Here is a 281,964-nt window from a genome sequence, read left to right as displayed (position 1 = left end):
ATCAAAGTCCAAAAAAACCCTAATTCTGTTCATAAACACTCTCCAAAATAATTATACTATTTCTGACCAATCAAATGTGTCCTGAATGTAAAACTTAGTGTAACTTTTTTTTTTTTTTTTTCATTCCAATGTATATACTGTTTATATTTTTGTAATTATATATATATTTTTTTAACTTTTTTCTCATTCCAATGTATATACTGTTTATATTTTTTGTAATTATATATATATTTCTTTAAACTTTTTTTACCCTTCCCTGCATGTGTGTGTTGAGTGTACTGCTGCTGCACAAAGTGAATTTCCCCATTGAGGGAGAAATAAAGGATAATCTTATCTTATCTTATCTTAAAACCCCCAAGGATGAAATGGAAATCCGAAGATTTTCCAGCCCTGTATTTTCTCTTTTCTTTTTTCTTTCTCTATTTTAGCTTTTACCTGGTTTGTCCCTGATGGTCCCCCAAACTGACTTAAAGTTCCTGCCTGTTGTTCGTTTACTAGTCTTTTCAAGATTTTTAAATAAAGAAATGTACTTGAAATGATCTGAAGTTTTCATGAAGAAGAGCAAAGCCCTCATTTCCAGATTCAAATCTTTTAACGTTCTTGTTTCTGAAGTTTCCTCACTTTATGACACAGGGTTAAAGGGTCATGGTGGCAGTTGCTAAAAACAAAAAATGCTGCAGAGCGTGTACCGGTGCGTCCTCAGTCCTAGCTCCTCCATCAAGCCTCCTCTCTCCTTGAAAGGAGACTTTAGGAAACACGGAGGCATAAATTGGGATACTGAGAAGCGCTAACACTGATGAAGGTGTGTGTGTGTGTGTGTGTGTGTGTGTGTGTGTGTGTGTGTGTGTGTCTGTGCGTGGGCTTGCTGGGTTGTGCACAGCCGCGGTAGAGGCCGGAGAGGGGCAGGACAGCACACAGTTACTCAGTAACCCGGAGCAGCAGTCCCATACTCACCTTTCCCCTAATAGCCCTTCACCTTTGAAACCACGTGAAGTGAGCCTGTGTGCTGACTCCCCACAGTGTGCGCTCAAACACACTCACTAAGAGAGCTTAGCCAGCCAGAGAATCACAGCAGCGCATGTAAACACAAGAGCATTATGGAGAAATTTCCCCTGAGAACAGGTGAAGCAAAACAGGTCTAAAGTTACTTTTTCCTCCCCGTTTCTAACAAGTTAGTGACACTTTGATGTTGTTAACTTGGCTATCTATCAGTAGTAGTTACTCATCACTTATGTGAGGCTTACTAGCAGTACTCGAGTTGAGGGGGGATGAGGGGGGATGGCATCTCCCCTGAAATAAAAACGGTCCAAATCATCCCCCCTGTAAAACTGCCATCCCCCCTTTCCATCCCTTATGTCATTTCATCAATGAATGTGGTTTTACTGCTATTTCAACATTTAGAGTCATCACCAGAAAAATAACACCAGAAAAATAACTTATTTGACAATTTTCACCTGTTTCAAGTACATTTTCAAATAAGTAGGAAAATCTGCCAGTGGGACAAGATTTATCTTCTCATTACAAGCAAAAAAATCTTGTTCCACTGGCAGATTTTTCTACTAATTTTAAGTGAAAATCTACTTGAAACAGGTTAAAATTGTTGTTTTTTCCAGTGAGGAGTCTTGTTTTAAGTGTAATGAGATTTTTTTTTACTAAAATGAGACATTTTAACTAGAAATAAGACAAATATTCTTGTTAAGATTTTGAGTTTTTGCAGTGATCCATTGTACTTATCCTGTGAAGGACAGAGTCATATTGATAAGTTCAGAAAACAGTTTTTTATTGTTGTGTTTTGATGTATTTGATGTAAGCCCAGTGGATATTTAAAGCTTACAGAAGGCTGCATTTAACTGCTGCTATGTCATTCCTGCAGTATTTCTGCAGGTGTTTTGGTCATTGCTATTATTTGTAATATATTATATTATTTGTAATCAGTACAAATTATCTGTCCCCATATGATCAAATCCACCATCCCCCCTGATTTCTTTTTACAACTCGAGTACTGCTTACTAGTGAGTATCACTTACTAGTGATGCATCACTGTTCGCACGCGTGTCATGTAGTCAACTATTTCTTCAATCAGAGCTGCATGCAGGTCACATACGCTGGCCGTCGGGGATTTTGCTTCTTGCTGTGTTCTCACGTTCAACTTTCTGGGAGAAAACAGGAGATTTTCATCCCAAGGTCTTTTCCACCGCTTTAAGCTATCAACAGAGAGTCCCATACAACCCAGCAAAAAAGGCTCACGCTGATACAAAGTGAGGCACAACTGAGATTTGAGAAGCGTGAACTGCAGTTGGATGAGCCTGCGTGTGGAAATGTGTGGGAACGTGTGTCAGGAGAAAAGCCACTCCCTCCATTGTAGCATCTGAATGAGTAAGATGTTGATGGAAAACGTGAGTCACTGGACCTACAACTCGCAACAATAATATTTAGCATGAGTAGGGAACTCAAGAGTAGTCTGCCGAGGGTAGGTTGGTGCTTTTGCGGCTTTTATACGCAGACTGGGAGTGGCAGCGTGACAAAACTGCTGCCCTGACATCATTAATCCATGCCGGCCCACACATTCTTCACGCGAGACCGGTATAAGGGAGTTACCAACTGAAAGACCGGCTGCTAATTCAGTCCTGGGGTGAGGAGTGGAAGCCAGATCGATCCTCGCTGAAACTTTTGCCCTTTTCCCCTCGTCATACGGGTGTGACTGGGAGCTTTCCTGGTGAGACCCTATTTCCCAATAAGAAATCTTGTCTCGCAGCAGAGTGCATTCTGCAAAGTCATTTTCTGCGTCATTGAATCAGCAATGCATAAAAAAAATTACACAGGAAACCTCTCATGAAAGTGAACACTCACCCTATCTTATTATCACTATTGCTTTTGTAGAACATTGCATAAAGTAGCCTCTTTTTTTTTTTTTTTAATCAGTGCGATGAAAATGAGGAATCTGAACATGACAGTCCCTACATCGGTGCACTCAGTGGAAATTGGCTCAGAATTGCTTCATTTAAATGTGAAAGTACCGTGTGGAAAATATTTTTGTCCAATAAAGGGATAATGTGCAGCCCTTTAAACTTAAATATAAAAAGTTGATGACAGTAACTTAAACCCTTGAGTAAAAAGACAGATTTTTCTTCTTTTTTTTTTTTTTTTTTTTTTTTTTTTTACACGGACGATGTGAAGCAGGAAAAACAGCATAGCAACATTTTCCCTCTGTCAGAAAGAAAGTGACAAACAAAATGAGAAACAGACCAGTGGCCAAATTCTGTTTAATAGCAGTCACATGTATGACAGTCAGCTGTAGCAGGGATTCAGCTGCTCTGTCTCATGCAGAAATCAGTATTATTTCACAATAATTCCTTAAGCTCCAGACTTAATGATAAAACGCATCCTGATAATGGGCTGTGTTCTTTCTCCTGATAATTCATTTTTTCTTGACGACATTTCTGTGAAATGAAACACGCACGCGGTTGAGTAATCCACTTAAACGTACAAATCTGCCTGTGAATCACGGCTGCGCTGAGGTGGAAGCTCAAGTTGGCCGTGTTGACTCAGAAGATGAATCATGGAACCTGCCGAGGGCCCGCATCATCTGAGCAGCTGTCCCAACAGGCCGGGTGCCGGGGGCCGCGGCCAGATCTGGCCCTGTTTTCACTACGAGAGGGGGGGCGCAGGGGGGGCTGCAAAGGCGGAGGGGTCACTTTCAACTCGGGGAAGCAAATCAGATCCACGCAGAGAAAACAAGCTTTGACATTTAACCCGAGCATACGGAGGCAAAAGTAAGGGTGTTATTATTGAATGAGTGGCTCGGTGGGTGAACCCACCAGCCATTTCCTCCCATTCATACACCGAAAGGTCTTGACTTTCTCCTAAGTGGTATCTTGGCTCTGACAGACGAAATTGTCTAGATTCATCGAGAAGTGGGAAGTCGCGTTTGACCTGAAATAGGAAAGCACGGTAGGAAGTCAGATAAAAATTCAAGAATGGAGGATCAAGCTTTCACAAAGTACTTTTCCACTGGCAGTGTGATTTATGAATATTTTGGTCTTGTTTTTGACTTTGTGAAAATCTGGCAGAAACTCAAGACTCAAGTTTTCAGAGGCCTTGACTCTCTTTGCAAAACATCCAAGTCCAAACGCTGACTTTTAATACATTTTTTTCTGCTTTAATGCACATTTTTCTGCGAGATGAAAGTTATTCTGAAGGTATGAATTATGGTTGTCATGGAGACAGTGTGTGATTTTTTGGCTTGGCGTTCTCAGACGTGGGTGGCCCAAAGCATGACTCAGCAAAAACGACCACTCACTTTGCATCTGCTGTCACAATATGAACGATTGTGAATTCAAAGTATTTTTTTTTTTTCCGTCCCTGGGGAGAGGACATATGGTGGATGCCTCTCGCTGCTGGTGCAACCCTCAAACTCTCTTGTCTGGTTTTGTTTCTTCAGGTTTGTCTCAAAGATGAAGAAACAGAGTCGAGATGATGTTACTGAAAGAATTAACGTGGCATGTAAACACTGTTGTATATAGTGCAACTATTGTAGTATTCACCCCCTCCCATTCACATTCACACACAACCAATTGCAAAGAGCAGTATTTAAATACTGACTCTTATGGCACTTTTCCACTAGTACCTACTCAGCCCAGCTCGGTTCGCCTTGGCACTTTTTCATTAGGGGTCTACCCGTGCCGAGTAGATACTTTTTCTGTAACTATTCTGCCGAGGTTCTAAGCGGCTGAGTCGGGCTGTGATGTCATCACACTACAGGCCACTGATTGGTCGGGGGGTTGGAGTCAGACGTCTCAGTCAGGATGTGGCATCAGCGAAAGAGCGACTCTGACGGCTTCTTTTCATTTTATTTGACAGGCAATGGCAGCGCAAAAGTCTGTTTGGTGATCCAACTCTGAGGAGCGGATGTTCATAAACCTGGTGCTGAGGACAGAATTCAAAGGCGATAAGGAACGACAAGATCCACCAGGAGCTCTGTCACTTTATAGCTGCTCGCGGCTCCAGCTGACTTCTCAGCTGCACCGAGACAAACTTTTAAAGCCTTACTGCTTGAAGCTTTATCTTACTCTCATTTTTTAACTTGATATCGAACACAAGCCACAGATCCAGCAGCACATCTATCATCTCCTCCAGGTTCTACAATGAATGAATGAATGAATGATTTTTTATTTATGTGTCATACACCTTTAAGGTGCCCAGCCCATAAGGGCTTACAAGACACAGATACTCTACGCCAGCAAACAAACATCAACTACGTACAAACAAAAACACAAACACAAAATTATAATATCCACTTATACATTACAGATCAGATCTTTTCTCAATTTTCATATAATTTGTCCTTTCTCTGTTTCCAGGCTCTCTTTACAAAAGTAGCCACAGAGAAAACCTCCTCTTTAAAAAACCACTCCAATTTAACATCATCTTCACTCCAAAACAACTCAGGTTTGCAATCTTGCATTCTCTGAAATAAAAACTTCCTGGCTTCATCATAAAATGGACAATAAAACAAAAAATGAAGTTCATCTCATCATTCTACATCTTTAGTGTTGTTGTCTTCTCTGTTTAGATCACACAATCAAATACGTCACAGCAGCTTCACTCCAACCTCCTACTTCTGCTCCAGGTGCTGGATTGTTAGAGAAAAGAAACCAGGCCAGTTTGAGTCGAGACGAGTTGAGATGAGATGAGTAGAGTAGAGCCGAGACAGGTGGAAAAGTGCCATTACAGGAGCATCCAATAGCTGCTACTCAAAACACATTCGATCAACAAGTTCTTCCTGCAAAACCTAAAAAAGTCATTCACTAATATTCCTACTCCGCCTGTGTCACATGTTTCATTTCTCTGATTGGCTGTATATGTCCAGAGCGGAGGTGTCAAAATTATTCACATTCATTATTCAGGTAGAAGTATAGATACTAGAGTTTAAAAAATACTCCTGTAGAAGTTGAAGTATCAACTCAAGTTTTTTACTCAAGTAAAAGTATAAAAGTACTTTCAAAACTACTCAAAACTACTTAAAGTATAAAAGTAAAAGTAATGTAAGGGGGGAAAAAGCCATTAAGGACAAAAGCCATTGAAAATGAATGCATCTTAGTATAATGCAAATATATTAAAGAACCATATATGTGTACTATTGAGCATTAACATGTGTTTCAGAGAGCAGGAGATATGATGACTAGTTGCCTATAAGTATTGTAATGGTGCAAAAAGTCAAACTTCAGAGGCATGTTATCATTTATCCTAACCTTTATTGGAATGTACATCCAAGTTTAGTTGCAGGAATCTGAGGGAACGGATGTAAGAACAAAACTGGACAATAACATCTGAAACAACCACAACCAAATTCACTCTATCCGGATGGAGCAATTTAACTGGATAGTTTTTTTTTTTAAAGGCCGAAATGAAATAGAGTAACAAGGCTGTTTTTAAAATGTAAGGAGTAAAAAGTACAGATAATTGCGTGAAAATGTAAGGACTAAAAGTAAAAAGTCGTCGAAAAATAATTACTCCAGTGAAGTATAGATAACCAAAATTTCTACTTAAGTAAGGTAACAAAGTACTTGTACTTCGTTACTTGACACCTCTGGTCCAGAGGCAGTTCCTTCTGTGTCCGTTGGAACTGACCCCCCCCATGGGGATCGAAGTCGAATCACGAGAAACCAGACAAATGATTTGTCTGATAGAGGGAAAGAATCAGGATGGCTGGCCAGGCTGATGTCTAGCAGCATCTGCTTTTACTTTTTCCATGTGTAGTTTCATGTATACTCTATATACTTTTATTGACTGGGACATCTATTTTTTTAGCACCATTTCCATCATCGAACCTTATATTTACCTGCAACAGGAAGTGAACACTTAAGTAGCTGTAGCGGATGCTTTCCTGACCCGAGTAAAACAGCAAGATGACATGGTTCAGATTTGTGTTATTATATCGGGTTAGGAGGCCAGCATTTTCCCAGTGAAGTGTATCAGGTTTGTATAAACTAAAAACATTAGGGGCATCAATCAGTTTTTTGACATTGTGACACATCTTTCCTCCTCTGCAACCACTGAAGCTGAAGGCTAACGTTTTACAGGGGACGGCAGGATTGGGAGATCTGCTGGCTGCCAAATCTGTGAAATTCACAAAAGCTGGGTTAACGATAGGAAATCCCCTCCATACAAACATGTCTTGAGCTCAACTCATTCATTGAATTTTGACCGGTCAAAGCACATATCTGATGATGTTTGAAGTTTTCTTTCTTCTGTTATGCTTTTATGGTCTGATTTATAAAACCCAGGTGTATCCTTGCTTTCAGAGGTGCTATAATGAGAATCCAGAAAGAAGAAAAACATGCTCGTGTGCACGTAGTGGACCAGAACTACGTCCGAGCTGCCGTCACTCTCTGTTACCACCACAATAAGCCAAACGTAGATGCTTCTGTCTCACTTTGTCAGGGTTTAAGGTTTTGTTATGGTCAGGGGTTATGATATGATTCAATATGCAATACATATCTGAAAATATCACGATTCTGCAATAATCAGTATGTTGCTGGACGGTTTTATGATATATTTCTGATATACTGCACTGTGTAAGTACATTTATTAATGGATAGCCCCTTGAGATGAATCATCTCGTTTTCGAGGGGGTCCAACAAAAAACATACAACACAATACAAGACAGTTACATACAACATACATAATACATGAGGCTCTCACACACAAACCCGTCCACACACCAGTCAAGACCTACCACACCTGAAGAACACAGGTAAATACTGCATATAATGCAGTAATAGCAACAAGAACAACAATATTAATAATAGTCATTGTCATCATCATTATGATACAATATATGAAGATATAGATACATTATATATAAAATAAATAGATAAAAATAAAATTAGAAGGCAATACCATTAGAGGCAACTACATGTTTATTGAGGTTGGAATATAGTGAGTTTTTAAAGAGGTGTAATGAATTAAGTTTTCTTATATTAATGGGTAAGTTGTTCCAGTCTGATGGGGCTTTGAACTTAAAAGCACGTCTGCCAATTTCTTTAAAGGTTAAAGGAATGAAAAAGAAGGGCTGCTGAGTGTTTCTGAGAGAATATGAGGATGTATATGGAATCAGATATTGTTTTAAGTAAGAAGGATAACTAAAGTGGATACATTTGAATATGAGTTGGAGCCAGTGGTATTGTCTTCTTGAGCTGATTAAACCAGTTTAATGAATGATACATGGAGCAGTGGTGAGTTCGATATGGGCACCTTAACACAAATCTACAGAGACTGTTGTAAATGACATTGAGAGGTTGAAGATGTGATTCATAGGTGTTCTAGTAAACAACATCAGCATAATCTAAAATGGGTAATAATAGTTGCGTGACAATTCCTTTCCTTGTTGGTAGAGTAAAACAGTTTATTGAACGGTAAAGGATGCCTAGGTTGCGATGTAACTTGGTTGTGATGGACTCAATAAGATGTTTAAAAGAAAATAAAGGGTCGATCCAGAGTCCGAGGTGTTTGAATGTGGTCACCTGCTCAAGGGGTGAGCCATCATTGAAAAAAATATTAAGATCTGGGTTATTTCCAAGGCCTAATCTGGTACCGAACAACATTGAACATGATTTATTTTTGTTTAACAAAAGTTTATTCGATGCTAGCCAATACTGAACAATAGAAAATTCATTTTGTAAGGATCTCTCAATTATTGATGTGTTATTACCGGATGTATTACTGTGTCGTCTGCATATAAGTGTATTTGTGTTACCACACTTCTGTCTTATTTACAAAACATTTTTTCTCTCTTTTTATAATTAATATAAAAATACACATCCCTTTCTCTTATCTCGTTATCTTCCCATCAAGTTTCTGTGATTCACCAGTTAAACACCACCTTAAAGGACCCATGAAGTTGTTGGGAAATATGTCCCGAGAGATTCATTTTGTGTATTAATATGTCAGTATTTGGTATCAGCACACTGGTTCTCGTATTATAAGAAGAAGGATGATAAAATTGGGTGATGTAGTGAGTTTCCATCACCGCTAGAATTGCACAAAACCTGTAATGGAAACACTGTCAAATGTCACACAAACATTTTTATGCTTTCATAAAGGAGGCTTTTCAGATTTCTCGATGTTCTAGCTAGCGTAGCACAAAACTATCATGGAAAAACTTTTTTTTCACATTTACACCTCTCCGGCATAGCTGGATGTGAAATAGTTGCCATGTGACCCTCTGAACGATAATCCGCTGCCTTCGTCTTCTGTTGACTATTTTTACAACAGCGGTAGCTGCGGTCGCAATAATCGACTTAGTTGAAAACTCTCAATGTTTTCATCCTTCTTCTTCAAAGTAAAGGTGTTCTCCTTGTTCGTTCTGAAGAGAAGTGTCCTATAGGAGATTATAGGACAGTCATAAAAGAAGCCTCGCAAGAGAATTACACTGATTCGCTAAACACCGTTCAACGGAAACAGCGACTTGACTCAGAACAAATGATTTTAAGAATGCCTGGCAGGTAAATACGTCGCAAAAATATTATAATATCAACAAAATTACACTTCCAGCTTAAAAATAGGCACCCAATAGATTTCAATTTGAAATTAACTGAAAATGGTGTTCACTGAAAGTTATGTTCAGTTTCAGACATCAATAACAAAAAAAGAAAAGATCCTTTGATTGAACGAATTTGCAGGAAATAAGAGTTTGGTGGTTGGCCTATTATCTTAATACGTTTCTACGGCTCTAATAAGCTCGGGGAGTCCAAAAGGCAGCTGTATCCCTCCGCCGGTTCACTGGGGCAGATGCCGCTGGGAGCAGGTTTGGATTACACCTCGCTGGAAGCTCTGCCGCCCCAGGAGATGTCGGGCCACAGAAGTCCTTGTCCGGACTTGCCCATCATACAGTTAAATTGAATCCCACCCTACAGGTCGGGCCTGTTTTCTCCCGTCTAGCCTGCAGCCTTGTGTGGGATAATCAGCAAACTTTCAAGGATGAGTGTAACATCGGATTAAGTCTAACACCTGAGCCACCACCAGGCAGTGGGACATCTTGTGTTTGTCGCCTGTATTTGAAAACTGGTTAAACATGCGTTTTCCACACCTGTGTTCCACCACTTTAACCCTTGCGGTCGTATTTAATTTTTATTGAGTAAATATGGATGGACTGATGATGATAGAAATGTTACAAAGTGGATGGGTGTTAATGGCTCATGAGTCATTCATGAGTCAAAGCCATCTTTCAGAAAAAAAAACATTAATGAATAATATGATATAATAGTTTGATCACCATAATTGATGGCTGAATAAATCACTTCATTAGAATAAATGGCTGTAGTTAACTTCTTTATACTGAAGCAGGTATTTCACTGCCGAAAAATACTGTCTTTTACTGTTGAGGCTTTCTTTACCCTCAAGAGGCTAATATAACCCCACCAACTGTTGGTAAAACATTAAAAAAAAAAAGCTTCACCAGTATTAGTGATTCATTTTCTCATGTCCTCAAAATCCACCTGATGCTCCACACTGCAGCTACCTGTTATGCACAAGTCTTTGGAGAGTAATGATGTCTCTCTACACTCTCTAAAAGCCCCACGAATCCAGAGGTGAGAGGCACGAGTGAACATTCCTGACAGATCCTTGCACAGCTCCTGCCTGCAAGGCTGCATTACACCAATCCTTTGGGCATCAGCTGGAAAAACAAGTGAGGCTGATAACAGATCAAACCCACATTCCCTCCTGGGTTGCACTGAGGGACAAAGCGGACCACCATCACACACACACACAGCTGTAAGCACTGGAGTAAGAGCGAGGCCTGCAGAGATGGAGGGCTGGCGGCGTCTCACAGAACTCCTCTGCTTTGATACATATCTCATGTCGGGACTGGGTTGCATGCGGCCGTGCGCCTCCATGAGAGAGGAAAACATAAACATACATCTCACTGACTTTATTCAGTGTCAGTTTTTAGGCAAGTCTGTTTTTAATAATGCGAGGAATGGCTTGGAACTGTAAGGCCCAGGTGCTGCCGGACCTCCCTCCACGCCGAGCAGCCTCTCTGGGCTCACGCTGGGCCGGCCTGGCCGGGCCCTGCTGGACAGCTCGGTGCAGGTTGCCCAGCAGGCTGTGTTGTCTCAGCCTTAAGCCAGGGATGATAGATGGAGCTGGAAATGCTCCCAGAGAGGGGGTGAACATGTGTGGCAAGCCGTGGCAGGTGGTGAGCGCTGACTTGACGGCAATTAAATGTACAAATCGTTGATTAAGCTCACGGGAAGGCGGTCATTAGCAACACTGAATCGCTTCTCACACACACACGCACAGCCACTCATTGTTTCAAAGCATCCACATGCACACATTTTTCATCTGAGCACTAGCACTAATGTATGTAGCACTAATGTAAGACTAGATATCTAATACTAGGCAAGGCAAGGCAAGGCAAGTTTATTTATGTAGCACAATTCAACACAAGGTAATTCAAAGTGCTTTACATCGTACCCGCCATTGCGGAAAATTAAAGAAACGCTGCAAATAAAAAGGAACGCCGCTGCAAATAAAATAAACGCTGCAAATAAAAACAAACGCCGCTGCAAATAAAATAAACGCCGCTGCAAATAAAAGAAACGCTGCAAATATAAAGAAACGCCGCTGCAAATTTAAAAAAAAAAACGACGCAAATAAAAAAGCCACAACGGAAGTGAATTACCGGGGACTATTTTTGCTGATGCACCGCTGTTTTTTACGTGAGAGGAGAAGAAGAAGAAGACGAAGAGGACGTAAGTGAAAAGGAAGAAATAAGAAGAGCGAGGAATAAGAAGAACAACGAACAAGAAAATAAGTGAAAAGGTTAGTATTCAACGTCGCTACGTGTAATTTTTAATGTGCAACACCGGTGTATCAGCAAAAATAGTCCCCGGTGATTCACTTCCGTTGTGGCTTTTTTATTTGCGTCGTTTTTTTATTTTATTTGCAGCGTTTTATTTGCAGCAGCGTTTCTTTTTGTTTGCAGCGTTTATTTTATTTGCTAAGCGTTTATTTTATTTGCAGCGGCGTTTGTTTCTGTTTGCAGCGTTACTTTTATTTTCAGCAATGGCGGGTCTCGGCCACCGTAACATCGACATTAAAAGCGGCAAGACATAATTAGATAGTAAATAACAAATAAAATGAAATAAAATTATGAGAAAAGAAGGTAAAATAATAAAAAGCACAAGTTGCTGATTTAAGAGTACGCTTAAATGACAAATACATGAAATAAAATGATAATGATAAGAAAAGAGGTAAAATAATAGAAAGCACAAGTTGTTAAAAGTAAGGGCAGTAGAGTACAGCAGTTAAGTATTTAATTTAGGAGTACGCTTGAGTAGACAGTAATGTTTTTAGGCCTGATTTAAAGGAGCTGACAGTTGGAGCAGACCTCAGGTCTACAGGAAGTTTGTTCCACCGGTGAGGAGCAGAATAACTGAACGCTGCCTAATACTAGGACTCATGTCAGCCATATATTTCCGTTTATATTTACAATAAGCTTAAAGCTAAATAATTCTGTTACTTCTTGTCAAAAATAGCATCTAAAAACAGACTTAAAGACTTTAACATCAACAGACGTTACTGGGTAGTGGACATAATTTCTTCAGGTATCATTTTTCTGTTATACGATGTGGATGAACAAATCCCAGCTCTATAAATATAGAAAACCAGCATCACCTACTGTAACTGCGTCCTTGTTGCATTTCGATGTTTACTGTCATTGACATTCTGATGTGATGACATTTAAATGCAATGTCTAACTACTTGTATAACTATGTATGCTCTTCGGACGTCATTTGAATACTTTTAAAAAAGAAGAAGCTTCCGCTTTACAGAAATCACCATCTACATCCATCCAACACGTTTTACATCATTCTTTCACTTCTTTAACTTCTTTAAAAGGGGTTTTGGGGTTGAAAATACACGGTTAAAGCCAGGAAAATGTACATATTCATCTTAATATTCATGATTTGCAGTTAATCATAGTTTCATCTGGTTGCCAGTCTATACAAATCGCTACACTTGACATTTCTACTAATAAATCATAAAACTGCCCAGTTTTCGACACCAACAGACGTATTATTGTGGTGTCATGAGACTGAGCTGCTTCCCTTTCAGTGTTTTATATAATGTTTCATTTTGCCAGGCAGTAATATCAGTTAAATATCTACATAGTTTTTTGTCACATATGTGCAAATAGACGCATTGTCGATGGGTTACCATGGCAACATGCCTTTAGCAGGTAACCAGTACACACAAAGTGGAAATCAGTCAAATCAGGCTAATGATAAAGTCACAGACACACACGAGTGGAACAAAAATAGGTAAGTATAGTTTAAAACAGGGTCCTTCAATCCAGGTCCTGCAAGTTCAAGATGTTTCTCACCGGATTGACATGAATGGATCACCATCAGCTCGTCATTACGGCCTGCAGAGGTTTGCCAATGACCCAGTAATTTGATCCAGGTGCATTGGAGCAGGGAAGCATCTAAAATGTGCTGGGGAGTAAGCCCTGAGGACCTGGATTGAAGAGCACCAGTTTAAAGTTTATTTTTGGGACACCTAAAACCAAGTTAAAAGATTATTGAACGGAGAAGGAGTTGGGGATGGTCTTTGAAGAAAATACTTGGTTAAATATATGTGAACATATACATTTTCCTTTTACTAGTAATAAAATTAAAGAGGCTAATTTTAAATTTATTCACAAACTTTATTTAACTCCAATTAAAATGCACAAAATTTCAAACGATATCTCTTCAAAATGTCCAAGATGTAAAAAAATCGATGGAACATTTGTACATATGTTTTGGGAATGTGATCTTTTAATAAGTTTCTTGAAATCAATTCATTCCTTCACACAATCAGTATTAGAAATTAATTTTGATTTAAGCTCCAATTTGTATTTATTAAATGACACACTGGATCTTCAGTTAGACCGGAAAAAAAGCAGGATATTAATTATGGTCACATACTTCGCTAAGAAATGCATACTTTTACTTTGGAAAGATGATTCCCCTCCAACTTTCAAGATTTTTTTGGATCAAATTTCAGTTTTTTTACCATTGGAAAAATTAACTTTAGAAAAATACAACCGTGCTCATATTTTTCAGGAATTGTGGTTCCCATTACTCTCAAAACTGGATAATTTTTCCAAAGGGGACCAATGAGTATCTTTATTTTTTTCGAACTTGTGCCTTATAGGTATGTATGTTTGTATGTATGTTTGTATGTATATATGTATATATATATATATATATATATATATATATATATATATATATATATATATATATATATATATATATATATATATATATATAGTTTGATATCGCTGTTGCTGCCATTATATATTTTTTTATTTATTTATTTATTTATTTTTTTAAATATTTATTTTATTTTGTTCTCCCTTAATGTATGTTTTTTTTTCTTTTTTTTTTCCCTAGGGTAATTATGGGGAGGGTAGGAATGTGGGTATAATAGAAATCATGCATGTGAAAATGTGAATTGTGAAAATTATTGTGAAATAAAAAGATATTAAAAAAAAAAAAAAGATTATTGAACATAAATGAATCCACGCTGGTTGATGAACGCCGTGGCTGTGTTGGATTGGTTTCCAGGAAGGTAAAATAACGATGTCACAATTATTAGATAATAATTATTAGATAATACAGTCGTCTCACCTCATCATTATATGTTACAACTTAATCCTGGGTCTCTGTAACAAGAAGGAGAAACTGCACAGCAGTCTGTCTCACTGAGGACTTCACCTACAGCGTGTCACACACCTAACAAGGCCCTTTAGGGCTGCCACTGTCTTCCTGCGGGACGCAGAGTGGTAATTGCTACCCTCTTCCCACCTTGCTAATGAGCTCACAGTCATTCCTTATATACCCCGTCTGCCCTGAAATGTCTCACTGTCTATATCCTATAATCCCCACCTCTAGGAAAAAGAGGAATTTTTTTAGGGCTTTAAAGCTGAAAATCCTGGTGTGAATTCAGTCAGAGCTCAGCTGCCGTACAGGATTACAGAATGTAAATCACAGCTCAGCGCTGCAGCCAAGTTCAGAATACCTAATACTTATCACTACTTTTGAAGGAAATGTTGAAAATGCAGTTTATAAGAGATCATTCTTGCCTGGAATGATAAGTTTAATAAGTTGGTCGTCTTTTAGAAATTGTTGAGACCAGCAGCTCTTGAGTGTGCTGCTCTGCTGCTTTGATGGGAGTCTGTAACCGTGGAGATGTGAGGCCGTTCCCTCGCTGTAAGAGCCAGGAGACACTGCAGCACATCCCACTGGACCAAATCCATCTTCAAAATTATATCCATTTATTCTTCATGATTAGGTCATCATCACACAGACTCCATAGTGACGCTGTTACATGGCCATTATATCACTTTTTAATTTAGGAAATGACATAAGGATATAGTGTCCAAAATGATGGCCAGTAGTATTTCCACAGATTATATTGATATTAAAGCAGGTTTTACAAGTCTTAAAAGTGCCTGTATGAAACCTCACATACAAATAACCATTATTTAAAACATATATTCATGTAAAACATATATTCAGTCAATTTTCATTTTGCAAAAAAGAGCCATAAGAATAATCAGTAGAAAACGATATAGAGATCCAACAAATCCATTATTCCTTCAGTTACAATTGTTTAAATTTCATGAATTAGCAGAATATAGTATTCTGCAAATTATGTTTAAAGCTCATAAGAAAACTTTACCAATCAACATTCAGAAAAGATTAGAAAAAAGAGAAAGCAAGTATAACTTAAAAGGTACAGAGATCTCTAAAAAAAACAAGATTCAGGACTAAATTGATGGAACGTTGTGTTTCTGTGAAAGGAATCAGTTTGTGGAACAATCTGATCAAAGAAAAGAAAGAATCCAAATCAAACATTACATTCAAAAGAACAATTAAAGCCAGTATGTTAAGGAAATATAATGAAATATGTTAGTTACGTTTGATTGACATACCCATTGTCATGAAAGGTATGTTTGTTGTTGTTGAATGGTATTAACTGAATTGTAACTTGGGAACTAAAAAGGAATGTGACTGTCTGTGTTGGCCGGCGGCTATTTTATTTTAGTTTTTTATTTACTTTGTTGATGTTTTTTTTTTTTTACTTTTTTTTTTACGTTCTTTGTAAATTGATTTCTTGGGAAAAAGGGGCAGATTAAATAAGATTCTTCTTCTTTCTGCTCCCTTTCATTCACAATTTGGGAACGTTTGTGTTTATATTGAATTGTTTGTTGTTTTGTTTTGTCAATGAATGAAATAAAGAATAAATAAATAAATAAATAAATAAATAAATAAATAAATAAATTTACAGAGGAAAAGCCTAATAATCATGCGTAGAAACATTATAGCAACATATTTGACAGGACCCTTTGTCCCCAAAAAATGAATATTTTCCTACAGGATGGAGCGTGTGTGTTTTTCGAAGGAGCAGCACACGGCTGAAGAAATATTGTTTCCGTCTGCACTGAATTATTTTACTGCTTTATGGTGGACTCGGCCTATAATAGGTACAGAGGAAGACAGCTGGAATACTCAAAAGAGTGGCACCAATTTCTATAAAAGACAGAAAAATAAAGAATTTATGTTCAATGCGATTCAAAGTGCCCTAAAAAGACATTAAAACATAAATAAAAAGCATGAGTTGAGTTTAAACCAAAAAGAAAAGAGCTTTACTCAAAGGCAGCTGAAAATAGGTGTGCCTTCAACCTGGATGTGTTTGGGATGATCTGAGGCTTTCTGGGAGTTTGTTTCCAGACATGTGGAGCATATAGAAGATGAATGCAGCTTCTCCATGTCTGGTTCTGAGTCTGGGAACTGATAAAAAACCAGATCCAGATGACCTGAGGGGTTCAGAAGGTTCATACTGGGTCAGAAGGTCCCTGGTGTGTTCTGGTCCTGGACCATTCAGAGCTTTATAGACCAGCACCAGAACTTTAAAGTCTGTCCTCTGACAGACAGGCAGCCAGTGTAAAGACCTCAGATCTGGACCGATGTGGTCCACCTTTTTGATGGAACAGCAGAGTTCTGAATGGGCTGCAGTTGTCTTATTTATTTTTTAAGGTAAACCTGTAAAGATGATGTTACAATAATCAAGCTACTAAAGATAACATGCAGAGGTGTCAAGTTACGAAATACAAATACTTCGTTACCTTACTTAAGTAGAAATTTTGGTTATTCACTGGAGTAATTATTTTTCAGACGACTTTTTACTTCTACTCCTTACATTTTCACGCAATTATCTGTACTTTTTACTCCTTACATTTTAAAAACAGCCTCGTTACTCTATTTCATTTCGACCTTTAAAAAAAAACTATCCAGTTAAATTGCTCCATCCGGATAGAGTGAATTTGGTTGTGGTTGTTTCAGATGTTCTTGTCCAGTTTTGTTCTTACATCCGTTCCCCCAGATTCCTGCAACTAAACTTGGATGTACATTCCAATAAAGGTTAGGATAAATGATAACATGCCTCTGAATTTGACTTTTTGCACCATTACAATACTTATAGGCAACTAGTCATCATATCTCCTGCTCTCTGAAACACATATTAATGCTCAATAGTACACATATATGGTTCTTTAATATATTTGCATTATACTAAGATGCATTCATTTTCAATGGCTTTTGTCCTTAATGGCTTTTTTCCCCCTTACATTACTTTTACTTTTATACTTTAAGTAGTTTTGAAACCAGTACTTTTATACTTTTACTTGAGTAAAAAACTTGACTTGATACTTCAACTTCTACAGGAGTATTTTTAAACTCTAGTAATGAATGTGAATACTTTTGACACCTCAGCCTACCGCCTGGTTCAGTTCAGAGTTAAAACTGTGCATCACAACTGGGAAGAGTAAGTAACTTTGCAAATAAAGTGGTTGTCAGTGATAGACAGTTTGGTCTGGGTATTCAAGAAACTGCTATCTGCTTGTATTTTTCACACACAACCATCCCTAGAGCTTACAGAGACTGGTCTGAAAAAAGAAATATCCAGCAGTAATCTGGACAAAAATGCCAGAGGTCGGTAAAAAATGATAGAGGTGCATTTTGTACATAAAAAGAACAAAATAACAATTTACTACAGACATAGGCAGAGAACTACTTCTGAGTGCACAGTATGTTTGCAATCTCAAAGTCTATAGGCTACAGCTGTAGAGGAACTGTCCCTCCTCTTAGCTAAGAAAATGAAAGCTGTAGTTGCAATTTTCACTAGGTCACATAAAAAATGGAAACTGGAAGACGGGAAAAATGTTTTCTGGTCTGAGTGAGTTTCAGTGTTTGCTGCAGCATTTGGTTAGAATGATCAATTTCACCTTGTATCATTGGTTAATGCTGGTGGTGCTGGTATAATGATGTGGGAGATATTCTCTTACCCCACTTGAGGCACTTTGGTACCAGTTGAGCAACTTATAAATACCACAGCCTACCAGAGTATTGTTGCTGGCCATCAGCATGTATTTATAATTACCCTCTTTTTCTATGGCCACTTCCAGCAGGATAATGCACCGTGGCACAAAGTTCACATCTTCTCAAACAGGTTATTAAACATGACACTGAGGATTCTGTGCTTAAATGGCCTCTGCAGTCACCAGAGCACATTCAGCAACTGTAATGCTATCACGTCAATATGGACCAAGATCTCAGAGGAATGTTTTGAGCACCTTGTTGACCCCTCACCCCTTCTGCTCTCCTCTTCTCTTTCCTTTATTCAGATCAACCCTCAGTTATTAATTCATTCTCTCTTTCTGATTCCCTTTTCCTGCTATGCCCGGCTGGCCTTCGGCAGGAGCCCCCTCCCTTATGAGCCTGGTCCTACTCAAGGTTTCTTCCCTCCTAAAGGGGAGTTTTTCCTTGCCACTGTTTGGCTTAAAGCTTTTCTCTCACTAAGGGAGTTTTAACCTCCCATTGTTTGCGCAATAATTGCTCGGGCGTCATGTTCTGGGTCTCTGGAAAGCGCCTAGAGACAACTTGTATTGTAGCAGATGCTATATGAATAAAACTGAATTGAATTGAATTGAATCGAATCGAATCAAAATCAAACAGAAATAAAACATTTCCTCATCACAAATAAAACAGTCCAATACCACAGAGGTTACCAGATGAAGCCTGTGCAGTATTTATCACTTAAACATTTCCTTCATTAACCTGGTAATGACTAAAAGCAAAGCTAAATGAGACTGGTTTGATACTCAGAAGGTGTCAAAGACATAACTCTAAATGAGAAACATTTACTCTGTGGTTATGTTTTTGCTAAAAACATGTACCTGCAATTGGCGACAGTGTTAATCTAGTGTTGTATCATTACAAATAAGCCAGAAGGGTTAGAAAAAGGGATAAAAATTGGATTAAAAAAAAACAAACACTTACAGTTTATAGCGGATCTTTCCCCTCGCACATGTGGACACATTTAAGATATGATAAACTTTATTAATCCCAAAGGAAATTATGGTGCCAGAGAGTGTGGGGAAATGGAAGTGCAATACCAAAATAAACGGGATACATATAAATAAAAAATGAAAAAATACTAGAGGTAAAAAAAAATTTTTTTAAAAGTGGAGCATAAGAAATTAATATGACATAGGATAAGACATAGAAACATACATACTAAAAAGAAAAAAAGTGTAAACATATGTTTTCATATCTGCAACAAATAATGAAGCTATTTTCAGGATGATTATTATTGAACATTGATGTAAATAATCCATGTTCACAGTTATACAGTCTGATATGCCGGGGTGGGAAGGACGTCCTGTGGCCTTCCGTGTTGCTCCTTGGTAGTCAAAACATTAGGAAAAAGAAACTGCAATATAGCATTAAATTAAAACCAAGGAAAAACACACAATAGCTTAATAACCTTAGGAAAAGAAAAGAAAAGAAAAGAAAAAAACAAAAGCTCAAGCTTCTCTGGGGTAGCTGCTAGCCTCAGGCTGTGCCGGAAAATATAGTGATTTATTTGTTGGTAACTTTCCATTAAAGAACCCCACAATGGTCACTGAAACAACTTGAAACTCACAAATCATAATTAATAATAATTTACTGAATATTAACTAATGTACACCAGGCACAGAGGGGAAAGTAATGACAAATTGAAGAGATGGATAACATGATTGGTAACCAAAGAGTTCAGACCATCTTACAAGGGGATTAAAGGTGAAGTCCAAGGTCAAGGTTCATCATTGTCAGATCACACCATCCATCAGTGTATGAATTAAAGTGGACAACCCAGGAGGACACAACTGTTTAGAGTAAATGTTTTTTTTTTTAAATGCTAGACTGGAACTTAATAAAATGCTTCTTGACAAATCAAAAAAAGGAAATTGTCTCTGAATGTCCTTTAGACAGTTGAGAAAAAGCTGGAGCTTTTAGGCAGGACTGTAGCTACTCTGAAACATGGAAGAGGCTCGGTTATGTCCTGAGACTACTTCAGTTTAATGCAGTGTGTTAAATCTGTGCAGGATACAATGAAATCTGAAAAGAATCAAGGCCTTCTGGAGTGCAATGTGCTGCCCAGTGTCAGAGAGCTTAGTCTCAGTCGCAGGTCATTAATCCTCCGACAGGATAATAACTAAAAACGAAATATTAGACTTTTCTGAAGAAGCCTTCTGTGTGCGCTGATCTAAATCCTATCTGTGGAAAGAGCTAGAAAAACCACATCTGGAGGGATTCTGTTGGACCACAACTGAAAAGCAATGTCTGATTTTCAATAGTCAATTTTCAATTTTCAGCATGCAGCACACCAGGCTATTTAATTATAAATAATGCAGAAAGGTTTTAATCTGTCATATTAGATAAAAGACAAAAATGTTTTCACTAACTTCAGTCTGAATCTGAGGACCAAAGTGCTGAACAGATAATGTAAACCTACATCCTTGAGATGGTAGCTTGGTCACATAATAGTTTTATTTTGGTGAAGTTAAGATGTTGCCCAAAGACCGCGTCACATCACAATATGAAGACAGTTCGTGTCAAGTAGTCAGTTGCATTTCCTGGGTTTGCCTGTGTTTTGCCCCCTCCCCACTCCCCCCTCCTTTCCTGGAATATGTTGGCCGTCCCTAATCACAGGAACCGGCCAAAGCTAGAGGTGCATGCCTTTGCACATGGCAGCACAAATTAAAATGTCTCCTGCCACTTGCCTCTCTAATTCTCTGGCACTATGCCCCGGCCAGTCCCCCAAATTACAAGCAGGCCTCCATATGGTTTAGCCAGCATGGGGCAGGCCAGTTTATTGACACAGAGCCCCTCCCTGACCTCCCTAGGTCAATATCTATCTCAGAGCCCACCCATTTGGCCAGCAGCAGAGGGTTAACCTCACAGTTAAAGGACTTGGAGAGTATTGGTATAAAATAAAATAAAAAATCATTTTTAGAATAGCAGTACAATGAATATGGGCCAAATCATGATAACCTGTTCTTTTTTAGACACTTGTTTATGATGAAATCATCATAGATCGGGACTGAAACTGTCCTCGTAAGACTGAAATACACAGATCTACTCGGACGGTTACATCTCATAATCAGACAAGAAAGGAGTTGCCATGGGATTTTAATGAATTTAACATTACTAACATTTGGAGAGGGACACATCCAGACCAGTGAACCTTCTCTGACTAGATAGAAAAATATCTCCCTCCCACAGTGTTACATCACAATTTGTCAACAGGTCAATAATGCCCACAAAGACTGAATCATTCAGAAGTAAAATTGTGGGAGGGTTTTCCACCTCAGGGATGGTCTTGCTTATTGCAGCAACTCTGTGCATGCAGTACAGCAGTCATGGTTCCATAGCAGAAGACTGCTGTAGTGTCATGCCTACAGACCAGACAATGGAAACATTTCGTGTGAAATGGATCAAAAATACAACACAAATGGCTCGGACTGACTCATTAAATTTCTATATCTTAAACTGAAGTGCTATGATTTTCTCATAATTAACACAACATCCAAAGCCCTTTTTTAATTTAAAACAGTTGTGAATGGAACAAATTTATTTTAGAAGATTTTCAATTAAACCTAGAACATTTCTAATCAGTTTTTATGTATGTGGAAATAACATTATATGACTGAACATGATGTGTTTGTTATCGTTGTGCGTAGAAATGTATATATATATATATATATATATATATATATATATATATATATATATATATATATATATATATATATATATATATATATATATATAGTATATATATATATATATATATATATAGTATATATATATACTAACACCTTACTGTACATAGATATAGCTAATGATATATTTTGGGATGAAAGATGATGAAAAACTCGGAGAATTTTAACTGATGGCTTGAAATACAAGACAAGAACAGCTATTACAGCAAAGCTGGGAGGAAGAAAGTTATTATTATCATTATTGTCATTATCTTTTATTTTTAAACCATCATTTTGGTTTTCAGTTCTCTGTTGGGTCTGGGTTTATCACCATTTTTCAATTTTACCTTTTACTTATACATGTAAGTCAATATAAAAACCAAAGAATACATATATATTACAGAAGTTGATATTTCTACAATATAAATCCATGATACAAATAAGTAAGAGTGTATTGTAAAAGAAGAGCGAATTAAATGTTCAGAAAGAGGGAGTCTTGACTGATGCAACATCCTCAATCCCAACGGTCATGTGGTCTTTTCCTATAACAGGACAAATCTTTAACCACAACAGCGACGGGATGAATACAGAACACAGAGATGGGCTGCCTCCACCTGCAACTCAGTGCCAGGCTTTTCCGAACACACATGCTGCTCTGTTAGGTTCAGCGATCAGTGTTTGTCAGCTGCACTCAGAGCTGTTGATGGTGTTGTTTTCAAATGTCCTGCTGATACTTAGTTCTCGCCTACACGTACCCTGAATGCATATCATTAGGCTGGCGATCAGGTAAACGATATGTTCCTAGATAAAACGTAAACAAGCCTGCTACACCTTATGACACGCATGAATGGCGGGGACACAGAATTGAATGCCCTCATGAATAAAACCACGACTCGTTGAATTTGCCACAGCACCAGAGAGCTCATCCCGACATTGAAGCACATGACTTGGAAAAATAAGGTAAGCCAAACCAGTGATGAAAATCCTCCCCAAATAAAACGGGCAGCTGCTATTTACAGACTAAACTGACCAGTTTTGGTGTAAAGGCCAGTTCTCACAAGACTTGCAGCTCCATCCAAAAGGGAAGGCTTCCTCTTTGTGCGCTTGTGAGGGTTAAGCTCACAAGCGCACAAAGAGCATGTGCGCATGTAACATTAGGGATGCCCCTGTTTCCACTACAGCAAAAAGCGCACAAATTGTACTTTTTAACACCTAGTCCTTATCAAATAAGGCTACTCTGATACACGACTTCATCACTGATGATGCAACTGACATGATTTTTCTAAATGAAACCTGGCTTAAAGAAGGTGATTTTTTCCATCTAAATGAAGCTTCTCCACCAGGATATACTTACATTGAAAAGGCTCGTGCATACGGCATTTGGGGTGGCATCGCTGTCCTACACAAGGACACACTACTCCTTCAACCACTGACTGTTCCTGAGACCCAGTCCTTTGAGTGTCTTGCCTTTAAATGTTTCTCACCCAAACCTCTTACATTCATTCTCATTTATCGTCCCCCAAAACCCACCGTTACCTCGTCTTTTTATGCCAGAATTCTTTAACCTCCTTACCTCAGTCTGCCCCACTCTCTCTAACATTGTAATACTGGGTGATTTCAACATACATGTAGATAACCCCAACTGCTCCTCAGTCACTGCGTTTCTGTCCCACCTGGCCTCACTAAACCTTACACAACATGTCAAGGGCTCCACCCACAAACGTGGCCACACCCTAGACCTCATCATCACTGGAGATGTACCAGCTTCCAAACTTAATATTTTTGAATTTGGAGCCTCCGACCACAAGGCTGTCTCACTGTCTCTGGAAGTTCCATCCACCAATCCCACCCCCACAGAGAGGATCTTTAAACTTCGCAACCTGCGCAATCTGGACACCTCTCTTTTCCTGGACTCCATAATGCCCATCCACTCAACTGACTTCAGCTCCTCATCCTCTACTGAGATGATGGAACTGTACAACGCCACTCTGTCTTCCTCTCTCAACTTCCATGCTCCTGAACAGGTTAAGAAAACCACCGTCCAGCGTCACTCTCCCTGGTTTAATGATGAGCTGCGCCTTATGAAAACCAAGGGCCGCCAGCTGGAGAGGCTATGGAATAAAAATGGCCTCACTGTCCATCTACTGGCCTACAAAGATCACAAAACTGCCTACGCCGCTGCCCTTAAAGTCGCTCGCTCAAAATACTATTCAACTTTAATCAGCAATGGTGAAGATAATCCCAGAACTTTATTCATCACTGTCAACTGCCTTCTCAACCCCACCAACTCAGTCCCTTCAGCTGCCTCTCCAGAGCTGTGCAACCGTTTTGCTGTCATCTTTAAGACCAAGGTGGATGAAATCAAAGCCAACATAACACCTTGTGGGATCCCAGCCATCTGCCCTCCGCCCACCAGTGGCTCCACCCTGTCCAGCTTCACGGAGGTTACACCAGCTGCACTCCTGGACATCATCACCAAATCCAAGCCCACCAGCTGCTCCCTTGACCCTATACCCACTCCCTTGCTTAAAGTCTGCTCACCAACCCTGGCCCAATTTCTCACTACTCTTATCAATAAATCCCTACAGAGTGGAGAAGTGCCTGCCCTTTTGAAAACAGCAGCGGTCACCCCACTCTTAAAGAAACCAAAACTCGACGAGAAGTTCTGTCAAATTACAGACCCATCTCAAATTTCCCATTTATCTCAAAAGTTCTCGAGAAAGTTGTAGCCTGTCAATTCCAGTCACACCTAGCACATAATAACCTCTACGAAGCCCTCCAGTCTGGTTTCAGGCCAGCTCACAGCACAGAAACTGCCTTGGTGAAGGTCACCAACGACCTACTCATGGCAGCGGACTCTGGATCTCCCAGCATCCTAGTGCTTCTAGACCTGAGCGCTGCTTTTGATACTGTGGACCATAAAATCCTCCTCCAGCGCCTTAAAACCTACCACCATGGTCACAGACACAGCACTGAAGTGGTTCACCTCCTACCTGACCAACTGCTACTACCATGTCTCCCTGGGAGGTGCCAGGTCTGACGACACTGAGGTGACATGTGGTGTGCCACAGGGGTCAGTGTTGGGCCCCATCCTGCTCCCACTTGGCTACATCATCAGACAACACAAAATCAACTTCCACTGTTACGCTGATGACACTCAGGTCTATATCAAAACCCATCCAAATCCCTCTAAAACAGTCTCCTCCCTCAACACCTGCCGGGAGGACATCCGCTCCTGGATGAATAAAAACTTCCTCCAACTCAACAGCTGCAAGACGGAGGCCATCATGATCGGTACCTCCCACCAACTCGCCAATGCTAGCACTGCTGCACTCTCCCTCGACGGTCAGCCCATCTCCTTCTCCCCTGTTGTTACCAACCTTGGAGTTAAGCTTGACTCTTCCCTATCATTCCAACCTCACATAAAACACATCTGCAAGATCTCCTACTTCCACCTTAAAAATATAGCCCGACTGAAACCATCCCTCTCCAAAGACGGACTTAAAAAAACTGGTAAACGCCTTCATCTTTTCACGCATTGACTATGGCAATGCACTTCTCTCCGGTCTACCTGCAAAATCCATCCACTGCCTCCAACTGGTTCAGAACAGCGCTGCAAGATTGCTCACCGGTACCAAAAAGTCAGCACACATAACCCCTGTTCTGGCCGAACTCCACTGGCTCCCGGTCCACTACAGGATCCAGTTCAAGGTCCTCCTCCTGACCTTCAAGGCCATCCATCTAAAAAGCCCCAGCTAACTAATGGCACTTTTCCACTAGTATCGGCCCGGCCCGGCACGGCTCGGCGCGGCTTTACACGGCCCCACACATGTGTTTTCGCACTGCCAGGGGAGAAGCGGGCAGGTTTGGGTGAAGCTGCTGTGACGTACTCGATTGCGCAACCGCTTTGTCCGTGTCGGCGCTGATCAGAAATCAGCTGGAGCCGGGAGCGGCTGAGAGTAAAACAGCCCGTCTACATCGCTTTTTTATTTTTTTCTCGACAGCCACCAGGTTTATGAACATCTGCACCTCAGAGTTGGATCACCAAACAGACGTTTTGCGCTTTATAATAAAATCGCCGTGAGCCGCGAGCCGCGAGCCGCGAGCCGCGAGCCGCGAGTCGCCTCGCGCTGACTCCATGGATGTATTATGACTCCCGCTTCCTGATTCAAACGTCTGACGGCCCCGCCCCCCGACCAATCAGAGGCGCGGAGGGTGGTGACGTCCCCGCCCCCCGACCAATCGGTGGCAAGGAGTTGGTGACGTCAGAAATAGTCCCTTCTCAGCCCGCTTTCAGAACCTCACTGAAATGGTTACAGAAAAAAGTATCGACTTGGAGCGGCTCTACTCGTCTCAGCCCTAGTGCGAAAGCGCAAAACGGGTAGAACCGAGCTGAACTGATACTAATGCAAAAGCGCCATAAGTGATCTAATCACTATCCATAAACCGGCACGCACCCTTCGCTCCAGCCACGCCACTCTCCTTCATGTCCCCTCTCCACGGCTCGTGACAATGGGACACCGTTCCTTCTCTGCCTCCGCCCCACGCCTATGGAACCTGACTACCTCAGGAATGTACCTTCTGTGGAGTCCTTTAAAACGGGCCTTAAAACACTCTTCTATAAGCAGGCTTTCCCCTGAACTCTTCCCTTGACTCTTTTATTCAAATATTTTTTTATTTATTTTTTATCTTCTTGCTGCCCACAACTTTTTATCTTACTTAGTAGCTAGGTTTTGTCTTAGTTTCTTAGTCTTGTTTTTAGTCTTCTTAGTAAAGCGCTCTGAGATCTGTCGTTTCAGGTGAAAAGCGCTATATAAATTGAAATTATTAATATTATTATTATAAGCTGTCACTTAAACATTCAGAGTAAAATGAAAAATGAATGTCCAAAAACTGACAAAAATTACCATTTTAAAACAAGCACAAAAGATCAGTAACTTAATGTTGAGAAGTCAGAGGATGTTTAATTTAAACCAAAAGAGGGTTAACAAGAGAAAGAAGAGGATAAAGAAAAAAACACTCACTTTTAAAATAAAACAAAGCCAAAGGGCAACACAGAAAAACTAAGATCAACAAAATCAATAACCTGTGACAGTACTGTGATGAGACAAATCACTATTCCAGATCTTCTTTTTTTTTCAAATATGATGCCATGTGCGCTGAACTAAAAACAAAAAGGGTCCATTTAGATTAGACGTAAAACAACAAGACCCGCAGGCCAATGCTGGCCTTTCACTTCATTTTTTTCTGCCCTGTGAGAACATGCAAATTTATATATTTACAATTTGATTAAATTTTATCGATGTAGCATCTATAACAATAAAAATTGTCTCCAGGGGCTTTCCAGAGACCCAGAGCATGACCCCCAAGCAATTATTAAATAAATAATGGCAGAAAAAAACTCCCCAGTGGGAGAAAAACCTTAATCTATTAATGGGACTAAATCATAAGAAGTTGAACTGTATTGTTGGAGTGCCTTGAGATGACATTTGCCATGATTTTGCGTTAAATAGATAAAGTTGAAATGAATTGAATTATACTTTCTCTTCTCCATTTTTGTCTTTTGTTCTCTTTTCCATTTATTTTTCAATGCTCTTCTGTGTTTTTTGTAAATTATACTTCTCTCCTAAGAAGGTTTTCTTTAAAAGCCTGGCCAGGGACAAGCATATGGGTGTCCTATATACATAGCAACTGCTGCATTTTTTTACATCTTATTCAGACAGTAGTTAATGCTTTGTAGATGGTAAATTACTGTGTTGGAAAATGGTGCCATAAATAGAGCTGCCATACCGCTCTCTTTATTTATCCTCTCTGTTGATGTTAAACTTTGTCTTTTACTCTCCCTTTACCTCTTTGTCATCTTGTTCATTCTCCATAGAAACTTAAGTGTTTACATCCTGTGTGCTTTTCAAGTCCTTGTTTGTTCTTGAAAGCGCCAGTGTGTGACTCTCTTACTATCACTCTGGAGGAAATACCAGAAGTCGCGTGCCAGTCACTTCTAACCACAAACCAGGCTGGGTGGAGAGGGGCATTTTTCATATAAATCATGGAATATGACTGTGGGCGAGCCATCAGAAGGCTGAGTGAACAGCCACAAATAGACTATGGTTGCATGTAGTAACAGCTTTGAGCAACACAAAGACAGACTGTAGTAACCATTGCCTGTGGTATACATGGTGAAAAGGGCTCTTATTGTTTTTCTCGCAATGCCAAGTTAGTCATAAGATATTCCCAGACTGTCAAATTCAATCCATGGTCCATTAAAATTGAGTGATTTAAATTCACCTCCGCGTTGTCCTCAGAGCACCAGCTGAAGAACTCTATGTCAGATGCCAGTGGGCCAGTTTTAACACACTTTGGTCTTTAACGAAAAAACAAAAACAACCTCAGAGCCTGTTCTGTTTAAGTCCTTGACCCACCGCAGGCAGCATTACATGAAACAAATAAAGCTCTCTGGGATACATATCTAATAGATACTGAAATTCTGTCAGGGGTGGTTACATAAAAAGCTTGTCATAGTACAAAGACAGTTGCAGAAAAAGACTGATGTGGAATGTAATTAACCTGGAAGCTAGAGTCATATGGGGCTAATCGGTTCCAGAAATGCATAAATTACAAAGGGAAGAACAGTAGTGGCGAGCACCGTGGTCAGAAACTGTAAAGATAAGAGGAGAGTGAGATGGAGAAAGAATCAGATCAGTATGTATGAGTCATACCTGCTGGGTGTCTTATCAGGGATGCAGGAGAGGTCAAGTTGGGACACAAATCACACCCTAAGCTGGGCTGACTCCTCTCAATTTACCCCAAAGTTGAGCTACATCTGTTTCTCTTTTACTCTTTCTGACTCTTTTTTTCTCTCTCTCTCTCTGGCTTTCTCCACTTTCATGAAATGTGTGGTCTTAAACTTAAGGTTGTTTCCCTCAAAATACGGTTGTTTTGGTGCAGGTTGATGTCATGCAGTACATTGTGAATCCTCTACAGTTGACACACACACACACACACACACACACACACACACACACACACACACACACACACACACACACACACACACACACACACACACACACACACACACACACAATAAATGTTGCACCTCTTTGGTGTTCAAGTTAATGTTTTAAGCAAAACGTACACGATATTAGCATCTTATAAAAGCCACAAAAACATGTGGGCTTACCAGGATGGCTCTGTTGCTGACTAACATATTAAGGAAACAGAATCACTTGAGTCACACTTTTGAGAGGGACACTGAGGTCAATCTGACGAAGATCTGGGAAAATCAAAAGCATATCTAAAGCCAAAATCAGAGGTACTCCAGTAAAAAAGAGAGGCACCTTGGAATAAATGCAGTTCAAAGCTGCTAGAGTCAAAAATAAGAATCAAACTACTGAAGTAGAAAAAGCTGCACCATCTAGTAAAATTACAATAAGCAACGATTTAGTGGAACTGGACCTGGCATGAGCCACCCAGAGGTGTACGCAACATGTGGACACTTGGGCAAAATTATATAAAACCATTAAAACTCATCACACTGGTATTAGCACCAGTTAGTAAAGAGGTAGATACCTTGTGTTTTTAATTCATCATGTAACTTGTTCCACCATTGTGGAACAACAAATTAGAAAAGTGCATTGGGGTAGTAGTCCCAGAGAAACTTCCAGAGGAATGTAATGGTGTACAGTAGATGGAGCTTTGCTCAGACCTTGCAGTTACTGCTTGGGCAAGCAGTAATAACTCTAATTTGATTCTGGCAGCGAAGGGTAACCACCGGAGGTCAGTGCTGTGTGGTGAAATTACATTTGTCTATTTTTGGTTGATCAAACTCCAGAAGCCCAAAAGCATTTTGAACCATCTGTGGGGACCTCACTGTGCGTGCAAACTGGAAAGACCTGCATATGCCAGAGAAACATATTGAGATCTGTGCTTCGTCTTTCAGGTCAGCTAGTGAGAATGATGGGAACAGTTGAGTATCATCTGCGTAGAAGTGATACAAGAAGCCAAGAAAATTGATGATTAGGTCCATAGAGATGAAATATATTACAAAGAGAACTGAGCGTCGGGGGAACTCCTGTGTAGAGGCAGTTCTTGCCATGATACCTTGAAAGAATGTGTTGTCAAGTACAATTCAAATCAAGAGTGTATCATGCCTGCAAATGCCCATCTTAGCGAATTCACATGTCATGGCGTACCACTTCAAAAACTGTGGAGACTAATAAATTGACTGTCGAGCTGCCCATCACAGACAGCAGAGCTTAGGTTGTGGAGTGGCCACTATTAAAGCCAGGCTGGTTTGGACCGAGAATGTTTTTATGTGAGAGGAATGCTGGAAATCCACCCTTCCAATAACCGCAAATATGAATGGAAGACATAAAAGTGGTCGGTAATTTTTCAACTTGATCAGGGTCTAGAACAGGATTTTAAGTGAATGTGTTACCCGAGCCTCTTTGCGTGCAATTGGAAATGTCAAAGCATTTATTACATGTCTGAATGCTGGTTCAGTGGTTTAATGGCCTAAAGGACTTTGGTTAGGACTCAGTCCAACAAACAGGTTGTGGGAATTTCTGGATGTTTTAAGATGTGACATAGCACCCCCGGTGACAGGGCTGAACGACGGCATGTTAAACTGAAAACCTTTGATTGGGAAGACCGGCAGCAGGTTGTAGCACTGCGTCATGTTTGGATTGTGGTCAGAGAGACATCAGTGGACAATGTATGCGAACCACGTGGGGCATGTGGGCACACTATGGGTAATCTAGCCAAGTGTGAGATACTCGGGGAGGTACTGGCCATCTGGAAGGACATAAAGGCAAACGACAAGGATGCTGTCAGCAGAGAATCCTCACCAGAGGAACATATGTCCATGTACATGTGGGGCATGTGGGATGCTTTAAGCAAAATGCAATGACTCAATTAATAGATGGCGTATAAATAAATAAATAAACCAGAAAATAAAATCTTAAAAAGATGCTTCAGAACACCAATTCAATTCCATACAATGTTGGATATCTACAGTACATATGAAGCCATTATCATGGTTTCACCATTAATTGATGGTGATTTTTTATAGTACAGTACATGCTTTCTCCTCTTTTTTAATCACTGTAGTCCGGGGTTGGGTAAGTATTCAGTTGGTTGCAGTTTGCTATTCACTCCACTACACACTAGATGTTACATATGCCTGAATCAATATCTAACTGTTAAAATGACACACGGTTACCTAGTTATTGTGCAATAATGATCATCCTGCAATGTTTTTTAGCCTTTTGCACCTAACTTTTCTGCTTCAAAGAAGCATTATTTTTGAGCATAGCAACATGCCATGTAAACATGGCCTACCAAGCGAACATTCAGGTTATGAGGTACTGTATACTGTAAGAAAATGATAACTTAACAAAAATACAAATAGATTGATTTAAAAAAAACATGAAAATACCCCAAAATAAAACGTAACAATCAATTGACCAAAATGTCTTATTTTGACATGAGGCTCAGAGGACCTCTGGAGGACCATGTCCTCTATCACTCACATTGGCAGGTTTCTACTTACATGTCCTTATCCTACATGTCTGTTGGACATGAAGTCTCTTTGATACTAATTTGTGTCACCTACAGAGCCCTAAGGACACGCCTCAAACACACACACACACACACACACACACACACACACACACACACACACACACACACACACACACACACACACACACACACACACACACACACACACACACACACACACACACACACACACACTTGCATGTTCAGACTTGAATGATACGTGGGAAAGATAAGTGGGATCAAGTACAGTAGAAACGCTAAGTTGAAAAACGTTTTCTGTTTTTCTCTTCCCACTCGAACTCTTTAACATCAGATGAAACATCAATTATGTGTCACAGTTAGCAGTTTTGAACTTTTGTTGAACTGAGTTTTGTATGTTTTTATTTTGTGTTAGTGTTTAAGATTTATTAAAAACCCAATTTAATTCTGAAAGCCATTCTTTTTAAGTCTGTTTCTTTCTTTCCTTTTTTCCCTATTTCAGAGACTGAGATATAAAGGTATTTTCGTAGAGAGACCCCATGATTTAGAAGGATTGGAAAAGTTTTTTAAAAGTTGCCTTAAGCTTTTAATGGCTTTTTTATTCAATATATAATTAATTTAGATTTGATTTAATTTAATAGGCTTCGGTTAAAAGACTTTAAGGTGCTTTGAAGTGCTTTTATCACATTCAGGAATACCACAGTGTGAACACAAAAATAATCACATTGTCATAAGTTAAATACCAGAGGATGACAAATTGCGTGCGGTTGCAGTAACGAGCCTTCTGTTCACCTAAACCTACTCTACAGTACAGCTGTACATACGCTGTGCCATTTTATTCTCTTTTAATTCTGAGCAGGGGCACGAGGAAATGTTACCCAATGGGAAAAGAGGGGGAAAAAAACACACACACACACACACAGGCAGCCGGAGCATGAACTCAATGGCATTACTACGTCCTCACACTACATCTGTGTCCTGACATGGCCCTTCTTAGCCACATTTTGTCTTCTGGCACCCGGGGGAATATAAGGATCACATATGCCTTTGGCAGGAGTCCACACCCACATTCCTCAGCTATGTGCTCACAAGCATTCCCTCTGCTCCCGCCTCCCTCCCACTTTGTTCTGACACCAAAAATTTGGCCCCTATTGCCTTGCTCTAAAGAGAAATTCAAACACTATATTATTTTGTGGACAAAAGGGGAAGTGAAGCGTATCGTGGACTGAGCTGGGCTCTTCTCAGGATGCAACTTGCTTAACTGACTATTATACACGGTGGATTATGAAGGTTTATCAAACGTCTGTATCTCGATGTGGAAAATAAATGCTGATACTTACTGTCTCATCAGAAAAAAAAAGGACAAAAGGTGTGAAAATAGTTAGTGGAATGTGCTTTCTTTTCTTCTTAGTTAGAGCCTTTTTACGAGACTAGTCTCCAATGGTTTGCCTAGTTAAAGGTTATCTTTTACTCACAAGTCAAAGACAGTGGGGCCAGAGAGGCTGTGCAGTTTGCAGTCTGGGGTGAATGGGTTCAGTGGTAGGGGGTGCATAGTGCGGAATGTGTCTGTAAGAAAAAGCCAGGAGGAATCATTATAGGGAAGAAATGAGACGCCAGAACTGGGAGTGCAGCACGATTAGAGAGTTTTCAGCCTTTTGTGCAAAAAGCTGTTGCACATGGCTTAAATCTTCCCTCTTAGGATCTTTTATCCTTAGGTGATAATGCAAAAATATTCTCTTAAATGCCTTAAATGACGTTTCATGGAGTACAGCAAGAACATGCTTATTTTACTTCATGTATACTTGAATTTTCAGGTTATTGCATAATAAATTACAATGTGTAATGCAGCTAATAGAGGTTTTATACCACTATGACTAACATTCCCAAAACTACATGATGTCCCATGACACTTTAGTAATGACCACGTAAAAAGCCAGTGTGAACCACTCTGGAAGCGCTATCGTCTAAAAATATGAGTTACAATCAACAACAGACCAGAAAACCAGAGTGAATGACATACTCACACAGGAAAGTTGATGACAAATCTGACACATGTTTTACACAGAAGTACATTTATTTAAGTTTTAAAACATTAATATAGAACAATTTACATATTCTTATTGATTGCAAATCACATGCCACAATTACAATTTATCTCCTGTATAAGGTAAATGTAACAGATTTTTCTTCTAAAATAAGTCATGGGAATTCTTCCTCTTTCTATGAGGAGCCCTTTGTTATAAAATGTGAATAAAAGTGCAATATCTAAATTGGTCCAAAATATGCATCTTGAGCAGGACTTCTCGCATTAATAAATATTGTGGGTTTCATTTTAAAAATGCAATAAATCTTAACTTCTCTTTTTTTTTTTTCTTTCAGTAATTTGTTTTTTTGATGCCGTTTTCTAAAAACCGTAGCTGAATACGACAACATTGTCAGTTAACAAAAGCTTAGCGGATCAATCACTGCATCATCTAGTTTGCTAAATAAACTTCTTTTTATTCCTCCCATATAACAATCTGAAACATAGAGTTTTGACGACAACAACACCGTAACATCTCACAGCGCTATGATACAATAAAATATCTCTGTTAAAACTTCAAGGGAAAAGAAAATATAATAACAGCAACATAGAATTAAGGAGTACAATGCATAGATTCAATCATTTGAAAATGTAGAGATATAATTTATTTAGTACAGCTCTTTACATTTTAGAGTAAACCTACATGTATTCATTACAGTTAATGACTTGAGTGACCGGCACGAATATGTATGTATGTATATATGTATGTATATATATATATATATATATATATATATATATATATATATATATATATATATATATATATATATATATATATATATATATATATATATATATATATATATATATTTATATGTACATGCACATGATAAAAACGCTAAATATATCATTTTGACTTCAAAGGCATGTGTGGCTATAGTACACTGTGGCATGATTGGTTAAGAAAAGGCAACATCTGGCGACAAAGCCAAACAGCAGCTTCTTTTTTGGGCTCCTCTGCCTTTTAAATGGTAAACAAAAATAAAAAAACTACCTTCTTTAGGTGTACTTGCTCCAGATCACTTGGTCTAAACGATGCAAATTTTCAAAAATAAAACAAACTACTCTCATCACAGAGCTGTCGTCTGTAGTTTAGGAGCATATAACTTGGTGATATGGCTTAAATAAAAAAATACAATCACCCCAGCCAGCCCATGTGAGCCCCATACTTGGGTAGAGAGTGGGCTTGGGCTTGAAACTGGTGAGAGGCCAATGGCGCTGAGGCCAAATATTCGGGAAATGTGCATGAGCTAAGAAAAAGGGTGTGAGGGTTCCATATAGTTTCAGTAACATATGGCCCACATTAGAAAAAAGAAAAACAAAACAGATCCCACTCTGTGTCCATGCGGGCAAATGCATGTACGGTCACCATGGCCATGACCCATCTTTAAGCCCACTTTTAAGTCATATGGGGCCCACTTATGAATGCAGGCTGGGGCAGGATTGACTGCTGATAAATGTGGCTTCCCGATAAATCATGCAATAAACATTCATGTTAAATAGATTTGTTTTATCTCTGAGCGGCTTGGTCTTCCAACCATCAGATAAGTTGATTTCATCAGAGGCAGTCATCTTTTTAGACTTCTCTCTACATTTTTTTCTAGAGTTTCTGGCGAGCTGAAATGTCTGTTAGTACAGAAATAAGTGGGAAAAGAAAGATTTAAAATGCAAATATACAAGCCAAGATCAGATGCTTAAGTGTTTCTTTTTTAGGGGAAACAAAAATAACAACGACAGACTCGTCATTAGAGGAAAGATGACTATTGTATGTTCGTAAAGACAATGAGACGCAGAGGTAGCAGGGGCAGAGGGAAAGCAGTGAGGCTGTAGGACAGCATTAGAAGGCTCCTTTGGATTAAAAACAATTCTACTTTTCTGAATAAATCTCAAAAAGCACTAAAAAGTGAGCAGGGCACAGGCTGATTACTTGCATTAAAACAGCAGTAGCACTGACAAAACTATCTTGACTTTGTAACGTCCGGAGCTCCAAAAATGTATTCAGGAAACCAAAACTATAACAATTTACACTTTCTTCTTAAATTCTGCAAAAAAAAAACAAAAAAAAAAGGCAAAAGCAAGAAATCGAAAAAAAATAACAACTTTTCTTCTTCAAGACTGCTGGATTTGTGTATCTTCTGGACCGTGGTCGTTTCAAATACTGAACCTTTCCAGCCAGCGGTTCAAACGTGTTAGGCACAACGAGTAGGCCCCTGTGGTATTAAGGTTCAGAGTGACACGTAACAGAACAATTCGGATGTCTGCGTGCAGGGTTTTGCACCACAATAAATCTATATTAACCACAAATAACTTAGCTCTCAAATATATTCTAAAATCTAGTAAACATCTACTACATCATTTCAATATACATTCTTAATGTATGTACACGAAAGCAGAAGGTGTAATATCAATTTTTCCCGCCTGGCTGACCTGTCCCCCCCCCCCCGACTCGGATCCAGTTTCTGTGTGAGCTCATATCTGCTGGCTTGGTTTTTGCTTCCATTTTTGTAAACAGTATTTACAAACTTAAAAAAATACACAACAAGAGACCTGATTTTACAAACTCTATGATTACATTATGTACATTCAGGCAAATATGTATGTTATGATGATGCAACGTAGCGAAAGGGTCGTCTGAGCTCAATTTTTAGCATTTAACTCCACAAACTCATGAGCCGCCTGTAGCAGTAATGGGTTATAACTTGTACGTACAAAAAGCTTTATTGATGAAATGATAAATAAGGTGAGTTTGTGCTGCTGCTGCTGCTACTGCCGATGATGATGATGATGATGATGATGATGATGATGATGATGATGATGATGATGATGATGATGATGATGATGATAATGATGAGATGTATTCGGCAGTGTCTCTGGCAAAAACCAATAAATTCATCTGCTTTACAGTATCTGTAAAACTCCAAACTCCAAATGTGTGTTTCAGTTTTGGCTCTTTCGTTTAGGCAAAAATGTTTGGCACTTGTGCAGACTTTGATATTCGAAAAATAAACCTGGTTTCAATTTCAGGGGACCTCGTGAGGATTTTTCCGCAGCTGGTCGCGACCAGCGGCGGTCTGCTGCTGAAGTGAATCGTACTTGAGAGGTACTTTCAGGAAACGGGAATGTTGCTGGATCGCACCTGAAAGGTGTTGTAGGGGGAGTGGGGGGGCGACTTTCCGTCTAAAATCAGTTTGTGTCTTTTGCTAAACGCCAACAACAAAATGAGCTGAACGGGACTTGTTTCCTGTTGCAGTTCCTACCCAGACACCCAGCTGTGTGTGGTGGTCTTCACCCCGTGAGGGAAACTTGGCTGGGTCACCACCGGCTCAAAGTTGAAGTCTAGGGAGTCCCCGTCCATGAGGGTGTCGTGGAGCACCGTCTCCATGTCGAACTCAAACTTCTCGATGGACATGTCGTCCAAGTCACTGGGCAGTTTCTCCGTGTGCGAAGGCGCTGACATGCCCGGTCGGCCGTATCCGTTGGTGTTGAGGGGACAGAAGCCCCCGGGCATGCCCCCCCCGCCGAGGTGGCTGGAGAGTCCGTAAGGCATCTGCATGGGGGTTTTGACCGGCGGCAGGCGACCGGTGCCCCCGCTGTAGCTCAGAGACATGAGCAGGCGGCCGTTCATGGCTGGGGATGGGGCCGGGGCGTGGCTGTGCACGTTGTGGGGGAGAGCGTGAGGGAGGCCGTGCGGGTGACCGTTCCCTCCCGCCATGAGTTTGGCCGCGTGCTGACTGCTGCTGTACGGTGGCAGCATGCAGCCGCTGGACTGAGAAACCACCGTGTCCACGGACGGCATGAGCTCTCCGTGCTGGTCGGTGTCCGACGTCAGCAGTTCCTTCAGGAGCCCTGCGGGGCAGCCGTACTGGCTCATGCTGGGCCCGAAGCTGGGCTTGGTCTCCGAGAGGGTCTGCAGCGGCATGGACGGCAAGCCCGCCTGACCGTACACGCACTTGTGGTACTCCTGCTGCGTCTGCGGGGCCATGCTGGGGGAGCTGTACGCCGGGTAGCCCGGACTTGACTGCATCATGGATGAGGGGGAGGACTGGGAGGAGCCGGGGGTGGTGGCCCCTCCTCCCACCTGGGAGTTGTTGGGCGAGAGCAGGTTGAGGTTGTCCAGGAGGTTCTCCATGACGTTCTCGGAGCTGTGTCCCAGAGAGCCCGTCATCTCCGTGAGGCTGGGCAGCGTGGCCGTCATCTTGGTCCCCGGAGCCCCCGGGTAGCCCATGTGCACGTCCGCTTCCCCCAGCTCGTCCTCGGGCATGAAGGGGGAGAGTCGGCCGCTCAGAGTGCTGGCGTTGGAGCTGGTCCGGGGCCTGAAGCTGTTCCACGCGTCGTAGTCGTCGTTGCTGTGGGAGTTGGGGCTGCCGGGCCACTTGGAGTAGGAGCCCGGGCTGTCGGCACCTCCGTCAGGGCCACCCTGCAGGGACAGCTGGAGGGAGACATGGAGACCGTCAGTGCACCGGCAACACTACACTTTTACAATTTAAAGCTCAACAGAGAATGAAATAACTTGCAAATAAACTGTTTCTAACTATATGTGTTAATTAGTAAAAAGTCAGGCATGACATGATTGATGTAAGAAGAGCATCATTGAGAGGCAAAGATTGGTAATCCACCAATCTGTAAAAAACTCTTTCCACAAATTTGGAAGCAAAATGTTCTTCAGAAAAAACTAAAAAGACTGAATATTTTACCATCTTCAACATATCATTTCATCAAAAGATCTCTGGAAATCTCTCAACACTATTACTGGATACACGTGATCTTGGGGCCATTAGGGGGCACTGCATTAAAAACATACCCAATTTTCTGATGGGAATCGCTGCTTAGGCTCAAAAACACCTCTGGAAATGACTCAAAAGTTCACTGTGTCATTCACAAATGCAGGTTAAAGAGCTATTGAGAAAAGAAAGGAAGCCATATGTGAACATGATGCCATCTTTTCTAGGCCAAAGCTCTTAAAATGGACTGAGGAAAAGTGGAAAATCGTCTTGTGGTCAGACAAGTTGTGATTTGAAATTCTTTTCAGAAACCGTGGACGCCGAGTCCTCTGGACTAAAGCGGAGGGGGACAATCCAGCTTGTTGTCAGTGCTCTGTTCAGCCCTCTGACTGTATGGGGGGTAGGGATGGGCGGTATGGACTAAAAAATCTATCACGATAATTTCTGGCATTTATCCCGATAACGATAAAAATGACGATAAAAAAAATACCAATTCAACTCCACCTTTGTAACTATAAATCTATCTCACTCTCAGATCCGCCATGTTTGTTACACAAAAACGTCATCAACGGGAATTTATCCTTCCTTCTTTCTTTCTTTCTTTCTTTCTTTCTTTCTTTCTTTCTTTCTTTCTTTCTTTCTTTCTTTCTTTCTTTCTTTCTTTCTTTCAGGCTCATTTCCTTCCTTCCTTCCTCTTTTCTCCCTTCCTTCCTCCTTTCCTTGTTTTCTCCCTTCCTTTTGCCCTTTCCTTCCTTCCTTCCTTCCTTCCTTCCTTCCTTCCTTCCTTCCTTCCTTCCTTCCTTCCTTCCTTCCTTCCTTCCTTCCTTCCTTCCTTCCTTCCTTCCTTCCTTCCTTCCTTCCTTCCTTCCTACCTTCCTTCCTTCCTTCCTTCCTTCCTTCCTTCCTTCCTTCCTTCCTTCCTTCCTTCCTTCCTTCTTTCCTCCTGCTCTCTCCTTCCTTCCTTCCTTCCTTCCTTCCTTCCTTCCTTCCTTCCTTCCTTCCTTCCTTCCTTCCTTCCTTCCTTCCTTCCTTCCTACCTTCCTTCCTTCCTTCCTTCCTTCCTTCCTTCCTTCCTTCCTTCCTTCCTTCCTTCCTTCCTTCCTTCTTTCCTCCTGCTCTCTCCTTCCTTCCTTCCTTCCTTCCTTCCTTCCTTCCTTCCTTCCTTCCTTCCTTCCTTCCTTCCTTCCTTCCTTCCTTCCTTCCTTCCTTCCTTCCTTCCTTCCTTCCTTCCTTCCTTCCTTCCTTCCCTCCTTCCTTCCTTCACGTACGTGTGTGGATTTAACACAGAACCATAAATCATCTTTACACAAAAACGTCATCAATGGGAATTTATCGTTTTTACCGTGAGATACAAATTCTTATCGTGAGGAATTTTTTTGACGGTTTATCGTGAACGGTAAAATATCGCCCATTCCTAATGGGGGGGGCATTAGTGCCTATAGCAAGGGCGGCTTGCATATATGGAAAGGAATCAGTGGTGCTGATAGGTCCATACAGGTTTTAGAGCAAATATGCTCCGACAACAAGTCATCTTCAGGGAAAGTTTTGCATCTTTCAGCAAGACAATGCTAAACTTCATACTACATTCATTACAAAATCATGGCTCTGCTGCTAAACTCAATCACTCACTTAATCAAATAGGCACAAAATGTTGTTTCTTTAGTATGAAACAGAACGGGATTATCTCTCCTCATCACAGCATTGACAGTCTGAGGTACCTTTTTCTTTGCTGCCCGTCCCCTGCTCTTTGCGAACTTGCTGTTGTTGTCCATGGAGGCTGCCCTGCGTCGTGGGGACTTTCCACTCTTCCCACCCTCCGGGTTCAGCATCCACCACGAGCTCTTCCCCGTCCCCTCATTCTGGACGCGAACAAAGCGGCTGTGCAGGGACAGGTTGTGTCTAATGGAGTTCTGGAGGAGAGGAGGGGGGGAGAAACAGAGAGAGGGAGGGGGGTGGATGAAGAACAGAAAAATGGAGAGATTTGCCCTTTTCCCAAAACAAGTCAGATGTGCTTTATCATACATGTGCAAATCCATCCATACAGGTGGCTGTCTCAGAAAACACGCTCGCCTTGACAACTGCCTTTGCGAGAGGAGAAGCGGAGGGTTTTAAGGTCACTCGACAATCTCATGCTGTTTACTATCCAAGTAAAAATGCACGTGTACACACACACACACACACACACACACACACACACACACACACACACACAATAGATGTCAGCGAGTTTACTCCATGAGCAACACTTTTCTGAGCAAATACACTGTACGTGCGGGCCGTCCCTCACAAAAACAGAGGGGCGTACTGTCAAACACCATTATACCAACAGCCACATTCCACCTGACTGTGTGTCTTGTCTAAACCGGCACAGAATCAAAGGGAGGAAACAGACTAATCTTTCCTTCTTACAGAGACATTAATGCCGTGCTCTGACGTTGCTTAGTGACACCACCAGTGGAAAAACTAATTTTTGAGCAGGAAGCTAGTGAAGCGTTATAAAAACAGGGCAAACAAAAGAGCGAGAATATTCGGGCAAATGTCTGCTGAGCAAACCACAGACGGTAAGACCCCGTTTTTCTCTCTCTCCCTACTGACGCTCAACTTACTCCTGATTTTCAATCTCTACGGCAACTCAGACTGCTGGCCAAAGTGACTGTTGACGCTCTGAGGAATTATATACACTTTGCCCCGGCATCATTTCGTGTCCAGGTCTCAACATGAAGTAATGAGCCTTGTCCAGACTGTTAGTGTGCCTGCGTAAAGCTGGTTGTTTTGGAGGAAAGGCTGGAACTCCCGGTGCGCACGCACGCTTGTGCACAAACACACACACACACACGGCGTAGCGTGCATAGCGGCAGACGTCATCAAGCCCACTGTGAGTCACCGCTTCACATCTGGTTCACAGTCTGCGCACTCTGCGCTGCCTTCACCTCTGCTTCTCCACATCTCCACCATCTCTTCTCCTCTTTGAAATCTGGTCCCACTCTAACCCAGGCCGCAGCTTTTGTCACTGCTGATGAGTTCAAAATGTTCAAAAAACCTCCAGAATGCTGTTCTGCCGCTTCAAACGGTTCCTTTTGTCAGTCTCTCCGAAGCCAAGAGTTATGAAATTCCCAAGGAGAGACGAGAGGGCGCAGCTTCGGATAATCCATGGTGACTTCATGTTTCATTTCAAAAAGTTCCTACAACCGTATCTTAAAACTGTTTACTAAAGTTTTAAGGAAAAAGAACATAAACAGAATATTAAAATGTACTTCTGTTTTAATAGCCAATTACTAACTTTGCAGTATTTAGTAAAAGATATGATAGTTTGTGTTTGTTGAATGTTGTGATCTGTCATTGTGATGTGTATGTTGCACACTTGAAAGCACACTATCCTAAAGCTGGTGTAACTTGCAAAAAATATACATAAAAAAAAGCTAAAGGGCAATGCAAGATTTGCTGAATTTGAAACACTCATCGAGGTGAAAATATGTATTAAAGGAAACATAAATTCCCACGATACCATCTTGTAGGACAGCTATTATTGCAACTTGATCAGATCTCATAAACTAACTGATTTCCATGTGTGAAATTAGTGTGAAATTGGAAAAAAAGTTTATATTTTAATCATGCAGAAGCTTTCCCCGTTTCAGCAAGAACACCTCCTGCCTAATTTCTCCCTCTTCTCCTTTTATTCCTACCCCCCCACAACCTCCCCTTTCTGCACCCTTGTCCCTTCCTCTCTGGAGGACCTCGGCCTCCGAGGCACATGAGAGCCCGTGCGAACACTAGTCCTTTACAAATGAGCGCAATAACCGCTGAATCAAATGACACGACTGCCTCGGCCAATGGTCTCGGGCTGGTTTGCATGATCGGAGGTACGTGACAGCCCGTCCCTGATTAGCCTAGCAAATGCTTTTCTCTTGCTATGACAAAAGGCGAGGAGTAGCGTCTGGTCATGAGCTTCTCTTTCCCATGACTGAGAAGAGCGCTGCTGATTTCAGCTGTGCTGTAATAAGGAATGACTGCAATGCGTGCTCAGACGCCGGGATGTCCTGTTACAGCCCCACATCGGCCTGATGACAGGAAGGAAGAAAAAAAAAAAAAAAACCCTCACAGTTTAAGTCTACGCTTTAAGAAACGTCTATTTCGGCCCATGTTACGTATTCAAACGCAGGGTGTGATGATATACAACATTTCGAATGTCGTTTTGATGCAAGAGAGGGAGTAGACGTTTAAAAAAAAAAAAAAAAGAGGGGGTCATAAAAGAGCTCTGATGGGAAATACCAGAACTCTGCAGAACTCGGTGTGCTGTGTGGGGAGTGTGGCTGAGGGTGTCTGGCGTGTCCAATGGAAAAGCCTCGTCTCCCGCGGGGTGTGTGTGTCTGTGTGTGTGTGTGTGTGTGTGAGAGGGAGAGAGACAGTGTGTGAGAGAGTGCCAGCTCATGTTTTTAGTGGAATGGCGGGACGACAAACAGCAGTATGGTTTTGATTTTGCAGCTCGGTCCTTCGGAGGCATGTGTTGTAGTGGTTTGAAAACACACGCAAATGGAAATAAAGACACCCACCAAGGCACAAATACACATGTATGAATGAATGTCACTCAGGGCCGATAGTTATGAATTACTGCCTTTGAAAGCATTTTTAGGGAATTTTTCTTTAAATTATATATCTTATTGTGAAACGTTGGGCCTGTTTCTTTTGGAAACTGAGACACTGTGTGACACGGATTTATCTCTGGCTGCAGTACACAGGAATTTAAACATTCCAGCTAATCACTGTGTGCAAAGTTCAATTGTAATCACAGCCAAGCTGTTAGTATCTTTTAGGAAACAGTAAATGCAGGATTGCCAGCCAGGCAGTCATCACAATCAACATTCCTCAGCAAGGTTACAAAACCCACAACTTCACACAATTGAACTTTGATTACTGTCGCTGGAAGACGTTCATGCGCCTCCGTTGCATATAAATAAATCTTGGGTGCACAAAATCTGCAGCCATAATAACTCAGTATAATAACTAAGATTTTTTTTTTTTAAAAAAAGGTCAATTTTTTGACATAACCGCATCTGTAAAAGGCTGGCTCGTGCGGAAATGAGGAGCTTTCTCTGCTGTTCCTGAGCTCACCGTGAGGAGCACCACCTCCGTCCTCTGAGTCAACAGAACAGAGTCGTGCTGGCAAAACACAAGGAAGTGACCACATGAAAGAGGACTGTGACAGGAAACAGAGCTGACTTCCTGTCTCACAGGAAAGATGGCGGTCAGTAAGCGGAGAAAAAGCCATGGAATGCAAAGCCGCAGAGCTGTGAGCCAAGTGGACACCGCAAAGCCCCCCCCCCCCCCCCCCCCCCGCCGCAAGCAGGGGAAAAAAAAAAATTATGTTTAGCAACGGGCACTAAAGCCTGTTGTCAAAGTATATCCCCCTAAATGAAAGCAATGTTCACTTTGTTGTGTGACTGCGGAAGAAACATGACATGAATGGGTGCGTCATGACTCGACTCGCGGCTGTACTATGGGCGTCTGGGCGGTGTGAGAGAGGGAGAATGTGTTTGAAGAGTGGGCTGTTTAATAGATGGGGACAGAGGGGTTGAGTGTGACAGACTGGGCTTAGATCAGTAAAGAACACACTGGGCTGATTTTAAACAGCCTCACTGGCAGCGCTTGGAAAAAGCCACACCGTCCGGCGAGTCGCCCTCTCTCCCTGCCGCTCTCCTGTTTACTTCTTCTTTTTCTCGCTTTCTTTATCTCCTCTCCTTGCCTTGCGTCCTTGTCCTCTCTCACCCCCTCCATCCATGATTTTTTTTGTTTCCTTCACCTCATTTCCACGTCTACAACCCCAAATCAGAAAAAAGCTGGCACGATATGGAAAATGAAAAACTTAAAAACAATCTTTTGCATTGAGGATGCCAGCCAATGAAATGTTCCCGTCACCATTGTATCCCATTATCCCTGCATGCATATTAAAAGATCACTATAGTTGCATTTTTTTCCATTAAAAACTTGTGCCACATGTTCTCTACTGGGGGCCGGTACACTCCTCTTCCACAGCCAAGCCTTTGTAACTTGCACAGAATGTAGTTTAGCATCATATTGTTTAAAAATAAACGGAGAAAATGATGTCTCGAAGGGAACGTGTGTGTTTAAAATCTTGATATACTTTGGTGCATTGACAATGGCTTCCCAAACTATAATCCCTTCCCAGAGCGGCATATTCCCCAGTTCTTGATGAAGGGCCGTCTGAGGGATCAGGAATCACGGGTGTCCAGCTTAGACTTAGTCCACTTGCCCTTTATGCACGGAAATTCCAGAAAATGCCTTGAATGGTTTAATGATATTATTAACTGTCGAGGATAAATGTGCAAATCTCTTCTAATCTTTGGTGGACATTGTTTTTTAACATTTCGATATTTTTTTCATGCATCTTTCGCTAAAGTTGTGCATCTTTACTGTTGCTGCTGTAACCCAGTCATCATTGCACTCACCTGCCAACATCACCTGTCCTCAATATCATAATTTCATCTCTTTCACCTCTAAACACACACTAAAGAACCACTGTAAAAAAACTTTTTTTTTTCCAGAATCCAAAATGAAATGAAGTTGATGAAAAAAAACATGTCAGTCTGCAAAGAAATTAAAGTACATGTAACATTTTCTTTACTATTTTTTTAAATTGCATTTTCCATATAGTTCCAGCTTTTTCTGATACGTGGTTGCAGGATTTATCAACTCTCTCTGTGTAGCCTTTTATTTCACCTACCACTTCTCCTTTTCTGTCATTTTCATTCCTTCACCCACTTCTCTGCTACCTTTTCTCACAGATTGCAGCTGTCTACCTGTGGAAAACTGGAGGTAGTGTGCCACAGACGCTCGCTGGCACGCTGGCCGAGGCGCTGACGTTCTTAGAGCTTCTGAAATGTCAACTTGTCAAGTGAAAAAGTCCCCGGAGGAGTGCAGCACCACCTACATGTGCTGCTTTGAATCAAGTGAAGCCACAAATGAAACCTCAACTGCAAAGCCCGTACAGATACAGGTATAACGTTGCACTGACGGTCCCTTCTTTCTGACTAAAACTGTGCAGCAGGTTATCTCACATGCCAGCAGATACAGATTCACATACATTTAGCAGAGATATGGAACAGATGAAAGTGAAAACTGTGGTTTCCCTGCACTATTTCCACTGAACTCATTACATACACGGTGCTGTCCTGAACAGACATTTTCCTCTTTTGCTACAAATGTCTAAACCTAAATAGTGGGTGTGAGTATGCAGTTTAACTAGCTATTTTCTGTGTAATGTCTGCAGCTGTGACAGCAGCAACCTATAGGACACGTGAACCATTACTAACCGCCTCGGTAAGTAGCCCTAAAGCTGCAGCTTTGGTCATGTCTGGAGGTTTGTGCTGAGTCTGGCTGAGTTACAGCAGTGTGGTTAAGACAGAAAACGTGCAAACTGGTTATTAGCCTAAAACCAGCTCAGCATGTCTGCTCATTTAACAACAGCATGTGCCTAAGCATACGGCTCCAGGTGAGTGCAACAAGTGACAGTCAACCATCACAAAGTCGTCGAAAGATGTGCTTTAAAATACCACGTAGAGAGGCCAATGCAAGTTCAAATGGTTTTTTCGTTTGTGGTGCAGAAAGAGGTGTGTCTTCGGCAGAAATAAAAAAAAAAAAAAAGGAGTTCGAGCCGACATCTGGTGAGATTTGTACTGGATCACTTGCTCTTTGGTGTATACTTTTGCACTTATTTCATATGAGAGTGGGCTACAAACAGGGGTTTTGGTGAGTTGAGGAGCAGCCACTTCTGCGGGATAAAAAAAATAATTCTTTTTTCTTTTTTTTTGGCAACACTGCAGCATTTTTAGTCACAGAAAAGTAATATAACATCTCAAAGGTAGAGGAAAAAACCCACAGAGCATAATATGACCTATTTAACGCCGCTGTCACAATTGCTTTGTTGAGCTCCAGTCAAGCCGCTGATGAAAAAAACTAATTTAGAACCATAATCAATCTTTATTAGACTTTTTTAGTTTCAGAGTTAAAATGAACTACATGTAGCCCCTCGAGCAAGTGTGTTTTCAGATTTCACACATGTGTTTGTTTTCTGGAGTAACAGCCGTTCAAGATTTAAGAGGTAGACAGTCGGCTGCAGTGATAGTCGGGTGTCCAAAGTCCAAAAGTCTAAAAGCTTTTCCTCACTATTGTTATTTGGCTGCATGTTAGGTTTTAAAAACACTCCCAGACTCTCCCGAACCACAAAAGAGCACATCTTATATGTTGTACTTGAACAGGTAGTCAGATTCCCACTCATATGGCGCAGACTCGGACTGTGATGCTGCTCATTTACGCCCAACGGACGATTACTAGACTGCTAATTTACGCTGATCCCGACAGACTTCTCTGGTTGGTTTTGAAATGAGTTGGCAGCGCTAATGTGGGATCTCACCTGCAGAAATGAACACTCTCATTGGCACTATTTATGGTTTGTGACCACAAACTAATTTCTAGGTAAATCTTAACCAATGTGTGCAACGATAATGAGAAAAATAAACGGCCGCGATAGTTTTCACGTCACCAAATTTACAATGCAATCTCTGCAGACTGCGATGACTTCATGTGTTTGCAGTCTGATAGGTTATCATCAGCACCAATATTGAACTGACCGGTGATAGTCAGTGACCTATTTACTAGATTTAATACAGCAATAATCATAAAAGCTGTGGAAATAAAAGGAAGGGTACAGGAAATGTAGCGCCTCGGGCCTTTTTCATTATTTACACCACAGATTAAAAACAGAAAAAGCAGGGACTAGAGCAAAGGAAATTATTGTTGTCATTAATGTTGCGTGGCATCGAGCTGCAGAAAGAACAGCACACACAGCGCCTCAGGTTTGTCTGGTGAGCACAACATAAATGTGCCACTGTTAGCGAAGTTATAAAAAGACATCTGTTTTGCCACAATTTCTGTTTTTAAAAAGTCTTGAAGTAAAAATGGAAACTGTCCCTGAGAAAGGTTTAGGCTGAAAATAGGTTATTTTTGCCCTCACCCCTCCTCATCCTGGCCTCTTTCTAGAGTTCTATCTCTTCCTTGTCATTTTCACTCGTTCCTTTAGGCCCCTGGTTCATGTGCATTACTTGCAAACAGCTGACCGCACACTCGAGTTGAGAAAGGAGGCCCCTTTCTCAGCTGTTAATGTTAACTTCTAAAAACCACGTTTTCAGAGAAAGAAGCGGGAGAAATGCCGGCACACAGAGCTCTCAGTGTGCAAGTCCTCAAATTCACTTTAGAAACCCTGTTAGCCCGAATAGTGGCTGATGACTTCCAGGAAAGTACCTCCTCAAAATGCTCATTGTCAGATGCTCAGTTATATGGCCGCCATAAAGCGCAGATGTAGAGGCAGAAAACGCGAGTCATGCAAGAGCAAATCTGTCTGCAAATGTATTTACTGACGACCTCTTGGCAGGATTGCCTTTTCACAATCCTCTGCAAAGCAATCTCAGAGCAACCAGCTTCCTTTCCTCCGTGGCGGCCTGAATGGATGCTGACTGGTTAAGCCGAGGATTGATTGGTCTCACAGGAGTTCCAGACAAGTGATGAATGGTTTTTCAGCGATTTTGTGCAAAAGATGAGAATCGGCAAAGCCACTGACACCCCTGGAGCTTTCATCGTTGCGATAGGGTGCAACGAGTTCTGAGTTAGACGAGTGGCAGTGTGCCTATTAGTGAACTTCCTGGTGCATTGTATCCGCACAGGAAGAGCTGGCCAGTCCTGATACTGATCCCACCAATGCCTCTGGTTTGCATGCAAAACACTGCCGGAGGGAGAACCTCGTAGGTGAAGAGCAAGGGACCAGCTGGAGAAAACAGTGGGTTCAAAAGACACAACTTCCTAATCAAAACTCTCCAGTTTGACACGGCAGAATAAGAGGAAAAAGGAAAGCGTGGGCCTCGTCCAGGTAGGCTTTTCCAGAAGAATTACAATAATGGATAAAGGCATTACTCCTACATCCTGGTAACAATAAGATTTGCCCTCATTAGGGACCTAAAGTAACTGAACTTGGTGAGAGAACAATAATAAATCATCTACTGCTGCTGCTTTCACCCAAAGGCAAAGGTTAGAATCTTTAGTAATATAGTAGTGAATGCAATCACAGTTCATTTCAACAAGCCACGACAAGACTCAGTCATCCGTATTTAGCTCCGAAGCAGCTCTCAAAATATGTTTTTATTTTTACTCCACAACTCTGCTCAAGTTGCCTATTTACATGGGTCTACATAAATCCGATCCGCCTCACCTGTTCAGTCGCATCTCTCCGTCGTTTACTGTAATCAAATTGTAACGAGAGGATCATATTGTGTTTCTGGTACAAAGATCCCTGTAATTTAATACGCTTTTATCTGGACTGATTTTAATACTCAACCCATTTCAAGAAAACAAGCACCAAAGCAAATCCTGCACACAGGTGGGACTTGCACTCATGGGGAAACGAACTGAACGATTCCCACTAGGGCTGTGCGATTAATCGATTTTTAATCTAGATCGGATTTATTAATCAAGACGATGTTAAAAAAAGGAAAAAAGGAAAATCGGTAAATGGATTTTCCTTTTTTGCAGCGGGCTGCATTACAGACAGAGCTCGTCTAGTCATCTTTGTTTGGTCAAGAAAATTGTAAATGTTGTCACTTTACTAAACTCAAGGAGGATTTACAGTATCTTTCAATTGCACTTCATTCCCAATAGGGAAATTTGTTTGCTATTTTTCTTTAAAAATGAAGATAAAATATTTGAAACAATTTATTCCATTGTCTTTTGTAGTTTTACCAAAAAAAATCGAAATCGAAAATCGGGTTTTCAGAGAAAAAAGTCGGGATTTTATTTTTGTCCAAAATCGCCCAGCCCTAATTCCCACTGCAATTTTTTTTTAAGCTTTCGTCAACGAGGGCTTCCTCGAGAATAATGTCTCAGCAGCGAGCTAACAGCAATGGGAGCTCTGTGGTTGCATGCTGCTGCTCTCTCTTGTGCTGCTTGATTTCCTGACTCAGACTCAGACAGCACGCAGCTCATGTGTATAGACAGGGCCCGGGTTGTGCTGTCTAAGCTTACCATGCTTAAATATGTGCATGTGTTGCTATGCGCGACACAATGTGAGTCTGTAAATGCACAGAGCTGTGTCTGTGGAGTGGGGATATTTTTTGCCTCTGATCAGCACACCCGCTGGGCTGGGCCGCGGCCCGCTCTCCCAGGATAAAGCTGCAGTGTGTAGACCACTGTTGGGTGCCTGTGTGGCGGCCCGCGTCCGTAGGGCCGACCCTCCGCTGCATCCTCGGGGGGCTGCGAGTGTTGTGGTGGATATATTTATCTGCTTGTAACCCCTGTTTAAACTGGCATACGTGGGGATATCCCAGAGCTGTTTTAAGGCCAGGCCTCAACTCCAACTAAGTTTTTCTCATTCCACACTTGCTATTTGTTCTGTACAAAGTATTCGCATGAGTAACTGTGTCTCTTAAACTTCCTCAGAAGACAATTACTGGGTTACTTGCAATATGAGTCATTTACCGACGTGTGGAAGGAGAGAGAAAAAAAAAAAAAGATATCTGCAAACTCAGAAACCACCACCCACGCCGTCAGAACAGTTAAAGCAAGTTAAAACCTGAGCCTGGATTTTACTTTTGTTAGACTGTCAAAGACTGAGGGAGCAGCTGGATGCAGTAATCACCTCTGCGTCCTTATTAGGGTCACTGCAGAGGGAAGTCAAGTTGTGCTTTGTTACAATTTCCAATCTCAAGTGTCCTCAGTCTTTGGAAGGATGTGCAGATATCCACGAACATCTGCATCTGTCCATGTCCAAGTCCTCAAATCAAGTGTGCAAATCTTTCAACTGTAAACGATAACTGGATTCCTCATTCTTATCTGCAGGAGTTGAGAAGTGAAAAGGAATGTTGTTGAATAAATATATTGGCTTTATCACTTAAATACTTTTTTTTCGTCGTTATTATCAGTAGTTTTCTTATTATTCACTCTTCTTGAATGTGACGTTGGTGCCGTTACAAGACAAATAATCAGTAAAATGTGTCATTATGCTAAACAATAACGTCTGAACTAGGAATGGGCGATATTTTACTGTTCACGATAAACCGTCAAAAAAATTCCCCACGATAAGAATTTGTATCTCACGGTAAAAATGATAAATTCCTGTTGATGATGTTTTTGTGTAAAACTGATTTATGGAAGGAAGGAAGGAAGGAAGGAAGGAAGGAAGGAAGGAAGGAAGGAAGGAAGGAAGGAAGGAAGGAAGGAAGGAAGGAAGGAAGGAAGGAAGGAAGGAAGGAAGGAAGGAAGGAAGGAAGGAAGAAAGAAATGAACCAAAAGAAAGAAAGAAATGAGCCTAAAAGTAAAGAAAGAAAGAAAGTAAGAAAGAAAGAAAGAAAGAAAGAAAGAAAGAAAGAAAGAAAGAAAAGAAAGAATTTAGCCTAAAAGGAAAGAAAGAAAGAAAGAAATAATTTAGCTTAAAAGGAAAGAAAGAAAGAAAGAAAGAAAGAAAGAAAGAAAGAAAGAAAGAAAGAAAGAAAGAAAGAAAGAAAGAATTTAGCCTAAAAGGAAAGAAAGAAAGACAGAAAGAAAGACAGAAAGAAAGAAAGAAAGAAAGAAAGAAAGAAAGAAAGAAAGAAAGAAAGAAAGAAAGAAAGAAAGAAAGAAAGAAAGAAAGAAAGAAAGAAAGAAAGAAAGAAAGAAAGAAAGAAAGAAAGAAAGAAAGAAAGAAAGAAAGATTCCCGTTGATGACATTTTTGTATTGGTATTTTTTTTATCGTTATCAGGATAAATGCCAGAAATTGAGAAAATTACATTAGTTTGACACTTAAAAGAAAAGTGGTCTACCTGAATTAGTCCAACTTTAGTGTTTACTTTGGCTTCATGAACTCGAGCCATACGAGCAAATGATATCAAGTGAGAACAAAAATCTCTCAATGTGCCCTTTAGAGTGAGAATTTATACAGACGGGGGGGGATAAGCAATAACAGGGGTGAACTTCCTGCTGTGAGTGGAGTTCAGAGGAAGGATGTCGATAAGTGAAGGAAACACTGGAAGAGGAAGAAGCCACTGAATCAGGCGTCACGCTCGGGGTTGCTTCCTCTGCTCGTGACATCACTGCCCTGGTACTGCATACCTTGTGTTGCTTTCAAAGCACCCACTTCCTGTCAGTCAGCGGCTAAAATCTGCATCTCTTCAAGAGGGAGGTGAGCAGGTGGAAAAAAAAAAAAGTAAAGATAACACATTGTAGAAGAAAAAAATGCTTGTGCAGTCACTGTGGCTGACTGCATGTGTTGGCAAAGAAAATATACGGGTTGAAAAGACAAGTTTGTGAAGATTTATAAGCTGTCACTTTTCCTGATATCACAGTTCTTCTAGAAAATATACATATTATGTGACAGATGAGCTCAATAACAGAACTGAAGCTATAATGTATGTATAAAACATAAAACTTGAAAATGGCATAGTGATAAACCTATCAATTGTGTTATTAAAATGAATCATCTTCAAGTTGACTATAAGCTAAAAAAATTGATAAATATGTGCTCTAAAATGCTTCCTTCTGCATAGTTTTTTCTAACATCAGCTATCTATAACATCACACAGTGTCGGCATTCCTAATTCTCCAGACAGCTTTACATTTGGATCAAGTGTGCCTTTTATCCCGTGTCTTCTCGTAATTCTTAGCATGTTCTGTTTGTTTCCACAATGTCTCCAACAAAATGTATCTTTCCTTGTAAAGGAAGTTGACTTGTTAAGTTCACGACACATCACCGAGGCCTGTTGCATGATCAAGACCCAGCAGGCCTCCAGATTTCCAGAGAAACTGAAGCTGAAAGTCGGTGCTGTTCCAACGGTCTGAATGCGTCTGAACCACAAGTGGCAGGTAATCTGATTGCGTTGTGTTGGCAACGTGAGTAGGCGTATATTGTATTTCAAACATCGTGGATACACTGACCACAGTAGTCTCACACTTTTAAAAAAAAGAGAAAAAAATCTATTTACTTTAAAACATCTCGTGCAAAAAAGCAATCAAATTTCACTTTTAATAACAGCAAGACAGTTTCAACCCTTGGCAACATTGGAGTCAAAAGTAGTTTGGTAACATTATCTTCATCATTGGCGCTGGTTCATCATCTAGCTACACCAGTTTCTTGCATTTACACCTATCAATGTGTTAAATACTATTAAAACATGATTCAAAAGGTTTTGAGTTTTAAGTCAAATCAGAATATCACGAAACAGCCCTTTTTTTGCGGGTCCTGAAAGTGCTAACATTTTTATGGAAACAGAAGAATAAAAACAAGAAATGCTAATAAGGGAGTGCTTGATGTTTTACATTGACACCTCCTGACTATGCTGGACAAAAAAAAAAAAAAAAAAATCAGTTCTGAGCCATGTCAAGTGAAACAACTTCAGGTCACCTTCGTTTTACAAGGTTTCTCTTCTATAAACACCACACAGCACAAAGCCAACACAGAAACTCCCGTCCAGAGTCTCACTTCCAAGGGTGGCTCACTTATGCACTTGAATGGCTTCAAACTGAACTATTAGTCGTTACAGCAGATGTGGTGAACCTGCTGTCAGATGCACAGTCATAGCCGCACTTTTGATTTAAGTACATTTTCTCACTCAAGCCAACCGGCTATCTAGGCCCGATGGATATTCACGTATGTGATGGGGGGGGGTGTTGATTGAAAGTGCGATAGTGTGATAATGCCGGACCAGTCAAACAGGCACCATGCATAAATGCTTAAGGGCAAGAATTGCACAACAGTGTGGGTCTGGGTAATGCCTGTGGTTTGGGGCCCGGAGCAGTGAGCGGTCCCATAAAAGTCTCTACACACACGCCCACACACACACACGCACATGCATGCATAAGCCATCACATATTTTGAAGGGACACATTTTTCACTGATGAAGAAGCGTGATGATAAATTCAAATCCATCTCAAGTTCCTCCTCTCATGCTGTAAAACGATGCTCTGTTGGCCACGCAGGAGATTTAACCAAAAAATGTTTTTCAGACTGATGAGAGGTTGTGATAGCCCACAGAGCAACAGCATACTCTGTAAAAATCAACTGCCAAGCCCGGGCATATCCAAAACAAACGATCACGTGCTCCCGTCCTTGCTACTACCAACCCCGCACCCAAAAAAAAAAACATTCTGACTCATCCTGAATGACGGTTTACAACTGCGGTGGATCTCAACAAAATCTTCTCGTCTGGGGCGTAACATGTCCTGCGTGAGCACCCCTCCCCTGTCCAACTGAACGAGGGTCTACTCTCTGTCCGTATTACTTCTTTATTTTGCATTTCACTGACATTCGCTGTGCTTCTGCTCAACGCTACGCTCACTAAATGCTCCGTCCTCTGGTCTGAAGCCAGGACCGACAGGAGTCCTGCAGGGCTGTGGAATGCCAGCGTCAGAGGTGGGTTGAATCACCCGTGTGCACATTAGATATAATCTGTTTGAATTCTCAAAATGAAAGGGGCACTTCATGGGATTTTCCAGGGTCCACTCCTGCGGAATAAAGGCTCAGAAAGTGTTAAGTAACCGGATCCAGTGCCTTCTATTTCACTGACTGCGGTTGAAAATAGCCCCCTTAGTCAGCTCCCATTCCCCATCTGAAGAAAAAATACTTTTTTAAAAGATCATTTTTACGTAAAAGGCCAAGTAAAATCATCAAACTTGAAAGAAAACCAGTGGAATGGAATGCAAAAGATTTCATTCATAAAAACAACCACAAACTCGAATGTAAACACAGGAAATCGCATTCAGACATGACTTCACTGGAAACAAACATAGCAGATGAATAATAAGGAAATAACAAGAATAACCCCACATTTTTGAATCTGTATGACTCTTTTACCCCTCTCCAGCCAGATTTAAAGAAAGAAAGATGGAAAAGAAAAGAAAAGAAAAGGGTTTGGTTGAAGTCTTTGAGATGCCGTGGCAGGGACTTTACATGTTACAGCACAATTCAAAACAGTCTTATCTGTTTTTGAAAATAGATAACTTATCCATCTGCTCAATTTCTGATCGGGTTCCGTTACATTCCAACCCACAGATCACAGGAGCTTAAATCGTCCGGCTTCTCCACCCACACCAGGATTTCTACTGTAAATACTCAACACGCTGGATATTTATGATCGGAGATTAGCACGGGCCAAACATTCTTCACGGGCCGATTTCATCACTCTTACGACACCTCACACAACAGGAAAATCTGACGAGATCATCTGCAGGATGATAGTCATGACCTGAGCTACGATTTTCACAGCGGGAAAACTGGGACCAAAATTGGCCCAGCTTCAGTTTTGAGATAATGTGACTCTATCCATCCGTTAGCTATACCTGCTTTTTCCTGGAGCGCTAGAGCCACAGGTTCTACAAAGAACGGGAAAACCGTGAGATGAGCACAAAATCCCTCAGAATAACAACTAGGGCTGTTCGATTAATCGATTTTAAATCGTAATCGCGATTTTGTAATTAGAACGATGTTAAAACGTGAAAATCGTAAAATCGATTTTTCACTTTTTTTTTTTTTTAACTTATTTTACAGAGTTTTGCACTTTATTCATTCATTTTTGGTTTAATAAGAGCAAAGTTTGCACTTAAAGCCCAATGGGGCAAATGTTCAATAAAAAAAAAACAGCATATTTGAAATCATTTCTTTGCCTTTTGTCAATTCACAAAATAATCGTAATCGAAAATCGGATTTTGAGAGAAAAAAATCAAGATTTTATTTTTGGGCAAAATCGAACAGCCCTAATTACAACAATAGAAATCAAATTTCAGTATGTGCAGACAACGATCGTGGCCCTAAAAATCTTGTTTGGAGTCCAGAATTGACTTGGTGCAATTTATCCGCCATCGACACCATCTGCATTTACATTTCAGGATTAAAGTAAGTCCTTTTAGCATCACATAAGACATATTTTTGGTTAAATTAGTAAGAATGTATCCCGAATGGTATATATAACCCCACAGAGGTTATTTATGTATGCTGGTTGCATTATTATGGTTAGTTACTATAATCGTCCTCCGTTACGTAGCGGTTTTTGCATCTGGCCAAGCGAGGTTTTGCGGGCGGCGTAGCACCAGTTTTCTTGGCACTGAGTTGGTGCTTTCCGTGCAGCCGGAGGTCGAAAAAAGCGACGAAATGGTGCTAAGTCTGGCACCAGCACCGAACCAGCACTGGAAACACTTTAATCAAAAATCCCCAAGGGGTGTGTTGGAGACTATCCCAGCTCTCTTTGGGCGAAACGCAGGGGTACACCCTGGACACGTCACCAGCCCATCACAGGGCCACTTATAGGCCAATAACCACACACCCACATGCCTATGGGACAATTCAGAATCAACAGTTAACTTGTAGGACGGCGCTGGGGTAACTGAAGAAAAAACCCATGCAAGCACGGGGGACGACATAGAAACTCCTTTTTAACTCAAATTACATCTCATTCCTTGTCCCAGACAATGACAGGAAGACCAAAAAACCTGCCAACGTCCTACAGAATCCATGTGATTGATCTGCTCTGACAAACAATATCTACGTCAAGTACTGGAGAACTTTCACGTTAAACATCTGACCGACGAAAACCAGTGCAAAAAGATAGAATCTGTAAAGCTACTTCAACACATAAAGATAAAGAAGACAGGAGGCAGTGCCATGTGCGATCAGTCTTCAACAGTCATTTGAGGTTCACGTGATTGTGATGTCACAGCATCTGAGTAGCCGGACCCATAAATAAACACACGTGTACCACACACGGGCGTAAATATGCAAACACCATTTGATAGCCACACTGCAGCACACTGACCTGCTTCCCCGCTTGTTTATTGTTTCCTTCTGTTGGGGTTTGATTAATAGCCCAAAATGGTTCTCGGTAAAAGGGAATGAACGAAAGCAGAGGGTAGCGGTTGTGCCAAGGGGATGAGAAACAGACAAATCCGGAGCCGGACAGAAGGAAAACATGACATTGTGAAATCACCAGTGGGGTTACGAGTTTCATGCTGTTGCTCAATCAAATCAGTGTGGATGAGCACGGTTACATCACATTTCTACACCGTGCTCTGCCAAAAACACAACAGCAAGTGAACCACTTGTCCTCAATGGAGCAACTGAAACAAATTCATTGATCAACCCAATTAGACAACAGTCTGGACTGTTGGCTTTTTAAATTTGAAACATGTACCTTCACTTTCAAAGGAGCCCCCCCCCAAACCCCAAAGGAGCTCAATACTTTCCCTGATAATCGGGATAATCGTTAGGGTACAGAGGGCCATCGGGTCGCAGTCGTCACAGCTCAGAGCTGCTTCTCCACTTAACACCCCTGGAGGGCCGGCAGCGGTGATACGGCACTTCAAAGCGCAGCGTGACCCAAAAAGCGAAAGGAGAAGAGGCAGTTGTGAGAAGATACTGGATCAAAATCAGCTGAGGAGAAAAAGGAAGGCTGAGGAATCACTCTGCGATAAAAAAAGATATAAAAGCCTGCACTGGAATGTTCTCTGTGTCTGCCTGTCTGTCTGCCATCATGATTGTGCATCTGCCAGCAGCAGGGCTTTAATTATGAGGCCCAGGTTATGTGCACACACACGCACACACACACACACACACACACACACACACACACACACACACGCACACACGAGACTAGCGTCCCACATATCTCTAACACAGTGCCTCACAGTTCCGCTGACTAACCAGTGGCACCAGACTTTGGCCTGCGGCTCCCTGATTCCAGTAAATGTCTTGTTATGCAACTCCTAACAAGTGTCACCCAGGCTGAACTTAAGAGCGTTCTGGGTCTCTCCTTCTCTCTCTTACTTATCTTACTCTTTTCATTTTTCTCTGAGCACAATAAGCACTAACACACGCCCCCCCCCCCCCCCCCCCCCAAAAAAAAAGTGAAGTGTGGCCCGCTTTATACAGGGGCTGAAAAGCGGGACTGGTGAGACAGGCGGCGCAAGCAGGAAATGGGGAGGAGGGCGAGGAGAGCTCCTTCGCTTGAGAAACACAGCTGCCCCTCATGTCTTGGTGCAATGCCAAGCGTGGACTCCTCCGCTGCCCCCGCTGGTTCCAGTGTGTGTCTCTGTGTTTGTGTGTGTGTGTGTGTGTGTGTGTGTCGGTGTGTGTGTGTGTGTGCGTTTTGAACCAGCAGAAACAGGAGAACTGCTGTTCTGTCCAGCTATCTGTCCTACTAATACACATTCAGACCAGGAGGAACTTAGAGTCTGTAAGTGGTGATAAAGTACCAGCAGCTTTGTGCTTTTCTCAGGATTATAACGCCTTGAGTCTTAGCTCCCGTTTTCCTCCAAGCTACGTATGTCCCACAGGATAATCTGAAGAAAATGTATTGCAGTGCACACGCAAAAATGTAGGTAACCTTCATTTTCAAGGGGAACCGATTCTGATCAGATTTAAAAACAAAAATTAATTTCCCTTTGAGTGTGACTACGAGGTGATTTTGACCCGAGGAGACGATTTCATAGTTGGAGAAAAAAGACGTCAGACTCCGCTAAAGCAACTGGGGAGTGCAGCGATCAAACAAACCCACTTTTTAACTGCTACGTCAAAGCGGAGCGCTCCGTCAGCAGAACCGGGCTCGTCTGTGATGAAGCAAAGCAGTGATCGTCAAGACTGCATAGGTGAATGTTGACTTTATGAACACGAACGCAGCACCAGAAACCACCAGGTCTAAAAACGGGGTCAAATTCTTGCGACCCATCAAGACATTTCAGAACAAATTTGGTCCGGTGACCCTATAGTGAGAAAAAGAGGATTCACAAGATAACATTCGAGAGAGCTGTCAGTCTTCCCACGAGTGGACGCAGCGAGTTCAGTCCCAGGTCAGCCTGTGGAATGCTTGAAGAATTAACAAAATAAAAAAAAAATACCCGAGACTCTCAGTTTGCTTGTTAAATGTTGACGCTCATGACAGTAATGTAAGAAAAGTCTGAACAAGTGTGGTTTATTCACGGAAGGGCTGCCAAGAGAAACTTGTCCAAGTCTGAGCGAACCCCCGCCCTCTCTGGAATAACGTCCTTTGGACAGATGAGACCAGTAGACACATCCAGCTAAACTGCACGGCGCTGCTTACAAACACCTTGCACTGAGTGTCAAGTACGGGGGTGGAGGTGTAATGATTTGGGTTTGCAGTGACACAAAGTCTGCGATAGTTTACGCTTGGCCAAAACTAGGATTATGATCCCAATGCATGCCAACAAATCTACTTCTGCACAGCTGAAAAACACAAGAATCAAGAAGTGACTTCTAACTGGACTAAAAAGTGCTGGCTGGACGTTCAGAGGGCTGTGCCACAGTTGTGCCACAGTTCCTCCACAATGATGTCAGACCCATAACATCATACAGCAAATGATTGCTTCAAGTTATTGCTGCTAAAGTTGGCCCTGCTGAATTATGGGGTGTACTTTTGCATTTTGACTTCGGCTCTGTCAAAACATATGACATAATATGTTGTATGTTGCTGTTAATTATAGGTCGTTAGAGCCAGATGACCGTTTATTATATCCAGATAAATTCTAAGATAAACCCTTTCCATTTAAAGAGGGGTGTAATTTTTTTCGCATGACTGTCGATGAATTTCTGGAATTAAGAGATGGTTTTTCATTTAAACCTGAGTAATTTCAGCCGGAGACCGTTGCGTAATGCGTTGCCTCTTCACTCTGTATGTCTTATTGTCTTCTACGTTATTGTTTAATTTCATTTAGTAATCAACGTTGAAATTAAAATGCGCTGTCTGGAGAAGAGCTTTGTCAATATCAGCAATGGCCTCTTGCATTGTTGTGGTGCACTTTTGAGGGGTTCCAGTTGTTTGACGTTTATGTTACTAACACATGGCAATTTCATCTTATGGTCCAATCTGAAGCGGAGGTTAAAGGCTGGATTAAAAGAAACACATGTTACTTCCTAAATATCTGCCCCACCAGCTGGATCCTGGGATACATAACTATCGGAGCCCCTCCTTTACGTAGCAGTGTTTACAGTACGACGGAGAGGGATGAGAGTCAATAGGTGCATTTACGTGGTAATGACCCTTGCGCCGCTTGTTGTACAATCTGCTCGAACCTACGTGTTTGTCTACTCCGACATAGTTTGTTTGGAGATTCGTGGGAGTGTTTACCAGCGTAGGTTGAGGAATTTCAGGTCAAGAGAGTGTCGTGTACAGAGAAAACCTACAACTGAATTGATCCTGATACTGACATCAAAGCGTACCTGAGCCATCCAGCTCCACCAGCTGAAAGCAAATATTTATCCTGCAGTGACGTAAGAACAGGAGAAATAGGAGAAAGAACAGATTTTTTTGGCAAGTGTGTGCATGAAACACTATATTACACATATTAAATTGTCTAAGACATGAACTTTACACTTTGATAACATTATAAGGAGTATTTTTTTTGAGGAATATGTACACATTAGACATAAATAACCGGCTCTGCGGAAAGCGTTGGTGATACATCATTTCTGGCCATCTGCTCCCCTTCCTGTTGTGTGGCATCCTGTGCCAGGGCCAGTGTCCAGTCCAAAATAAGAGCTTCTCCAAGCTAGTCCCACCTGGCACAACTGTCCTCAAGATTCACACTGTCACAGACGGCCCGAGAAGTGTGGAGGCTGTCATGACTCAGTTCAGGCTTGGCCAACTGTGGGAGATCAGCAGTGCTGCGAAACAAGCTCCAGCCTTTATCACTGATTAATGAAGGATTTGCATGCTTCACTTTGCTGCATGAGAGCCACGTTTGATGAAAGAAGCCAGCTACGCCGAGAAATGAAGTGCAGCCGATACTCCAAGGTATTCCGTGGTTACGTTTCATAGAAACAAACTATACATGATGTGCTATCTCTGAAATCTACAGAAAGTCACACCGAAACCACCTTATCAACAGTATTTCCACAAATCACAGAATGTCAGCTTTTTTTTCGGAGAGCTTTGTGTTTTGTTGAAAACCCCCCAGTTTCCACGTTCCTGCATAAAAAACCCACATCTTCAGGACGAGGTCTGCTGTAACTGAAAACTGCACGGTTTTATGTCTCCAACCATCGCGCCCCAGTCAAGACAGAATGGAGCCAGATACAGGTGATCAATCAAATTTCCTGGAAATACATCAGAAACGAGAAAATAAATTCCACAAAAATGTACGTCTTCATCTCGGCCACAATGCATCCCGCCTTTCGAGCGAGCCTGATCTGCAGAGACGACGTGCAATGGCCCCCCTGCGTGAAGCCGAATGGAGCGCTATGAATAACTGCCCTTGCAGCGCTGAATGGCACTTTGGTTTCCCACATTATTACTCAGTTTACACCCCCAACATGGCAGGATAAGCAGCAGGCCCAGGCGGTGGCTGAGCACCCCTCGCCAAGATGCCAGTCTTGCAAAGACTGCGAAGTGGGCAAAACAACAGCGAGAAACTTCACTGTTTATTTAACTGTGTTTAAATAAGACACAAATGCACGTTAAGGCTGTGTCAATGTGACTCTGCTGCATGCTTGACAAAATGTCAATGATTGACTATTGTAGATAATGATGCTGGAGACACTTAGAACTAACTGATGTGTTGGAGTCTTGTTCTGCTACGTAATAACTTCACAAAATTACACTATAACAAGAGAATATCACTCAGGAGGAGATAACCAAAGAGTAACTTCTTTAACAATGACCTTTTTCTAGGTAAACACCATAAGCATATTGTAAATCCAGCAGCTTTGGGATAAGAGCTGCAGTGATGGAGCTTAAACCAACAGGATTTTAGTGAATTTTGTGTTGGTCTTTAGGCTAGTCTCTGCACACCGGAGACTAAACTGTTGAAATAATGCAAACAGCTTCACATGTGTTTATTTAATAATATGTGGGAAGGGGAATAACATGATTGTTGCTTTAAAAAAAAAAAGAAAAGAATTGTTCCGACAGGGAATTGTATCTGCGAGTATTTACAACTTCGCACAAGCCAACACCATTTCATTTTTATAAACACAATCCATGAAAAGTTACGCAATACTTCCTTGCAGCTTCCTATTTTGATTCGTCAAGTGAAGAAGAGGCTGTGCATGAGTTTCTGGATGGAGCCAGTTATGCAGCGTTGTCATTAGGTTGGCCACATCGAGGTATTTTATGCCAGGAAATCCAACCGGGAACACCGTGACATGCTCTTTATGCAAAGCTGAAGTTTCCAGATTTGACTTGAATGTTTCTGTATGTAGCACAAACAGCCTTATCAAAGTTTAAAGTAACCATCACGTTAAAGAGTGTGAGGAGCTTATCAAGGCAAATGGGAACACAGACGAACCATGTTAGAGAAGGAATAATAACAGTCGTACAAGGTTAGTGCTAGATATTCATTAAAAAGCCAAGGAACGTCTTTAAATAAGACAGGTTTCGGATAGGTGCGCACTATCAGATGATCTTTAAAGCCCAGGTACTGGAAAGGAAAGAAATGGTATGGAAACATCCCTAATTACAAACTGTCGCAGTCCATCAGCGCTAGTGAACAACAGACTTTTATCTTTGACTGAAAAACATTCAAACTGAAATAATCTCCTTCTTTCATGTTTAACTGCTGTTTCTAAGAACATGCAGAAATTATTCAAATGCATTTGTGATCTGTGACTAAAAAATTTGGATTTGTGGCAACTTTTCCTCAGATGTTTTTTACCACTAGACAGTATGTTTCGTAGTATGTCTCATAGTAACTGGTGTCATAGTGCTCCTACTGGAAAAAACAGAAACAAACAAAACAAAAACACTTTTCTGTGTGGGGCTCTTCTTTTATAATCCTGCTCCCGCCACCTCCAGCTGGATTTCTGACCATTACCGCACGCTCCCATGGGACCTGCAGGATCGAAATGCAGTCCTCAACCTCACACTAAAAGTGACTCAGGGCTCTGGCAGTGCTGCTAAACGCAGCTCTGCAAACACAGATCTACCTGTTGTAGCTTTCAGCTGCCACTTGTGGGCATTCTCAAAAATATGTGCGGCACTCTCCGGCATAAATCACGCTGGCTTGTGTTTATGCTGCCGTTGAGCTTCGCCTCCCCACAGAAAGCACAGACGTCACAGTGGATGCAGAGTAGGGATGGGCGATATGGACTAAAAAATGTATCACGATCATTTCTGGCATTTATCCCGATAACGATTAAAATGACGATAGAAAAAATACCAATTCAACCCCCCTTTTTTAACTATAAATCCATCACCACATTCAATTTGGAGCCCCCATACACTGCTCTAAAAGAATACTAAATGCTACTAAACTACACCAATTAAATTGAATTAACACCTCAACGGGAATTTTTCTTTCTTTCTTTCTTTCTTTCTTTCTTTCTTTCTTTCTTTCTTTCTTTCTTTCTTTCTTTCTTTCTTTCTTTCTTTCTTTCTTTCTTTCTTTCTTTCTTTCTTTCTTTCTTTCTTTCTTTCTTTCTTTCTTTCTTTCTTTCAGGCTCATATCTTTCTTTCTGGCTCATATCTTTCTTTCTTTCTTTCTGGCTCACTTCCTTCCTTCCTTCCTTCCTTCCTTCCTTCCTTCCTTCCTTCCTTCCTTCCTTCCTTCCTTCCTTCCTTCCTTCACGTACGTTGTGCGTCGATTTAACGCAGAACCATAAATCAGCTTTACACAAAAACGTCATCAACGGGAATTTATCGTTTTTACCGCGAGATGACAAATTCTTACCGTGGGGAATTATTTTGACGGTATATCTGGAACGGTAAAATATCGCCCATCCCTAATGCAGAGCTGATTTACTTCGGAAAGAAAACACTCAAATAATTCAAAGTTCTCCATTGTTGGTAACTATTTTACTTTTGCTTTTTAAGGAAGACGTGATGACCATTTTTTAAAAGGTGAATACACTCCTCTGAGGCATTACAGAAATGTCTGCAACATGACTTTGTCAAAAAGTTTGAACAACAGAGTGCAACAGCTCCCTTTTCTGGCATGTTTACAGCACCGTTCATAGCAGCTGGTTTTAGGGGGTGGAGCCAGTCACTCAGTCCCTCCTCTCAAGGGATGTCCACCTTATTGCCGTTGCAATACTGACTCTAAAGGAACAGCAGCAAGGTGTGGGGTAGAGTGGAGGAGAAGATGGGGAAGCTGGGTAATTCTAGGATGTCATAGGACCCTGCAAATCTGAAAAGTTGACTGAATGACGGATTTTCAGACTCAGGTGGCCCAAAACTTTGTAACAAAAATGTACTTGACCTATTTTCTTAATATGGTAGATACTTCAGACACCAAAATACATCTCCTCAAATATAGAACAAGTTGTTGTTTTTTTACATCATTATATTTCCCCTTAAATTCTTTATTATTCTTCAAACATGCATTATGTATTCCTCTTCAATTCAATTCAATTCAATTTTATTTGTATAGCGTCTAATACAACAAAATTTGTCTCTAGGAGCTTTCCAGAGACCCAGAACATGAGCCCCGAGCAATTATTACATAAACAGTGGCAAGGAAAAACTCCCCTTTAGGAGGGAAGAAACCTTGACAAAGAAACCTCTTCTACAAGTAAGCTTTCAACTATGCTTTTGGAAGGATGATGCACAAGTTGGTCTGTGTTGATTAAATACCCATAATCCTCCACCCTGCATGAGGTGACAGCCCCACAGACCGCTGTGTCTCTGCTACCATGAATCCTGCTCAACACTACGTGGGTGTTTGTGGTTTAAGACACCACCGTGCAACTCTGTGGCTTATAGATGCGTTACATTAATCTTAACTTGAATGTATCTCATGAAAACTTGATTGTTAACTTTATTCTGGTAAGTATCTCAAGGGATTTGGTGTGAATGTCATTCACTATTTACTGGAAAACATCTCAGCTTGTCGCTGACAAACACACATGCACATGTGCCTGAATAGTAGAAAAAAAAAATGAAATAAAACTGGTGTTGAAAGCCCCATCCCTACCATGCAAATTCTAACAAAGCTGCAGAGCGGCATATGCAGACCTTTCTTTCCAAAGTGCAAATACACAAAGTGGATAAATGGAGGGGAATTACTTTTAGGCACAAAACTACTGGGACAATATCGCTACCATGGCAACACATCTGTCCACTACCTGCTTTGTTTACAGCCTGTATTCCACTACGCAGAAGGGGTTTTTCCAGTCATATTTAGTCTGACTGCACTAAACTACACATGGCAGCTCTACATAAGTTTTGGGCTTTTTGTAAACACTGAGGCCAAGTGGGTGTTTCTGAGGCACAATGCTTCTGAAAACGGCTCAGTGCTCAGTCAAGAAAGTCATATCCAACACAAAAAGTGCAATTAAAGTCATATATATGATTTTTTTTAATATATAAAATGACTGCTAAGAATATGTATGCCATGGGGCAAGATCTAAAAAAAGAAATTCATGTCAGTACTCTCCAGCATTTGTCACTTACAAATGTGTCATCCCTCAGCACATGACTCAAACATACAAGCCTTCCTCTAATGGTGCGTGACAAAATAAAAAAACTCCACAACTGCTTTCAATTTTATCGGAAAGTCAGACAGACAGTCTATAACGGAGGGCAGCCATAGTAAATCTCTCACTGTGTGGCTACAGGCTCGCTACGATTTCCTGGTGGGAGAGTCGACCGTCATTAATTTATTGTTAGACACCACTGAAACTATGCGTCTCCAAAGACAAGTTTACGCCCTTCAATAGTGTTCAGAGGGAGGGCCTGTCACACCACATCAGAAATTTTAAGTCTCATGTTTTGGACAGTTTGTAGGACACATGAATGCCTCTGGTATCTGCTTACGACATAGCTGTTTAAACGCAGCTGAAATCAAGTTTCACAGTCTAGTGGGACACTGATTCATCCTCAAAACTAGTTTCTACGGCGCAGCAGAGAGAATACAACTATCTCAATCATACAATTCAAACTCAAATGTATTATAAATGATATAATGAAAGAAAAATTAAACAATAAGACAGAGAAAAAAAACCTGTGAGTCAGGAGACTCACACAAACCACATACTGCAAGGAGAAGTCAGATGACTGTCTAAGGTGATGGATGCAATTGGTCAGTGAGCTAAACCACCGTGACATGACTCAATATCAATGACTGCAGATATGGGTTATCTTACAGTAAGTGTGCATGAAAGCATATTATTAGACTCTTATTATCCCACAGTATTAAACTCATGTGCATGCTTTTCATAACTGCATGGATCCCTGCAGAACAATAACACACTGATGCCACAGGTGATTCTCAAGAGAAGATGGAGATAGAAGCTAAACTGACAGCCACCACTGACAAAGTGAAACTGGCTGGATGTCATAGTGATACCACCTGAGATCAAAACAGCATGAAGTACAATAAAATTCCTCTGAAAACACCTACAAACCCACCAAATTGCATCCTATGACTTTTTTGTTTTATCTGTGAACAGAGCCAATAACCTACACATGTATGCACACTGACTGGACCTTTAAAATAGGAGAAAATCAAAACTCACCTTCCAGCCCGCAGAGCTGTTGCTGTCTCCTTTGTCCTTAAAGTAAGGCACACTCTTCACCATCCAGTCATAAATCTGGGACAGAGTCAACCTGTTCTCCGGGGAACTTTCGATCGCTTTGGTTATGAGGTCTGCATATGACATATTCCCCCACGCGTTGCGCCGGGAGGAGCTGCTCTTCCTCTGCGCGGCGGCTGCAGCCGCGGCCGCGGCCGCCGAGGGCGACGAGCCCACCGGCGTGGAGAGGAGAGGCACCTGCTGCTGCTGCTGTTGAGGATGCTGATGCTGCTGATGCGGGAGTTGCGGGTTCGGGTGCTGCTGCTGCTGCTGATGCTGATGATGCTGATGCTGCGGAGCAGGACCAGCAGCAGCAGGAGGAGGAGGCTGCTGCTGCTGCTGCTGGTGGTGGACGCAGTTCTCCTGACACGGGAACTCACCGCACTTCTGCTCCGCGAAGTCCTCGCTCTCCTCCAGCAGGCTCAGGTTGGGGATGTAGTCGGCGGGCTCCTGCTTCACGGAGGGCACCGGCGAGGACGTGTCGGAGTCTCCCGGGGTGATGAACTCCGGCCGCGGCAGCGGCCAAGTGCAGGAGCGCGGCCGCGACAGCGGCTCGAAGTCCGGGTCGATCTCCACCAGGTGTGGCTGCTGCTGCGCCGCTTCCGCCATGCTCGAGGGAGAGGTGAATTGATACAAGTGCTACTCTGTCATTTAAATGTAACCATAAAAAAAAAAAAAAAAAAAAGCTTCGAAAGTGAGCAAGTTCGCCGTGAACTAACGCAAGTCTGACCGGGGGACGCGGAGCTCCGCCTGCGCGCAAAGTCTCCACTTGGATGTCACATCCCAAAAAACGCTGGAAACCCGTGTTAAACTGTCACGAAAAAGTTTTGCGTCTAGAGAGCTTTTCAGGTGGAAATAAAGTTCGGGTAAGTGGCAGGAGTCTGTGGAGCACAGGTTTGTTTTTGTTATCCAGTCGTAGTGATGTCCCGTCCGAACCCGGTTCAGCCTGTTGACTCTGTGTTGAACAGCATGTGAGGACTTTTACTGGAAGTCTCATTTGCCAGCTGACACCGCCCACTTTTTTTGATTGACGTACGAAAAGAGCCAATGAAAGCGGTCGAAAGACTTAATACTAAAAAAAAAAAAAAAAAAAAAAAGTCCGTTCATTATTAAATGGTAAATACAGCTGTATTGACGGGCTACAAACTCGGTTAATAGATAAAGTATGGGGGGAAACAGATCATAGTATTTACAGCTTTTATTTCCACCATATAAAATGTCATTTAAAGACAGATTATGAAAAACAACAACTTTATTTTCTGAGCTTCAGAGCATAGATGTGGCTGTCTGGGGTGACTTCCAAATCAGGCCCTTGGTGTGGAAGTTTCTCAGCCAGTGAGCCATTCACATTTACAACATGGTGCGACATCATAAACTTTGTCATAAAGCATAAATCACTGTAGATGTATCCAGCTTCCCCATGTTTATTTTCTACCCAACATCAAATCAAGATGCATCTGCTATAATTCAGAAGTGGGAAAGTAAAGTTGTAGCATGGATTTTGGACAGAAGCACATCTTGAAGCTCTGAGATGGGGAGCTAAAAAGCTCTCTCCAGCCCCCCCTTAAACAGGCTGCTTTGAACACATCTATTAACTGCTTTTGGTAGATATTCTTGTGGCTATTTTTTGAGATAACTGTGTTGCAGTTATTTCACTAATACATCAGGAAATTGTGTCAATTTTTGGTAAAAGGAAATAATGCTTCTTATTTGAGAACAAATTGAAAATCAAGACAAAATATGGAAGGTGAACACTCCCTGCCCCGATATTAAAGCTGTAGGAACTTTAGAAGAGTCGCCAGAAGAAAATCTACTTACAAAATCTTTATGAACTAAACTTATCAGATTTGATCATAAGAACACCTCTGTTGAGGTGGTCTGATGTGGGCTTGTGTAGAAGTCAGCTGCACAATAACTGCTTGAAAGGGAAGCATGGATCCCACTACACTTTGCTCGATTTTAGAGCTTGCAGAAGGTCAAGATTCAGACAATTAAAAAGCTAAAAAAGATGGTAGCTCCTACAGAAAGACAGTCTACTATGATCTGCTTCAAAAATCACCAAATGACGTTTCACTCAACCTCACCTTAACATTACAGAGAATGTGTGGGTAGTTCCTAAATGTGCTGTGTTTGCAAGACAAGGCCTACACACATCTGCAAACTTGACGTAATTTCAGGTGGAAGATGAAGTGTCAGCGAGTTGTGATATCAAGAGGGGAAATTAATAATTACCCTACTAACTCACTCAAGTTCTCAACCTTTGCACATAATACAGTGACCGATTTTGTTTGACTCGTGTAAATATTTGAACATATCCATATAATAATGTAAAAAAGGAAGAAAAATGGCAGGTGCAGAGTTATGAAGAAAGAGTGATTTTCTTTTAAATTTTTGGTTGTTGGAAGGATGATTTTTATTCTGGTCTCTGCTGGGGGAATAAATCATCCTGCATGCTACCATCAAAACATAACAGTTATATAAGAATATATATTTAAAACTAGCAGTAATAATAATGAAAGAGAGTAAACAAACCAGTTCCAGCATTGATGAGTGCCTCTTACAACTGTGGAGTACAGGGACATCTTGTGGCTGATCTCAGGTATTACACATAGACGCAAAACTCAAGCCATGACGTCATGGCACGCTTTCCTTACAGTTGCGTTTCTCACATAAACGTATTGCTATCTTTTTTTCCCAACCACATTTAATTTGGATTTTTTTATTTGTAACTTTCCAATTGTACTTTGTATTATTTTGATAAAGACAAAATATAACCAGAGTAGGCCATGAAAGTCACTTTATTATAGGCACTATGTAAGACTCAGTAAGATATTTTGATATCGTCTTAGCATATTTTTGTATAGCTACAGTACCCCACTCCCCCATACTTTGTCTAAAAGTCAGAATTAATAGGAAATGTCAAAACTAATAAAGGCAAAATAAGTACTTTGAATCACATCAAATATACTTTATCTTTAGCATCGGTTAACACGTGAAACGTCATTTTTAGACGTCCTATTTTTAACAGTGTATCAAGAGTTTCCTGCTCGTGTCTCGTCTTGTTTTGCGCCTGCGCACACGAACATGTGCTACCTGTGCAGTCGAGCCAAGACGGAAGAGCTACGAGGCTTTTGATCTGCCTGTCAATAATAAAAAGGTATGGTAGTGTTAAAAGAGACATAAAAACACTGGGGAACGTGGGGTGTCTTAAAAGTACTCTTGAGCTCTGCACTCTGTTTGCGGAAATGTCACTTTCACACACGTGAAGCTGAACTCGAGATTTTAATCCACGTCAGGGAAGCACAGCACAGGTGAGTAGGGGCGTGTTTGGAGAGCATTTAGTCTCCTGCCGATTCCCATTGTGGGACGACACATCTTCACTGAATATGACCTTTTTTTTTTTTTACACCTTCCTTTGAGGTTTGTTATTGTGCTTGTATAAAGTCACGTGACTTAAGTAGCACCAAGCTGATTATCTCTGTATGCAATTATTTACAGGCTTAATCATGGCTCCACATCCTCTCATCCAGGCTGTCATCGACTTCTCTGCTGGGGCAATAGGTACGTTAAGTGTGATCAAATGCAAAAATAAAACATAACCTGTATGGGATAATTGGGGTCAGTGGCATCAATTCAGTGGAAGCTAAGGTATGGCAAGGTTACGAGTCACAGAACTTAACTAGAGTATCAATCAACACGTCCAGCAAATACTTATCACAGAAGTCTGCTATGTAGCTTATCTGTGTGGTCAAGAAAGTTGGAACTTTTTCAAATGCGGTCTCACTCACTGCAAAAACTCAAAAAAAAGGAATATTTGTCTTATTTCTAGTTAAAATGTCTAATTTTTAGTCAAAAAATCTCATTACACTTAAAACAAGAGTCATCACCAGAAAAATAACTTGTTATTTTACCATGTTCACCTGTTTCAAGTAAATTTTCACTTGAAATAAGTAGAAAAATCTGCCAGTGGGACAAGATTTATCTTCTCATTACAAGCAAAACAATCTTGTTCCACTGGCAGATTTTTCCACCTATTTTAAGTGAAAATCTACTTGAAACAGGTGAAAATGGTTGTTTTTGAGTCTTGTCTTAGATGTAATGAGTTTTTTTTTTTACTAAAAATTAGACATTTTAACTAGAAATAAGATAAATATTCTTGTTAAGATTTTCAGTTTTTGCAGTGTAATAACTAGTGAAATCGATCATGTTGTTCTGATTTGCATTTGTAGTTATTCTATATGTATTAAGTAATAGAATAATCAATACAAAGACACAGAGTAATTCCATAAATGTATTAAAAAAACTAACATTTACATTTTCCCTTGAAGCCAAGGTGTGGCGGCTGCCGTACCTTGCCATACTGAATTGACGCCCCTGATTGGGGTCTAGTCTGTGAGCATGCACCTCTAATAAAAGAAGGATGTCCATCACTCCTCCTGATCCTATGGTCTTAACTTTCAGGGGGTACAGCCTGTGTCCTGAGCGGACAGCCATTTGACACCGCCAAAGTGAAGATGCAGACATTTCCCACAATGTACCGAGGCTTCATCCACTGCTTTATTTCCACCTTCAAACAGGTGGGACTCAGCGGGCTGTACAAGGGCACAACCCCGGCTCTCATAGCCAACATCAGCGAGAACGCTGTACTTTTCCTGAGTTATGGTCTCTGCCAGGATGCGGTACGATATTTGACCAGGATGGAGAAAGGAGCGGATCTCAGGTTAGATGGTGAAATTTGTGTATTTTGTAATTTACACATTAGTTGTTTAACAAATATTCATGGACGAGAGTGCTCACTCAGAATTCAGAACATCACTACATCTTAGAAAAGATCCCCTTCATCCCCATGTTTTTTTTCCTGTAAATGCTGAATTTGTATTTAAAGGGGACCTATTATGAAAAACATGTTTTCTCTTGCTTTAACATATATAAAGTGGTCTCCCCTCAACCTGCCAACTCAGAGAAAGAGGAAAGCAACCAAATTCTACAGTGTCTGTACAGCCGCCTGGATGATCCATCCAGTGTGATGTGACTTCTACGAGCCGTTCAGATTCTGCTCCTGTCGTTACGTAACAAAAATGTGATTTACATAGGCTGGCCTCCGATGCGTGAAACCACGCCCACAACTAATTCCGCCGGCCGGAGCTTCCACCATTTTTCCGTAGCGGTGTATCTCGTCATTCAGGCAGCGAATCAGCACAGTGCCTCATTATCATAGCCTCCCTGCCCACTCAGAATCCCACATATGGCGCTTTTGCACTAGTCCCGCCTCCGCCCGGCTCGGCTCGGTGCGGCTCGTCGCGGCTCCACCCGTTTTGTCCCCATTTGTTTTTCCACCCCCAGGGGAGAAGTGGGGGGGTTGGGGTGAAGCTGCTGTGACGTATTTGATTGCGCAACCCCTTTGTTTGTGTCGGCGCTGATGAGAAATCAGCTGGAGCCGCGAGCGGCTAAGAAAAAAACAGCCCGTCTACATCCCTTTTTTAATTCTCTCGTCAGCCACCAGGTTTATGAACATCTGCACCTCAGAGTTGGATCACCAAACAGACGTTTGTGCTGTATAATAAAATCGCTGCGAGCCGCGAGTCGCGCTCGCGCTGACTCCCGCTTCCTGATTCAAACGTCTGACGGCCCCGCCCCCCGACCAATCAGAGGCGTGGAGGGTGGTGACGGCCCCGCCCCCCGACCAATCAGAGGCGTGGAGGGTGATGATGGCCCTGCGCTCCGACCAATCAATGGCGCGGAGGGTGGTGACCTCAGAAATAGTCCCGGCTCAGCCCGATTAGAACCTCGCCAGAATGGTTACAGAAATAGTATCGGCTTGGAGCGGCTCTACCCGTCTCAGCCCCTAGTGCAAAAGCGCAAGACGGGGCCGTGCCGAGCCGAGCCGGGCGGAGGCGGGACTAGTGCAAAAGCGCCAATAGAGAATGAGGTTAGAGAATGGGATGCTAATGGCTCAGAGGCTGAATTTCTAATTTATTTAGCAAAAAAAATCAAAAGCTTGTTTTTAAGACATTCAAGGCCCGTTTAAAATAGGTATTAGATGCCATAATAGGTCCCCTTTAAGCTAATTGTCCTCCATATTTCTCCCCATCTTGTGTGTGACATGCTTTTTTCCACCATCCATCCCCAGTGCAGACAGTGATGACCTGTGATGCAATAGTACACCATGAGTGGCAACAGCCTCAACATTTTATCAGTTATTGAATATCTTTTGTTCTTTGCTTACAGTTTAATACTAGATAATTAACTAAACAGTAAGTAACTGATGCTTTGATATCCAAAATTAATAAACCATCTCACAGATAAACACTTGAAGAAAAAGATAATTTCTCAGACTGCAGTAAATATGCTTTTTAAATTTGAATTGGCTGCAAGTTTGAAACTCGGCAGAGTTTGTTGGTGGCTATGCTTTCTGCCCAGACTCGCTATTTTTAGCATTGTAAACTGATAATAAAACATTGTGCGGTATATTTCATGTACAAACAAAGCAATGATAACCACAGATAGAGGCTGAGATTACTGTGCATGTGTTTGTGTTTTAATAATACATAAACTGACACAAGTGCTATTCAACAGATTATTACTGCAGCTGTCACATACTGACATACTGACAGGTTGTTCTTCAAGGTCGGTGCTGATGAGGTGCTGGGTTTTCTTAGTTTATTTTGTTTAATTTAAATAGTACAAATAAGATTAACTTGAATGTTATGAATGTTCATTATTCACAGATTGACTAAAGTCGTTTTTGTGGACAAAATCTTCAGCTTAAAACTTTTGAGGCAGCCCACTGGATCATTTTTAAGTATTACGTCTGTGCTCTTAAAGATTGAGCCAGTTCTGGCCCAAGAAGTCAATAGATAGTTTTCCATAAAAAAAAACACTCAACTGACATGTGGTTGTTACTCGTGTGTTAGTGTACAACAGAGTAAAAGGCTTTTAGTTTACAATTACAAGTGGCAGGAATGTTGACATCTAAATTTCCTGGGTAATAATAGACTGGAGTAGATGGTTTCTGTGTTTCCACACTGCAACCCTCCATCGTTTCCTCTGATTCTCTGCCATCATTCATCAGTGACATCCAGAAGGCTTCTGCAGGCTCCTTGGCATCCATCTTCTCCGCCATGGCATTGTGCCCCACGGAGCTGGTGAAATGCCGCCTGCAGGCCATGCATGAAATGGAGGCAACCGGCAAGGTAGCGAGAGGACAGAGAAGGTGAGCGGGCCCAGGATCTGAAAATATTCAGCTGGAGCTGACTTCCAGCCCCCTCTGACCGTGTTTTTCGGTGTAACTTCAGCACAGTGTGGTCCGTGGTTCAGACAGTGTTGAAGACAAATGGTCCCCTGGGGTTCTACCAAGGACTGACGTCCACCATCGCGAGGGAATTCCCGGGCTACTTCTGCTTCTTTGGGGCCTATGAATTTTGTCGATCTACATTTGCACAGCACATGGGCACAGACAAGGACAGCATAGGTACTGTAGGATCATATTATTGCAGTTTGGATTAGGGCTGGGCGATATATCGAGATTTTAATATATATCGATATATTTTCAAACGCGATATGGTACGAGACAATATCGTTTATATCGATTTTTTTTTAAAAAAACAATTTTTTTTTTTTTTAAATTTTTTTTTTTTTATGATTTTGATATAGCTTATTTTACGACGGAGTATTAGGGCCAAACTAAGACAAAAAAAAATTGGAAATTACGAGAATAAAGTCATAATATAATGAGAATAAAGTCGTAAGATTACGAGAATAAAGTCGTAATGTTGTGAGAATGAAGTCGTAATAGAATAAAGTCGTAATATTATGAGAATAAAGTCGTAAAATTACGAGAATAAAGTCGTAACATTACGAGAATAAAGTCGTAAAATTACGAGAATAAAGTCGTAATGTTGCGAGAATAAAGTCGTAATATTATGAGAATAAAGTCGTAATAGAATAAAGTCGTAATATTATGAGAATAAAGTCGTAATATTACGAGAATAAAGTCGTAAAATTCCGAGAATAAAGTCGTAAAATTCCGAGAATAAAGTCGTAAAATTACGAGAATAAAGTCGTAAAATTACGAGAATAAAGTCGTAATATTACGAGAATAAAGTCGTAAAATTCCGAGAATAAAGTCGTAAAATTCCGAGAATAAAGTCGTAAAATTCAGAGAATAAAGTCGTAAAATTACGAGAATAAAGTCGTAAAATTACGAGAATAAAGTCGTAATATTACGAGAATAAAGTCGTAAAATTCCGAGAATAAAGTCGTAAAATTCCGAGAATAAAGTCGTAAAATTCCGAGAATAAAGTCGTAAAATTACGAGAATAAAGTCGTAAAATTACGAGAATAAAGTCGTAATGAATAAAGGGGTAATTTATGAGAATAAAGTCATAATATTATGAAAATAAAGTGGTCATTTATGAGAACTCTAACAGGAAGAGCAGTCTTCTCCCTGTGTTAAAATGAAGAATATTGAGCATCTTGTGAAGTTATATTTATATATTAATTTATAATATATTACAACTTTATTCTCGTAATATTATGACTTTATTCTCATTACATTATGACTTTATTCTCGTAATTTCCTTTTTTTGTTTTTTTGTTTGGCCCTAATACTCCGTCGTACTTATTTTGTGACGTATTGACTTGAATGTTTTATTTGAGATTTGCACAAATGTTTTGTTATTTGCACAACTGTCAACCTCAGTTGAAAAGTCTGCCTGTTTCTGTCTACATTGTATTAATTGCACAGTGTACTTTAATTTAATTGTTATGCAGGAAAGGGATATTTGTTTTATTTTATTCAAGAAGCATTTTTATTCTACATATGCAGGCAGTTTATTTTTATTTCATTTGTTTTATACATTTTGATATTGTGCAGACCTCTGTTAATAAAGGAACCTGTGTGACATTTGGCACGAGGCTTTGTATTAAAACTGACTGTTTTTTTAAGGGTTTGCCTCAGAAAAAAATGAAGCTAACAGAGATGCTATGCTATAATGTTTTGGGGGAAACCCCAATTATGGCACAGAAAAAATATTTATATATATCGAGTATCGCCATTCAGCTAGAAAATATCGAGATATGACTTTTGGTCCATATCGCCCAGCCCTAGTTTGGATGTGTCCGCTCTGTTTTCCGTCTTCACAGAGTGAGTCGTGTGTTTGTAGGGATTCTTCCACTCATGTTCAGCGGCGGGTTCGGTGGAGCTTGTCTGTGGCTGGTGGTGTATCCAATAGACTGTGTGAAGTCCAGGATCCAGGTCTACTCCTTAGCGGGGAGGCAGGAGGGCTTCATGAAGACCTTCACGGGTATCATGCGTACTGAGGGTAAGATTTACATGAATAGGTTTTGAAACTGAAAATTTACCCAAATGTGTTTGGATTTCTGTGAGCAGTTCTCACATATTACTGGCTATAAATAACTGATTTTACGCTTGATGTTCCACGTCAGTGTTTCAACACTCAGACCACATTTGTGACAACAAGGGAGGACAACTGACTGCTTCGCATCACATGTCCATATAATCATATTTTGAGGGATAGCAACTGTATAATCAGTGTACGGTTCAGTGGTGCACAGTGCTGACTTAAACACACACACACACACACACACACACACACACACACACACACACACACACACACACACACACACACACACACACACACACACACACACACACAATCTCAACCTGGTTGTCTCATTTAGCTTATAAAGAGTTTAAATGTTGATAAATAACATCTGCAGACACACTGTTGACCCAGACAGGAGTTAAGAATGATGAGATTGTATGAGAGTATTCCTGTAGTGCTATTTATTTTCACCATTCTACCGCAGAGCAACAGCTCATCCCTTTTAAAGATAAAGTGGTGCAGAAAAAAAAGAAAAACAGAAAACAATTCACATTTATTCAGACTCTGTCGATGTTACAGTCACGATAGTTTGGTGATGCTCAGAGAACAGGAAGCCACGGAAACAGTATCTGCCATTGGCCTTTATGAAAAAGGATTTCCATTAGTCTTATTTACAGCTGTGATGGGTCAGCTGACCTTTTTGCTTCAGGTCTAGATGCATATCTGACAAATGACAGAGCTTGATCACTTCCATGACATTCTCTGGTCCGTCTCCGTTCATTTAGTTCATTCAGCTCATTTTAACAAGGTGGAAAACGACCTATAGCAGATTTCAACCATAAGTTCACTTTTAAATATTAACATTCATGCGGTCAGCAGGAGCCTTGCAGCATTGAGTATAATATGACCTTTGAGGAAAAAAGACAAGTGAAATTGTTGATTGGTCTGAAAGCTCATTGTAACTCCAGTCAGTGAGTTCAGTCTCATAATGTTAAGTCTCAGAGTTTCTCAGAGTTGGGTGAAGGACTCAGAGGCTTCAGAGAGCCAAAGCAGCGCTGTAAAAATCCACAAATACAAGTAAAAGCATTGCATTAAATAAATGTGTAATAATATAATAATATATTCACTAAACTAACATTTCTGTCACTGCTGTTAAATAGATTAGGAGGAATGATTTATTTTACCATTGTAACTGTTGTGGGTCAAGGTAATTTATGACATAACAGCTCATCGTCATATAATTTTTATTAATTAGAAAACAATCATAACATGTGGTTAATTTAAATAAAGCCAAAGGTACTACAGATTTGACAGATTTGCAATCCTATCTCGACTATAAGTTATAGATTAGAGATATTGTTGCCTGAGACTGAAACATGTTTGGTGCAAATTCAAGAAACTGACTTCTACAAATGATTGTGATCACTTCTTGGCATACAGCTGAAGTGGTTCAAGTCTTGGGTTTCTTTATTATCCTCTAAGGACTATTTGTTGTACAGACAGCAGAAAACAAACAATTAAAAAAAATCACAAAAACAAGTCAAAACTACACATTAGAAAGCTAATGGCTGCAGGAAAACATTTTTAAAAATCTTTTTTGAAGTCTGTCTCCTCTGAATTTTGGCAAACTGTATCTGCAAGATGATGGCAGCATCGCAAAATCATTAAAAAGAAGGTTTCTCGCGTAGGCCAAGATAGACAGAGCCATTTTTCTAAAGTCCAGAACTTGCAGTTTGTTGAGATCATTTAGGTGCACGCCTGCAGGCTTTCCACACACCTTCATAATGATCATTAGTCGATTCCCATGACTGAGGGTTAGTGACCCAAACCAGCAAATGAAAGAGACAGTAAGAGCAGATTCAATTAAACTACATTTAAAACATGCACCTTACTACGTACGTACAGTAAGTGCATACCCAAGAGCAATAAATGCAAACAAAGTTTTGGCCTGTGCATTCATTTGAATGACATGTTTTCAATTTTTTGTTCATTTATTTATCTTTTTGTGCCATCTTCTCACTGTGAAGGGGTTGTACTTTAATTTTGGGGCACAACGTTCAATAAAATCTGGCAATAATTATTTATTCTATTGCATCTACAGTATTTTATTTTGAAAGTCAATGTATTTTCTATAATAGTGCCAAGATATTGTACCCATGTGGCCATAACCAGGCTAACTAACCATAACCAGTGTGAAGTTTTGTAACTAAATTCAAGATGTTGTTTATAACTATTATGTTTATAAATATTATTATTTGATTATTTGCTACCATTAAACAGCTGCAGTTTTTGCGGTAAGAAACAACATGGAAGTATGTCATTTACCGGTAACTGTTTTTATCCAATTTTTTTGTCTGTGTTTGTGAGGGTGAATGAGCAGAATTATGAATGCGGTCAACTCAGATATTTGTGATCAGACGATCATATGATAACTGATCATCTGTTCTAAATAAAGTTGGAAAGAGAAGCCGTTTAATCTTGACATTAAAAAACTTATGATCTTTGTTTGCAAAGTATACAGAAATAGTGGAGATGAGGTTAATGCAGTGAAACTGTATTTGTACCGTTGATAACTCTGCAACACAGGGAGGATTCATCTCATTGTTTGCTGGCCTCGTGTGTAGACCCGCCCATCTGTGGTGTAGGATTCCCCCGTCATGTGACTTTCTTCTGCCCCACAGGGTTTGCTGCTCTGTACTCCGGCCTGACTCCAACCATGATACGCACCTTCCCTGCCAACGGAGCCCTCTTCCTGGCTTACGAGTACAGCCGCAAGTTTCTGATGGACGCAGCTGGTGCCTGACGTCCATGGCGTTCACACTCAAAGCGGCTGTTCTGAAGCCTGTAGTATTTTTTTTAAATAATATTACATTTGTATACCAAACCTAAAATTTGAGATGCATACATCAGTATATGTGGAAGTGTGTTGTTTTTTTGTTTTTTTTTGTCTTTTTAAAGAAAATGTTGTGAAGCAAATGAGTCGTGCATGTATTGGCATGTGTGTTACTGTGCTGGGCACAGTCATTTAAAATAAAGGTTCAGTCTTAACGTTGAAATTCTAGCTTGATATTTTAATATATCTTTCTATCTTGCTGCAGTCTGACCCAGCTATCACCCGGCGAAAAGCAGAGTTACAAATCTCGACACACAAAAACAAACCTGATAAAACAAGCTGCATCAGCAGGTGGTCAGCAGGAGCCTTGCAGCATCGAGTATATATGACCATTGAGGAAAAAAGAAAAGTGAAATTGTTGATTGGTCTGAAAGCTCATTGTAACTCCAGTCAGTGAGTTCAGTCTCATATTGTTAAGTTTCACAGTTTGTAAAAGTTGGATGGAGGACTCGGAGGCTTCAGAGAGCCAAAGCAGAGCTGTAAAAATCCACAGATAAAAGTAATAAAAGCATTGCAATAAATGAACGTGTTATAATATATTCATTAAACTAACATTTCTGTCGCTGCTTTTGAATAGATTAGAAGGAATTATATATTTTACCATTGTAACTTGTGGGCCAAGGTAATTTATGACATAACAGCTCGTCATCATATATTTTTTATTAATTAGAAAACAGTCATAACATGTGGTTAATTTAAATAAAGCCAAAAGTACTACAGATTTGACAGATTTGCAATCCCATCTACACTATAAATTATAGATTAGAGATATTGTTGCCTGAGAGTGAAACATGTTTGGTGCAAATTCAAGAAACTGACTTTCTACAAATGATCATGATCACCCTCTTGGCATACAGCTGAAGGGGTTTAAGGTTTAAGGTTTCCTTATTATCCTTTAAGGACTATTTGTTGCACAGACAGCAGAAAACAAACAATGAAAAATAAAAATTACAAAAAGTTAAAACCATGCGTTAGAAAGACTTAAAAAGCCAATGGCAACAAGAAAACGTTTTTTTTTTCTTTTTTGAAGTCTGTCAAACTATATCTGCGAGATGATGGCAGCATCACAAAATTATTAAAGGTTTCTTGTGTAGCTGCATTGTCCATATAAATATACATTTTTAACCCTAAAGGAACATGGGCCATTTTGGAACGCTAAAGATTCAACATTGCTTGTTTCATCTGTGGCAGTTTTTTTATGTTTTGTTTTACATCTGTCCTTTTTAACTTGCAAATGATGAAACACTCAACTCCAGGGAAGAGCTCACTCCTGCACCAGGAAGTAGAAAACACACAGTGCTTGTTCTGATTATAAACACGTATTTCTATTTTAAGCAAATTTATTTATTTTTCATAACCACAAATTCTGTTTTTGACACATGAAGTACTAAATTATGTTTTGAAACATCTTTTAAATGGATTTTTTTCCCCCATTCAATTATTTAAATTCCACTTGAATATGAAGGACTTAAACCTTGGGATTGGGTTCAGATCTTATGTTTTCAATAACATGAACATGGGTTCATGTACAACTTTTGTAGTTAACTGGATGATGTGGTTGTGTAATGTTTCAGATATTTAAAAAAATGAAGTCAGTATGGAAACTTTCCTTTTCCTTGTAGAGGAGAGACATGAGGAGGGTCACATGTTCTCCCAACACCATCTCTCATGTTTCAAGACTTGGATACCCCTGATTATTTATTGATAACCTGCAGCCAGCAAGTGATAGATTCCTCCAACACCAGCATCTAGACCATAGGAAACCACAAGGGCTGAAGTTTTCAGTCTCCAACTACAAGAGCCACACTAGAATCTGGATAGACGTGGTTCCTGTTATCCGTCTACACCCAGCATCCGAGTCCAGGAATTGCACTCCACATTGGGAGTTTGTGTGTTCCTCTCTCTGTTTCATGGAAAGCAGCACGAGGGGAGTGGAGAGAACACACCCGCAGAGAGAAGACGGAGGTAAACAAGCACACAGACGAGTCACTAATGATCTCAACAACATCCAGCACAGCAGAGATGGTTACTCAGGGCAAACTTCAGATCAGCGCAGATAACGTTGAAGGTAAGTCATTTCTCTTTTATGACATAAGACAGTCTTAAACTGTGACTGATATTACAGTAGATATTAACAAATATACACAAATATATATATATATATATATATATAATAAACAACTTGTTCATGAGGGATACTAAATAGATATTTGTTCAAACCCCAAAGCAGAGCTGTAAGATTTCTGTAGAAATACAGAAAATACAGATTTCTGTATTTCTGTTCAGAAAAGTGTTCTTGCCCAAAAGCATTGTCTATTAGTTTGTTTATAATGTTGCTATTAAAACTTGTACACAACAACCATTAAACTTTGCAGGAAAGAAAAATAAAGTATGCAATATGTAATTTTGTTTGCAGTAATATTCTTATGTTTTGCTTTGCAGCCATCTAATTGAATATATTTTATAGCAGCTTGTTGCCAAACCCATTCTACTAATACTACTACCATTTAGCAGAACCTGGGACCATTTATTCTGTGATAAAATTCTAGTTCTATCATGGGGCAGATCCATGGAGGTGATTTAAATAGTTATGTTAAAAAGACAAAAAAAGACAACACTAAAAAAAGCACTCAGTTCAACAGATGAACCTGCTTGAAACGACTATTCAAGTTGAGTCTTTTCTTCTTACATCACCACACATAGTCATACATAGTCATCTAAGGTCCATCTTGTGGTTAGGTTCCTCAAACTGAATGAGCAGTTTCACCATTGTTTTGTCAACTCAATCAACTGATCAATGAAAGGGGAGGAGACCTTTCAAGAAGTGCTTCAGGCACGAGATGCCACAGTAATGAACTAAGCGTGATCTGGACTCCATATCATTCTCTGTTATTCAGATAGACAGATAGTCATGGATGCTTTATTAATCCCCAAGAAGATTTAGGGCATCCAATAGCTGAGAAAAACACTTAACAGTAAAGAGCTGACTTGGAACTCACAGACATTCAGACACGCATACACACATTATATACATTTAGTAAGACATGTTCAGGGAGAGTAGAAACAGTGTAGCTTGAGTGAATAGTGCAAAAAACCCAAAGTGATCATGTGCTATGTGGATAGTGCAATGATTAAAAAAAAGAGTACAAGAGATAAATAAATACATTACGAATTAAATTACAAAAATTAGTCCGTGGGTGGGTGGTGGGGCAGGCTGAGGTAAACTTATGCGTAGACGTCCAGCTCCCTCCTCCCCTTCAGTGAGGCGGTGCAGAGCTGAATGGCCCTGGGAACCAGAGTTCCTCAGCCTGTTTGATGAGCACCACAGGGTTAGGGTATATATTATATTAGGAGTCTGAATATGCTATTTAGATTTATATTTTGTCAGTATTTACTTCTTTCCCGCTGCTTTATAGCATTGCAAATCAAGAAGGTTTGGGACTTTACTGTTTAGGAAAAACAAGCTGCAAGATGTCAAAAACTGAGCTGGGCCTTCATCATTGCTGGTGGAAATAAGTTAATTTGTAACCGGCTGATAAATCACCAAATAGAAAAAAATCCAGCATATAAATATGGCCCTGTGCATTTACTGACAAAATTAAGCTAATTTTCTTTCCTCCAAGACTTTCTGTGTGACTAAAGGTGGAAGACATGGCTGTTTTTAAGGAAGGTGCTGTTTATCAGTACTTCTTTAAGTGAACACAACACTGCATGACTCAGCTGAATGTGAAGTCACATGACTTCCCTGAGAGATTCATTGCATCATTAGTGACACGTAAGGTGCGACTCTCCATAGCTCTTGCCTGACAGCAGAAGTGTCAAGTAACAAAGTACAAATACTTCGTTACCTTACTTAAGTAGAAATTTTGGTTATCTATACTTCACTGGAGTAATTATTTTTCAGACGACTTTTTACTTTTACTCCTTACATTTTCACGCAATTATCTGTACTTTTTACTCCTTACATTTTAAAAACAGCCTCGTTACTCTATTTCATTTCGGCCTTTAAAAAAAAACTATCCAGTTAAATTTCTCCATCCGGATAGAGTGAATTTGGTTGTGGTTGTTTCAGATGTTCTTGTCCAGTTTTGTTCTTACATCCGTTCCCTCAGATTCCTGCAACTAAACTTGGATGTTCATTCCAATAAACATTAGGATAAATGATAACATGCCTCTGAAGTTTGACTTTTTGCACCATTACAATACTTATAGGCAACTAGTCATCACATCTTCTGCTCTCTGAAACACATGGTAATGCTCAATAGTACACATATATGGTTCTTTAATATATTTGCATTATACTAAGATGCATTCATTTTCAATGGCTTTTGTCCTAAATTGCTTTTTTCCCCCTTACATTACTTTTACTTTTATACTTTAAGTCGTTTTGAAACCAGTACTTTTATACTTTTACTTGAGTAAAAAACTTGAGTTGATAATTCAACTTCTACAGGAGTATTTTTAAACTGTAGTATCTATACTACTACCTGAGTAATGAATGTGAATACTTTTGACACCTCTGCCTGACAGCATAGATGTTTTGTGTCACCTGAACTAAAAGGTTCAGTTCCAGCGGGTCATATTACTGTTTAATTAGCATTCAACACACCAATGACAGAAGATACCTGTCTGGTTGGAATTGAACTCCTCATAAGTGTGGAGGAAAATGTGTGAGCACAGCCACTGCTACAAGTTTAACATGTTCTCTTTCTCCACAGACAAAAACACAAGCAGACAGGGATGTTTTGGCTGGCTGTTGGTCATCATATCCATGGTCTTTATCGCGGCAACCTTCCCCATCACACTGTTCATGTGCATCAAGGTAGCGTATTCTCACAGCTGTGCGCTTTTTAAAGGAGCTTGAGGCAGGATTGAGGCAGGATTTATGAAAAAAATTCGTATACGTTTTAAGTTTTCTAGTAATAATGTCAGATGAAGCGTTCCAAACCAAAAAGAATGAGCCCTCTAGTGTATCTCTCCTTTGCCTTGAACAGGCTGTGTGCTGCAAAATGTGCTGCAATTCGGGCCCAAATTTCCCGCGCTGTCCTGCGGATGTGACGTCACATGACGCTGCATGCTCGTTCTCCCCGTTCTCCCGTGCCGGCTTCACTGTTGGCTGCAGTACCCCCAATGGCCGTCGTGGTGAAGGGTGGCGCTAGAGAGTCTCATTTCTTAAAAGGAGCCTCATGTTCCTTTAATAGTGTCTCTGACAAATAATGTGTTGAGTTCATTGATGTAGCTGTATAACATTTGTTTTTCTTTCTTTCTTGCATGTTTTTTTTTTGTTTTGCCACCTTTACTGTCCAGATAGTGAAGGAGTATGAACGAGCAGTCATTTTCAGACTGGGCCGGCTCGCCGACAGGAGGCCCAAAGGCCCAGGTTTGTGCATCGACACACAAGGACATACATGGCAGGTTATTCTAGAAATTGGTTTCCTGGCTAAAAAAAAAAGTCTGTGTAAGTTTAAATTTATGATCTAACCTAGCCGTATTCTCTTCCTAGGACTTTTCTTTGTGTTGCCCTGCACTGATAACTTTGTAAAAGTTGATCTGAGGACGGTGTCCTTTGACATCCCTCCACAAGAGGTGATTTATCTGTTTGTTTTGTCTCTTATAAAACCATGATCTCTCTGGGTGATGAAAGAAGTGCTAAGAGACTTCTTTATGACTCACTTCTGCAGATCCTAACCAAAGACTCTGTGACAGTGTCTGTGGATGGCGTGGTGTACTTCCGCATCCACTGCCCCATCTCATCCGTGGCCAATGTGTCCAATGCTCACTCAAGTACACGACTGCTGGCTCAAACCACTCTGAGGAACGTCCTTGGTACCAAAAATCTTGCAGAGCTTCTATCTGACAGAGAAGGCATTTCTCTCAGTATGCAGGTAGGGTAAAGCTGCACCATAAGATGTCTGATTTTAAAAGAAGATAGATAGATAGATAGATAGATAGATAGATAGATAGATAGAGAGAGAGAGAGAGAGAGAGAGAGAGAGATAGAGAGAGAGAGAGAGAGAGAGAGAGAGAGAGAGAGAGAGAGAGAGAGAGAGAGAGAGAGAGTAAATTTGACTCGTGTGCTTTCACAGCATGGAAAAAACATCCTTAATTTTCAAAGTATCTAGTTACAGGAGTAATCCTAATCCAAAATGTCCCAAACAGAAAAAACACTACGGTGAGAAAACTTTGTGGCTTTATCCTAACAAGCCTCTGCTCTGCTCTTAAAGCGACAGTAACATGAAAGTAAGTCTCAGCATCGTTACAAAAACAAGCTTTCTTAACCTCTCTTAAATTAAATTAACTTACTTTTAATAACATTTTACCTCTTTTAATTATCTATTTATTCAATGAAATTAACTATTTATTTCTTTATTTAATTATCTTAACATTAACTAATAAACCAACAAAAAATCATGTAGAAGCACCTAAATCACACCTTGGCTCCCACAGATACTTTATTAACCGCGAGGGAAATTCAAGCTGTTGCTTATAAAAGTGAAACAGCTCCCATTTCACCCTTTATTAAAATCACACACGGCCCCCTACTGCCACAAAAGGGCAGAGAAAAACTCCAACACAAGTAAAAAACGTATAACTTTGCTTGGCAGTGAGGAGTGAATCTGAACCAGAAGAAGTTACTGTATTTTCCGCACTATAAGGCGCACATAAAAGCCTTTAATTTTCTCAAAAACCAGCAGTGCGCCTTATAATGCTGTGCGCCTTATATATGATCATTACGGTAATTTCTGTTACTGTAGTCAGGGGGATTGTGGGTACTGTAGTTGGTGTCGCCAAAGTAATGGCGCTAAAACGTTTGACATACGGTACTTTTCTTCTTGGTTTTTTTTTTGCATTTGCTGTAGGATTTTGTATCATTTCCTGTAGCGCAGCTCCATCAGGTAGATACGTAACTCAACCCCAGCCACTATAGTACGGCATTTTACCATATATTTAGTGCGCCTTATAATGCGGTGCGCCTTATATATGGAAAAAGTTTTAAAATACGTCATTCATTGAAGGTGCGGTAAAAATACGGTACATTAAAATTAAACTATGTTATAATTGGATCGTAAATTGGAGTATTTGTTCTGACACATTTCTGCAGGAATCCCTGGATGAGGCCACTGATCCATGGGGCATCAAGGTAGAACGTGTAGAGATCAAGGACGTGAAACTGCCTCAACAGCTGCAGAGAGCCATGGCAGCAGAGGCCGAGGCCACCCGGGAGTCCAGGGCTAAGGTGAGGGCAGCAACGGAAGACTTTAATTCCTTTCCATTAATAACAACCAGGGAAAAATGAGAGCGACAAGGGGGACAGTTATGGACATAATGAATCCATGTTTCAGATCATAGCTGCAGAAGGAGAAATGAAAGCCTCCCGGGCTCTGAAAGAAGCCGCTCTGGTGATCGCTGAAGCCCCGTCTGCCCTCCAGCTGCGATACCTGCAGACTCTGAACAGCATTGCAGCAGAGAAGAACTCCACCATCATCTTCCCTCTGCCCATAGATATGTTGCAAGGTTTCATGCAGAAGAAGTGATGCTTAGCAGTAGCACAGTTCCATTTAAGCTCAACTTAGACCGCTTTGCATTGAAATTAGCGTTACGTCCTTATTAGAACTGTTGATGCTTCAGCATTGCTCTGATATTGAGCCTGCCATGGGGCCACATGCACAAAACCCATTGTTTTTGCTAGATTTTTACAGATAAATATGGTTCTTTTTTTTGTAACTCTCAATCACCAAGGTATCGGTTAAGCCTGACGTCTCTGGCATACCGATGAAAGCAGCACCGCAGCTGCATCATTTTACCAAATAATGAAATGAGACACTGAGAAGTGGAGAGCAGTAAATGTTATATTTGGTGCCTCTATTTTGGAATCACAGACAAAATAAAAACTATTTATTGGGGCTGAAATGGTTTAGCAGACTTTTATGTATTGTCGCTTCCTATTCAGGCCAAGGGGGTCTTCAGACAGGCCGCCAGTCCAACGCAGGCCACTTACAGACAGATAAACATACACCCACAAAGTATGGACAAGTTAGAATCTTGAAGTTAGCCTTAAATACATGCTTTTGGTCTGTGAGAGGAAACTGGAGTACCCGGTGAAAAGCCACACAAGCCAAAGGAGAACATGGAAACTTTGCACAGAAAGTCCCCAGCCAGGATTCAAACCACCTTCAAGCTGCGTGGCAGAAATGTTAACCACCGAACCACCAGGCCGCCGCTGGCATGCATATAATTGTTATTTTGGCACTTGCCACCCACTTGAAAATCTTTGCAGACTGAACACAGCCCTACGGTAGCCACCTCCCCCTGCGTGTCAGCACTGGACCAAAATGTAATTTTTTTTTTTTTAGAAAGCGCTCCACTTAAACCACAGTCTGAGGTGTTCCTTTGGTCTCATCTGATAGGACCTGGTGGCATCTGTAGAAACCCCAACACACACCAGAAACTCCTGCAACCACCAAATATAAAACCTTTTTTTTCCCCAAAAAAGTCTTCAAACAGTGGCAGTGCATGTGTCTTTACATCTATACATGTGATTGTCACATGAATACTACAGCTATTGATACCATCCATATTTTAAAATAAATAAATATAAAAAAAAGCATTATAATAAAATGTAATCATAACAAAAATCTGAAATAATCACTGTCATACTGTTCCAATGAAATAATCAATTTTATATTTCATATTAAATTTGGTTGCTTTTATTATTTTAATTATCACTTCACCATACATTAAATTTCTCCCAAACTGTGAGGCGTTCACGTTCTCACTGCAGATTCTTCCTTTGCATGTGGGAAAAAGCAAAGTTTTGTGCCTGTATCTGAGCCCAGGTGTGTTAACCACTGCATTGAAATATTACTGGTGAAAAAAGGATAATTTGCAGTTGTTTTTAAACAGAGAAAAAATAAGCTTTATATCACAATTAAATACAACATATAGAAACACAAACGCTTACATGGATGCAATTCTTATGCTTAATGTGGTTTAATACTCAAATTCAAAGTGCAACATATACAGAATAGCCATTTACTTTGACCACAAGAATTTAACCAGCTATGCTATGAAAGAGTGCGAATAAATAACTGTATGGAATTTACAAGAAAATGGGAGTAGGGGGGTACAACCAGCTAAAAGACATGCTGTCATATAAATTCATCCAGAGCTAAAATTTCTGAAATACTGAATACAATCTTCACAACGTAAGTCCTGTAAACAATCACCAGAAGTGCTGCCGTCAGTGACCAACCCACTCCTAACGTCACGGGTGTGAACTGTAAACAAAAAGCTCTTAATCTAGTGTCGAACAAACATTCAGTACACGGGTAGAAGACGGTGTCCACAGGACACAGGGGGAATCAGTGCAATCGGAGTACCTGATGGAGAGAAAGGCAATTTCACTTCTTCTCAGAACTCAGCAGAACCAACCCAGATTAACATAATCATCTTAGTGTCCAAAAAACTAAATGCAGCTACAACTAAATTCTTCTTTGAGCACATTACCTCATGTCACATCTGTATAAAAGAAATACCATAATGCATATGTAAGAGCGCATTAAAACACTATCTCAATTTATTTTTTTTATACATCGCACTCAACTATTTTAAGATATTTATATTTGACGCTAGCATCCAATTTATTGTATACAAAGAATATCTTGCAAAACAGACCTTTAGAGATGACTGATTACTGTATGTAAACATGAAGAAAGTAAAATAAATAACTAAAAATCAAAGTTATGGCAGTTGCTTCCCTTTGATGACTTTGTTTCTCAAGTCCTGAGAGTAAATCTTTACAATGAGAAGAATGAGGTAACATTGCAGTAGGATTTGCATGCAAGCATTTCAGCAGATGTCGGCAAAAGTCACCCGGAGTTACAGAGATGGGACTTCAGGGGCCGTATATACAGAAATATTAAGCGACACGGAAAACTGCAACAATCCCAGCTGGCTGCAGGAGCTGAGTGCAAGAGTGCTCTTTAAAGAGGCGAGGAAATGATGCTGTGATGAATTCAAATGCGATGAGACGCGGGAATATTTTGAATTGTCTGCAGCATTTATGGCTTATTCTGCAGCAATCAAATCAAGGCATGTGACGGGTACTGTATAGTACATAATAAAGACTTTTATCTAAGGATTTCCTCTTTGGTGGGATTTGTGTTGCAGGGGTTCGATTACAATTTTGCAGGGGAGCAAACTCAACCATACTTTGACTATTTCTCGACATGATTCTTCATAACTCATGATAAGTTTTAATAGGAGTTTGATTTGATGTGTGTTGCTTCTTTGGCCCTCTTCTCCTAAGCATCACAAGGTAAGTAAAGTTAAATGTGAGGTTGCCGTAACTGGAAGACAATTTGAGGAGAGCAATATGTGCAGAGGTTACTAACAAACGTTGATAATGGGGTTACACTGTGTTGGCAGTTCACTGGGTTTATGAGTCCTTATTTTGTCGTAGCCGCACGATTTAGTTCAACACTGATGGACGGCTGTTTGAGAATGAAGTCGGATGACCCGCTGAGGATGGATTCACACACGTACTGTAGTCCTGATGCATGAGTTTCAGTTTGAAAAGTCTAACATGCCCCCGAAGAGAATCTACACGTTGAGAGTGACTGACCGTAGGTAGCTTTTTGGATTTGAACCCCAAAGAATTGCTGGTGGGAGAGAATGGATGGCAGAAGGCGCTTCTTGTGTTTAGTTGTTGCAATGTTCATGTTTTCTTTGTCCTGTTCGTCCATCATCCTGAGCACAGAGAGGGAACATCGAGGTGAAGATGGAGGTGAAAACATGGAAATGGGGGCAACATGACGTCTAGTCTGCTCTCTAAAATCCACAATGGCCGCCTATCGCATCTGCTGGGTTTCTTTCGGGGAGTTTCCTGCCGAGTAGAAAAAGACTGAGGACTCCCTCTTGAATAATCAGAGGCGTGATCGTCGATACAATTCATTAGGTCAGAGATTTAAAATTTCAGTGGTTTGACTTTGGAAAATTCTTCACACGGGTGAAATTCCATTTTCCCAACAAAGAAAACTTAGTTGTACTGCTAAGTCTGTCAATTTTAAAATCCTCTTTAAACTGAGAGGAGCATCGAGCCGACACTGAGAAGATGACACGTTGGATACGGGGGCTTCCACCGAGGGCGTCATTGGTGGTAGGAGTGCGGGCGGGCAGGGGAGCCTGGGCCGGAGAGCGGCCGGTGGATGGGGGAGGCGCTGGGGGACATGCGCGGGCTCAGCTCGCCCGTCTGCAGACGCCACATCAGCTCCTCGTTGGTGCGACTCAGGCGCTTCTTCTCGTTGCTCTCCTTCTCCACGTTCACCTGCAGGTTGGCGTTTTCTTCAGAGAGGTGCCTGAGTGTGAAAAGGGAAGAGGCGGGGTTAAGTGTCTACCCGTTACCGTACGAGCAGAAAACATGTGACATAAGTAGGGTTGCCACCCGTCCCGTAAAATACGGAATTGTCCTTTATTTGAGAAAAAAATGTTGCGTCCCGTATTGAACTAATACGGGACGCGATTTGTACCGTATTTTCATTAACTTTTACACCATATTCTAGTTGAATTATTGAAATAAATTAACTTTTACACCAAATTCTAGTTGAATTATTGAAATAAGTGACTTTTACACCATATTCTAGTTGAATTATTGAAATAAATGTACTTTTACACCATATTCTGGTTGAATTATTGAAATAAATTAACCTTTTACACCAAATTCTAGTTGAATTAGTGAAATAAATTAACCTTTACACCATATTCTAGTTGAATTATTGAAATAAATTAACTTTTACACCATATTCTAGTTGAATTATTGAAATAAATTAACCTTTACACCATATTCTAGTTGAATTATTGAAATAAATTAACTTTTACACCATATTCTAGTTGAATTATTGAAATAAATGTACTTTTACACCATATTCTGGTTGAATTATTGAAATAAATTAACCTTTTACACCATATTTTAGTTGAATTATTGAAATAAATTAACATTTACACCATATTCTAGTTGAATTATTGAAATAAATTAACTTTTACACCATATTCTAGTTGAATTATTGAAATAAATGAACTTTTACACCATATTCTTCACCTGTAGCTATATTATACATCTGGGCTGATGTGGACATACGTAGCATAGGAGGCTATTTCAGTTGCTAGTATGGTTGTCTGTCTGTACAGTCATGCAAGTTCAATGCTATTAAAGCACTTTAAACTTTAAATAAAAGCATTTTGTTTTTTCATATAAAATAAACACATTTTTATTCAGTTTAGAAGTTTAGGGGCTTTTTTTTGGCTCCTGCGCTGCTGAAATCAGGGTGTCCCTTATTTCTATTTCTGAAAGGTGGCAACCCTAGACATAAGTAAAGTAAGCAGTAAAAAAAGGTGCCTTCCTTCAGGGCTGAACACAGTTTTTAAAAGCCCGTGAACAACATGCACCTAAACGGACCTGGACACTGCAAGATTCTTGTCTATCCGCTCCTTCAGGTCTTCGTTCTGCTGCTGCAACACTTGTACTCTTTCCTCCAGGTACACATTCTTTTCAGCCTGCTCAAAAACACAGATGAAAAGGCGAGCAACATTAAATTCTTCAAATGAGGAGAGCTGAAGCGAGAAATGACACCATCAGTCATGGCAGGTACGAACACTTCACCTGAAATAATCACCATGAGAAAAACAAATGTTTATGAGACGAGTAAAAGTAAAAAACTTAATTAATTAATTTTCAATAATTTAATACCATTTCAAGATCACTTGTTTACAGTTTTCGATAAAGTTTATTTTACCATAAACTCAATGGAATTCCATAAATTAGTGTTAGAATAGACAATTTCATGAATATATATATATATATATATATATATATATATATATATATATATATATATATATATATATATATATATATATATATATATATATATATATATATATATATATGTATATATGTTTAAAAAATATTTTGAAACAATGTAAAAAAAAAAAAAGCCACAAAAATAAAATTTCACTGGTGTTTACAGTTTTAAAGTGCACCGCCCCCATGATGCATTCACTGTCGTAGTTTTTTATATAACACTATTTTGATTACAAGGTCATCAGTAATTGTTGGTTTGGTGGAAAAATGGTTGAAATCAATTTAAACTCATACAATCCTGTTTTAAGCTTTTTCAGTTCTATTAGATAATATAAATAAATATTTCTTTCTTGGTCCAATCATGTTTAGATCATTTAGACTGTGAACAAACAAAAAATACACTTTTTTTCCAAAAGACTACACAGATATAAAGAGATAACTAAAACCGCAAAAAAAAAAAACATTTGAAATTAAGTGGAATAGAAAATTTAAAGAAAACTTGCTGGTTTTAGAGATATTTGTATATACTTTAAGGACTTTCTATGACCCAGATGAGACATTTACAGGACTGTCTCAGAAAATTAGAATATTGTGATAAAGTTCTTTATTTTCTGTAATGGAATTAAAAAAACTAAAATGTCATACATTCTGGATTCATTACAAATCAACTGAAATATTGCAAGCCTTTTATTATTTTAATATTGCTGATTATGGCTTACAGTTTAAGATTAAGATTCCCAGAATATTCTAATTTTTTGAGATAGGATATTTGAGTTTTCTTAAGCTGTAAGCCATGATCAGCAATATTAAAATAATAAAAGGCTTGCAATATTTCAGTTGATTTCGTAATGAATCCAGAATGTATGACATTTTTGCATTACAGAAAATAAAGGACTTTATCACAATATTCTAATTTTCTGAGACAGTCCTGTATACTAATGAATGCAGGAGTCGGTTTCAGATCCACAGACTGCACCGGAGCAGATGAAGTGGTATAAATCAGGTACTGCATGGCGGTCGGGAGGCTGTCGTCAGTACGTGGTGTGCAATGACCTGGAAGCACGGCAGTGGCACTTTCTGGGATCCAGTACAAAAAGTAAAATGCTCAGCTGCCCAGGAGCAGTAAACCATCCCAGTAAAAGTGCAGATTGTGGATCTGTTGGCCTCCTGGAAACTGTGTTCTACATTTTATTAAAATCAGCACGCAGTAGTCTAGGATGCAGTTTCAAAAACTGGGTTTTTGATGAGGGCTGCAGTGCTCTTCGCCTCTTAAGACTGAAATTGTTCATAAATCTGTCTCAGAAGCAACCACCAGACTTTCTTTGATGTGAAACTAAAGAAGAAACTTGAAACCTACTATTTTCTCCAGTTCTGAAATCTTCAGGTCCTGCTGATGGATTTGTTGATTCTTCATCTCCAGAACGTCTTTAAGGCTCTTCAAGTCCTCCTCGATGTGTTTATATGGAGCCAAAGCATCCTTAAAGAGAAAGAAAACAGGAAAGTTTCCCCCTGTTGCTGAGCTGAGCGGTCCGTGTACCGCGGCGCTCTGCATGGAGATGCACTCACCACTATCTGCTCATCTGTGCTCTTACGAAGAGCTTCCTCAAAGCGCTTTGCTCGGTCTCTGAGGCTTCGGTTCTGAAACGTCAGTGTGTCCACCTGATCCTGTTGACCAAACGGACATTAAAGCATCACCTTCTGCAAAATGTGTCAAATCGTGTTTCTTAAAAACAAAAATAAAAGAGTCCAGAAACTAAAGAGAACTGTTGACCTGTAGTGACAGTCTGATCTTATGGAACTCTTCTTCCAGAGACTTCTTCTGCTGTTCGTGGGCCATCTTCAGATCTAACAACAGAAAATAATGCGTCATCTTCTCTCTTCACCGACAGAACAGGGGGAACGTGCAGGAGCTCAGACAGTCGTGAATGTCTTGCTTACTCTTTATGGTCCTGGCGTGCTCCTCCTGCAGGGTGGCCAAGGTGTCATTGTGGGTCGTCTCCATTTCCATCAAGGACGCCTCATGGTTCTCTCCCATCTCTTCAAGCTGCACGAGACACGTGCGGAGAAAGATATCAGCATACATACCAAGCAAACCAAACAAACAATGTGGAGTTTTCATTGATTAGTTTCTCCTATTCACATCCTTAATATCTAATGACAGAAAATCAATACTGGCTGCTTATTTGTGGGCCCTTAATGGAATCACAGTATTGTTTACTCTGTTTGCTCTGTTACTATCTGGAAGGTATCCGCAGGTTTCTGAGCGAGGCGTGCTCCCCATCCAGACCATATCTTTCTGAAATGAGACCACGTACTTCATCCACTACACAAGCATGGGGTCCTGACAGAGTCTGGGTGCTGACCTGGTCTGCCTGCAGGCAGTCCAGCCATCATTTAATGGAAAAAAAACAACACACGGGGAGTGTTTAACAGCTTGAATCCTTTAAGAATGAGACAATGTTCCTTTCGCAAAGCTTCTCCTTAGTTTCCATATTTATTTCCTTTTTTTGGGGGTCAAGAATTACCGTATTTTCCACACTATAAGGCGCACCTAAAAGCCTTTAATTTTCTCAAAAACCGGCAGTGCGCCTTATATATGATCATTACGGTAATTTCTGTTACTGTAGTCAGGGGGATTGTAGCTACTGTAGTTGGTGTCGCCAAAGTAATGGCGCCAAAAAACGTCAGGAATCGTCAGAGACGTTCAAGACAACAGCAGCGACGCTGACTCGCATAATGGCGACTTTGACGAGACGGAGCAAAGCTGGTTTTTATTTTGTTAATAAAGTTTGACATACGGTACTTTTCTTCTTGTTTTTTTTTTTTGCATTTGCTGTAGGATTTTGTAGCATTTCCTGCAGCGCAACTCCATCAGGTAGATACGTAACTCAACCCCAGCCACTATAGTACGGTATTTTACCATATATTTAGTGCGCCTTATAATGCGGTGCGCCTTATATATGGAAAACGTTTTTAAATACGTCATTCATTGGAGGTGCCTTATAATGCGTTGTGCCTTATAGTGCGGAAAATACGGTAGTGTTTAAAAGCTTTACATGTATGATAGGTTTTATGTTCTTTTATGGGATTTTTGTTTGAGGCTCACTTCCCATGCAGCACACGCTCAGACCCGGCTCAGAGCCGGGTCAGACCCGGCACCATACGCACTTGTTCTCGCTGCGTGAGCCGCAGCTCCTCCAGCTCGGCCCGCTGCCGGGCCTGCAGGTTCTCGGTCTCGTCGGCGTGACGGGCCCTCAGCCGCTCCTCCAAAGCTCCCAGCTCTCTCTGCTGCTGAGCCTGCAACCCCTGCAGCTCAGCCTCAAAGCGTCGCTCCAGGCCCTCCTTCTCCTGCTGCAGCTGCTCCCAGTGCGCAACGCTGAACGCTGGAACACAGCACAGAGGTGAAACTGGCTTTTTACCGGATTGAAATCTGGGTCATGGTCTGATAAAGGTCTTTTTTTTTCTAGGGTTGTACTGTAAGGTCACAAGTGTTGTATTTTTTTTAATGAAATCATACCAGCAGGGCAGGATTTTTACAGCCTCTGATTTAAGGTGTTCATTACATCCACAACCAAACAGGCAGTAGCCGTGCAGCCTCCCAGGGGTCACATTTCCTCTCGTCTCTGCAGCCGTGCGGCGTATAAAACATCGCAGGCTGTGAGCTACGAGTGACTCACCGCCTTCCCTCCTCCCCACGGTGTCATTATGTGTCACGCCGTCCCTCCACTTACCCACTTCATCCCTGATTCTGGCGAGCTCCAGGGATAGCTCCCTCTCCTTCACAATGGCACTCTCGCTCTGAAACGAGAACGCACACGGGGGCTTAGCTCGCCTGAATTGCACAGACGGATGTCCGCGTTTTGTCACAGCAACAGCGACAGAAAAAAAAGAAAAAGATTGTGGAAAGGATGGATTTGTCATCAAGCACTCCTCTGAGGTACTTGTGCAAAAACATTTCCAAGACTTCACTGCCAGCGGGTCATTTTCTGCTCTGTGGTGTCACCCACTGTCATCAGAATGTCTTGTTTTTCATCTGTGAATGCCATCAACTAAATACCAGCTATTTCAGTGTCAACACGCGGAGCTTTTTCCAGGGACGACCCGAGGCCGTCGTTTTATTTTCTTAGGTGTATTTTCATGAATTGCCACATGACATCTGAATTTGGAACCTACAAGAATAAACTGGATTACAAATTGATTGCTATCATCCTGTTTATTGTGGTGGCCTCAGGAGGTGTGTGTTTCACTCTCAGCTGGGGTCTTTCTGTGTGGAGTTTGCATGTCCTCCTCATGCTGGAGTGGGTTTTCTCCAGGTTCTCTGCTTTCCTCCTACCCTGCAAAAGCCTGAATGTGAGGGTAGTTGGTGATCCAACATGGCCTATAGAAGTGTCTACATGTTGCAATCGACTGGCAGACTGTCCAGGTTGTGCACCTGTTTTAAGAGAGCTAAAATAGGCTCCAAACGCCACCCCCACCCCCCAAACAGAACTGAAAACAACCAATTTACTTCCATATTTGGAAAAAAAAAAATCTTACACAGCAGCTGGAAGGATATTAAACCCAATGCAAAAACTTACGTCAAGATCACAATCTTTCAAAACCCCAAATAACACCAACAAAAATGAGAAGACAGAGCCAAAGATTGCTTAAAATCCATGATAATATTCCTGAGATGAACCTGCGGGGTGTAGTCCACCTCAGACCCAAGGGGAGATGGGATGGTCTCCACATCCCATGGCATTAAAGAGGATGAACTTTGCATAGACAAATGAATGAATGAAAGACTGTTGCAACATTTGCTAACTTCCCATTTCTATTTCTATTCCCTTTTCACCAGATGTCAAGCTCTATGTTATCAAATTAAAAACAGAGAACATAACAAACACCAGAGCATCTGCCGTGTCTGCATCTCAGAGTAAATAAAAAGGCATAAGAGGTAAATGAAAGGCTAAAGTGGGGCCTCATTTATCAACCGTTCGTACGAACAGATATGTGCGTAAAGTGTGCGTATGAACATTCCCACGCAAAGTATGGAATTTATCAACATGTACCTGTGTGCAGGAACGCGTGTAAATGTAAGTACAACTCTGACCATGCGTACACACAAAATCTAGTGGTAGAACAGTGAAACTACAAATAGAACCCAGTAAAAGAGTCACAGTGTTCAGCGATCTCAGACTTCACACATGTTCCCCGTTTCCTCTAATTAATTAAAATTCTCCATTAGTAATTTAGCAGACATTTTGAATAATTGGTGTGACAGCTATAAAAGACAGCTGTGGCAGGACGACAACCACTTTTTACCCCCCCACATGTTGAATATCTGTATATAATTGATTGTTTCGTTCCATTTGCCTTTTGTTGTAAACCCTACAGAATTTTGTTCAATAAAGTTTGAAAAGAAAAAAAAACTCCTGTTGTTGCTGCCATATATGGTCATTTGGAGGCGTTTCTGAATGCAAATGACGCTAACCATGCACGAGCACGGCAGTTAAGAACAGGTGGGATTTATCATCACTGATGTGCATACGACCGGTGTCCGCACGTTTGATAAATTCGGATTTTTTTGTACTTACACGCATTCTAAATTTCATTCCTACGATAGAATTTAGAACTTTTTCTACGAACGGTTGATAAATGAGGCCCCAGTAATGTCACTGCTGTCTGTAACCTCCATGCACCTTGTATTTCGCTGCCACCCGTCACACGTGACCCTGCATACATCACAGCAGTTTGTGAAGGTCAGTTTCAGCACTTGCACAATTCATATGCCGGGTATCCCCTGAATACTCAAGATGTGGCTCTTTCACAAAAGAACACACACTAGCTGAAATCTGATAGCAATTACGGCAAACAATATATCTGCATGATGTCACCCTCTGAGAGCTCGTATTTGGAGTGTATGAAGATGAGGTAGGACATGCCGTGACCCCTGGAGGGATGAAATACAGCCAGCATCATTTCATGTGCAGCAGCCCCACCTCTGCTCCTCCTCATCAATCCTCATCCATCCCCCATCCAGCCCAGACCCTGCCTACTGTTCAAACCATTATGTGATAGGAATTCAACATTTAACTGGGTCTCCACTAAAGAAACTGATTCATTCCACTTTTTTTTTTCATCTTAAATGTTAATTAACTTTATTTCCTTTAAAACTATCAGCCCAATCAATGTGCATCAAACACTGATAAGTTGAAGGTCCTTCATTTGATTAAAAAAACTACATCAAACCATTGCTTGGCAGTTTTCTTAGACAGATCCCAAATAATTAACAGATCATGAAATGTCCACTTAAATAGAACAATAAATTGTGCCTAGACAGTATTGTACACAGCTTTTTATAGAAACCAAGCTATTTCCACAGGAAATGCTGAAGCAAGTTAATGAACCTCTCTGAAATGGGAAATTCTGGAGTCGGTCCAGCTTCTACGAGACAATAAAAGGGCTGTTTATGGTGTGACTTTTGGCCCTGAAGAGATTTAGAGTAGTTTGAGGACAAAGAAGGCCCCAACAATGCTGGAAACTGGAGACACCGAACAACTCTTCATTTGTCTTAGTTAAGAGGTTAATGCATCATGATACAATAAAGTTCTCCTATACAGTCTATACAATGTAATTACTTGATGAAGAACGAATAGATTATGAGTAAAATGTACAAACCGAAACTGTAAGACGATCATAAGAACAAGCACAGCAGCCTTTCACTTAATTTCCCAAGCAAGATGGACAGAAAAGGCAGCTTTGACTCAGCACAATCATGCACAGCTCTGAGCCCTCTGCCAGTGCCGTCGCTAGGAAACAAGTGAACATTAGGAGCCATATAGCCAGACATCCTCAGCAGACCTCCTCCAGCAAGCACACACATGCGCACATTCACAAATACATGAAGGAATCCTCTGAGCTGAAACCAGCTCCCTGCCTGCAGAAGGACGCTGCCTTTACCGTTGGGTCCAGACGGCACAAAGGGAGGAAGGGAAGCCTACAGCAGCAGTGGCCCATACTAGGCTAACGGACAGCAGCATCCCTCAGCCCGCCGGGGAGGCAGCAGTCACAGAGGCAAGTGCAAACCAAAGATACAGAAAAGGGAGACAAGCGGGGGAGGGAAACAGGCAGAGGGGAAGGAGAGGGGAGGAGAGACGGGAATACCAAAGCCTCACCTTGTTTCCTGGTTTGCGAGCATCATTTATCCCTGCTGGAACAAAGACGAGCAGCCGTAGCCCGGCTCTCTCTGCCCTCCCCTCAAACCCCCCATCAACACGCCCCATATCACATTTATGCGCATGGCAGGGACTATAACACACACACACACACACACACATACACACACACAAAATGACACATGCAAAAAAAAAAAGAAGTACCAGAAGAAATAGGGAGTAAGAGACTAATACTTAATGGCATATAGTTCATTTTTAGTAACTATGACACCAAATGCATGTCAGGATACAAGTTTCTCCCAAAAGCCTCCAAATGCCAAAATATCTAAATTCTTTGACATTAGAAAGCACTCTTTATATATAGATTGTTCCTTCTAAATACACTCTTGGAAATTTCCCATGCTGGGTTATAAGCAGAGTGAGTGGGGGATGACAGAGGAGTCGCAGCCCTTTTTTTTTTCAGTGCTTGCAGATGTGACTCACATGCATTTTAATTTTAAAATCTTATAACCTCAAGACAATTGAGGGTATTCTTCCAATGTCTGAAATCCCAGGCCGGTCTCGAAATAGGCGGCTCTAATCGCATTGAACATACAGGGCCCATGGGTGGGGCCGGGGAAATGAAATGCAAGCAGATGACCAGGAAAACACAAGAAGCTAGAATTTAAAAGCAGAAGACATTCAGTCATGAACGACTGTTTCTGGTTCTTATAGATGACATCAGAACATTTGGACGTAAACACTATTACACATGTAGTTAAATTAAATAGAACAAACACCCTTTTTTATTTCTAAAGTTTGAGCAAAACAGAAGTGTATCTGGTCCTAACCAGGTCTTAGAATTACATACAACCTGAAATAAACATATGACTAATTAAACTGTCATCTTTTTTTATGGAACAAATAATTACTAAAAGTAAACAAACAAAAACTAAAAATTGATCACCAGCATGTGTGAGTATAGAAATATCTGGGCACTGTTGGTCAGGAGAACTAGGTGTCTGCACTAACACAATCGCAAGGACATCACCAATAATTTTAGAGAAACAATACAAAGACTGATTATGCACAAAGGACATTTTTTCAAGATGTTAATTAATCTTCTCAGAAGGGGGCATCCCATGTTCAGACCATGCAGCCACATTAAAAGAAATTCCAAAAATGCCAAGAACTGAAGGACATCTTTGTCTCTACATGTTAGCATATTCAATAATAATGTTCATAAAACAAATTTTTAAGATATTTTTTTACAGTATTACTGAATAAATGTTGCTATGTTTGTGAAAAATTAGTGACTGCATTTTCCTCATTTCTAGGGTTGAATTAAAAAAACATTTGAAATGAATAAACTTCCTCAAGAACTGCATATTTTTGTGTCTCACTTCATTACTATTCAGTCCAATTAAATTTATCAATCCAATTAGTTTCTCAGTCTAGTACACGACAGCTCCTGCTGCCAGTCCCCCAGAATACATTAAAAAGGTTAAAAGCCAGCGAATGACCTTTTAAAAGCAGTGATGCTGACAACAAAAGCGAGACACTACAGGTGCTGTTTCAGTAAGGGAATAAAAAAAAATGCTTTGTAGTTGCATTCTGAGGCTCACTCCACCCCGCTTTGAGGTTTCTCAGAGCGGACTTGATCGTCTGAAAAGAGCAACAAAATCTTTAACAAAGGATGCGCGCTCCATCCCAGAACTCTGCATGGCACATCTAAAATACCTTAGAAAAGGTTTTCTTCATTACTGTGAGGAATGAAAATGAAAAGTGACAGAAAGGAAAAAAAAACTCCTTTAATGAGGAAAAAGCTGAATTTCGGTGTGTTCGTTTAGCCCGGGTTTCTGGGTGCTGATCTGAGCTCTGTCACAACCTTAACTCACTACAAAAGCAAATCTAAAACATTCCTATCTTCACACACCTATAATCCATAACCGTCTGTTTATGCATGTATGCATATGTGTGTGCACGTGTGAGCTTTGCCGCATTAGTCTGCGGCGTTTGTTAAGTTTGCTGTGAGATTGATCTCTGCATGGTCAGTTAACGAATCAAAGCTCTTAAATCTTAGCTGTCAGAGCTCATTTCTACAGACCATCACATACAGGGGAAGAAAAGGACCAGTGAAACCCAGAACAACAACACTGAAGGAGGACGAGGAAACGTGAAGGGCCGGAGCTGCTGCTGCTTTGCGTCTAGTTCAAACTCTGATTTGACAAAAACTGTGCAGACAAAAAACTACCAATCTGGATCAAGACTTTATACAGTTTTATACAGCTTCTGGTACAACACTCTGATGATTACAACGCTCCCATCTGTGTGACATACGATTAGCAACCAAACGTTTTTTGTCTTTCCCTGGCTGAGTAAATCCGGGCTTAAAGGTATAGTCCGTGATGTTGGAGAGCTAGCAAGATTTGAAAGTGGCCCCTCCTCTAAGCCCCGCCCCCTCCTCTCCCTCCCATCAGCGCTCCGCCCAAAGCCACTCCCCCACAAACTTTGGGGAACGCGCATTTGCAGGAGTCCAGTTTTCCAGGACATTTTGGACAGCACATTTTCAACAAAACTACCCCGTGTCTCATTCACCTGTAAGCGAGGCCGGTTTTAGGGGGGGGGCAGGGATGGGCTGTGCCCACCCAAACGTGCGTCCTGCCCACCCAATCAAAGTTATGGGGATCCTTTATTTTTTTATAATTTAAATTTTTTTATAAATATAAAAAAATATCACAGAATATCTGTACTGTTTCTGATTGGGTGGGCACTGCACATCATTTTTAGACACAAAAATGAACGCATACCGCAAAAGTTGTGTCTCGGCGGAGGGACCCGGCGTCCCAGCAAAATGATAAACAGAGAAGTTCAGAACAGCACACAGAGCACACACTGAAGGCTGATTTATGGTTCCGCGTTACACCAATGCAGAATGGTGCGCGTCGCCGCGTACCCTACGCCGTAGGCTACGGCATAGCCCTACGGCGTAGGGTATGGCGTAGCCGTACCTCCAGAGCCTGCAGGGCACCGCAGCGCACTGCCACCGGCGCTCTCCACCCTCGCCGGGATGGAGGCGGACCCCCATACTGGGGTTAAAATGAAGGCATCTGATTGGTTCTTTCCCCCCTGCCAATCCTCTGGTCCTCTGACCAATCCGTGCCATTCAGACCGCAAAAAACAGATTGGTCAGAGTTTTTACAGGATTAAAGCTGTCAGAGAGGTCGGATTTTTTTCTTTCCTTTTTCTGAACACATTATTCACTGGCTACTCTCAGGATGGAAGGACCATTTCACCCAGTATAACAATAAATGTTTTTGAATACGATTACAGACTATACCTATAAAGGAGCTGTATGTAAGAGCAATAATAAAACGAATCATAAAATGACCCCGATATGTCAACAGACATTTAAAAATCATGTTCATTTCAAATACTTATGTCACTGACAACAGCACTCAAGCCAGGATATTCCAGTTTAAAAAGAGGAGTTGCAGCCCTCAACTGATGTTTATGTTGTCATTTTTTGTTTTGGCCTGAAGCTCCACCCTCCACCTATCTCCCAATCACCAAGTCAGTATTGTTTCTGAAGCTCCACCCTCCACCTATCTCCCAATCACCAAGTCAGTATTGTTTCTGAAGCTCCACCCTCCACCTATCTCCCAATCACCAAGTCAGTATTGTTTCTGAAGCTCCACCCTCCACCTATCTCCCAATCACCAAGTCAGTATTGTTTCTGAAGCTCCACCCTCCACCTATCTCCCAATCACCAAGTCAGTATTGTTTCGGCATCCGGGTTGCCAGCTCGGCTCTAATTATCGCAGCAGCCGCTATGACGTCTTGGATGAAAAAATGTCTAGCTTTCCAAAAACTACATTATTACTTCGCAAAAGATCTTTCATAAAGCATTAAATACAGAAAATAAACTAACTGTGTAGGACTCGTCGCTTGCCATGGCAGCCTACGTTCCTGCTGCATTCTGCAGCCTACCTGGCAACCTCTGGTCGGGGGGAGGAGGGGGAGGGTACACGCCGCTCAACAATATTTTGAAAGTGACTGCAGTACCAGTTTTGGCCATTTCTTACAGACGGCTCCTTTAAGTCTGCCGTCGGTTTTGCTCACGTACCAGAGTTCTGCTAAATCCTACCTTGTGACAAAAGTGCTGAGTGGTGATGCTGAAAACGTCCAGGCACAAGGAGGCCTTCTTCAGCTGAGCCTGCAGGCTCTGCAGCTGCAGGTCTTGCTGCTCGCATCGCTCCTGAAGCTGCTGGATCAGAGCCCGGTCCAGCTCCTGTGCTCTGATGGTCCGGATAGCACCATGAACCGCCGTCGTCTGTCCGCGAGCTGCAGAGGAGAAGATCAGGAGATCAACTAAACAACGGAAATATCTTTTTCTTACACTTACTCAAATGCTTATAATCAAACAATATAATTTATATTAAAAGTAAGTAAAGTGCGAGAACTGCCTGTACAAAAGATACATATTTTAAGCATTAGTAAAAGTCATCAATACCAAAATACCAAAATTTCTTGATTAAATTATCAGGATTTCCTGACATTGTGTGTTGTAAAGTGAATATTGTTAATGATGCTGCTTATAATAATAAAAAAAAACACAAACTCAAATATCTTTGATGCAACACCTTTTTTTCCCCTCAAACTAACCTACTTAAAATCTAAACCAATCACAGCATGACATGACATAACAAATAGCTTGTAAATATATGATAATGTATAATTTCCACTGTTAAATGTCTACCACAAGTTATCTGGTAGTAGTACAGTAGAATTATTGTCTACATTGTCATTCAGTCATTCAGGTGTTTTTTCTTAACTGACATATCTTGAATAGGGAAGGGGGTGGTCTTCTTATCTTATCTGTGACTCCACCACTGTCCCTGTTTCCAAAAAGCCTAGACCAGTGGATCGTGGTGATGAAATGTTTCGAGGATCAAGGATCAAGGATTTCATCAGTGCATCATTAGCCGGCTCGTTCAACCCCCTGCCGTTGGTTTATCACCTAAATAGGAGTTCTTACGATGCCATCAACCATGTCCTGCAACTCCACCCTCATCCACTGTCCAGACATGGACACTAAACATCTCCACCTTGGTGCACTTTTACTTCCTCAGGCGGCTGAGGAGCTTCAGCTTCTCCAGGAGGCTGCTATGAGCCTTCTGCACCTCAGCCATGGATCCGGTGCTCGTGGAGCATCCCTGCCTCGTATGGCAGCTGCACTGCCGTGGACAGGAAGGCTCTGCACAGTGTAATCAGGTGTGTATGCAGGACAGCACTACCCAGCCTGCTGGACATCTACACCAGGCGGTGCACGGGCACGGCCAGGAAAATTATCATGGACATTGACCACCTTGGAAATGGTGTATTCAGCTGTGTCTCTGCTCCCGTATGGCCAAAACAGAGAGGCTGCTCTCCACCCCCCTCATAACACTCCACCCTACACACACTAAACACACTTTATTGCATATAGTATTGCATATTTTTTTCTTTTTCATTCATTCATTCATTTATTCTTTATTTCATTCAAAAAATAAAAAAACAATACAAATACAAATTAAATTGTGAATTGTGAATGAAAAGGGAGCAGAAAGAAGAAGAATCTTATCTGATCTGCCCCTTTTTCCAAGAAATAACTTCACAAATAACATAAATTAAAAATAAAAAAAAAAAACAACAACTAAGTGAATAAAAAACTAAACTAAAATAAAATTACCGCCGTCTATAGGCATGTCAATCAAACTTAACTAACATATTTCATTATATTTACTTAACATACAGGCTTTAATTGTTCTTTTGAATGTAATGTTTGATTTGGATTCTTTGTTTTCTTTATTCAGATTGTTCCATAAACTGATTCCTGACCTGATTCTTTTTCTCTTTTTATTATTATCAGAGAGTGCTAAAATGTATCTTAATTATTTATACTTGTTTTCACAGTCAGGGCCTGTCGCATCTTCCATGTAACTCCCATTGTCTGTTGTCATGTGACAATAAAATTCCTCTCCCAGTGACTGTATTATGTGCATCGCATTAAAAATATGACCCGTCTGCGCGGGAGCTCGGTATGCAGCTGCCGTTGTGTCTGTCTGGTCTCTGAGAAACGCAGAGTCTGCTGACTTATAATGTTGTAATCTGAGCCAGCAGCTTTGCCGCTGAATGAGCCATAGTAGCATTGGGTGTACTGTGCCTTGTTTCCATAGCAACATCAGGCTGCCAAAGCTAAAGTCTGGAAATGAAGTGTGGCAAGAGCACAACAGAGACCAACAGAGCAATGACAGCAATCTTTAGAGCTGGGAAAGCAGGTTGATGTGCGTCCTTCTGTTAGACGCATGTGGGAACAAATTCAAGACACGATTTATGAAGACAGCAACCGTGTTAACATGTGATGTGACCAACTCACCGGGGGACTGTGGCTTGGGTGAAATCACAGCAAACCTTTTGGGGGAGGATTTTGGTGAAAGCGTGGCTTCTGCATCTTTCTGCAATTCTCTCCTCTGAGCTGTGGAGAACAAAAAATGTTAATATCCTCAAAACACAAGAAACATTTTTTTTAAAGAACTGGTATACTAAATACAATTTACTGCAAGGCCTTTCGGAGGATGAAATATGCATTATCTTCTTAAATATTCAATGATCCATGTAGCACCCTATAATGTAATAATTTCTTGAAAATGTAATAACGCCTGAAATTGTAATAAAATTTGCACTTAACTCAATCGAAAATGTAATAAAAGCCAATAATGTAATAACTTCCCCAATAATGTAATAAAATATCCTGACGGATATTGTAATAACATTTTTACCAATAATGTAATACCTTATTACGTTATTGGGTATTTATTACATGGTACTCAAAGTCTGCAATTTAACCCAATAGTCATTCAGTTGTTTCAAATCCAGTGTATATAACATTCTTAAATACTTAAAACACAAAATGTAGAACTCTGGACTGAAAATGAACATACATATTACATTATTTGTCAAGTATTACATTATCAGTTTTGGAAAATAAAAAAAAGACCCATCTGAAAATTTAATAAATTCCCAATTATGTAATAAGGTATTACATTATCGGTAAAAATCTTATTACAATATCAGTCAGGATATTTTATTACATTATTGGTGAAGTTATTACATTATTGGATTTTATTACATTTTCGATTGAGTTCAGTGCAAATTTTATTACATTTTCAGTCGTTATTAAATTTTCAGGAGATTATTACATTATAAGGTGCTACAATCCATACCATTTCTGCAGCATTAACATTCTGGATTATGTGTTATTAGTTTAATGAGTTACATTTGATGATTTCTGCACATTTTACAGACTTATTTCCATTGTTTTCTAAAAATACAGCAGCAGCAAATAATCCGGACACCTTTTCAGCTTTGTGATTCATACAGAAGAGTAATTCAAGGCCATTGATGCACTGCTGCTTATTTGATGTGTTATGTATACTTGTATATATGTATTAGTGTTAAAACTGATCTGAAGCGCTATTAATAAGATATTTTAAAAAAGATAATACCATTGATGGAAAATCACTCAAAAAGGACCCACGAAATATAGATTTACAACCAGAGAATACACATTGGTAATATTCCTTATGGTACAGGGATTTCTTGTTAGAACTGCAGCTTCACTTCTTCACCTCCCGGTTTGAATATAAATATACAGTCTGGCCACCAGATGGCGCAAATGCTCCACATTAATAGCTAAAAATGCCAGCACAGGCAACAGTCTGCATCCTCTCACAGATGCACACAGGAGCAGAAAGGGAGTGCACGGTGCATTATATCTGTGATGCAATGTATAGCAACAGTTACGAGGCAGGGCTGCAAACGGGTGCAGCTGATGGGTTAATCAATTTAGATTCTTTTTGTTTTTGTTTAAAACTAAAAGTGAGACATCCCCTTAACAAATGTGATACATTTGGGACTTGTGAAACACAGGGTGACTCATTTGGAGCAAAGCTAGTTTTGTTACTGAGGGACAACATGAATTAATCACTTTGTACGTAAAACACATGAAAAGGAGGGGGGGGGTAAGCAATTACAGTTTTTAACAAAAGGGACCAGAGCTGCGGGCCACAGCTCAAGCTGACAGCAGTTCCGGCGCTAAACTCTCACACACTCTTACCCCCCACGGAGCGCACATTCACACCTTCGATCACGGGGGTCATGTGATCAGAAGACACGATAACCTTGAACTCTCGTGGAAAAAGTGCCACAGATACAGATGCTTGTTTCCCCTGGCTGTGTGGCGATGTGTGACCGTACCGAGCGGGGAGCAGCGCTGTGGAGGAAGACTTCGCCGGTGCAGGCTCGGGGCGTTGGGAGGCTGAGGCCGGGTCTGAGCAGGGGGAGCCTTATCTAGAGGTGTGTGATCGCTGCCGCCGCTGGGATCTGCAGGGTGTGAGGGAGCAAAGATGAGGACATGATTAGGACATACTGACTAGGGCTGGGCGATATGGACCAAAAGTCATATCTCGATATTTTCTAGCTGAATGACGATACTCGATATATATCAATATTTTTTCTGTGCCATAATTGGAGTTTCCCCCAAAGCATTATAGCATAGCATCTCTGTTAGCTTCATCTTTTTCTGAGCCAAACCCTTAAAAAAACAGTCAGTTTTAATACAAAGCCTCGTGCCAAATGTCACACAGGTTCCTTTATTAACAGAGGTCTGCACAATATCAAAATGTATAAAACAAATGAAATAAAAATAAACTGCCTGCATATATAGAATAAAAATGCTTCTTGAATAAAATAAAACAAATATTCCTTTCCTGCATAACAATTAAATTAAAATACACTGTGCAATTAATACAATGTAGACAGTAACAGGCAGACTTTTCCACTGAGGTTGACAGTTGTGCAAATAACAAAACATTTGTGCAAATCTCAAATAAAACATTCAAGTCAATTTGTCACAAAATAAGCTATATCAAAATCATACATTTTTTTTTTTTTTTAAATAATCGATATAAACGATATTGTCTCGTACCATATCGCGTTTGAAAATATATCGATATATATTAAAATCTCGATATATCGCCCAGCCCTAATACTGACATGCAGGGGTGAGGAAGTGGGAGATTTTTCATGACATCTTATTACCTTAGAGGAAGTTTCTGTTTTTTTTTTTATTCATGGACAAACTTCAAGTTACCAAGGAAAATATTTTGCCTTTGTCAACATATATTTTGCTTTTTTTCCCAGCTTTTGAACAGGCTCATGAAAGTGAGGAATCACAAATCAGGTAATTCAAAAGCCTAATCATTAAACTGTCTGACCCACGCATCACCTACGACTCCTGAAGAGGATGGGGGGACAGGCTTTCCTTGAATGAAAACATCACCTCTGCGACGAGACAATGGTTCACAAAGCGGGATTCGCTGTTGCAGTGAAACATAAAACACAGCATTGCCTTCAAGCGGCACCAAAGTGACCGCAGACACAGCTGCAGCAGAATTAACATATTCAGATACAGAAGAGACTTTCAAATTACTTTTGATGTAAAAAAATCCCCAAAGCCCCTTGTCAGAGGGCTCGCAGGGACTGTTTTCGCTGCAGCAGCGTGGATCCCCCCCTGGGAGAGTCAGCACTTTTTTTTCTTACGGAAACAGAAACCGGGCCAAGAGGAGGATTAGCTGATGGAGACGGCTTCAGGCTGATTCAGGCTGTTAAATGCATGTGTGCAGTGAAAAACCACTTCCCAGCAGCAAGCGCACAGGAAGAAGCTGAATCTTTTCATCGATAAAAGCAATCAATTGGATCTTAAAATGTAGATTAAGTATAAACCAAAGCTTTTAAGTATACCTCTTCCAAACTAAAATTATATTAAATAAGGAGAAACATTTGTTTTAAATGCTTGACGTCAGATTTATCAACTTCTGTAAAGATTCGTGGTTTAAACTGTTTTTAAGATATGAGTCCCAGATTTCCCATATACGCTCCCCCACTTAACAATTTGTACATAAATGACCCGCTTTGCCGTGGTATTGGACGAGGCAGTGAAAGACGTGACACACTTTCTTCTGTTTGTCTAAAGAAACCCTTACAGCTTCCTGGGGGGGAGAGACGTAATGAAGGCTATTGACTATGTTCAGAGAACCTGACGTGATTTCTGGCATTGTTTTTAATGGCAAGCTGCACATTTTGATAAAGACACCATAATGAGTAAAGCAGACTCTGAATGCGCCTAAATGTGCTTTCTAAATTATCCACAGTTTGTTACCTCTGTTGGGAATCATTCCAGCACCGACACATAGTGTCTTTCAAAAAAGGGCTACAGCATCCATCCATCCTATATCGGATGGAAGGATATATCCATCCTTACTACTTGGATTTTGATTGTTGATCTTTTGATAGTACTCTTGTATGATGATTTATAACTGGGGTTTTTATTGTTGATCTTTTGATAGTACTTGAATTTTTACAATGATGAACTGTAAACTGCCGAAATGCTGTTGTTGATTGTTTGTCTCATGTTTTAAAAAGACGCTGTATGCACTTTGGCACCTTTGCCCAAAACAAATTTCCCCTCGGGGACAATAAAGTATATCTCATCTCATCATCTCATCTCATCCATCCATCCATGCATCCATCCATCCATCCATTAGGGATGGGCGGTATGGACTAAAAAATGTATCACGATAATTTCTGGCATTTATCCCGATAACAATAAAAATGACGATAAAAAAAATACCAATTCAACTCCATCTTTGTAACTATAAATCTATCTCCACATTCAGTCTTTGGAGCCTCCAAAACACTGCTCTAAAAGATACTAAATACTACTAAACTACACCAATTAAATTTTAAACACGTATTAACGGGAATTTATCCTTTTTTCTTTCTTTCTCTCAGGCTCATTTCTTTCTTTCTTTCTTTCTTTCTTTCTTTCTTTCTTTCTTTCTTTCTTTCTTTCTTTCTTTCTTTCTTTCTTTCTTTCTTTCTTTCTTTCTTTCTTTCTTGTTCATTCTTTCTTTTTCTTTCTGGCTCATATTTTTCTTTCTTTCTTTCTTTCTTTCTTTCTTTTTGACGGTATATCGTGAACGGTAAAATATCGTCCATTCCTACCATCCATCCATCCATCCATCCATCCATCCATCAACCAATCAATCAAATTCATTTTATTGTCATCGACTCAGCTTCCCGACACAGCGAGTGAGACTAAACTGATCTCTAAATTCCCAGAACTGAACTCCTATTTCATGGTTTTATCCTGCGTTAACTGGACAGATGGATCCGTACGTCACCACCTGCTCGACGGTCATCATAGCTTCCTCCTTCGCGGAGAGGATGTGCTCCCTCCCAGTCCAGACAGGTTGCTGGAACGCTGTCTAGTTGAATCTGACTGCATTTGATCTGCATATGGCTGCCAGTAACAGAGCAGTGCTATCTGAGCCAACAGCCTGAAGGGAAACGCTGCAATGCAAGCTGCCAGTCATCTAAACTGCTACTAAAAGCTGCTCCCGAGCGTTTTACTATCTGGTAGACACCCATGTGGTCGCTGCAGCTCCATCAATCCATCCATTTCCCGTGCTTGCGTTGTTCTGTCCAGTGTTACGAGGGCTTATTTCAGGTGTCCTCTGGGTTATTCTCAAATGAATCCAAAGTATTTCTGTACGGAAACAGTTGTTGGTCTGAGCACTGAGATCAGAGGCGGGTGAAGTGAGCTTAGAAGTTTTCAATCAACGCAATCAAATGAAATGCATTTTTACAGAGAATGTGTCTGTGAGTAGGCCTGTGTTGAAAAAATCGAATTTCCGATTCTAAATTGATTCTCATATTAATTCCAAAAAATCGATTTGTATGTCTAAAGATCGAAAAAAAAAAATTTCATCATTACATTACAACTTTTGATATTTTTTTGATGAATGTTTTGTTGGACACGAGAATAACTGGTGCCATGTTTTTGCCTTTAAATATGTTTAAAGGTATGAAAACATTAAAGTGTTAGGTTATAATTGCATACATTGCCTATATTTCATTACTTTATATACTGTCTTGGGGTTACATTTGCATAAAATGCTAAAAACCAAATTCTTAAAAATGAAAAACCGAAATAGAGCGAAAATGGAAAAAATTAAAACGGAATGTGGGAAAAAATAAAACCGATTTCATCCGTTTCTGTTTCCTCCCTGGATCTGTTTGGTAATTCTGCCCCACGATGTTTCTGAAAGCAGTTCTATCAGCATTCTGGGAGCTGATTGGTCCTTACAGCATCATTAGCTGCAATACTTGCTGTTTAATCTCAATATAATACTAGTAGTAATATTTTACATAACTACAGTTATATAATTCATGCAACAGCTCAAAAAAACTGTTTTAATAACACTAACCCAAATCAATATCGGAATCAAATCGAATCAAATCTTGATAATCGATTCTGAATCTTAAGAATCGGAATCGAATCGATTCTTGACATTTCAATCGATCCCCAGCCCTATCTGTGAGTGACTGAATAGTGAAGCAACAACCAACTACAGATGTGTATCAGCCAATGTTCCCTCTAAACTGCGCGCGTGCGCAATCGCGCACTGACCGCATATTCTCAGCGCACAAGAAAGTCTATCCAGCAGTGCTTTAAGTGGGCCGGTACGCGCCGGTACGGAGTACCCCCACTTCTCAATATTAGCCTCTGGCGTACCGGGACTTCTCATGACCTCAGTTCTCTGCTCTCTCCTTGCGATTTGGCTACAGTGGCGTTGCAACGCGACTGCCCCTCGTGAGACGTTCAATCGCAAAGCCTGATTTATGGTTCCGCGCTAAATCGACGCAGAATCTACGCCGTAGGGTACGCGGCGACGCGCAACGTACATGCGCGTCGCCGCGTACCCTATGGCGTAGGCTCTGCGTTGGTGTAACGCGGGACCATAAATCAGTTTACGGAGGTCCCGCGAGTCAAGAGGAGGAGAAGTATTCAAGGATTTGGGGAATACAAGGAGCTGTGGGGATCCCGGACACGAAAAAGTCTGAAGCCTCTGCTAAAAGCTATCCATACCATTGCTGTGTCTACCAGCAGTACTGGAGTTGAGGGGGGATGAGGGGAGATGGCATCCCCTCCTGAAATAAAAACGGTCCAAATCATCCCCCCCTGAAATAAAAAGGGTCCAAATCATCCCCCCCTGAAATAAAAACGGTCCAAATCATCCCCCCCTGAAATAAAAACGGCCCAAATCACCCCCCCCCCCCTGAAATAAAAACGGTCCAAATCATCCCCCCTGAAATAAAAACGGTCCAAATCATCCCCCCCTGAAATAAAAACGATCCAAATCATCCCCCCAGTAAAACTGCCCTCCTTTCCATCCCTTATGTCATTTCATCAATGAATGTGGTTTTACTGCTATTTCAACATTTAGAGTCATCACCAGAAAAATAACACCAGAAAAATAACTTATTTGACAATTTCCACCTGTTTCAAGTAAATTTTCACTTGAAATAAGTAGAACAATCTGCCAATGGAACAAGATTTATCTTCTCATTACAAGCAAAAAAAATCTTGTTCCACTGGCAGATTTTTCTACTTATTTCAAGTGAAAATTGTCTTGAAACAAGTGAAAATGGTCAATTAAAACAAAATTTTGTCGACATTTCAACTTTTTTCATAAAATTTTTGACTTTTTTTTCTCAAAATCTCAACTTTTCTCTGGACATTTTGACTTTTTTCTCAAAACTTTTTTTCTCGACATTTCGATTTTTTCTCTCAAAATTTTGAGAAAAAGTCGAAATTTTCACCTGTTTCAAGTAGATTTTCACTTAAAATAAGTAGAAAAATCTGCCAGTGGAACAAGACTTTTTGCTTGTAATGAGAAGATAAATCTTGTCCCACTGGCAGATTTTTCTACTTATTTCAAGTGAAAATGTACTTGAAACAGGTGAAAATTGTTGTTTTTTCCAGTGACGAGTCTTGTTTTTAAGCGTAATGAGATACTTAAAAATAAAGCGTGCATATGTGATGTTGCTCACAGTCGTCCTCAGTTTGCTCAGGGAGCTTGCGTGTGTGCCCAGATACATGAAAAATTAGAGGGAACATTGGTATCAGCGCATCCTGGCGTCTGTAAAGTTTGGGTCACGTTTAGGGTGAAGTGGGGAAAGATGTGAGGAAGCGGACAGCGGGGACTCACGCTGAGAGGGTCGGCAGGGCTCGTTCTGGCTGCTGTCGCTGGACTGGTTGCTGGACACGGATGAGACGCTGGAGCTCCGGACGAAGCCAAAGGCAGCCAGCCGGGTGGCGGGGAGTGCGGAGAAGCCCGGTGCACGGAGACCGGACTGGCCCGACTTGAGCAGGAGGCTTTTGGGGCTGGTTTCTGTACCCGACTTCCTCTGCTCTCCTACGACCCGGAGAAATCAACCAATCAAATCGCATGAAAAAACCGCCTGAAATCCTGAAAAAAAGCTGATATTCTAAACAGAAAACCTGAATTTGAATTTGTGGATCATGTTTTTATTCTGCCAGAGCTGCTGGAACTAGAAAGATTATTACTCATTCTTGAACTTTTTGGGAAAGATTACAAAAATATCCTTCCGTGTTAAAAAAAAACGTATTTGTGGATCGAGTCACGTCAGGAGAGTCTCAAAAGTCACACACAAATCCAGCGCAGCTCACAGACAAAAAAACCTTTGTAAATCAGGTTTTATTTGTGTGTGCATCAAAAATACATTTGTATATCTTGTCCTACGCATGTGTGAATTGTTCTGTGCATGTGTGAAACGGTGTGTGTATTTGCAAATCGGTCTGTGCATTTGTAAAACTTGTCCTGTGCACGTGTGAAACGGTGTGTGTATTTGCAAATCAGTCTGTGCATTTGTCCAAACTTGTCCTGTGCATTTGTCAATTATGAGACTGTTCTAGCTCCATAAAAAACAGCCTCACTAGAAGGCCTAATATTCCTAAATCTAGTCAAATTATGTAAAGTAAAAATATCTCTGCCAACAGGGACGAGACAATTCTTAAAACTGATCAAATAGTCCAGCATCTAGATATAAAGAAATACAAGCCTTTTTTTTTACTTTCTTAAAAAATGAGTTAAAAAATAATGCAGTACTGACATCTGTACTTGTGAGTAAAATTATGGTTCGTGTCTGTTTCATAGAGATAAAATTTGAAATAGCCTTCATTCAGTGATGAAAGTGGACTTTCAGACACCACCGTATGAGGAAGCGCACTAAATTATGAGTTATGAGCGCTGATGGAAATGTGACGTGCATGTTGGTGGCACCTCGAATGTGCACTTCAGAGACTTCAGGTGCCGAAAGCCACATTTAACTGAGAGCATGACAGGAAGAAAAATGAGGTAAATCATTTGTGAGCTGAAGGACGGTTGCTGAATGAAAAGCTTTTTACTCCACTTCGAGAATGAGACGTGCAGAGAATAGTCAAACGTGTGCCTGGGATGAGGGAATGCATAAAACAACATCTAAAAACATGTTGGCTGCATTACTCATGCAGCGTCTCACCTCCCAGATCCTGCTGGCCCGGGATGGACGTCCTGGCCGCCAGGGCGGACTGACACGAGGCCGGAGCTGACTTCTGACCCGTCTGCTGAAGCCTGGTCTTGGCCGCCGGCTGCCTGGTGACCGCCCCCAACCCCAGCTGAGGCCTCAGGGTTCTGGTCGGCCGATATACAACCCGCCCCTCTTGGGAAACATCCTGATGATGAACATTACCAATGCAGTCCCAGCAATTGTATTATTACCAGACGTGTCAAGTAACAAAGTACAAATACTTTGTTACCTTACTTAAGTAGAAATTTTGGTTATCTATACTTCACTGGAGTAATTATTTTTCAGACGACTTTTTACTTTTACTCCTTACATTTTCACGCAATTATCTGTACTTTTTACTCCTTACATTTTAAAAACAGCCTTGTTACTCTATTTCATTTCGGCCTTTAAAAAAAAAACTATCCAGTTAAATTGCTCCATCCGGATAGAGTGAATTTGGTTGTGGTTGTTTCAGATGTTCTTGTCCAGTTTTGTTCTTACATCCGTTCCCTCAGATTCCTGCAACTAAACTTGGATGTACATTCCAATAAAGGTTAGGATAAATGATAACATGCCTCTGAAGTTTGACTTTTTGCACCATTACAATACTTATAGGCAACTACTCATCATATCTCCTGCTCTCTGAAACACATGTTAATGCTCAATAGTACACATATATGGTTCTTTAATATATTTGCATTATACTAAGATGCATTCATTTTCAATGGCCTTTGCCCTTAATGGATTTTTTCCCCCTTACATTACTTTCAGTACTTTTATACTTTTACTTGAGTAAAAAACTTGAGTTGATACTTCAACTTCTACAGGAGTATTTTTAAACTCTAGTATCTATACTTCTACCTGAGTAATGAATGTGAATACTTTTGACACCTCTGATTATTACCAATTATCCTGCAGGTTTAACATCTTTCTCTCTTTCTTTTATAACTCCATGCTTTCATTTGTTTCCCATAGTTGTCAACTACCGTATTTTCCGGACTATAAATCACAATTTTTTCATAGTTTGGCCGGGGGTGCGATTTATTATTTTATTATTATTTTATTATTTAGGTGCGATTATACTCTGGAGCGACTTATGTGTGAAATTATTAACATATTATTACCGGTTTATCATTTCACATGTTATTTTCACACTAAACCCCAAAGGGCGAACTGCAACTGACGATGAGTCTGAGTTAAGCGACATAGAAGAGGAAGCGCTGCATTTTCTACCTCCGGAGTTAGGGTGAATTAAGCTAAGGTTCTGCGTTAAACCAACGCAGAGCCCACGCCGTTGCCGTGACGCCGTCATGAACCCTTCGGACTCTCAAGCTGAGTTGTGACTTAGGGTTAGGGTTATTTACTCATTTACTTGACTTAGCGGAGTTGTTTAAAAGTGACACCGAGGATGAAGATTTCCTTGGATTTTAGTTATTTGGAGTGACACGGATGGTTTGGTAAACTTCTTAGCATGTTATTTATGCTATAGTTGAATAACTCTTAATATGTTATGTTAACATACCAGGCACGTTCTCAGTTGTGTCATGTAACGTAAGCATACCGTACAATTATTCAGCCTGTTGTTGCCTCTATTCTATTTTTTAAATTTATCAAATAAATTTCCCCCAAAAATGAGCCTTATACTCCAGTGCGACTTATATACTGTATGTTTTTTCCTTCTTTATTATGAATTTTATGGCTGGTGCGACTTGTAATCTGGAGCAATTTATAGTCCGGGAAAAATACGGTAAATGCTTTACTTGTTGTGTTTGGCTAACGTTGATATTCTTTTGCAGAGATGCATGCACATAGGAGAAAGTATAACCATGCAAGATCTGAAACATGTGAAGATGTCAATTCCACGTTCACTTCTCACCTCTTGGAGATATTTCATGGACATCTCTTCATGAAAACTTTCCGACTTCCCCCCCACTCTTTGAGGCCCGGCGCTACCTGGTGGTTTTGGCCCGGTGGCAGCGGTGCCTGGAGAGTAATAACCAGCCTTCTGCATCTCCTGCCGGTATTTGTCGTAAAGCAGGTTGGAGGTACTGAGCACCGGCGCAGATCTAGATTGGGGAACAACTTTTGAATCTTTGTGAGCTGGTGCCCCAGAGTAAGAAGTTAACCTCGCTGGGTTTGTGGAGGTTTCATGCGGATGATCGGCGTCCTGTGGTCTGGCCTGCGTATTCTTCCGGACATATGTGATGATTTTTGGTCGGACATTCTTGGGCTTCTGAGGAGGCAGAGGTCTGCTGGCGTCGGCCTCTTTCTGTTGAGGTATGACAGGTTTGGGAATGCCGCTGTTCAAGTTTGTCTTGCCTGTGGGCCTGTGAGAGGGACTCGTGCCTCTTTGAGGGGAGTTGGCACGCTCCAGGCTCAGCGCCCGGCCGCCCTGCACTCTCGCCGGAGAACCGGGCGGCCGTCTCTTGGGGGAACAGGAGGTAGTTTTGGGAGACGTCGGCGTTGCTGGTCGACCGGGGTTTCCCCACGGCTTCCTCCTCTCCAGGCTCGAAGAGGTGGAGGCGGTGGTGTTCTCTAAGGAGCCCGGTTTTCTTAAGCTGTTGTCAAAAGAGAGCTGCTTCTTGAAAGAATTCTCGAACGAAGGCTGCTTTTTATAAGCCTTGTCGAAAGCGTTTTGTGTCTTTAATGTGTTATCAAATGAACCCTGTTTCTTGATGGCTTTGTATTCGGTTGTTGACTGAGTCGCTTTCGTGTCTGTCTTAGCCGGCGGGGTTTCGTCAGCTTGTGTGCTTTTATCCATTTTAGAATTGCTTTCGTCACTTGACTTTTTTGCAGAAGATGAATCCGGTTGCTCAGTATAATCACAACCTCCTTCGTCTGCTTCATTCCTCTGGTTATTGTTCTCTTTGTGCTCATCAACGACTCCATCGCTACCTTGTGCCTGCGATGCATCGTCCTCAGAGGGAAGGGTTGAATTCAGATTTAAGTCCAAGTCTTTCTGGTGTGTTGTGCTTTTTCTAGACAAGAGGGAGGGGGGATCATCTCTTTGAGAGTCCCTCTCTCTCTCAGAGATGGTGCCACACGTTTGTGAAGCCAGAGTCAGGTCCTCTGATAGGGTGACGTGAGAACCGCAGGCAACGTGCCCTGAGTCCGTCATCGGGGTAGCCATGGCGATGCTTGAGATATTGGACAGGCAGGTCACAAAGACGTCGGTTTCAGAGCTCAGTTCGGTCCTGGATGTCTCTTTGTTTTCAGACACACCAGAGCCAGTTGCATGTTGATGCTCCTGCTCTTGGAGCTCCTCCCGCTCTGCAATCCCAACAAAGTCCTCCCCGTCCTCCACCAGATACGCCTCCAGCTCCTGACACTCCAGCATCTCGAACTCGGCCAGGTCGGGGTCATCACACTGAGAATCTGTGCCCCAGATGACGACTCTGTCCTGCTCCGCCGTCACAGTCAGCGGTCCTGACAGAGAGCCGCTGTCTCCAGTTCTCCCAGCATCCTCTGTCTCAATGTCATTGGCGTTTGCATCGCCGCCGGCAACCATGCCGCCTCCCTGGTTGTTATTCCTCAACTCCCCGTCGCCAAAGGGCTCTCCTCGGTCACACATTATGGAGACGGCTCCGTTATGACACCCTCAAGAATCCCTCGGAAATCACTCGTCCATGACCTCAGGTCTATATTTAAAAAGTCTAAAAAAAGACACTTTTCTCATTAAAGAGTCTTAATGGCACAAGAAGGGCCTGTTTTCACATGTTTCTTTTCCAGAGTGCCAGGATTCATTAATGGGTCTTCATGAAATCTCACCCTGTAAATAAAAGGAAAAAAAGGAGAAGAAAAACAAATAAATAACGATGTATAGATAACTCTTCGACTTGAAAACAAGCATCTTTGTGTCTGTGCATTGGATCTTTGTGCTGTGCTGCTCCAATGACTCTTTTTAGTGGCGATAAAATACAACTTTATTTGATTGTGGATTTACTATATTATTTTTGTTGACTCGTCTTGTGCAGACCAGCCGGGTATTTTATTCCTTAAAACTTTCAAACATCAGTCTGGAGTTTTAGTTCATTGCATTGGAGGGATCAGCCCGGAGTACCCGTAGATGACCGAACCATGTGAGAACTAAACACCAGTCAAGTATTTTTCAGTTTAGTCTGGCTGTGTTGGCTCAATCTGGTTACATGTTCTCTCATATGGTAATAATGTCCTTCAAGACTTGTAGTGTGGAATTTGTGTGTCCAAGTTTGCATTTGCATTGACTGTAGGAGTCCAAACAGGCACATATTGTAGGAGAAGGGCACAGAAGAGGCAGATTGGTAACTCAAACCTCTAAAACCAGCTGTTATGAACAAAGGCTTCATTGCGAGGTTGAAACACCAGCCGGCCTCTTATCCATGTAGAGAGGGACCGAAGTACGTCACAGAAATGGCACTGAGTCAAACAAATGTGTTCTGACTTCTGTCTGTGTGATCTTACATGATTAACGTTACTTCAAAATACACTGTGGAAAGATGATGCATTAAGATGATGCATTAGGACCCCCCCTCCCCCCTGTTATTGAGAATATTTGATCCATTGCAAAGGTGGCCAAATTAATTTGATAAAATCCTTGATACCAAATGCCATCTCCATACTGAATGCAACAAAGTAAACCATCCACAACCTTCAACTGAACTGATACGCCCCAGTTGTATCTTACTTTTTAAAACATGTCTTTTATCCATGCTTTTATGTTATATTTGTGATTTTAGGACTGCTTATCTTATATGTTGGTGAGCCTGGTGGACAATAAAGAATTATTCTCTTCTATTCTATTTTGAGTTCGAGATTAATGAGAATATATGCGTATTGCAGGAACATATGGGAAGTAATAAACTTGAAATTTGCGAAACTGTAGGTCGTCAGAAAACATAAATGTAGATAAATGTTGTTAAAAAACTTTTTTCCCCCACTAGCATATCACATGCACAGGTACTCTTGTACAAAGGGCTATATATATATATATATATATATATATATATATATATATATATATATATATATATATATATATATATATATATATATATATATATATATATATATATATATATATTAGGGCTGGGCGATATGGACCAAAAGTCATATCTCGATATTTTCTAGCTGAATGGCGATACTCGATATATATCGATATTTCTTCTGTGCCATAATTGGGGTTTCCCCCAAAGCATTATAGCATAGCATCTCTGTTAGCTTCATTTTTTTCTGAGGCAAACCCTTAAAAAAACAGTCAGTTTTAATACAAAGCCTCGTGCCAAATGTCACACAGGTACCTTTATTAACAGAGGTCTGCACAATATCAAAATGTATAAAACAAATTAAATAAAAATAAACTGCCTGCATATATAGAATAAAATGCTTCTTGAATAAAATAAAACAAATATCCCTTTCCTGCATAACAATTAAATTAAAATACACTGTGCAATTAATACAATGTAGACAGTAACAGGCAGACTTTTCCACTGAGGTTGACAGTTGTGCAAATAACAAAACATTTGTGCAAATCTCAAATAAAACATTCAAGTCAATTTGTCACAAAATAAGCTATATCAAAATCGTAAAAAAAAAATAATTTAATAATCGATATAAACGATATTGTCTCGTACCATATCGCGTTTGAAAATATATCGACATATATTAGAATCTCGATATATCGCCCAGCCCTAATATATATATATATACACTTTTGTTTGAATAAGAAGGTGTGTCCAAACTTTTGGTCTGTACTGTATATTTGCGAAGTTTCTGGAAATGTAAGGAGAAAGTCTGCAAATGCAATGGAAGGTAGAGATGATGAGCGTCATAACATGGTCTTCACGGCTCATTTCAGCGATAATCTTCACCAGCAGCTGCTCTGCTCTTATTGCTGCTGAAGTTATGGTTGGATATGGATATTATTTGCCACTATGACTCCCTACACAGTACAGTATGTTACAGACTGTAACAGCTACAGTAGCTACTATTTAACCCCTATGGTGCCTCTCTGACAGATGCGCTGAAAATCCCCACAGGTGTTGGTGGATTACAGCAGCTTCAACACAACAAACACCCGTCACTGAATACGCCAAACCGCTGGACATATACTGTTACGACCATTAAAAACAAATGTGCCACCGCCATAATTCTGATGTCAAGACCGCAGCCGTGGCTAAAGCCCCAGCGACAGCTGGGTCAGCCGAAGACTAACGCTGTTCCGCAGATATCACAGTCGCAGAGGTAAAACAGCTCCTCTGGTTTTCTCCTACTTTAGCAACAACCAGGGGTGTTTTATTTACTTTAAATGGTCAAGAATACGATCAGTAACGTAATCCAGGAAGAGTGGAGAAACTGTAAACTGTGCCACAAGGCAAGTTGTCGTTATTGTGAGGGAAAACCTTACAAAAATTGTAAAGCCATTTGTGTTGGGAGGCAACAAAAAGCAGTCAATAGGAACAAATGGAGGAAAAAACAAACAAAAAAACTGTACCTTTTGCGCCACAGGGAATTAACTTGTGTTAACATACAATTTTACATGTCTGAGTATCTCCAGAGCATGCTGGCATAAAAAAGTCTGATTACTTTGCACATTAAAGCAGCACAACATAACTTTCAGCTTTTCTGAGTTTGGCAGCATCTTTTGGACAAAAGCGGTAGTGCTTTACCAGAAAGAACACTACGTTTCCCATGAGCACCAGCGCGTACTGCCGGAAAACTCCTGTCCCGTCGCATGTACCGGTATTTGTTTTGAGAGAAGACGGGACGCTTTTCTGTTTCACCAAGTGAACAGACGGAATGCAAAAAAAAAGATGTTAAACTGCTGGAAAGGAACTGGAATTTACCGGGATACCTTAAACAAGGAAGCCAGGGAGCGGTATATGGAGAAAATAATGATTATTATTATTAATTATATTATTAACGGTCTGGATCCATATGAAATCCCTACTAAAGAGTGGAGCTCCTCGTCGGAGCTGCACTCTTTATAAGGGATTTACTGCCGCAGTTCTGCAGAACCACCGTCTTACTACCTTGTTTAGGAGTGTTTGGCAGCTGCTTTGGTAAATGTTTGACTCGCCATGTGTTTCAATAAATTAGTATAATAGTACAACATACAGTACATGTTTTGTATTACTCTTACTTTTCTTGGAATCGGGAAGGAGGGGGAAGTGACGTATGCCCTAAAGCAGTCAAAGCCGTAAAGATTTGTAGTTTTTTAGTGTGGCAGGGTTCCTACCATGCTCCTCAAAGTTACATAGTGCCAGTGAAGGCGATACTGACCCCCTCAGACCATGACAGAGGTTCATTAAACCTGTTGAAAGTTGATGTTCCATCACAATGACTCTGGAAATATGATATTAAGGTGGAAAAGTTACAGTACATAGTGCCGCTTTAATAACTTTGTGGTTAATATTCTTCAGGTATTGTGTTTGCTTGCTTGGACATACGCAGCACAGATTATGCATTTTCAGGTCAAGATGAAAGAAAGGAGTTGTGCACTTTCTCCACCACCTAGGCCTACTGTACATTCGTCTTCTTGACAGAATGCAGTGATAAAGGATTTTCTGCTGTGCACTTATATCTGCATAGACTCTTGCATAATAACGATAACTCCACCTCTGTTTGAGTTTACACTATGTGTAATAGATTCATCCTCACAGCAGGAGGTAGCGTCTCATCCCCCACTATGAAAAAAAGTTTGATGCCTGTCTGGACTTCAGGGCACAAACATGGGCGGCTTTCTTATGAACGGGAGACGCAGAGGAACACATGAAGTGCTCCGTCAGCATGCGGTCTGCAGAACAGAGGCCAATAAATCAGATTCCTTCTCCCCCCGCCTTCCCATCAGGTCGCAGAAAGTGCTGTAACAGCTTTTGTTCAAGCGCACAAGAAGAAATCACTGCTTTTGTTTTTTTTACTGGATTGAGGATTGCATGTGGAATTAACACAGTTTGATAGTTTCCAAGACCCTGAAAGGCCTTCGTCTCCTGCATTAGCTATATGGGGTAACCATGTGATGAGCTTTGTGAGTGGTAATCTTGGATGCAATAAAATCCTGAGATGGGGTGACAGTGATGCTCATCCACGATTCACTTTGAGGGTCTTAAATTGTACCAAAGATGCTGCGATGCTTGACAAGAAATCATTTTCAAGAAAGAAGCAGCGAGCTGGTGAAAGGCTTCTTTCTGCTACAGACTTGATTGTTTTCTCATCTCTTAAATCAAATTCCAGCTCAAAAATCAGTTCCAGTGCAGACTACAGCTGAGACGGTGCAGCACATTGTTGTTTACCTGCACAGTGGACATTTTTTTTTTTTTATTCTGGTTTGTAAGATTTAATCTATCAGGGATGAAAGAGTTTAATTTAACAAAACAAGTGACAGTGGGACAGAAAGCTGTTGGAAATGGAAACACTAAGCTGGAAACAACCGCAAAACGAATTCAAACACAACATCAAACAACATTACAGTCTACAAAGGCAACTTTGTTCGCCTCAGGCAGTGGATTAAACTCTACGACACCTGTCAAACTTTGTAAAGTCAAACTGGGGATTCTTGATGTGGCGTCCTCGCTCACTGTTTTACAGCTTTCTGGTTGACAGTTTCAATGATAAATGAAAGTAAAATCTTTCCAAAGATAACTACATTTCTGATTAACTTCCCCTCAACTCTCTGCACTGCTCTCTTGAATATTTGAGCGAAGCATTTAGACGCAGGTGGAGCAAGAGTTTGTGGCTCCTCTTTCTGAGTAAAACAACGTGGAGTAGAAAGTTCTGGTTTAGCATCCCAGTTCCAGCTTCCATCCACCTCACTGCTCTGACGGAAGTGTTCAGACTCTATCTAAAAGTCTACGACAGAGTAAAAAGGCCAGTTTAGGTGATTTAACAATCATTGAACTATTATTGCACATCTGAGTACATCTATGAACCTTAAGTCTATATTGTACGACAGAGTTTTAGGGCCAAACTAAGACAATAAAAAAGGAAATTACGAGAATAAAGTCGTAAAATTACGAGAATAAAGTCGTAATATTTTGAGAATAAAGTTGTAATATTACGAGAATAAAGTCATAATATTATATATATTATAAATATATAAATATAACTTCACAAAATGCTCAATATTCCTCATTTTTACACAGGGAGAAGAGTTCTCATAAATTATATTCTCATAATATTACGACTTTATTCTCATAATGTTACGACTTTATTCTCTTAATTTTACGACTTTATTCTCGTAATATTACGACTTTAATCTCATAATATAACGACTTTATTCTATTACGACTTTATTCTCGTAATTTTACGACTTTATTCTCATTACATTATGACTTTATTCTCGTAATTTCCAATTATTTTGTCTTAGTTTGGCCCTAATACTCCGTCGTAATATTCAGTTGCAACTGGTGTTGAAGTTATTATTTTAAATCTGGATTACTAGATCAGATTGTTTGGTTGGTTAATGGGAAAAACAAATCAACAGATGGATGTTTCATACGTTGACTAAGTGACTGACTGGTCTCCTCAGCTGATGGGTATACTGATCTCAATCTTTAATGTTTCTGTAGTTTCCAGGTAAACTTGAATTTCTCTGTTGATGGTTTTGAAGCGTATTTTCCTCAGAGGTGAAGTGGAAATAGAGTATCAGGGGAAAAGCTGGAAGAGTAAAGTGCATGTAGGTCAAATACGTACTTCAGTGCGGTACCTGAGCAGCCCTGAGATAGATTAATTCCTGCACTGGATGCATCACAAATGTGATTTTCTTCTCCCTTTTAGATTTATAGTCCCATATCTTTTTTTTAACTGCTGCAATTTTTCCTCACGTACCAGCAACGACTCCATAATTGCATCACAAGGATGATTTAGGAAGTCATGCAGCAGCAACATGCTTGCTTGGGCAGGGTCCCCATCCCCCGCGTGGCTGAGCTCTCCCCCTGCCACCTGCCTCCTGATAGGCAGACCAGACCTCCTGATGAAACCTCCACATCCCTGGACTCGTATCTGCGTGAACGTGAGCCTGAATAACTTGTCTTCAAGGGATGTCGGGGTTTCCTTTTGCTTTGGGAGTCTGGAGCAAGCACACAGATCAGGACCTTCATTTACTGTACCAAGCTTCTCTTAACGCTTACTCCAGATTCTTCATGAAATATTGAGCATGAGCACAAATGGAGGCACCGGTCTGCCTCTCATTTTGACGCTTCGCCGGCCCTGATTTCTTTGTGTAACCAGCCAGGAGCTCAAATTGAACTGTGCTGCTGAGAAAGGTGGGTGCCTCCCTCGTGGCCTGCAAGTGAAGACACACTATTCACAGGGAGTAATCCACGTGAACGTGTCACATGTGAATGCACATTTTAGTATCACTGACTTTAGTTATTATTGTAACAGATCAGATTCTGTGTCTTCCTCACAGATGATCAACGAGGCCTCGGCAGCCGTGCATGCTGCTCCCTGGTCTTCCTCAATCTCACACATTACAGAATAAATGACAAAACATTTCACCAGCTGAAGTCTCTGTCACCTCACTGTTACTAATGTCCATTCATCACATGATGCCCTGCTCCTTGTCTAAATATATCACCAGGAAAAAAAAAAGTGCACATCCACTCGTGACTATCAGACACAGTTTAAAAAGAGGAATGACGAGATTTTACGCTCCCTGAGAAAGGAAGGCACAGGCAGGAAGAAAAGAGATGCAGGACAGATAGGAGAACATGCACTCTGAGGTGAGTCCACCTGCACTGGAGGACGCCTGCTTCCAGCTTCAGCATCACAAACACTGGCCTGGCAGTCCAGGGAATTAACCAGTCACTTAAAAAAAGATCCCCCTGATTTAAAATAAATAAATAAATAAAAATACCAATCAACAGACACCAGGCTGATCCGCAGCTTCCCCAGCAGATGCAGCGCTGTCAGAAACCCCCAGTCATCACTGGGATGAGGCCGGCACACAGAAACACTCATCCCCGTCAAAAGGACATCCTTACCGGGTAGATTCGGGTAAATCCGCCGGAGCAGACGTCGACAGTGCAGGAGGAGGAGGAGGGGCACATCCACTTTGAGGCGAGATGAAGGGGACTCTTGAGTCTGCAGCAACGCTGGAAAACAGGGAGGAGAGGAGGAGAGGAGGAGAGGAGGAGAGGAGGAGAGGAGACCCGCGGCCAACCTGGGCGCACACCGCCCCCTGCCGGCGAGAGCAGGGAACTACCTTCCCCGGAGAGGTGAGAGGCACGGAGTGACGTTTTTTTTTTTTTTTAATTTAGTTTATTTAGTTTATTTCGGTCATGACATCACAAAAAAAGAATAAGACAAACATCAAAATAGCTTTTACAAAATTAAAAATAAAATAAAAATGACAACAAGGAAACGAATACACTGTTGAAAGAAAACATTACAAAAAAGTTTCCAATATACAAATAACATCTAGACCGAAGAAGGTGTAGGCTGAAGCAAAGCTTATTCATCATTGCCTACCCTCAAAATAATTAATTAAAGTAATGAAATAAAAGCAAGAAGTAAGAGATAAGACTGCCAGTAAAACAAATTGCCTCCATGGGGATAACAAAGATTCCTCGAAAAATAAGAAAGAAAAAAAAGGTGCAGTCTACATGTTTCCTTCATCCTTGAATAATCAAACCAAATCACCAATTAAATGAATACCCAAATCAACATAGTAAGCATCACCACTCATTACATTACAATATTTTTTTTAAATAAGGTTAAGGTTCTACTTGATTTCAAATCCCTATCTAATTTATTCCAAACATCCACCTGTCACTGTAGCATCTCAGTTTGGTGTTGGTTCTGATTTTTGATTTCCTGTATCTCTCTCCCCTCTGAGGTTGTAATGACTTTGTCTTAAATTAAACATGTTTTGGAAACAGTCTGGCAGCATGTTCTTGTTAATTTTGAACATAATCTGTGAAGTTGTAAAGTCCACCAGTTCATTGAATTTGAGCTCATTTGTGTCTATAAATAAATGGTTGGTTGGGTGCTTGTATCTAACTTTGTTTATGAGTCGCATTGCTTTTTTTGGAGTAAGAATATTGGTTTCGTGATTGACGTCAGGTTGGGCACACACCTTTAAAAAACACTTTAAAAAAAATAATTTTTTCTATTTGATATTATTCTTTATTTTTAAAATTGACATTCAGGCCTTACGTTATGTATACCTTAACTTTTCAAATAATCTAAGGAAAAAAAAAAAGACTACTTTGATTTTGATGGCAGCCATATTCCTCCAAAAAGTTAGTCACCGTGCAGCATTGCTTCTTTGTTTTCGGATAATAATGTTGTCCAGTTCTCGTCTGATGCAGGATTCTATCTGCCCAACAGTCCTGCAAGACTGAGGCAGTCCACACATGCTCCTCCTGTTGTTTTTCATTTGTGCCAGTTACTATGCCAGCCTTTTGTTGCCCCCTCTTCAACTTTTTCGAGACGTCTTGCTACAGTATCATCAAATGCAAAATGAACTCATATTTTGACTGAGTAGAAATAACAAGTACAATTCAGGACAAACCGGCGGACAGACATGACAGCACATGACAATAGAAAGCTAAAGTTAATGATCACATACAGGACTGTCTCAGAAAATTTGAATATTGTGATTTTCTGTAATGCAATTACAAAAACAAAAATGTCATACATTCTGGATTCATTACACATCAACTGAAATATTGCAAGCCTTTTATTATTTTAATATTGCTGATCATGGCTTACAGCTTAAGAAAACTCAAATATCCTATCTCAAAAAATTTGAATATTCTGGGAATCTTAATCATAATCTTAATCATAAATCTTGCCTCAATCCTGCCTCATGCTCCTTTAACAGAATAAAAAGAAAAACTGGAGAAGATGGATGTATCATTCTCAAAATCTGCAATCAAGAGTCCCCTTTATGAACGTAAACGCAGAGGATTTACAACATTCAACAACTGACGTATTCAAGAACAGGAACGCCTGGACAGACTTCCAGGTTAACATTTACAAATGTTTTCTGTGTTGGAATAAAATTTAACCCATGATAGACTTAGTAATAGTAGAATGATGGGAAAGAGGATGAATACGGCAAAAAACCCAATAAGTTTTGGTCCAAAGTGTCATACATCATGTGTCATACATGGCAGAGAAAGTGTTATGGTATGGACATGTTTGGCTGCCAACTGCTGACTGGTGTTTGTTGATGATGCGACTGCTGCAGTTGAACGCAGCTTGAGACTTTCGGAAGACAAAAAGAAGGGGATGCTTTTCGGTGGACAGGTCATATACCTGATTCAACCCAGTAAAGAGTTACTGGAGTAACTGGTACCGGTTACTGGAGACTCATCTGAATGCAGAAATGTCCACAAACAAGCAGCGACTAAATACACTGAAGCTCTGACTGCCCGTCTGTAGGCGGGAAAAGCAGAATTTCTGACCGTGACGTCCAGAACAAAGTAAAACAAGTCATATTTTTGTAACATTTTTGCTACACATCTTGATTGTTTTACATTTAATCTGCTGTGCAACGTCAAATGAAAATACACTTTTATCATTAAAAAAAAGTTATAAATAAACATCCAAAAAACATTTGGGCTTTTAACTTTAAGCATTTATTTATTTACAGCAAGGACATTACAAACCAAAACCCATGTCAAGCATACATCTGACATTTACAAGATACATTAGCAGCGTAATAAAAATTGGTATCAACTTTTTTTTTCTCCCCGTAGCAAGCAAATGCTTCCATGAAACAGATGTTTGCATGTTTCATGCACATAATAAAAACCAGCTTTGGTTTTGCCTGCTCTCTGGCACACAGCGAACACCGCAAAAGGCACTAAAGATACTCTCCACATTATTGCAGCGCCATGAACATAATGCCAAAAGTGTATTTACAAAGACTGAAACTAAATGCTAAAGAGACGACATCTCTAACAGGCACTTACTTAAAGTATTTAATGTCCTGCTAACTTACACATATACCAGGAAATTGTGAAAAGTATTTGAGACACAGGAAAACAAAAAAACCCCAACAAAACAAGTTTATGAAACACATTTTTCTACGTTGCCTTAAAGTTCAGTGACAAACACAGCATTTATTTACAACATTGTTAATGTGGTAGTCTGATGTCCCTGCCAGAGAAATCTCTACCATCTGTTCATGTATATAGATATTCTGACACATAAAACATTTACCAGAATCTGACTTCAGGCCAGACCAGTGGAACTTGCATAGAACAAAAAAATAAAATAATAATAATAATTAATGCACTTTGTTCACGGAGCTGATGTTAAATACACAATCTTCCTTTTAAAGTTGCGTTTTAAAGGGATATTTTACCTGGTTGTATATTCATTCTTTAATAAACGCACATATTTGGAAATGTAACTTTCAGATTTCAGCTGCCATGTGGCTCTTTGCACACTCACAACCGGTGTTTTTTTAATTCCCACCAGCAGTTATTTATATCCTGCTTAAACTTCCCATTCATGCAGAAAAACACAGTTTGTTCGTTCTGTAAACCGTAAATCTACATGACTAGTTGATGGGACTGTTCTTCACAATTAAATGAACGTGAACTAAAAAGTGAAAATGGTTTTCTAGAGTAAAAAAATCCGCTCTACTACCAATATAAAACCCAAAGTGTACTTTAAAAACAGACACTGTAGTGTATGTATACTTTCAAGTCAAGTCAAGTGATGGAGGGAGGCCATACTCGAGTGTATCCCCGCAGGGTTTGTAACATTTGTTTGGGAGATAAGCACTCAAAATACATCCTCTGTCGTATCTGATCATTCAGTTCACATTAGTTCACTTTTTCTTAATAAAAAAAAGTGCAAATTCTCCTGATGATGACAACACTGCTGCTCTTGATCTCTGGTAAAACTTTGATTCGGTCTGCTGCAAGGCGACTTCATCCACGCCTTCGTGTAGATGCGCGACGATACTGGTAATGGAGAACTGTAGATTATCTACAGCAGCATGTTGCTTTTTCTAAACTCTTAAAAAGCATCAAACAGTCAAAGTCTTGTGCTTCTTTCCTCAGCAACAAAGTAACCCAATAAAGCTGCATCTGAGAGATATAAACATGTGTGTGAGGGGGCAAACACCTTTTCACACAACTGTATACATATAAAGCCGTTTCCATACGTCACACTGTTATAGCTACCTGTAAGCACCAAGGTTTATAGTCCAGTAGGCACAAACATATACAAACACAAACATATACATTTACATATGTACAGTTTAACACTCATTTACCACGTGTCAAAGTTTCATCTGCAGAACCGAGCCAAAGCAGATAGAAGAACCTCATGATTCTTCGTCATCCTGCTCACAGTTTTGTGTGTTGCGCAGGAAGGCCACCTTCTCCGTGGTCATGGGCTCTCCCTTTATCGTGCACGCAGGAGTGTAGATGTCGGACCTGCTCAATGCCGCCTCTGCACTGTTGCGAATCCCGTAACCAAAGTAGATGATGAAGCCTGCAAATTGTGCAGAAACATTAACGTAAACACGTCGGCTCCTTTTAAGGACAGCCTTAAAGTACAGCTGAGAGTAGGGCTGGGTGATATATCAAGATTTTAATATATTTCGATATATTTTCAAACGCGATATGGTACGAGACAATATCGTTTATATCGATAAAAAAAAAAAAAAAAAATGTTTTTAATGATTTTGATATAGCTTATTTTGTGACAAATTCACTTGAGTGGTTTATTTGAGATTTGCACAAAATGTTTTGTTATTTGCACAACTGTCAACCTCAGTGGAAAAGTCTGCCTGTTACTGTCTACATTGTATTAATTGCACAGTGTATTTTAATTTAATTGTTATGCAGGAAAGGGATTTTGTTTTATTTTATTCAAGAAGCATTTTTATTCTATATATGCAGGCAGTTTATTTTTATTTCATTTGTTTTATACATTTTGATATTGTGCAGACCTCTGTTAATAAAGGAACCTGTGTGACATTTGGCACGAGGCTTTTTATTAAAACTGACTGTTTCTTTAAGGGTTTGCCTCAGAAAAAAATGAAGCTAACAGAGATGCTATGCTATAATGCTTTGGGGGAAACCCCAATTATGGCACAGAAAAAATATCGATATATATCGAGTATCGCCATTCAGCTAGAAAATATCGAGATATGACTTTTGGTCCATATCGCCCAGCCCTAGCTGAGAGCATCTTTTAGTGCAGTTGTACCTATGAACATCCAGATGGCAAAGCGCAGCCACGTTCCTCTATCGAGCTGCATCATGAGGTACACGTTGACAAACATGCTGATGACGGGGATGAACGGCAGCAAGGGAACCTGTGGAGAGAGAGCTGATTTAATAGTCGAAACGAGTGTGACACGCTATAGAAACAAGTGCAGGGAGATTAAAGTACAATTTCCCTTTTTTTTCCTGCAGCCACAGATGAAAAGAATCTTTGCAGAACTCATTTCTAAAAGAAAAACCACCTCTTCAGTGGTTAAACAGAGGAGTGGACGGGTCATGCTTTGGGCGGCCACTGCAGCAGGTTTCCCAGATGTTAGATGTAGAAACAATTTGCACATTTGTGCACATGCTTCGTGTTGTCTATATCAGTGGTTCCCAACCTTTTTTCAATGGAGCCCCCCCTAATTGTGTCTAAGACCAGCCGGGCCCCCCGACCCGTACGTACTAGCAGCAAAAGAGTAAAGTTATTCGTTACAAACCTTTAATTGTAAAAATGAACATTAATTATGTTTTTTTGATACATTTTTGTCTTTGGTTTACCCTGTGCATTGTTTTTCTCACCTTCCTTTTGTGTCACCAATGTATAAAATACGCACACAAAAAAATTGCAAGGACATAAAATAATTTCTGAAAAATGTCTGTTTTAATATGAGAGCAACATTTTTTTTTTTACATTTTTCCTTTAACGGAGTAGTAGTATGATTAAATGTTGAATAATGATATAATAATACGTTTTTAAGTTTTTATCCTGATAAATAACTTAGTATTTTAAAATGACCAAAATATATTTCTAAGTGGGTTTATACAGACTTGGATTACTGTATTCCATTAGGTGGGATTTTTTATTTATTTAACATGTGCAAATATAATTTTTACAACTGCATATCCTCAAAGAAGTTTTGTGCCCCCCCCAGAGATCTCTGGCGCCCCCCCAGGGGGGGCCCCGACCCCAGGTTGGGAGACACTGGTCTATATCATAATATCTAATTTATTAAACGGGGGCCAAAAACAAGAAAAAAAAAAAAAAAAAAGATCTGGGTCTTTGGAAGGTAATGATTATTAACAAAAAGAGAAAGAGAAAGTGTCTGTAGTAAAAGAGCAAACTCACCTTGAAAGCCAGCTTGGCTTTGCTCTGTGGCTGCCTGAGCACGATGACAACGAGAATCAGACAGATCACCACGGTGACGGCGAGCACAGACAGAGACCAGGCCGCCATCCCTCCCTGAACAGCCACGACGGCAAAAACACACACCAAAACACCTGGTGGAGAACACACAAGAAGTACTGGATTAGTTGCCAGGTTTCATCGTTTGGCTCCGACTCCTCTGTGGATGTTTCCGTGTCTCACCAAGCACGCTGGTGCAAATGTTGACGGCGAGCCCGGACAGAGGAGACGGCTCGGTGTTGGAAGGAGACAGGAGGTTTCTGATCGTGAAGTGATCTTGTGGCTGAGGTAAGATGTCAAGGTTTCCCTCGTTGTAAGACTCGTCCTGCTCGTCCTGGGTGTTGGCCATCTCGTAGGCCAAGGTCAGCTGCTCGGGTTGGTACCTTAAGAGGACGAAATGCTCAACATTAGCCACAGAAACTGCAAGTTTTCCAAAACGTTGGTTCATGAAAGCAGCATTTTCTTTTAAACGATGGATTATTCTTTCAATGTGGCTGCCCCCACCCTCTGGAACTCTCTCCCCCTTGTTTCAAAGCACACCTCAAAACACACCCCTTCTCCTTGGCCTTCCCTGAATAGGCTAAGGTCCCCTCCCTGTTTTTGTTTTATTATTAGGACATGTCTATCAAATATCCAATGTAATAATAGAATAAACTTTAGGCTGGAAATACAAAGAGAGAAAGTACCTGAGGACGAGAACGCAGGCCGCCACTAGAGTATAGGCCAGCAAAGTACCGATGGACATGAGGTCAACCAGGTCCTTCAAGTCAAACAGGAACGCCATCACAGCTGCAAAACACACCAGAATATAACACATCAATGTTTAAAAAAACAAAAAACACACACACATACATACACAAAACTACGACGGAGTATTAGGGCTAAACTAAGACAAATTTATTTTGGAAATTACGAGAATAAAGTCATAATATAATGAGAATAAAGTCGTAAAATTACGAGAATAAAGTCATAATGTTGCGAGAATAAAGTCGTAATAGAATAAAGTCGTAATATTACGAGAATAAAGTCGTAATATTACGAGAATAAAGTCGCAACATTACGAGAGTAAAGTCGTAATATTATGAGAATAAAGTCGTAATATTATGAGAATAAAGTCGTAATATTATGAGAATATAATTTATGAGAAATCTAACAGGAAGAGCATCTTCTCCCTGTGTTAAAATGAGGAATATTGAGCATCTTGTGAAGTTATATTAACATATTTATAATATATTTAATATTACGACTTTATTCTCGTAATATTACGACTTTATTATCAAAATATAACGACTTTATTATCAATATATTACGACTTTATTCTTGTAATATTATGACTTTATTCTCAGAATTTTACAACTTTATTCTCGTAATTTTACGACTTTATTCTCATATTATTATGACTTTATTCTCGTAATTTCCATTTTTTTTTTAATCTTAGTTTGGCCCTAATACTCCGTCGTACAAAACAGAGTCATCCAGATATTACAATTGCTTCTTTTTTTTAAATACAAATAAGAAAGTAACTACTTCACTATTAGAGCACAAATCCATTTTTTTGTGTGAGTTTGCCACCATCCTCCTTCCACCAGGGGGCACTCTTGCATTTGGCCCCGTCTCGGCTACCTACCAGACAAAAGCCCTGCCATAAAGGTGGAGATGACGGGCGTCTTCCTCTTACTGACGCGGGCCAGAAACGAGAAGAGCAGGCCGTCACGCGCCATAGCAAAGATAATGCGTGGCAGTGGAAACATGGAGCCAAGGAGGCTAATCCAAGGACGAAGGAAGGAAGGAAGGAGGGAAGGAAGGAAGAAGAAGGAGGAGGAGGAGGAGGAGGAGGAGGAGGAGGAGGAGGCAGAGATTTATAACTTGAAGAAATGCTTGTCAACTCTACTTTCACACAAGACCTCAGCCATCCTCGGCTCAGCATGTTAATTAGCAGCGCTGCTCGGGATGATGCTGTCTCAATATTGTGCAAAGCAGTAATTAAAGTTAATTTAGCAGGGCTGCCTGCTCGCTGCTCTGCGCGCTCCGTTCTGCTTGAGCTCCGGTGTTGAGGTCGTGAGTGCCGAGAGTCTTGCAGGATTCTGGTGGGAATCCCGAGGGGTTAGTGAGTGCCGGTTATGACCTCACCTGCCACGACACCCGATGTTACTGTAGCTGTTAGAGGGGTTTTGGTTCGCGGGCTGATATTAGCCAAACATTTGAAGAGCAGGCCATCTTCTGCCATGGCCCAGATCACTCTGGGCATTGGGAACATGGAGCCCAGTAAACTAGTACGGGGGAGAGAGAGGAGAGCATGCCATGCAGGTGAATACACACAGGTACTGGCGTCCCATGGGGGTAACTAGGTCATATTTAATTTAATTAACCTTGTATAGGAATAAGGGGTGTAGAAAATGTATGAATGGATGAATAAAGCTGCCAGTGACCTGACACATCGAGGTTGACTGTATACTGCTGAGGACAGGGACGGTCTATACAGGACTGTCTCAGAAAATTAGAATATTGTGATTTTCTGTAATGCAATTACAAAAACAAAAATGTCATACATTCTGGATTCATTACAAATCAACTGAAATATTGCAAGCCTTTTATTATTTTAATATTGCTGATCATGGCTTACAGCTTAAGAAAACTCAAATATCCTATCTCAAAAAATTAGAATATTCTGGGAATCTTAATCTTAAACTGTAAGCCATAATCAGCAATATTAAAATAATAAAAGGCTTGCAATATTTCAGTTGATTTGTAATGAATCCAGAATGTATGACATTTTTGTTTTTTTAATTGCATTACAGAAAATAAAGAACTTTATCACAATATTCTAATTTTCTGAGACGGTCCTGTAGATTGGCGGAAAAGGTCATACTTGGTGAAAGCACAAATGACTGAATGAAGAGTAGCTCACCAGAGCATGTTTATAGCACCGTTATTGTGTAAAAGGGGCTTCTGATTGGTTGTATGTCTATCCTACTGCACCCAGGGGGAGTTTCCACTATTTCTATTAACACCGAAATAAGACTAATTATTTTCCTTGAAGAGAAAAAGAGGTGGAATGACTAGCCAGGTTGTAGCACACTAATTAACTTAGTTCATATTAAAAGTTAGCAAATAGTCAATGTATCTACTCTATTGAAATAAAATTATAAAACCAAGGTCCTATAAATAAACAAAATTTATGTTGGGTAGATTATTTCTTTGCTGTAACAATGCTTCTTGGCAATGGACCGTTTATTTCCTTATAAATGGTAATTTCTTATTTATCCACCAAACAAGAGTCAATAGCAACAGCAAAATAAGTTGTTTGGTACTGGCAGAGAAGATTTGGCAAATTTTTCATGGTTACAACGCACATACTCAGCTGCCCATTCATTACAAAGGAAAAAAAACAGGCTTTGATTCCCAAGAAGCATTGTTACAACAAAGAAATAATCTACCAAACACATTTTTTTGTTCATACACAAAAAACATGCAAAGACATCAAAAAGACATAATTCTATGCCAGAAATCTGAATCTTGGTCTTATGAGAAGTGACAGTTTTTATTTAACTTTTAATTCCCTTCCATCTTTTCCGATTTGAATGGGTTTGTTTGACATAAAAGATGCAGTTCAAAAAGGAAAAGAAAAGAGCACAATGTGCCTAAGTTTTAATAGACTCATTTACATCTATAATTATACTTTATAAATAAATAACTAAATTGTAATTCATCATAATGCTACTTTAATTGAACTGAAGTCACATTTTCTGCCACTTAAAGTGTTTTAACACATCCTCTAACCTAGCCAGCGTTAAAAAAAACCACAGTATAATTAAATCCCCTCTTGAGTTTCTCTCACACATGCTGAACAATAACACTTCCTCTACGATTTCTCATGCTGAGAGGCGGCTGGAGACCCACTTACCTGGTCGACAGTGCACATAAAGAGCCGATGGCCACTGCATAAGTGGCTCCCTCCCAGCCCACATACTTAAAGGCCACTGGCAGTGGGCTGTTCTTGTCCAGCATGTAGTACGGCATCATCACAGTGAGAGCGGCCGAGACGCCGAAGTACGCCACGAAACAGATGAGGAGCGAGGCCACGATTCCAATAGGAATGGCCCTCTGGGGATTCTTCACCTCCTCCCCTGGGCAGGAAACATTGCAAAGTTACATCTGAGCCCCAAGCTCAAAGAGGAATGATCCGTTTAGTGAAGTCGTGCTCACCTGTAGTGGCGATGCAGTCAAACCCTACGAAGGCGTAAAAACAGGTGGCGGCCCCAGAGAGGACTCCAGTCCAGCCAAACGGCATGAAACCACCTTTGCCAAGAATCTCCTTCTCCGGTACCCAGACAGTTACACTGGAAATACGAAAGTACAACAACATTTGTTTAGTTTAGTTTGTTGTTTTGCACAGTTTTAAAAATATACAGGAAATATCAAATATAAATACTATAGGTGCAGGAAGAGGCAAAAAACCCAATGGGCTTATTTGAAGCCTCCACCGAAGATATTAAAATTTCATGTGTTATAAAGAACACAAGATTAACATACAAAAACAAAAAGTATAACTACACAAAAGTGATGGCAAACTAATAATGCAATATATAAATAATAAAGAATAAATACAAAAGAATAAGTGTGTGTGAGTGTCGTTGGCTTATTAGCTTAAATTGGCTAAATTATTAAAATATTAAAATTGGCTTAAAAAAGAAAAGAAAAGGAAACACCTCTGGCATGCGGTTAAGGCCCCGTTTACACGGAGCAAAAACGGAGGCATTTCATGCATTTTGGCCGTTCGTTTACACGAAAACAGAGCTCAAAGCCCCCAAAAACGATCATTTCTGAAAACTCCGGCCAAAGTGGAGATTTTCAAAAACTCAGTTTTCACATTTGCGTCTAAACAGAGAAAACGGAGGAAAACGGAGATTTACGTCACATTATGCGACATAAACGTCACCAGCAGCGTCATGAGTGCGACCTGTGTTTACAATTTGTTTGGCCACCGTCAATATTTTCTTTTATTTTACCTGTTTTAAATTCTCTAAGACTCTCGTTCCGTCTTGGAAGTAAAGCCTGAATTATGGTCCCGCGTTAAATCGACGCAGAGCCTACGGCGTAGCGCGCCGTATGGTGTGCGTCGCCGCGTACCCTACGCCGTAGGCTCTGCGTTGGTGTAACGCGGAACCATAAATCAGCCTTAACTGGAAGTTACACGTGTCCTTTGTTGATGTTTTTTCCAGGATTCTGATTGGCTGGCATGACGTTAACAGCGTTTTCATGCGAGTCCGTGTAAACGAGGATATTTTTGAAAACGTAGAGGGGAAAATATCCGTTTTTGTAAATACCCGGCTACGTGTAAACGTGGCCTAAGACACGATGCACATCTTGGAAGAAAAGATTTATCTCACTTGAGGCTGAAGTTTCCGGTGGAATTCAGGATCTCCTCCGGGTCCAGGCTCCAGTTTTTCAGATTTCCCTTAACCAAGCCGGAGATGATCACGAACAGGAGGACCACCACGTTGATACAGGTGAACACTTTATTCACCATGGCCGACTCTTTCACTCCAAATGCAAGGAGTCCTGCAAACCATTTAAAAATATATATACATGAACCAAGGGAAACGTAAGTACAGCAGCGAGTGATGCATCTGATTGGCTCCTGACCTGTCAGAATTAGTATGATAAGCACGGCGAAGATGTCTGGATATTCTGCAAGTACTCCTGGTACATTCATGGTCATATATCTTCTGCAAAAAAACTCAATCTGTCTTCCAATCAGCTCGTCAAAGGTTGCGCTCCATGCCCTGGCCACACTTGAAGTTCCTGTGCAAAGACATGTTTTCACGTCACCTGAACAACATCCAGAGAGCTACGTCAGCACCACCTCTAGCTTGTTTTTATCATCTCACCAATGACGTAAGAGAGGATGAGATTCCAGCCCGTGATGAAGGCCCACAGTTCCCCCACCGTGACGTAGCTGTAGAGGTAAGCCGAGCCCGTTTTGGGGACGCGGGCCCCGAACTCGGCGTAGCACAGGCCGGCCAGGACGGACGCCAGGGCCGCGATGAGGAAGGAGAGGACGATGGCGGGTCCGGCGCTGTCGCGCGCCACGGCGCCGGCCAGCACGTAGACGCCGGCGCCGAGCGTGCTGCCCACGCCCAGGGCCACCAGGTCAAACGTGTTGAGGCATCGAGCCAAGCGGGACTCGTCCGTGCTGCAGTCCACCACCTTGACCCGCAGGAGCTGCTTCCCGATCCCTTTTAATGTAGACAGAAGCATCTTCACGGGCTCTCAGCGCCAACAGGTCCGCAGAAACTGCTGGCAGAGCGTGAAAGGGCCAGGTCAAGGTGAGTTTCATTTCATTTATTCTTTATTTCATTCAAAAAAATAAAACAATTCAATACAAATACAAATGTTCTTAAATTGTGAATGAAAAGGGAGCAGAAAGAAGAAGAATCTTATCTGATCTGCCCCTTTTTCCAAGAAATAACTTCACAAATATCATAAATTAAAAAAAAACAAAAAAAAAAACAACTAAGTGAATAAAAAACTAAAATAAAATAAAATTACCGCCATCTATGGGCATGTCAATCAAACTTAACTAACATATTTCATTATATTTACTTAACATACAGGCTTTAATTGTTCTTTTGAATGTAATGTTTGATTTGGATTCTTTGTTTTCTTTATTCAGATTGTTCCATAAACTGATTCCTTTCACAGAAACACAACGTTCCATCAATTTTGTCCTGCATCTTGGTTTTTAAAAAATCTCTGTTCCTTTTAAGTTATACTTGCTTTCTCTTTTTTCAAATATTTTCTGAATGTTGATTTGTAAAGTTTTATTTATGAGTTTTAAACATAATTTGCAGAATACTATGGTCTACTAATTCATGAAATTTCAACAATTTTAACTGAAGGAATAATGGATTTGTTGGATTTCTATATCGTTTTCTACTGATTATTCTTATGGCTCTTTTTTGCAGAATGAAAATTGATTGAAGGTGAGTTTAGGCTACATGATTTTAACATTTTATTCATATTCATATTTAACAACAAAACAAAAGAAACACTGAACATACAAATGGCATCTTCACTTTTACTTGTTTGAAATGAAAAACAGAAAACAGAGCCGGTCGGACTCTGGTGTGAGCTTTGTGTGTGAATGTTTATGACAAATATGTATGTTTGTGTATGTGATCACTACTAGCTGTATTTGAACCTTTAAAAATGAAGTTTTAATTTGTTCATTTATAGAAATGAAATCAAAATCACACTGGTCGTGTTTCCATTAGTTTTGGCGCAAAAGAAAATCAAATCTCTGAATTTGCGATAAAGGTGGCGTCGCACCCGTTTCCATTTAACGGTGTTTCCATCGAACGGTGTTTCTCGAATAAGCACAATTCTCATCACCCTCCGTATCTCATCCATTGTCCATTTTCTTCAGCGTTGAAGAAGATGGACAAAAACATCTTTAGTCTTTTAGAAATGACTGTGATTGCCGCTAACGCTGTTGAGAAAATGGTCCCAATACGAAGGCAGCGGATGTTCAGTCAAATGAGCCCTTATGTGATGTATGATGGTTAAGTGCTGTTACAGCACAACTACATCGTATGAATGAGGCCAAAAACAGCTGGAAACTAGATTTCGATGACTTTAGATTGGACGGCTGCGTCAAATCCAGCGCTGCTCGAGAAAGTAACGCAAAAAGTGTTTCCATAACACTGACGATAAACTGGATAATCAAATCACCGGAAAAAACCCCTCCTGGAAGCGAAAAACTGTTTTATTGAATTAGAGCTGTTTCCATTGGGTTTTGGGCAAATCTAGGGGTGGAAACACTGGAAACACGGCCGAGCGCTGATGCTGGCTGATCTCAGTATTGGCCGATTCCCAAACACCAGATACATCGGTGTCAGAGAGAAAATAAAAAAATAGCATCTGAAAAACTCTAAAAGAAAGATCAGTAACATCCGTTTTGGAGAAATGTTTATGCTTAAAAAGACAAAACACAAAAAACCTCTGATTCCTCTGCATCATTTAGAAATGTATTTAGTGGATTTTACCAACATTTGATATTTTAAAAGTGTTATATCTCATTGTACGGAGAGGAAAAAAGAAACCTATCAGTCACGTATCAGCCACGCCATCATAAGTCAGCCATCAGCTATCCCGATTTCTAAATATTAACAATGGCAATGCTCACGGGGAAAGACACACTGAGTGACCTCTACAGTCTGATTTATGCTTCTGCATAGTAGCGACACGTGTACGCACAGCCCTTCGCTGTCGCTGGCGTTTATACTTCTGTTCCGTCGCGCTGTAATTACACAACCAACCAGTAGGTGGTAGTGTTTCCTTTTCTTTACACCCTGTTTGCATCTCAGACAGAAACGGAGTAAATAAGACTATATTTCACGTGAGTTGGAGCTGATAAATGTTGAGCATCAGTGTTTTTTTGCAAACATTGCAGTAAACAATCTTTCTACGCGACTTGAAAAGGATGAAGAAAAAAATAGCTGCGGGAAATATGAAAACAGAACAAATCTAGCAGTTGCTTTTCTTGCGGTCCCCGATGATGCACGTGTACGTCGACCTCTGCAGAGGGGGATTTGCGTTGACGGAGAGACTCTGCATCGTGACGTGGTTGTTTCGACGGAGAAGCATTACTTAGGCTTATTATAAAGCAAGACGTGAGGAATATTTACAGCGATTTTATGCTATTCCCTCCTAAACCACCATCACACGGAAATCATCTGGGCATTAAATACTTTTTTTTTTACTTATCTTGCGCTTTATATTTATTATTTTCTTACTTATATTGCACTTATATTAGGACCAGCATCTGAGATGAAGTGCCTGTAATTTAATTGTATGAACGATGACAAATACAGAATCTTGAATATTGGTATAGTGGTCTAGAGCTGCAACTATGAAATGTGCACACATCTCTAATTCTGTTATAACACATCTCACTCAAAATGAAAATATATAAATCCATGTGCATTTTACATTTTAAATAAATGTGGTGGACTAACATGCCACATATTTAGTTAAACTTTCATTTCATGCTAATTCTTCCAGTTAATATGGATGTATTATCAAGTCTGAACACAAACAGCAGCAAAACTCCTGCTCACTCCCAATGTGTGACCCTACTTGATGGATGCCGAATAACCGGCAAATAGAATCAATGAATGCAATATTAATGCAATAAAGTCAGAAGTAATGGATGTGTTACATCGTGCAGAGAAAGTCACAGAGTAGGCTGTCATTCCCGTTAACAGCCAAACAACCATGCCATAACTAGGGTGCAATCCATAATGTTGACAGAGCAGATTCAGCTTCAAAACCTCCTCTAAAACAGCACAGCAGACGCGCGCATAAATCTGCCCCACAAGACGGACGAGTTACTCACAATACAAAACAGGAGAATCCTGCCGTTGGTGAGCTCAGCTGCTCTGCTGCTCTGCTCTTAGTTTATAGTCCCTTCAAAGTGCGTCCTCCGGAGTGCAGACGACTTAACAGTCAAGTGGAGATAACGGGGCTTGGGAGAGACGTTTACAAGCCGGGGTTTGACATGTGATACGGATGCCTCTTTGTGTGTAAACCATTCAGGTGTCTGGCACACAAATAGAACCCTGACACATCACATGGACTCAGAGGCAGCTGTTATGACGACAATACCCCCCCCCCCGGCCCCAGAAGACCAGGTCATGTACACAAGACTGCGAGGAAATGTTGACCTATTGCATTGTTTTATGCTGTTAGAGGACACAATTTTAAAGGTGGATGTCAAACAAATCCTCAGCTATGACTTGGATTGCTGATTTGACTTGCGTTAAGAGTTAAAGTGCAAGACGAGATAAAGATCTGTGCTTTCTGGCACCCCGTGACAAAAAAGTTTGGTCGTGTCTCTAAGTAAGCAAGATTCCAGGTCATAGACGTCAGCTGGAGTTAAACCGTTCTGACTTGTGTCTGCAGCTTTGACCAACACACAGACACCGAACAGTCATAATGCAAAGGGATTAAGCCAGAGAGGAACAGCAAAGGAAAAGAAAAAAAAAAGAAAAACATCTGTACTTTATGAGAGCTTGTCATGCCAATAAATGAATGTGGAAAGAAAAAAAAAAAAAAACAAGATGAAAGAACATTTGCCACGTTGGTGCCCAGAAAAGAAGAGGCGGCAGCAGCCAGTGGTTCAGAAGTAACAGCGGCTAAAAAAAGGCGGGTGGGCAGGACTGGGCCCAGCCCTCCTCTCGGCCAATCGCAGAGCACGCCACCTGCCAGTGACTCGCGGGTCCATGTGAACGGATTTGAAATAGCAACCAGTCACACGGACCTCGCCGTCGAGCCACAAGCTGAATGGCTCCTTCAAATGACTTTTAGCAGAGCCAACGTGTGACCTCAGAAGGGAACGTGAAACTCAAAATGAGCAAATCCTCTGATCCACTAACAGCATGACTCAAATATTACTGCAGGTATATGTTAACTACTTATATTTTACAGAAGAATATCAGTTATGCAGCATTATACATTACTGTCGGGGATACGTGACTCAAATTTCACTCAAGTGTCTCCATATAGAGACATTATTACATCCTCCAACTATGTATGATGGGCTCAAAACAGCTAACCACGTCTGAAAAACACATTATCTAAAAACCAGAACATTGTTTTTAACCAATATTTAAGAAAACCTGTCCACTGTCCTCAATTACAGCTTTCTCTGCATGGACTTAATAGTGAAAGGAAGCTGAAGAGAGTCAATTTACTGTCCACTGAGCTGTCGTTGGGCATGTGATGGGTATTTAAGAGCACTACAAAAGGCCCATTTGCCCTTGTGGTGTGCTGTGAGCGATGATGGGGACAACCAAGAGACACGTGAGGATGATCATAAAACCCATGCATCACACGAGGTGGACAAACGTCCCTCACCAGGGATGTCGGCGTAGCAATAACAAATACAGAGGACGTACAAGCATTCGGAAAGATGACACATCATAATGAGTTATGAACGTGCACACGGTCTGATATCACGTGTATTCTGCATCTTTGTGTCTGAAGATGTTAAAAAGACATTTAAACACAATTTTCTGATGTCCTAATTCAAGTTCAGTGACATCTTTTGATCAAAAACGGTTGAAAAGCTCTCTGATGTCAAACATGTCTTAACGTTTCCCAGCAGGTGGTTTGAGGGGGCGGGGTCACGCCCTGTGGGGTGTGACCAAGCGCTGGGGTTTAAAGGGGTAACAACCATGAGTCACTGCACAGTCTGGCCAGGGCTACGAGTGCATACTGATTTTGTCCAACTTTAGCACGCAGCATGCTGGATGTGGTCCACCACACCATTTTCAGTATGTTTAAAAAGCTTCTATGCGTCTCATCCATTGTCAGAAATTCGGAATGATCTAAACAGAAAATGTATTTTCGATGCGTGTCCAATTTGAAAGACTCTAAATCATGTCCAAACCACAGTGTGATCTACACACACTGTACTGCCAATAATAGTACCGTCTATGACGTAGATCTTCGGACGTCAGCGCTGTTGACGCTCTGCCAAAAGCTGCTATGTTGCTGAGGCACCCTTCTAAAGACACACAGGCTGTTGGAGTGGGGAAATTCGATACCTCTCTCGTACGCTTTGTTTTGTGAGACTTCATGAAAATTGATATGTGTCAAGGTGACATCAAATACAGCACCTTTAACTTCCATTCACAGCATCTTTTTGACTGGTGCATCGCTTGTGTGTAAAATCAAGAGATACTGTGTATTTATATGTCTTACACAAGTGTTGGACACCTGAGTGCCACCATGCCTGTGGCATTGCTCCTATCATCCATCATCTATACCTGCAGGGTCACTGGGGTCTGCTGGAGCCTTAAAGGCAGGGGATCACTCTATACAGGGCGCATTGCTGCTAAAAATATTGCAGCACAAAGGCATTCTTTTTTTCCATGATATAGCCACACCATATAGCAATACCAATGGTGACCATGTGGGAGTATATCTGCTGTGTTGATTAAAGAGCCACAGATGACGAGCCATGACGGTGATGAGCAGAGGTCTGAGAAGCCGCGTAATACCACTTTCTTCAACTAGAAGTGCACTTTGTTGTATCTTACACCAGGGGCGTATCGTTTTATACGCTGCCCCCATGTGGTCAGAAGTGGTATTGCTACATAGATGGACTTTGAAATAGCTGGGTTTCATTCATTTGAAGGAATATTTTATTACTTTTAGGAAGTGTTGTCCAGATCTCACAGCCTCCCATCTGTAATATCGTCAAAAAACATCTAAAAGAGGCTTTTCTATTATATTCAACACAAAATAACTTGTGTTGCAACAACTTTACAGCACTATGTCAGACATAAACAATGATGAAGCTAGTTCAGAGATACATGGCAAAGGTGGCTAAGAGCTTCAAGGATGGAGTGAAAATAAGAATGGCCAAACAAAAGAAAGATCGAAAGTCTTGCTCATTGTATAAAAGCCTCAACCTTACAGGCCTTCAGAGGGACCTGGCCGGCTAAAAAATTAAAAAGTTATTTTATGCTGCTTTCAGAAAGTTCAATGCAGAAATAGTGCAGTGCAGCTGACGTAAACACAAGATCGCATAGGTGCATATTCAACAGCCGAAGAAAAGAGGAAACGTCACATACATGGGTGCAGGAAAGTGAGATTTAACATCAGGGTCAAATAATCACAAAATTAAATACTAAATAAAGTTTTTATTTAGAAATCACTTGAGAAGAAAAAACATTTAGATGAAAGAGTTTCTCTTTTTGTTGACTTCTTTGGCTTTTCTGGAAGATAATCAATTAACATGTAAAAAATAAATAAATAATGAAATTCGGCTCAATTTGGAAATACATTTTTTTAACTAAACAAAATGTTTTGTCATGGTTATTTGTTGTACTCGTTGTTAATGGTGGGATTATGTGCTTAATCACTAGATTTGTTATTGCTACGTTGAGGTTTTTTTTTAAGCTTTATTATTTATACAGAATGTTTTATGTTCCTTGCATTCATCCTTTGACTTTTTTTAAAGCTGTTATTGTGCATTTCTATTTTGAGGTGGAAAGTAAGTTCATAGGACAAAGATTTTGGTCACATATTTTTGAAGCAATTATGAACGGAGGCAAGAAAAGAGAGATTATAGATCAGAAAGATTAAAGGCATATTTTCTGAGACAAGCATGAACGAGTGAATCCATCTCTGAAAAGTGATTTTTCATGCCCTGCTAAATCAGAAACGATCTCAAATGTGCTGCTTATGTTATCAGTACACATGCTGGCTGATTACTTAAAAAAAATAAGAAAAGAAAGCTTACCCACCCTACTCGATATCTTTAAAGTTACGCTGTAAAAACGACATTAAATTAGCAAACTCAATAAAAGCATACAAGATATTATTCAAAGCAAAGGTAATTACACATATATAGGAGCACAATAAGCAAACAAAGAAGAATGTACACATGCATGAGATGAAATGACAACCTAAATTGGTTTTGTCGGTTTCTTTAGCATCTTTTCACTTTCTGTTTTCAGAAATATCATTATTATTATTATTATCATTATTATTACTATTACTATTATTACAGCTATTATTATTATCATTATTATTATTATTATCATTACTATTATTACAGTATTACAGCTATTATTATTACTATTATTATTATTATCATCATTATTATTACTATTATTACTGTTATTACAGCTATTATTATTATTACTATTATTATTATTATTATTATCATCATCATTATTATTACTATTATTACAGTTATTACAGCTATTATTATTATTATTATTTTGTGTAACCTCATGATACTACATTTGTTCTTTTTGTATATTCTATTATGTTAAAAGGTGGGCAAGATAAGCTTTATGCTTCAAGCCCAGACCTTTTCGGTCAAAATAATCACAATGTTGACCAGGGAAAAACCTGTGGATGTTTGTTATCTCGTTTGCTGATTTTTTTGCAATTGACCAAAATAAATATTAACTTATTATAACATTAGCAAATCGTAAATAGACAAATCCCAGAACAAGGAATCCCCTGAATGAACCGACTGGGTTCATGTCAGTTCACCCAGACTACTTTGGGGAACTGTACTCCTATAAAAGGCAATGTCTCTCCTCCTGCAATGTAGTAATGTGTTAAAGGGGGGGCGGGGTGGCTGCAACATCCACACAACTACTCTGAAATCGCCTCCAAACCGGATTTTTGTTTATTGCATATAAATACATCGCGCTCGACTACTTTAAAGTTTGAATTTGTACAGAGTAAAGTACAGACGGCTGTTTGAGATGCCTGAGCGTCTCATTGCATCAGCCGGATGGCTCTTCCGTCTTCTCGGCCCATGTGCGGCTCCTTCAGCAGGAGTTACTACGGCGGCCACATGGCTGACAGGAAGTCCCGCTCGGGGCTCTTTCTGCCCTGGAAAATTCATCTAGAATCACGAGTGCAATCGTAATTGTGTTACTTACTTTGAGAGTAACCACAAACACCTTCCGCTTTCTCACTTCAGACGCTGTGGGGGAGAAGGACACACACCACGCACACACACGGTCGGGGACTCGGGACCGTGACCACGCCCCCCCGCGCTGAGTCGCCCCGCCCACCAGGCAGTGGCCCCGCCCATGACCACGCCCCCGGACCGTGGCCACGCCAACCTAGCCCGTGGGCCAGAGCCCAAAATTTCACTTGTCAGTACCACTCAAGGTGACTAAACTTCAGAGGTGTCAAAAGTATTCACATTCATTACTCAGGTAGAACTACAGATACTAGAGTTTAAAAATACTCCTGTAGAAGTTGAAGTATCAAGTCAAGTTTTTTACTCAAGTATAAAAGTACTGGTTTCAAAACTACTTAAAGTATAAGACCCCGTCCACACGTAGCCGGGTATTTTTAAAAACGAATATTTCCCCCCTCCGTTTATAAAAAAATTTGCATCCACACATAACCGAAGATCTGCGTTTTCCACCACATTTATAAGCATTCTAACCTGTAGATCATCTGCGGCTCCGCGGGCACCGTAGGGCTGCGCGTCGCTGCGTACCCTACGGTGTTGTAGCCTCTGTGTTGGTGTAACGCAGTAAGCGGTGGTCAAGACCAGAGACCATTTATTTAATAAATAGCTTGGAGAACAGATGCTGGATCATCTGTAGTTCTGTAGTGAACAAAAGTCGCACGTCAGAGCAGATTTGTTGTTGTTTTGGAGCATAATGTGACGTTCGAAAACGCAAAACTCCGGTTGTGTGTGTCCACACGCATCTACATAAACGGAGTTTTCAAAAATCTTCACTTTGCCCGGAGTTTTTTTAAACCTTCGTTTATTTGCGTTTTCGTGTGGATGACAGGTCAAAACGGAGGAAAATATCTCCGGTTTAGCAGATATCCGCAGATATCCGGCTACGTGTGGACGGGGTCTAAAAGTAAAAGTAATGTAAGGGGGAAAAAGCCATTAAGGACAAAATCCATTGAAAATGGATGTATCTTAGTATAATGCAAATATATTAAAGAACCATATATGTGTACTATTGAGGATAGTACAGATAGATAGATCTGTCTCAGAGAGCAGAAGATATGATGACTAGCTGTCTATAAGTATTGTAATGGTGCAAAAAGTCAAACTTCAGAGGCATGTTATCATTTATCCTAACCTTTATTGGAATGTACATCCAAGTTTAGTTGCAGGAATCTGAGGGAACGGATGTAAGAACAAAACTGGACAAGAACATCTGAAACAACCACAACTAAATTCACTCTATCCGGATGGAGCAATTTAACTGGATAGTTTTTTTTTTAAAGGCCGAAATGAAATTTGTTTTTAAAATGTAAGGAGTAAAAAGTACAGATAATTGCGTGAAAATGTAAGGAGTAAAAGTAAAAAGTCGTCTGAAAAATAATTACTCCAGTAAAGTACAGATAACCAAAATTTCTACATAAGTAAGGTAACGAAGTATTTGTACTTCGTTACTTGACACCTCTGCAAAACTTGCTTATGATTTTTGAAAAGATCCATGTCTGTAGATGATATTCTGGTATGATAACCCTTCCTGAGTGGCAGCTGTATCAGAGTTTGAGTGAAATTATGTGATGATTCTGTACTTGGTTAACCTTCTTAACACTATCTTAAGTACACACAGAACTTGATAGCCCAACTATAATCAGATCTTGACATATTCCCATTAATAACGATGTTAATTTTGTTTACAATATTGTTATGTTTATAATGTTGTTTATAAAACTAAGCTTGTTCCTTATCTCATTGTGTGCTTTATGTCCTGTATTTGCATGATAAAGACCAGTTTGTAACATTAGCTTAGTGGCTGTTATAGTTTCATAGGAACCTAACTGCAACAATGATATAGTATGGGGTATATTATACATTTCCTGAATCCTTATGGGATTGTATGTATTCCAGTTTTAGTATTTTGTGTCTCTGTTGTTCCTAGATGACACAGGGATAAAAGATAGTATATCATTTAGGCGAAAATGGTGTAAAAATGTGTGTTTATAGTTTAAAGAGCTGCAGTGACCTCTATGTTGGTCAGAAAGATTCACATCTTAGCTTGAATGAATGCTTCAAAGGTCCCCTTTAAAATGATACCAAACACAATATTGTGAAACATTGACAGATTTCCTGTACATGAGTCTAAACCAGGATATGCAGCAGCATCTAAAATGTAATTTTCTGAAGGGGGTTTTAACTTCATGAGCTGATAACAATGATACAGCTGCCACTCGGGAAGGTTATCATACAAAAATATAATCTACAGACATGGATCTTTTCAAAAATTATAAGCAAGTTTTGTCACCTTGAGTGGTACTGATATCTGATCTGGCCCATGGACTAACCCGACCGGTGTAGACACCCACCCGCAGAGCCGGCCCACGACCACATGGTGCCGCTCTTTACAAGCAAATGCCCCCTCGCTCTTTCCTGGGGGCAGATTGAAGCAAGGACGGGGATCAGAAACCACCTTTTACCCTATATTCTTCACAAATGTTACACTTACAAATAATACCTGTGAGTTTCCGGTCCTCCTGAGATTCCTGGAAGACTCCTTCCAGTCAGAGCAGTTTTTTTCTGGCCGACTCTACAGCCACGGTTGTGTCAGATTACCCCATGATTCCTACCTTTGTTTTGACCATAACTACTACACGTATCACAACCCCATAATTGGCGAGGAAAGCACTGCTTTACATGGCCTTATCCGGCATGTGTAGATTTATGGCTGACTGCCGCTTGCCCTGCGGACCAATTTGTGGGTTGTCTTGATAAATGGGAATATGTGGTCTGAGGTTATTTTGAAGCTATACGGTTCCAGTAGGATTTGAAGAGAGAAGAACGTCAAAAGAAATTATAAAAGTGATATTACTGTTTTATGCCTCTTCCAGGAACATTATCTGTCCATTGAGTTTATAAACGAACTAGGTCTTAATGTAGTTTCCTACTACAGGCAGCGGCTTCCAGGCTTGAAACACCTATAGTTCATTTAAAGTTGTTTAAATTGGATATGTTACGAAACTAAAATAATCTGCTGGGCTTAAGAGAACATATTAGCACATATATTACTCAGCTTCCGCATCTTTATCTTCAGCAGTTTTCCTATTTTGCTGCGTCTCCTGTACAAGGCCGCACAAAACTATGAGCCAGATTTCACAAAGTGCACACTCCACGGGAGAAGAGGGTGCAGGCGAGCAGAGTGGCTGGCTTTGAAAGGGGGCGGCTGTGCCGGCTGTCTGTGCGAGAACCACTCTGGATGGCGATAACAAAAACAGGAGCCGCCGGAATGCATCTCCTGTAAAGTGCCGAGCGAAAGCCAAAAAATGTAAGCCGACGGTAGTCTTTAAACGATGTGAAACTGTTGAAACGTCTAGGAGGAAACAGAGTCCTTACAGCTATTGTACTGTCTAAGAAGTGGGACTAAAACACAATGAACCAGTTGAAGGATATTGTTCTGGTTAATTGTTTAAACTTTGAGGTTTCTGGGTCGCAATGCCCCTTCAACTTCCACATTTATTCGTTGACAGTTTTAATTCCACTTCTCCAATAGATTAAATGTTTTTTTTATTGCTCTAAAACATTTCAACAGTTTCCCGTTTGTGCATCTCTTACATCACAGCTAATCAAGTGAAGTCTGACTTCTAAACAGTGGTGGACAGTAACGGAGTAAATTTACTTGAGTACTGTACTTAAGTACATATCCAGAGGATTTGTACTTTACTTGAGTATTAGATTTCTTTGGTACTTATTACTCTTACTTGAATACATTTCCAAGACAAATATTTTTACTTTTACTCGAGTAAATTTCTAGGAAGGCTGAAAAGTACTTGTTACTTTCAGGTCTGCTCTTTTTTCTTCTTCCCTAAAATCTTATGGGACACTAGCTGTTTTTGTCAAAGGAGGAGACCTATCACAGTGCACGCTCTCCACTGGGATGTACGTAAAGCGGAAATACGTCAAGCCTCCTCAAAACGATTCCGCCAAAGTAGCCTGCGTTTGTCAAGACAGAGCCCCAACAAGTCAAGACAGAGCCGCAACAATGGCTACAACATTGAGTTATTGAAAGCAGAAATGTAGTTTTTTGTAAAGCAGTGGTCTTTGAGGGTAATCCAGACGTAGTTGGATGGTGCAGGTTCATTTGGTTTCAGTTCATGATTGTTAATAAACTCTGCATCATCTGCTGTCCTCTTATGATCCCATTCATTTGATTTGTTTTTGGTGTTTCTGCAGGTTTTATATAACATTGTGGTTCTAAAAGCAGCACATCAGTGCAGCTGGTTTCAAAGAGTTAATTCTCAGAAACAAGAGTTAAAAGATCCTTAAATTAATTTAGAAAAAATATAGTAATTTACTGATGTGGAAAATAAGAAATTTACTCTTACTCTTACTCTCACTTTTACTTAAAGTAAATTTAAAAGCATTTACTTTTGGATACTTAAGTACCTTTAAAAGCAAGTACTTTTCTACTCTTACTTGAGTAATATTTTGACTGAGCTACTTTTACTTGTAACGGAGTAAATTTTGACCAGTAGTATTTGTACTCTTACTCAAGTACTGGGGTCGAGTACTCTGTCCACCTCTGCTTCTAAATGCGCCATGAGCAGTGGCGGCTGGTCGTTCAGGGGGGTAAGATTAACTACAAATAAGTAAACTGAAACAGGTGGTGATATTAGTGTTATCTGATCCTCTCACGTACAAACGTACAGCATTCTTATTATTGCAGAAACAAACAGCTCAGTTTATATTCACTGTGCGTGTCTAACATCGCTCTCTAGTAATAAGTCATATTAAGCATGACTGTGTCGTGCCGGTCACTGCTTGTGAGATCTTAGCTGCTTGTGGTAAAAAGGGTGACGGTGAGGAAACACTGTGTTAACTACAAGCTAATAAAGGTTAGTAGGGGCAGGCTGTTATGATTAGGTCTACTAAGCACAAACATGGACTAAGTCTTTAAAATGTACAACACAATGTCTATTTGTGCATAGTTCTTCCATTGTGTCATAGTTTATGTTAATGTGGCCCTTAACAAATAGCACCTGTGAAAGATGCTTCATAGATTATTATGGTTGCCATAGCTTCTGCACTTGTCCTCCTACATGGTCTATATTCTGCATCCAGTGCAGTGAATGGTATGTACTGAAAACTGGTCGCTTGCAGTAAATACTTGGAGTTTGCAAAGTCTGAGACATGATGGACATCGAATGGTAACCGCCAGATTGATCAAATGGTTTCCAAGGCAGGGAATCATGCCAAGAAAGAAGAAAAACAAATCCACCCAATGAACATCAGGATTGCATACATATGTAGTCAACATCTGAGTTGGATTTCCAACTGATAACAATATCCAACGACAGGATCCAGGCTAAACACCTGCAATCAAGCAAAAGTGAGGGGGATCACCAGGATGTAGCATAACAAATGCTGAGTTCAAAATTGCACACTTGGGTCCTTAAAGTTACCATTTTTAGAGAGGATTCTTTCGTTGCACATGACAGATGATGTACTCAGAAGGGTCAGAAAACTGGGTATGGAACAGCTGACAACTTTATGCCCTCAGTGGTTGCGATCTTGTCGACGTTGAAACCTTTTTGTCACGTTGTCGGTCAAAAGAAAGAGGAAGATGGTTCATTGTTAGTGCCAAAGAGAGAACAACCCAGATAGTCCACAAAAAGGGGAGGAATTAAGGAACATTTAGTTAATTTTATTTGGAAATAAGGGTTGAAGAAAAGTTAAATCCGTGTGATAACTGTAGCTAATCGGGAGGCAAACAGTTGACCCATATGACTCCTACAAGTGGGTTTGAGCTGCAGCTTCCTGAGCAGAGACCCGTCCTTCAGTCAACTAGATTTTGAACAGACAAGACAATTCTATGAAAAATAATGCTAAAATGTAAAAAGTGCTAAAAATTCATAAAGATGAGGAAGCTTAAAAAAAAAAAAAAATAAAAGTAGAAAACTTTTGTGTTCCTCCACTGATCTGGAAAATTCTTAATATTCATTTTAATGGGAGCTGAAGGCACTCCTGTAACTCTGAGTCTCTTATTTCACATTCCATAAATAGCAGACATATTCTGAAAAAGCTGAACATTTTGATTCCTGAATGGCTGAAAAAGACGGAAGTAAGCGGAAGTAGCCAACCAATGGAAAACATTTAAAAAAAATGCTGACAGATTGTGACAAAAACTCAACTGTAATACTTACCTTCAAATAGATGGAAGCACTTATGTTTTCCAAAGCAATACAGTCACTTTTTTAACACCTTGCATCATTACATACTGTGAAGGATTCATCTGTTTCCTTAAAGTTCCTCTTAAAATGACTTATACAAACTTAATAAAGTCATGTGGACCTTGTTCTCTTCATAAGGTTTTATACACTCGAATAATCCATATGATAACATAAAGGGTTTCTTGAACATCTTCTTACATACTTTAATGCTTGAAATTCACTGTATTTTCTCATTCCAGACATTGCTTTTTCCAATTTAAGCGCACACGTCCTTGTTTTTGTGCTCTGATATTGTACTGCCTTCATATTCAAAAAGTTCCAACTTTGGAGGAATCGCCCTCTGCTTCATTGTTGCACGTACAGCTAAAGTTTGATGTAGACATCAAAACAGCTATGAGCAGTCAGGACGTGGAAGACGAACATATATATATATATGTGTCCTTGACTGTCTACTTTTACCAAGATAGGAGCAATACGTCCTTTGGGCCTTGTGAAATGTGGATGCTGTGGACGGGCTTGTTTCTCACAGATAACATTGATATTGCCTCGTGGAGAGACTGAAGGCCAGCTGGAAACCTATTGCTCTCTTGTGGGGGTTGGGGTGGGGCTGCCAACCATATCAGCAAGACAGGGGACTCCGAATACGGCAAATACCATCTTCTGGAAATACGTAACATTCTTAAACTGAGTCATTTTGCACATCCAAAAACAGTGCATGCCATCTCCCTACGATGAATAAATAAATAATATTAACAACTTGAAATAGCCACATTATTTGTAGTTTTATTTAAAATGTTCCACTGAGTACATGTAACCAGAGTAGTCCTACTCTGATTTAATAAAAACCTGACCAACACAAAGGTTTGACATGGTGACATTTCAGAATTCTCTGAAGGGAGTGCACGCTGTTTAAGCAGATTTTCAGGTACAAGGTTTTTTTCCCCCTCACCCTACTGTTTGGTTTCTATTATCATGCAAAGAAAGAGGGGTCACTGCATAAAAATAAAAATATGCAGAACCCTTTTGTCGTCGCTTTGATGACATCCGCCATCGCAGAAACACAATATTGGAGCGGCAGCAGCGAGCACAGTCAAACCTCCCGACTGCTGCAGCCTCGTAGCCGAGAGCCTGATATCATCTTTGCATGGCATGCCCGCCGGTTCTGACAATGGCAGTTCCTTTTAGCCTTTTTACATTCATGTGAGTAAATAAGAAAATGCAAGAAGAAGTATTACTGCACAGAGTGCACACTTCAGGGTCACATTTGAAATCTTCTCATGCACTCTGCTGCATACTGTATGGCATGCATATTTTATGACAGTCATACCTACAGAGGATGCACTCAATATGAAATCCTGTAAAATTAAGGCTTCCTGTGAGGTGCATATTGCAAAACCCAGAAGGCACAGCTTGTACTGTTGTTGTATCTTTGCAGCACATCTGAAGGTTTATCAGGCGACATCGTGCATTGCTACTCCCCCATGTTCCATCAGAATCAGGTTTATTGGCCAAACATAAATACACTTAATGCAGTCGTGGGTAAAAACTGTAACGGGACTGGTTGACTGGGCCATAAAGCTGGTGTAGTAATGAAAGTTGCATGAGATGTGTTATGCAGCTTCAAAACATTACAGCCCAAACAAGAGAGCTACCCAAGAGATAGAAGGCTGTCGAGAGCGGATAGACAGCCAAAATAGCAGAGATGAAAAAAGAATGATTGAAAGAAAGAAAGATATTTTTTTTAAAAACCTAGAAAAATAGATTTAAAAAAAGAACCCCTAAAAAAGTGAACCACCACTTTAGTGGCACGGCAACAAAAACCTCCTTCTGGCTTTCCCAAACGGCTCTTCTTGGTACAGTTACTCTTAAGTAGTCTGCGTCGATGCCAGTGCACGAAAATACATAATCTGGTGTAAGTAGCAATAAGCGTGGATGTCTAAGAAATGGAAATTGAAATATTATGGTCTGATGAGTTGTCTTTCATCCCCCTTACATCATGTTGTGCAAACCACTGAGGTGATTGCTCTGTGTAGTCATGCAACAGCATTTCACTGCTCCCCTTGTCACCAAATGGAAAATTAAACTTTCATATTCTGTAGTGTAGCGTGCAAAATAGATTTCTTCCTTTGTCATCTCAAATATTTCCTGGCTTTTCTGCTTGAAGTCAGGTGTGATTTCCCACCACAGAGAGACAGAAACAGAAACCATCTCTGATGGCAACAGGGTATTAAAAGCTGCTCCCAAAACCTGAAGCCCCACTGCCCCAGTTCCACTCCGAACATCAGTCATTATCCTTTGCGGTGCTCAGTGAAAAGAAGTTAGGAATAAAGACTGGATTTACAACTTTCACTATTGTAATTATTCCTATAGATAATTTGTTTTCGAATTAAGAAAATAATCTCCAAATAGATCGAATTTTACTTTATATATATATATACACACACACCTCCAATAAGTTATATTATTAGGCAGCATCACTTAAACTTTCATTGTTATGCAGATGATATACAGCTATACCCATTTATGAAGCCAGACGTAAACTAGTTGGAATAAAGACATCTTGACAAGAAGATGGCTTCTAATATCAGATAACAGATTAACTCAGATAAGTCTGAGGTTGAGGTTGTTGGACCTGAGTCCTTCAGACAGAGTATCCAGTCTTTTAGTAACTCTGGATGGCGTTACTCTGGCATCGAGTACTTCTGTGAGCAATCTTGGACTTATTTTTCCTGAAGATGTTTTTCTTTAAGTCACACATAAAATGTTATTTGGATGTTTCTATAACTGCCTTTTTTCACCTTTGAAAGAAGCACCTGACTCCTAAGCACACGTTCAAATCCTTAAAATAAGGGAAACCAGATCTCCAGAGTGATGCAGAAAAGTGAGTCCATTTGTCACTTTGAGACTGAACTACAGCAATTCCTCGGTAGCTGGATGTCCTCAAATCAATGAACAACCTCCAGCTGATGAAAAATGCTGCTGCCAGAGTTTTAACGAGGACAGGGCAGAGGGACCATCATTTCCCTGGAGTTAGCTTCCCTTCATGGGCTTCCTGTGAAATTCAGGGCAGAATTTAAAATTCTGCAACCCCCCCCCCCCCCCCATACAAAACCCTCAAGGGTCCAGCTCCCCCTTACCTTAAGACGCGTGCAGCACTTTTTTGTTCTTGCTGTCCACTGTCGCTGAGTGCTTACTCAGGATGGGGGAGTTACACCATCTTTTTTTATGCTGTAATGAATTGTTCTCTCTTGCAATATTTGTATTTTTATTTTTATTTTTAATTCAATGTTTTTGTATGTATTTTGTATGATATTTTGAGGACCCCAGGAAGAATAGCTGTTGCCAAGTGTAACAGCTAATGGGGATCCTAAATAAACTAAACTAAACTAAACACCAAAGTAAAGATTCAGCGTAATCTGTAGGGTTCCTTAGCCAGACATTTTAATTAATTAATTTTTTTTTATGAATTAGCATTGCATTCATTTAGAATTTTGGACTCAACGTCAAAGAATTGAGTAATGAATCGTGAATAACTGCATAATGCATGAATTACAATGAACTGGATGTAATTTGATTATACTTAAATGTGTCAACTCTGAGTGAACTTAAATTGATGTGAAAACACATGTATTAAATTACTTCTCCATTACAGTTTCTATTTGTACATGAAATGTCAGATAGGCTTTAATTCGAGATGAATGTTAAAATCAAAATGGTTACCTTGAATGTAAAAAAAAAAAAAAAAACAACCCACAGAAATGACGGCAAGAACTCTGTGACTGTCGCCTACTGTCTCTATGTACACAGGAGGAAGCCGGAGCCTCCGCACTTCCTTGAGGGGGCACCAGGACTGAATCAGTAGTCAGACAGCACAGTCACTTCATCCACATTCCTGTGGCTCGACAGACACTGATTTATTATCATTAGTCATAATGAAAGAAATATGCTGAAACAGTTACAGTGTATCGGACATCAATATATCTACTTGGAACAAATGCAGACACTTCATTGTGGCAGTGGCACAGTGACAATGACATTGGGTCAGATGAAGAGTGATTAAACACTAATCCAGTCACACTGTCTTGTACTTATAAAGTCTACAGAGAATCTCTGAGATTTGATAAGTACAGAAAATCTTCTTATTATAATTATTTTGCACGTTTAAATGGAAGAAATAACATGTTCACGACTCTTCTGACTACACACAGAGGGGTGGCCTTGCATATGAATGCGTTTTCTTCAGCTGCAGGCAAGGCAGATCAAAACCTCCCATATGCTACAATGCATGGTTTAAATGACAATCTGCTGTAATGCAGAAGGTGTGGATCACAGTATCTGTGGCAGTAAATCAAAGAATTTGCTTTTGTTTGGGGATGCAAAACAGAAGGAAGAAAAAAAAAATGAAAAAAAAAGAAATCATGTCTTGTTTTTACTTCCAGGTTGCAATGTTAAAGAGTACAGAGGGCGCTTACAATTATCCGAAAGGCACAGATTCCTTCAGCAACGTGGGACTTTACGAGATACAACTGGAAAAAGATCAGTTACCACATTTGCAAAACACATTTTATGATATTGAGTTCAGTAGTCACCAGACAGAAGTGATATGTCTCTGTGTATTTTAGCTCATCAATAACCTTCTCCCAAAAACAGAATTGCAGCTGCTCTTTGAGATCTTCAAGTGTGTTGAGACAAAAGTCACAAGAGTGAGAACTAATTAATAGAGACTCACTCTAGTTTGAGGGATTTTAGACTTTTTTTTCTTCTTTTTTTCCCCCCGGTTTCTCCTGGAATGATCCCAGGGGAATACGACCGTATCTAATGAGCACGATGCACGCAAATCACAGCATCTTACAGTAGTACAGTGTGTGAGACACACCCGTGATATCGTCTTCTCTCACACGGACGGATATGCTGATCATCTGTGTCAACTTCGTCTGGAAGAATTTAATTTGAGGAGTTTAGAAAAAGTCATGGCATAAAACTATTTAATGTGATTTAGCATGCAAAGTGGCAAAATGTGGTAATTCAGCAAAAATATTGCTCATTTATTATGCAACACACTGAACAAATCAAATTAGGTGATTTTATCAACGCTTTAGCAGCAAATTGCTTACTTAATAACTGAGCCATTAATAACCACTTAAATTCTCACAGTAGCTGCATATATTCAAGCTTTATAACAAAACTTTTTCAGATAAACATTAAAAATATAATTCAATGCAGTTCATTACTCTGTGCAAATTTATTCTTAAATGTGTCCCACAATGCAATTGAACAGAAACAGATCACCAGTGATTAAAAAAAAACAAAACAACGAAATGTGGATTTTTGTGTGCTGGTTAAAGTTTAAATGTCTTTTTCTAAATTGAATGCAAATTAACTGAGCCAAAGCAGCGGCGTTCCAACATATCTAATGTTCTCGACCATCTTATTTGCCTTGCGGTTCTGTTTCATCTGACTAAACGAATGTAAGGTTTTTCTTCCCTTTGCCACACTTGCTGGCCATGTTATTTCAGATGACATGCAAAATGCCATCGAGCCAATAAATGGTTTTAGCATCCAGCTGCTGGTGAGGCTGGACGCCTCCCAAATGGGCCAATCTGAAGTAAATGGACTTACGCAGGTTGCAGATGGTTTTTGAAAGCACACAAGCTTAAAATGCCTTTTTCGTCCCCTGCTCTCCCATTTAGAAAAAAAAAAGAGGCTAAAACACAAAAAAGTAGGTTTGGCTGGTGCGCAAGGTTGACACTTTAAGATGAAGGTGATTGTTAACACTCCGTTTGAGCTTGGAATCCACTCTGAATCCCAGTCTCTGTGGAGACAATCATCTTCTAATAACAGTAATTTATCTCCTCGTTGGCCAGGACAATAGCTGTTCTGCAGGGGATGTAGACCTGGAAAGAAAGACAGAAGGAGAAAGAAAGAGAGAGAAAGAAACGTGAAACATTTTAGATCAACAGTGTTAACAGGATTTCAAATTCTGGAGATGACTTAAGCTTCAGGTTCATCTTCTTTTTTTTTTTTTTTTAAATCTATTTATTTATTTTTCTTTACAGAGGTGAGACACACAGACACTCAGTGGTGCCTCTTGGTCGCACTCGGTCATTTCTCACAATCAATATGTCGGCTAAACAAAGAGGAGGAGAAAAAAAGAAAAGCGTGGGAGGTTATTTAGAGGGATATTCACATGTGAGCCGAAAAATAACTCTTGATAGGAGATAAACACCACAGTTTGGATCAAAGTGAACCTTCAAGGTTAGAAAGGTATAATCAAAACATGACAGCGTTGCAGCTGCATGAAGACCTCTGGGTGGCGCTGGAGTCAGGACGGACGGAGAAGGCTTCTCAAGGTACTGGAACCTAAATGTGCATCCATCATACACTCCTGAGCTGTGGAGAGTATAGCTTCCTGGTGCTATATATTTCTTAAATGTTGACTTGAACTGTTGAAAAATAATTTTCTGCACAAAGCTTGTGCACTCGAGTGAACAATCCCCCAAAGAGCAATCTAGCCTGAATTAAGGGCAACCTCCCTTCCCTAACAGTTCGTTTTTGAGCTTTCCAATTAATGGAATAACCATGTCTGTCTCTCATCATCTTTAAAATTATGGCTGAGTATCGACTGTAAGCACAGGTTTCTGCGAGGAAAAAAGCAGCCAGTGGGGACGAGCTGATCTAAAAAGATTTCTGTGGAGTAAAGGAAGAATATTTCTGCAGGAGAAAGCTCCTGTAGATGTTAAATTCACTATAGAGTTATATACATACAGTACAGGGATGGTGTAATCTTGGAGCAGAGTAGCCAGTAAAGTCCACGAGCGATTCATTTCTCTCATTTTGAGGAAAGAAGCTACCTGTACCATCAGTCACTTTACATTTCCACATGTCGGGAAAAGAGCCAAGCGCGCACACAGACAATGCTTTGTTTCCCCAACAGCAGAGCCGAAAAAAAAGTGAGCCGAGTTGTAAACTGTTCAATCACCCCCTGAACTCTTTCAGCCGCCCCTCAGCGTCAGCGGCTCCGAGCTCGCGGTGGGTGTGTTTCTTTGACAACAGTTCGTCATCGAGGGAGTCGAGCAGCCTGGCACAAAAACACTGACACAGACACTGGTGCCTAATTAAACAGTCACAGTGGGAGAGCCTCCATGCAGAAGCACCACAGAGGGAAGGAGAGCCAGAATGAATCACTGCACCTGTTTAGACAAAAGCTACCACTGTGCCTAACCTGGAAAGTGTCAACAGCTTTTATTTCCACCAAACAGATGAATGGAGACAAATTCTAAATGAATCTGTGAACTCAAAAACAGCAGACGCTACAAAGTGTTGGCACAACAACCAGTGGAAGGCAGCGACGTATTAGTCCAAAACAGCGCTCCGCACATGCATGCATGATGCACGGTAGACAACCTGCCCGTAGGAACGCTTGGAAAAGGCATCACGTATTTGCCTTCATCCACAATTTGACTTTAACTTCTCCAAATTATCTTAGCAGGTGGGGGAAAATACGGTGGTTTGGAGGACGGTTTGGGTCCTGAGTAGTTGATCTCATACGGTTTTCTCAGCCACATCATCTTGCATGACCTTGCTGATCTCTCTGTGCTAATGTCCTCCCTCTCCCTGCTCAACCCACGTGTGACGCGTGCATCCCCGACCCGTGCACCGCGTAGCCAGCCACCCTGCTTTCAAATCAGTCTCTCAAACGCGACATCAGACTTAACTCTCTTCAAGGCGGCATAGTTTTTCATTAGGGGGGGGGGGCGTGTAAAGGTGGGATTTGTCCGTTATGTGTCCGCAAAAGCCTCCGCTGCTTCCCGATTAGTCATTAGGAGTAGGTGTTTACCAGTCAGCCGACACTCATGAGGCAGATTTTATATCTAGGCAACCGACGCGTTTGCCTCCGGCTGTTAGATCTAGCAGCAGTTACTGTACAACAAAAACTCTTGAATTTACTGCTTAAGAGCTGCAAAAGAAGAAAAAAAAAAAAAAAAGATGAGAGGGAAGCAAAATAGTTTTTCTCTGTGAAGCAGTGCGTTAGCTGAAAGTTTGCCAACACGCCTTCTTTCTTTTGTCTCACGGATATCCTCGCGTTGCCTCATGGCGTGTTTCGCATGTGAGCATTCGGATCTTGCGCTTCCCCTCAAGAGCAAGAGTCCAGCCTTTGGGCTAATACTTGGTCTGATCAATGCTCAAACACGCTGATAAAAGATTCATGAGGTGCTTCGCTGGAATATCCACTCCATCTACCAGACCCCCGCTATCTGGCGAGAGCGCTGCCTGGCTACCCCGTGCTCTTCAAGTCTCCAGACGTGTCTCTGTTTGACCCGTTTACCCACGTAACAAGTATCAGCTTGCTGTGAGCACTTCTGTGGACTACATGTAGTTTGTTAGTTAGACAAAAGACCGAGGATCTGGGGGGGGGGGGTGACAGGAGAATGTATGTGAGGGGATTTACAAGTGCTGCGCATGTGCTGATGTTTTATATGTGGATGTAAAAGCACGAGGCGGGGTCCTCCGCGTCCTGTCACAGTTTTATTCTGTTTGCTCACACCTCCTCATCAATGTCAGCTCTTAGATCTCGGTGATGGAAATGAACGTCTTTTGATCATTCGCCACAAGCCCGCCGCGTTTCCCCTCACTTTCTTTTTCTTCCTCACTTCAGCTTAATTTCTTTTTGTGAAACTGTCACAGGAGACAACCCCTTTGATGCAATGCGAAGTTTATCAAAAGGTGTTAGAGCGGCTAAATATTCATCACCCTTTTCTTAGCATTACATCTCTTACATTACAGCCATCCAAACAAAAAACCCACCCTGTGACACGCACCCGAGCAGAACAACCGAATAGAAGTTTCCTCACGCTGCTGATTTTTTTTTTTTTCCTCTTCCGTTTCCGACTATTTAAAAGTTTCTGTCTCGATAAATGAACAAACTGTAAATCCTTCAACAGCAGGTCTTGATGTACAAAATTGTGATGAAACGCTCAGATCAAGCTGTCAGCTGGCTCAGACGAGGAAAAGCCAGAGAATTTCATTCCCGTTAAGAGAACAGTGCGTTTCACCACACCAAAAGTGTTTAAACATTCAGTCTTTTATATTACCAGGGGTGAAATTAAATGAGGCCGAGTGTTAATCTTCTGTTATTACAAATGAACTCCATTTAACAAGCAAGAAACAGAAACCAAAACAGTATTAACATTACAAACCTGTTAAATCAAAGTGCTAAAGCAGGAACGAGCTGCTTTGCATCCAGTAGTGATTATGCACTGTTTAAACGTGCATTCATATACCTCATTGTGCAAAAGGTTTTTAGGAATGTGGACAAAGAAGAAAAACTTCTGAATTGAGGATACTTTAAAAAAAAAAAAAAAGAACATTTATTTATCAAGTACTTTCATGTAGAGTCTAGTAAACATGTTCAAACAAATACAGAACTGAAGGGAATCCTCAGCGACGGTTGGTGTGAAGCTGAAAATTAAATTCCTGCTCCACACTCGAGTCCAAATGGGGGGAGAATAGCTGCAAAGTGAGTTGGGAAAAACGAGAACGCGCACAGTCCCTCCTCGTCAGTTCCGTGCATGGCGCCAGTTCAATGTCAAATGTGTTACGGGTCAAGTCTTTTCTCTTTTTCTCAAACCGTTTCCAAATCGTCTTTCTCAGTTTCTCGTCATAGTAACATGACTTACTCCACCATTGAAAATGTTTAGTGAAACAGAAAACAGCAGAAGTTTTTCTACCAATCTAAGAGAAAGTTCTGCACAGCACTGCTGACATCGACTCGGGTTTTAGCCCCGTTTTTATCTGCTCTTTTTGTCGCCTCTGAACAAGGCTTTTTTTCCCTATAGCGGGTGGTAGTTGACGATATCTTCTTGCTGGTTCCGTTTACCTATCCCAGAATGGTAACTACCTGACTGACAAGTTCAAGTACACCTACAAACGGTCCAACTTCTTTCGTCGTGTTGTATTGAGTCTGCTGTGATGCTCGCTACTGCCACACATGCCAGAAACTGGTATTACAACCAGTGTTATTCAGCACGCTAACTCTGTAGATATTTGAGCAACCAAATATGCAGTCATCATTTTTGTAACATGACTGTACTTATTTCTTCTCTATTTTAATCTACAATCTCACACATTTCTCCTTTAAACCAAGTACATAGTTGGTAAGTTGATCTTCAAATGGCCTAATTTCTATAATAAATGTGTTTGCTCTCAGACTTTTACATCTTTCTTTTTTATGTCATCCAAGACTGACTTCCTGATGTTGATATCAAAATTCAATGAGTGTTACACCTTCACTTGCAGGACACTTTATTAATGCCTGTTTATTAATGACTGTTTCACCTGAGGATACTTGCCAGCAGTTCAGGTTCTGACTTTAGGATCTAAACCACATGCCTCATAAATGATGTTGTGTAATTAGCTCTGGAGTGTTTTCTACTACTGAGCAACTCTCCAAAGCAGTTTGCACAAAAAAGTCTGGCGTTTACCATTGCTTTGGGTGGGGAGGATCCTCCTTCCACTGCTCTCCATCGATTTTTCAGGCCACTGTCTTAATGCACCGTGACTAATTCTTCTTCTTTAGCTGAGAGACTTTCCTCAAACGAGATCCTATATTTCAGAATTAGTTACCAGAATAAAAGCCCAAACTATGACAATGGCCACACCACATTTCACAGATGGAATAAAGGAAAGCTGTATTATTTTTGCAGCTATGTGAAAATCAACGCACTGTTATTTTGTGGTTTCTTGATGTTCAACTTGAGCGCTAATAGACTTTAATGGCTGAGCACATCAAAAACACAAAAGGGCCAGAAGTATCACATCCGCACAACCACAGCTCAAGGGTTGAAGAAGTCACTTTAAAACTGCGGTTCTCAACCTGCGGGGTGCCACCTGGCTTTTTTACCGTGAGGAAGATGTTGCAGGTGGAATTAATGTTTTGCCAATGGAGTCATTTTCAGGTTAAACAAAACAAACAGTGGTTATTGGACGGAGAAAAACTTAGTTGGAAGTAGAGTTTCCACTGATGGTGTGTCAGTGTTTTACTTCTCAGAGCTCGGCTTCTCTGCTGTTCCCTCTCTGGAAACAGATCCGAGCTGAACACCGAGCATGCTTTAAGACAGTAACAAGCCTGCAGCACCGCTTTAAAAATGTGTAAAACGCATTGATGTGAAGCTTGGGACTTTTCCAACCAAGACAGACATTTCTTTTCCTCCAAGGGGCAGGAAAAGTTTGAGAACTCCTGCTTTACAGGTTCACGAGGTGACATGCATACTCCCATGATTACCCTGCTGGAGTACCACGAAAGAGGTCCTCAAAAGTGCAGACTACATCTACACTGTTTTCACCAATATCTTTAATCCATTCAATTGCAAAAACAAAGGTCTCCCTCTTTCTTAAATCCACAGTCATCCATCCTGTCCCCCGGAAACCTCCTATGGACAGTTCAAATGATAACAGGTCAGCTGCACTCACTGCCACGTTAAATCAAGCACTTGGAGTCTACAAATGGAGCAGTTCTACAAAAAGGATGCTATGGCTATACCTCTCCTCTCAGTATTCAGCCACCTGGAGACCAGCGAGCGCTTTTCTGAGGACGCTCGTCATCGACATTAGCCCTGCAGTCATGTTAAACACACCGACTGGTGAGCCATCTGACCTCTCCCCTCTAATTTGTCTTCGGATCAAAGATGTTCTGATAAATGTCTGCCAGATCTCCAAGCTTGTGACCAAAAACTACATTTAACATTTTATTACTCATGTAAGTAAATATTGATCACATTCTTGCATTACATGCATTATAGAGAGTGCTTTTTCTGTTTGATTTGTTTGGCAGTTCATGACGGGGGCTTAAAAACTATGATGCTCCTCTAAGTCTAAGTTATATATGTGTGTGAACATTTGAAAAAGCTGCTTTTTCTTTAGTCTTTTCCCCTTTCCCCTGCAGATGAATAACCCGCCTTTGTTTCTCTAAAGAGAAAAGGCTCCGTAGCCGCAGGTATTCCATAAAAACCACCTTGGAACAGCCAGTTTAAAGCTGATGGCAGCGCTGCAAATATTCCTTGATGAATTGTCAGCTTAATACAGCTTTTGCCTGCCACACTCGGTTTATTTGGCAGTCGACAACATTCTCCTGTCCTCGGGCTTTGCCCATTTCTGTGTCCTCCTGCAGAAGGGCTGGAGCAGCGCATCTGAGAAGACTTGTGTGCGTTGTACCTTAACATGATTTTTGCAGATCCCCACCTCCGTTACCTCACCTCACACTTATTCCCACGACAGAACCATTTTTTCTTCAGCGGGAAAAAAAACAGACCTGCTCACTGCAAATGATGGATCATGAGCTGGAGCTCCATGTCTGACAATTTATGATTGAAAAAGTGGCATTTTACGTCATTATTATTTATAAATATATCATTACTCATTACTTGGACAAGAATGTACAAAACAATGCTAAAAAAATTGTGTTGATTCTCCGAGGAGAGTTGTGCTTTGAGTTAATCAGATGTTTAATACAACAATGTGATGACACATGTGCCGGAGACAGTAATGCTCGAGCACGACTGAGACTGCAGTAATGCGAGTGTGGGCCAACAGGGGAATCGGGAGGGACGATCAATCGTGCCTTGGCACAGCGCGCTACATTTTGACTAGTGTGACTGCGCTTTCCCCAGAAAACAGAGAATCTTTAACCCAAACATGGCCCATGTCTGCAGTTTTCTTTGGATGATATTTGGCCCTGACTGAGGGGCGTTGACCTGAGGTGAGGGGGCGGCTGCCTAAATAAGACACAAATCCACCAGAAATGGCCCGATTCTTCATTTTTCTGTAAAGCCTTGGGGCCACACCTGGCCCTTCACACCACTCCCCGTCGCCCATGCCGAAGCCAGTTTATGAAAGCCGGGCCAAATCTGGCTCATACGGCACATACCGAAAGCCCAAGTTTGGCCCGGTTCACGAACCTTGGGCCACTGCTGACCTAAATAACACGCAAGTGAGAAGTAGCCCAGTTTAGACCCAACTGTGTCTGCTTCTCGGGTTATATTCACTAGAACTAGAACCACTACAAATAAAATACCTGTTGTAATAACCTGTATACTCCACTGACCTCACAGAACAGTTATTACAAGCTTTTCTTTTTTCTTCCTAATGCTGATTAACTGATGTATATAATTGTATTCTTCCAAAAAGCCACCAAATTTGACCTAAAATCCCAGTGTGTGAAATATCCAGGATCATTGTGCGCGTATATCCCTGAAAAATGCTTCATCTGGTATAAAGAAAAAAGAAAAAACACCATCAACTGAGATGAAGGTGATACCTCTAACCACAGTGAGAAACGTTCCATCGTGTCTTCTCAAGAATCTAATCACCATCTGTGTCATTTTGAGCAGTTTCTATACAGTTTCTTTAAAAAAAAAAAATAATTTTGTTGATTTCAAAGAGGCGGGGGGATTTTCTATCCTACAAGACGATAATGCATGACCAGATTTGTAAACACGCAGCGTTACCGTGACACACTGTTCTCCACAACCTACCAAGCCGCTGAGATATTTGACAATCTGCCGGATTTACCCAATTACGTGCGTCCACATGCATGTGTGGAGAGTTTATCATTGCTTTTAACGAAGCTGGCGAGCTGACAGGCCCCTCGTAAAGACGGGAGAAAAGACATTCGCGTAGACTTTTGTTAAATAAAACATGGATGGTTGTGGGTACCTTTCTCTACCCCCCCCCCCCCCCCCCCCGCGGCGGCTGCGTTTTCTGATTATTCTTGTCATAACCAGGTTACAGTAGGGAGGAGCACAAAAAGCAGCTTTATATAAGATCACAGCCTTACTGTTGGATCTCCGTGAGACGGCCTATAAGGGAAAGGCAGTGGTGTATGTGCAGAAGGGTCCCCTCTTGTCTCCATCCTTCCTTCGCTGCTGGCTCCAGCCCTCTCATTTCCTCTCCTTCCCCTCATTAATCCGCACTTGTGCCAAAATGAACAGATGACTAGTCAACTAAACTTCACGTTTTGGCCAAGAGGGACAAGAGTGAAGCGGCTGCGTTTAAATTAATAAGAGTTGGAGGATTTAAAAAACTGTGGAATTTGTGTCATTAACTGATGAAACCTAAGCTAATACGATGGAAGATCACTGTCTACATGAAAGAGGGAGAGTCTTTGATACGGGGGTCGACCGAATATTAAATAACTCAACTGGTGCTCTTAATAGGAGCTTTGCATTTAAGTGCCCTGTCCGAGTCTTGATATAGAATTATATTCTCCACCCATTAACTGCAACACTTACAGTATTGATCTGGGGAGGTTCAAGAGGAGGTCAGTTAAACAAACACCTCATGTAATTTCCCCAACTCCGGTGAAATCTGGAGCAGTCAAAAGCATTGCCTTAAAATGTTCGTTAATTTGCCAAACAATCAAAAACCAAAAGGGCGTGATGATGATCGAGCACTGGACTTCACAGACGCCACCCTCCTCGCAAATCTGTATAAATAATCAATGTGTTTAGATGCCATCGGTGATCTTTAATTCATCCCCGACCTTACTCACAAATGTCTTGCAGAGTTCAAGAAAAAAAAAAGGAGCAAACATGAGGAAGATCCTAAAGCGCTCTGCTTAAAATGCACATCATCTCCCTGCACGTCAAGGACAGAGCCATTTCTTGCCGTCAGCCTAAAGCAGTTCTCATGATGCAGGCGCTGTGGTTCATCCTCCCGGATACTTTCCACCCCTCCATGATGCCACGCAAGCTTAGGAGGCGCGCACATGAAAAGGTAAGTTGTAACGCCATGAATAATGCACATTGTTTGCAGGAGAATGTGAAAGAGCTGTTGATATCAGAATCTCAAACGCTCAATAACTGCAGTCAGACTGTCGGCACGGGCAGAGGGGAACGGCAGAGAAGCCAAATACGATACGCACAAACAAAGATTCATGCCATGGAGATTACATTTGCCATAGTTGATCATTTTTTCTTGATTTTATATTCAAGGTCTATAGTATTAAAGAAGCAGCTGTTAAATTAAAAGCGCAAAAGCTCAGAGTCCCAGACCAGGGAGGTGGTGGCATTTTGCCTGAAGAAGCAGCTCCCTTTCATGCCAACACACTTAAACCTCATTAGAATGGCTTTAGAAGATCTTCTCACTCCAAACCCCATTTCAGACTAATTAAACTGATTTGCGAAATCAAACATGGGACATAAAAAGGACAAAACATTAATATGCTGACAGCTATTTCATCAGATTTTATATCTGCTGCCAGCCTTCACAAAGTGCCTTTGTAACGCTGAAAATACAACCAACTAGTGCAAAACCGTGAAAAACTCCGTGATTAATGAGGCCTGACTGCATGCGTGTTCGGGAAAGCTTCGGGAGCGTTGCAAAGGAACCCGAATAACGTGAACAAATGAGCTTTCAGTCCCCACCCAACAGTAGCGGATCTCGAGGGGCAAAAGAAAAGTAGCCTAGGAAGATTGTAATGTTCAATTTCAGCAAAGAATTTACTTGTTTTTTGTGTTTTATTTCCCCCCAATCTCTGACTTATCACTGCCGAAGTGCATTTTTTTGCACCTTCAAAACATAAAAGCGTGTGTCTATGACCCAAAACTAATCAGAAACAGTGGGAGCGTCAGGATGTGAGGTTAGTATCCAGCAAACTTGTCAAGTTTCACCATATTTAGTTACACTGACATTGTGGGATTTCTCGGAAAAGATATTCTTGGTGTCAACCAGGGATGACTCAACCATCATCTGCTGACTAATGCATGGGTGGACGCATCTGTCAAAAACTGCGGGGGACAGGAGACGCACAGAGCAAACCTATCAATAGATTATGCATTCAGGTAAACAAAAACCCTTTCTTCTTCATTTTTTTAAACCACGTATTCATTTCATGAATACATTTGGAACAAACCGAAGCGCTCGAGGACGCAAAGACTTATGATTTTAATGTCTCCCCTTCACAAACATGCACGCGTGCTGCTGGTCCGACTTCTGCGTGGAGTTATACAATCGTTTAGAGAATTAAAGAAACGGGTCTAAACTCGTTCTTGGGTTCAAGCGGAACGTTTTCCACGTGCCAGTTTGCTGTTGCTCGGTCACCTTGGCCACATTTATGAAAGGAGGCTCACGTTTAGAGTTGTTAAAAAAAAGGGAGCAGGGTTCTAAGTAATTTTAGTCTAGGAAGGGTCTAAAATGTTTTGAGGACGACTCTCCCACCCCCTCATTAAGTGAAGGATCTAGACCAGGGGTCTGCAACCCGCGGCTCTAGAGCCGCATGCAGCTCTTTAGCGCCGCCCTAGTGGCTCCTGGAGCTTTTTCAAAAATGTTTGACCTTTTTTTCCTTTTTTTCTTATTTTTTTCCTTTTTTTTCTCATTTTCTCTTCCTTTTTTCCTTTTTCTTCTTTTTTTCCTTCCTTTTTCCTTTCCATTTTAATCTGGACATTTCGACTTTCTTCTTGAAATTTCGACTTTTTTCTCAACATTTTGACTTTTTTCACAAAATTTTGACTATTTCCTTAACATTTCGACTTTTTTCACAACATTTTGACTATTTCCTCAACATTTCGACTTTTTTCTCGACATTTCGACTTTTTTCTCGAAATTTTGACTTTTTTCTCATCATTTCAACTTTTTTCTTGAAGTGCATAATGAAAAAAAAAATCTTCCTCCAGTTATAACTAATATAGATACATGCAGCATGTGTTGTCTTCATTCTAAGGCTGATACAAGACTTCTCATTTTTTGCGGCTCCAGACATATTTTTTTTGTGTTTTTGGTCCAATATGGCTCTTTCAACAGTTTGGGTTGCCGACCCCTGATCTAGACCCAACTGTCCGTCCTGTTATTATTTTAACTTTTAACACATGATGAGGTGTTTGTGTGGATTATATGCAGATGGTGGCTTAATTTTATTTGTGTTGTGTTGTGCTGCAGGATGAGTGATGCAGCTTACTGAGACCCTTTTACGCCACACAGTTATTGATAATGTGAACCCTTCTAGCAAAATCCAAATATAGCTCAAAGTTTACAAGAAAAAGTCTCATGATGAAACACACTTAAACACCTATGCAGTTAGGAAATAAGAGGAACATTTTGGACTTCCAGAAATGGTTGCAATGTTACCAAGATAACCACATAACCTGCACATGATTACTTCCTGTGCGGCACCCACATACGGTGGTGGGAAAAAGTACACGAACCCAGAGGAAAGTACTCTGCCGTGGACACCCTGCCGCTACGGTACATGCAGCAGATTTTATGAACACAGATGTCAGCCTGTTCCAGTGGTGTCCTGGAGCCGTTAACTGCTACTCCTGGGTTCTACTTTACACTGTACGTTGCTTAGGCTTTTTGTGTGGTGCCTTTTGAGTGAATCTGGCTGGGCGCCCACAACAACAACAAAACAACCACAATACTAAAATGAACCATTTAGAGATGATGCATCTAATTATAGACTTATGGATATGTTTCCTTATCCAGCCCTATACAAATTTACTTCTCTAAATAGTCTCTGATGATCGTCAAAGGTATGGTTAGCATCAGCAGAGGCTTCTTTTGACATAAACTTTAAATTGGAGTGTCCCATCAATTACAGTAGCCAAAAAAGTCATTTCAAAGGCTCATTTACAGAAAATAAAAATAACTTTGTGGCATCACAATCAAAATAAATTTAGAAAACAGTGAAGTTAAACAGGAAAAAGAAAAGTTAATCCAGGGTTTTGATTGTGAATTCTTCTTTCCAAGTCATTTCTGGAGCAGTTTCATCACCGCCCACGACTCATTCTGATGTTTTCTTAGCCGTGAGCGACTCCTCTATCAGCCTACATATGTGCACGGCATTGTGGGACAATCGCGTCCATCAACGGCAGACTCAAAATCCATTTAGTGTGCACGTTGGCATTTTTGGAGGATGCCTAATTTTGCCACTTCTTCAAAACAACAACTAAAATATGCAAATCAATATGCTGAACAGGACAGCGACGCAGCATGGGCTGTGACAGTGATATTCAACGAAGAGGTGACATTTGATGAGTCAAAAGTGTCATGGTGGAAATGCTTACCATCATCGAGTGCGAGCGTCCGCTGTAGGGCGTCGGCTCGGTGAAGTACTCCGCGTTGTGGTCGAGCCGTCCGTGTCCTCCATACTCATCGGCGTCTGAATCCAGCTTGATTTTGTATCTGACGGAGACCGAGGTTAAGGCGCGAAACTGGTGGGAATCTAGCTTATGAGATCGGAGTCAAAGGAAGATGGACTAGAGGAGGTTTTATCACCAGCGCAGACTCGGTTTAGCAGCGCTCAGGAGGTGAATACATCTTAAAACCCTCACATCCATCAGCATTCAGCTCCCTCTCAAGAAGTACTGCAAAGTGACAGCACAGAGCCCAGACAGTTTAAGAGAGTCGCTCCTGATACATAAAAAGAACCATTAAAAAAGATAAATAAATAAATAAAGTAATTGAAAAGTGAGTCAGCCATGGCTCAACGATGCGGCCGGTCCGTCTAGTTTATCTAATTTGCCGCAAAAATAATGAATGTAATTTCAAAAAAAGCATTTCAGAATGAGCGGCAGCCGCTACGGCTTATAGCTGATGGATTTAAAAAAAATGTTTCCTGAAGTTTGTAGTGACATTAATGCAGACGGATGGAAAATTCAGAGACTTTTAAGCATCACTTCCCCAGACAGCATCAATGCAAAGCATGATATTAATCAAACAAGCACCCTTCCCTTTTTCTAAACATCTAAGCAAAATCATTCTCTTTTCCCATAAAAAAAACAATAATGTCTTTATTATGTGTTGTTTTAATGCACATTTTTTACTTTGATGCCAAGAAATTATCACTGAAGTTATAAAACAATTAAATGTGTCACAGAGTTGGAGATTTACCGCACTCAGGCGAGCTGAATAGTGAGGAGAAAGTACAAATGCCTTTGATCATGTATATAAAAGCTGTATGGACTGTATGCGTGGAGGGAGGAGGCAGGAGGAAGGCAACCCCCCCCCCCACCCTTTGCTGTCACTTTTCCTTGATTCTTCTCTCAAAAATCTCTCCTCTGTACCTCTGAACATGGATGCTTAGAGAGTGAAATGTTGATGGCAGCTTCCATAATAAGGTTCTTGTGAAACGTGTGCATTCTGAGAGAGGAGCCGAGATAAAAGACGCAGCATGAAATGTATAAATCATGCCATATGTGTGGGCTTCGGGATATACCCACCTCTCGACGAAAGCCCATGATCATATCGATTCAAAAGAACAATTCTGTCCTCCGGCAAGGTGAAATGTAGGACGCCGTCAAAATAGACGTCTAAATTGTTCAGAAAGAACTATCAAATCCCATCTGTGGTGACAATTTTCCAAGGACGCTTCAAAGAAACCCCCAATAAAAACAAAACAACATCATAGCAAGAAAATTGTTTGCATTTTTCTCAAAATGCTTGATATAACCGTGTTCCCCTAATTGTTGCTTCATGAACAACGAGAGGGGCGGGTGCCAGAATCAGCTGCAGGCCTGCTTTAATCAAGATACTTCAAAAAAACTGCCAAAAATGGGTAGCGACATGTACCAGGAAAAGCTTAACCTTCGCCAAACGCCTTTAAGAATAAGCTCCTAAGCTCCTCTTTTAGCTAATTTCCCTTCTGAGAGTAATAAAGTTACATTCTTTTTCTCATTAAGAAAGGGGAAACATGTTGGGTATCAAACATTGATATTGTTCTGTGTTAGTAAATGTATAACTTTGATGACAAAACTGACTTAAATTTAGCGTTTGAAAATCTTTTGTATGTTTATTTCCAATTGCAATAATAGCAGAAGCAATAATAAAAGCAGAGCCTTGGCAGCTAGAAGGTGGAATCTAAAACTTTAAGGAAAGTTGGTAGCGGTTGAGACATGCGTCCAGCCGGAAGTGATTAAATTATAACATATTTGATGCATCAAGGATCAACATGGATCTAGCTCTCAGAAAAAAACAAAACAAAGCAAATCACCTATCCAATTTCTAATGTTAAATTTGTCCAACGATTTGAGTGTCACATTAAAGGAAATTGAGAGCCAGTTGATGGAAATTGACATCATACCTCTGCCCCCACAGCAATATGTCAAGATATGACACACTATGGTTACAGGGCAGTTTTTAGAAATAAAAAACAGCTCTAAAGCAACTAGGAAGAACAGAAATTCAGATTATACAGTCACTTGTGTTAAAGACAGTAACTTCTTTAAGGGTGATAAACATCGACAGCTCCGGTAAGAACCCATAAACATCTGTGCGGCGCACAACTTTATTCCATCTAGAAGGAGAGGTAAAGTCACAATAAGCTGAAGAGATCTGCAGGCATTTACACAACACTGCAACTGGCTGGGTGAATAATTATCTCACCTCACTATCGGGAGCTTTCTGGATTGTGTGCATGATCCGTAAGAACACTGCTTCATCCTCCCCTGGAGGTGTGAAAATGTTGCTTTTGCTACTTCCCTGTTAGCTTTGATTGTGATGATTAAAAAGATGTTCTTTCCTGCATGAGCACCCCCCCCCCTTTAGACTCTCTTTGCTACTGTATATTCACTTAAGTCTTACAACTCCTGTTTGCCGAGGGGAAATATTCTTTCTAACATGTTTCAGGGATCATTTGGTGCACCAGTACCAAGACGGTGTTCTCTGCACATGCATGAGCCCCGGCATCAAAATCATCTGCCTGATATTATAGAATAAGTCTACGAGAGCTGTGGATGCTCATGCAACGAGACTGTAGCAGAAGTTATTTTGCCAGCACTATTTTGCCAGCACTTCCCCCGGATGCAAACTGCAGTCCTGGGGAATTTGAAGACCACAACACCACCTCAGATTCTTTTACATTTTCCCCAAAGCCCTTTTCTAAACTTGTTTGGCATCGTGGCAGCATGCATAATCCTGCTGGAAGACTCCACTGTCATCTGGGAATACAAGTGCCGTGAACAGGTACGAAACCATGATGAGGTAGGCGGAATGCATCAATAGAATATGCACAAAAATGCCAGGAGCCAGGCAGCCGAAAACACTGCCAAGACCGTCCCTCTACCTCCGTGTATTCGGCTTCAGGTCTCTTCTGTTGCTAATCAATGCGCGCACACCCCCACATGTCCATTTGATATGAAGAAAACAGGGCCGGCGAAGGCCTCGCAGCGGCAGACAGGAGTCACCGCGGGAGCACCGTGGCTGCACCGCTCCATATGCAGCGAACGGCGATGCTCTGTGTGTTCTGACACCTTACTGTCATCTCCTCTACAGCCTGCATTAATGTTTTCAGCGAGCTGTGCCACGGCAGCTCATCTGTGGGATCAGACCGCGCAGGCCAGCCGTCGCTCTCAGCACGCATCAGTGAGCCCCCGGGCTGCCCACGACCCCGTCACCGGCTCACCGGCTCACTGCCTGTCCGATCCTTGGCAAGCAGTGACCAACGCGGAAGGAGAAGGTCCCCCCGAGACCTCGCTGTTTTTGAGATGTCCTCCTCTCCAGCCGTTGTAATTTTGCCTACGTCAAAGTCACTTAGATGTTGTCCAACCGGCCATTTTTTCCTGCTCTCAACATGCCAAACTCCAAAAACTGACAGTTCACTTACTGCAAACTATATCCCCACCCCTTGACAGGTGCCACTGTAATGAGTAATCAATGTTCCTCCCGCCACCTGCCAGTGGTTTTAATATTGTGGCTGATTTGTGCACACGTGTGAGTGTATGTGTGTTAGGGCTGGGCGATATGGACCAAAAGTCATATCTTGATATTTTCTAGCTGAATGGCGATACTCGATATATATCTCGATATTTTTTCTGTGCCATAATTGGGGTTTCCCCCAAAGCATTATAGCATAGCATCTCTGTTAGCTTCATTTTTTTCTGAGGCAAACCCTTAAAAAAAACAGTCAGTTTTAATACAAAGCCTCGTGCCAAATGTCACACAGGTACATTTATTAACAGAGGTCTGCACAATATCAAAATGTATAAAACAAATGAAATAAAAATAAACTGCCTGCATATATAGAATAAAAATGCTTCTTGAATAAAATAAAACAAATATCCCTTTCCTGCATAACAATTACATTAAAATACACTGTGCAATTAATACAATGTAGACAGTAACAGGCACTTTTCCACTGAGGTTGACAGTTGTGCAAGCAACAAAACATTTGTGCAAATCTCAAATAAAACATTCAAGTCAATTTGTCACAAAATAAGCTATATCAAAATCATGAAAAAAAAAAAAAAAAAAAAACTATAATCGATATAAACGATATTGTCTCGTACCATATCGCGTTTGAAAATATATCGATATATATTAAAATCTCGATATATCGCCCAGCCCTAGTGTGTGTGTGCTTGTGTGTGTGTGTGTGTGTGTGTGCGTGTGTGCGTGTGTAACCCTCAGATGAGACACAGTTACGGTGAGTTCCCAGACAAACTTCTCTGCAAGGAAGTGAGGACCAGCACAGACTGGTGGTTAAAGCGAACAAGCGTTTTCTGGTGGTTAAAGATGGCTGTGACAACAGCGTGTAATTCAGCTGAAAAGCATTTTGATCAATATAGCTTTCGTGTGTAAAAGGGACAGATTAAAGAACACAATCAGTTTTGCCCCCATGAGCCGAGAGAAGCGAAGGCAGCAAGAAGCTTGATGATTAGAGTCATCGATGACCTGACCCTCGACAACCCTGCCACGATCACGACTGCAGACCCAGCCAGCACTTAGTTCCTCCATAAGCTCGTCTTTTTTTTTTTTTAAAGGCTTTATGAAAGTAATAGCACGCCGCTGTGGGTAAAAGAGAGCTGAGTGAAGTGTATGTGCGCATGTGAAGAATGCAGCATGGCCTTGTAAGCATTATAAATGCTTTCTTCTACAGCTGAGAAAAGAGTGGAAGAAATCATAGAGACAGTCTCTGTCATAAAAGAATGTGAAGGGAAAAAAAATAAAACATGCACTTGAGACAACCAGCAAGGAATATCGAGAGGGATTTAAAGAGAAAAATATAAATCAAAGTAAGAGTTTTCCCATTCCTAGCTGGCCTTTGTTTTATTTACGATACACAAGAGGCCCCCTTTGGAAAGGTACAGCAGTGATGAATATATTTGATCTGGTTACATGTTATTTAATCGGAGCGGATGCAGTGGATAGTTTCTCATTTAATAAAAAACAGAAAAAAAAACAAAAAAAAACAGAACCTGTGGTTGTGGAAAACATTTTAGCCCGGTTGCCGAGTGGTTAATAATGGATAGATAAAAAGACTGGGAGGATGTGGGCCAAATTTCATCTTTGAAGAAGAAATGTGATCAAAATATAAATCTTCTATTACCGTGACTGGAGATCACTTAAATGTTTGGTAACAATCTCAAAGAAAGAGCAGCATCAGGAAACATTGGTTTGTTTACTGAGCCGTTTCTGGGTTCATCCTTGGTTTTGTGCCCTTTACGTACCAAATCTAGAAAAATAAACAACATTTTCAATATCATTTTCCTTAAATCCTTTAAAAACAGCAGTTCCTCCATTAGTCTGGAGCTTTTGAATATGAAAAAAAAAAAAACAACCCAGCAATTATATATTAATCCTCTGGAGTGATTAGTATGTGTGTGGACGACTATGAGGTGAAATTACAGCTTCATAGAATACCAGAAAGAGATAAGAAATACCGCCCATCTTGATTTAGCTTTAAGCCCCCCTGCAGAAACGTATATTTAAAAGAATGTCTTATCTAAAAAAAAAACCACAAAGATAACGTCAAAGTATATTTTTCCATGCACAACAGTGCTTATTTTGATCAGAATTCTAGAAAGTAAGAAACGCCGCACCTATAGTTAAATCATTCGGCGTGGCATCCCAGGAGAAGCTCAGACAGAAAAGGAGAATGATAACCTGACACAATCACAACTGCCTGTTGGCACAGTGTAAATCAAAGACCAATCCGTCCCGACAGGCATAGCCTTCACGATGGAACCCAGCTGGGATTTCAAATACTCTAACCAGCCAGATAAAGACCGTTGCCTGAAGATTGTGTCCGCCGTTAGTCAGAGAGAAAATAATAAAAGACACTGATGGGTTGAGAGCCCGGTGAAAACCTGACGTTGACTGCATTTTAATGGCTGATGTACTTTCGTGAGCTGCTATGCTCATTGTCCTTTTCCTCTTGCAGGGGGGCGATGGACGGACTGCAAAGGGTCCCATGTCAGGAAACAGAAAAGGCTGTCTTCAGATATGAAAAGGTCAGCCACTGAACACCTGACTGAGGGTCGGTCCTGATGGATGACTCTACGTCAACTTTTTATTCATTTGAGTAAAAGATTGCAACATTCCAGTTTTGAAATTAAATTCCAAGCACTGAAAGCACAGGAGACACTTGTACAGTTGAAAGTACATTCCTTACACTGTTATTTCTCTTCCTTTTTTCTCCCTGTAAGCAATTGGGGGAGGGGTCTGTATGTGTTTTCAACACTGTTAACTAAAAAACAACCACAAAGTTATACATCAGATGAGAAAAAATAAAAAAAAAAACTCCAGCCCCATCTAAACTACAGGCTAAAGAGTGCCAACATGTGACAGAATGATATAATGCGCCTTAATAGTGTTTTTTTGCCGGAAAATGACACCGTCTGATATTTTATGGCGCTTGCCACATTGCCGAAGGAAATGGTCCCCCCATTGGATCAATTTTCAGCGGTGCACAGCATGTACAGCTACATCAAGCTATTATAGTATTTCTAGATAAAGCTATGGTGCAGGGCGCCACTGCCACATCCTGACCCTCACACAGGTAGAAGAAAGTTTAAGTATATGACAGCTGAGTGTAATGAAAAAGCACTTTTGGACTCTTTGAGCTTGTCTTGTTTACCTCCTCTGCCTCTGAGTGGCACTTTCATCTGTCTTCTCCCCTAATTGGATCCTCTGCACACATTCCCATCGGAGGATCTGCATCCTCTCCAACACGCGGCGCATTTACCTTCCTCACATGCACGCCACATTTGCCTTTATGTGTTTACCGCCTCTCTGCATAATGACAGCCAGAGCTTTGCCCTCGCATTTATTTGCATTTCCTCTCAACCCACCCAGTGTCTGAGGCCTCTCCTTAGACATCAAAAGAAGCACCAGGAGGAAAAGATGTGGTTCTATCTAAATGAAAATAAATCCTCAAAAACAACGCCACAGACACTGTGCAGCTAGGCTATTAGTGCTTTGCCCGCGCTTCACCCCCGTCAGCCATGAGCCAAAAACACGAGGCTAAATGTACAATTAAGGCCCGTCAGGCGAGCTCACAATTAATGCATGATTTTCAAAAGATTACAGGTTACTTCTGTTGTTTTTTTTAAATAAACAAATAGCCTTGATTATTGTCCTAAGTATTCACATTTACTCACTGTACATGTTTGATTATCAGCTACTAAGCAAATACAAAAGCTCGGCTGTAATTAAACATCGCAGTTAGTGACGATATAACTAAGCATCTACAACTAACCAATCAAGCCGTCAAGTTTCAGTTTTACTCAAATGGTCTTGTTAGGAGATTTGAAACTGCTGGCATCAGGAAAAAAACTAACAAACCTGGGATCCCCATCCCCATCTCCATTCACCATCATATTATTTAAATCATAACCGAAGAAGCAACACAGCTTTACGTCCAGCCGGTTTACTGATGGCGTGAGCTACAACAGGCCTCATCGGGGAATGATGCCCGCTACGATAAATACAGATCTGTCAGCTTCCTGTCTCCCTCCACATTCCTGATCATTAAGCCTGCTGTAATCACAACAGTGGGACTCATTAAATTCCTGACAGCCAATGTTGCTAAAGAGAGTGTTTCTGAACCAGTGGGCTCTGATATTATTTCCCTCTAACAGCATAACAACATTACAATAAACAACTGACTCATATTTCCCTCAACAATTACTGCTAAAATTACATCACAAAAAGTAGCAGCCTCAGAGAAAACACTGCCATTAAAACTGTGGGTCTTTACAAGTCTCATTTACTCTTAACACGCCTCACGCAGTGCTTAAATCTCTGATCCGCTTCTCAGCCCAGACTCTCCTCAGAGGTGGCTTTTAGTATGCTAAATTCTTGCGGCATGCTCAAAATGTACTTGTAGGAGTGTAATTAAAAGACGATTCAAGGCTTAAAAATTGGTAAGGAAAGAAAGAAGAGCTTGATGTAAAAATAAAATAAAAAAAATTGGACAAACTTGCTTTTGAGAGCCCAGCTAGGGTTAAAAAAACCCAAACAAACAGGTGTTCTTTTCCATATCTTACCTGCTTTACTATTCAGACAGAAAAACCACGGCAGCCTTTTCTTGGAGATATGAAAACTCCAGCTCACAATGACTAACAAATGCGGCCGATTCAAGCGAAAATGTTTATGCAGAAAATCGATCCTGCGCCGGCCGTGGATATTGAAGTTATTGATAACGCTCAGCCGGGTAGCTATTGATGTACAGTACTGTGCCTCTCTTTCACACAGAGACGCATAGTCGCGCCCCAAACTAATACCGTGTGTGAGGTTTAAAGCCCATTCCAGCAGCGTGGACTGTGGATTTCAAAGCTTTCCATTTCTGTCTCTCTTTCAACATTTACTGTCTTGGCCTAAATATTGATTTTGTGCTGCACATAGGATTAATCACGGTATTACATAAAAGGAAGCAAGTAACAGGGACATCATTACTCAGAAAGGGACTGCGAGTGTGAACCATGGTATGTCAGAGGAAATCCGATGTCTGAACACTGGAGGGGAAAAAAAAAAAAAGAGCAATGACATATTATACCAGACTTTAAAAGGATACTTTCCTGGAGCTTCTGCAGCCACCCTGTAGTCCTGGTAGCTTTTGCTGGGGTGGAAGTTGAAGACAAAGATCACGTGTGCCCTGTCAAACACAATGACCTTGTCCCCTTCATGGCTGGTGCTGACAAAGCCCTGGAAGGGGGGAGAAAAAAAAAGAGAAGGAAAAGTAAAGCTAATTAGGTATCTCTTCATGCATAGTCATTACCATTCTCATGCTGGATTCAGACAGTTATAATGGGTCACATTATGTCGGTGGCCTACACAGTTTTCACACAGACTGAGAAGCCTTGCCGCATCAAATTTCAGGTGGCACTCATCAGCAGAAAGCTGCAGCCCACGGTGGTGCAAGGCAGACGCTGTCAGCTTTAGACAGCTGCACATGATAAAGGCGCCACTCTCCCGTGGAGCGAGCTACTGCTAACGTGTCATTAGCAGAGATTATCAATGTCACCCAACCCCCTATTTTTAGTGCCTAGTTCCCCCAGGCCAATTTCAGGGCAGCATACTTTCGGCTGAGCGAGATGATAAGCATGCCTGCAACTGGACTGGCAGAGATGATGGAGTTTAAGAAATGAGCTCAAAGTCTGGAGACAGTTCATTTCTTCAACAGATCTGAAGTGATGCCAGCTTCATCTGGCTGGCGGGAACCGCTGCAGCATTGCAAAAACTAATTTAACCTGCGTTGATAAAGTCTTGGTCAAATGAGACTGTATATTACCTCCATGTTTTTACTTATAGGGATAAATACATGCAAAAAATAAAAAATAAAAAATACAAGCTGATGTTTGATAAATGAAAATCCAAATGATCTTATACATTTCAACAGCGCACCAAGAGAAATTCCCCCACGAGATACAACCATATGGCCGCTCGATATCAAAGCAACGCCTTCTAGTCTGACATTAGTTCTCACAGTCTGCAGTTTCTGTTTCTGTCACTGCCTGCAGCATCCCACTGACCCAAAACAATTTTGAGTGAAACTTAGCCAGGCAGGGTAAATCCTTATTTGTGAAGTCAGCACTCTCTGAGAGTATTTTTTGTGAAACTAGTGGTGAAATCCAATATTTCCACAACCTGCAGTCCTCCTTTCTGGTTCCTTTCTTCAGATGAAGTCAGATTCAGTCAGGTGGCAGGTGAACTCAGTAACGTTTGCAGAAAAATAAAGAAAAAAAAAAAAACACACAATTCTAGTTTCACTACCGTCACACGGTATTGCTTTGGCAACGCTATGTGACTCAATCATTACCTAAAGTGCTAAATATTGACAGCACAAATGATGGCCTCAAAGGACCTTAATATTTGAAAAATGTAAGAGGCAAATATTATCTCTTAACGCTGAGATTCAAAAGATAGCTTTTACAAGTACAAACACAAATCAAAGTTACATTACCAGCAATATACAGGAATTTATAGGCTGGGTAGCAGTACTTGTTGGTGTTTGAGCAGTAAACTTATGATGTAGCACAGACTACTCTGGGTACTATAGAGTCCGTTTGCTCATATATGCATTACATTACATTTTATTTAGCCAATGCTTTTATCCAAAATGACTTACAAAAAGGGGGAACACAAAACAAAAGCAGTGGGAGACTTGCAGTATGTCAAAAATGCAATTTCTAAAAAGGAGATACACAATGGAAAACACAATCTAAAATACATTCTCAGTAGAATCCTGGTAGGCGGAATGATGAGGAAGAACCAAGAGCTTGGTCTTGGAGAGGTTTATTTGATGTCAGAGGCTGGAGGATATCACTGCTGAGATGGTTGGGTCATCCGGCTGGGATGACCAGGAAAGCTGGGTATTATCTGCATACTAGTGATACATAAACCAATATGAGTGAATGATCTGGCACAATGAAGTTGTGTAGATGGCAAACAGAAGGGGCCCCAGCACCGAGCCTTGAGGAACCCCTGCCTGACCCTACATTATTTCCAGACGATGAGAATGGGAAGTCTGCCCTTGCTATTACTCTGAATGAATGCCCAGGGAGATACGATTCAAACCTGCAGATATAGCTGCTCTCAAAACACTCTATCACAGACAGAAAACCACTCTTAATGACAATAGAAACAGAGGTGGAAAAAGTACAAAAATATTGTACTTAAGTAAAAGTACAAATTTTCTGCTTGAAAATTACTTAAGTAAAAGTAAAAAGTACCCATTAAGAAAATTACTTAAGTAAAAGTATAAAAGTACCTCAAATTAAATATAATAAAGTACCAAAAGTACATGGTGTAAAATGTACTTAAGTACAAAATTCAAAGTACAAAATTATTTTCAAAAGGATTGCAAAGAAATGAAGAATCCAAGAATTTGCTTACAACTCTAATGTGCTTTAATGGTGATATTATTCTGACCCCTTTAGCGTTTGTTTCCATTACCCCATTTTAATTTCGTCGGCTTGAGCTGCCGCTCAAGGCGGATTTATGGTTCCGCGTTACACCAACGCAGAGCCTACGGCATAGGGTACGCGGCGACACGCACCGTACGGTGCGCTTCGCCGCGTACCCTGTAACGCGGAACCATAAATCAGCCCCCGCTGTGCTGTTCTCACGGCAATAGCCTACATTTTCATTTAATGTAAGACTTTAATTTGTAGCGAGTAACGACGTGTCCAATTTTAAATATAGCGGATTTAGTAAAAGTAAAAGTACAGAAAAATGAAAGTATCAATAAAAGTACAAATTCTCAAAAATCTTACTTAAGTACAATAACGAAGTACTTGTACTTCGTTACTTTACACCACTGAATAGAAAGGTAAAGAAGTCCCAAGACCGCCCAGTAGTTCCCAGCCTAAGCAGGATTGAAAGAGGTTTTTTTTGTGGAGATGTTTTGCCTGCACCTATTTGAAGACAGTGGGAACCGTCCCCGAGCCCAATTAATAATTTATCAAGCGTGTGAAACCTGGCACAACATGTGAGGCATGGCGGATTTTTGTAGGGATGGGAATGATCCGACATGTAGTATGACGGCTGCAAGTTAGGAGTTCAGATACTTTGTCCTCAGTGAGACGACTAAACTCAGAGTGAAATGCAACTGCCAGGAGGAGTCAGACCAGGACATGTTGTGGGACTGCTAAAAAGAGCCGGATGGCACATCCAAAGGCTCATTGAATTTGTCTACTGATAACTGTCCCCTATTTGGGAAATCAAGAAGACAAAAGGTGGATGGATAGATTTGTGGCAGCCGGATAAGGGAGTGGATTCAACAGAGAGTTCAATGTAGAGAAAAGCTTCTGAGAGTCAGAGGTGCTGCTGATTTTGTCATTGCAAAGCGCCCTTTCGGCAGTATTGATAACATATGTAAATGAGGATGGGACTTATTGATAACCCTGGAGGATTAGAGATTTAGCGCCGTTTTTGAAGAACAGTAACTCCGTAGCTTCTTTGACATCCAGTGAGGAGAATGAGATATGACTTGGCAAAGTGGACATAATCACTAAGGCGAAGTGGCGTGAGGGAGAGGTTTTGGAGATCGCAACCAAAGGAGACTAAAGTGAGAAGAACAGAGGACTGCTCCTGAAGACGGACAGTGAAGTGAATCAATAAGAGGTCAGAGGGATGCAGGTGTGACTGAGACACAAATCTGCACTGTTTCTTGTGAGAATTAGATTGAGTTGTTTGCCAGCTTTGTGATTAGGTGGGCTGGGAACCCTGGTTCAATCGAATACGTCTATCAGGGACAGGAGGTCTGGGGAGCAGGGTTGGTCTAAATGACTGTTCCTGCCAATAACAAGCAGAGGACCATCATACTCAGGGATGAAATGGTGTCAAAGCTCATCCAAAAATGTGCCCAATTTATCTGGTAGTTGGTAAATTACAACCACAGAGCCGATTTTGACTCCAGGAGCATATTTTCTGTGGAGGCAATACTTTTGTGACCACATGAGTCTCAGTTCATTTTTGAGATCTACTCAGTTTGTCCTTTAAAAGCTACACTGAACATCTCTGATGTTTGTTTCTGCGTACTGCGCTTCTACAGAGTCCCCGCATGCCTATATTTCTAATAAATGCATTTACACCTGAGAAAACAAGCATAACTGCTGACAGATCATCTTATGCTTCTTGATTCAACTCCAAAATGCCCTTGGATCTTCCCACTACACTGAAATATTGAACCTGCCGAGGAATAGAATATATCTAATAAGCACAATTACCTTGGCAATGTCACTGATAAGCTCTCGAGAGGATTCAGACTTATCTGGTTATTACAGAGGAATCTGCAAACATTATTGGCATTATCTGTGAGTGATGTTCTACAAAATATTTTTCTGATATCGTATTAGAGATTTCTTTTTTCTCCCCTTGGAGCTGCATCTGGGCATGAGGATAGAAAACAGGGTCAGTAACAGGAGCTACTGGAATTAAATGATTATCTGTTGCTTTAATTTGACCTTCAGATAATCGACCTACTGTCTCACATGCATCAGGAGTACGAATGCCATCTACAGTAGGATCCATGAGTATACTTTGATGCCACTTCCTTAAAGCTCTGTTCACAGTCTTTTAATAGAGACATTTCCACCACATTTCTACCTTAGAATTACAGTACACAAATTTAAGAAACTAATTCGTCACATTTGACAGTGGTGTTGACTTTTCAGCCCCTGGCATGCAGAACAAAGTATCCAAAGGCAAAATTTAACAACGCATTATTAGCTGCAAAGGCAGCCCCTTATGTATCAGTCTTTTTTTAACACTTCAGTGTAATGTCTCTGCTTATGCTTTGTTTTGGTCCTCAAAATAAGGACCTTTATTCTTGAGTACGCTTACACACACAGGGAATTTTTCATGGTTAATGAAGCCTCCAGTACTTGCATAACACAAGAAAGAAAGAAAAGACGTATAGAAAATAACGCTGTAATTAAAAAAGAAAAACCTCTCAAGTGGCAGATTCAGCAAACGTATAATTGTGTTGTGTTGTGTTATGTGCAAAGAAATTCAAGTAATCTAAGAAGTATGGAAGGAAAGTTTTGTTATGAGTACTCTTACAGTATGTTATGCAACGATAAGATGAATAGAAAAATATGTGCATGAATTATACAGTTTCTGGACAGTTTCTCATACTTTTTTTTTTATATGCAGTAGGACAGTACAGTGTCTCTACGCTTATAAACTATAAAAAAAAACTAACTATAAAATGTTGTATGTAACTGTTTTGTATTGTGTTGTATGTTTTTTGTTGGACCCCCTCGAAAACGAGATGATTCATCTCAAGGGGCTATCCATTAATACATTTACTTTATTTAAACAGTGGATTCAGCATGCTCCTCTGCTCCACCCCATTTTGGTGTAAATGTAAAAAAATACAAGTATCTGCAAATGAATGTATGTTGAAGATATCAAAAATGTTTATTCTATAATAATAATAAAAACAAGACTTGTATACAGTATATTAAATGTAAGTAAGGTTTAATTTACTTTGATATGTTCTTAGATCCTGAAAATGTGTCCTGCAACTGAATACAAGTAACATTTTTTGCTTCTTTTCCATAGAAAGCCCTAATATTTAAGCCTAGTTCTTACACGTTGTTTCTACTTGCTTCTTAGCTCTAACGTTACACATCGGGAAGTCCATTAATTTATGTGGAAGCTTTTGCAATCTTTTTTTTAATTTATTTATTTATTAACATACAGTGCAAACAACGACAAAAGACGACATCAGTTTGTGTGTGTGTATATGTGTGTGTGTGTGTGTAAATAAGGTGATGAAAGATACATAAATTGACATTAATTTGAGAGTAAATAAGTTAAACAAATAAATAATTATCATATAGAGTGGTGTAGCACGATATAATATAAATATAGCATAATAATATAGTAATATTATTATGAAGTTGAGGCCCCCACCAGACTCCAGTTGCCCGACTGGGAGCCCCAGCAAGAGGCAGGTAGGACGGCAGTGAAAGGAAAGCCCCCCTCCCTTTTTGATTTTAAGTATTTAAAATTTTTGTATATATATATTTATATTTTCATTTTTTTATTTGAACAGTAATCATGATAATGAAGCTTTTGCAATCTTTGATGCAGTTACCAAACTACCCTGTTTTTCCAAAAGTTATTTATCTCGCGCATGTACATTCTGTGTGAGCAGCAAGTGCTAACTAGCACTACGTGAATAACCATTAGGTTTCTGAAAAAAACTTTTAGGAAATAAACTTCCTTGTTTTTTTTTTTTTTAAACCATAGTGTGAAATTGTACAGGCTACAGGAAGAAGCTCTGGTAAAAACTGTTTCTCTGCCGTTGTAACAACAAGTTGGAAGTTGCAACATCAAGTTGCATCAAGCTATAAAGAACCGTACCATCTTCCATTTAAAACCATGGGTCATGTTCCACATCTCATTTGGACTCACAGAGGGCAGGTGGAAACAAGATATGATCCATGTTGCTCCATACCTCTACTAAGGTTGCAAAAGCAAAGAAAAATGTAGGTATATTTCCAAAAACTTTCCACCTTCAAAGTTTTCATAGTCTAGAAAACTAGATGTACCTGCAAAGGAAATTTAAATTTCCTTTGCAGGTTCTGTAGGTCTCGCTACCATCAGTTAGATCTCAAGCCCAATAAAGAGGTAAAAGAGACTGATTCAACAAGATGATGACAGAGCAGCGACGGATGTAAACAGTGCAGATGGCTGCAGCTGAGGATCAATGTCTGAATCGGCTTTGACATTGACAGTTGAATACTCTTACTTTTATTTAAAAATTGAAAAGAAGACGGCCCTCATATCATTCCTTTGCAAGGATGTATTTGCTGTTTTGTGAACAGGGTACAGGAAAGGTTCAAGTTATTCTTTTACACAACAAGCTCTCCCATTCACTCGTTTCCGTGGCTCAAAATACATGACCTTGCTTGTTGCTCTTATTGGTTGTAGCGCTTACCACCTGTGTGCAAAGGCAGTGTGATAAGCCAGTGGTTCCCAACCTTTTTTCCTTGGAGCCCCCCTACTTGTGTCTAAGACCAACCAGGGCCCCCGACTCGTACGTACTAGCACCAAAATAGTCTTAAATTGAAAAAATTAACATTATGTTTTTTTGATACATTTCTCTTTGGTTTACTCTCTATACATATGACTTTGTTTTTCTCCAATGTCCCAATGTCCCAATGTATAAAATACGCACAAAAGGAGATAAAAATATTTCTGAAAAATGTCTCATTTAATATGAGACCAAATTTTTTTTAACATTTTTCTTTAACAACCTGTCGGAGTAAATTAAATGTTGAGTAATGATATAATAATAACGAATGAAATCATTTCCTGTGTTTGTCACCAGTGTATAAAAAACCCAAATAATATTCAAGACATTCATAAATTATTCCTAACAATGTCTTATAAATGACTCATTTGCAAATATAATTTTTACAACTGCATAATTTCAAAGCAGACAAAGTTTCGCGCCCCCCCAGAGATCTCTGGCGCCCCCCCAGGGGGGGCCCGGGCCCCAGGTTGGGAGACACTGTGATAAGCAACCTGTGGTGCTGGCCCTTGGATGGGGAGGCCCCGTGGATTGTTTTCAGACCCTACATTCTTTCCAGATGTGGATCTGATCCATCAGGCTTAAGTTTTCAATGTAAGGTTATTTTGATATGGAATCATACTAGCTCTAAAGGTGATCTCCATTGACCCCCGTGTTAAAAATGTTAAAAAAAAATAAATGTACACTCAACTTCTGAGCTGTGAATTCATTATTATTTTAAAGATGATGTGGCTTGTTGTGCCGTCTACTGTACCGATACCCTTGTGACTGGTTTTGGGTGGTCCTGAAGAGCATGGAGGTGAGGCTTAGCAAAACAACCCAGAGCAGCCGTCTTTGACTCCTGTTTGCAAGGAGGCCGGGCTTACGATCCAGGACTTCAGCTGGGCTGACTCTTGCTCTGTAGCTTTTACCTGTTACAGCTGCCGGGTGCTCTGGTTAAGCAACTTTGGCATCAGATCGTCGCGGCACTGAATATTTAGCTCACTAGACATCTGAAATGCATGTTTCCAGAGCTGAGTTCTGCTCGGCCCACATTATATATAAAGCATGTGACCCATAGTGATATCACATGTAGTCATTGGACTTGTGCTTATGATCAGGGCTGCACATAAGTGGGCCGCCAGAGCGCATGCGCCGTCAAAATCCACAGTGCGCTGTCAATCTTGTGCTGCGAAGCGCTTTTGCGTACCAACAGCTGGGGCTCATATTATTGGTTGTGGCCAGACCAGAATACTAATATTAAAACATCTATTGGGAGAGCTTTTCCCCAGAACTGCCACTCAAAGTTGGTACTGGCCAATCACAGCGCATCCTTATTCCCCCTCCATGATCGTGGCGGCGGTGGGTTGGGCAGGAAGAGATGGAAGGATCAGCTTTACTGAACAAACCCCGACACGTCTCGTCAAAATGTCCAAGAAGCAAGCGCCATTTAGTAATTATTTTGGCGTTCCACCACCACCAACTACAAAGAGACGCCAAACTGAACCACTACCCGAATCGAACAGAAAACGTGTGTTCGCCGAGAAGTGGCTGCATGATGTTACGCGGCGACGCGTACCGTACGTCGCGTTCCCGCGTATCCTACCCCGTAAGCTCTGCGTTGGTGCAACGCGGAACCATAAATCAGCCAGTGTCTGTCACTGCATGCAGCAGTTACCTGCGCCAGCAAGACGCTGCTCTCTGATTATGGCTCACAGTTTATGAAAACCCCAAATAAAAAATAAATTAGAGAATATTTTATGAAATCAACAAACAATTCCATCATCAAAATTATAACAAATAAAGGTTCAACATATCTTGCTTTGCATGTAATAAGACTAGGTAATATATTAGTAATATAATATATATATTAGTTATTAATATATTCTAGTTGAATTATTGAAATAAGTTAACTTTTACACCATATTCTAGTTGAGTTATTGAAATAAGTTAACTTTTACACCATATTCTAGTTGAATTATTGAAATAAGTTAACTTTTACACCATATTCTAGTTGAATTATTGAAATAAGTTAACTTTTACACCATATTCTTCACCTGTAGCAATATTCTACACCTTGGCTGATGTGGACATACAGAGCATAGGAGGATATTTCAGCTGCTATATGGTTGGCTGTCTGTACAGTCATGCAAGTTCAATGCTATTAAAGAACACGTTTTTTCATATAAAATAAACACATTTTTATGCAGTTTAGAAGTTTTGGGGCTTTTTTTTGGCTACTGCGCTGCTGAAATCGGGGTGTCCTTTATTTCTATTTCTGAAAGTTGGCAATAGGTGCAAAATATGCCGTGAGCATCCCAATCTGGCCGATAAAAACTAACTTTTATACTGGCTCTACAGACTAACACGCACCATAATTTTTTAATTCATCTTTATAAGTGAATAAATATCGTTTTGCCTATAACTTATTCCTGCATCCCTCTTTTATCGATCCGGCGAGACGGGTCACCGCGTTTTTGGAGCCCTAAGTCACATATCCAGGGGCTCCTCTGAGCACCAGACCAAAATAATTATGTGCAGCCCTGCTTATGATGGAGTAAATTCAACATCATTAGCACAACATTTGATTATTTTAACCATGTTGAAAGATGTTTTCTTTGCTAACCATATTTTATTCTGAAGGAATATTCCAGTATTTGTAAGTCCCACCCCCTACTGAGTCCAGCTACTTTACATGCAAAACAAACATGGTAATTAGGTCACACTGCCACTTTGTAATCTTAAAGATTTATTTCAAGTTCTGATTTAAAAGTAATGGCATAATAAGATCAAGCCTTGACAGTAAATTGTAGAGCACCCATTTACTATGTGGTTCTAGGCAGTTTCACACTAATATCGCCTAAACAGCCACGACCAGGAGCTTCCAGTGTGCAGCAGGTTAGCACTGCTGCCAAGAGTATTTGTATTTCCTGCCAGTTGCAACCTCTGGGATCAGCCCTCCTCCTTATCCCCAAAAGGCTCTTAGACGCATGTCTGTAATTACGCTCTGCCATATTTCTCGTACTCTTCAGCTCAAGTTTGTCTGCTGGTCAGCGTCTAACATGGCAAGGTGAAGTAGCTCTAATCTGGGGACTCATTCCCGGGGTTGTGAGGAACGGTATTTCTGAATCAGCTGCACACACTCACTTCTAATCCCTGTCAATTTAGCCACAGTCTCCATTTGCATTATCCCATTACTTTGCTACAAACCCCTCAAGAGAAAAACATAATTTATTCTCTCAATTGCAGCCAAAGACAGAAGCTCAAGGAAGAGAGTGAAATCTATTACTGCTGAACTTGACAGCAGCCGGAGAAACAAGACACTTCCAAAATGAGCTCCATTTACGGGGCTTTTATCTCAGTGGGAAGAACCGAACAGGTGTGTAAAGAGGGTGGCCTGAGAATACATTTATCCATGGAGAAATAATCTTATAAGACCTTAATCATTTATAAACAAATGGAATAGAAACATGAGTTCATTAAATATTCTGTGTGATTAATAATGTTGCTGCACCATCACATTTTTATGTGACTTTGTCATCAAGTATCTGCATGAAGCTCTCTGCAGTGCGAGTGTGTGGTGTTCTTACAGGTGGGGCTGCCAGCCAGCCGTACTTGTCTTCGGTGTGGTTCATGTCCCGGTCAAAGGAGTACAGCTGACGGTAGCGGAGGTGCTCCATATCCAACAGGTTATACTGCCGACGGGCATAGTGGTAACTCTGCTTGTTACCCTCTCGAGGGAAATCCAGCCACTCAGGATGGCCAAACTCATTTCCTGCAACACAGAGAGCGTTATTAAAGAATGCACTGTATATAACGAAGGGAAAGGGAGGCTGTCATTTAATTTGTACACTTCGTTGTGTCACGCTTCGCTGGCTGCTTTTCCCTGTGAGCTTTGGTGAAGTATTAAGACAAAACAACAACAAAAAACAGGAGATAAAATGCACAAAAGTTGGCAGCAGTCTGACGTGTTTGAGTGGAGGAAAAGCAGAGTGAAAAGTACTCTTTCAGTATGCTGTATACAGTTTTAGCCCCGTCAGCTATATCCGTAAACCTTGAAATTAGGCTCTCTCGTGAAATAGGTCTGGTACCCCTCCCATTCACAGCCGTTTCCACGGATACGGGACATATCGACCAATCGTAATGTGCCAGGGGCGGGGCTTTATGACATGAGAACATCCAACAAGCCACAATTCAAAAGAACCATGATGGCTCGCATTTACAATCACGGTATTTACATTTTTTTTTCTTTTTAAAATTCTAGTTTGATTATCACTCTGCCTATGTTGCATGTTTTATTTCTCTGATGGCTGTATTCATATCTGTCCGGTTACTTCTGCGCAGCTAGAATAATTATTTGTACCACAGAGGAACAGGATTAAGATATATGGCCAGGCTAAGGATGAATTAAATTATCAAGAACTGGTACCTTTTTTTTTTTATTTTTGTCACAGCCAGCCAACTTAAAGTCAATGTTGATGGTATTGCAAAGGAAAAAAAAAAAAAAAAACAATCTGTAGAATCTACCTCACATGAAAACATTTAGTCCGTTTTCACCAAGTTTGATTGTTAAAAAATTAAGGGGAAACGCAAGCAGCCTCAGAGAATACAACCTTCAGACTAGTATCATTATTTCACAAGGCTGAATATACGCTGTAGAAACGGAGGAAACAACAGAACTGATGTTACCATCCTGCCAAGCTAGGAGATGAGATAATGAATCCGTTATCGGATGTCATAACAACATCAGAACACAACAGCCACGATAATTGAATTCCCTGCAGAGAAGGAAAGAGACAATAGATGGAGGAAGATAGAAGCTAGGTAAATAAATAAAAATAGGGAAATAAATAAAAAAATAAATAAATAAAAGTAATAGGATGAAGTGGAACTGACTGGGACTGACAGCGGATGCTAATGAAATACATTATGTAGGTGTAGAGAAGTGGCAAACAATGCGAAATGGACTGCCAACGTAAGCTCGGTGCAGCACTCGCCTCGAAATTAGGGCAGTGAAAACACAGAGAAGGAGAAAGACATGAAGAGGAAGGCAGAGGAAGGGAAAGTAGGCAGAGAGAGATCCTCTTCTGGTGACATCTGCATGAATAAGAAGCCTCCCACACAACTAAACGCCAAGAAGAGAACTACACCTCAGCAGCCGCAGCAGTCAAAAGCAGACTTTCTTCCACTTCTCCACCAGAGGATTGTGTATGCTACCCTGCGTTTCTGAAAACCCTGCACTAATGTTTCACATGAAAACAGAGTACAGGAGGGGACTGTATTCAGAGTGCGTTGCATGAATATAAACTTAACCTGAGCATCACAAGCACCCTGATTCCCGAGAGACAAAGTTTTGAAATACTTTTCTTGGATATTTGAAGCTATAATATTTAAAATAAGATTATGATTATAATTTTTCCTCATTCATCAAATCATAGGAACAAAAAACAATTTGCAATCTTATGCATAAACTAATTATTGATTGATTTGATTATTTTGTACATCTAAAAGACAACAATTAAAAGAGAAGATAACAAAACAAACAAAAAAAGAATTTAATCCTTTAACACTTAATATCTTAATTTACATGTGCAAAAAGGAGTAGGAAGAAGTGTAAACTTATTTAACCCTAACCCCATTCACTAATCATTTATTAACAAGTATTTATAATAACTAACTATACTGTAATTATACTCACACACTTACCTATACATACATACATACATACATACATACATACATACATACACACACACACACACACACACACACACACACACACACAGTTGAATATATATATATATATATACACACATATGCCCATATAAATATACTTATTTACACCATACTATCTCTATATTAACTCCATCTGCTCTATATCTATATATATCTACATACACACACATATACATAGCTGCCCATTTCTGTACATAAATATAAACAAATCCTACCCATTCACCCAATAGTGTTATATGCAGGCCCCTAAACTTATTATTAATTATTAATAAAACAGCATCACGTTTTCACTGACATTATCCACTCAAATAACACAATTACCATGCAATATCCACATTTATTTTTTTATTAATTGTTACTTATTGTGACTTTATTTTCTGATTTCATTTAGCAAAGTCAAAGAGTTGCCGCACTGCCTTCTGTTGCTCTACAATAAATGATAAAAACATCTACACAACAGAGTTTTATCCTTTAGGGTCCGTGATCGTCACAGACACTACACATGTTCTTTTAATGTCTATAACACAATCAAATTATACACAAAACATACCAGTTTAATGAGAAATGAGGTGAAAAGTATTTCAGCCTGAAATTGAAATAGTTTCCAGTTTGAAAATGTGAAAAATTTAGTTTTCTGTTTTGCAACATGAATTATATTTATTTACAGGCTCACATAATGTTGCAACACAATCAATAAGTGTATAGTCTAATCTATAGATTAATCATAATAATGTGATGTAATCTTAATTAGGATAGGCTTCAAAGGTTTGGTCCTTCTATGCTGTTGCAAAGAAGATGAAACAATGACATTATTTTCATTACTTTATTTAAATTCCTTTGCCCTGGGATCTAAACAGACTTTACATGAATGAGACCTACTTTTTGAGATATGACAGTTTAAAATAAATAAAGATACAAAACCTCTATCTATAATAAAGTGTCATAATATTTAATTGCTTAACGGGGGCTAAAACTAACAACAAAGAAAAATACCTATATACCTATATATACACATTTCTCCTATTTAAATACTTCTGAGGAGGTTGAGGTAGTGGAAACGGTTGAGTCTGTCAGAGGAAGCAACAAAAACACCGCATCAGTTAACAGTTTGAGGTGTTTCCTTTCCAGGAGCTTCCAAACCACCTCCTCCCTCCCCAAGTCGCACCTTTTGTTCACAGCGCCTGATTGTACGTCAGTGCCATTTCCACTGCTATGTCAACACCACCAGGCTTTCCAAATGTATTTGGGGATGTTTTGATGTTAATTTAAACTGCTGAAACACTCCACTGGCTTTTGCTCGCTCCTGTTTAATTTCCCTCTGCAGAGCACGCCGCTACTGGTATCAACATCATCTCGTCATTCCAGTCGTTAGGATGTTGGTTGGAGTTTTCCACCAGATTGTTTATGTTTATGTAATAATTGCTTGGGGGTCATGTTCTGGGGCTCTGGAAAGCACAGAGAGACAACTTGTGGTGTAATAAAATTGAACTGAATTAAACACAGTGCCTCTACATTTTGGTTTCGCTTCTGAAGGTACTGTACCTTTAACATATTAATAACAAGTTAAATAAGTTGCGTATGCTGTATCGATTTTAATATTTTAACTATTTTGAGGAAGTGATAGGGACCATATACCTTTTCATTATGACCTGAAACATAAAGCTTTTTTGGAAGAGTGCCTTTTCTTCTTTTCCTTTTTTTTTTGCAAGTACTGCATACAAGAAACTCTGAAAAGGCATAAAAGAACTCCAAACTTTGTGTAATACCTAAAGAATGACATCCATACTACCTTAAAAGAACTTCAAGAAAAGAAAAAAAAACACTACACGTCATTGTTTGGCCGCATATCCACAGTCAGGTTGACTTCCACCCAGGTGCACTTCCTTTGGGTTTCTTCTGCTCCTAGTTTGACTTTCAACATGCTCTATGTCGCACAGAGTTGCCTACTTGAAGAAAGAGTCACGGACCCATGCAGGGGTAAAAACACAGTTTAAAGTGCAAAAGAAAAGCCATCAAAAATGTGTTGTTCTTCACCCATCACTGAAGACACATCTACAAGCCACAAAGGCATTACACAGGTATTCAACCATATGGGCCCTGTATGTGACATCTGTACACCATCCATCCATCCATCCATCCATCGGTGATGCAACGCAGAGAAACTTTCACGTACATCGTGTGTTCCCATTAGCAAAACTACCAAAGATGATGTATTGTCGCCCTGCAGGCCAAGGCAGAGAGATACTGTAATAGCATCCCCACACCTTTACAACTCATTTCTTACTATAATTTAATTTTCAGCCACACTAGCGGCATGACTCAACGGGCAGAAGTGTTGCGTAATCCATCCACTGAAACTTTAACATTTATGAAAGTGAATGCTATAAAAGTTGGAACGACGGCTTCTGCACAGGCGTTCTTGATCTCTGGAGGATCAAGCTTATTGACTTCAGTCATACCCAGACTCTTCCTGTGACACCAGTACATGGTTGACTTCTTTTTTTATTTTCATCAAACCATCTATGAAAAAGGTATGGTGAAAAAAAGATGAAGCATTTTTCAGTTATTACTTGAAAAACTACAATCTCTTCTGCTTCACAACACAAAAATGCATTAAGGGCAAGTGAAAAGATTTCATTAAGATTATGTCCTCATAGAAGCCCCGCCGTGATCACGGCCATCTCACTCACTGTACACGTATATAAACCCTAACTGAACAATTGTACTTATTGATGATTTCCTTCAGTGTCATACGCGAGAGATCTAATTTCCGTCTTCCATCATTATTTATCAAAAATTAAGTCAGTTTATTGTGAACTATTGCCATCAGCACTTGAAGGAAATTGCCTTTTGATTTTCTCTTGTAGCGCAGCTCTCATGACGCATGTCAGGTCACGTAAGCAGTTCAGTGAATAAGTGACCTGCCAGTTAAAGTGCCTTCATGCTTACAGATCTTGGTTTGTTTGTAATATATGTCAATATGAACTGCTAATGGACTCAAATAAAAAAAAAAAAGGGAAAAAAATAGATTTTTTTTCTTTCCTTCTTTCACTCACGCGGACTGAAATGCAGGTGGAATAATATACCTATAAAAGAAGCTGTTAGTCAATACTGGTGTAGAAATATTGTGAATCCATCCGCTGCCCTACACTTGACCTGCACAAATACTACAAGATCAATATAACACAACAAAGTTGCCCCGAGAGTTGCACAAATGTTTTCTTATTCCAACAGGATGCGAATGTTCAGTGTGCACTTGCTCATTTACGTGTCGATCCCCGGTCCGATGCGCGCGTCATTTTAATAGCGCACGCATGCGCAAAAACATAAAAGTTTGAGAGAGAGAAACAGAGCGTCCTCTGATCTGTGCCCGCGACGGCATTGAGACTGCCGTGTTGTGATGAACGCCTCTCACAGAAGCTGCACTTCATTAGCGGCACAAGTGCACCGGCCCTCTTTCAGCCCATCTATTTTCACTTTCCCAATGTTGTACTTTCTAAAGTCTAGTGGAGATGATTGCCCTCCTTTAGAAGTTGATTCGGCAACGTGTGGAAGCCTTTGACTCAGACTTTGATTTCAGCTTTGAAAAAGGAACACATTTGACACACCTCCATTAGATAATCATTTCCTTCTTCTCTACAACACGGCACACTTCCTCCCATATGCCTGCATTAATCACCATGATAATCACCTTCCTCTGCCTTCTCTCAACTGAAATAAACTAGATCGCATATTCTGTTCAAGAATAAACATGACGGAACCTCATAAGTAAAACCATAAGGAGATTTAACAGGTATTAGCGTCTGGCACGACACGGTGAGGTGTTTTATATACCGTGTTATATATGGGGGCATTGCTTTTAATTATCAAATGAAAAACAGTTTTGTTACAAAGACTGACAATGATTTAAGTCTACTAAGCTGCAAAAGAAAGAAAGCAGTAGGTGGACACATCTAACAGCAGAAGACTAGATTTGGCTATGAGTTTTATTGTTTGCAGTTTTTAGTCCGTCTAACCTGGGGGTTTGTTTCAAACCTCTGCGATCTGGCTGCTCGCGTCTAACGCCCAAATGGAGTTCTATTTCAGTGTCATTGCTTTTGATCTCGGCAATGAACTGCTGTAAGAGAAACATTAGTTTGCTGATAGAAGAGATAGCCCACGCCAAGAAAGGTAAACCTGCGACCATGACAGACCGGTTACCCTTTCGAGGCTTCAAATCCTTAAAAACCTAGTCAAGCAAGAGTCACTTCATCAACTCCGTGCCGAATCAGAAATAGAACACGGTGTATCGACATATCTCTGTCACATCAGCCTTTTGGCTTCGACATTGTGAGAATGTCAGTATGGTTGCAGCATTTGCAGGGATAAAAACACATATGCAACACGCGTTCAAATTCATAGAAACATGAGCCAGTAAGTATCATTTACAGTACGTTCTAGTTCAGGGTTAAAAGCAGCATATTGGTGCAGCTACGGTGTTGTGGATAACAAATATTGACCAGGACAGCAAAATGCCATTATTTGCTAATCTTAATGCATTTGCATTATTCAAATATAAAATAAAAACCATCGAAAATAAAGAAAGAGACATTTTGCCATTCCAATGGCAAGCAAGATATGCTCAAAACAGTTGGGAGTTGGGCATCAAACAGATGCAAAAGTAACAAAGTAATTAGAAAGAAAGACCTGGAGGAACATAAAAGTAACGAAGTAATTAAAAAGAAAGACCTGGAGGAACATCTCACAACTAATTAGGTTCATTGGCAACAGGTCAGTGAGATTAGAGACTTGGTCTCAGAGGTAAAGATGGGCAGAGGTTCGACAATCAGTTAAAAAAACTGTCTACAAATAGTGAAACTATTTTTCAACAAAATGGTTCTCAGTGGAACAGTGTGAAGACAGATTATCTAATCTACAGCATATGATACTGAAAGATTCGGAAATTCGGAGGAAATCTCTGTACGCACGAGGACAACCCTGAAAAATCAATTTTGCATGTCCATGATGCTCATTAAAGACAGGCATAATACTGTAGTGGAAATTACCGCATGAACTTGGAAACGCTTTCCCAAATCATTCTCCAAGGACACAGTTGAGGTTTGGTTTGTCATCAGTGCTCACTTAAAAAGCTTGCATCTGATTTTATGGGTTTAGGTGCATTAGTGCCTATGGAATGGGCAGCTTGCACATCTGAAAACATCAGTATCGAAAGGTTTATGCAGATTTTAGAGCAACAAATGCTCCCATTCAGACAACGTCTTTTTCAAAAGAGGCCTTGCATGTTTCAGAAAGACGAGGCTAAACCTGCATCATCTTGGAGAAGCTCCACAGCAGAACTAATGGAACCAGAATGATAAGAAAATAAATAAATACAACTAAAATGACCCAGGACACTGACCAGAAAAAAAAAGCAAAAAAAGAAAAGCTCAAGCTACTTTCTGTTCTGAGCAAATTGTGGATCGTTTTGAGAATTGCAGATTATTAAATTTTTAAAAAAATGTACATTTAATACATTTAAAAAGGGATTGTGACATGAAAAACAAATTTTTCTTGATTTTTTGTGTTTCGTTGGGTGTCTTGACATCAATTATACCCAAAAAAACGAACTTGGGAGGAGGAGCGGGGCAATGATTGACAGGAAAGGGGGAAAAGGACGTGTTTTTCACTGCGCAAAAAACACCGTCATAAAAAAGCCAGGCATGGAGTGCTGGAGTGAGGTTTTTCTTGTTACACCTTTTTAGACACATTTGAGGGATATTGGCCAAGACTTTTAATAGTGTTGAAAGCATGTTAAAAATTATGTCACAATACCTTTAAAAAAAATGGAATTCAAGTTATACTGCAACATGATGAATATCTCATACTGCAATAAAACTAAAATATCAAAAACTTTGTTTGGTACTGCTGATAACTATTTAAACTGCAACATTATTATTATTATTATTAATAACCAATTAATTTGTCATTATTATTATTATTATTATTATTGGGAGGGGATTTTAGGTTTACACAAGGTTGTGTTAGGCAGTTTTTCAGCTGGCATGTTCCACTACTCAACCACACTAACTACATCAGATAAGGACCGACAGTGACACAGTCCCCTCAGTAATTAGCAGCACAAGAAGAAGCCAAGGATCAATGTGTTTTCCATTGGTGGGATTCTGGCAAAGGAAGATCAATGAGGGAATGAGAGGGGGTGAGAACACGAGTCGCAGAATCTTTTAAAAGCAGTGTGAAAAAAAAAACAAACAAAAAAAAACCTCAGACATGATGCAATGATTATTTGCATTTGCAAGATTGATTTCTTGTTAATGCAAGCTCTCACTCTCCACACTCCCAGTTTGCACATTAAATAAGTGTTACTAGTCCAACAGCAGAGGTGCGATTGGCATAGCCATCCAAAACCACATGCCTGGAAGCACATCCAGCTCTCAGCGGGATTGTGCATTTTCAAAATGTATGAGGCGGAAGTGCTGGTTTTCAACTCACTGGTTCAAGGTTGCAATATAATGGCTGCCTGTTGCACTGCAGCTCTCCATGAATGTAAAGTGATGGGAGAAGTCTTTAACTCAGAGACTTAGACTGTAATTCTGCAAGGTTATCTTAAGTCTCTGTGAGCCCTGAAAGTCAGGAACTGTGAGCACTTCTATTTTGTCCCTGCTGATGTAATGATAAACCCACTGAGCCGTTTCATTACTGCCACGCCACTGGGCGCTTTAATGTCATTGACGCTCCAACATCCTTTACAGTATCCATCTCTCAGCACCTCAAATGCAGATGCTCCCTTTGTCCGCTTGCTCTCTGGTGTTTGCTATTGGTCATGAGTAAATAAATGGTTTTTTCTACGCTAGGCACTTCAAATTGATTTGCTTGCTCAAACAATTTGCTCTTGCTCAGCACTGGCTAAATGACTCTGCCATCATTGATCCATTGACACGCTAAGCCGTCTCAGATTGACTTGATTTTCTTTTTTTCCTTGAGCATTTCCATAATGCGCTGTAGACATTGTGCCCCCCCCCCCAACATTTTACACATTTTATTTCCTACAAAAGCGTGCATTTTTTCAATGCATAAAAATATTTCACTTTTTCTCCAGTTTAACTCTTAACCACACACTATTACTTTCTGAGTTGACTTTACTGCTCTCTATAAAACTGCAAACTTTGAAATGATGAAATGGAACCAATTGTGCCAAGATCTCATTTCATTTTTCTTTCCCCCTCAAGATCTAATTAACTTGCAAAGAAAGACAAACAAGGAATTTTATGGAAAAAGAAAAAAAAAAAAAAAAACACATGTTGACACTTGGAAGAGGTCACATAATCATTCATAATAAAAAGCCTCAGAGAATTATAAATGAAGAGTTAAACAACTTGTAATCAAAAAGTGCTCCATCCTGACTTTGGCAAGTGGCATCAGCTTTGAGGATGAGGTAAATACCAAAAACCTAGGAGGATAAGGTGTACCGCCACAACTGATTTCCAAGGCCAAGTACAGCAGGCCTGCTCTTAATGCATGTGCACACAAGCTTCAAAAGAAAGCTCAAATACTTATCCTGTGACCAAATCTGCAACAACATGTATAGAACTTTTTTCATGCATGGCAAGGCAGAAGCAGAGAAATGCACCAGAGCATTTAATAAAGAAAGGCTCTGTGTAGATTAACCCACAATATATGGGGCCCAGGGAGTAAACTCTGCCTGGCCCACTCCAAACCCCGGATTCTTCTGGTTAGTGGATCAGCTTGCCTGTTTGGGGTCATCGTTCCGATGCATCATCAAGCTATCATATACAGTTTGACACACTTTGGAAATGAATTTTAGTTGTGATGATAGCAAGCTTTACCTCTATCTATATTTAAAAAACAACTACATTTTAATTTTAAATTGCTTCCAGAAAAAAAACTACTCTGGTGACTCTGCGGGGCAATCCTGCCCTCCAGCTCAACCAACTCCTGGTCCATCCATCCATTTATCCTTCCATCCATCTATCTATTTCTGCTCATCTGAATTCAGACTGTAGAGTCATCTGGCTAACCGGAGAGGCCCAGGCCTCCCTCTCCCCGGCAACCTCCTCCAGCTCAAGAGGACAAGGATTTCTGAACTTGATGGCCTGGAAGTATCTACATATCAATACACTAAACATAAGCCACATGACATTGAAAATGGCATTGATCCAGAAAACAACTTATTTTTAAAGATTAACAACGACTGCCATTATTATACAGATGATTAGTACTACAGCACCTTCAAAACTGAAAACAAAATGTCCATAATCCACTTCAACAACAGAAGTTTCTATGCCAACTTCCATAACATCAAGGATTACTTAAGCCAGTTCACACAGCCTTTCAACATAATTGCGATATCTGAAATCATGGATCAACAGTACAAGGGGCATGGATTTTGAACTTGAAGGATATGAACTGAACTGTATGAACAGAAATAACAAAAATGGTGGTGGTGTAGCTCTGTACGTGGACATAAATTATAAGGTGGTAGAAGAAATATCAACTGTGGTAGATAATGTACTTGAATGTCTTACAATAGAAATATGTATGGAAAAAAAGAAAAATGTTATTGTGAGTTGTATATACACAACACCAGGGTATAATATAGACACATTTAAAGACTGGATAGAGCAACATTTCACAAAAACAAGACATAAAGTCATGTTTATCTGTGGTGACTTCAATATTGATCTTCTAAATCCAAATAATCTTAGAATGACCGAGGAATTTATTAATACATTATATAGTATTAGCCTATATCCCAAATTCACCAGACCAAGCCGGATCACGTCCCATTGTGCTACATTAATTGATAATATTTTTTACAAATGGTATAGACAATAATACAGTGGGAGGACTATTAATAAATGACATCCGTGATCACCTTCCGGTTTTTATAATTTATAACAGTAACTAACAGTCACTGACACGCTTTGCAGAGGAAATATGGGCTCAAATTAAGTATTATATAGTATAGTATAATCAAGTATTTTGTATCTGTAAATAAACTTTGTATTTGTAGAAATATTTTGTGCGTGTGCAAAAAATATTTGTACTTGCAAAAAATATTTTGTGCCTGTGAAAAAAATATTTGTACTTGTAGAAATCTTTTTGTGCGTGTGCAAAAAATATTTGTACTTGCAAAAAATATTTGTACTTGCCAAACATATTTGTACTTCTAGATACAAAGCTACAAACTTTTTTTACAAAGCTACAAACTTTTTTTACAAAGCTACAAACTTTTTTTTACAAAGCTACAAACTTTTTTTTACAAAGCTACAAACTTTTTTTTACAAAGCTACAAACTTTTTTTTACAAAGCTACAAACTTTTTTTTACAAAGCTACAAACTTTTTTTACAACTACGAATTATGGCACTGTTTTGACATGCCAAAACTAAGAGCCAATCAGCGATCTTTGGAACGGGTTTCAAAGCGTTTCTGGAGAGCCAATCACCACATTGCATCGCCCACTGACGTCGCCGCCATATTGGATGTGGCAAGACTGGGCTGCAAACTAATACAAGTAAATGGACTTATTTTCATAAAGCACCTTTCTACAAAGAAATTTACGTTTTACGTCTCATTTATTCATTCACACACGCTCTAATATACTTGGGAAACAGTTAGGCACCAAATATAATATATTTAATTTTCTCAGACGGCAAAAATAAGAACTTTATTGATCCCACATAGGAGTAATTCATGTTATATCAGCTATAGAGAACAAGGTAGTGCCGAAAAACAAAATATATCCCCTGTTTGCCAGACAATCAAGCCTAACTCTGGTGGGAGGGGGCGCGTACACCACCTGTACCAGCCAAGGCAATGTAGTGGCAACACTCCAGACCACCTGGGCGCGAACGCTGCGGTCAGCTGGAGTAGAAACAGCGAATGCTGGGGGGGAGGGAGCGCGTACGCTGCCTACACCAGCAGAGGTGTTATCGCAAAAATAGCAAAGAATATATATCTCTTACACTGGCAACATGGAGCGCTTACACCAGCAAAGGATTTGTCAAAAAACAAAACAAAAAACAACACTACACAATAAGCAGAGCACTAACGCTGCAGCCAATCAGAGTGAGACCATATGCTGGGGGGAGGCAGCGCGTACACAGCCTACACAACCAAAGGTCGATTAAGACAAACAAAACCGTAGCGTGCTTGATGCTGGCGCTAATCATTAATAAATATTAATAACATGCTGGCAGCCGGGAAGCGCTAACACGACCCTCCAGCTGGGAAAAAAAAAATGCCAGGAAATAAAGAAACCGGGTGCGCAAACGCAACCGTATCAATAAACAATAAACAATGCAAAGAACTCAGTAGCCTAGTCACATACCTCGTCCCGGCTAGAGGGGAGTGACAGCACCGGCTTACCGGCGAACACAAGGACGCACCATGTCCACGTGCTAACAAACTCAGAAGAAAGTTTTGCCGTTGCAGTTCCTGGAGGGCGAATTGTCCGCTGCTCCGACCGACAACGGTCACAGAACTACCAGCGACGAACTACAAGTTAGATTTTGTTGAAATGCAGCTTCAACGCTTCCAAAGCAAACCTGCGTGCGAGAAGATGAAAAGGAACTGATCCTCTGACGACGCCGGAAGATATCAACTTCTCCGGGTCATCCAGGGGTCACAGGTGACATTGTTGGTATACATACTTGAACTGCGCATGCGCGAAGAGGAATATTCAGTGCTTGAAGGACCGCCTCTGGCGGTCAGCAGGGATGAAATAGAACCCTTTGCACACATTTGTGTTCTTCAATCAAATGTGTGTCTGTCCGACAATAAAAGCTTGGCTGGAATTTGGTCATGAAACAGGGAAATGTTCCAACCCAATCAAGGTCCTGCTAAAGTTTGGACCTCAAACTGATTTAAATGCCATGACAGGAACTTTTAAATGAAGAAAAAGGTTGTAGTAAAAACACTACTGATTTATAGGGTGTGCTTGGTTTTTCACAGTCCTTCATTTATATTAATTGCACAATGTAATATGGGTATTATTCATTTGAAGTTGTATTAACTGGATTTTACAGCCTGTAAGGGGAGATGAGGGTAGTGATGGTGAATAATAATAACAACAACAATAATACTCCCATAAACATTGTCCTTTTTAACAACAAATCATGAGTCTGTGGCTGTATGTCATCAAAAAGATACAAAAATGTGTTGAGGTCAGGATGCCAAGCTGAGCTGTCTTTGTAGTGCTTTTCAAAAAGGCTACATAGAGTTCATTGTCAAATCAACAGAAAGCATTATTTCTACTGATCATCCCTGCATGATTCTGAAGCTTTAGAAATTTAAAACTGGTTGAAAATTAACATGGCACAGAAACCCATGGGTGAAACAAAGCACCAAGAGTGCAGCAGAGTACCTTTCAGGAATGCTTTAGCCGGCAAATCAGATATAATGACTATTAACCGTCCTTCAGCTACCCACACAGGGTCACTTCTCTGACATCCTAATCATTATAAGCTTGCCAGTTGTGATTGTCCATCAAGAAAAGTCTTTTTTTTAAATAGTACTTCTCTCCCCCTCCCCCACATCAATTAACTTGGCAGAAACTCTTAGAGCATTTAATTCTTTTTCCTCGAGTAACACAGAAAGACGGGCAACACGTATTAACAGTTTGACCTGTGGTCAGACTTTAGCATCTGCTGCCTTGGTTCTGGGATCAAAGTGCTGGGAGTGCAGGGTGTTCGCCGCATTTAAAACTCTTAAAATCTGATAAAACGCAGGCCACCGTGTTAAGTGTAAATACAGATTAAAAGAGATTTTTTTCACAACAGAAAATATATCAAAATGTTGATAAAGAAGAAATCCATCATCTTAGGAAAAGTAAAACGATGGGAGTGCACTGCAAGTTTTTCCTTGAAAAAGTCTGTAATTAACCACATGTTGCTTTGACCCATAATATTATTGTATAATAGTTTTATTCAATTAAGAATAAAAATTCTAAATAACAGAAAGAGAAAATAAATAGAAATAACTCAATGTAGTCATAAAGATACAAAAAAATATTAATTAGAAAACGATAAAAAGACAAACTTGGGGGTATTTTTAAATATTAAAAAAAAACATTAAAAAAATGTATAATTTTTGGTGGCTTATTTCATATATAAGGCATTAAGGATTAATTGTGTATACCCTTCAGAACTGATATTTCAACCCGCCCAGGTTGTAGGCACTACGCTGCCTCCATACAATCACAGATGTCTTTTTGAGCCCTGATAAATCGTACTCTCTCAGAGGATGTGGCATCACCGGTTTCCAAAGAGAATAGCTGATTGCCATTTGTGTGGCCGCAGGACAGTTTTCCTCTTTTCCTCAGTCCATGTCGGGCAAGTTTCGCCGCGACGGGGGACGGCGGTGTTTCTGGACTGTGTTCACACATGGCTGCTTCTTTGCATGATGGAGCTTTGACCTGCATTTGCCCATGGCACAGTTAATTGTGCTATTTTTGCACAAATGATCTGTTAAAAAGTTACGGGATGTTTGTTTAGGTTTTTCCTTTTCATACCCCTTATCAGCCTCCGTGACCCATGTCTCAGCAAGCTACAATCACATTCAAAATAATACATTTTGCCATGAAAGTGACATTGTAAAAAGTGGAATACACGCATTTGATATGCCTCCATGTTGTACTGTGAATAAAGCTTGGGTTGATGAGTTTTGAAATCATTAAATCTGTTTTTATTCACATTTTTCAGATCCCCAGCATTCTCAGAATTGTAGCCTAAACCGTGGATTGGCACATCGAAAGAAATGCATTTCTTTCAGCCAAGGTCATTTTCAAGTGTTTGTCATTAATTATCACATTATTATCTTTACCAGCGGGACTTGACGGCCATGCCCCAGTTCAGATGATGAGTTGCAAATGAGGAGTGCCCTGACGGTGACTGGGATGTGGATCCATTTGAGGAATGAAAGCAATCAGACTTTTGTCCTGAATTTCACCATCAGCACCGGAAAGTGGCATTAACCCATCTTCAAAAGGTTCCATTGATGCTTATCAGCCTTAATCATAGGCAGTAAGATACCCCAGAGAGATAGAAATGTAGGAAATAATATAACTTATCCCTTTATACAAGTGTATAATAACATGACTCACTAAAAGTTATTCAAAATCTCTTAGATTTTTAATGAGGTGATTTTGAAAAAAAAAAAAAAGAAAAAAAAAAAAGAAGTAAAATCTATCATTTTTTAATTTCATCCCGAATAAAAATCTGAAACACACAGACACCTACAACCCACACTGACATAATATGTTAAGAACAAATGACACATAGGAAAAATAAATGAAATAAAATAATCATATTCAAGATAGCGTTGTATGCAAAACAGGCATATATTCAGAATTTTGTTCCTGCTTGTTGCCTGCGTAAAACAGCAGAGCGAATATGTTTTTCTGTCTGTTTCGGCGAACACTTAGAGGATCGTTCTGTCTGCCTGAGGGGAGAAGTTCAAATTTGGGTGGAGTATAGTACATGACAGGGATATGAAATGAATCTCCTCGCCTGTTTTAATAAAAGAAATGAACAAAACAGAGGAGTACCGGCACATCATGACCTTGATCGCTTCTCTAGCATTTTAATGTCACCTGTATGACTCAGACATGTGGTATGATTGCAGAAAATATTTATTTAGGCATGAAGAACAGATTATTAGTGTCTATGGTGCAGGATTTTCTGTTGCGCCAACATGACTCACCCATGAAGTTGAGGTAGCCTTCTCCACCAAGAGCATGAGTGAGGAGGCGGATCATTTTGTGCAGCTGCATTCCGCGGTCGATGACGGGCGACATGGGAAGCAGGCTGCTCATGTTGGTGTACATCTCCTTGTCCATCAGCCAGAAGGCCAGGCTCTTATCACCGACCAGAGCCTGAAAATTTTATGTCATACTTTATTACTTTTAGTCACTTTTGTACAGACTCACCCGGCACTTTAAAACCTCATTTTGTACATTTCCGGTCTACATTTTATTTTACTGTTTATACTTTTTTATTGTTTATACATTTCATTTAATTTTATCTCGTACATATTGCTTTTATAATTGTATTGTGTTGCACCAATCACCATAACAAATTCCTCGTGTGAAAACTTGGCAATAAACCCTTTTCTGATTCTGATTCTGATTCTGATTATTGGCAGCAGCCTCGGCGCCGACCATTTGCACAGTAAAGTGAGATGCTGTACCTGATCGTGGCTTTCTGCGTAGGATATGCACTTCTCTCCATACCGCCTGTTGGTCAGTGTATGAATAATATTGCCCATGTTCCAGTCTTCATCCTTTAACTCCTTCAAGATCTACACAGTGACAGAGAGAGGTTAATGAAAAAGGGTATGATTAATGTATAACAGAGATCTAGTCGGGCTTGGGCTGATATTTTCAGCTCAGTATTTCAGTCCGACCAGTTTTTCTACCTTTCTGAAGTTTTCTCCGGTTGCTCTTCTTTTTCCGAGATCAATCTCTGTTTTGACATCTCTATATCCGCGCTGTGAGTTATGTCTACCTTTGAATGGTGGTAATAGAGTTTTTAATAACGGCACTACAGCCCATGGGTAGTAAGGCATCAGCTCTTCCAACCTGAGATGGGCAAGGTCAGAACCTCTCATCCAAACAGAGGGATTCAACAATAAATCCTCCCATGGAATCAATGCCACTGCGCTGGACTGCGTACAATGCACACTTCCTGCCAACAAAAGTCATTTTCAGAGGTCAAAAGGAGACGGGGAGTCACCAAAACACGAAACCGGGCGCATCTTCCCACAGAGAACTGCAATAAAGCCGGACTGACCCACTTTAATTATGAAGAGTAACACAAACACGAGACTAGCGGAGAAGGTTCTAAAGTAGAGTAAGTGCACTGCACGTGCAGGTGATTCGATGAGCACAACAGAAGCAAGGACACCAAGTATCACAATCAAAACTTCACAAAAGAAAAGAAAAAAAAAAAGAAATGCTCCATGTCCTCCTCTTGGCAGGAGACATGCAGGCTGTCTGACTGGTGGGGGAGTCGGCGGACGCGTTTCAGTGACAAGCCGAGGTCTGCTCAGTGGAATTGGCAGCGACAGCTGATTGACATGTCAGGAAACCTTTATATTACGCTACAGAGCCATAATCCTCCGAGTAAAGAGAGTAAATTGTGCCAATCAATATGTCTGAGATGAACTGACTGGGCCCCCTAAAGGGAAACCATCCCCGCTCTATACATCACCATCTGTTTACATTCAATCTTCTTCACTTTTGCCTTGTGTGGCTATAGTCATTGCCACCAAACACAGCTCAGAATGGCAATTATTATCTCCAAGTATGACAGATTCTCTGAGCTTTTCACTCCCCATGACGCTTACATTTCTCTCGGATCGTATAGTTGGCAAACCGACGGGTTAAGAGCAATGCATCGATAAACTAAATCCTGATGGGTTTCTTTATATGGCAAGAATTTAGGTCACAGCACTTTTTAATTATGTCATCGATATAAAAGATTTGAGCTTTACTAGTCATGCTTCCCTGTTGGGCACAAGTTTGTATTTGTTTCAGACTAATTTTATCTCGAAACAGGAACTGCAGGGATTCATCAGCCTCAGATTCTAGGAGAATTGGTCAGGCAGCGTGAGACATGGTTTTCATGCAGGGACCGGCCAGCACGTATCCTGACCTCAACCGCGCTGAGAATCTTTGGGATGTGCTGGCGAATAGACTTTCACTTGCAGCAGTCCAACTCCCCCCCCCTCCTCAGTTCTTGGTTTGAAAATAAGATAAAGCAACAATGACAGACATGCTCAACATTGTGTAGACTTGTGGAAACAATATCACTGCAAAGTGTCCAACAGAATGTAATAAATCAAACAAAAAAAGAAACAAAAAGAAAAGTATCAAGAGTGAACGCCACAGAGGGGTTAACCGTGGGCAGGTAATAAAATGACACATTCTGTTCATCCATTGTACTTGGCAGCCACTCTAAAGACATGTCTCGTTAAGGAGCATGTAAAGATTCTCACTTCTTTTTTTTTTTTCAATATCTTTTTATTTCACAAAAGAAAGGCAATCACAAACATCCTAAATAACAGTAGGTCTTTACAATTTTCTTTTGTGCACACAAGCGAAATCTCGCCTACAACCCACCCCTCCCACCACCACCCCAAAAAAACACAAAAACAGACACACGAAATAAATAAAAAATTAACTGTAAAAAAAAAAAAAAAAAGAGAAAAAAAAGAGTAACAGTAGGGGCATCAAAACTCAAATACCTACAGATACATAGGTTACATAAAGTAAATGACAACAATAAGACAGCAATCAGCGTATGATGAAGTTTACAATGAATGAAGCTCTAAGCCAGAAAATAATGGGAACCAAAATTCTTGAAAAAGATGGCCACGGTTATATTTTTCCAATGTTAGCTTTTCTAATGGTAGAAATGCTGTAATTTGGTCAATGAAAGTCTTAAAAGATGGAGGGGAATCGTTCTTCCAAAATAAAAGAAGAATAAAAGAAAGTATCAAGAGTGAACGCCACAGAGGGGTTAACCGTGGGCAGGTAATAAAATGACACATACTGTTCATCCATTGTACTTGGCAGCCACTCCAAAGACATGTCTCGTTAAGGAGCATGGTAAGATTCTCACTTCTGATACTACTACTTCAAGAGTACTATCATACTACAGATAAAATACACAATAAATTAGCTAAAAAAAGAACAAGAAAAAAAAAAGAGATAAACACAAGCCAGAAAAAATGTCCTCACAAAACTATTATTTTCCTTTTTTGCACACGCTCCCCTATCAAAATTAAACAATGAATCTCGAGGAAATGCCCCAGAGATCACCCTGGCCGTCTCCAGATTCACGTACGCTCAGCATTCAGACATTTTACACTTCCTTATGTATCATTACAATTCTATTCAACCGCAGAAGTGGTCTGGGAGCAATTAGTCTGGGAGCGGGACTGTCGGAGCAAAGAAAGGAGCGAATGGGTTGACGACTTCTCTACCACCAGCTCACCCATATTAGCCCCGACCAGCCGAGCTTCCTGGCACCGCTGACACTCCACTTCATCAATGATAATGAGCAGTGCACAAATCTTACTTTACAAGCCTGCTGTCAGGAGCCAACCAGAGTGCCCAGATTAATTAGACAGAGCCAGAAATAAAAAATAAAAAAATCTTTCAGTGCAGGATGAGGTCATCTCACCGCCACCGACACGGTGTGACTGATTCAAGAGCCTCTCTACCACCATCACGTGGTGCTCGCAAGGACTTAATGGCAGAGATGGGTTTAGTCTAAAGCTCTTGTTTTACATTTTGCCGCTGACCCAAGCAACCCGACTCTCCTGCCTTTGCGAGCACGTCTACTAGAGTTGTGTTTGAGTTTGTGTTGCCATGGGGACCATGCTACCATCGCACAAACTGGCGCTGGCACAAGAGTTGAGCAAAGACCAAAAGTGAGCACTCTTCAAATCCCACGGATCATGCATATCTTTACATTTTCACAGTTTAATTAACTTTGACAGAAATCCTTCTCAGTTGGCTTCCCCTCGGTTGAAAGGCACTCTTTAAGTCACCTCAGTTTGTGTGTAAAAATAAAAGCCCTGCTGGAGGAATCCTGCGCTGCCAGTTAACGCCATGCACGGGTGGCGTCGGGGTTCAATTAAGGAGGGTGGAACTGAAATGCTGGCGCCGGTTTGAAGCGGGCGAGCAGCGGGCGGGGGTGGCACGAGCAGAGTGGGGCAAAGAGAGTGGGCAACTTTTAAAAGGCTAGCGACGAAAGCAAAAAGGCTTGTTTACATAAACAAGCTGAGGTCCATCATTGCTTGCCAGAAGCCTGAATTTTATTAGGTCAAGTTAATTGAAAGTGTTTCTGGTGTGATGAACAGAAAAAAAAGTAACGAGGACTAGAAATTGATTTTTTTTCCTCCACCCCCCCCCCCCTTGAAATTAATAAGAAGAGAGCCGGCCTGGCTGATATATTCATTCAATTATTCATTCAAAAATTGAGACAATTGACTCAGAGGTCATTCAAGTTGAACAGCTGCGAGAAGCGAAGGGATGCTGGGGAATTCTCCGCATCAGCCTCTCACATCCAAGTGGCTACCGCGGAGCGCTCGCCCTCCTCCGCCTCTAATTGTTTCAATTACATCTCAATCTATTGTAGCTTGAGGGAAGGGTGCTTGTTAAATTAAAGGACTTTTGCAAGCTTATCCATTAGGAGTGACAGCATTTTATGGTCATAATCAGATTGAATCATCCAAACTTGTGCTGTGCGCCTTATCTGGTCCTCTCATTAGGATGTCTTAATTTTTTTTTTTCTCAGTCTGTTGGTCCTAACAGCCTTCTGCAGCCCGTAAATGAGTCATATCAATCAGTCATGCGGAGGAAGAAAACACAGCATGAGGCCGCAGCTGAGGAACAGAGAGATTCATTTGTTCACACATGTGAATCTATAAATAAGCTCACAGCTCTGTTGCTCTGAGTCTTTGTTTCTCTTTTCTTCCGTTTCCCTTCCTGTCCGTCTGTCTTTCTCCGTCTCTCCTCCTGAACGCTTGCCCTCCCCGCTCCATCTCCGTTTCCGCAACACACACCTCACTGGAGGCTCCACTCCAGTCCATTCAAATCCCTCCCTAATTGACACTGTGAGAAGAAGCAAGGCTAGCCCTGAGTGCACTTCACTGACAATACCACAGCATGTTCATATGAATGCTTCCCTGCACAGGCATACAGGAATTTCACTGCTCACTTGCTCTCCCCCAGCGCCATGTCCCCCCAGGGAGGCAAAAGATTAAATTGAAAATTTGCAACCAGGGGAAGTATCTAAACAAATACTGCATTGTAAGCAATACTGTTAGGAAGGTAAAGGCAGCAGCAGCAGCAGCCCCTCCAGAGAGGTCCCGAGGATAATCCTGTGCAACCTCTGTTACAGTGCTGCTGGCAGCACAGCTAGCGCCAATATCACAGTGGAAGGTCAAGTCTGGGACTCTCTCGCTCCCTCTCTCACCTTCTTTTCTCCTCCTTTCAGCCCTGCAACTGAGTAAAACCAACTGCTGTGAGAGACAGACTTGATTAACGATGCATTGACTTCTCCCATCGAGAAACACAAGAAACTGTAGTGCATGCATGCTGTGCTGAGGTCACACACTCTGCTTTTTCTTTTTTTTTTTCCTAAATCCAATAGCCCACAGTGGAACTTACAGTATATTTACTCATATTTTGGCTCAAGCTTACATGAATCTTACAAAAGTCATTCTTTTTAGGCATTCACCAAACAGGGCTTTCCTTGAAACGCACAAAAACTCCTTTAATTGTTACACACATACGCGCAAAATGATCCAAATTCATCCAACAGCCAAACCAAAACACATCCCCAGATAAATGTATTTCTAAAAAAATATTCAGTGTTACATTCTGACAATAAATATGTGGCATTTGTATCATTACGGAAACAACAGCATTCTGACAAGTCTGTTCATGCAGAATAAAGAGGAAAAAAACAAGTTCCAGTCACCCATAAAGCATTTTTTGTTTTTTGTTTTTAACTTTTCTCGGGTCGGGGCTGGGTGGGGTCCTGAATGGATGGCTGGGTATGCACAGACGTTCCCTTGTGCTACTTGGATTCAACAATGCACAGTTATGGACCTGATGACAGAACAGTTATTAACAATGTTTCCCCATTGAGTGTTATTCAGTACTTTCACAGTGGCAGTTAGGACTGAAGTGTTGAGCTGAAGGGTGCTCCACTGCTGATGTGAAAGAACCGGGAGTATTTGGCACCCACGATTTCCTATCCAGATTGATGCAACTTTGGATGGTAAAACATTGCTGGATAATGTTATAACTTTGTCTCATAATAACTGGCACGGATGTGATGACATTATTCTACCAAAGGCAAAAATGTTTTAACACCTTTCATAACAAAACTGTTGTTTTGGGGCGGTGTGGGGGGGCGCATACACCAGTCATTGGCCATGGAAGTTATACATTTAAAACCTAGCTAATTAAGGTTTCGCTGCAGAACTCACTCAGAGTCAAAGTGAAGAGTCAAGAGCGGGTCACAACTCCCACACCTGTGGTGTGTCATGTGGGCAGACACTGCACACTATAACGTCTCGTTTCCATATGCTTCCATGCACTCAAATGAAACGTCTGGAGGAACATTAATTCCTCTGGGAAAAGCAGTGACCTCCAACATATTTCTGAAACTCCTCTGTCTGGAGTTTGTTGGAGTACAGAACCACTACTACCACCAGAGAATTAGCGGGGTGCTAGTTAACAGGAAAACTAAGCAGCCGTTAGGCTATTTCTTTGGAAACTTCCTTCAGATGTTTAGAATATGTAACGGTGCTATAAGCGTAGTTTATTGTAAACAATAAATAAACTAATCAGAGTCAGGAAGACAGATAGATGCATATGTAGGACCAAAATCCGTGAGAGATTAATTGTTTATTATGCATGCCTCAGTCTATTCCAACAAAAAGTGAAGAATGGAAAGTGCTGCCACAGCAGGACATCTTAAACAACTTAAAATCCAAAAAGCTTGAGTGGGGTAAGAAAACACAAAAACACTACAGCAAAGGAACGTGATAAAGACAGTGATGAAAAGAATGACAATGGACTAGCAAGGGGAGGAGGAAAGATGTAACAATGTACTCACAAGAGCAGGTTAGACTACCAGACAAGGCAAAGCAAGTTTATTTGTATAGCTCATTTCATGTACAAGACAATGTGATGGGGAAAAAAGTGCTTCCCATTCATGTGATGAAAACAAAACTACTAAGAACTTCAGAATATAGCCTTGGCCGACTACAGGTGCAGACTAGTACTCTGCCCAAATAAAGTTTAGCGGTGGGAATGTATCATCCTCTACGCTTTAATATCAGTGTGCTCCTCTGTTTCATTGTCATTCTGCATTGAGACACTTCATGTATGTTTTGAACCTTTTGCATGACATTGTTTAATTAAATCTACCAAAATCTGAATCATCGCTCAAGTCTTATTCTTGGTAACTTAGACACTCAGTTTTCAGTCCAGTTATTCACCTAGTTGGAAAGAATGTGTTAAAGACATTTAGAAGGTTTTTCCACAACGGGCAATTCAAAGTGCTTTGCATTAAAAGCTTTTAAAAATGCATTAAAAAGTAAAAGAGTTTTAAATAAGTAATTAAAGACAGACATCAGTTAAAAATAATTAAATAAGAGGCAAGAAATAAAATGTTGCAGTGCATTATGATGGGTTGCTGAAAATGCAGCAGGAAATAAAACAATTTTAAATCTTGATTTAAAGCAACAGAGTTCCAGCAGCCCTGAGGAATTTTGGGAGTTTGATCCACAGGTAAGGTGAAGAGCTGAACGCTGCTTAAACCATGTTTGGTTCTAACTCAGAAACTCTACAGTACAGAAAGTACTCACTAATAGTGACCCTGATGACCTGAGGGTTCTGGTTGGTTCATAATAAACCTGGAGATCAGAGATGTATTTTGGCCCTAGACCATTCAGAGATTTATAAACCAGCAGCAGGATTTTAAAATCTATTCTGTGACAGACAGGAAGGCAGAGTAAAAATCTAAGAACTGGAGTTATATGGTCCACTCTCTTGGTCTTAGTGAGGATTCTGGCAGCAGCGTTCTGAACTAACTGCAGCTGTTTGATGGATTTCTTTTGGGGAGACCCGTGAGAACAGCGTTACAGTAGCCCAGTTTACCGAAGATAAAAGAATGGGTCCTGCTGAGACATCAATCTTTTAATGCTACATATGTTTTTAGGTGATAATAGTCTGACTACACTACTGTGTTATGTGGCTGTTAAAATTCAGGTCTGAGTCCAGAACCACTCACAGATTTCTGGCTTCACTATTGGGTTTTAGCTTTACTGCTTAAAGCTAAGTGCTGACATTTAGATCCTTCTTCCTTGGCTCCAAACACTATTATTTCTGTTTTGTCTTCATTTAACTGAATAAAATTCTGGATTAGTCTCCTGGCAAAATGGTTATATAGATTTGTGTCATCTGTTATGTTAGCACATTTTTTTTATTTTTTTTTTATAATTTGAACAAGTGGAAGCATATAGATGTTAAACAACAGAGGCCCCAGAACTGAACCTTGAGGAACTCCACATGTTATTTTTTTTAGCTCCGATTTGTAGTTACCTAAGGACACAAAATAGTCCCAATCTTTTAGATAGGACTCTAATCAGGCAAATGCTGTGTCAGAAAGTCTCGCTAAAACCCAGATCACAGTAATGAGGGAAGACAACAGGCGTAAGAGGCAGGCAGGGAAGTAATCTCATACAAAACATCTATTAGATTTATTGATAATAAAAATACAATTGGTATCGTTTGGTAAATAAAATAGTGTTCATTTTAAGATTAAATACAAGCATAATAAAATGTAACATATTTTGAAGAGATTTTGGATTATCTGGTAATCTTTATAACTAAACGTGTATAAAGGTCAGGTTTTTATGTAATCAGGAGCTCATCCATAAACTCACGTCACAGGTTACACAACAGGCAGGCACATCTCTCAATATATTTCTTGCCCAGCATTACAATTTCGGATATTTTCTTTTCAAATCAAACTTTATTTGTATAGCACTTTTCATATAACTTGTGCAACAAAGTGCTTTACAAAAACCATTGGAGAAGGAAGTAAAAAAATCATCCTTGATGTGCATACAGACAGAACATCGAGAGAAATAAAACAAAAATAAACCAACAGCAGAACTGGCTTTGCTTCCATAGTTGAAACCATTCCCATTCATCTGTAATAAGACTGGTTTCTCTTCATTGAAAACCAGGAAGTTTAATATCCATATCAATCAAATCTACAGATAGACAGACATATGCAGAGACAGGCTGTCTGGCTAGCGGGGAAGGCAGCACATGCACACCCATGGTCATTGCTCTCAAGGTAAAACAGATACAACAAATCCGATACTGAGTTTTCTTTAAGTACAGCTGTGGCAAGAAAAATCTGAACCCTCACCAAGGTGAATCCGTGGACACTCATACAACTAACCCAATGAAAAACAGCACCACAAGACGAGGACATGGATATTAAATACTTTTTCCAGCCACAGTCTGGTAGTATCAAAAGGAAATCACAGCAGCAACTATTTTCCAACTTATTGTTACCTTACAGGGTGATACCGGCTGCTCTTGATGGGTAAAGTGACTGAGTTATGGCATCGGACTCCACAGAGTCAAACTGTCCACTCTGTTTAAAAAGTATACAAGGCATTGCCCCTAAATTCCATCTCATCACAATATTTTTCATATCACCTTTGATATGCACCCTTACTAAAAAACATTTGTATTTGCCTTTTTTTTTTTTTTTTTTTTTTTTTTAAAAACATAAATTAATGCTTTCTCAGAGTGGATGACAAAATTGAAAAATACTAATAAAGTTAAATATTACATATTTTAGTGACTTCTGCCTGTAGCAATCAGAGTTAATGATTAAACACTCTGATGTGGCCTTATTTATTCACAACATTAGATAAACACAGTTTAGTAGCATTTCCAACCGTCGTCAACACTGAGCCACAACACAGTTTATTTTGTTGCATGTCAGGCAGGAAGCTTCAGACTGTCACTCCCTCAGCAGTGTCACCCCCCTCCTTGAGTGTCTGACTGTAGATATTAGCAGACTTTTATCTAAACAACGGTGAAAACACCAGCTGCACGTATTGCTCTGTTGTATGATCGATAATAACCTTCAAGGAAACATGGAATTAGTCCAAATCTCCGACAATAAGCGAGTAAAAATGTTTTACCTTCAATACATTTTACCACCAATCTTCACTTGTATTGACCAAATCAGAGTACTGATGAGAACGATATGATAGATAGAGTCCAAATCCATAGAGATTATATTTATTTGGTTTTGCTTGCTTTTTAGAATTTTCCCTTGTAGGTATGCTGACTGAATTGGGCTAATGCAGTATAATTAACCTGATAACGGATTAAAGAGGAAAACTGTCAAAGTAAAAAATACAAATTTTATGTATTTATTTTAATCTTCATTTTATTTATTTATCTTCTGTGTATAAGCCTAATCCTCTACTCTGAAAGTTACAAAATCTCTAAAAAGAACAGTTTATTTTTGCTATTAATGCAATTTAGAGCATTTTTGCTGTTGGTGCAAAAACTACATTCCCCTCTAACATTTAACACCCTCGTTTTTTTTTTTTATATACACAATAAAATAAAAAATGTTCCTAGATTTATATTAGCAAAGACTACTTTTTTCATACAAGATATGGGTAAAATTCTGAAATCCAATTAAAACTTTAAAAGAATGATGGATGAAAAGTTAAGAAATGGGGTGAATAAATGTCATGCTCTATTACAACTGTCAGAAATGTATTCCTGGAAACTGATTTAAGTAAAGAATAAAACTTTTTTGCATGAGGTCATTTATTTCTTGTGACAATGAATAGAAGAGGATAAACTTACAGGATTGCAGCTTTTTTCTTTTTTGCCCCCCTCCCCCCTCTATGTTTTGGATTAACTATTCAATTGTCTGACTGCTTGTCAAAAAGCAGTCCTTAATACATGCAGAACATAATTTTGCCACTGACATTGTACAAAACTATTTCAAGAATAACTCAGGACGGGGGAATAACACAAATGTGAAGATGTGTTGAATTCCGTAGTTAGACTTATTTTTTTTTTTTTATGAATTGGTATTACATGAATTTTAATTTTTGGACTCAATGGGAATTAACTGTAATACAATATGGAGTTAATCAGAATGCGCTGAACTTTGTAAACTAAGCGATTTCTCTGTGAAGTGTTTCGAGATTACTTTGTTGTGAATTGACTATACAAGTAAAGTGAAATAAATTGAATTGAGATGGATGTTTCAAAGTCAATAAACAAAAAACATGCAAAGACAACCCTGTTAAAAGAAATTTCCGCATGGTTCAGAACCTAGATGGCCCTCATGTTAAAAATATTAAATCTCATCTTTCTTCCTGATTATTTAATAGACTCCATCAAAGCAACGGAATAAATAAGTGATGAAATAAAATATAACCTGTATGGTTTTATAAATCAGATGCGTTCATTTATTAAAAAAAAAAACACAAAAAAAAAAAAAAACCTCTTTCACCCATGGGTTTTATTCTGCAGGAATAATAATGGCCCTCCCAAGTGCTCGGCAGGTTCAGTTAATGAATAAAAAGAAAAATAAATCAGCTCTGGTTCAGATAAAGCCAGAACAGAAATATACAATAATAAAAAGCTGTTTTCACACATGATGAAATGTTGGACCACCTTCACCAGAAGCCCCCCCCAAACACACACACACACACACACACACACACACACACACACACACACACACACACACACACACACACACACACACACACACACACACACACACACACACACACACACACACACACACTCACACACAAAGAAAGATTTATTTAATCCTTTGCGGTGAATGAATAGGTTTCTATGTGAATAGTTTCATTTTCCCCTTTTTGTGAAAAAGAAGACATTACTGCATATACACAGGACAGGAGCCCAAAAGAAAAAACAATATAACAAAAAAATAGAGATTTAACTAATGCAGGCACACTCATCCTGTGGTCGAGCAAAACATGTTCGTCTCTTTCAGAGGGTTTAAAGTATTGCATCAAGCAAACAACATGAATAGGGAAGATGCTGAATGCTATAATTGGGTTAAGACCTGTCCAACGGACATTTAAAAGGTGGAAGGATAACGCGGAACCACCATTTGTGGTTGCATACAAGTTTAACAGTTGGGGAAATGTGATATCAAGCAAAATAAACAGAAGATTTTGCATAAAAATAATAATAGCTGTTGCTCTTTTTGTACAATGTCAAAAAAAAGAACTGACAGTTTGGGGATTAAACATCTGTGTAGCCTTTAGAAAACTGCTTATTAGTGAACCAATGGACCAAAGAGAAGAAAAGAGGCTCAATTTTCTGGGGAATTTGAATACTGGACTCTGGACGGTTTATTTTTTCCTTCCCTGTACACACATGTACAAGGCTTACTCAAAACCTGGATTCATAAGGCTCAAGCTGTGACATGCCCAACATGGACCTACCACACCAGAGTCCAGAGTTTGAGTTACACTATACATTTCACATTTTGATCTTCTTCAGGTATTTCAAGTTCATAGAAGTTCTTGAGACAGAATCAGTGCAAACCAACAGCTATGAATGTCATAACCGTACCATGACAGAGGTGTGGGCCTTCATAATATTGAAAATTTAAATTCAAACTAATGAACGTACTGTATCTAAATGAACATCAACTGCCTTCGATAAGTACACCTTACCTGAATCCACTTGTCAGGAATTGCCATATTGAGTCGATAATCAAATCCAAGTCCTCCCTGTTTCACTTTCACGCAGAGAGCAGGCATCCCTGAAACTTCCTGCAGAAAAGTCGCACTATGTAATTATACATTTCTTCTTTGTGTGCATCAATACATCTGCATGTCTCAAATGCTCAATGGTAAAATAAATACAAAACACAAGACAAATAAAAGCAGTGACACCCTTTTTATGTCCTTTCTTTTTTAATGAAAAAAGCCAAAAATCACACATTGTGAACACACATTGATTCATTGGTTTGTAGAACTATCTTTAGCAGCAATAACTTGAAGAAAATAATTTGATGGATGATGTTATCAGTCTCTGAAAGCCTTGTGGAGGAACTGTAGTATTCTTCTTTTTTTTTTTTAGTTGTACTTATGCAGATACAAGTGATACAAATACTCACTGATATTGCTGAAAATAAGGTATAGGTGTTAGTGAGTATTTACTTCTAATCACTATCTGATATCATGACATTTTTATAATAAGAATTCTTCTTCGTTGCACCAAAAGCTAGCACAGGAAGTTATGCACTCTCTCTGACCTGGGTCTTTTTAAATCAAGGCTTACAACCTATTTATTTAGAATGGCTTTTAATACTCAGTAGTGTGGTGACACTTTTTACTGTTTTTCTTTTATTCCATTTATTTATTAGGGCCCGAGCACCTTCAGTGCGAAGGCCCTATTGTATTTGCAGGAATTTTTATTATTAGGGCCCGAGCACTTGCAGTGCGAAGGCCCTATTGTATTTGCAGGAATTTTTATTATTATTATTATTTTTCTTCTGACAAAGTGATGGCCTTTTTGCCCCCCTTAACATGCCCAAAAAGTCACCAAATTTTGCACCCAAGTCAGGCCTGGCGAAAAATTTGATATTTAATGGTTTGCATTAATGGGCGTGGTAAAATGGCTCAACAGCGCCCCCTTGAAAACTTTGTGCCTCAAGCCCCACGATATGGTTTGACGTACATGCACGAAAATCGGTACACACCTGTATCAGTAAACAACTTAAAGAAAAGTCTCTTGGCGACATGGCCGAAACCGAACAGGAAGTCGGCCATTTTGAATTAATCGTGTCACTTTGGCGCAATTTATGCCATTCCTTCGGCAGTTAATTCAGCCCGAACCGTAACGTGCACCCAGATGTGTTATACATCAAAATGTGCGTGTCCATCCTGCGACTACACGCATTACTTTTCTCTTTGAAAAGTGTTACCGTGGCGACGCTAGACGCCAACAAGCGCACCCCCCCTTCATCTGATTGGTCCATATTTGATAGTTCACCAAAAGGCACCAAATTTGGCATGCAAGCAAGGCCTGGAGATAAATTTGATATTTCATGGTTTGCATTAATGGGCGTGGCAAAATGGCTCAACAGCGCCCCCCGGAAAACTTTGTGCCTCAAGCCCCACAATACGGTTTGACGTACATGCACGAGAATCGCTACACACCTGTATCATGGCACAACTTAAAGAAAAGTCTCTTGGAGCCATGGCCGAAACCAAACAGGATGTCGGCCATTTTGAATAAATTGTGTCATTTTGGCGAAATTTATGCCATTCCTTCGGCAGTTAATTCAGCCCGAACCGTAACGTGCACCCAAGTGTGTTATACATCAAAATGTGCGTCTACATCCTGCGACACCACGCATTACTTTTCTCTTTCAAAAGTGTTACCATGGCGACGCTAAACGTCAAAAGGCGCGCCCCCCTTTCATGTGATTGGTCCATATTTGATAGTTCTCCAAAAGTCACCAAATTTTGCATGCAAGCCAGACTTGGCGATAAATTTGATATTTCATGGTTTGCATTAATGGGCGTGGCCTAACGGCTCAACAGCGCCCCCTAGAATACTTTTATCTGCCATAACTTTTGAATGGTTTGACATAGGAAGTCGTGGGTGGTGTCATGGGACTCTGTAATGAGTCCTTAAGCTTCGTTGGCCTTAATTAGCCCCGCCCCTTCTTCTGATTGGTTGTCCCTTTTTTCTGCTATAACCTTTTAATGGTTTGACATAGAGAGTCGTGGGTGGCGCCATCAGATTCTGTAATGAGTTCTTAAGCTTCGTTGGCCTTAATTAGCCCCGCCCCTTCTTCTGATTGGTTGTCCATTTTTTCTGCTATAACTTTTTAATGGTTTGACATAGAGAGTCGTGGGTGGTGTCATCAGATTCTGTATGGAGTCCTTGACCTTCATTGGCCTGAATTAGCCCCGCCCCTTCTTCTTATTGGTTGTCCATTTTTTCTGCTATAACTTTTTAATGGTTTGACATAGGAAGTCGTGGGTGGTGTCATTTCTGATATGCTTATGGGGGCGGTGGCCGTGAGTGCGAGGGCCCGTTCATCGCTGCTTGCAGCTTTAATTATTATTATTATTATTATTATTATTTTCCTGACAAAGTGATGGCCTTTTTGCCCCCCTTAACATGCCCAAAAAGTCACCAAATTTTGCACCCAAGTCAGGCCTGGCGAAAAATTTGATATTTAATGGTTTGCATTATTGGGTGTGGCAAAATGGCTCAACAGCGCCCCCTTGAAAACTTTGTGCCTCAAGCCCCACAATACGGTTTGACGTACATGCACGAAAATCGGTACACACCTGTATCATGGGACAACTTAAAGAAAAGTCTCTTGCCGTCATGCCCGAAACCAAACAGGAAGTCGGCCATTTTGAATTAATCGTGTCATTTTGGCGAAATTTATGCCATTCCTTCGAAAGTTAATTCAGCCCGAACCGTAACGTGCACCCAGGTGTGTTATACATCAAAATGTGCGTCTCCATCCTGCGACAACACGCATTACTTTTCTCTTTCAAAAGCGTTACCGTGGCGACGCTAGACGCCAAAAAGCGCGCCCACCCTTCATCTGATTGGTTCGACAGAAAAAACTTTGTGCCTCAAGCCCCATAATACGGTGTGAGGTACATGAAGGAAAATCGGTACACACCTGTATCATGTCACAACTTAAAGAAAAGTCTCTTGGCGCCATGGCCTAAACCGAACAGGAAGTCGGCCATTTTGAACATTCTGAATTAATCGAGTAATTTTGGAGCAATATATGCCATTCCTTCGAGAGTTAATTCAGCCCGAACCGTATCGTGAACCCAGATGTGTTATACATCAAAATGTGCGTCTCCATCCTGCGACTACACGCATTACTTTTCTCTTTCAAAAGTGTTACCGTGGCGACGCTAGACGCCAACAAGCGCACCCCCCCTTCATCTGATTGGTCCATATTTGATAGTTCCCCAAAAGGCACCAAATTTGGCATGCAAGCCAGGCCTGGCGATAAATTTGATATTTCATGGTTTGCATTAATGGGCGTGGCCTAATGGCTCAACAGCGCCCCCCGGAAAACTTTGTGCCTCAAGCCCCACAATACGGTTTGACGTACATGCACGAAAATCGCTACACACCTGTATCATGGCACAACTTAAAGAAAAGTCTCTTGGAGCCATGGCCGAAACCGAACAGGACGTCGGCCATTTTGAATAAATTATGTCATTTTGGCGAAATTTATGCCATTCCTTCGGCAGTTAATTCAGCCCGAACCGTAACGTGCACCCAGGTGTGTTATACATCAAAATGTGCGTCTACATCCTGCGACACCACGCATTACTTTTCTCTTTCAAAAGTGTTACCGTGGTGACGCTAGACGCCAAAAGGCGCGCCCCCCCTTCATGTGATTGGTCCATATTTGATAGTTCTCCAAAAGTCACCAAATTTTGCATGCAAGCCAGACTTGGCGATAAATGTGATATTTCATGGTTTGCATTAATGGGCGTGGCCTAACGGCTCAACAGCGCCCCCTAGAAAACTTTTCTCTACCATAACTTTTGAATGGTTTGACATAGAGAGTTGTGGGTGGTGTCATGGGACTCTGTAATGAGTCCTTAAGCTTCGTTGGCCTTAATTAGCCCCGCCCCTTCTTCTGATTGGTTGTCCCGATTTTCTGCTATAACTTTGGAATGGTTTAACATAGAGAGTCGTGGGTGGTGTCATGGGACTCTGTAAAGAGTCCTTGAGCTTCGTTGGCCTTAATTAGCCCCGCCCCTTCTTCTGATTGGTTGTCCATATTTTCTGACTATAACTTTTGAATGGTTTGACATATTTGAAATATGCTGGTAATGTGTCAGCCAACCGCAAAAATCTCTGGAATTTTGGTGGAATCATTTATTTTTTGTCCTTGCCCGGTGCAAATGACATAAATAGGGTGCGTGGTTTGGTTGTGAAAGAATAAAAGTAATGTTACGTGAACAATAAATCAAACGCTCCCTTCCATGCAGTGTGTGTGTCTAGGAAGTAAAGACTGGAACATGCTATTCACAAAAGCACAAATAGTGGGGTTTTACTAATATTTATATCTTACAAATATCTTAAAAATTACGAAAAAACATTTCGGGACTCAGATTATATCGCTATGTTGGTCTGTCCTTAATCAGTCAGTCAGAAAACAGCCAAGCTGATTCGTGGCAGAGGGGTAACGTCGCCGTCTTTCGTGTGAGAGATCGCGGGTTCGATCCCAGCACAATACAAAGTTTATTGTCAGCAATTTGTGTGTTTTTTTTTACATCAAAATGTACGTCTCCATCTTGCGACGACGCGCATTACTTTTCTCATTCAAAAGTGTTACCGTGGCAACACTCGACGCCAAAAAGCGTGCCCCCCTTCATCTGATTGGTCCATATTTGATAGTTCCCCAAAAGTCACCAAATTTTGCATGCAAGGCAGGCCTGGCGATAAATTGGATATTTCATGGTTTGCATTAATGGGCGTGGCCTAACGGCTCAACAGCGCCCCCTAGAATACTTTTCTCTGCCATAACTTTTGAATGGTTTGACATAGAGAGTTGTGAGTGGTGTCATGGGACTCTGTAATGAGTCCTTAGGCTTCGTTGGCCTTAATTAGCCCCGCCCCTTCTTCTGATTGGTTGTCCCTTTTTTCTGCTATAACTTTCGAATGGTTTGACATAGGAAGTCATGGGTGGTATCATGGGACTGTGTAATGAGTCCTTAAGCTTCGTTGGCCTTAATTAGTTGGCCTTAAGTGTTACCGTGGCGACGCTAGACGCCAACAAGCGCACCCCCCCTTCATCTGATTGGTCCATATTTGATAGTTCCCCAAAAGGCACCAAATTTGGCATGCAAGCCAGGCCTGGTGATAAATTTGAAATTTCATGGTTTGCATTAATGGGCGTGGCAAAATGGCTCAACAGCGCCCCCCGGAAAACTTTGTGCCTCAAGCCCCACAATACGGTTTGACGTACATGCACGAAAATCGCTACACACCTGTATCATGTCACAACTTAAAGAAAAGTCTCTTGGAGCCATGGCCAAAACCGAACAGGATGTCGGCCATTTTGAATAAATTGTGTCATTTTGGCGAAATTTATGCCATTCTTTCGAGAGTTAATTCAGCCCGAACCGTATCGTGCACCCAGGTGTGTTATACATCAAAATGTGCGTCTACATCCTGCGACACCACGCATTACTTTTCTCTTTCAAAAGTGTTATCGTGGCGACGCTAGACGCCAAAAGGCGCGCCCCCCCTTCATGTGATTGGTCCATATTTGATAGTTCTCCAAAAGTCACCAAATTTTGCATGCAAGCCAGGCCTGGTGATAAATTTTATATTTCATGGTTTGCATTAATGGGCGTGGCCTAACGGCTCAACAGCACCCCCCGGAAAACTTTTCTCTGCCATAACTTTTGAATGGTTTGACATAAAGAGTCATGGGTGGTGTCATGGGACTCGGTATTGAGTCCTTGACCATAATTGGTGAAAATTAGCCCCGCCCCTTCTTTTGATTGGTTGTCCCTATTTCCTGCTATAACTTTTGAATGGTTTGACATGGAGAGTCGTGGGTGGTGTCATCAGACTCTGTATGGAGTCCTTGACCTTCATTGGCCTGAATTAGCCCCGCCCCTTCTTGTGATTGGTTGTCCCTTTTTTCTGCTATAACTTTTGAATGGTTTGACATAGGAAGCCGTGGGTGGTGTCATTTCTGATATGCTTATGGGGGGCGGCGGCCGTGAGTGCGAGGGCCCGTTCATCGCTGCTTGCAGCTTTAATTTAGTCTTATGATTGCATGTTGTATTTCTGTATGTTTTATTCTGTAAAGCACGTGGGCTCACCTAGAGGTGGCTGTAAAGGGCTATATAAATAAAGTACATTAACATTTACATTTACATGCAATACTGCCCTTCAACTTCCTGTTTTCAGACACCAGGTGGAGAAGCAGTGCCAGTATATTAGATAGAACTGTAGACTGAATATTACAGGTCACGCCGGAATATCTGTATAGCTGCCGTCAGTTTCCAGCAAGATAAACAGTTTAACGTGTCGACGCAACAATGAAAAGTGACCGTTGCGTTTAGCCGATGCTGAGTTAATACAAATGTGTGGTTACTTCAAGAAGAGTGTTAGCATGAGGATTATGGATGAGGAAGTGATAACGGCTACCGATTGGCTGACCCGACTGCCAATCAATGATATTAGAAATAACTCTATTGCTTGATAAAAATTCTCCTGTCGTGGTACAAAACAATTCACCTCCTCTTGCGACATCAAACGGAGACCCAAAATGGTTTTTGGAACCAGGCTGCAAGTCTGTTCTTTTGCACTCTGAAGTTGGACATTTTAACATGGAAGTCACTGGAGATTGACTCGCTTTTGCAGCCAGCCTCTAGCGGCTAGTCGAGGAACTGCAACTAATCTTAGTTCCTCAATGCGAGAGCCTCAGTTCGGAAGTAAGACAGTTCGGATTTGAGGCTTCATTTACAAAAATGGAAAACAAGTTTTAATTTGGTGACTCAAATATACAAATAACACTGGACTTGAAGCAGTACTCAACCAGTGACTTAAAAACAAGCACAAATAACCATCCCTCCACTACCACACTGTATTTGATTTCCAGCCGATGTGGTGCTGTACATTACGGCCAAACCTCTCCACGCTGCTCTCATCCGTTCACCAGACATCGTTCCCAAAGTTTTCTCATTCCTTTAAGTAATCGTGTCGCTGCGATCTTTGTTCAGCCTTTTTTCAACTTGTACTCTACTAAAAATGTAACTTTTTAACATGCTCACTGAAGCCTGTGGAGTCTGAAATGAGAACTGCATCGTCTGGCTTTGAGGTGAACTTGCCGGGACATTCGCTCCAAGCGACCAGCTTGAGTGCTTTCCACTTGTGAATAATGTTTATCAATGTAGATGATGATGATGATGAAGATTTATAGGCAGTAACAATTACCTCTCGTGATAATTTCTTTCCTCCTTGTCATTGTGCTGTCACACACTTGAATGCGTCAGACCGGCAAAGTGCCAAAACATCTTGTATTATTACAGCAGTCACCGTTGATGATCAATTAAACGAGAGCAATTGATAAGCAGCACTCCTCCTTAAACTCTAATTTTATATAAGAAATACCTTTGTATTTAGTGTTTTAGCTTAGTTTTTGTTTAATAAGATAATCATATTGTGTAATGTATCTTTTGTTCCTGTTCAGCAGCTGACTGTACTCAGCATTATTCCATCTGAGAAATATTGCAAAGTTAATAAATGTTTTTGAGGGAGAAACTGAATTGATTATTCATGCTTTTGTTTCTTCATGGCTGGACTGCTGTTATTCTCCTGTTACCTGTCTGAACATAACATCCCTGAAGCGGCTGCAGTCTGTTCACAAATGCACCCGCATGCCTTTTCCCCTACTCCCGGAAGAGAGACCACAAAACTCTGATTTCAAAAACTCCTCACTGGCTTCCAGTCAGTTCCAGATTAAATTTTAACATTCCTTTTTAAAATTTCGTTTTAACCTTTAAAGCGGTCAACAGTATGGCACCCCAGTGTTTTTCTGAGCTCTTCTGGCCATAGTCTTGCAGTTGGGATCCGAGGAGCAGCTTTTGCTGGTGGTCATTTAATAAATAAAAAAATGTATTAAAAATGGGGGAATTGGGCTTTTGAGCTAACGACACCAAACTCTGGTCATCTCTACAAGTATCTATTCATTTTATAGTTTGAGAGGACACCTTTGAAAATAAAAACTACTGAAAAATGTGTATCTAAAAAGGTCTTCAAGTGATGTTTTATGTTGTCGAAAGCTGTTGCTGTTCTTGTCCCTTTTGTTTGTTTTTATCCAAGGTTGCATCTACCTAATCTTATGACCGTGATATACATGGATGTGGCATTTCGTTTTTTCTTACCTCTGCAATAGTGATGCAGTCAGGATAAAGAGTATGAAGGATGTGATTGGCGAGCATCAGATAAACCAAAGAGTCTTCATCCACATGCAGGCCAAAGTATTCACTGTAGTCTCCTGAGAAAGTTGCACCTGCGAAGTAGACACACACATGCACACACAGTGAACGTAGGCATTTTTTCACCCAAAACTTTCTAATTCCTCAGATTTTATTTCAGTTATAAAGTTTTTCATCTCTGACATATTACCACTAAATCATGCAGCACTTGCTGTTGCAAGAGCATTCATTTTAAGACAGACACACCCCTCAAAAGAGAAGTCAAGTGGCTGACCCCCCCCCCCCCTCCCAAAAATTGTCTAAAAGATGGTTACCGCAAAACCTGTCACTACGTTTACATGCAGTCAAAATTTGGGTTATTGCTAATATTCCGGTTACTGAAACATTCGGAATATTCCGTTTACATGGTAATTAATCATTCGGGATATCTGGATCAAACCAGCGACGTGTGGAGAACGTGATGACGCATTAACCGTCATTTCCGCTTCTTCTTCCTGTATCCAAATTCAAAACAAATGCTGCTTCGTGCAACTTTTCGCTCACCTTCTTTTAAATCTCACTATCCCGGTACTTTCTACCGTCTACAAATGCCAAAATGTTCATATCCTTCATTACATTTATAAAGTGATTAGTCTCCTGCTCACTCTAAAAATGTGGCGTGGTCATGCGTTTCTCCGTGTTTATAAGAACTTCCTGGACTCAAAAGACCAGGATTCCTTGTGAACAGAGCATGCGCAGAAAACAGATTCCTGTTCCGTTTGATGGGGATATCCCGTTAGGCGTTTACATGACCGAATATTCGGGTTTTAAAAAGGAGTAACCCAGGGGTCATATTCAGGTTTTTAAAAACCAGAATATGAGCAAATTCGGGTTATTCAAAGGGGTTATTGGTGTTTACATGGCCGTGCAAAACCGGGTTATTGCCAATATTCGCGTTTTAAAAAAGGGGTATTGACATGTAAACGCAGTCAGTGTTAGCTTTTGATATAAAAACAAAACGCATACGTTTCCTTTAACCTGCAGAACCAAGAGAATTGTTGTCCCCAAACCCAGAGCAGCCAAAAACTACAGAGGAACAAACCAGTCTTACCGATACCATGGTGATGGTACAGCATAGAGCTAACGCCGTCAAATCTGAAGCCGTCAAACCGGTACTCCTCCATCCACCAGCGCAGGTTTGATAGCAGGAACCGCATCACTTCCCAGCTAGCAAAACACACACACACACAAAACGCGCATGAAACATTCAAGGTCAGATAAACAAGAGAGCTGTGAATTATTAATACATCTCATCATGCACTTTGGGCACCAGAGATTAATTTTTCACCGCTACAGGACATCCACATATTGATAACTGAAGCTCTATTATTTTGATGATGGAAAATCAGTGACAGCAGACTGTGTTTTCATTAACTTCACTGTAGAGGGGACAGCGTCTTTCACTTATCAACTTGTCATGATGAAAAATCATTGGCTTATGTTGCACGGCGAGGCTCTTCTGATTTCTCGGAGATCACTGGGATGACAACTGGGCGAGAGTTCTGCATGGCCCAGACCATCTCGGTATATCTGAACTGATGGGATTTCCTGCTACACTTGAATAAGCAAACACTGTGTATGGGAATTCAGCTCCCTCTCCAGAGGTTGAGGAAAAAAACTAAACAAGAAAAATACCCCCCAAAAAAACAACTGTTTTATTCATTCTGGCTTCAACCTCAGATGGGCTCCTCTGTTTCACATGCAAAGGGACACATTTTATTTGCAGAGAAAAAGAGAAAAACTGAGTGAAACCAATAAACTTTTTCAAAATGAAATCTAACCCGTCATTGTCTTGTAGCCCACAGTGTGCAAAACCCCATTTGAATGCTCACTGGGCCTGTTGGCCAGACTGCGTTGCTGGAGACTGGAAGTGGTGGATGAAATGAATGGCCTCAATCCCCATTTCTGACTGAGAGTCATCTGACTATGAACAGACACTCAAGGCAAAAAGTACACTGCACACCTCAACTCTCCCCGTTCAGCGGTGCGTTGCCATGGAAACGTTAGTGAAAACTCAATATTTGGTTGTCTCTATGCAGCGTGCGTAATGAGCAGCAAATGAAACGCTGTACACTCGGATGCCATGCTGGAGGGCAGAAGCAAAGCACCAAGGATGTGAGACGAATGACACATTCAAGACGGCGATTAAGTGTGAACTGCTGCCTCAGCTGAGGCTGGAAGTCTCGGCGTACACGCTACTGTCCGCTCCAAAAACAAACTGTACTGATGTGTCTCAATATTACAGTATCTACAAATATTTATCATTCTTTAAAGTATAAGTTTAAATATCAATTTGCATCTTTACTCAGATGCAAATTATTTTTTCCTCTTTAAATGATGTGTATGTGCCTGCAACAACAAACTATAGTAATAATTTTAGTTAAATAATTATAATATTATATATATTAAATTAAAAATATAAAAAAATATATATATTATTATAATAAACCAATCATTGTGTTCACTATATGGACACTCATTAGGCAAATGCAACCACAAAAAGGACAGCCTCAATCTTTGTTCCCTACTATGCCCACAAATGAGTGCAAAAAGAAAATAAAGGAAGCTGATGCCAAAAATCCCTTCACTGCTTCTACTGGAGGTAAGAAATCAAGTTCCTGCAAGGTGACTCATCATCAGCTCTTGATAAGATCGGATGTGTAGACCTCTACAAAAGCAGATATTTTGACACTCTGAAGCATTCAAGCATGTATTAACACAATGACAAGAGGGAAAGACAAAAGCAACTACCTTAGAGAAGCAGCTGCTGCTGCTACACCTAGATTTGGAAAGTGTTATAAAACCATTTGCAAACAATAAAAAAATACGAAAACAAAAACAGAACTGGGCATACAATGCTGCATCACTAAAGCATTACACAGTCCAACAATTTTCAAGGTTGAGGCGAGTGGCCCACTGTGGGCATGTTAGAACATCCAGCAGGTTGGGTATATGATCTAAGAATGGTTGCAATACGGTGTCAAATTTGCTGTATCACATTTTCTCTGCATGTATTAAACTAGTTAGTTCCATTAGCCACACCTTGAAGTGAGGCACACAGTGTCTCGTTTCAAGAGTCTTTACATCAGTCTCTTAGCATTTACATTGCATACAGTACATGATAGTGCTCTGCACCAAGAGCCTGTGGTTTTATAGGGACAGAGAATATCCAAAAAATGCTTTCTCTGGGTCAGGACTAAACACACAATCATACATTTCAGCAAACCACTTGAACATTTCACACCAGAAGTTATGTAGTTTTGAGCAGTTCCAAAAAACGTGGGCGAAAAAGACCTCAGCAGATCTGCACAGATCACATAAGTGGGGAATTGTAGGATAAATTCTGTTTAATTTAACTTTGGAGTACTGTAGCCTGTGCATCACCTTAAATTGAATTAATTGGTGCCTAGCACTGATGGAACAGCAGCAAATTCTGCTGAGGCTCTCCCCCAAACATTATCTTTATCAATATGCAGGTCCAAATCTTTCTCCCAGGCTGCCCTCAAAGATTGTGTACTAAAGTTAACATGCTCAGAAAATATTTTGACAAAGTTTGAAACCAAACCTTCTGAGTCAGACAGTCCCAGTAAGACTGAATAAACCATGTTTCCCCCCCAGGGGGGGTTTCAGAATTTGGCAAACATTGGCGGACATATTTTCTGATTGGTGAATATCTAAAGAAGTGTATTGGTGGGAGGGAGAACTTGTCTTTTAGCTGGGCAAAGGAGGCAATTTTTGTATTAATTTACAGATCTTTTAAAGTGAGTATGCCTTTTAACCTCCAGCTGTCAAAAGCTGCATCTGAAGGGGATGGAGGTAGCAATGCATGCTTGCAATGAACTGGAGTGTGAATGGAGGTACCTGGCAAGTTACAGTACTTCTTAATTTGTAACCAGATTTTGAGGCGGTTTGAAATTATCTGGTTGTTCACCTTTGTGCCTATACAGGCAGGCTGGATGTTGAGAAAAGGCATGCTAGAAGCATACTATTTATGATGCCTTTCTTTTCAATTGCGACCCAAGCAGGAGTACCCACTGAAACTTCCAGGTTGCAACCTTACTGCCAGTAAACAAAAGCCCTTAGATTTGCAGCCCAGTAATAATGTTGGAAGCAAGGTAACTCTAAACCTCCCATCTCTTTTGGTTTATATAAGTGCGTTTTTGATATCCTATGGGCTTTGAAACCCCAGATAAAAAGGCATGACTACTGACTCTAGTGATTTGAAAAATTACCTTAAGAAAATACTTTAAGAGATTTGGAAATAGATAGAGAAATCTCATCAATGATATAATTTTAATAGCATTTACGCAACTCATGATAGAAAGAGGGAAGGGTGCACCATTTATCAACCTATCCCAACGTTTTTAACACTCAACCTAAGATCTTTCGGTAGAACTACCCCATGACACTTAGTTTTTCTGTAATTTTGAAAATTTTGAATGGACCGAAAGATTAAAAGGAGCATGAGGCTCCTTTTAAGAAATGAGACTCTCTAGCGCCACGACGGCCGTCGGGGGTACTGCAGCCAACAGTGAAGCCGGCACGGGAGAACGTGCATGCAGCATCATGTGACGTCACATCGGCAGGACAGCGCAGGAAATCCGGCTCCACAATTGCAGCACATTTTGCAGCACACAGCCTGTTCAAGGCAAAGGAGAGATACACTAGAGGGCTCATTCTTTTTGGTTTGGAACGCTTCATCTGACATTATTACTAGAAAACTTAAAACGTATACGAATTTTTTTCATAAATCCTGCCTCAAGCTCCTTTAAGCATTGAGGTTCACCAAGACACATAAATTCATTTTTTTTGTCAATTGATTGTATACCTGGAAATATCATCAAATGACTTTCTGAGGTCCAGCAGAATGGGGGTAGACTGTTGAGGTTGAGGGCTTAGTGGTTAGCACTGTTGCCTCACAGCAAGAAGGTTCCTAGTTCGTCTCCCAGGCCTGGCGGGAGTCTGTGTGGTTTGCATGTTCTCCATGTGTTTGCGTGGGTCCAGGTACTCCGGCTTCCTCCCACAGTCCAAGAACATGCATAGTAGGTTAATTGGTGATCCTAAATTGCCCGTAGGTGTGGGTGCGCGAGTGTGTGAGGTTGTGTGTCTATATATGCGATAGACTGCCGACCTGTCCAGGGTACACCCCTGCCTCTCGCCTGTAATGAGCTAGTATAGGTTGCTCCCGTGACCCTGCAAAGGATAAAACGGGTATAGAAAATGGATGAATATTGACATGAGAGAATGACTACAACATTGTTAATAGAGAAAGACTACAACATTGTCTGCATACAGGGAGACATGGTCTACATCACTGAGCCGTATTGGTGAGAGAGAAGGATGTTGTCTAATACTAGAAGCAAGTATTGCAAAGAGCAGAGGGGGACAACACTGGAGGCTCCCTGGTGGGGCTGACTTTTCTTTAATGGATGGAATGGCATAGTGGCATAGTAATCCCATGAATCAAAGGATAAATCAAACTGGGGGCCAAATCCAAATCCAAATTCCTCTAACACCTTCCACCAACTGATTGAATGTTCTCTGTATCTAAACAGAGGGCAGCAAACTTTTGATCCTCGTCATAGTTATGGTACAGTATATTCATTAGCCTTCTGACATTGAAAAAAGAAAATCTATTGTTAGGGATAAAGCATGAATAATAGAAGCAATATGTTTGACATGAAAATTGTCATAAATGTCTCAGAAAACAGATTAAACAGAGTTCAGCAATCCAATTGGTCTGAAAGATGCAGGCTCTGTCTCTTCCCTACCCTCTTTCAATATTTAAAAATATGTCGGCCTCATATAAAGTCTTCAGAAAGTTCTGAGATTCATGAGTGAACCAGAATCATGTTTGATGAAAAACAAACAGTATTTCAGCAGAAACCGGTCATATCTACTGTCAAGCACGGGGGTGGAAGGGTGATGATTGTGGGTTCTTATGCAGCCACAAAACCTGGTAGTTTCCATTATTTTTTCCTCCAGAACACCAGACTATTTCAAGTGGTAAAAGTAAAGTCATCTCTCAAACAGCAACAATCTTAAAATTAGATCAAACAGGGCAATAATCCTAAAGACAGCAGCAAAACTATACCAGAGTGACTGGAATAAATACACAAGTAAATAAGTGAAGCAAAAAAAACAAAGGTTTTGGAATAACCTGGTTGAGGTCCAGAACTCAATTTAAATCCTGAGGCGAGACATTAAGAGAGCTACGCATACGTGAATATCCCAAAACTCAATTGATGGAATATTGTTAAGAAAGGCCACAATTCCTCCAGAATGATGTGAACAACTAAAAGTCTTACAAAAAAAAAAAGCTGCTTCAAGTTATAGCTGCTAAAGTTGGATCTACAAGCCAATGAGTCAGCTGAGGTACTTAGCATTACCCACGTGAAGTTTCACTCTCCGACAAATAGCACAGTGAAAAGTCATTGGGTGTTTGGGGTCTTTTGACGAATCAGACAGTCTGGCACCGGAAATGCAACCAGTGTTGATCTGACTCCAGCTTGTGTCCCAACAGCATTTGGCCACGGATGTGCCTTCTTGATCCAAAGCCATCTAGTGGCTTTTTCCGTAGCTTCGGATGCAGCTCAGATGGCTTTCCTCTCTTACTCCACAATAATGTCCAGCCCTGAAGGCCCTCTGCAGGGGTCATTTGCCCTGCAAACCCTCTGCATCCCACCTTCAAAGGCTCGTAATGAGTCTGCCAGCCTCATTTACTGCATTCCTCCACAAGCTCCTTTGTACTTGGCACACTCTCCCTCATTGGCCTCAACTATCCGTTCTTCCCATGGTGATGTGAGCTCCAGGATGACCAGTTGTCTAGTGGATTGCGGCACAATGATGATGACGACGTCTGGCGGAAGTTGTGTTTATGTTACACTGGCAGGAAACTTCAGCTGTTCTACTTCCAATTTCCAGTCAGTTGCAGCTGTGAGGAGGCTGGGTATTTCTCTGGGTTGCCCTCACAGCTTCCCTCCAGCTTTGAAGAACATTGTAGTCCTCTGCTGCTGTTTGCATTTGTTGGTGTCGGAGGTAGTAATTATGCAGTCAGCAGCTGCTGACTGCACCTGGTTGTGGTTCCAGTAATGGTGCCCATCTCCGAGGGCTTTTAAGCAGCTGTTCAGGATATGCTCAAGGTCCCCTTCCTTGGACAGAGTGGACCGGAGGGTGACAGTTCGCCCTGTTAGCAGAAATAGGTAAGGACTCATAACAGCTTGGACCAAGACACCTGAGGTGATGGAAGTTTTGTTTCCAGACATTAGACCACATGATATTTCGTTGCATCACATCTTCCCTTTTGGTCAAAATCTTTGTCATCTCATTCCTACCAGCCTGCTGGCTTATATTTCCTCTTTGTCTGCCTGCACTTCCTCCTGAACACGATGTTGCCGGTCTTTTGACTTTAACAGTGTTGATCCTGGCTGCCACAAAGTTACCAACGCCCTCACGCCCTGTTGCTGTGAACCGTACAAGTGGCCTCTTTTTCAGCCTTGATTCAAGGACAAGCCATCTTTGCAAATGGTGACTTATTTTTCCCTCCAAGACTGCATCTATTCACTATTTACTTCCTTCTGTACACTGCGTGTACCAATAAAGGCCACGGGATTCAAGTGAGAATGGAGCGCCGATAGATCTGGGCATTAAAATCTTCCCGGAAGACCAGTTTTGTTCACCTTGCTCAGAATGGTCTGAAGCTCTTTGTTATAATTCAGACTTGTGGTGAACTCTTTCAGGCTGCAGTGGAAAAAAAAAAAAAAAAACTTAGGCTTTGGACTTACTGCTCTGTGATGGATGGAATTGTGTCTCCAGCTGGAGACAATCAGAATCTGTCCACTATTTTCCCTCTCCTGAGCACTAAGGACCTTGATTTAGCCGTTCTGAAGCTCATACACCTGCCCAAGATGGATGTAATGGTAACAGACAGATCATCCATTAAGGATTCTTATTAGGGGCTGTCACATAAAAGATGGGATTAAAAGAGGTGGTACTTCTCTTTGCATGGCATTTGAGACAACTTACAATATTTATTTAAATACCTTTTCAAAGCTGCAAACCAATTAGTTTAATAACTGAACTATAATTATTCACAATGCACTGTGCAAACTTACTGCACAAACCCATGTAAGTAGTTATTGATCAAACAGATGTATTATGGCGATGTTAGCGGACGTATCCACATTTAGACAAATGGAGTAAGCAATATAAAGAAAAAAAATCCAATAATTTTAATGTGAAACACTGCAGCTGAACTAATACAATGCAGTACTCGAACTGTTACAAATGACACCTCTGTCCGACTTCCTATCAGCTTTCTACATCTACACTATAACTTGGGCTGTGGAGAGGCAGATAACATTTTTTTTTACTTGAGTGATGCAATCTGCCCATGTCTAAAAAGTTGGTGAAGCAGTGAGAAAACCTGGATTTAGGCTTCAAACTGCAAAATCTCCCCCAAACACTAAACAAATCTTGGTCTCAATACTTCTTTAAATGCATCTGATTTATCCGATGAGAATTCAGTTCCGAGGATTACATCCACTATGGTAAAAAGACAAAATCCCAGATTCTCTGAAACCGAAGAACCATGACACAAAATGCATTTAAATGTGCCCCGTTCCTTGGGGATGACCAACGCCAGCACTGTTTGACAGGTGTGAAGCTGCGTGCTACATCTGCACTTTCGTCTCCCCTAGAGGAAGAGCACAAGGGAGTCTGGTATGATCCGATATAGCAGCCTTGCTGGGTGGTCACGCAGACCCTGTGATAAATAGATTAGGTCCTCCACTCCACTGCACAGAGCCAACAAAGGCTCAGACACAATGTATCCTCATGGGATGGAGATAATAGCCAGAGAGAGCCACAGGCCCAAGATGAAACCATACTGCCACATTAGGGCCCAAAATGCCATTCATCATCAAGTCCAATTACAGTGAGAGAGGTAGATCTCTGCAGCAGATGCAATACACCGCTTATCTAAGCAGCTCCATGAAGTTATCACACCGTTTGCTGTGTTAATATAAAAGCAAATTACGTGTTACAGTGTCCTCAGATTAAAGCTCAGCAATGACAGCGAAACCTGGTTAGGAGGCATTAATACTGTAAAGCTCTAATACTGGTGCTTGTAGAGTAAAATAAGATAATCCATCATGTGCGTTGCTGTATTACCTGCGAGCACATTGCTGCAAAATGCCACCGCAAGTTAATCCTAAAAACAGACGCCTACCGTCACATCGTTCTTTATCAAAGCTCATTTCCCTCTCATGCTGACCATAAATGTGGCCCATAACATGGCATTTACTTCCTGTTTCAGGTAAGCAGAACCAGGTCTCATGTCAACACATAAATAAAAAAAAATATTTTAAAAAGCATGTTTTTTTTTTTTAGAAGTCAATTTTGTGTAAGGGGTCGTGGCGACCTGTCATGATCGCAGAGAAAAAGATTTAAGTCTCAGTTTTCACGACATTACAGGTAAGCTGCAAATAAATTCACAAAGCTGACAGGTCATTCCACAAAAACGTGCGATGCTCAAACAACAGCGCCCGACAGCCTGATGGATGGCGTGCATTTGTAGGACCAAATAGGACAAATGAAATACCTCATTTAATTCAATTCAAACTTTTCTGCAATCCATGCAGCCAACCCAGGACAGGCACGCTGACAGCAGCCTCCATTTACAATAAGTTCCCATTTCAGTCAGTCTTTTGTATACATTAAATATTCACAGACCGAGTCAAGAATTGACGGGGTATGACTTGCTGGCATTTTATGGTGTACATTTCTGACGAGAGGTAAAATTCTCTCTCATATTTAATCAAACAGTCGTGGAAAACAGTTCAAATCAGCTACTAATGCGCTTTGCTAAACAAAAAAAAATTAATTAAATGGATCTTTACATTGTTATCAGCTCCTACAGCGATCTGGGAGCACGGGCTGCCTCTGTGGGTCGACTTATCTGAAGGTCTAGGTTTCTGTCCCTGCATTGCTGTTCTTTGTGCTTCTAGATCTGCTTTTAGTCCTGCATTCTTTGCATCGCCCGCGTGGCATCTACCTACCTGCTCCTCCTTGGCATTCTGAAATGGATCTTCTGCGGGGACCCATGTTGTCAGCCTGAGACTGTTTGTATGCTTAGCAACCTGTAATTAAATCACTTTGTACTTTCTATCGTTCAGGAATCAATGGCGGCCTGTCAAACCTATTGTTCTTCTTTGGAGTTTTCTCCAACGGTCTATATTTTAGTGGCGGCAGGATATCAAGAAAGTGCCTGTTCTAATGAATAATTACTGCATTCATTTAGATGGTACAACCATTGCGACAGAGAAGGCATGCAATTTACACACGTCTCCAAAAAACCAAAACAAACTTGGCTGACAACATCAGCATTCTTGTTTGGGAGCCTCAAAGAAGGGACCAGCCTTGAAGGCTTTACTGAAAGAATTAAAAAGTTGAAAAAAAGCTGGAGATAAGTAATATGCGGCCTTTGTGTGAATTATTAGTGAAGAATACCCGAAGTGGTAATTTCCAAGAGCTCATGTTTTAGTATCACAGGAAGAGACCAATTTGGCGAAGTTTCACAACTTCAACTGATCATATCTGATCTTTTTCAGTGGTAAGGGTAAAGGTAAGGCCTTACCATGGAATCTTTATTTCTGAGAGTTTTAAGGCGCTACCCGCTGTGTCCTTCTAGCACCTATTGAAAGCACTACAGGCGGCTCCAACAAGACACCATCCACGCAGACAGCTAAGCTGAGCTCATTAGCTGAAGCTCACCGGAGGGGAAACTGCTTCTCCCTTTGCGGTGTGACTTGATGGGACAGGGGAAATAACTCATGGATGCCAAATACCGAAGTGACTGAAACTGGAATGCCTCGAGTTGTCAAGTGCGAGTTTATTGATTGATAAAATAATAACCTGGCACAACTACTGTCCAAAGTTGGTCAAGGTATATTTCTGAGAAGATTTTTGAGGAGACGCACATGTCATTTCTTCTGGTGGATTCTTTTCTGTGTGTCTACTACAGTAAAAATAGAATTAAAAAATATAAAAAGAAGATGAAAAATAAAATCATATGAGAAATAAATAGCAGGGCGTTTACCTCATCATATGCCCTCGTTTTGTGTTGTTCTGTCACTATAAAAGACATTTGCAGGCACAGTTCGAGGCAGAGTTGAAAACGCATTTTAAGGGTGAAAAAAAACCCAACGTGTGCTTAATCTAGCTAGCTTTACTGGGTCAGAGGTTGTTGCTGGGTTTAGATGCTTATATTGATCAGTAGTTTTAGGGCTATAACGTCAAAGAAACCCAAATTAGTTATTTGAATCTCTCAATCTGTAAAAATATACTTTCAGCTTTAGTCATGTTAATGAATTTAGCAAATGTCGTTATTGGCACTGAATAATTTATAAGCAGCATGTTCACATAAAAAAACACATCGATAGAAACATTGATATATTGACATTGGCGAACACCATCAACAAATATTTAAACTGAGGGGGGGAAAAAAGAAAAAAAAGACTATTTTAAAAAGTAATCTTGTCAAAGAGTAATATTCTGAGCGGGTCCTCGAACACAAGGCTGATCTCAGAGTTTGAGAACACAGAGAAGAGTTAAAGCGCATTTTTAAAAGCCTGGCCCAGGGCCTATTTTTCATATCTAAAGAATTCACACAAAGATTGATGAAAAATGGATGCAAATGATCCTGAGAGAGATGGGGGATTATAGAGAGAGCACGCGTCAAGCTCCTCAGAACTCGCCACTCAAAACCTTGAACCAAAAGGCTCAGCTTCTGTGGCTGCCAGCCCCCTACATCCTGAACCGGAGGCTCCGTTCACCCCGGCCGCCACGTCAAGGTGACTGGGTTTTTTTTTTCTTTTTTAACCCCCTTCAAAAATTTCAGTGTGCACTGAATATTACAAATATCTCCCTAATATCTCCCAGAGTTAAAAAACAACTGGTATTGATGCACAAACAAAATACACATTTTTCAAGAACTGATACGGCTCATTTACTTTAATTATTCAATTCAAAAGTCTTCATTTCGAACATGATAGTAGTGCAAGGTAAGAGACGCTTCTTTGTTTGGGCTTGCTAAACATGATGCTACGCTATTTTTGTCATCCATTTTTTGTTTACTTTTTTTGATTTATTTTTCTTGCTGAAAACTGACGTCACGTCACCATGGACTTGACAGACTGTTAGCCTATTAAGGTGGCTGAACTCTTCCACTCACAAAGACTTTTTTTCTTCTCCCTCCTTCATGGGTGCCTGGGCCTCGGTGCAGCGTGCCTGGGCCTCGGTGCAGCAGCACCGCTGATATTTAGGCCAGTCAGTACGTTTACATGCAGCAAAGAGATGGGATTTCTGATCGTATCAGATAACGGCATGCAGAAGATCGGATCACTTGTCTGACTAACATGTTCAGAGATTAGATAACTGGCCAAAGTGACCCCCCTCCCAGAGTAAATTCTCCAGCATGCGCAGACTGCAATATCCGATGTCCCCGTATACATGGCGTTAACAACCCGATTGCAAATGGGTTATCTAGGTGCTCCAACCCGATTCCAAAAGTCCGACATAGGTCCGAACTAGATCGGGTTCAGGTGTTTACATGCAGTTTAAAAGTCCGAACGATGTCTTATACGATCAGTAACCCGATTGAACTGCTGCATGTAAACGTACTGAGTGTCTGGTACCTCTCACATTCACCGACACAACGGGGCGGGATTTATGCAAGTTTCTTTATGTTAAGTCTGTTCAAGAGGTACTATTTAAAACAACCAAGATGGCTGCAGAATTACTTATAAAACTCATTGGATCAACAAGTTTTTACCACAAAACTGTCGATCATCCACATCACGCCGTTTTGGACGTCCTCTGTTCACACATGTCTGGTCGTCTCTCTGCTCATCGTTATACGCTTCGTTTCTATGATTGGCTACACGCCTATCAGATGGCATCCGAAAGCAGTTTCTTCTAGAACTGTAAGTACCCCCCCCCCAGAGATTAATTGAAACCAATTCTAGAGAAACCAGACCCATCTCCCCATCAAAAGACAGAATAATTTGAACGATTGACAAGCTACTTGATTTATGCTCCTCCATCAAAACTACGCACGAAACCTACCCAACTAGCCTACTGTACGTCACAGTGTTTATTCTTGTTCAGTGTTGTCACTCTGTAAATACGCCACAAAAAAAGTAAATAAACAAATAAAACACCAGACGACAGTGCGGGTTCTTTTCTGCAGCACTGCGGCGTGTGGTGCTGAGCTTTTTTTGAGTTTAATTTCTTTTTGTAGCTTCAACATGGCAACGTAGCAAATGAAGCAGCTTACCCTTCTGGGGAGGGTTACAATGCAGATTACCCCAGCTATGGTGGGCATCTCTCATTAATAAAAAGTCTGATTTAGGGTGGAAAAGAGATCAAATAAAAAACTTAAATATTTTCTGCACTCTTCCAATTAACATCTTAAGGTCCGGGGACACCGCATGCGAAAAAAGAAACTGAAACTTTGCTACAAAAGCTTATGCAAAAGAAGTGGAGCAATGACAGGTCTAGTGTTGTGCCTCCCCTCCTTCATCCTTTGTGCTCATATACTTTGGCCTCATCATTTTCTATGTTCAGAAAATACTTAAAATAGAAATTATGGTCATCCATGTAAAATTAAAGAGCGCGGCTCGGCAGTCATGTTTTGATTAAATCCTCCGTCATTCCCAACAAATGGGTGGATAAATTCTCTTTTCGTTAATGCAAAAGTTAACACATCGCTTCAGGTGGTGAATAACTGCACATTTATATCAAATCTCATGCTGCGGGATTTGTTATGATACTGTCCTCTGTAATTTTAGCTCAAAGGAAAACTTCTCCAAATGCATAAGCATAAAAGACAGTTACAAAAATGAGTGTTGATGCCCTTTCAGTGCAGACCTAACTGTTCTTCTATGGTTAATCTCAGGTGTGTGTTGGTGGTTTTAAAAGGATCTCACGAGCTGCTCAGTTTAAATTCAGCTTTATTTATAGAGTTCCAGATGTCATCTCAAGGCTCTTGAGCACAATACAAATTAGTCCAAATAATAAAAAGCCAATTAAAAAATATAAAACAAAATAAATGCCTGAGGAAACCAATAGAGCCTCAAGCAAGCACAAGGTGACTGTGGAAAGAAAAAACACCTTTGACAGAGAGAAAGTTCTAGAGAGAAAGAAACCAGAACCAAACTCTTGAAGGGTGGCCACCTGCTGACTGGTTGGGGTTAAGCAAAGATGTTTGCCTCTATACACCACCACAATGGATTTAAAATTTAAAAAACTAAAAGGTGTAATCGAGGTGTACACTTCAAGTGCTTTCACAAAAGAGATTCCATTTAGAAATTACAACCATTTTAAAAGCAAGGCATTTCCATATTCTGCAACTCCTGTATGTTATAATAATCCAACCACCATTAGCAGGAGAGCATGTTCAAAATCAAGGTACAAATGGCATTAAAATGTCCATTTAAATCATACTTCTTTTTCTAGAAAAACACCTATTGTTTTAAATCAATTCAGTTGGAGAATTAAAAGCTTATTTCCTTAAAAAGTTGCTCCAAAAATCTCTTGACATGCATCACTAGTAGTATTAGTTCAGGCAGGCGTTTTTACTTGTCCTTACACAGTTTTAATGCAGCTCAATCCTTCGTTCAAGTTTGTATTCAGGAACTGCAGAACTCATTCTAGCATTTCTACAGCCCGAATCCAATGCTTGCGAAGCCAGACGTTCCCAACATTGAATACAGATGCATTTGACTTAGAGGCAATGCAAGTTAACAAATTGGATGGCAGGCATCTATCTAAACAGCATCCTCTCAGGACCGGGTTGAATGTTTTATGTGGAAAAGCTGAAGTGGAACATAAGCAGCACAACAACAACAACAACGACGACGACAACAACAACAAAAAAGATGCTCTTCGATAAAGATGCAGTAGTGAAAGCCGGGCAGATGAGGCATCGAGAAGGAAAATACATATTTGCTTCAATAGCTTGTCTCAGTGAGCCTCTGTCAAACTAATAAGAACATCACGGTCAGACTGTTATGGCTGATTAAAGACAGACTGGTGCACAGTTTGCCTCTGAGGTTCATTTCCTTCCAAACTGTGTAAGAGAAAGCCCGACACAAACGACATGTCCAAACATCATGTGTGAGGCAAAGAAGACAAATGAACTGGCTCTAAAATTGCAGAGCTCTTTTGGGCATTTACAAATGACTCCTCATATGCCTCCCAGTCACGGCATATGTCTGCACCGTGTCTAATGAGTGCTTCTGATACGAGGACGGTTCAATAACTAATGAAAGAAGAACCTTGTTCTCTTATTATAGCCCGCATGCCTGACACTAAGCATTATATAATGTATTGGAAACTGCTGCACACTGACACGCACTTATTAAAAGCAAGTTCAAAAAGGCATTTGATAGACTCAGCATTGCCGGCTCCTCTCTAATGTGAGCTGGGGTCATTTTCCCGATACAGAAGCAGGCGAGACATCTAATTACCAGAGACTATAACAACAAAGTCAGAGGTTTTGGTGAAAATTAGAAGAGACAAAAAAAAAATAATTAAAAATTGTTGCCTATTCATTAAATTCTTCATATTCTGACACTTTGGCCAGCAGAGTCATAAACAGCAAGTATATTATTGATGAAGTTTAAAAATCTCTTTGATACGTTATTTACTTGTCAGGGTTGTCTGGTTAACAGTTCACCGAACTTTTGTGGTGATTTGTTGAGAGGCACAGTCGTGCCTTGCGATCATGCCTTACTTTTGACCTTCAACGCATCACTCTGCATCAGACAGTCTGAGAGAGTCTGAGAGAACATAAAAAGTGGTACGTCAGCTCCCGGCAGCCTCATTTATCAGCCTGTTGAAATACTGCTCATCTTCATTTTACATCCTGAAACCCTACACTGAAAATACAAGTGCTCATTTATACACGTCTGATGCAACCGGCGCATATATTTAAATATTCTTCATGAGCCGAATGTCATACGTAGCACTAAAATTCCGCTGTTAACCCTCACAGGAAAAAGGAAAAAAAAAAAAGGAAAAAAAAAAAAAAAAAAGCATGAAGCGAGACATTTTCTTTGAGCCGTTTCATAGTGGGCTAGCAGAATCTTTTTTCTTTTTAATGGACTTAATTACATTAATCTTATAGGAGTTGAAGGCGTAAGAAAAGGGTCAAAGAGGCCTGCGGCGCCGCTTACGTTTGGTGCTATTGTTAACAACGCCAACGTGTATTAGTAAGTTATACAACTTGATTTAATGGCCAAGTTCAGGCTCTTTAAATCTCTGTAGTTGAGTGGAGAGATTTAAAGAGCATGAACTTGGAATTTCTTTGGAGCAACAAGCAAAACTTCTAACTGAAATTAATAAATCAATGTACATCTAAAGAACAGCCGCACACACAGTATAAATAAATAAATAAATAAACTACTAATTCACTTTTATTTGATTTTCTGTTTCAGCTGGCACTTTACTGTGATACTATTTAAACTTCCACATTAGATAAGACAAAAAAGAAAAGAAAAAGGACATCTCCATGCTTGAGGCTAGTGATACTTAACTGGTGCGTCGGGACCCAAAATTGGGTCAAAGACCCATTTCCAGCGGGTCACAGGTCTTTTCTTCAGGTAAAAAAAAAATATTTTTGGAAGTACTTCTCAGTTGTAGCACTTTATTCTATGTTTGTTCATGAATTCAATGTTAATTCTGGAGGTTTAAACTGCACAAACGTTTCATTTCACATCTTGGAGAAGTTAAAATCTTCCTCGATTAGGGTCACAGCTTGCTATCGAGGGGTGGTGGTGGGTCCGAAGCCAAAGCAGTCGATAAAGACAGGAGGTAGTCACAAGGTATGTAGAAAATACTCTATGCCCACACAAATCAATCATCATCATCAACCATCGAACCAGGAACCTTCTTGCTGTGAGGTAACAGTGCTAACCACTTAGCCACCATGCTGCTACAAATATAGGGCCAATTTTAGTTTTAAATCCAAGAAAGGAAACTGCTTTTTTTTATGCAATGTAAGCTTTGTGTATTCAAAAAAGGAACCTCGTGAGACCTCCGAGTCAATCCAGCACCACCGTGTGCAGCAGAGTTCATTAAGTGATGCAATTTATACTTGTAAAGCAAATTCATCAGCCCTGCTGACATCCCACGACTAACCGAAAGCACATTTTAGTTTTTACATTCCAAAGTGCAGGTTTCATGGGGACCTTACATGCTGGCTTTCTTTGCGGAGCATTTCCCAGTGCAGGCGCCTGGATGTGAGAGTCCACAAAGACATCAAATCTGATCCTCTCTTTTTCCAGTATGGGTAGACAAAAAGGCGTCGAAAAGAAAAGAAGAAAGGAGAGACCGCTTGTGTATGTAAGGCAGATCCAGTGTGAGAACGTTGTGGTCGGTGTGCGTCAGCGTCACAGAAAACGGAGGAAACTTTTAGCCTGCACCATGATTGTCATTCACTCGCTAATAATTCAAAAATGCTGAATTGGGGAAATACACAAAGCATCTTAGGCAGATGGGCAGATTTTAAAATGACTGAAGAAAGAGTTGAATGAACTCGGCTGGAACCACACCCTGTCATGTCGCACGACGTCAGGCCGAAGAAATCGGTCACAGTTATTCAGTATGACATTAACATGGTAAGAAAACACTGATTCAATTTGCACAAAGTGACTTAAGTGTGGTAGAAAGCTGACAGCATCGCCTCCTCTGCTTCCTCCTCCGTTGTTTTGATATACCGGCACGCACGTATTCAAGCAATGTGACGCTTCACATCACGTTTCATGCACACCACATAGAGGCGACACGCGGTTGCTGGTTTTCGTGTATACAACGACACAGTTTGCGGGTTTCTCCTGCCTTGCTTAGTCCAGCGTGTAAAAGCCAGCGAGGCAACATGGGCAGCACACTTTTACATATTTGTTTACAGACAGCAGCATTCACTGCCCTCTCTGTTGGGTGTAAAACTCTGAGTGGCTGAGTTGCAGAGTACAAAAAAAAAAAAATAAATAAATAAATAAATAAATAAATGGGGCTTTTAAAAGTTCAGTTTTGTACGGAGCCCCTCTGGTGACATTTGAAAAAAATTAAATAATGCGTGGCCACGCATTAATAACTCGTGGCCACGAATTAATATCTCGTGGCCATGAGTTATTAATGCGTGGCCACGCATTATGTATCTCGTGCCCACGCATTATTTTACTCGTGGATGGCATTATAACCTACTGTCTGGACTTCGTGGATGCAACTTCTTTGGTGGGATGGATATTCATCATTAATAACGGTAATTATAGTCTATTTATATTAAAGAGCAAGAGTATTGTCATGGCGAGTGTAGTAATAACATTATATGATACACAATGCGTGGCCACGCATTATTTTATTTTTTTCAAATGTCACCAGAGGGGCTCCGTAGTTTTGTCATTTACAGGCAGATTTGTTGCTACCGGTGAGCTAAAGTGTCCTGCATCCGCCCGTCTGGGACTTAAAGCAGGACCGTGCTGCCCTGTCTGATGGTGGTCCTGCGGGGTCGCTACAGACCTCCAACAAAGTTTATCATCAAGTTTAGGGAATTCACACAGGCTGTCAAACTTACCTCCACTTTTTCCCCCGTGCCTGGATGAAGGCTTCGTCCCTGATTACTACATAAGCATTCATCACGGTGCACAGTGGTCAAAGCTCAACTACCCCCAACTAGGTTGAACTTTGATCGAGACCTTTTGAAAATAATGGGGTTGAGAACACAGAGGATTGCCTCGTTTATGTTTTCACTGGGCTGATAGCACTCAAGATGTAATACAACCCTTTCCTTGCACGTGTGCAGGACAGACAGACAGACAATGTGGTATTTTGTTTTTAGTGAACTTCATTACTCGTTAAAAGATTCATTGCTTTGAGTGGATGTGAACAAATGTGTTTTCCCAAAGAGAGGCATCAAAATTTGCAAAAAATGGGACAGATTATTCTCTTTGTAAATAAAATGGGCCTCAAATCAAATTTCATGACAAACTGCTCACCTTTGGGTATTGTTATGTTCTATGAAGTGGTTCGGGCATCTGGTTAGGATGCGGTACATGCAGTGCTGCCGAAGAGCGGTGTGTAATGACATAAACATGAAGACGAGGTGCACCACGGTCAGGCGAGGCGGTACCTGGAGTAGTTGAAGAGGCGGCTGTCCCAGAGCAGGTGGCGCCCTCTGGGCGGAGAGTGAAAGAAACAGGAGTCGGAGCCGTCGAAGCGGTTCAGGCCGTCCTCCGCGTTCTTGGAGGCGTGGCTGTGCACCACGTCCAGCAGCACCACGATGCCCATTGAATGAGCCACGTCAATCAGCTGCTTCAGCTCATCTGGGGTACCGTAGCGGCTACAAATATATTTAAAAAAAGATGAAACTCATAACATTCAATTCACTTCAATGGAAAAAACTGTTTAATGTAAAAAACAATACATATTTTTAATGCTTTTTTTACCCCCACATATGTTCCTTTTCTTTTCTATTTCAATTTTGAACTTAACCTAAAACTGGGAATCATTCACTGCGATGAGATGACCATCTAAAGTCTCAGGAAGCCACAACTCTACAAACATGTGCTCATGCTGCCCACTTGCACCCCATTTGTCCTTCAGGCTATCATCAAATCAGCTTGCTTGCAAAACAGGACACATAGAACCACTCCTCTTCCCGGTACTCGACCACTAAGGTTTTAAATTACACTATGCGATCAATCAAGGGTGAAATTACAATATATATGCTACACTCAGTGGCTTCTGCTCCACTCCTCTCCAAGCAAGGAAGGAGAATCTCAAAGATAAAGACCGAGACTAGTCCATCTTTATCTGCGTCTCCCTCCACTCTCTGGATTAACAGAAAATGTATTTACAGAAAGATTATTGCTGGCGCGAAACTTTCTAACCTTGATTTGAGGTGAATGAGCTGAAGTTGCACATTCAGTTCATGACGGCATCAAGTTGCAGAAACAACACGTAGCAGATAAAGTACTGTAAATACTGAGATCACCTTAAAAAAAAGATACTGTCACGATATAATCCTTCATATTTCTATGCTGGTTGATTTGTTAACACTTGTGGCCGCTGAAGCAGCATAAAAGTCCCTGCAGCACAGAACAAAAATGGCTGAGGAGATTTATTTCCCTGCTTTTATTTATCTCGTATATTACTTAACATTTGGGTTATGAGGGCTGAGTGTTGTCCCATGTGGAAGCTTCTTAATTAATGCACCAATGTTGTACACAAGTCCTTTTTCCCTCCAGTTGTCTGCTTGTATATTAATGGTTCCTACCAAATTTAGCAAAATCTGAAAGCCACACACAAACTTTGATCTGCTGCAAAATCAAAATGCCCTTTGTGCAAAAATCCTGAGAAATGTGCACACAAATTAACCTTTTTCCTCTACAAGTATGAACATTTAGTGTTTTTTTTATTTTATACAAAGCAGAATAATACTTTTTGCAGAGAGCCTGACTTGCAACTTTATAAAACAATACAAACATCTATACGTGTCTGCAAAGTGTATAAATCTTACACAAACATTTACCTGGAAGCAGCAAAGAAGCTTGTGATCTGATATCCGAAGCTTGCGTAGTAGGCATGCTCCATGACAGCCATCAGCTGAATACAATTGTAACCTGGAAGAAGAAAGAGATGGAGGGGGAAAATAAACGACAACAAAAAAAACACACATTTCAAAATTTCCATTTCAGCTTTTAAAGCCGTCTTGCCAGATTATAGAGGCAACCTTGTCTCACTAATGAACCGCTAATATATTAACTGCGGGTAAATACTCAAATTATTTATGACTATAAAATATGAGCTGCAGATATATCAGCATAACGGTGTTGCTTAACATCCTGTTGCTTCAACGTTATTAAAAAGCGCAACATCGTGTTCTTTTGGATAGCCTCGCTCTCCTGCTTTAACCAGGGGGGGTATTATTCATGTCAGCTTCTCTTTTCTTATGATTCATTTAATAGACACCTGCTGCTTAAATCATATGCAAAACAAGTGAGCAGGGGGCTGGCCACCCCAAAAAAGAAAAAAAAAGAAGAAAAAGTCATTATGCCTGACAGTGTTTGGGTATATTCATTTAGTACAGGGAGCAAACTTTGAAAACGTAATACTGTTTAAGACGTGCCAGCTGTAATGTTCATACGAGGCCACAGGAAAACATCACGCCGTCAAGAATCGAGGAGGAGGAGGAGTCTGGAGATTGGTTACAACTCTCCCACTACAAAGTCTTGTTCTTGTAATAACTGCAGTTTAGTATTGTCTTGCTGAAAGATGCAAGAACCATGAAAAAGAAAAAAAAAAGAAAAAGATGTGGTTTGGATGTGCTACACCTCGCTGCATTGATGAGTGCCGTCCAGATGTGCAGGCTGCCCACTCCATAGACGCTAATGCACCCTCATGCCATCAGAAAAGGAGGCTTTTGAAGAGAGTACTGATCTCTTTCCGTGTTTGATCTAAAATCTGTTTTTGGCCATGACACTGTGAACTGTGTCCTTAGACCGAGGATCATCATTCTGAAATGATTTCACAATGTGTTTATGCATTTTTTTATTTTTATGGATTGGTGGAACCTCTGCCCATCTTTACTTCTGGGAGTCTCCACCTTTTATCCCCAATCATGTCAATGACGTGTTACCAATGAGCCACATTAGCTGCAAGATGTTCCAGCAGGTGTTTCTTTTTAGGGCCACTAACTCTTCCAGGCATCATTTGCCCAAGTCTGAACTTTGAGACGCATCATATTTTTCATAAAATGTCCGACTTTAAACATGTGATGCTTTTTCTATATTCTGCTGTGAATAAAATGTGGTGTTATAAGCTTTGCAAATCATTTATTTCTGCCTGTTCTTCTTGTTTATTTTATTTTTTTAGTTAAGAGTGCATTTGGTCTCATTAAATCCAATTTATCAGTTGAAAATGAAAAAAAAAAAAAAGAAAAAAAAAGACTCGTATCCTCATATGATCCAATTTCAGTTCAGTTCTGTACAATCTATCCATCCATCTATGGCTGCCTCTTTCTGCACAGGTTATGGAGCAATGAAGTCCGATCCAGAATAATAGTATGTACAAAATCCCAGTTCAGAAAATGTTTCGTTGCTATGGAAACCAATGGAAGGCATCAAATTGTTCTTTTGAATCAATTTCCCACCAGGCCAAAAAGGTAGTCATACAAGCTACAAATATATATTTTATGATACCCCCTTTTTCTTAGAGATATATTTTACTGCAAAATCAAAGTTACCTGATGAATAGCTGTTTTTGTGAAAGCAGATTTAAGGATGCTATTTAACAAAAAAAAAAAAGGCAATCTATCATAACACTGATAAAAGGTAAAAGGTGGAGAAATTATAACATGCAGAAAATTGAGTAGTTAACCATCTGAATCCGCCATGATTAAAGCTTTAAAAAGTTACAGTGAAAGACAACAGCGGGTCAACCAATCAGCTTAAAGTAAAGTCTAGGTGTCCTAAATCGTCGAGGGTAATGTCGAATTATTTATTTCCACTTTCTTTCAATCAATCTAACTTTATTTGTTCAGCACCTTTCATATACCTTATGCAACAAAATGCTTTACATAACAAAAATAAAAAACATGTAAAGAAGAAAAAACTAAAAACCCTCCCAGCTTTGACCACCACAACACAATCACATATCCACACATAAAAACACCACACACGTAGATGCATGCCAGTAATATTAATAAGAGAGCAGGAATGGAGGAAACACCAGTCTGTGAGAAAGCACGGAAGAAAGACAACTAAAATACAAATAATAGCAAATATTTGGACAAAATGTTTAAGTGGAATCCTCTCGCACTGACGGGTACAAGGTAAAGGAAGATGGGGTTTTTCCTGTCTTGAGTCACGATCATGGAAATGGAGACAGGCAGTCAGTTTGGCTGGCTGCTGTTTGCTTGAGATGTGGACGCTGCTTTACAAAACGCAGCCCATCGGTCAGCGATGCGTCTATGTCACTCCAGTAAACAGAGTGTTGACTTGCTGATGTGGTTTTATGCAGAGGGAGTGTGACAGCTCTGCCACAGAAAATACCGCTCACTGCAGGAGCAGCGCAGCATGTCTGCTACGTTACAGACCGGCTTAAGCAGGGACACTGGCTGCCAGAGTTACATAAATAAATAAATAAATGAAAAAAAAAACCCACAATAAATTCCCTCCTGAATTCCTCAACCATCCTCTTCCAGCCCCTTGGCTCAGAATTGTGTATGGAAGTATACAGCAGGCTAGATGCTTCACTTCTTTTTTTGGCTGGAGAAGATGCAGCATAAAAACTTTCTTAGGATGACAAAACAAAAGCTCTGAGTGGCATAAAGAGGATTAAAGCAAATAGCCAACGAAATGAGGCCAAAAAACAAAAAGACAAAAGGCGCAGGAATAATCCGACGGCGGTAGCATTTTTCTCACCCAATTCTTTTATTCGAGGCAGCACTTCGGTTGTGAAGTCCGTATACGAGGCGATTTTTGGCTCTGATGAACAGATACCCACGTGAGCCTCGTATATTCTCAGGCTTGTGGGTTTCTTCGGCCGAGGTTGGATTTGCTGAAAGCAAAAGTGGTCAGAAATCAAGATAAGAGTCTGGTACACAGTACACATGCAGAACAACAATAAACCACCAAGTCAAAGTTGTCAAAATGACTGAGGAATCAGGAAATATACATTGTGTGTGTATATATATATATATATATTTGAAGCAGTTCAAATATTAAATAATAAAGCCTCTCTAATTAAAATTGTGTAAAATAACAAGTGAAAAAGAAAACAAGGTGGACTTCAACAGCTTCTGAGCATTTTTACAGCTCACTCTTGAGTCAAGGGTATTAAGTGGCATCAAGGCACTTTTAGGCCCTTGCAAATCACTAGCGAAGAGCATCCACTTTAGAAAAAAAGAATTTTAGATATGAAGCTTATTTAAAATGAAAGGGTTTGATCCTTACTGCAAAGAATAAAATTATGCAGTCTAGTTTGAGATAACACTGGACCAACACAGAATCAAACTGGGAAAGAACCATTACCACTGCATGTAAATCGTAGTTTCCCTGCAAGAACCACCAACTGATAAGCAACGCATAATAACTAGAGGGGGGAGGAATAAATAAAAATTAAAAAAAAAGTACAGTTAACATTTACATATTCATAAAATGACACCTTACAATGTAAGGCTGAGGCGGATCCCAGTGAACCCAGTCATAGATGACAGATTTCGGATCCTTCGTCACATATTTTGCCCACGGCGAGATACGGTACAGGCGCTCGCCCTCCGTGGTGTGAACAACCACCTGGAAAAAGAGAATTACAGAGCATTATAAAAGCAAGGACACGGAAACAGTGATGGAGAACATTAAGACATTTTTAATAAAAGGGAGACAAATGACAATGGACATCAATTAAAAACCCATCAGAAAGTTAAATGGAGTTTAACTGGATGTAAACCGCAGTAAAGTCCTACAGCAATAAAAACATAAAAAAAAGGGACAAAAGGAAAGTATTCACAAATCACTTAAGGCTTCAGAAAGCCCTCTGCGGCTGCTGCGTGCCATTTTACTGTCAGCATTTATTTACGCCCTCCAACCACAGAATGCTTACATCATAAAGCGTGCCGTTACTCCCCATCCATTATTCACAGAGATGGCGCAGATTGCTCAGCCAATAAACCAAACGCTTTGAAAAATGTGTCAACATGAAAAACATCCGTCCCTGCTCCCCTGGTGCGAAGAGTCCGAACTTCACCAAAAGCATCTACCCATCTCTGATGAGACAGTGTGGCGCTTCGGGTCAATAAGTTACAGTATTGACCAGAACACTTGTTGCTGAATTTGATGCAGCTGCGATTATGCAGCATTTTTGTTTTGTAAAGATGCACGAATGGTATTGGTTTTTAACGCGGGCGCCCACTGGACCGTCTTCGGAGGGGACCTGAGGAAGGAAGCAATTTAGGCAAAAAAAAAAAAAAAAAATAGGCCATCTAAATCATTATCCGTTGTGTTTCATCCATTATGTCTGCAGATCAGGATTGGGAGGATGGTAAAATAAACATAATTTGGAAATCTGACAAGTAACTCTGCCTCCATTGTGAAATAAGAAAAGGAGAAAAGCAGAGAGAAAGAGTTGGAAAGACTCACCGGGAAATCAATACTTTAGTGTTACCCGCAGTATGTGTTCACCCATTTGGTCTCCTGCAGAAACGGGCATTAGGGCCCAACTTAATACGGCTACTGTTGTGAAGTAACGACCACTCCAACGCCACCCGCCTGCGTGCTGGTAGTTAGACTCCTCTCTGGGGCTTTCTTTTCTCCTATTATGAGCAGGCCACCGAGGGGTTGGCTGTCTGGCTCCCCTTATGACACGCTTCATAGTTTATAGGATTAGAAAAAGATAGTTGGATAAATGGACTGGCATAAAGCCTTGGAGAGGGCCGGTCGTTCAAACAAATTGGCCGGCATTAGCCACATTAAGGAAAAAAAAGAAAGAAAGGAAAAAAAAAAATTGGACCACGGTACGGGCTGAAGGTGTGCATGAACTGGGGGAAAAAAAAATACAACTCATGAGAAGTTATGTGCGTTTGAAGACTTGGATACTTCGGTTCACTTCCCTGCAGACTTGTGTACTTGAATTATTAAGAGCTCGTGGTAAGGCTTCGCCCACAAAAAGGACACCGCTTGTTTATGGAGACAAATTGAGCCCCGCACAAAGAGGACGGAAGGGCAAGCTGCTCGCCGTCGGAGTGATCGGCGCTCGCCTCATGCGTCCACCGGGGAGTGCTTTGGAACTCATTCTGAAGTGGAGCTCGCTGCAAGACAGCCATTCATAGGTAGCGGGGGCGCGCGAGGAGAGAGGCCAGGTGCCAGCGTTTCCATCTGCTTCTTATCATCCTTAGACTGACCTCCGCTGACAATGGGAGCCGAGCAGCCTGTCCAGGGCGCAGGAACGAGCCAGCGATGACCCGGTCCCAAGGAGAGAGCTGAAGCCATGCCATCCACTCGGCGCCTGGCATCTCATTTCTCGGTTATTTGTCATCCATGCTGAGCGCTACATAAGGTGTATGTGTGTAAGGGGGGGGGGGGGGGAGGACGTGGGGGCTTTTACACAATGCCCAGAGGGATACCTGCCACTGATAGGACTTGAAATTAGAGCATCTTCTCACCATACTGAGCAGTCTATATGCAAACACTGCTATACATGTACCATGACGTGTAATTGATGTCTTCACTTCATCCGTAAGACAGCACACAACAGGGAATCTCAGTCTGAAAACAGTCTGTTCTCTACCTTGAGCTTGGTGTTGTGTTCCACGGCTGGAGACTTGTCATAGTTGGGTGGAAGGATCAGTTCCCACTTGCCGAATGGTTTCTTGGCGTAAGGGTGGGAGAATTTGTCCCAGCCGTCTGTCGGTGAAGGGAGACAACGGAAGCTTGAGATTAGTTTGAAGACAACCCAGAAACAGATTCTGCTCAGCTGCACACTGATCCAAGACAGTCGCCACATGCACTTTGAAGGAATCTCAACGCCAAAATAAGAGCGCTAAATTAAGTACGTGAGGAAATAAAATAGGAACATCGCTCATGCAAGTCATATCTCTAGGAGTGTAACTAGGAGTGTGCTGGTTGCAGAGCATAGGACGGTTTTATTGATCTTTAGGGGTAACATTAACATATAGTCATTAGGGCTGGGCGATATATCGAGATTTTAATATATATCGATATATTTTCAAACACGATATGGTACGAGACAATATCGTTTATATCGATTTAAAAAAAAAAAAATATATATATATATTTTTTTTTTTTTTACATTTTTTTTTTATGATTTTGATATAGCTTATTTTGTGACAAATTGACTTGAATGTTTTATTTGAGATTTGCACAAATGTTTTGTTATTTGCACAACTGTCAACCTCAGTGGAAAAGTCTGCCTGTTACTGTCTACATTGTATTAATTGCAGTGTATTTTAATGTAATTGTTATGCAGGAAAGGGATATTTGTTTTATTTTATTCAAGAAGCATTTTTATTCTATATATGCAGGCAGTTTATTTTTATTTCATTTGTTTTATACATTTTGATATTGTGCAGACCTCTGTTAATAATGGAACCTGTGTGACATTTGGCACGAGGCTTTGTATTAAAACTGACTGTTTTTTTAAGGGTTTGCCTCAGAAAAAAATGAAGCTAACAGAGATGCTATGCTATAATGCTTTGGGGGAAACCCCAATTAAGGCACATAAAAAATATCGAGATATATATCGAGTTTCGCCATTTATCTAGAAAATATTGAGATATGACTTTTGGTCCATATCGCCCAGCCCTAATAGTCATTAATGAATGCTGATTTTGTAGTAAAATAAACAGAAGAATTAAGTTAATTGAGCTTGTGCTTACCAGGAATTACCACTAGGAGTCACTAAAATCAGAATTGTTTTTGGTTTAAATCCAACAGGATCTATGACCAATTCTAAAAATAACACAACAACAAAAAAAAAACCTCCTCAACAGTGATCAACTGAGCCCATCCTGATTACACCAGAGTTTCCAGTCACCACTGTGGATTTTGTTCTATTCCAAGACCCCCCCTCTGGTCACATTTCCAGTTTATTTTCTGACTCCTTCCATCCACCTTCCCACGGCCCCCTCACAAACCCTCGTCCTCCTCGTGTTTGTTCTCTGCACCGTTCTCCTGTATCACGCGATTGTTAAAACAGAGAGTAAAGCAGCGGTGCTGTCATCTGAAAGAAACTGATTTAAAAGAAGCAAAAAAAAAAAAAAAAAAAAAGAAGACACTTCACCGCGCTTTGAATTTTATCTCTGAGGGAACAACAGAGAGGCATCACATCCATAATCTGCTGATACCACAATGCCAGTTGTCACCGACTGACAGAACACAAAACATTTATGATAAAAGTGACCACCTTGGCCTGTCAATTTAAGATGCCGTTTCCATTTTGTCATGCATATCTGCTTTCTATTCATGAGCAAACACGGCGGAAGGAGAGGAAACGAATCACAAGGAGGGGCTCCAAGAAGTGACCGCAACCCACAACCCGGCGCTTTTCACAGGCAGTCAGAGTCATATTTTTATTTTTTTTTTCCCCTCCTGCAATTTATTTATCTCCCTTTGCTTAAACTCCCCTGAAAAAACAGCGCATTATGCATCCAACCTTCACTATATTTATGACTAAGGCTGCTGGGCTGTTTCCACATTTGCTATGAAATTGAAATCAAATAATATGACCGAGCCATGTCAAAATGTAATCTCTCGCAGAATTGAATGCTGGAATTGAGCTGCTGCCCAAGGTCCTGGGAAGATAATTAAAAAGGGGAAAAGGAACAGGAAAAATATAGAGTGGGGGGACAGCAGAAACAGAGCCAACTTGTATATATATAAAAAAAAAAGGGACAAACAAACTGACACATTTCAATCTTGCATACAGCATCAGTGAGGTTATTAGTATTTTTAGGAAAGGCTTCAGTGGAGCAAAGAGATAAGTTGTCATGCCGCAGTGGAACTTTGGCACCAACTGAAGACTTAAAATTCTGCTATATTGACAGCGTGGAGAAATGTCCTCGTCACTGAGTAGTTGTTTGCTGCTGTATTAAGGCTGAAAATATTCATAAGTATCCCCGTCAGCCCCCTCAGTCGCCTGCCTGCAGTCGTTCCCCCTCCCCCTCGGCTGCGAGGAAACCTGGCCTGCTGCCTCCCCGACAGTCAACACTCTGGAAGCGTGTGCTTTTTATTAACCGGAGAATGAAAACCTATAACAAACCACAGTCAAAATTTCACTTGGTTGAACTTGAATGGCTCATTTCCATCAAACCCACCTCGGTGCACTTAAACCCACTATTCTGAAGATAATGGATTTGAATGCACAGAGGTGCTGTGGTGGTGCTACGGGTTAGGTTTTTTTGGATTTAGTTTTTCTGCTTTCCCCTTTGTTTCATGTGCATGTTACTGTGTAAGTGGCTCTACATTGAGCTGTGTTTTTCTACCGCTGGACCATTCAGTCTGTCTGTTTTTTTTCCCCCCCTTCTCCTTGTCACACATGCAGGATTGCGGCGCCAGTAGCTGCTCGGTGTGCAAGCACACCACTCCATGTGTCAGCACACTTAAGGATCCATGTATTTTTCCTCCGTGACCAGGACCAGAGCCATCACAGCTCTGGAGAAGCAGCGTGCTGACACAATGAGCGGTTCTGGAGCCTTGTCAGAACACAGCCGCTCAGGAGCAGTCACGGTCAAAGGGGAAAAGGAAAGAAAAAAGAAAAAAATAGAAAAAGGAGAGCTTTGCTGTGCTGGCACACGGAGAAATGTGGATATCCACTCAACGGTTCCATCTTCAGCTTTGGTCGTGGGGGACAACATAGATGGAGCGGTCCAGAGAGAAGAGACAGAAGCAGTAAAGATTCTCAGTGGAAATTAAATACACAAAAAAAAAAGACAGCATAACAGACAGAAATAAATGTGTGAACTAAATGCTAACTTTAGATAAACTTTGTTACAGATCAAGTCGCTTGAGTCTGCCACTGCTGCAGTGCAGGTACACGTCAGGCAGGGAAAGTTTGATTAATGGGCCGTAGCTCACAGCACCACAAGGGTTGCTTATTCCGCTCATTATATATTTCTTATACTTAAAACTTTTTTTTAATTAAGGTGCTTTAAAATATCAGAAGTTGCAGTTAGGGGATTTCTTTTCTTTTTTTTTTTTTTTAACAAAGAGCTGTTGCACATTTTAGGTTTGGTCATATCTCGCCTTAGCCGCCCCGAGTAGAATCTAGTAGAAGAAGAAAAATCACGGCAGCGCATGGCGGCTCATAATGTAGGGGCATAGACATCTCACACGTTGTATTATACACACACACGTGCCACACACCCTTCCTTTTAAATAAAACGCGACATTGAACAGCTTCCCTCAGTCTCTGTCGTGCGTGAAATATTATTTTCGCTCTGTCCTCCTGGTGCACAGACACATACTCCCTCTGCCCTCACTGATCTGACACCCGGATGAGTTGAATTCACTTCTGTGTACGAGATGAAGGCCTTAATTAACACCGTCATTCATTAAAAACCACAAAGGTAAAGCAAATTTACTTTTTAGTTTTCTCTTTGCTTATTTTTTTTTTTAGATCTGGCAATCCTTGTCACTATCCCTAATGTTTGCTGTTCCCTCCCAAAAAACTAAATAACATAAAAAAGGCTAAGTGCTAATGATAAGGAGGAGGAGGAGAAACAAAGAAAATGAAACTGTATAACCTCAAAGCCAACATGATGAAGAGCCCCATCATATTCGATCTTGTTAATGATGCTTAAAAGTATATTTTTTGATGCATTTCCACATAACTGATTTAGCAAAAAATAACATCCAAAACGCTATTAACCTGATACCACTTTGAAAAGTAGGAACCGGGGGGAATTAAGATTTCAGTAAAAACACAGAGGTTGCACTCTCTCAACAACTTTGCAAGCAATGATGAAATAACCAGCTACTAAAATATTAACAAACACTCCCACATTCAAAAGATCTGTCTTAAGTATGCAAGTTCCTCCCGTGTAATCAATATCTTCCACATTCCTTATTCCCAAGTTGGCTGATCAAAAGACACGATACCCTTGTACCGCAGTATGCTGAGCTTTTTCTTAATATTTGGCCCCTTTTGTGTTTAGGGGCTCAAATTTCATATATAATTCACTGTGGCGATATGGTACCTCTCTGTCTGCATCCTCTCGGTCAAGACTTTGTATGCAACTTTACATTTAGGTGTCATATTTAAGAAAATCTTCAGCATTCTGATTTACTAATGCAAATTGATTACAACTTTAGAATAGCAGGACTTTAATGAGTCTGCAGTATGCTAATTTAAAAACACAGAAGGTGATCTTCCAGGCTAAAAGAAAGTGACATTCACTGATAGTCAAGTCACTGTATTACATAAATGGACCTTTAATAGGAGGGAAAAGGACTATGAGGTTATAGCTGCAACAACTTTCAGGTTTTCACGTGAACATTGGGGAAGTTTTGTCTCAAATGTTTGTCTCAAATGTTTCAACACAAACCAAGCAGTGAAATTCTGTAAACTTCAAACAATGTTGATATCAAACTGGTGTCATGGAACAGGATGCTCTCCTCAAATTACTTACTGAAGTCTCCAGTGAGGAACAGGGCCTCGGCGGCTGGAGCCCACTCCTTAAAGAACAGGCTGTTGTCAGAGCGCCGCTGCACACCAAAGGACCAGTAGCTGCGAGTGAACTGGTCAAAGCCTCCCTCCACCTCCTCCAGCTCGAAGAGCCGCTTTTGTGCCAGCTCATACCTTTGAACCACAGAGAATACAAAATGCATGAAAGGACAATCCGACACTGAACACACATAATCTCAGATACCTCCAATGACTTTGTTGTTTTTGACGAGATGCCTCACTGTTGGCGTCTAATTTAGTCAGCATTTTCAAGCACCTGACATTTGATAACAAACGTATGTGCAAATTAGGGATGGGCGATATTTTACCGTTCACGATAAACCGTCAAAAAGAAAGAAAGAAAGAAAAATGAGCCTGAAAGAAAGAAAAATGAGCCTGAAAGAAAGAAATGAGCCTGAAAGAAAGAAAGAAAGAAAGAAAGAAAGAAATAAATGAGCCTGAAAGAAAGAAATGAGCCTGAAAGAAAGAAATGAGCCTGAAAGAAAGAAAGAAAGAAAGAAAGAAAGAAAGAAAGAAAGAAAGAAAGAAATGAGCCTGAAAGAAAGAAAGAAAGAAAGAAATGAGCCTGAAAGAAAGAAAGAAAGAAATGAGCCTGAAAGAAAGAAATGAGCCTGAAAGAAAGAAAGAAAGAAAGAAAGAAATGAGCCTGAAAGAAAGAAAGAAAGAAAGAAAGAAATGAGCCTGAAAGAAAGAAATGAGCCTGAAAGAAAGAAATGAGCCTGAAAGAAAGAAATGAGCCTGAAAGAAAGAAATGAGCCTGAAAGAAAGAAAGAAAGAAAGAAAGAAAGAAAGAAAGAAAGAAAGAAAGAAAGAAAGAAAGAAAGAAAGAAAGAAAGAAAGAAAGAAAGAAAGAAAGAAAGAAAGAAAGAAAGAAAGAAAGAAAGAAAGAAAGAAAGAAAGAAAGAAAGAAAAATTCCCGTTGATGACGTTTTTGTGTAAACAACATGGCGGATCTGAGAGTGAGATAGATTTTTTTTTAAATTTTTTTTATCGTCATTTTTATCGGGATAAATGCCAGAAATTATCGTGATACATTTTTTAGTCCATACCGCCCATCCCTAGTGCAAATATAGTAATTCCAGGGTTGCTTCTTTAGTGACAAAATATCTGATGTCAACTTTTAAATATCGTTATGATCTTTCGGGTTAGCGTCATGCAGTGTTGTTTACATGCATGTGTACAAATTCAATGGAAACACAATTACAAGACATTTGATGGCTCCAACTAATTAAATAAAACAGACATGTGAGTTTCTGTGAATAAGTTATATTTAACACATAAAAGGTGATCAATAAAAACATTTTCCCCAAATTGTCCTATCAACACTAGTACCGGTAGGCCCATAAATTCTTATCCCTGGAGCAGAAAGTGATACAAATACATACACACAGCACGCTACTGATGCTGATCTTGTAAGAGAAATGGGGTTACTAACCTCATTATAACAGTAATTACATTTAGAAAAAGAAAAAAAGCGTTTGTACCCTTACAGTAATTGTTCCATTGATGCCAATATTTTAATAACCTTGTTCAGTTTCAGCTGTAATCAATATCCATAAATTAAACTCCTTTCACCCTCTCTTTAGTGTATTATTCTGGGGGGGGGGGGGTGTTATTATCTCAGGTCTCCAATTGCTCTCCAAGGAACTTACACCCCGGACCAAAGTGTAGTATATACATTTAAATTAATCTTCATAACCCTTTTGATTTCTTCTTATCAAACTCTCCACAAATTACAATTTAGTTCTCAAATCTCCCGCCATCATCAAGTTTGTCCAACTTAATCTAGGTGTATAAATATATCAGATTGTGACACGAGGTGGACTGAAGCATTTGACATGTCATTTGTGTCCTGATTTAAAGGCGTCTGAACTTTTACTGGGGACAGAGTCACTGGCAGATCCATCCAGCTTCATCTGCTTATCCAGGGTCAGGTAGCAGGGGCAGTAGCCTAAGCAGGGACTTCCCTCTCCCCAGCCACTTCATCCAGCTCATCTGGGGGAAATCCCAGGGTGTTGCCAAGCCAGCTGAGAAACATACATAGTGCCTGGAAGACCTCATCAGAGAGGCCCGAGCCAGCTCACCTGGCTCCTCTTGATGTGGGGGAGCAGCGGCTCTACTCTGAGCCCCTCCTGGATAACCGAGCTTCTCATTCTTTCAGTCACTACCCACCGCTCGTAATCATAGGTGAAAGTGGGAAATCTAGACTGGTAAATCAAGAACTTCCTTTTAACTCAGCTCCTTCTTCGCCACAACAATTTGATGCAACGACTGCATCAATGAAGATGCCGCACCGATCTCCCTGCCAATCTCCCGCTCCATTCCCCCACTCGTGAACACAACCCAAAGATACTTTAACTTTTCCCACTTTGGGCAGGATCTGATCCCTGAAACGGAGAGGGCACCCCCACCCTTTTAGAAAAGGTAATGAACAGAATTGTTGACAAAGGGCTACCTGGGCAGAGTCCAACTCTCAGTGGAAACAAATCCGACTTACTCCTGACAATGTGGACCGAGGTCTCAGGACAGGCTGGATAATGGACTCCAGCACCTATACCTTTGGAGTAGCCCCCCACAGGAGTCCCCAGGGAACCTGGTCGAATGCCTTCTCCAGGTCCACAAAGCACATGTAGGCTGGTTGGGCAAACTCCCATGACTCCTCCAGGAGCCCACTGAGGGTGTCTAACATTCCCCATACCAGGGAGGCTGAAGTTGGAGCACTATTCCGTTCCCCTTCTTAAAAAGGAGGACCACCACCTCATCCTGCCGATCCAGAGACATTGTCATCAATGTCCACACGATGTTGAACAGCCACATCAACCAACCACAAACAGTAGCAGAGGTGACCAAAAATTTCAACCTGTACTGTAAATGTCTAACAACTATCCAATGGATGAAGGACTATTGTCACTTTTAATCGTCAGAATAATCCCAATTAAATGGTAAACACCAAGGAGAAAGTGATTTTTGGTAAGTGTGCATATATTGCATGCATGAGTTGAGATATTTAAATTCCAAATTTTGCTGCATGTGCAGTGTAGCAGGACAAACTAGTTCCAGGTTAACATTATCTTTCTGAGGCCCAATCCTGGGACACAAATCAGCCTCAATACCCCAAGAATGTGCAACTGCAGGCATTTCAAGGAGATAAATGTGAAATTACCTTCAACAGCAAGGAAGAGACTAAATACTTTACCATTTATCTCACTTTAGTTCATGCAGCCAAGCTGGTGTCCATATCAGATTCCCCAGGAACAGAGAGCCTTTCTCAGCCAGCAGTTAAGTGCACTCCCTCCCCTATAGCCCTGAAGCAAAGCTCAGGCTCGCCTGTGAATGCCCCGGGGTTAGTGATGATGGGCTGAAGTAACCAGTGTGATTTCTCAGCAGCTGCTCCCTGTGTGGAGCATGTTGGACACAGAGCGCCGTTGCCAAATGGAACCCTTTAATGTCCAAACCAATGCTGGCACGGGCCTCCTTTGCCACTTTGTCACCAGTTCAAGAATATGCTGAAAAGGAAGGACAAAAGGGAGCGTTCTCATAAGGGAAGAGTTCCAGTGCAACAGTATTTATACCCATGAAAGTCACGTCTATGATTATAAATGAGTTCGAGGAAGCCGGGCCAGAGAGGGAGGCAGCATTCAACACCGTATGGATGCAGTGTTCGCCACACATTTCCCGCTTCCTCCCTCTCGCCTATCATACATGACAAATGTACACTGCATGTATGCTGACTGAATTTACTTCAGAGCGACTTATCCTACTCATACACTGCATTACAGATTATGCAGTTTACTGTAATGTCAAGTATTTGACTACACATGGTATGTACTGGAAACATTTGGCTGTAGTACACCCTCCCATTGAACTGCAAAGGGCAGAGCCTTATTGTACATTGACGCATCACATAAGGCAGCCCCTTGTTTCATTGTGCTGGCTCTAAATTCCTAATACAAGTCAGTTCGGTTCATAGCTGCCGTCTTCATCTCCGCTTCAGAAACCTCACATTTCACGGTAGGTTCTAAAACGCGAAGACATTTCATGTTAATAATATCTTCTATAAAGTTGCTAAGCTACTGGTACAGTGTTACGGAAAACTTTTCAGACCCTGTTATGTTGTTTCAGACCATGTCATGTTTCAAACTCGTCTTAAACTTAATTCAGTTCTTTTTGAAATTCTTTATGAATCTACAACCCGTGGCAAAAATATTGCATCATCACTCTTGGTTGATGTTCATTCAGAGTTTTCATTTTGCAGGGCAGGAAAATAGATAAACAAAACTGTTTTATTTATCATCAGCTGAACATTCAGCTTTGGAGAACATATTCATTAAAAATAGAGTCAGGAACGATAAAGAAGAAGAAAAAAGTTGCATCTGTTACTTCGTAGCATCTTCTCTGGCAAGAGCTTAATCTGAGAGTATCAACTTGAACTAATAAGAATGAGTCATGTTGCAGTTGACAGATTGGCTTTGTAGGATGAGTCTTATTGTGCAATTATTTTTTTTTTTTTAACCCTATACATTTTTGATTGGATTGAAATCTCGACCATTTGCCAGCAATGCTTCTGGACAGGTTTTTCTTTACTTACAAAAACCCTTAAAGGTCTTTGGTATCCGTTTGTTGGGTGACAACAGCCATAATTATCCATGGGCATTTACTATTGAATTCATGCCTGCCATCTCCCTTTAGGACCACCACTGGAGTTTCAGGGCAACTTCATTGCCTATCAATTTGTGATAAATCTGTCAGTATGTTTACATGCACTAACAGAAAGTCAAATTGTTACCCTAATCCAGTGCTTCTCAATCCTGGTCCTCGTGGGCCCCTGTCCTGCATGTTTTAGATCAGGGGTGCTCACACTTTTTCAGCATGAGAGCTACTTATAAAATGATCAAGTCAAAATGATCTACCACCTACTACAAAAAATGCAAAACATATATTTATTTATAAATATATTGAGGATTCTTTATATCGCATGAGCCAATATTGCACAACACAACACAATTAACTATGTTCACTCAAAAAACTAAGGATCTTACCAAGAAATGTTCTTATTTCTAACCTAAAAATGCCATTACACCTGATAACACACATAACTTAAAAGGTTAGGTGTTTTTCCCACGTGTTTCAATTGAACTTTCATTTGTGTCAAGCAAATTTGAAGTTCTAGTTAAGTTTTAAGTTAGAGTTTTGGCAGTGTTCAAAATAAAATGATGAGCCCTGCTGTATTGGAGCACATTAGACACCAGTGCTGCTTGTTTTATCCATGAATGACTACGGACCTAAAATTGAAAACTACCCAGTTAGCTTTATTACGGTTTTATTTTTCTGACATTTTCTGCCTTTTCTTTTAGTTAAAACTGTAGCGGGAACAGAGGTTTATATACCGGGTAAAGGCTGATTTATGGTTCCGCGTTACAACAACGCAGAATGCTGCGCCTCGCTGCGCCTCGCTGCGCCTCGCTGCGTACCCTACGCCGTAGGCTACGGCGTAGCCGTGGAGAGCCTGCATGGCAGCGCAGCGCAGCACCGCCAGCCGGACCGGCGCTCTCCACCCTCGCCGGAGAGCGGCGTAGACTCTGCGTCGATTTAACGCGGAAATATAATTTTGGCTTTAGAGGGGGAACATTAGGAGAACGGATCAGAAGAATATAGCGTGGATTAAAAATAAAAGTTAAGCACTGAACTACATGTGTCTCCCGTCTGGGCCATTGCAGACTGCCTGAGCATGACATGTTACAAAACAAACATATCCGCCGCCTCTTTCTTCCCCCTTTAACGTGCGCAGCGCATGGATGTATGGCGCAGCGTCAGCGCGTTGTGTCGCATTAAATGTAGTCTGGGCGTAATACGAGGATTTGAGCTGGTGAAATTAAACAAAAAAAAAAGAAATTAAACGATTCCTCGAGGCAGAGAAAATTCCTCTATCATTTTTTGTAATCGAATTACTCGAATTATTTGAGGAATCGTTTCAGCCCAAGAAAAAAACCAAAGGCTGAAAACTGGCCGTGACTCGCTGACAAACTTGCTAGTTAGTTAGCACTTAGCGCAGTTGTTTGCTCATGCGCAGCGACCTATGACCTCAGACAAAATTCAGATGTCATCTGATTGGCTGCCCTGTATATCAATCAAAAGACGGGATGGATGATAGGTTGACGTCAATTTTTTTAATGTCACGCGATCTACCAATAATACCTTTGCGATCGACTGGTAGATCGCGATCGACGTATTGAGCACCCCTGTTTTAGATGTTTCCCTGCACCAACACACCTGATTCTAATTAAAGGTCCTCATTAGCTTGTCACCAAGGTCTGCACAGCTCTGTTGATGACACAGGTACTTTTATCACGGTGTGCTGAAGCAGGGTAGCATCTAAAACATGCAGGACAGGGGCCCACGAGGACCAGGATTGAGAGACACTGCCCTAATCCGACTGAAATCGAAGTTTTAAAAGCCATGTATACACCTTAGCCGGGCCGTAGTCGAACCAAACCAAAGCTCTTGAGATCAAGCTTTTAGTGACAGATAATGCGTCCTATTCAGTGTTATTCCGGCATGTATATGCAACCCATGTTTAGCCAAGCTACTGACTGCCCCGGGACTCCCGGCGCCACCTAGCATCCCGGAGTCGAACGCACCTCACTCAATAATCGATTGTCTTCTCATGCATGTATACTTGGATTTCTCAGAAACTCCAGTTTAATCCTTGGCAAGATTGTTGCCAATAGCTTGATTTAGATGTGCAAGTAACCGCACTGACTGAATATCACTTTTCATACCCAACGATACTTGTTTTCATTTGCCTTTTTCATGCATAAATCCTTTTTCCTTGGTCTGATTTCCTGATGGTTCAGTCCCATGACAGTGACTCAGCGTTGGTTCAGGAGCCAGACACTTTTTCTACCTTTGAGATTAGGCTTAAAACTTTCCTTTTTGATTAAGCGTATTGTTAGGAGATGGCTGAAGTGAGTTCCAGCTGAGCCATCCATTTATGGCGCTTTTATACTAGTACCTACTCAGCGCGACTCGACACGCCTCGTCTTGCCTCCACAATGAGAGTGAAAGAAGCTTCAAGCGGCGACGCTTTTTTTTGTTCGTTTGTGTCGGCGCTGATGAAAAGTCAGCTGGTAACCGCAAGCGGCTGAGAAGTGACCAAGCGCCTGGTAGATCTGATCGTTCCTTATCGCCCGTCTAGATCCCTTTTTAATTCTCTCCTCAGCCACCAGGTTTATGAACATCTGCACCTCAGAGTTGGATCACCAAATAGACTTCTGCGCTGCCATTGCCTGTTGAATAAGGCCCCGTTTACACGGAGCAAAAACTGAGGCGTTTTCATGCGTTTTGGCCGTTCGTTTACACGAAAACGGAGCTCAAAGTCACCAAAAACGATCATTTCTGAAAACTCCGGCCAAAGTGGAGATTTTCAAAAACTCCGTTTTCACGTTTGCGTCTAAACAGAGGAAAACGGAGATTTAGGCTTCAGAACGTCACATTATGCAACAGAAACGTCACCAGCGTCATGTGTGCGACCTGTGTTTACAATTAGTTTGGCCACCGTCAATATTTTCTTGTATTTTACCTGTTTTATATTCTAAAGTCACACTTAAAAGTAACTCCACTTCTCTGTTACTCCAAACGAAAGACTCTCGTTCCGTCTTGGAAGTAAAGCCTGAATTATGGTCCCGCGTTAAATCGACGCAGAGCCTGCGGCGTAGGGTACGCGGCGATGCGCGCCGTATGGTGTGCGTCGCCGCGTACCCTACGCCGTAAGCTCTGCTTTGGTGTAACGAGGAACCATAAATCAGCCTTAACTGGAAGTTACACGTGTCATTTGTTGATGTTTTTTCCGGGATTCTGATTGGCTGGCATGACGTTAACAGCCTATTTATGCAGATCCGTGTAAACGAAGAGATTTTGAAAACGATCTCGTGTAAACGATGGAATTTTTCAAAACGTAGAGGGGGAGATATCCGTTTTTGTAAATACCCGGCTATGTGTAAACGGGGCCTAAAATCGCCACGAGCCACTCTTGCGCTGATTCCCGCTTCCTGATTCAAACGTCTGACGGCCCCGCCCCCCGACCGAACGGTGACCTGTAGTGTGATGACGTCAGATACAGCATGACTCAGCACGCTTAGAACCTCGGCAGAATAGACACAGAAAAAGTATCTACTCGGCACGCCTCCACCCGCCTCGAACCCTAGTGGAAAAGCGCAAAACCGGGGCGAGGTGAGTCGAGTCGCGCTGAGTAGGTAATAGTGTAAAAGCGCCATTAGTCATGCTGCTTTAGACCTAGACTGTTGGGGACATCCCCTGATGCACTGGACACCTCTGCTTTCATCAACTCTAAGCCCAATAAACTAAACAGAAAGCGGCAGTAGCAAAGGGTTTTTGTTGAGAGGGTGGGGGTTCTTGCCATTTTGTACCAGTAGTACCAGATTAAAACAACATAGTTGCACATCAAGGTAGTAAACTGTTGCACTTCCATGCATCTATCTATTCCTGCCTCATCCTACTCAGGGTGACGGGGGTCTGCAGCACGCCATCCTGAAGCGGTAAAAGATCACAGTACAGTCTGGATGGTCGTAAATCCATCTCAAGGCCACTGCTCCAGTTCTTATTATTTAGTTGCTCTTTAAATAGTAGACGATCTTTTTAAAAATAAGTTTTTCCACAAGCACTGGATGGATGGATACATTTTCCATTACTGAAGCTCCATTTATTTATTTATTTTTTTCCTGATACACATTCATATTATCATGACAAGGTTAAACCGAAGAGACTTAGCCTGATCAAAATTATGCTCAAAGAAAAATATGTATACAGTATATACACTTTGAAGAAAACAGAACAAAAGTGGCATTTCAAATTGCTGGAACTGAGCATTATTTTATTAATTATGTTATACTTATGACGAACTGATTTTTCATTGGTTTCTATGCGGCTCCTTTATTTGACCTTTATTTTTGTAAAGCAAATTTAATTTCACAACAAAGTGTTTTGGAAAAAAAAAAAAGGAAAAGAAAGAAATCCAATCTACTTTTTGACATTTGTCAAGCGCAGTTGAACTTTGTAACTTCTTCAGACACCCATTGACAGACAATTTGGGCATCTAAAATTAGAGCAAGTGTTCAGGTCTGTTGTGGCGTGTGGGTGGTGGTGACGGCTGGAGCCCAGTTGTGTCCCGTCACTCAGAAACACATGAGAAAGGTTTTTAGCTCTTGATGCCAGCTCTGTTGAGAGTTCACATGCAGGCCAGCAGGAGTGGGACTTTTAAAAATCACATCATAAACGTCCTTTCTGGGAGCGTATACTAATGAGACCAAGATCGACTGATTAAAGCGACATTTCTCTGCCAACTATCAATGTTGCTGATTCTCAAGTAAGTTACTTAAAAAAAGGTCAAACAAAGAGAGTCGCTCTACTCAACTCCTACTAACCATACCATTTTCTATTGTTCATTCCTTGTCAGATCTCAAATCGATCACTTTTCCTTCAGAGCTCATTCATATTCATCCTCTCAAGGCTGATAATCGGTTTTGCTTTGCATATATTTCATCACCATCACAAGCAGAAGGTTTTGCTTTGAAACCTATTCTGATGACATCTTCAGAATTTTTCCAAAACTCGTTGCTGGAATAAACAGCATGGGCAATGCTCCTTACTTTCATTTGGTCCTATTTCAGAGAGAGCATGGTGTACCCCCGCACTTCAAAAATCCAAGCAGCACTTCCCGCAGACTTGTGAAGCAGGGAGACTTGCAACACCTACTGGACTCGTTTCACCTGGCTGCCGTGAAGCAAAGTCCACGCGGCCTGAAATGTGGGCAGCCTTGAGTGTCAGCATTTGTGGTGAAATCTAAAGAATCAATCAGTCTCTGTGGTCATAGGCCTCTTTCTGATAAGCCGGCTAAATTGTCAGCACTGGGACTCAGCATGACACCGCCGCCTGAGAAAACGCTTGATTTCTGCCCGCGCCCCCGTTTTAGCACTCGGGGTTCCTGGCGCGAGAACAACCAGGAGCTTATAAAGAATTAACCTTCACACAGCAGTGATCTTATATGTAAAATAATTTAGGCGCAGCTTTCATCAGCGGGACAGGTGTCTGAGACGCACGTGCGGCGCAATGAAGCCTAGAAACCCCAAGCTGTGCCTGAGATGGGATTGACATGCTCATCTCTCTGTGAGGCTCCAGCAACCGCTCACTTGCTTCAAATACAAAGCAGGTGGTCCCTTACCTGCCACATGAGAAACGAGCTCTGACATGGTGATGAATATAGATCAAACTATAAGGCTCCTGAGAGGAGTTCTAGAGCATTATATTGGGGATGACCAAAGGTAAGCAGACACCGCTCTAAACTGTTATCACCATCAACTTAAGAGTGAAAAACACAACATGCAGGCATTTAGGAAAAAAACTCAAACAAAGAAATCATGCAGGGAACACTAATATTTCATGAGGTGGGAATCTGTACTAAACACCATCTATCCACCAAAAAGTGACAAGTGCTAAATCACATCAGCACCTTTAATTTAATCATTTGTTGCTTCATTAATTTGCAAGTTTTTACTAATATTGCAGCCCTTTTTGTTTATCTGGATAAAAAAAAGCGATGTATAAAATGAACATGAATGGAAACTGACAAAAGAGTTGTGGAAGAGTGAAGGCATGAAGTCAAATAATAACTGTAAAGTTATTATGTCGTTTTTAATCCCTTAAGTGAGGATGATGTCAAACACTGGTGTACATGGAGTGAAAACAGATGCCATGAACTTAGACCTCGGCGAGTTAAACACAGCTATTTTAAAAGGCTGCACTTTTGTTTGCCATTTAAAATTAATGTATTTTAAGAATTGCATAGATGTTTGTAGAAAAAGAGGATCAAATTATTTTCATTCAGAATTCATTTTGAACTTGTTAAAACAACATTTCTAAAGTTTCCTCTTTACTTCTGTTTCTTATCCTAAAAAAAAGGGGCCTGAAAATAAATATAGATGTTAATAAAACGATAACACTGGAGATGTGTAAAACCTGTGCACAGTATTGTACAATGTCTTGGTTATTTTTTTTTTTTGGACATATGAATGAACGCATTTGTACTCACTGTCAATTTTCATCAACTGACAACTGAGCCCTTAATGCCCTCGTTGCAGTCGGCCTGGATTTTAGTCCCGGCTTCAGACCCCTCGCTGCGCGTCAGCTCGCCTTCTCTGCCTGCTTTCCTGTCTAACTCCTTTCAAATTTTGCCAAAGGCCAGTAGTGCCTGAAATATCTTCTAAATAGATTAAAAATTAGAAATAAAAAAAGAAACACTCCATCATTGATGTTTTTCCTCCAAATCTTTTAGTATTTCTGTAATTACCTCCTTACATACCAAAGCTGGTTGGTCATGCTTAGGATAATTTAAATACCTCTGATGGGCTTAGAAAATTACATTCCTGGTAAAGATTATGAAATAAAAAACACCTGGTTAACCTTAGATGACACAACACGGTTTCATGATCAACGTAGACTGCAGGTTTCTAGTAAATATTCACCCTGTCGTGTGGTAAAATAGCAATTCCAGGTGACTGAACTGCACAAATAACACATTTCAGCCAAAACAAGAAGGGATTCTGAAGCTTATCATCCGATGCACAAGCAGACTTACAGGAGGTACCCAATAATGTGGTAGTCAGCATTGACGCCTCCCACTTCTAACTCCCACCTGATAAGGATCACATGCAGTTGTGTGCAGCAAGTCAACTTCTAATATTCTGACGTAGGTTAAGTCGTAACTCACCCGTCTCTATCTTTGACCGTCTAGTTCTCGCTGCGTCCGTTAGATGCAGTCGGGTTTGGAACCAGAGAAGGTCAAGCTACCTGCAACTAATTAACCCCATTTGACTCCCTCTAATAACAATGCAACGGAATGCTGATTGTGGGATATTGTCTGAATCTAATTAAAAGCAAAAATGAAATAGTTTTTTTCAGAATGACAACCAACTACATGACATCTGAACATCTGCTCCAAAGAAAGGTTTACTAAATCCACTGGCCCATAAAGCTGCAGAGTGAGCAAAAAGTTGTCCAATTTGTCCATGTGTGGGTGGACGAAGGACAAGTTCACTCAAAACGCATAATTATGTAGACGTCTCACCAAATACTCTCCGGACCGGCATTGATTGCACCTCATCTGCAGTTCATGTTAATTTCATAATGAAGCAGAGTCCCTGAGGTCAAGCAGGTCAAGTTATGTGTTAAATGTGAACATTTAGCCGTGGGAAATAAGTAGTTCAATCAATTTCTCTCTCAAAAGTAAGGTTTAACATGTACAAGGGAAAAGAAAAAAAACCTTGCCCTTATCAAGTCTTAAGATCAAAACATTACAACCTCAGATGAACAATATGAAGGAGACCAAAACTGCCATACCAGTAATTAAAAAGCAGAAACACACACACCACACAGTTTTTCCATTTCTTTATACATGCATTCCTTGTTTTTACATTCCCTCGTCTCCTCTTTTTTCTTTACCTAATACGTTACTGCGCAAAATTCTTAATTTTGGCCGATCCCTTCCCGTTTATCAACCAATAGTAGAAGAGCAGAAAGTAAAAACAAGGAATGCATGTATAAGGAGATATATATATATTTCTGCTTTTATCTGTTATTATGTCAGTTTTGGTCCTCCATGCAAAGAACCAGGACATATTAGGCGTCATAATTTATTTTTAAATTATGAAGGCAGTGCGTTAAAAAAACTAAGTATAATTTTACAGATTCCAGAGGAATCATCCTCCTAAATCAGAAAAAGATAGAACATGGAAAATAAAAAAAATTAAGATTTGTGATTTTTACTTTGACTTTCATTTACTGTATTTGCAGAAAGAAATAACTGAAAATATTTCATGTTTGTTCTCATCAACTTCATTTCATATTTTAATACACATCAGATTTGTATTTCAGGCCTGCAACACGTTCCAAAATAAGTTTGGACAGCAAATTTTTTATTCTTTCTCACAGGACACAAGGCATTCTGGCAGTGAGAATGAATATTCCAGGTGTTATTTTGGCCCTTCTTCCTGTAAATATGCCTGAAAATGTGCAACAGAGTACGTTGCATTTTTCATTTCTGACTGCTAAGCTTCTCTATTGAGGACAGGTAAGGTCTTGTATAGACCCTCTTCTTCCTCAGCGAGGCCTTGGGAATGTGTGAAGAATGTGACCTGGAATTTCTTCTTGAAAATTAAAAAAAAAAAAGGAAAAAGATAGTGATAGCAGTAGCAATAGTAGTAGTAATAACAACAACTACTAATACTACTTTCTTCTTTTGGGGTAGTGTTGCAGGCGTGAAATGTAAAAATGAATGACAATAACAAAAGAAATTAAATATCTCGGATTAACGGTTTGAAAAATTATTTTTAAAGAAGTTCAAGTAAATGCAAGAACCACCAATTGATATTAATTTTTGTTTTTATCAATTTCCATGTTGTCATTGCTTTTCAGATTTGGGGTTTTAACCTGGCAGGTTCCAGTCAGTCAAATGCATCTGATTAGCAGCACCTGAGTGAAAACCAGCAGTGGTGCCCACAATGATAGTTGACTAGTTTGAGGCCTTAGGATGTGTGTTAGGACAATGCCGAGAAGGAAAGACATCAGCAATGCTGCCATCATTTACAGTGATGGAACACTATTCTGAAGTGGAAGGTACTCAACAGGTAGTTTACCTGAATGTCAGCTTATAATGAGGAGAAAAAGAAATGAATAACCAGACCCAAGTTGAAGACAGGGTGAGTTTGTTAAACACTCTGCAGATGTCATGAAAGGTCGGTGACATTGCAAAGCCTTACTACTAGTGTTGTCCCGATCATGGCATTTTCAAAACATCGGTATCGGCCACAAATGTATTGGGACATACCTAGTTATTAATATATATTAAATAGTTTTATATATCATTGCATTTAACATCACTTCCGGCCGGTGTCACTTCCGGTCGGCGGCCGGAAGTGACGAAGTAAGCGAAACTAACATGGTTTACATGTTTGAATTGTGAAATTTTATATATGTTCATGTTGCATTAAGTTGCTGCTATTCATTTCATGCCATCCAGAATGTTGCACTAAGGTTAAGCCAAAAAGTATTTTAATTTTCTTGTGTTTGTGAGTTTGACTGGTTGTCATTCAACTACCTCTTTTGAAGTTAAATGTATTTATTTTTGTTATTGCACTATTCTGCACTTTTTGTTTTAGTTTAAAATGTCATGTTTTTACATTTTTTGGCACCAGTGTTGATAAGCTTTGTTGAAATATATGTGCATGTTGTTCTCCAATGGACGATAAAAGAAACTTGGGATAATTTAGTTTTAGTCCTCTTTTTTTTTTTTTTTTTTTTTTTATTCATTGCCAAAATGTATCTGATCGGGAAAAAGTATCGGAAATGTATCGGGAGCCAATTAAAGTATTTTAATTTTCTTGTGTTTGTGAGTTTGACTGGATGTCATTCAACTACCTCTTTTGAAGTTAAATGTATTTATTTTTGTTATTGCACTATTCTGCACTTTTTATTTTAGTTTAAAATGTCATGTTTTTACATTTTTTTTGGCACCAGAGCTGATAAGTTTTGTTGAAATATATGTCCATGTTGTTCTCCAATGGACAATAAAACAAACTTGGGATAATTTAGTTTTAGTCCTCTCTTTTTTTTTTTTTTATTCATTGCCAAAATGTATCTGATCGGGAAAAAGTATCGGAAGCCAAAAAAAGTGATCGGATCGGGAAAAATCGGGATCGGCAGATACTCAAACTTAAGTGATCGGGATCGGATTGGTAGCTAAAAAATCCTGATCGGGACAACCCTACTTACTACTACTAGTACTACTACTACTACTACTACTACTAACTCATCTACCAGATGGAGACTCAAACTTATGCAATTTGGAGACGTGATGATTAACCAGACATGTTTCAGGAGGCCTGGTGTCCAACACAGATTACAGTGGACAGAAAGGAGCAAAGAGCATCAGTGATGCTGGAGCAGCTGTCAACAACTCCACTGACCACCAGACCCAGACAGATGTTGAGCCAGTATGTGACGTGGACATCAGCTGACTGCTAACGTCTAATCTAATCTGCCAAAAGCAGGAAGCCGGGACTTTTTCTGCAAAATGAAGTCCACATGATGAGCCTGACAGCGGTTTATTAGGTCTGCCACATGTGCACGTCATCTACACATCATTTACACAACAACTGTCTCAGGCAGGCTGGGAGAGAAGGAGGCTATAGCTACACTGTTTATGCCACTGCACATGAGAGGACAGGGCTGCAATATCCGCCCTTTCATCATTCAAAACGTCAAACACGAACAGGAACACTTTCATATGTTATTGTGACATTTCATGTCGAAGCAGGAAAGCCAATGCAAAGCAAACTGTATACAACAGCGGCATTATAGCGTTTTTTTCACTCTATCACTCTCTTTTTTTCCCTTTTTACCTCCTCTCGAAGTCCTTCTCGTACTTTTTCAGATACGGATCCATTTGCAGAAGGCAGCTGAACTCGGGAATGGTAACATTATCCTCTTGGTCTGCCATGGTTCCCCCAGGCGAAGCTAATCGAGCACCGAGCGCCGCTCACAGTGACGAGAACAGAGGGCAAGCACGTGTTGTGCACCGGCCTTTTATCCTCTCGAGACAACAGCCAATGGCGGGGCTCTCTGCCAAGCCCATCCCATCACAACATGTGGAGTTTCCAGCTGATAAAACCTGGGACAGCTGAGCCCAGCAAGGATGTGATGCGCTGTAGCTTTAAGGAGGCGGCTGATGAAGAGGAATCGATTTCTGCACAAATGTGGCTGCCAATGTGTAACCTTTTCTGCCTCTTAAAGTAGTAAATCTGTTAAAAAAAAAATTAAGATAAAGCAGTTATATACATATACTGTCCTTGCAGTATATGTATAATAAACAAGACTCATCACTGGAAAAAAACAACAATTTTCACCTGTTTCAAGTAGGTTTTCCCAGAAAAATCTGCCAGTGGAACAAGATTTTTTTGCTTGTAATAAGAAGATAAATCTTGTCCCACTGGCAGATTTTTCTACCTATTTCAAGTGAAAATTTACTTGAAACAGGTGAAAATTGTCAAATAACAAGTTATTTTTCTGGTTATGACTCTTGTTTTAAGTGTAATGAGATTTTTTGACTAAAAATAAGACATTTTAACTAGAAAGAAGACAAATATTCCTGGTAAGATTTTGAGTTTTTGCATTGTGGTAGCTGATCCAGACTTTTAACTTTGATCATGGCATTTGTAAAACTACCATTGCCAGGGATTATACCTGATTTGATGATCCTGGTTTTAGAAAGACTGCAAGGTCAAATAAAACAAGTAATGTCAAATAAAAAAAAATCAACTTTGCAGTCAATAGTCTTTCAACAAACTTTCGTACTCCCCAGAGGACCGGCTCTAATGATGTTGGTGAAGCTGTGGCCTTTTGTCCTCTGGAAGATGAAGGCCAGTGCCAGGTGAAAATTCTCGCTGACCCACATCTTGGCCCATGAGATATCATCTTGACAGTTATCTGCTGAGATTCCAGATGTTCCTAGAATATATTTTTGGTTCATGTGAAGGTAACACAAGATGTCCCAAAATCCCATATTTGTGGACATGAAGGTCTGTATAGGTCATGTGTATATTTGTTTTATACGAAATGCTATATAATGTATGTGGTGAAAATGTGCATTCATATAAGCTGCCCTCGATTCAGGTTGTTACAACAGACTGCATTAACACACATGCACTTTATGATGAAGAGATCGTATTGATTTGGTCAAAGTTTAACTTGCACAAAGTTTGCTCAGTGTCAAGGCCTGCTGTCACATAACAGGCTGCTTCAAAGACCAATACAAAAAAAACACTCACAGGGACACAGCAGGAGGATTTGTGTGCATGTCTGGCAGTGGTTGAGTGCATTTTATGCCAATCAGTTCCATTGTGATGCTGCAGAAGTACGTTTTTTTCTCTAAAGACTCAGCATCCATTTACCCAGCACTTCCTCTTTTCTCTTTAATAACCCTATCTTTTCAAGCTCAACGCTTAGACAGATTTTTCTTTTTCTTTCTTGTCTTTGTCATTGCCTCAATAAGTTTATCTGAAAACAGCGTCACAGGAGTGGCAGGACTAAGTTACTGAATATGAGACAGATAACCTTGTGATAATTTAGATTAAGTCCCTCTCGGAAGAGGCTGATAAATATGCATGCTGACTGAAAACACGGAGCAGCTCTGGAGAGTGTTGTCCTTGTCACGAAATAAAACTGTCCAAGCTAAAGGTCATAAAGCGAGTGTCATTCTAAAGAGCCATCTGTTGAAAATAGATGGAACAAGGCTGCTGCTGTCCGCTACAGAAGGTTGTGCCAATAAATGTTGTCTCTTTGATTCACAGTGAAATAACAAATGTTTACAAGTATATGTTGAAAGGCACAGAAGCAGAGACAGAGACACCAAAATATCACGTTTTAGCTGAAGGACCTTTACTTCACAAGCTGCGGCAAGAAACTAATTGAGTACATGAGCCAATAATGCAAAGTTTTCCTCAGCAAAACTTTTTTGGTTTAGTTGTATTGTATATACAGTAAGCATTTGCATGAATGCAAATTTGAATGGTAAATTTAGTATATAATTAGAAGTATGTTTTATATGGTATACAGGACTGTCTCAGAAAATTAGAATATTGTGATAAAGTCCTTTATTTTCTGTACTGCAAAAATGTCATACATTCTGGATTCATTAAAAATCAACTGAAATATTGCAAGCCTTTTATTATTTTAATAATGCTGATCATGGCTTACAGCTTAAAAAAACTCAAATATTCTATCTAAAAAAATTTGAATATTCTGGGAATCTTAATCTTTAACTGTAAACCATAATCAGCAATATTAAAATAATAAAAGGTTTGCAATATTTCAGTTAATTTGTAATGAATCCAGAATGTATGACATTTTTGTTTTTTTAATTGCATTACAGAAAATAAAGAACTTTATCACCATATTCAAATTTTCTGAGACAGTCCTGTAGTATAAAAATAAGTTCTTGTGGTAACGATGTGGTACACTCATGCCTCACGCAGCCTTGTCCTTGTCCATCATATTCTCATGAAAGTCATTTTCATAAAACATTGTCGTCAGATTGATGCTCAGCTATAATAAATCTAAACAACACACTTCCTTCACTTCAATATGAGCCAAACATGTAAAAGTGAATACTTTTGATAGTGCTACCAATTTTCCCAGCAAGCTCCTCTTCCTTATTATAAGCACCCAGAATTTACCGTAACGAATGGCTGTTTTTACCTGGATGTTTACAACCCCCGGCGTCTCAATTTATGCGTTTTCAAGAACTGAGAAGACGTGCGACGATTTAGCCCGGAATGACTTTTTGATTTCAAGCATATGTTCTCTGTAATAGCGAGCTGTCATCAGAAAAACATCACGGCAGAGATGGAAAACACGAGGAAAATGCCAGTCCTGCGAGTCCCAATGAAGCTGAGACTAACAGCCTTTCTATTCAACCAATGTGGAGCGGGCATGCCATCACGCTACAATGATATCATTTGTTATGAAGAAAATATAATTAGTCCTTCAATACCTGTAATTATTCATGAAAGGGTTACAGTGCGTCCAAGCTGAGAGAATTGCTTTCCAGAGTGTTCAGCAGATATACAACACCTCCAAGGAAAAAAATAATAGCTCCTAGAAGATAGAAGATTGAATGGGAATGTCCTTGAATGCTAAAATTGGAACTGCAAAAGTATTTTCTTTTAATTAAACGGCAGTTGCAGACACAGGCAAACACAGCAGCCGAGCATAAACATTTGTTAAACAGCCAAGAAAAGAGCAGTGTTAAAATAGAGCATGTATATGCAAATGAACGATAATGGAAAAGATTTGGAAATGGAGAAAACGACATGATAAGAAGGTATAAGAGTTTTCTATGCCAGTGATTGGGACTCGAATCTGCAGCTTGGACTGTAGTTACTCTTGAGTTGCTCTCGAGGCTCGACTCAAATACTTGAACTACTTCAGATTCGACTCGTGATTTGAGATTTATCACTTATGAATTAACAGTCTTTAGTATTTCATTCTTCCACTCTGGTCTCCTGGTAACTAAAACTACAAAAATGACAAACACTTTTTATTTAAAGCAGCACAATGTAACTTTCAGTTTTTGTTGAGTTTGGCGGTTCCTTTGGACAAAAGCGGTAGTGCTTTACCAGAAAGAACACTACGTTTCCCATGAGCACCAGCGCGTACTGCCGGAAAACTGTGCCCGTCACGTGCATTTGTTTTGATAGCGAATGAAGACGGGACGGACTTTCAAAACTACTTTTCTGTTTCACCAAGTGAACAGACGGAACGCAAAAAAAAAGATGTTAATCTGCTGGAAAGGAACTGGAATTTACCGTGATTATGGGGGTATTATTGTTCTAATATTATTTGTGTGTGCGTATCTCAATCTGTGTGTGCGTAATAAGATTTGTGTTTCTGTATTCAGATTTGTGTGTGCGTAAAAAGATTTGTGTGTGCATAAAAAGATTTGTGTGTCCGTATTCACATTTGTGTGTCTGTAAAAAGATTTGTGTATCTGTATTCATATTTATGTGTGCGCAAAAAATCAGCCGGAAGCTCTCGATTGGCTGTCTTTGTACACATGGATTTTGACACACTTCTCGCGCTGCAAATCTGTAAAATGGATCCGTGTGTAAAACGATTCGTATGTCCGTAACTTTACTTTTGCCCTGAGCTCGGACTCACAGGCTCACGCCAGGCTACAGTAGCAATACAGCCTTCACGCACTAGTCGGCGCGTAGCATTCAGTCAGTACTTTACATGCAGCAATTGTCGGACAATTAAGGGATACCTTAAACAAGGAAGCCAGGGAGCGGTATATGGAGAAAATAATGATTATTAACGGTTTGGATCCATATGAAATCCCTGCTAAAGAATGGAGCTCCTCGTCGGAGCTGCACTCTTTAGAAAGGATTTACTGCCGCAGTTCTGCAGAACCCACGTCTCCGGCTACCTTGTTTAGGAGTGTTTGGCAGCTGCCTTGGTAAAGGTTTGACTCGCCATGTGTTTCAATAAATTAGTATAATAGTACAACATACAGTACATGTTTTGTATTACTCTTACTTTTCTTTTCTTCTTTTTTGACTGCTATATTATGCTGAAGAGGCTCTGAGGCGTGAGCAATATGTTAGTTTTCCTCGTGAGATTATTTTTTTCCTCTGCAGCTACAAATAGAGTTAATATCTTTTCCTCAACAAACTAGTTTTATCTGTAGATTGGGGTTAATCGCACCGCAGAGAGCTGGCCAGCAACTGCGTTTAGCTGGAGAAGTGGGGAATAAAACCCGTGTTTTGATCCGACCCGTCTGTGTGAGTGTTTGTTTGTGATACTGTGTGGAATGTTATGTTTGGTCGTTACAACTGCGATCCAAGCGAGCCGATGACTCTTTCACTCTTTTACTCTGTTATCTCAGATACTTGGTCTCCGTGGTTCTTCCTCCAAGCAGGAAAGCGGTGAAAAGTTAAACCATTAGCGATCTTTTCCCCACGTCTGTTATGTGGAGCTGCTGCAGCCACAACGCAGCAACGGGTTACCAGCTTCTCATGAGCCGTGCGCTCCACGCCCCGCCCATTTTCCTCTCAACTACGAATCGGGAAGGAGGGGGAAGTGACGTATGCCGTAAAGCAGTCAAAGCCGTAAAAATGTGTAGTTTTTTAGTGTGGAAGGGTTCCTACCATGCTCCTCAAAGTTACATAGTACCAGTGAAGGAGATACAGACCCCTCAGACCATGACAGAGGTTCATTAAACCTGTTGGAAGTTGATGTACCATCACAATCACTCTGGAAATATTATATTAAGGTGGAAAAGTTACATAGTGCTGCTTTAAGTAAAAACTACTTACATGGGGCAAAAAAATAAAATACAGCTGCCAACTGCAAAGTCAGCTGTTGTAGGATAAAAGATGCTTGGTTGACTACCTCTGATTTTATCCAATACTACAAACTCATCCAGGTAGAATAATCGCCTAATTCAAATGTTGGCATTAGCACTATGGACTTTTAGCGAGCTTTAATAAGATTGCTGCTTTTATAGCAAAAGGAAGGACGTTTGATTGGAATGATGTGCTGTGAAAATGTTGAGAAGATGAATAATTGTTTGCCTGACATCCTCTCTCACATTTCACACAATGTTGTCTAGAAATGGTTGGGTAATTTCATCAGCATCCTCTACTGCAACCATCTAATGCGTGTCCACGCTAACTGAGAGAAACACCAGATATTTTTAACATCTTCTATTGGCAATTAGCAATTTATTGTTGACCAAATAATGTAATAGGCTCATTAGGTCACTGTTACACCGAGTTCAAAGGACATAGGGATATTAATTAGATTATAAGATATCAGAAGTAATGCTTTGAATTTCTTTTGCGATGCAATGTTCAAAGAAGACAACACTGGATTCAATTCAATTCAAAATACTTTATTAATCCCTGCAGGGCAATTAATTAACATGCAACTTTAGGGATGACAGCACACTTGACTCGTACTTATGACAAGTGTTTAACACTTAAATAAATAATGTGTCCAAGAACTCAAGGGCCTAAGGGTGTGACGAGGCAGCCCCATCTCAGACCTCCCCAGATCACCATGTCTTAGTCCGTGGCTCTGACGCTGCCAAGACTAACTGACCTAACAGACCACCAGTCCATGCAATCCGGTCTCAGCAGCAACAGTCCTGTCCCCTCCAAACGCCAGCTGATGAATGGGGAAGAAGACACAGGAGCGGAGAAGGGGAAGGAAGGAAGAACAGGGGCAACACGACCAACACCAGAAGGGGCCAAGACAGCCAACGACCAGCGTTTTATATTTAATATTTCTAAGGTGAGGCCGTTTCTCTGTCTGAGCAACACTGAGAGACTAATGCACGCCTTCATAATTAGCAGGATAGACTACTGTAATGCTCTTCTTACTGGTCTACCCAAGAATACCATCAATCAGCTGCAACTGGTTCAAAACGCTGCAGCGCGAGTTCTGACTCAGACCAGAAGGAGAGAAACACATTAGGCCCATTTTAAAATCCTTACACTGGCTACCTGTTAGTTTTCGTGTTGATTTTAAAGTTCTTTTATTAGTTTATAAAGCGCTACATGGGCTTGCACCAGAGTATATTCCAGAGATGTTTTTATTCTACGAACCAGGAAGGAACTCAGATCCTCTGGCTCTTCCTTTTTAGCTGTTCCACAGAGTAGAACTAAAACATTTGGTGATGCTGCTTTTAGCCACGATGCTCCAAAACTGTGGAACAGCCTGCTGGAGGATCTCAGAGGAGCTGGAAATGTGGACATTTTTTATTTATTTTTTTATTTATTAACATACAGTGCAAACAACGACAAAAGACAACATCAGTTTGTGTGTGTGTGTGTGTGTGTGTGTGTGTGTGTGTGTGTGTGTGTGTGGTGTGTGTGTGTGTGTGTGTGTGTGTGTGTGTGTGTAAATAAGTAGATACATAAATTGAGAATATTAATTCGAGAGTAAATAAGTTAAACAAATAAATAATTATCATATAGAGTGGTGTAGCACGATATAATATAAATATAGCATAATAATATAGTAATATCCTAATATAACATAATTTTTATAAAATATTATAACATATAACCAAATGATATCGCCATACTATAATATATAACAATATAATAATACTATAATATATAACAATATAATAATACTATAGTTTAACATCCCATGAGATTTCATAACTTAATATAATAGTACCCTATGAAACAACATATCAATGTAACAATGTGGACATTTTTAAATGTAGACTAAAAACTCATCTCTTTGGTCTGGCTTTTATCATCAAATTTTATAGTTTTTTTATAGTTTTATTCTGTTTAACATTTTGTAGAGGTATTTGTTTTATTTATTTATCTATTTCTTGTAATGTTTTATTTATTATTATATTTTATTGTTGTGGACTGATTATTTTTTAGCCTTAATTCTTGAACTTTTATCATTATTTCATTTTAATTAATTATATTGTATGTCAGTGTGCATTGGTCTCCCGGTTTTGATTTTTGTTTTTATTATGCTTATTTTTCAGTCAAAATGTTAAGCACTTTCTATTTCATGTACCTGGATGAAAGGTGCTATAAAAATAAAATTTGATTGATTGATTGATTGATTGATTGATTGACCACCTGTACCCAACACCGTGACGGCGACAAACAAGAGCCCCCCCCCAAACAGCGCATACAGCCGGCCCTCCTCTTTTCCAGTCAGATATATCTAATTTTCCTGATTTTAAGTTTGTTTGTGTTTATTTTGTAATGTGTGTGAGTGCATAAAAAAAGAAAGATGTGGCATACTGGGTGGAAGCTTTCCCCATATCTAAAATGTTTTTTTGTTTTTTTTATTTATGTGAGATGGAGGAGGGAGTCACATCAGGGGGTTTGAGGGCCCCCCCTCTTCAGGAGAGCCAGGGCAGCTATGGGAGCCCAAGTCGCCGGTGTGCAGGAGCCCCCACCCCGGCCCCCAGCACTGGTCAACATTAAGACGGTATATTTATAGACTGGCGATGTGATTTGAGTGTGTGAGTAGACTTTCCATGGCAGCTCTGAACGGTTTCACACAGGAATGGAGTCATCTGCACTGTTTCCCAACTGGAAAAGAAAGGCTACGGTATTTGCATCAGGACAAAAACATCAATCAATCTGAACAAATGCAAAAGTCAGTGACAATGTAATTACATTCATCCAGCAACATGATGAGTTTTGTTTTTTTTTCTCTGCGTCGCAGCTTGCAGTTACCTTATTTCACATCAGCCAATTATGTTAAACCTGCAACTGCTCATATGCTTATATTGCAACAGGTTTCAGCAACAGAAATCTGAGAAGTAAAATATTTATAAGAAATAAATATATAGCTGTGACGTCTGTATGATAAAGATGCTCTCTTTTTGCTGGGAATCGAATGAAATGTCAGGCACCAGTGTGATGGAATACTACAACCCGTATAATTCCTTTGAAAAAGTGGAGTCCTCCATGAATGCCACCAAGTGAGAAGGTTAACTCTGAGCAATAAAGGAAACCACAGAGAGACCAGGAATGAGGCTAATGAGAGGCGATAAGATTCACTCCAGCCTTCAATTTCAAGCATGGAAGAGCTGGGATCTCGGAAAGGACAAGAGACTGACACAAGGATAGAAATCTTTAATGAGAGACATTTACAAAAGGAAGAAGAGATATCGCGTGTCATCTGGCGCACAAAGCATTCTCTGACGACAGTTTCCGTTCCTGTGAGGCACTGCCTTGTGGAGTTTAAACTTTTAAAAACGATATATCATACCGCCATGTGCATGGACTTAACGGAAATTTTTTAAAGAACGTTGTGGTTATGAGCAGAGCAAGTACATGATCGCGGCCTCCATTTGACTGCTCTGCTTGTACGGCGAGGACATGAGGTGGCAGAGCAGATCCTGTTTGTGCACTCGTGGTTTTTGGCAAAAACTCATTTGTGAATTTCAGAGTCGCGAGCCCCTTGAGAAGGAAGGGATTGTTAACACCTGACCTCACAATATAAGAGGCCAAATGCTTTAAATCAAGCAGAAGGGGCTCAGGGGACGGAGTCAAAGAAGGAGGGCGAAGAAGGCGAATTTCAGCTGGGTCCAGACAAGGTGAAG

General features: G+C 40.5%; 6 protein-coding genes across 12 annotated transcripts; 2 read left to right on the top strand and 4 right to left on the bottom strand.

Annotated features, from left to right (window-relative positions):
- Positions 1–33,750: 33,750 nt before the first annotated feature.
- foxo1a (forkhead box O1 a) lies at positions 33,751–66,987 on the bottom strand. Its single transcript, XM_061719747.1, has 3 exons — positions 65,977–66,987; positions 40,210–40,401; positions 33,751–38,199 (listed from the first exon to the last, which is right to left on the bottom strand). The coding sequence occupies exons 1-3, from the start codon at positions 66,640–66,642 to the stop codon at positions 37,024–37,026; spliced, it is 2,034 nt and encodes a 677-aa protein (XP_061575731.1). The 5' UTR covers positions 66,643–66,987; the 3' UTR covers positions 33,751–37,023.
- A 2,123-nt stretch (positions 66,988–69,110) lies between these two features.
- Positions 69,111–78,439, top strand: slc25a15a (solute carrier family 25 member 15a). 2 transcript variants are annotated; one of them, XM_061719748.1, is made up of 7 exons: positions 69,111–69,190; positions 69,532–69,594; positions 70,495–70,753; positions 73,106–73,246; positions 73,329–73,504; positions 75,198–75,356; positions 78,065–78,439. In XM_061719748.1, the coding sequence occupies exons 2-7, from the start codon at positions 69,540–69,542 to the stop codon at positions 78,184–78,186; spliced, it is 912 nt and encodes a 303-aa protein (XP_061575732.1). In that variant the 5' UTR covers positions 69,111–69,190; positions 69,532–69,539; the 3' UTR covers positions 78,187–78,439. The 2 variants fall into 2 exon arrangements, with proteins under 2 accessions (XP_061575732.1, XP_061575733.1); XM_061719749.1 differs by lacking the exon at positions 69,111–69,190 and adding an exon at positions 69,206–69,344.
- A 1,829-nt stretch (positions 78,440–80,268) lies between these two features.
- stoml3a (stomatin (EPB72)-like 3a) lies at positions 80,269–86,055 on the top strand. Its single transcript, XM_061720429.1, has 7 exons — positions 80,269–80,344; positions 82,995–83,098; positions 83,584–83,656; positions 83,780–83,862; positions 83,958–84,161; positions 85,379–85,513; positions 85,620–86,055. Exons 1-7 carry the CDS (start codon positions 80,269–80,271, stop codon positions 85,809–85,811), a joined length of 867 nt encoding a protein of 288 aa, XP_061576413.1. The 3' UTR covers positions 85,812–86,055.
- Positions 86,056–87,180: 1,125 nt separating this feature from the next.
- mtus2b (microtubule associated tumor suppressor candidate 2b) lies at positions 87,181–124,837 on the bottom strand. Of its 2 annotated transcripts, none has more exons than XM_061719745.1 (15): positions 124,746–124,837; positions 115,664–117,556; positions 113,761–113,953; positions 112,428–112,634; positions 106,570–106,695; positions 104,690–104,788; positions 102,419–102,615; positions 94,867–94,933; positions 94,304–94,518; positions 93,074–93,179; positions 92,907–92,980; positions 92,702–92,800; positions 92,493–92,612; positions 90,731–90,831; positions 87,181–89,633 (listed from the first exon to the last, which is right to left on the bottom strand). In XM_061719745.1, the coding sequence occupies exons 2-15, from the start codon at positions 117,356–117,358 to the stop codon at positions 89,426–89,428; spliced, it is 3,507 nt and encodes a 1,168-aa protein (XP_061575729.1). In that variant the 5' UTR covers positions 117,359–117,556; positions 124,746–124,837; the 3' UTR covers positions 87,181–89,425. The 2 variants fall into 2 exon arrangements, with proteins under 2 accessions (XP_061575729.1, XP_061575730.1); XM_061719746.1 differs by having other exon boundaries at positions 90,731–90,828.
- A 2,489-nt stretch (positions 124,838–127,326) lies between these two features.
- On the bottom strand, positions 127,327–145,687 carry LOC133441938 (high affinity cationic amino acid transporter 1-like). 5 transcript variants are annotated; one of them, XM_061719742.1, is made up of 12 exons: positions 145,602–145,687; positions 137,016–137,421; positions 136,771–136,929; positions 136,515–136,686; positions 135,331–135,464; positions 135,029–135,251; positions 133,255–133,394; positions 131,811–131,913; positions 131,308–131,507; positions 131,068–131,219; positions 129,943–130,051; positions 127,327–129,222 (listed from the first exon to the last, which is right to left on the bottom strand). In XM_061719742.1, exons 2-12 carry the CDS (start codon positions 137,383–137,385, stop codon positions 129,053–129,055), a joined length of 1,932 nt encoding a protein of 643 aa, XP_061575726.1. In that variant the 5' UTR covers positions 137,386–137,421; positions 145,602–145,687; the 3' UTR covers positions 127,327–129,052. The 5 variants fall into 5 exon arrangements, with proteins under 5 accessions (XP_061575726.1, XP_061575724.1, XP_061575727.1 ...); XM_061719740.1 differs by having other exon boundaries at positions 137,016–137,424; positions 145,602–145,686; XM_061719743.1 differs by lacking the exon at positions 145,602–145,687 and adding an exon at positions 144,444–144,460.
- Positions 145,688–155,733: 10,046 nt separating this feature from the next.
- gbe1b (glucan (1,4-alpha-), branching enzyme 1b) lies at positions 155,734–272,861 on the bottom strand. The gene is made up of 16 exons (XM_061719738.1): positions 272,714–272,861; positions 257,188–257,357; positions 252,330–252,445; positions 250,214–250,339; positions 249,467–249,602; positions 246,574–246,664; positions 245,173–245,382; positions 227,032–227,147; positions 225,888–226,015; positions 217,650–217,748; positions 205,533–205,643; positions 205,047–205,218; positions 189,181–189,365; positions 178,637–178,767; positions 169,911–170,028; positions 155,734–157,748 (listed from the first exon to the last, which is right to left on the bottom strand). The coding sequence occupies exons 1-16, from the start codon at positions 272,809–272,811 to the stop codon at positions 157,686–157,688; spliced, it is 2,070 nt and encodes a 689-aa protein (XP_061575722.1). The 5' UTR covers positions 272,812–272,861; the 3' UTR covers positions 155,734–157,685.
- Between the last annotated feature and the right edge of the window lie 9,103 nt (positions 272,862–281,964).

Source organism: Cololabis saira, chromosome 4, assembly GCF_033807715.1.
Source record: "Cololabis saira isolate AMF1-May2022 chromosome 4, fColSai1.1, whole genome shotgun sequence".
In the NCBI taxonomy this organism is placed as follows: domain Eukaryota; kingdom Metazoa; phylum Chordata; class Actinopteri; order Beloniformes; family Belonidae; genus Cololabis; species Cololabis saira.
Note: the sequence above shows the minus strand (reverse complement) of the source record. Positions and strands in the feature narration are given on the sequence as shown.

Bases quoted from the DNA above. Each gene is read 5' to 3' on its own strand.
- LOC133441938 (XM_061719742.1), bottom strand. From the start codon at position 137,385: ATGCTTCTGTCTACATTAAAAGGGATCGGGAAGCAGCTCCTGCGGGTC. The intron at 135,252-135,330 runs GTGAGCACGACT...TTTCCTGCCCAG, and splicing joins TGACTGCATCGCCACTACAG to GGGAGGAGGTGAAGAATCCC. The intron at 131,508-131,810 runs GTACTTTCTCTC...CGTCCTCTTAAG, and splicing joins GCCTGCGTTCTCGTCCTCAG to GTACCAACCCGAGCAGCTGA.
- stoml3a (XM_061720429.1), top strand. From the start codon at position 80,269: ATGATCTCAACAACATCCAGCACAGCAGAGATGGTTACTCAGGGCAAA. The intron at 83,863-83,957 runs GTGATTTATCTG...TCACTTCTGCAG, and splicing joins TTGACATCCCTCCACAAGAG to ATCCTAACCAAAGACTCTGT. The intron at 85,514-85,619 runs GTGAGGGCAGCA...TCCATGTTTCAG, and splicing joins CCCGGGAGTCCAGGGCTAAG to ATCATAGCTGCAGAAGGAGA.
- gbe1b (XM_061719738.1), bottom strand. From the start codon at position 272,811: ATGGCAGACCAAGAGGATAATGTTACCATTCCCGAGTTCAGCTGCCTT. The intron at 217,749-225,887 runs GTAAGAAAAAAC...ACTTTTCTGCAG, and splicing joins ACTGCATCACTATTGCAGAG to GAAGTTTCAGGGATGCCTGC. The intron at 205,219-205,532 runs GTACAGCATCTC...TAAAATTTTCAG, and splicing joins ACGCAGAAAGCCACGATCAG to GCTCTGGTCGGTGATAAGAG.
- mtus2b (XM_061719745.1), bottom strand. From the start codon at position 117,358: ATGTGTGACCGAGGAGAGCCCTTTGGCGACGGGGAGTTGAGGAATAAC. The intron at 112,635-113,760 runs GTGAGACGCTGC...TCCGGGTCGTAG, and splicing joins GGGCCAGCAGGATCTGGGAG to GAGAGCAGAGGAAGTCGGGT. The intron at 106,696-112,427 runs GTGAGTCCCCGC...CACACCCTGCAG, and splicing joins GCCCTGCCGACCCTCTCAGC to ATCCCAGCGGCGGCAGCGAT.
- slc25a15a (XM_061719748.1), top strand. From the start codon at position 69,540: ATGGCTCCACATCCTCTCATCCAGGCTGTCATCGACTTCTCTGCTGGG. The intron at 73,247-73,328 runs GTGAGCGGGCCC...GTGTAACTTCAG, and splicing joins GTAGCGAGAGGACAGAGAAG to CACAGTGTGGTCCGTGGTTC. The intron at 73,505-75,197 runs GTACTGTAGGAT...GTGTGTTTGTAG, and splicing joins CACAGACAAGGACAGCATAG to GGATTCTTCCACTCATGTTC.
- foxo1a (XM_061719747.1), bottom strand. From the start codon at position 66,642: ATGGCGGAAGCGGCGCAGCAGCAGCCACACCTGGTGGAGATCGACCCG. The intron at 40,402-65,976 runs GTGAGTTTTGAT...CCTCTCCTCCAG, and splicing joins ACAGCTCTGCGGGCTGGAAG to AACTCCATTAGACACAACCT. The intron at 38,200-40,209 runs GTACCTCAGACT...GTCTCCCTCCAG, and splicing joins GACGGGCAGCAAAGAAAAAG to CTGTCCCTGCAGGGTGGCCC.